This window comes from Schistocerca americana, chromosome 5, assembly GCF_021461395.2.
Source record: "Schistocerca americana isolate TAMUIC-IGC-003095 chromosome 5, iqSchAmer2.1, whole genome shotgun sequence".
Classification (NCBI taxonomy): Eukaryota; Metazoa; Arthropoda; class Insecta; order Orthoptera; family Acrididae; genus Schistocerca; species Schistocerca americana.
The window spans coordinates 37,841,825-38,121,813 of NC_060123.1; the positions used below are offsets into that span (position 1 = coordinate 37,841,825).

The 279,989-nt window shown below is 40.2% G+C and overlaps 3 protein-coding genes across 4 annotated transcripts in view; 1 reads left to right on the top strand and 2 right to left on the bottom strand.

Moving 5' to 3' along the window:
• Window positions 1–2,558, top strand: part of LOC124615486 (tafazzin) — a 36,586-nt gene extending 34,028 nt beyond the window's left edge. Inside the window, exon 4 of the mRNA XM_047143423.1 lies at window positions 7–2,558. Within this exon, the coding sequence (XP_046999379.1) occupies window positions 7–405 (399 nt within the window). The 3' untranslated portion in view covers window positions 406–2,558. The remainder of the gene's footprint in view (window positions 1–6) is intronic.
• A 44,280-nt stretch (window positions 2,559–46,838) lies between these two features.
• LOC124615622 lies at window positions 46,839–47,399 on the bottom strand. The gene has a single exon (XM_047143627.1). It carries the CDS (start codon window positions 47,397–47,399, stop codon window positions 46,839–46,841), a length of 561 nt encoding a protein of 186 aa, XP_046999583.1.
• Window positions 47,400–74,074: 26,675 nt separating this feature from the next.
• On the bottom strand, window positions 74,075–202,516 carry LOC124615847 (PX domain-containing protein kinase-like protein). 2 transcript variants are annotated; one of them, XM_047144000.1, is made up of 11 exons: window positions 202,234–202,516; window positions 194,861–195,049; window positions 175,239–175,335; window positions 151,244–151,470; window positions 150,710–150,953; window positions 150,386–150,628; window positions 125,788–126,011; window positions 125,612–125,692; window positions 110,391–110,514; window positions 101,292–101,330; window positions 76,964–77,076 (listed from the first exon to the last, which is right to left on the bottom strand). In XM_047144000.1, the coding sequence occupies exons 1-10, from the start codon at window positions 202,333–202,335 to the stop codon at window positions 101,323–101,325; spliced, it is 1,539 nt and encodes a 512-aa protein (XP_046999956.1). In that variant the 5' UTR covers window positions 202,336–202,516; the 3' UTR covers window positions 76,964–77,076; window positions 101,292–101,322. The 2 variants fall into 2 exon arrangements, with proteins under 2 accessions (XP_046999955.1, XP_046999956.1); XM_047143999.1 differs by lacking the exon at window positions 101,292–101,330 and having other exon boundaries at window positions 74,075–77,076; window positions 202,234–202,513.
• Between the last annotated feature and the right edge of the window lie 77,473 nt (window positions 202,517–279,989).

The following is a 279,989-nucleotide window of genomic DNA, read 5'->3' on the forward strand; positions in this document are numbered from 1 at the left end:
TTTCAGCAAGCGTTAGATTTTTGTCTGGAGCAGCTGTCAAAGGGAAACTGGATTCATGTGTTTCCAGAAGGACGTGTTAATATGGCCAAAGAATACATGAGATTGAAATGGGGTATTGGCCGTCTGATATATGAATGCCCAAAACTTCCACTTGTTATTCCGATGTGCCATATTGGAATGGATAACATATTGCCAAACACTCCACCCTACATTTTACGAATGGGAAAGAAAGTGACTTTAAATTTTGGTAAACCTATTGATTTCAGAAATATGCTGCATGGTCTCAGAGAAAGTAATGTCCCTCCACAGGAGGCAAGAAAAGTTATCACTGACAAAATAGAAAACACACTGATGCTACTGAAGGCAGAAACTGAAAGACTTCATCTTATTACCCTGCAATCTTGACATTAAAATGTTTGTTGCATTTTTCTTCAAAATGTTGGAGGTTTTCGTGATGTGGGCATTAACTTGCTGAGCATGAGACTGCAAAGTCTAATATTGAAGGAAAAAGTCTTACATTTATATTTTTGCTAGTCATTTTTTAAATTATTTTTATAGTTCTCTGCAAACTATTTACAAAAAGGAACTTCTGAAGACTATAAAAGCACAATTCTTGTTATTGATGTTTGTAAATTCCATCCATTGTAATATATAGGCCTACACGGGACTCAAAGTATTATGTGAGTTTTAGTTGCCACAGTGGTTATGTTGTGTGCACTTATCTCATCCTGTTAAGACCTGTAAGCCCTGGGTAATTTTACAGTATTGGTGGTATAAACCTTCATGCTTTAAAACAAGAAGTTAAAAGTAAGTTAAAACTGACAGAAAAGTTTGTTATTCGTTTGTGTGAAATGGAACATATAATTTGTTATTATTTTATCCTGGAGGCATGGAATTATGCCCCAACGTTTTTCAGCAATTGCACTGTAGATAAGTGCAAAGTAAGAGAAATGCTACCCCCTTCATCCTTTCTACTTCTTCCCCCCCCCCCCCCCCCCCCCCTCTCTCTCTCTCTCTCTCTCTCTCTCTCTCTCTCTCTCTCTCTCTCTCTCTCTCTCTCTCTCTCCAGCTCTAGTCAGATGAACTGAATTGTGAATTTATAATTTCTTGGCAACAAAAGAGATAAACTAGAGTGAAACGAATTATTGCAAAAATCATTTTATGCTGTTCATTGAATATGTACCAGTAATTTAGTACCTATGACATATATTACAGTGTAATAACAAATTTTGTTGTGTGCTAACTTGATGGAAGAAGCGGATTTGTGGAAGAAACCGTATCCGAGACACAGTTGCTGGTGCATCACTCTTAAGTATCCAACTTAAGATTTGTAATAATATGGTTCTATTTCGACAAGTGCAGCAGGTGGAACAACACATTCTAGTCATTGAATCAGTGCCTTCTTGTGTATTGTCATTTTACTGTCTTTTGGTATTACTGGTAAACATGAATAATTATGGTGAAGTTGAAATCAACTGGTGTATGTGAAAGCATGTTTAAAATAACTAAAATGTCTGAAAGCTATTTTTTGATGAAGATAAAGTGAGAGCTTTGTCAAATGGTAATCTGCTGTATCATAAGTAATCTGTTGGTAGCATTTCTAGGTGCCTGGCAAATATTATAGAAAAGCAAAATGATTTTGTGCTACATCATCCCTCTTGACAGCTATTTTCTAAACATTAATTGTGACAGGTTTGTTGTCCCAGATATTTTTATATTCCATTATTGTGTACCTGGAAAAAAACCTACAGATTATAAAGCAGTTTAAAGTTACACTTGTCTCATTTAAATCTCATGTTGACTTTCTCATTATTATAAGCGACATATAATTCCTACATAATCTTTAGTGAGACATGAATAAAAATTGAATATATACATACTATTTTAGTGTGATGTAAGTTTTTTTTATCAGATTTGTGGTTTATAATTTTATTTGAGGTGGCTAATTTTTTGCCTGACTTTTGTAAGTTGTTAAGCAGTCTTTGCAAAAAAGGCAAAGTGAGTAAAGTCAAAGAACATCATTTTCCATATTTAAAAATTTATTGTGCTAAACATAAATAAATTTAACTCAGAATAAAAAAAATTATGAAGCTGCTAACAGCAAATAAAAGTAATAATAGCCATGATTGTCATAGGTTTTGCCATTACTGTATTACAGATTAGGATCAGCATGTTCTTTCAGTGTATGTGGAGTAGAGTTGCAATATCACATTACCCATGAGTGCAGTAACTTAGTTTGTAACAATTCTCAACTTCTCTTCAATAGGTTACAGTTATTTTTTATTTCTTTACAGATTTTTGTTGCCTTATAAATTCTGATCCATTGTTTTGTTACATATGTACATTTCACAATGTCAAGTAACTGACATTCAATTTTTAAATGATATGCTTTTATAACAAGTTATATTTCAGGTTGTTGGTATTTTATGGTGACGTGCTTTTAAAAACTGTAATAATATTTAAAAAAGATCTGGCATGGTGCAGTTATTGTAAGCACATGCCATATTTATTGTGTTTTTCTATATGCAAATTAAATTTTTATAACCATTGAATTCTCATTTTTGTAGCTGCATTTTTAATATAGAAGTGTGTGATTTCTAACAGCAGAGATTCTGACTTCACAGTCCTGTAAACAAATCAAGATAAGCAGCAAATAGGTTTGTAACATAAGTTGAGGAAATGTGGCTTACAAAGCACTCGTGCAACCCATCCTAGAATATTGCTCCAGTGTGTGTGCCTGTATCATACAGGTCTAACAGGGGATGCTTTTTTTTTGGGGGGGGGGGGGGGGGGGGGGTGGAGGCTGCTGTGGAAGTGATAGTTAACTATTGGTAAAGTTTAAGTGCAGCTGTATAAGTGTTAGCATGCTTGTATTTTTGGAACTTACGTTGTCAGATAGTGGTAATAGTTGAGTTGCAAGGACAAAAAGCTAAGTATGTACTGTAGTGTTGTTGTAAGCAATAGTTGGAATTTTAAATGTTTATGCAGAACAGGTGTGAGCTCTTTATCAATTTCGACGATAAAAAGAACACTGTGTTCTCATCGAGTTTGTTGATTTTCTACTTCTGTAGTGAATGTGTCTTAATTAGGTCTCAATGTGCACACCTAGTTGTAATCATATCACATAAAGGAGCCACCAAACATTTAACTAATTTAGCAACATTTGCATATCATATACTCAAGTTTCTTATAAATTACAGACATGTATCATGAGTCAATTGTTTTTATTAAACAGTACCACTAAAAGTTGTATAATCAGAATTTTTCATTGAACACAAACTGTTAAATAATAATCTATCTTAAAGCAATAAAAGATCACAATGAACAATTGTGGAAACTGCTGCAGACTAGTGAGACAGTGTGAAGACTGCTTACACCTTTTTCATGTTGGGTGCTGCGAAGCTACCAGCTTGAATGGATATGTGGCTCGCCTTGGGCTTTTCTGTAGTTTGGATATTGCGTCACTATGTGGCGGCAGAGCAGCTGATATTAAAACTCAAAGCTTATCTGGTATGAGGGGCAGTCAAATGAAAACTGAGTACCCGCCACCATGGGACCATTCAATATTAACCATCACACATTATGACCGTTATCCCACTAGGAAATGAGACTATCAATCTGTTTCGTAAAATGCATTTGGCTGGTGATGAATCCACAACTGCACCCACTCATGCACTTCGTTGTCTGATTGAAACTGACATCCACACATGTGTGACAATCGCACAGTGGAAGATCCAGGAAGTGCAGATGGAGTGCTTACCAACCAAATCACTGAAGAGTAGCCTTTGTCCATTTGCCAGTTTGGGGGCGTTTTGAGGAAGCCCATTTGCAGTAGTGGCCAGAGCACCAGAGAATTGTACACACTGACAAGTAGGGTTTACGATGACACTAGAGAATGCTCATTACAATAATGTGAAAATTGTTTCATTCTGAGCGATATGATGCACCATGGGTGATGTCTTCTATTGAATGCATAAATGCAGTGTTTTGTGAGTCACTTGATAGATTGGGATGATCACATATGGAGGTGACTAATGTGTCGCCTCTCAGATGGTTGCACCACACACACTGTCCAATCCCTGTGATTTCCAATATTTTCGTTAGGTCTTCTTTTAGGATAAATTTTTCCTAAGGACAGATTTGTTAAATAACTATAGAGGCAGTTGTGATAATAGATGGCAGCTTGGACATTACGAAGGTTAAAAGCATTATGCACTTGGACTTTTCCATCAAAACATAAGAAGTTTATTAGAGAAAAAGAGTTTCTCATATCAGTACAAGGCACTCAAACATCTAAAGGTAGTTCCGTAGAAACAATATGCATAAAAGAGAATCTGGAAGTCACAGAAATTGAACAGGTGTGCCCAGATGGATACAAGTTAGTATCATGTTACTGTAGCCATAATAAGAGGAAAAGTGGGTGTGATGGTGGGAGGGGCTAAGTACACAAAATGTGGAATAAGGTTGTAATATCACACACACATTGTCCATGAGGTGAAAAAAGTACTGTATGTAGTAAATATCTAAAAGAACTGTCACCTGGCCAATCACCTGTATCCAAAAGTAAATAACATGGTGCTTTTTTTTTTCTCTTTAAAATTTGCATGCTGGCTTTGTAGTGTACCTAACTACAGTCTGTAGATTTCAGAAAATATACATATAGAATTTCCTGAAGATTTTTATTTTGTCTCCTGCATTACACATTGCCTCCACAAATTCAGATTTTCTTCAGTGCTCATGAAGTTAAGTAACTCCATTAGCTATTATATTACTTGAGACAATCATCTACATCTTACATCCATGTCTAAAAGATAAAAAATTCGTTTTGTTTCATGTCCGGTAACTTTTTCATGCAAAATACCACATTTAAATACAGGTAAAAAGCATCAGGAAGGTCATTTATTACATTTAACATTTTTCTTTAATATTTGTTATCTTTGCTAATCAATCTGGTACAAAAGTTAAACACTGTTTTTGCCTAAAGCATATAATTTAACTAAGTGAACCAGAAAATATACAAGCAATTTTCCAGCATTGTTAATAATTTAGTTGACACTTTCATCAGCCACTATCTCTTTTGAGCTAGTCCATATGTCAAAGGAAAAAGCATGAATTCTTTTGATCATTAATGAACCTTCCTCTGTTAACAAAGTTCACATCAACAGGTAACAATTAGTATTTGAAAATCTCATCTAGTTGAGAGGTCCACTCATACTGTAAAACACACAAAAGATAATAAACAGTCCAGTACTGGTGCTAAATAATAAGCAACCCAGTAGTAAAAGTAAACAATGTGTTGTGAAATACTGTTGTACACACACACACACACACACACACACACACACACACACACATTCTGCACCTAAGTTCCTTCTTCCACTTTATAGCAGCATCTGTCTTCATATACTCTAGAAAGACACCCCTCTTCTTTCCTTAATACTTACTTCTTAAGTTTTCTTCAGGTATGTAAAATTTTTTTACTGGTCATTCCATTCCCTAGAAAACTTTCACCTTCACTTTAGCAACAACTAACACTGATTACATAACTCTCATATTTTTTTTTATAGAAAACTCCACTAATGCTACCTTTTTTTCCTTAACTTTGTTTTTCCATTCATATACTCTAGAAAGACACCCCTCTTCTTTCCTTAATACTTACTTCTTAAGCTTTCTTCAGATATGTAAAAATTTTTTACTTGTCATTCCATTCCCTAGAAAACTTTCACCTTCACTTTAGCAACAACTAACACTGATTACATAACTCTCATATTTTTTTTATAGAAAACTCCACTAATGCTACCTTTTTTTCCTTAACTTTGTTTTTCCAGTAATATCCTTAATATATACTCCAGCTACTGGGAAAATTTGACTCTTCTGAGTAATTTTTTCCCTTAGCACATCCTGACTTATACTAACAAACTTCCTGAATCAAAAATCAACACAGTTTTCATCCTGTTAACTTCTCCCAATAACAAATGGGTGATTGGTCTCACCTGTCCATAAATTTCCCCCAGAGTTTAACTCCTCTCTCTCACACACTCCCTATTGCAAAAAGCTTGCTTCAAACCATTAGTGGATGAAGTTGTGTTATTACGTTAATTTTTGGCCCTGGTACACCTTTTAGTAAATTCCATATGTTGTGCAAGCCTACAATCTTCCCAGACATTGGGTCTTATAGCACAAAGGTATGTGTGTGCTTCACCAACATGACTTCATAAGGCCCTTCATACAAATGAAAAAAGGTCATTATTTGTTGACAATTTATTTATGTGATATAAACTTCATCTCTTACTTTGAAATTTGGTACTTCTGACACCCGATTTTCCTCTTGTTTGAAACCCTGTGCTCCTCGTTTTAAATTGTTCCTAAAAATCTCAGTGATAGCACTTGTGTCTGCTTCCTCCTTACTTGGTCAATTAAATTCTCTCAGAATCTGTTCCCTTTTGCTTCATCCCCAATAACTTCCTTAGGTGCTTCTCCAGTACTGTCTTGAGGTACATCACTTCAAATTCCTTCAAATACCATGACTACAATGTATAGATTTGGAAGAACCTTCCCAGCTCTCGCATTAACCATACAGATGGATTGCCTAGTGGGTGGAATTTTGAAATCAAAACTTGCTTTACTCCCTATTCCTGTAATAATTCCTTAAATATTGAGGTGTAAATTGTGGGCCATCGCCAAACAATAGTTTCACTTGCGTCCCTGCTTTGGTAAAATATTCATTTCTCATGATTCACATTGTTGTTTTTCCTGTAGCTCTAACTATCAGCTATAGTAATGTAAGTTTTGAACAGACCTCCAATACAACCGGAATGTTCTGTACATATTGTCCTTGTGATAACAGTTCATAAAAATCATTGCTACTGAGCACCACAACTCTTTTGGCAAAATTGAATAGTGGGTGTACTCAATTTTGTAAGACTTCCACTTTGCTTTGCATCATAGCTCACACGTTGAGATAACTTTTCGAACATTCTTTCACATCCCTTTAAAATAACAAAATTTTTTCAAATGATTAGAACATTTATGTGCACCACGATGGCCAAACCTATTGTGAACATATCTGATTAAAGAAACCATACATTTGCCTAAAGTACATAACTTCCATAGATGGATCCCAAACCCTTGACTACTGAACAATACTCTTTCATGCAGTTTGAATTCTTCCCTCAAAATTGGGTTTTCCTATCATCCTCCTCAAACTTCCTCAATCCTGAGAACTTTCCTCTGTTTCTTTTAGACTTTCCATGTAAATTCTTTTATTTCGTTAGTGCACTCTGTGCCTAAAAAGAAATCTTAGCTCACCATGTACCCCTTACAATCTGGTATTTCCCCGCATCCTGACTGGAACAGGAGATAGCGCATTCACAAAATGATTCTCATCCCCCCCCCCCCCCCCCTCCAATGATAAATTTCAGGATGAAGCTTGTGCAAAAATTAATACTCATCAAATGAGACAGCTATTCAGCTATCTGCTTTGCATAAAAAATGTAATGGCTCAGTGATCAATACGAACGACCGCGTTATGCCCAGCTAATATGTAATGACACTTCTTACAGATCCATACAAATACTAATGCTTATACTCTGTGATCATGTACTAAGACCGTGGCTGCAAAACAAGGGTAAGGGACGAGCTGATTTATATGAGGAATTGCATAGTAAAGTTTAAATAAAATCTTACAAATAAATTATCAAGTACATGCAATGTGATTTTTTATTTTCATAAGTCATTGTTTCCAAACATGCTCTAAGACAAAAAAACACACACACACCGTGAAGAAGTTATGCAAACGGATCAGAAATTGATATTCACAGGTATTTACATACAGTGCAAAATTGTAAAGTTTGGTGGCTCACATTCGAATGTATGATGCTGTAGTGCAGCTGGCATGGATAGTAAACAGAGGAGATGTTTATACCAAGGCATAAAGTCCTTGTGAATTTCGTTCTGTGTACTCAGTTGGGCAGTAACTATGCCTCACAGGTGTATTTGTACAATATAAGCAGATGTCAGCATTTGAAAGAGGACATGAAGTTGGGCTAAAAGAAGTGGGTTGGAGTAATGAATGAATCACTATACATTTGAACAGGAGCAATGCCACTATTTGACAATGTTAGTAGGAATGGGTGAACCACAGCTGAACATAGCGCAAGAAGGAAGCAGTCGATCTAGAGTCAACACGATGTGAGGACTGAGCAATTTTCAGAAAGGCACTCGGAGCCCTAAATTCATCATCAGTGATGACGATATATTAGATATAGCGTATGATAATCACGTAACGTGTCTGCCCACAAAGAACCTAATTCGTTGTACAAGGTACTGACGTGGTCAAATAAATGGATGTAGCAGATGTAATGTAACAGGTAGGCAGCAGGAATGACACTTGCACTGGTTGCAGGTAAAATATTGACAGTATTTATTTATAGAATTGTGGAGTAGATGTACAAGGCATCTTCACTATCAAACAGCTACGAAGAAACTGAACTCTCATGCAAAACCCCAAAGACATCAAGAAACTCAAAGAATGTCTGACAAGGATAATTACACACTGATTTTAACACAATAAGCCATTGCTTGGAGGGCAAAGTCTAGACAGAGTTTCTTCCCCTCCAGTGCAGAGCACCAGTAGGAAAATCTGGCCGTGGCATTAGAGCTTCCGTTTCCTGTTCACTCAGTTGCCAGAGTGTGACACTGCTGTGGTAGGCTTCAAAGCAGAGATCTGGATCATTTCTTCGATGTTCTCTTCTGGCCAGCTATTTTTGTGGCTGGCTACTTTTGCAGAACAGCAGCTCGGTCATTTCTTGCACGTAAGAGGGTATTTGGTGCCCGACTAGTCCAACTGATGCCAGTGGCCTTGCTGCAGTGGTAACACCAGTTCCTGCCCGATCATCGAAGTTAACCACTGTTGGGTTAGCTAACACTTGGATGGGTCACCATCCAGGTCTGCTGCGTGCTGTTGGCAAGTGGGGCGTCTTTTGCCCTTGTGAGGCTAATTGAAGAGCTACTTGATTGGGAAGCAGAGCTCCAGTCACAAAAACTGACAACAGCCGGAAGAGTGGTGTGCTGACCACAAGCCCCCATATCCACACCCAGTGATGCCTATCATCTGAGGATGACGTGGCAGTTGGTCATTACCATTGGGCCTTCCGAGGGCTGTTCAGACAGTTTTAGTTCATTAGTACAACTTGACAGAAGTTGTGACGAGCCCTATGGTCCTACTCATAATGTGAATGCTGGTTGTGGTCTGTGTCAATCAATCTCTGAGGCCGTAGAACTTTGACCTCCTCTGGTGTAAGTGGCTGATGTTGGGTTGTAATGTTTGTTCTATCCCTTGAAACTATTGGTCAGCCAGTACTGTATTTTCCATATTGCTCATTGACATATTCTGCAGGAACCAGGTGGGTTTTAATCAATGTAAGAAGACTGTGGAAGGCTTCCCATGTAGCACAATGTAAAAGGTATACTCTCCTCACTTGAGGGTTGAATCTGGTCCTATCTAAGAAGGTTGTAGCACTGTGGACTGTGTAATCCTGGAGCATAATGTATTCTCAATCTGCTTTGTTTATGAAGACATGTTCACCATGTTGTTGCAGAGGCTGATTACATATACGAGGGACAGTCAAAAAGTTTCTAGCCCGAGATAGTTACCTTAATGTCTCGCACAAACACCACCACCTACTTTTATGGTGACTCTTTGGGTATGCAAGTCAAATTTCGCGGCTCTATCTTTGTTAGTTTTGCCGCTAGGATTTGTTGTGTACCATAGTGTAAGCAAAATGGCTAATATAAAGAGAATCGAGAACTGTGCTGTGATTGAATATCTTCATTTGAAGGGAATGACGCCCAAGGAAACTGCAGAGGACATGTGGAATACACATTAAGGACAGGGCTCCATCTTATCCAATAGTGAAAAGCTGGGTGTCAGACTTCAAACGTGGAAGAACAAGTGTGGGAGATGCCCCAAGGAAAGGAAGGCGCGGCACCATTGCCACCGGTGAAACAGTGACTGCAATTCACGATACAATTTTGCAGGATTGTCGAACAGCATTGCAGTACACTGAAACCAAATTTGGAATCTCCCACGGGTGTGCTCATGACATTGTTGTGGATATTTTGGGAATGCGGAAAACTTCATCTCGGTGGGTCCCAAAAGACTTAAATGCAGATCAGAGACAGGAATGTGTGCAGTGTTGTGAAGAAGTCATCCACTAATTTGAAGCACATGAAGATGGGTTTCTTGCAGGTATGTGACAAAGGGCTAAAAGTGGGTTCACCACTTTGATCCTGAGGCAAAACAAGTCACAACAATGAAAACATCCTTCATCCCCTACTCCAAAAAACTTTCAGGTGCAAAAATCAGCCAGGAAGGTGATGGCATCAGTCTTCTGGGATGCAGTTGGGGTAATTATGGTGGATTACCTGCAAAAGAGCATAATTATCAATGCGCCGTACTATTGCACCCTCCTGCATCATTTGAGAGAAGAGAGAAAGAAAAAAGGCACAGAAAATTGTTGCGTGGAGTTCTTTTGCATCAGGACAATGCACCGGTTCACAAAGCCCTTATAACACTGGAAACTCTGCATGACTGCGGGCTCAAATTGTTACATCATCTGCCATATTCTCTGGATTTGGCCCCGTCAGTCTTTTTTCTTTTTCCAAACCTAAAAGAAGACCTCAAAGGATGATTATTTGGCAATGGTGATTCAATGATTGATGCTGTTAATGCTTGGTTGGACTCAAAGTCGAAGACCTTTTATTTGAATGATTTGCAGAAGATATCTGAGCATGTCCACAAGTGTATTAGTGTACACGAGTATTATATTGAAAAATAAATTGGTATTAAGAAATTTCTATCATTCTTTATTTGTTAGGCTAGAAACTTTTTGACCTCCTTGTAAGTGAATTGTGCTGTCTAATTTGCTGGATTAAAACAACTAAATAAGTAGTAGTCAGTAACGGTGCAGGAGAGAGAAATCCTGCCGGAAGGTTGAGGCCTCCACTATATAAGATTCCTGCTAACAGTGCTTGTAAGCCGTCCTTCAAAGCTGTTCTAATACCTAGGAGCACCCATGGCAAGGCTTTTGTGTACTGCTCCTTGTGGTGCATAATTGCTGCCTTGAGGGTAAGGTGCCCATCACTACAATTGCTCTGTGGGTGGTAAGCTTCATTCTAAAGCCATTTGGTAAAACTGAACAAAGGTCCAGGCCCCGATGGAATCCATCAGATTCTGTACTGAATTTGTGGCTGAGTTAGCTCCTCTTCTAACTATAATCTATTGTAGAAATTCCAAACAAAAAACCATGCTCAGTTCTTGGAAAAATGCACAGGTCATACCCATCTACAGGGAGGGTAGTAGAAGTGGTCCAAAAAACTACTATCCAATATCCCTGACATTGATTTGTTGTAGTATCTTGGAACATATTCTGAGCTCAAACGTACTGAGGTATCTTGAGTAGAATGACCTCAGTGCCAACCAGCATGGATTTTGAAAACATTGATCGTGTGAGACCCAGCTCACGATTTTCTCACATGAAATACTGAAAGCTTTGGATCAAGGCAATCAAGTAGATGCAGTGTTTCTTGATTTCTGAAAAGCATTTGGACTTAGTAACGCACCTACGCTTATTGTGAAAAGTGTGATCGTATGGGGTATAAAGTGAAATTTGTAACTGGATTGAGGACTTTTTGTTAGGGAGGACACAGCATGTTATCTTGGGTGGAGAGTCATTGTCAGATGTGGAGGTAACTTTGGGTGTGCCCAGGAAAGTGTGCTGGGACCCTTGCTGTTCATGTTGTATATTAATTACCTTGTAGACAATATTAACAGTTAAAACAGGCTTTTTTGCAGATGATGACATTATCTACAATGAAGAACTATTCTGAAAGAGGCTGCACAAATATTCAGTCAGATCTTGATAAGATTTCAGTGTGGTGCAAAGTCTAGCAACTTGCTCTACATGTTCAGAAATATAAAATTTTGCACTTAACGAAATAAAAAACAACAGTATCCTATGACTACAATATCATAAATCACTGTTGGACTCGATTAACTCATACAAATACCTTGGTGTAAGATTTTGTAGGGACATAAAATTGAATGATCACATAGTTCCAGACTTCAGTTTATTGGTATGATATTGGGGAAGTGCAATCAGTCTACAAAGGAGATTGCTTACAACTCACTCATGTGACCAGTTCTAGAATGTTGCTCAGGTGTGTGGGACATGCACCAGATAGGACTAACAGAGGATATTGAACATACACAAAGGAGGACAGCATGAATGGTCGCAGGTTTGCTTAAGCCATGGGAGAGCTTCACAGAGATACTGAACTGGCATACTCTTGAAGATAGTCATAAACTATGCAGAGAAAGTCTATTAACAAAATTTCAAGAACTGGCTTTAAATGATTGCTGTAGGAATATACTAATACCGCCTACGTATTGCTCACATGGGGATCATAAGGATAAGATTAGAATAATTACTGCGCACACAGAGGTATTCAAACAATCATGCTCCCTGTGTGCCATACATGAATGGAACAGAGAGAAACCCTAATAACTGTTACAATGGGATGTACATTTTGCAGTGCACCTCATGGCGATTTGCAGAGTAGAGATGTAGATGTACCTGTAGAAGCACTGGACACTGCAAAGGCTGCAGAATCCTGAAAACAGGAGAGAGTGGAACTGGCAGTATTGGTCTGTTGTAATAGGCACAGGGCAGCCAAACTGCGATAAACCTGGTTTACAGTAACACGTTTGCCATTGTTTCTGCTGGGATAACAGCTAGTGGCACCGCTTATACTCAGCATGTTATACAATACATGGTTATCGTGTATCTTAGGGCGGTAATAACACACTTTAGAGGGAAGCTTCCTCACTAGAACTCGTAATCGTCGTGCCAGCGCGGCAGTTGAAGACAGCGTCCAGTGTGAGAAGTGGGCACATTGGAAACCGTGCTGCCAGAGTCTCTTGTGTCAAACAGCTGTGTAAGCAGTGGAACGTCACTCGAAGCATCTGCAGCGTGGGGAGGCAGTGACGGCAGGCAGATTGGAAGCGTCGGAAAGCGGGTTGGGGAGGGTCCACGCCAGCTTTAAGTGGTTAACAGAAACTGTTTGAGGTCGTCTGCTCAGATGAATTATGAGCATTTCACTCCATGGTGCGGGCCCGGATAAGGTGCTTGCAAGGTCGCTCACACGGAGTCCTTGTGCAGCATCATGAATTCACATGCAAGGTCCTTGTGGACGAACACCGGTGGCGTGGAATGAGGGTGAGGCAGGGGGGTGTGCAGTCAAGCAATGTGCACATGTACCCATTCCACAAGGGCCAGAAGATCCATGGCGACAGCCGGTGGTGCGTCCTCCACAAACTTTCCTGGAAGGAGGAGGCATTCTCTGTACAGAATCTCTGCCAGTGATGCATTCAGGCCTTCCTTATAGACAGAGCAGATGCCGCATAAGACCCAAGGTAGGGCCTCGGACCATAACCCACCATGGCAAATGAGCACGGCTTTGAGAGTTCGGTGCCACCGTTCGACCAGGCTGTTCACATGCAAGTGATAGACTGTGGTGTGGAATCTGGCTACACGGCACAGCTCGCACAGTCAAGCAAAAAGTGTGGATTTGAACTGTCGTCCCTGATGAGTAGTGAGGGGAAAAGGCCAGCCAAAGCTCACTACCCATGTGGATATGAAAGAGCGAGCGATGGTCTCTGCTGTTATGTCGACGAGAGGGACCGCCTCAACCCAGTGAGTTATGTGGTCAATCATAGATAATATGTATTTGTAGCCCTCGGAAGGGGGGAGTGGCCCAACCACGTCAATGTGGACATGTTGAAGGCAACCCCTTGGGATACTGAACTTGCCTAGTGGAGGCTGCGTGTGGCTGCTGACTTTACTACTTTGGCATGGGACACATGCACGAGTCCAAGTGTGGCAGTTGTGCAGCACGCCAGGCCACATGGAGCATTCAGTGACTAGCCTCATCGTGGCTTGTGTTCCGGGGTGGGCCAAGTTGTGTAAAGCACTGAAGATCCGGTGCCAAAGAGCGGGCGATACCAAGGGGCAACGAGTGACCGTAGAAACATCGCAAAGGTTAGGGGTCGTCGACCTGTGCAGACTAGAGGTTGGATAGCAAGCGATGACTCACTGTCTGAAACCAATTGCTGTGTATCATTGTATTCGGTGTAGAGTCAGGCAAGGTCATCTGAGTTCAAGGGTGTGGTAAGCGCCAAGATACAAGATAGATAGTCAGCTACAACATTCCCCGTGCCGCAGATGTAGCAAGCATCCGAGGAATGTTGATAAATATAGTCCATATGGTGGAAACATCTCAGTGGAAGGTCCTCAGCCAGGTAGTGTATTGCGTCCACAAGAAGCTTGTGATCCGAGTAGATCGTGGAAGTTGCCCCTCGAGGTCACTCTAGAAGTGTTTGATTGCCTCACAAACCGCAAGAAATTCACGGATGAAAACCGACCACTTACACTGGCTCTTAGTTAGTTTCTTCAAAAAGGAGGGGAGCAGCTGGGTGGAGTTGACGGTGCACTGTTGTAAAACAATGCCCACAGCTGAGTCACTATCATCAGTTGTAATAGAAACAAGGGCCTCAGGATCGGGATGGGCGAGTGTGACAGCTTTGGCGAAGACAGTTTTGAGATTATCAAATGCATGGGTTTGGTCCAGTCCAAGTTCCATTTCCCCATGGTATTTTTGCTGGAGAGGGCGTCAGTGAGGGCCGATTGGACAGAGGCAACCTGAGGGATATGGCATCGATAAAAGTTTACCCTATCGAGAAAACTAAGGAGTTGAGCATAATCTTCATGAAGAGGCAGGGCGAGAATGGTTTCGGCACAAGAATCCATTGGTTGGAGGCCATTGGCCAAGACAGTATGGCCTAGGAATGTATCTGATGTAGAATAGAGTTGAGATTTATTGTGGTTGGTCACCACACCATTGGCCATGAGGACCAAACGGACAGCACTGAGGTGAACCTGGTGCTCCTCGGCAGAGAAGGAAAAAATCAGAATGTCATCCAAATAAGCAAAAGCAAAAGGCAGAGACAGCAAAATGGAATCAATGAACTGCTGCCACATCTGCACAGCATTTTTCAAGTCTAAGGCATGTAACAGTATTCAAATAGGCCATCTTCGGGATATCCGGCGTGTGCATAGGATTTGGTGATATGCCTTCAAACAATTCAAGACAGAGAAGAACTTGGAACCATGTAGTAATTGCGTGAAATCCTGGATATGTGGAATGGGATAGCTAATGATAATTGTCCAAGCATTAAGGGATCTGTAGTCCACGCACATGCGTAAGGAGCCGTCCATCTTATGGACAAGGTAGATAGGTGAAGACCAGTTGCTGTTGGATGGTCAGAGCATGCCTGAAGCCAATAAATCGTGAACGATTTCCTTTGCACGTAGAAGTTTGGAAGCATCAAGATGCCTAGCTTTCTAACGTACAGGTGGTGGTGTGGATTCTATGACAAGTGCCATTGCTTTTGGCCAATACCTGCAAAGGTAGGTAGGCAGGGGTGAGCGAGAAGGGGGCGGGGCAGATGTGACGACAGTTCACTGACCTTGCCAGGCCAGAACGGCATGGGCGGGGTGTCGGGTGCAGATGATGAGGGAAAGCATGGCGCAGCAGCCATGTGATGCGAGGAATCCCGCAAAGTGAGAAGAATGTGATCATCCTGTACAATAACCAGCGGCAACACGGAACCAGCAGCAGGCAGAGGAAAGCTCGACACAGGAGCAATGTAGTGTGAAGACACAGTAGATGCGAATGTTGGTTCCTCTTGTTGTGGCTCTGCAGACAGGCTGCAAATCTTACTACATGCGTGTGACAATTCAGCAGAGATGCTGACAATGCGGGTGCGTAATGCCTCATTCTGTGTGCGGAGCACATCAATTTGTGAGCATACATCTGACAAATCAGAGAGCCATGCAGTAATATTCTCGAGCAAAGATGCAGATGAGGAAAGCATAGCGAGGGATGTGGAGAGCGCAGTCATGCTTAACGCGTTTGATCACGGAACAGTAGAACTAGATGCATGACAGAGCGCAGCAGCCTGCAGGTCTGGTGAAAGTTCATAATGGTGTAGAAGGTCCAACCTGATCACAGGTTCATCCATGTCAGCGACATGGAAAGTCCAAGGGGAGGTGGCAACTGGTGATAGGCGAAGTGACATCTTGATGGAGCCAAGGACCACGATAGGGGAATGATAAGCAGCGATAAAAGCAAGGTTAGCAGGGGAAAGCATCTTGGCCGGGATAATGCTGATGACGGCGCCAGTGTTGATGAGAAAGCAAGTGCCCGATGGCAAGTCAGTAATGTAGAGACGTCACACCGCTGGAGTGAGTGGTGTGGTGTCGAACGGTAGGCGCCATGAAGGATCATGTCAGGAAGTGGTGCCTAAATGTGCCCACCGGAATGATTTGGGTAGGCACAAGGCACGCGACAGTTATGTGCGGCATCCCCATAAGTAGCATGGTACCAGCATAGTGGGTAAGCTTGAAGGTGAGGAGTGGGAGGAGGCCACAGCTGGCTAAATCGTTGCTTGTGGCCACTTGGGCTGCTGCTTAGGCGGGGTCGGCTGCTGTTGAGAGGCTGCAGGCAGTACCCCCTGTGGGCCACTAGGTGGCAGCTCCTGACAGGCTGCTGAGGTGCTGAGGCGAGCGTGCTGGCCTCTGTCAGCAAAGCACAGAACCAAAGGTGCAGGCATGCCAACTGATGGCAATGGAAATGTCGTCTGTGGCAGTGTTGGTGACAAATGATAGCATAGGCTTGGTCGGCAATGCGTAGGTGGAACACAAGAGGGTCAGCAACATGAGATAGCAGATGAAGTTGTAGGTCTGAAAGCAGTTTGACCATCCACAAGGTCCAAAGCGCATCATCAGGTAATACTTGATCATCAATTAATGCACGAAGGCACCGCCAAAGCTGCAAGGGTGTGCGGTCGTCAAGGTGCTCATCGTGAATAATGTGGTGGATATCCTCTGGCGGTGGGTGAGAAAGGCGCTCGATGAGCAATGTTTTTGCCGTCAAATACTTGGGCGAGGCAGGCGGAGAGAGCAGCAGATCACTGATGAGGCCTGAGTGAGTGTGGAGGTGACTCACCAGGCAGACAAAATGTGCATCGGTGTCCAAAATCCCAGGGATATCCAGTAGGTGATCCACCAAGCCCTATGGTTGTCCTTTTGCAAAGCAGGCAGCTTCGTAAACCTGCCGGGTAACACATGTTGATGCAGCACTGGCAGACAAAGATCTGTGCATGCAGGGCAGGAAGCCCCCCGACACTGGGAGTGCAGTAGCGGTGGATGGTGTGTCATCTGAGGTATGCATGGGGAGGTGGCCACAAGCAGCACACAATGTGCAGTGAGCAGCTGCAACAGACGGCACGATGTGTCCCAATTGCAGGCCCAATGACGAACACAGTGAAGGTGTAACGTCTGGTGCCGTTTCAACAGTGGGCAGAAGGTGGTCGCAGTGCAGCTACGGTGGGGGAGGCTGATCCAGTAACCGGCACAGGCAGAACGGTCGGTGCCACTACAAAAGTGGGCGGAAGGTGATCATGGTGTAACCACGGTGTGACAGATGCGGAAACCGGCACGGTTGAGGCGACTGGCGTCACCGAAATGGTGTGCAGGAGGGGAAAGGGGGGGGGGGGGGGATGTTGCGACATTAGGAATATAAGAATGTGCAACCCCATGCACTGGAATGTTCGATTCACAGTTCTGGAACTTCATTGGCACATCAAACCAAACCTAAACGAGACTGCATAGCCGATGGGTAAACCACAACATCCTTGACTCAGTTGTCGTTCACAGTGTCACTAGGCAGTGTGCACTGTCCATGTAGTGGCCGTTGCTGCATAGTTGCACTTGATGGTGGCTGTGTTGAGCCAGTTAACATTAAGTGGCTGCTGGCGTGGCTGCGCGTAAACTATTGTTCACTTTTAACTAAACACAGATTTGGTACACTTGATCACTCGTGTTCACAAGCACAGTTAATAGGATGCATAGTACTAGCATCGAAAGACACTGGTAGATCCATTGTTCTGAAGACAATGTGAGTTGGCACACAAAGTCTGTTAATGATGAATAGAAGCACGAAATAACTAACGAACATATGACGACGATTTCAGGGTCTCCACTGTGGTTATCACACATCGTAGGGCAGTAGTAACACACTTTAGATGTCGTTTATACATTTATGTAGCACTGAAGTAAGCAAGAACAACATGGCAGTACAAAAGTTGCACTCCGAGGGAGCGTAGAACAAAAGGTAGTTCAAAGATGCTAGAGTTCAAAGATATGGTGCTTTATGCCAGAGGCACCACAGATACATTGCCAGGAGTATGTAATGATAACTTTCTGATTCAGTCAGAGGTCTTAAAAGATCAAGACAGACATGTTGCAACCACTCTTTTAGTATTTGATATTTGCTGCGCCTGCAGTACACTTGGCAGCCTACTTTACTCCATTGACAGTTGATGAAAACTTGGGTGCTCAGCTTGCAGCCTATCTTCACTTTGGCCAGACAAAATGTTCCATTATTAACTTTTTAGCTGGTCATACCCCTGGGTGACACATGTTATGTAGATTGTTGAAATGGTTGTACAAAATTTTTGTGGGACTACCAGACATAACCGATTTTGGAAGACGTCACACCATAATTGAGTAGCTGTTCTGGGGATCATAACTGCTCTAATGTAAGTCCTGCAGCCACCTCTTGTAGTAATTCCTTGATTTGCAGGTCTATCTGTTGCATTGTAGTGAGCTCTTCATAACTGATGCTGACTGTTGCTGCATTAAGCAATGAAAGAAAATCAGATGAGGTGTTGTTCTCACTCTGAGGATACTGAACATCCATAGTGAACTGCCCAATAAAGTCAAGGTGGCAGAATTGGCATGAGGTACAGTCCTTGCCTGGATTAAGAAAGTGTACTAATGGGAATGGAACGTAAAAATTGTTACTTGTCTGCTTTCAATGTATTCTCAGAAATACCTGACCACCTCATAAAGTGTTAACAGTTGCTTGTCATAAGCTGACTACTTATATTGCAATGACATGAGCTATTGAGAGAAAAACTATATCAGCTGTTACTGACCCATGACTTTGCTGTAGGACTGCACCTACAGCAGTTTTGCTAGCATCAGTGGTAACTGACAAAGGCACTGATTACACCGGATGTGCCATGTTATGGCTTGGTGTAAACTACCTTTTATTCAGTCAAATGCATGTTGCATTTTACTGGTTCATAACAGTTTGTTTGCCATGAGCACTTTGACAGCAAAATGTGTCAGTTAATGACACTTGTATTCCTGCAGCCTGTGGTATGTATCAACAATAGAAACTGATTGTACCGATCAAGCGTCTCAAATCATGGAAGTTTTCTTGTGAAAGCATGTGTAAGACAATTTCCATATGTAGCTGTGTGGGTCTAATCCCTTTCTTTGTCTCCAAGTGGCCTATAAAGATTTATGAAGTTGACATTTTTCCCCTTCCACACTATTAAAAATTGTTGCAAGGCTTCAAAAATTAGGTGTAGGTGGTCCTTTTGCTCTTAGAGAAATCTAAAAAATACTAGGATTTTGTCTAGACAAGAAAAATAAAATGGGTAATTATGGAGGACTTTATCTACAAAATATCAACAAGTCTGCGTGACATTTTTTAATCGATAGAGCACAAAAAGAAACTTGTGTAGCCCAAACGGTGTAATTATCAGGGGTTGTCGTGTGTCTTCATAGGCCACAGGACTTTGCAAATATGCTTTCTGCCAGTCAGACACACTGAACATGGAGGCTCCTGGTAACATATGCAAAATCTTGTACATTAGATATAATGAGCTGATTGGGTACACTTTGGGAATTAAGAGCTCAGTAATTCCCACGTAGGCAGTAGAACTGCCCTTTTCTTTGCTCTAAATGTATGGGGTTGACCGCAGGTGAACTATTTCTGCTTGTACTAATTCATTTGTAATGGCCTTGGTGGCTCATGACCTGTCCAGCGCTAGTCAGCAAGGCTTGGTCTAGTCTTGTCTTGTATAGTATTTAACTTGTGTACCATATCATGTTTAATGGTCCTCGTTATCCTAGGAACACTTGTAACACTGGTAACACTGGGAAGAGTAGCACGTGCACTGTTATTTGCATTTGCAGTACTGACCTGCATGTATGTGCATGTTGGCAGTCTGCCAATGCTTCGTGCCGATGAATCTCCAATGTTGGTGTGCCAAAGTTTACCATCTGCACCCAGTAGCAACTGATTTACGAGGTGCATTCAAGTTCTAAGGCCTCCGATTTTTATTCTAATTAACTACTCACCTGAAATTGATGAAACTGGCATTACTTCTCGACGTAATCGCCCTGCAGATGTACACATTTTTCACAACGCTGACGCCACGATTCCATGGCAGCGGCGAAGGCTTCTTTAGGAGTCTGTTTTGACCACTGGAAAATCGCTGAGGCAATAGCAACACGGCTGGTGAATGTGCAGCCACGGAGAGTGTCTTTCATTGTTGGAAAAATCCAAAAGTCACTAGGAGCCAGGTCAGGTGAGTAGGGAGCACGAGGAATCACTTCAAAGTTGTTATCTCGAAGAAACTGTTGCGTAACGTTAGCTCGATGTGCGGGTGCATTGTCTTGGTGAAACAGCACATGCGCAGCCCTTCCCGGACGTTTTTGTTGCAGTGCAGGAAGCAATTTGTTCTTCAAAACATTTTCGTAGGATGCACCTGTTACCGTAGTGCCCTTTAGAACGCAATGGGTAAGGATTACGCCCTCGCTGTCCCAGAACATGGACACCATCAGCCTTGTTTTACCTGTGACATCATTGACATGTACTTCCATGAGCACTCAGTTCCATTCAGCAACTTGTTGCTGCAGCAGGTTGGTTTGGGACTACTGCTACCATTGTTGTCCCTTCCATAACAGTATTGCTTTTGTTGCAGGACTGCAAAAATTCTATTCCCTTTTTGTAATTTGATTTCCCATGTGTCATTTTCATATGAAATCATCACTGATTGAATATACAGTGGTCTTATTTACCAAAAGTGTCCAAAGTGAACTACTGACATGTTTTTCACATCTAACAGTTTACATGTCTCTGAAACTATGAAGGCATGCTGCTGCACAGGTTTTCTGTGTATACCAGTCACAATATCTGCTGTTCTGGGAACCTAGCTAACTGCTCAAGCGAGGCAGCTTTTGCCATATCAATTTTGTCAGCAGCAAATGGCTTTTGTATCATGTCACTAATAATAGTATCATATTCATTGCCATAGCCAATTAATGTGCAACACTTCCAATCATCTTCCACTATCTCAAGACAGCCAAAAATGATTTCTGTGATAGCAAATGTGACATCAGGTGATCTGACTCGAAAGGATGTAGTTTAGGCTGAAAACAATCTCTCACACATACTTTGTGAAAATCATTTGTGTTCAGCACTTGTTTTACTGAATGAAACCCCAGTGGGCAGGGCTCCATATTTTTGTACTAATCAGTTCAGCTGCATTATTCTTGGTGTGGGTGAACTAATAAAGTACACAGAGTACTGTTACACAGATCTGAATTTCCAAGAACAACAGACTTTTGTGCATGAGCACTGGCCCCACACTGTTCTGTAATAGTAGAACATGATCTTAATCCTGTTTAAAGTCATTGAGAAGATAAACTGTTCTGACCATTGTTTATGCAAATGTTTAATACTGTTGTCACTAGAAGAAGGTTGTGAAAGTTGGCCACTTTCCATTTTCACAATATTCATTGTCTGTTCAGATTTGTTAAAAACATTTTGAGAGCCAATATTAAAGTCCTGCTGGTAAAACTGTTCAGATAAAAGTTGCTCACTGTAAGACACACTGTTGTTGCAAAGCATTCTGTTGCATATCTTGAATTTTGCTGAAAATAATTTTCTTGTTTGTCACGGCTCACCGCTGTGGATTCCAGGTAGGTAGGTAGGTAGCAGGAATGACACGAGCATTGGTTGCAGGTAAAATATTAACAGTATTTGGTCACAGAGTTGTGGGGCACATGCACAAGACATTTGCATTATCGAACAGCTAAACATAAACTTAACTCTCATGCAACATTCCAAAGATATCACTAAACTCAGAAGAATTTCTGATAAAAATAATTACTCAGTTTGTACACAATAAGTTGTTGCTTGGATGGTGAAGTCCCCACACATTCATAGTCATTTCTAACCCTTCCATGTTCTCTCCACTCATGCCATGTTGGATTACATCACAATAATGGAGATTCAGTAAAATGAGTTATTGCAATAGTGTACATTTCACATCTTGTGGAAACATCTTTCAAAATATTTTGAGGGTATAGAGAGAAGCACCACACTTCCTGCATGTGATCACCATATTTTCTGTCCAGATGAGGTGCTCATTTCTGCATTGTCTTCTGATATGGCACTGGATTACCATTGAGAAGAATATGAGACAATTGTTCGCAGAATACTGGACTTATTAATTTCTAATGTGATAGCACTATTACTTGGGCCTTCTTTGCATTTAGTTTAAGTCCCAGATTTTGCACTGATCTTAACAATGAAGACTCATCTGAACAACTGCAGTATTGATATCTTCAGATAAGACACATAGGTAAAGCTGGAGATCACGGGCATAAAAATGATATTCGCACAAGGACAAAACTGATAAGAAATCATTGACTTACAATGGAAACAATAATGGGTCCAGGACTGACCACTACGACACTCCTGAGAGAATATGCTTCAAGGAACACTTTTCATACCCACAGACTACACATTGCTGTCTGTTTTTCAAGTAGCTTTCAAGCCATTCCAGTGTATTATCCAAAAATTTTAGCTGTCACATGTTTCTGAGCAGTATGTCAAAATTGGATGAATCAAATGCTTAGCTGAAGTCTAGTAGTGGAAGATGTGCATGGCATATTTCAGGTCATCACTTACCTTAATGTAGTGTTCATAAGTCAGACTAATGTTTATCACATAAGTTGAATTTGCAAAAGTGTTCAGTAATTTTGTCATGAACAATATATTTCAGGGTTTTGGGTACAGTGGATAGAAAGCTGATTGGTTATCATTCCTAGGGATGGGTCAGGCAACACTTCTTTTCCACGGAGAGGGATTCACAAGAGAGAAATTTAATACGTCTGAAAAACAGATATTAACCTATCGGCAGCATACTTGATCATGGTTATGCTGATACCATCATCATCTGTCACTTCAGAATAGTGTGTCGTCATTGTTTTTCTTCTGCTTATTGTAATGAGTTTTAGGTCAAAAGTGTCACGGTTGGTTATGTAATCTGGGGATCCTTGTGGGAGATAGTTCTTTGCATCAAAGGGGTTGGCTGCTGCTGAGAAACAGTCATTCGGTTTGTCAGCTGAGAGCTGAAAAACGGTTCCTGATTTTGCCTTTCCATGGAATTACAGGTCTTGTATCAATGCACACGAAGGAATGAGCATACCTGATTTTAGCATTGTGACACACTGTTTAGCATTGTTTTGCAGCTTTCTGCATTTCTCATAGCTCTCAGGTTTTGGATCTAACATGAAACTTCTGTGAGCAACATTCCTGTTGTTCATTATTTGGCAGATATCAGCTGTCAGCCAAGGAGCAGGAATTTTTCTTACGCAGATTTTGAGCTTATCTGTAAGTTCATGAATCTTCTCATCCACTGTGGACACACTGATTATTTAGTGCCAATGGGTTCCTGAGCAGTCAGCTGTTAGAGCATTAAGATCTACATGTTTTATGTTCCTGCAGATTATGTGGCATGGTTTGAGCTTTGGGGGCTTTTAGGATTATATGAAGAGAGGGGCCTGTAGCTGAAAGCTGACCAACATATATCTCTTACTCTGTCAGTCTTTTCATTGAAATTACATCTAAAGGAGAGTGACTATGTAGTGTGTGGGTTGCAATGGAAGTAAGCTCATGTTGTTGCATCTGCACAATCTTCCTAGGTTTATTGAGGATGGAAAGTCTCTCAGCCAATCTTTATTCATGTCTCCCATTCCAATGACATGCTCATATTGACACTGAAGTGAATGTATTTCTGACTGTAAGAAGTATTTGTGTTTATAGACTACACCATGAGTTCAGTCTGTCTTTCTTTGATATGGTTCAATGTGCTTAAGACCATGGGTCTGAGGTCAGATCATACATGTGCATCAACATCCCCACCCCATTTCTTTGGCCTGTCAGCACTGAGAAATGTATGTCCCAGGAAATGTGTTATTTTAACCAGATAGGATGATTGTGTAAAAGTTTAGTTGATAAGAAAGAAGGCTTAGTTCTTCATAATGTGAGGGCAAGTACTGGACATTACAGTGAGCTACTAACAGCTCTGACATGCACTTCCAGATGGACTTTGTTCACATTTCAAGGAAGTGGCGTAGCTCATGGACGAACAGAATTCTGCACACTGGAGGTGATTCTTACTTACAGTCGCTGAATGAGGAGGTCACAGAGTTAGGGTTCTCTGAGATTACACAGATATGGGAAATAGAGAATAAATATTCAAATATAATAGAGGGAAACATTCCACGTGGGAAAAATATATCTAAAAACAAAGATGGTGTGACTTACCGAACGAAAGTGCTGGCAGGTCGATAGACACACAAACACAAACATACACACTTCATAACTTCATAAAAATATTACACTATCATGATGTCATTACGATGTAATTCATCATTACGTCATCATGGCATCATTATGATGCCATAATTACGTCATTATGACGTCATAGATAGGTTGTGACTGTGACTGTGACGTCATCATTACGTCATTGTGACATCAGAGATAGACTGTGACGTCGCTGGTGCTTGAAGCCCCACTGCCCCACTATTGTTTGTGTTTGTTTGTGTGTCTATCGACCTGCCAGCACTTTCGTTCGGTAAGTCACATCATCTTTGTTTTTAGAATAAATATTCAGTATTATGAGATGGAGGATTGCTACTCACCATATAGCAGAGATGCTGAGTTGCAGATAGGCATAACAAAGAGACTCTCATAATTATAGCTTTCAGCCATTAAGGCCTTCGTCAACGGTAGGCAGACATATGCACCCACACCCACCCACCCACCCACCCACCCACACACACACACACACACACACACACATGGAAACAAAACTCACGCACACAACTGCAGTCTCAGGCAACCGAAACTGCACTTGTGTGTGTGAGTTGCATTTGTGTGTGTGTGTGTGTGTGTGTGTGTGTGTGTGTGTGTGTGTGTTTTGTTGACGAAGGCCTTAACAGCTGAAAGCTATAATTGTGAGAGTGTTTTTGTTGTGCATATCTGTGACTCAGCATCTCCACTGTATGGTGAGTAGCAACTTTCCTTCTCATAATATTGTTACAGTCCATCCTGGATTTTCCATTGTTTGAGAATAAATATTCACTGTGAGGAAATAAAACCAGATAGAGACTAGTATGAAACAATTCAATCCTCTCTCTTAAAGGATGAAGTGTAATCAGTGTGTCATACAGCTTACAGTGGAAAGAAACAGAAGGATGATTTACAGGGCTAATGCTACCAGCAGAGAAAAGTAAACTTCATAACTACAAAGGAGGAGGAGGAGGAGGAGGAGGAGGAGGAGGAGGAGGAGTTTAGAGTGTAATGTCCTGTTGACAGTGAGGTAGTTAGAGGTGGGGTACAAGCTCAGGTCAGGTAAGGATGGAGAAGGAAAGTGGCCATGCCCTTTTCAATGAACCATACTGGCAATTGCCTTAAGCAATTTAGGGAAATCATGGAAAACCTAAATCAGGATGGCCAGGTGCAGGTTTGAGCCATTGTCCTCCAGAATGAATAACTACAAGATTAGCACTGGAAGCTAGAATTTAATTACAAATAACTATAATGAAACTTTTTGTGGTTTCACTAATTAGGAGTTCAGAAAAGAGATAACCAAGAAAATATGTGATAAATGAAAACAGGGAAAAAGAGCAATAATCACAGTGTCACTAGTCAAAATAGACTGAGAATTAAAAATAGAAATATTTGTAGTAACTAAGGTATTACGTACAGATAAGAACAATAGGTGATGGTACAAGTACAAAGCTAATTACTGAAACAATACAATTGCAAGATAGTATTTCAGAGAAAAAGGGGTATTACACTATTTCAGTAGTTTACACTTTGGTTTGGGTAGCTTAACTTCATTTTTCAGTCTTTTCACATTTTTCAGTTGCCACACAGTGTGGCTTCAGCTGTCAGAGAGGCTACAGTCGTGTGTGTGTGTGTGTGTGTGTGTGTGTGTGTGTGTGTGTGTGTGTGTGTGTGTGTGTGTTTTCGACAAAGGCCTTGTTGGCTGACAGCTTATATTGTGACAGTCTTTTTGTTGTGCCTGTCTGCAACTCAGCATATCTGCTATATGGTGAGTAGCAACTTTCCTTTTCATAATAGAGGTAAGGATATAAGAGACACTGGCACCCCCCCCCCCCCCCTCTTCCCCCCCTCCCAATCATCAGCCATTTGACTGGTTCAATGTGCTCCTCTTTTGTCCCAACCTCTTTATCTCAAAGTAGCACTTCCATCCTACATTCTCAATTATTTGTCAGATGTATTCTAATTTATATCTTCCCTTACAATTTTTACCCTCTACAACTCACTTTAGAACCACAGAAGTTATTTCCTGATGTCTTGACACTCATCCTACCATTTTGTCCCTCTTTCTTGTCAGTGTTTTCTGTGTGTTCCTTTGTTCACCAATTCTGTGGGGAATGTCATCATTTCTTGTTTTATCAGTCAACCTAGTTTTCAATGTCCTTCTACAGCACCACATCTGGAACAACTTCAATTTTCTTCTTTTCCAGTTTTCCCATGGTCCGTGTTTCATTTCCATACAGTGCTGTGCTTGAAACATAAATTCTCAGAATTTGTTCCTCAATTAAGGCCACTGTTTCATACTATTAGACTTCTTTTAGCCAGGAATGCCCTCTTTGCCACTGCTGATGCGCTTTTTATATCTGCCGTGCTTCATCTGCAATGTGTTATTTTGCATCCAAGTTAGCTGTATTCCTTTACCTCATATACTTCATAGTCCTTATGTTAAATTTATTGCAAATCTCATTTCTGCTACTCATCATAACTTTCATCCTTTTTCAGTTTACTCTTAATCCATGCAATGTACTCATTAGACTGTTCACTTCATTCAACACGTCCTGTAATTCTTCTTCATTTTAACTGACCATAGCCATCTCATTAGTGAATTTTATCATTGATTCCCTTTTACTCTGAAATTTATCCCCACTTTTGAACCTTTTCTTTATTCCTAGCATCACTCCTTTGATGTATGTATTGAACAGTAGGAGTGAAAAACTAGATCCCTGTACTACACCCTTTTTAATCTGAGCACTTCATTCTTGGTCTTCCATTCCCTCTTGATTGTTGTACAAATTGTATATATACTACCAGTATTTCCTATTTTTCTCATAATTTTGAACATCTTGCATTAATGTACACTGCTGAACATTGTTACAGATCAATAAATCCTATGAACAAAACGGCTCTGAGCACTATGCGACTTAACTTATGAGGTCATCAGTCACCTAGAACTTAGAACTAATTAAACCTAACTAACCTAAGGACATCACACACATCCATGCCCGAGGCAGGATTCGAACCTGCGACCATAGCGGTCGCTTGGCAATCCTATGAACATGTCTTGATTTTTCAAGTCTTACTTCCATTATCAATTGCAATGTCAGAACTGCATCTCTGGTAGTCCTACCTTTCCAAAAGCCAATTGGATTGTCTTTCCCATTCTACTGTATATTATTCTTGTAAGCAACTTGGATGGTTGTGTAATAGTCCTCATATTTTCTGCCCTTGCTTTCTTCAGGATTGTGTGGATGATATTTTGCTGTAAGTGTGGTGGTATGTCTCACATTCATAGATTCTACACGTCAACTTAAATAGTCACTTGATTGCTCCTTCCCCCAACGATTTCAGAAATTCTGAAGGAACGTCATCTATCCCTTCTGCCTTATTTGATCTCAAGTCTTCCAAAGTTTTGTTAAACTCTAATACTGGAACTCCCATGTCTTCCATATCAACTCGCATTTCTTCCTCACTCATGACATCAGACAAGTCATCCCCTCACACAGGCCTTCAGTGTACTTTTTCCCCTTATCTGATCTCTCCTGTGTACTTAACAGTGGAATTCCCATTACATTCTTAATGTTGATGCCCTTGCTTTTAATTTAATTGAAGGTTGTTTCAACTTCTATTAGCTGAATCAGTACTTTCAACACCAAATTCTAGCTGGATTTCTTCACATTTCTTCTAAATTCATTTTGCCTCAGTTATTCTGCACTTCCTATTTAGTTCATTCCTAAGCCACCTGTATTTCTATATTTCCAAATTTGCCTAAATATTTTCCACTTCCTTCTTCAGATGATCAATTAAAGTGTTTCATTGGTTACCCAAAGCTTCTTCACAGTTACCTCCCTTGTACTTATGTTTATCCATCCAACTCATGTGATTGCCCTTTTTAGAGACATACATTCCTCTTCAACTGAACTGCCTTCTATGTTACCCATTATTGCAGTATCTACAGTCTCAGAAAATTTCAAATGCATTTCATCATTTACCAGTACTTGAGTATCTCACTTCATTACACACTGATTCTTTTGGACAAGCCTTTTAAACTTCAGCCTACTCTTCTTATTATTGAGTTGTGATCCAAGCCTACATCTGCTCCTAGGTATGCCTTACAATCGAATATTTAATTTTGGAATCTCTGTATGACCACGATGTAAGCCAGCTGAAAACTTCTTGTATCACCAGGCCTTTTCCAAGCATACCTTCTCCTCTTGTGGTTTTTGAACAGTGTGTAACACCAATATCAATTGTAAGTAGTTTATACAGTGTAATTATGTGTATGTGACTATGAAGTGGTTGTTCTTTACTAGTTAACATCTTTGAATTGTCAGAGGGAAGTTGAAGTTTGTAATGTACTTATTATAAAAAAACTTAATAATGGTTAAAAGTAATGAAAATTTATAAAATATTATTGTTAAGAAAGAGAAATGTATTTGTAAAAAACTGGTTCATGCATAGGGATCTTGTATTGTATAGTAAAAATGGTGTAGGGAACCCCCTCCGCTACGGAAGTGGCCTGGCATGCGCTAAAAGGTGAATTTGGCAGTCCATCTGGATGGCTGCTGGGGGAGCATGCTACACAGTCAGTGGCTAGCCATTGTACGATTAACAGTGAGGGTGCCAAATGAGGCGTATGAAAGCCAATTTATATTGAAATTGCCTCAGATGTAGTTTCAGCTGTCGTATGGTGCTCTTGTTATTATGGAATGGCTCTAAAACGAGGGTAATTCATCGCCAAGAAGAATTTATACAGAGCATTCAACAGTAAGAGTGTGAGGCCAGATAGCCGTCACGTGCTTGCCACCACTATTGTGCCACTGCTCCGCCTGCTTCAGGAACTCAGATATGTCTCACAGTATGGACCAGCATGTTTGTGTGAGTGGCTTTCAATAATAATTCCAGTGATATAAACATGTGTGTGAAGCTTAAAATTGTCCTGATCATGAAACCAATGTAGGGTCCCATCCTAAACATGCAGAAGACCGAGTATCCTGTTTCTGAATAACTATTGATTTGTGTCTGCATTAAATATGCCAAAGTTCAGTGCCAAAGTGTAAAAATGTCAGTAGTTAAATTACCTGCTTCACAGGTAGTGAGAAAGGCACACACATTGAACTTATACAAAAGTAATTCTGCTTTGATTATTACTATGACCTATTTTCTGAAGTTAATTGAACTTAATAGGTATTTGAATTACTTGCTTTAAAGTATGAACATATAATTTGTTTCAAGTGGGCTTAGAAATCAATATTGGCAAATTGCAATTTGTTTCTGAAATAGTCACAGAATTTGCCTGTAAAGACAGTTTCAGTTTATGGGTTCCCACTATATTCCCTTCTATTATAAGAAAGATAAATGGAATATTGCCCTTGCTAAAGAAATCTGACACATTTACATAATAGTGAGAGTATAAAAAGTGTTTATGTAGTGTTATTTAACTTCATTTGTGGTGCTTGTATATTAGTTAAACCAGGGCTCTTGTCACACCCAATTTTAGTCTCATGATGTCTTGAGTAACATCTTAGTGCTGAACTGGTTAATGATTGAGACAGTAACTATTACTGCTATGAGTGAAATATCATTTAACTTCCTACGATTGCTGATTTGTGGTAATAGTAACTACTGCTAACCACTACTCGTTTCATCCGGTAGTGGTGTGTGTTCATTGCACTATTTAAAAGGAGTATTAATGAAAGTCACTTTAGCAACTCAGTTTCATTTTTCTTTAAACTTAATTTTTCAAATTATTATGCCTAATTGGGCTGGCGACCATTTGTTGTTTCATTCAAGTGAACTTCACTACTTTCATTACTTCCAAAATAAAGCCTTTCAGTTTTCTATTAATTGCCATGGATACGAAATTACTGTTTGATACCCTCTATCCATTAGGTAAACACAGGGTCAAAACATTTCTAAATTCCTCCCAAAGGGTAACACTAGCTAGCTATATAGTGTTATACATGGCTTTTACGTATCAGAACTTAAGGGGATACGGAATCGGATTTTGGGTTAAAAAATCGAATTTTTTTTTATTGGCGTATTATATTCTGCCATGTTTCCTCTTTAAAATGACGTATCATACATAGCTCTACTACAATTATAACTATTTTATTTTTATATATTTGTGAGATCGGGTATTGCGCTTTAGTTATACACGTCTCTCGTGGCTGACCATGAACTTTTTGGCAGTACCTTTAAAGTGACATGAATTCAAATATCCCGGTTTCCAGCGACTATTTATACACTAGTTGCCCGAAAATGTTTCTCTCTGGTTTCCTCAAGTTACTCTTTGACTTTGTGGCGGGACTGTTTTGTAAACAGTGTGATATAAGAAAGTAGTTGTTGTTGAGTTATTTCGTATTTAGTGCTTCATTTTTCGCAGTGAAAATGCCTAGAGCTAAAGCAAAAGTATTTAAAAAGCGTGTGAACTGGCAAAAGAAAAGAAATAATGATTCATTAGCAAAGCAAAGCAGTTCATCATCATCACTGTTGGAAAATGTGAATCCACTTATTACTGATTTGCCGAACGAACTTACACCAAATGAAAACAGTGCTTCTCATAAAAAACTAAGAGATTTGGAAGAGAAATATAATTTACTTGATAGAGGGAATGAAGTTTTTGAACTCATTGATACGAATATATTGTGTGAAGCTCTTGAAAACAGTTTGTGCTGCAAAAAATGTCATGGAAACGTTTCTCTGAAAGTAGAATCCCATGTTGGCCTGGCTGCCCAGTTTAATTTAATATGCAGTGTTTGTAAATACAGCTGTAAGTTTCCAAGTTCGGTTTCAGTAACTGTAAATAATGGATACAAGAAAACTGAACTTTATAGTGTAAATATTAGGTTAGTTTATGGATTGCGAGCAATTGGTAAGGGCAAAGCAGCTGGTGATATGCTATGTGGTGTTCTAAATCTTCCAAGTGCACCTTCAAAGTTTGAAGCTTACAATTATGTACTAGGATCTGCAGTTGAAGATGTAGCACAGAAGTCAATGCAGGTTGCTGTGGAAGAAGCAGTGGAAGAAAATGACGGCAGTCGTGACCTCACAGTGGCGTTTGATGGCACGTGGCAGAAAAGGGGCCACACCTCCAACAATGGTGTTGTAACAGCAACTAGTGTTGATACTGGCAAGGTTATTGATGTTGCAATAATGTCTAAATACTGTAGGTGCACAGGCAGGCTGAAAAATGAACACAGTGATGACTGTATTGCTAATTATTATGGTAGTAGTGGTGGCATGGAGGTTGCTGGGGTGAAGAAAATTTTTCATCGCTCTTCACAGTGGTATAATGTTCGCTATGTCAAATATCTGGGAGATGGTGACTCTAAAGCATTCAAAGAAGTTTTGGAAAGCAAACCATATGGGAACAGTGTAAATATAAGCAAACTTGAATGTATAGGACATGTGCAGAAGAGAATGGGTGCCAGGCTGAGAAGGTTAAAATCAGTTATGAAAGGGAAAAAAACTAGATGATGGGAAAACCTTGGATGACAGAGGAAGATTGACTGATTCCATAATAGACCACATTCAGAACTGCTATGGCCTTGCAATCAGGCAAAATACAGGCAATCTTGAAGAAATGAGGAGAGCTATATGGGCTTTATATTTCCACACCGCATCCACGGATGAGCATCCACAACAGCTGGTGTAAATACAATAGGGGACTAACAACAGGAGAGAAATACATTCACCACCACAGTCTACCATCAGCCATCATGGCAGAAATAAAGCCCATTTTCAGAGATCTGGCTGACAGAAGTCTTCTGATGAAATGTCTTCACGGAAAAACGCAGAACCCCAACGAGTGCTTGAATAGTGTGATATGGCATCGTCTCCCAAAAACAGTGTTTGTCGGAATTAATGCACTACATTTTGGTGTGTATGATGCTGTGGCAACCTTCAATCTTGGAAATATAACTAAATGCCAGGTCCTTCAAAAGTTGGGTATGTGTGTTGGTTCCCGTACGGTACGTGCTATGTTCTTTTTAGATCAGCACAGACTAAGGCATGCTGATAATATAATCAAGACATTAGTGAAAAAAGCAAGACAGGTGCAGAGGGGTGCCAAAAGAAGACTTGAAGATGATTATGAAGACTGTGAAGGGGGTATTAGCTACGGATCAGGAATGTTTTAATCTTCTTTCTCCGTTTCCCGTAAGTTTACTTTTTACTTCATCTAGGAACATTATCTCAGGTACTGGTCAACCTAGAAGTCTGAAATTTTTATGACGTAGTGACATAGGTCCCTATTACATACTGAAACAACGATTTTTTAATTACTTGATTTACAAAAGACTTAGGGGTGATAGTCTAGTAAAAAGCGATGGAAAAAATTTACTTAAAAATAAATGTACAATATCTCTGTAAGAAAATACTTTGACAATAAACTGTTGTTTCAGTATTGTTGTAACATATGAATGCACATACAGTAAAATTTTTACCTCTCTGTCTCCAGTAGTTTGTGAGAAAATGTTCCCTATAGTAGGCATATATTAACATTGCGGGGATAGGTGATTCCGTATCCCCTTAAGGTTCAGTTACAAGGAAACTGCGACTTGCTTTATACTTGGCATCACATGACAGGACTTTCATTAGTTTTACTTACAAGTACAGTTCAGAACAGAAATTTTGAATGAAAAACAATAGTAAAATGAGTATTGAATGTCCAGCGGCACAAACTTGCAGTACATCAGGCAACACAGTTAGCAGAAAGCTCTGTAGGTATTTGAAAGATAAAATGTAAAATAGTGATAAAGTAAAAAATGGATATAAGTACAACAGTAGGTCAGAACAAGCAAGACAAGAAATTACAGAGTGCACTAGGTGGCAGTAGTTCTCTAAACGCAAATACATACGATGCCACAAGATGGCAACAGGCTTACATGGGGTATCATATGCACGTAAATGATCAAATTCAAATGATGAACTCACCACAAATAAAACAAGGTAGGAAAGATGACATAACAAAAGACAGTGGTTATGTTTAGTTCATCGAAAGTCGGAAGTGGAACTAGTGAAACACAAGGGGCAGAATCCGAAAATGAGGACACATTAGAATAGGAAAGTGAAAAGCCACTGGATATCACAGATTGTAAAAAATGTTGTTTGCACAAATTACAACACAAGATCACCAAATTAAAGCACAAGGTAGTTATATAAACAACCAAATCGAAAAACAAGTAGCAGCACAAAGTAGCAATATTAATAACCAAAATGTAGCAAAATTTGCAGCACATATTAGTAATATTAACAACCAAATTAAAGCACTTGAGAAATCACAAAGTTATCAAATTGAAAGGCAAGGTGTTAAAATCAGCAAACAAATCGAAGAGGTAGACTCAAAAGTAGGTGTTGTAAGCAATGCAATCAGGGATTTAAAAAGTGAGGTAAATATTATTAATAACAATGTTGCCGCTATGCAAGGACAGATTGATAGCATTAATGATAGATTTAACAAAGAAATAATGAAAATCCAAGACAATGTAGAACCTTTGGTAATAACTAAAGTTGACGAAAAAGTTTTCGGTCTCAAAACCGAATTAATAACTAAATGTAACACCGAAATTTCTCAATCGAGACAAATGGTGACTGATTCTGAAAAGGAATTGAGTAAACAAGTAGCAACCCGTGAACATAAGTGTGAACAAAACACTTCACAGATTCGAGGCAAAGCAAGCAATCTTGAATGAAAGATGAGAGAAAAACCAAAATATGCTACTGAAAGAATAATTTATAACAAATTGCTGGAGGCAAAGAGCAATTCGATCCAGCTAAAAGAGATAATGGATGGCATCCCTCAGACTTTATGAAAAATTGCGAGAGGAATTTTCCTGATTATTTGACGGATCGGGAATGGATTAATGTAGTCATCAGTGCCTTAGAGGTGATGCAAAAAGATGGGGCCAAACCTAGATACAAATCAGATGTCATTTGATGAGTTTAAGAAATTAATTGAGGAATACTGGTCAGAACGAAAGCAGGACTACTTATGGAGAGAATTCATTATGGCAAGGCTATATGACAATAGGGGCAGGAACTTTATGAAAGAATTTTGCTATATATGGTACCGAAAATTGACCCATTTAAGAACTAGGTGAACAGAATCCAAGATAGTATGGGAGCTGTAGAAAAAACTCCCAGAGGTTTTGAAATGGTATATGGGAAGCAACCCCAAAAGTCTCTTGTCATTTTTGGAGAGAGTTGAAGACGAATATCACTGGAGAGGAAACCGTGATTATCGTCGTAACAGTAATAACCAAACAAGGGAAAATCACCATCAGAATGTTGTTTTTTTGTTGTGGTCTTCAGTCCTGAGACTGGTTTGATGCAGCTCTCCATGCTACTCTATCCTGTGCAAGCTTCTTCATCTCCCAGTACCTACTGGAACCTACATCCTTCTGAATCTGCTTAGTGTATTCATCTCTTGGTCTCCCTCTACGATTTTTACCCTCCATGCTGCCCTCCAATGCTAAATTTGTGATCCCTTGTGCCTCAAAACATGGTCTACCAACCGATCCCTTCTTCTAGTCAAGTTGTGCCACAAACTTCTCTTCTCCCCAATCCTATTCAATACCTCCTCATTAGTTACGTGATCTACCCACCTTATCTTCAGCATTCTTCTGTAGCACCACATTTCGAAAGCTTCTATTCTCTTCTTGTCCAAACTAGTTATCGTCCATGTTTCACTTCCATACATGGCTACACTCCATACAAATACTTTCAGAAACGACTTCCTGACACTTAAATCTATACTCGATGTTAACAAATTTCTCTTCTTCAGAAACGATTTCCTTGCCATTACCAGTCTACATTTTATATCCTCTCTACTTCGACCATCATCAGTTATTTTACTCCCTAAATAGCACAACTCCTTCACTACTTTAAGTGTCTCATTTCCTAATCTAATTCCCTCAGCACCACCCGATTTAATTTGACTACATTCCATTATCCTCGTTTTGCTTTTGTTGATGTTCATCTTATATCCTCATTTCAAGACACTGTCCATTCCGTTCAACTGCTCTTCCAAGTCCTTTGGTGTCTCTGACAGAATTGCAATATCATCGGCAAACCTCAAAGTTTTTACTTCTTCTCCATGAATTTTAATACCTACTCCAAATTTTTCTTTTGTTTCCTTCACTGCTTGCTCAATATACAGATTGAATAACATCGGGGAGAGGCTACAACCCTGTCTCACTCCTTTCCCAACCACTGCTTCCCTTTCATGCAACTCGACTCTTATAACTGCCATCTGATTTCTGTACAAATTGTAAATAGCCTTTCGCTCCGTGTATTTTATACCTGCCACCTTCAGAATTTGAAAGAGAGTATTCCAGTTAACATTGTCAAAAGCTTTCTCTAAGTCTACAAATTCTAGAAACGTAGGTTTGCCTTTTCTTAATCTTTCTTCTGAGATAAGTCGTAAGGTTAGTATTGCCTCACGTGTTCCAACATTTCTACGGAATCCAAACTGATCTTCCCCAAGGTCCGCCTCTACCAGTTTTTCCATTCGTCTGTAAATAATTCGCGTTAGTATTTTGCAGCTGTGACTTATTAAACTGATAGTTCGGTAATTTTCACATCTGTCAACACCTGCTTTCTTTGGGATTGGAATTATTATATTCTTCTTGAAGTCTGAGGGTATTTCACCTGTCTCATACATCTTGCTCACCAGATGGTAGAGTTTTGTCAGGACTGGCTCCCCACGGTCGTCAGTAGTTCTAATGGAAAGCTGTCTACTCCCGGGGCCTTGTTTCGACTCAGGTCTTTCAGTGCTCTGTCAAACTCTTCACGCAGTATCGTATCTCCCATTTCATCTTCATCTACATCCTCTTCCATTTCCATAATATTGTCCTCAAGTACATTGCCCTTGTATAGACCCTCTATATACTCCTTCCATCTTTCTGCTTGCCCTTCTTTGCTTAGAACTGGGTTTCCATCTGAGCTCTTGATATTCATACAAGTGGCTCTCTTTTCTCCAAAGGTCTCTTTAATTTTCTTGTAGTCAGTATCTATCTTACCCCTAGTGTGATAAGCCTCTACATCCTTACATTTGTCCTCTAGCCATCCCTGATTAGCCATTTTGCACTTCCTGTTGATCTCATTTTTGAGACGTTTGTATTCCTTTTTGCCTGCTTCATTGACTGCATTTTTATATTTTCTCCTCTCATCAATTAAATTCAATATTTCTTCTGTTACCCAAGGATTTCTACTAGCCCTCGTCTTTTTACCTACTAGATCCTCTGCTGCCTTCGTTACTTCATCTCTCAAAGCTACCAATTCTTCTTCTACTGTATTTCTTTCCTCCATTCCTGTCTGTTGTTCCCTTATGCTCTCCCTGAAACTCTGTACAACCTCTGGTTTAGTCAGTTTCTCCAGGTCCCATCTCCTTAAATTCCCACCTTTTTGCAGTTTCTTCAGTTTTAATCTACAGTTCATAACCAATAGATTGTGGTCAGAGCCCACATCTGCCCCTGGAAATGTCTTACAATTTCAAACCTGGTGCCTAAATCTCTGTCTTACCATTATATAATCTATCTGAAACCCTTTAGTATCTCCAGGCTTCTTCCATGTATACAATCTTCTTTTATGATTCTTCAACCAAGTGTTAGCTATGATGAAGTTGTGCTCTGTGCAAAATTCTATCACGCGGTTTCCTCTTTCATTTCTTAGCCCCAATCCATATTCACCTACTACGTTTCCTTCTCTCCCTTTTCCTACTACCGAATTCGAGTCACCCATGACTATTAAATTTTTGTCTCCCTTCACTATCTGAATAATTTCTTTTATTTCATCATCTGCAGAGCTAGTTGGCATATAAACTTGTACTACTGTAGTAGGTGTGGGCTTCATGTCTATCTTGGCCACAATAATGTGTTCACTATGCTGTTTGTAGTAGCTTACCCGCACTCCTATCTTTTTATTCATTATTAAACTGACTCCTGCATTACCCCTATTTGATTTTGTATTTATGACCCTGTATTCGCCTGACCAAAAGTCTTGTTCTTCCTGCCAGCGAAATTCACTAATTCCTACTACATGTAACTTTAACCTATACATTTCCCTTTTTAAATTTTCTAACCTACCTGCTCGATTAAGGGATCTGACATTCCATGCTCTGATCCGTAGAATGCCAGTTTTCTTTCTCCTGATAACGATGTCCTCCTGAGTAGTCCCCGCCCGGAGATCTGAATGGGGGACTATTTTACCTCCGGAATATTTTACCCAAGAGGACGCCATCATCATTTAGCCATACAGTAAAGCTGCATGCCCTCGGGAAAAATTACGGCTGTAGTTTCCCCTTGCTTTCAGCCGTTCGCAGTACCAGCACAGCAAGGCCATTTTGGTTAGTGCTACAAGGCCAGATCAGTCAATCATTCAGACTGTTGCCCCTGCAACTACTGAAAAGGCTGCTGCCCCTCTTCAGGAACCACACGTTTGTCTGGCCTCTCAACAGATACCCCTCCGTTATGGTTGCACCTATGGTACGGCTATCTGTATCACTGAGGCACGCAAGCCTCCCCACCAACGGCAAGGTCCATGGTTCTTGGGGGGGCTTAACTAAATACGAAAGGAATTATACCATCTCAGAGAAGAGAGCTCTAGCTATTATATGAGGTTTTAAAAAAATTCAAAATTATTTACGGGGCCACAAAACCATTATACATACAGATCATAAAGCATTGACCTTCCTAAAAGACTGCCACCTATTTACCGGCAGATTGAGCCATTGGGCACTGTACCTATAACAATTTGACTATTAAGTTTTCTATGTAAAAGGAAGTGACAATTACGTAGCATATGCTTTATCCAGATTACCGAAGGCATGGACAGTGTACCAGAGGAAATTAGTGAAGACGGTACTTTTAATATGAGACATATCAAAGAGGTTCAGGGTAAAAATAAAATTGAACAAGTTTGCAAAAATATGCGGTACTATCAAAAAAAAGATGAAGTCTAGAAATCTGTTAAAATAAATTTCAGCAACCCTAATATCCTCAAATCTGTAATTTGTAAGATCTTTAAAGGTATTTTGTACAAAAGGAGAGATATAAATAGAGAGGAGTGGAAAGTATGCTGGCCATCTCAATCTGAAATCGAAAATATTGATTATTTCAACTTCGCTTTAGGACTCTGTGGTCTGAAAAAGTGCATTGAAAAACTCTTTGATGTAATAGAAATCAATGTCAGTGCTGCAAAGAAGATAACAGATAGAATCAAATCATGCAATATTTGTCAAGGCTGTATGCAGAACAACATCCTGTAAGACACGGTTGACTTATTGTGAGTGGATTTGTATGGGCCTCTCCCGAAAACTTCCGGAAATTGTACATACATTGTAGTAATATTCGAAGTATTTTCTAAATTTATTGAATTATTCCCATTAAAAAGGCTACTGCAAAAGCAGTTTTTAATAGAATGACCGAATATTTTAATACGATTGGAAAATCGAAGGTGGTACTATCTGATAATGGGTCTCAAAAATATGGAAGGAAGGAATGGAACAGAATGGAATCCAAGTAAAATATATTTCAGCCTACCATCTGCAAGTAATCCGGTAGAACGGTGTATGTGTGAATTGGGTAGGTTGTGTCAAACTTACTGCAACCACAATCATTAGGCATGGGGTAGGTTTGTTACAGGTTTCGAAAATGTAATGAAGACACTCAATCATGAAACTATAGGATTTATACCTGACAAAATCCTTCTTAATTGTAAGAGCAAGAGTGTAATAGAAGAAGCCTCCCAATTTCCACACTACGTAGAAGTAGATCTGAAAGAGAAAAAAGACTTGGTCAGAAAATGAATGAAAGAAAAAGTGGAAGCCAGGTCTAAAAGGCACGATAAGGGCCTCAAAGTGACTAAGTTCAAAATTGGTGATTTTCTTCTAGTAAAAACTCATGAAAAATCCAGTGAGATATCAAGGAATTTCTAAATTCAAATATATTTATAATGGTCATTTTGAAGCGCAAGGAACTCCGCACACTAATGCATATTTTGTATATCTGAAATCAAAGAAACCACTGGGTGTTCACAATGTGGTTGATTTAAAACTTTATGTCCACAGAAATGGATAATAAGGGACAAAAGTGAAAAAAGTGTCTATGTAATTTAACATGTATGTTCTTACTCACGATATTGTGTCAGCAAATGTTGTCATGTTGAAAAGAACTTTTCTGTTATCAGATTTCTAATGCTTGTCTGAAAGTTTCAGATCCTATATAATATAAGAGGATATACTGTACAATATAAGTAAACTCCTGGCTATGACTTTTATAAGGACTGCGATAATGAAATATCACAGTATGACCAAATGAACTGCCAAATGTTGATGACAAAAACAAAGGACTGCCTTAAATACAATTTTGCTTTGATTATTTTATGAACTATTTTCTGAAGTTAATTGAATTTAATATTTGAATTACTTGCTTTAAAGTATGAACATATAAATTGTTCATGTGGGGTTAGAAATCAATATTGGCAAATTGCAATTTGTTTCTGAAATAGTCACAGAATTTGCCTGTAATGACAGTTTCAGTTTATTGGTCCCCACTATATTCTATTCTATTATAAGAAAGATAAACGGAATATTGCACTTGCTAAAGAAATCTGACACATTTTCATAACAGTGAGAGTATAAAAAGTGTTTATGTGGTGTTATTTAACTTCATTTGTGGTGTTTGTATCTTAGTTAAACCAGTGCTCTTGTCACGCCCAATTTTAGTCTCATGATGTCTGAATTGGTTAATGATTGAGATAGTAACTATTATTGCTATGAGTGAAATATCATTTAACTTCCTACAATTGCTGATTTGTGGTAATAGTAACTACTGCTAACCACTACTCGTTTCATCCGGTAGTGGTGTGTGTTCATTGCACTATTTAAAAGGAGTATTAATGAAAGTCACTTTAGCAACTCAGTTTCATTTTTCTTTAAACTTAATGTTTCAAATTATTATGCCTAATTAGGCTGGCGACCATTTGTTGTTTCATTCATGTGAACTTCACTACTTTCATTACTTCCAAAATAAAGCCTTTCAGTTTTCTATTAACCGCCATAGATATGCAATTACTGTTCAATACCCTCTACCCATTAGGAAAACACAGGCTCAAAACATTTCTAAGTTCCTCCCAGAGTGTAACGCTAGCTTGCTATATAGTGTTATACATCAGAACTTAAGGTTCAGTTACAAGGATATTGCAGCTCACTTTATAAGTGTTTTTGCTATTACTACCGTAAATGTATTGCAGAGCTCAATTAGTCTTTCTCCTCTCTCATTCCTACTAACAAGCCCATATTCTATCTTCTGTCCCTTCTCCTAATACTGTGCTCCAATTCCCCATGATTATTAGATTATCATCTCTTTTTATATCCCAGACATTCAATACCCTCATATAGTTCTCTTGCTCCTTGATTTTAACTTGTGATGTCAGTATGTATGCCTGAAGTGCTGTTGTTGACATTGGTCTGCTGTTGATTCTGATCAGAACAAACATACCACCGAACTGTTCACAGTAATTCACTCTCTGTTCCATTTACATATTCATAACAAATTCTACTCCTGTTGTACTATTTCCTGCCACTGTTGATGTTAACCTGTATTCGGCTGATCAGATAACCTTATCTTCATTCCATTGCACTATATCTAGGCTGAGCCTTTGCAGTTCTCTTTTCAGATTTTCTAGCTTCCCTACGACATTCAAACCTCTGAGTGTCATGCTGATTCATAGTATGTTACACTTTTGTTGGTTATTCAGTCTTTTACTCGTCATTATCTCCCACTTTGAAATCCCTTCCTAGAGGTCCAAATTGGGATCAATGCAGAATATTTTGCCAATGGAGAAAGCATAATACTTTCTCAATTACAGGCCACATGTCCTGTGGGTACACATTGCGTGACTTAATGCAGTAGTTTCCATTGTTTTCTGCATCCTCATGCCATTGATCACTGCGAATTCTTCCACCAGTTTCCCACCCCAAGGGCAAGTTGCCTAGAAACTCTGCTCCTCTGCCCTCTTTAACAAGGTCATTAGTAGAATGAGGGCAACTCCCCCTACAGGAGTCTTCAGCCACCATTGCTGATGATTGCTACTAATAATACAATTGTCTATGCCTCCTTCCCTTCCCCCTCCTCCTATTGTCTTAGTCATTACCACAAGATACGGAGAATTGTAGGGAGAAACTTTCTGAAAGCTGGCACCCTACTTCTGTGTAATTTGAAGGGTCACAGGACTCACACAGAGTAGCCAAATTAATATATGTAATACATGCATGTGTAGTTTGTCCGTGTGTGCCTCTGCAACTTCTTAACCCATCCCCACAGTCCAGTGGGGGTTCTATGGTACAGCTGCCATACATCCTCAGTCCTTGAACAAGGTTTTGGTATGGAATTACAAGAATTGGATTCAAAGATATGAGTGTTAAAAGAGGGCATTGCACCAAGAAGTTCTTATACAGTTGGTGAAGCAGCTGGGAATCAAGTGTCAAAATGACCGAGACGGGCCAGCACATTACTTCTAGAATGTTTGACGATCCTCTAGATTTTTTCAGAATGTTCCATTATCATGTTGTGGTTAAGATACGTTCTAGCTTAGAATGGTATATATAGGCAATGGAGAAATGCATACATCTGTTTACTTTTGTGCTTGTGGAGATGTGAGTGTTTGTAGTGGTCACTATTGTCCTGTGATGGACACCAGAACATCTTCTGTCTCTTTTGTGTCAATATATATTTCAAGGCAAAAACTTTGAAATCTATCTTTACTATTCTCAAGCTTTTGACTATTCTTGAATGTTGTAGACTACTCCAGTATTCAGTGTTTTCAAACGTTCTTGGATGTTTTAAAATGTTCTGTAAAGTTCCAGTTTTCTTTAACATTCTCGAATATTTATGAATTGTTTGGAATGTTCTTGATGTTCTATAAAGAAATGAATAGGAGAGTGACAGAGTATATTATCTCAAACTAGGGCAGTTTTGAATACTAAAGTGGATTTAAGAGTACTGAAGAATATTTCTGAGTAATTGAGTGTGAAATGTTAACATTTTTATGATGTTTTTGAATGTTAATTTTTATGATGTTCTCAAGCGACCTTGAACAGTTTCTGAAAACAAATAAAAATAAAGACATGTGAAGAGGGTCTTTTCAAACTATTATCTTAATAAGGCAAACGCTGTATGCAAATGTCAATAAGAGACGCACTTCATGCCATCTGATTCCCTAGTGTTGAGCAGATGAAAAAATGAAATGAAGTGTCATGTGGCGAGGGCTTCCCGCTTGGGTCATTCTCCACCACAGATATCATAAAATGCGCACCTGCCATGATATTTCTGTTTTATGGGAAGTGGTAAATGGCTTACATTCTACTGACCGTTTCCCCTTCTTAATCCACCTGTATCAGGGGTGACCAAGATTTTGGCCCATGGACTATGCCCTGACACAAGTGCCATTGTGCTCAGCTTCGCTTCACATTTCTGCTACCGCGACACCACGCTGTCTGTGTGGGAGGAGAGGGTAGGGGGGGGAATCATAACTGCCACATTTAAATGGCAGTGCAGTTGCACAGCTTACGCGTTGGTTTTACATTTCATATTTCTCAACAATGTAGATCACAAGCACAACAAATTTTCAGTATATTTAATTATTTTTGGTGTACCAAAGACATAATTTTAATCTGGTACGAACTGCTGTAATATAGACAGATGCAGACAATTTCATAGATTTGTGTACTCAAGTTGCCACATAATCATGACTTATTTAGTTGCATAACTGTGAAAAGGTCTTTCACACAAATATGTCAACTGAAATATTGTAGCCCTTCTGTAACCTCATTATGGAGACATGGAAACTCTACCTGAGGAGAGCAATGTAGATGTCCTGGACAGTTTTAACATAAAATGATTTGGAATTAAAACAGGAGTTCCATTTTAGGTCAATCAGTTACATCTGTACATGCACATGGGTTCTTTCAACAGAAACAGCAAATGGTCTAAAAAAAAAAAGTAGGACTGAAAGTGTTCTCGAAACATTTAGGAAACAGTCTTTGTAATTCAAGGCCACAATGAATTTTTGACACCTCACACTTTCTTTAATGGCAGTGGGTTTAGGGAACTGGGCTGTGTTTGTCAAAATGAGTCCCCTTCTATAACACAATTTTCTTTTTAAAAGCATCTCCATCAAATCAGAAAGAAGTCGCTCCTCTCCTAGCAATATATTGCTGTGGGCAGTATGCAGTCAAGTCCACTTAAAATGCGAGGTCTGCAATTCAGTCCATATGTTCTCATGTTCATTCTTGCACTCATTTGTTGTTCATAAATTCAACAACAGCAAGCTTTAAGTTTAAAAAATCATTCCAGGACTGCCTCTTGACTTAACAAATTTACTTTGCAGTAATATATCTAAAGACAAAGATTCTGTAACTTAACAAACGAAAGCGTTGGTACGTTGATAGAGACAAAAAACACACAAACACACACACACACACACACACACACACACACACACACACACACACACACACATTTCAAGCTTTCACAACCCACCGTTGCTTCATCAGGAAAGAGGGAAGGAGAGGGAAAGACAAAAGGATGTGGGTTTTAAGGGAGAGGGTAAGGAGTCATTCCAATCCCGAAAGCGGAAAGACTTACCTTGGGGGGAAAAACGGACAGGTATACACTCGTGCACACACACACAAATCCATCCGCACATATACAGACACAAGCAGACATAGTCTCCATGCTCCTCATTCAGTTCAATCAAAAACGGTGACAAGTGCCAGTAGACTAATGTGAGCGACATCATGAATGTTACTATTCATACCACCAATATCTTCAGGTGCTGCATACCTGCAAATTTAGCAGAAAGTGCTTCTTGACGTACTGAACAGTGAATCCATTGGTCATTGTAGTTCTTTGCTCTTTCATTGTTAATTAAATCTTTAAATTCTTTCTGCATGGTGTTGTAATATCATTTCCTAACAAATTTGCAGTACCTGTTGTTTAGGGGACTACATAATGTATCTTGGAAATTCTACTCTCTCTCTTCTGTCATTCCCATTCATTCTTAAAGGCTTGTGATGAGAGGTTGCTGGACTGCCTCTTTCTGTGGAAAAATCAACTGGACCTGTGAATGTCCTTCATACCACAAACAAATAGTGAAGTGTAAACAGCACTGACACAACAAACTAAAGAGTGTTGTGCTGACTGGAAAATGCCATTTCACAATACTAAATGAAATATTGCACAGTATCAATTACTTCCAGGAAAGAATGAGACGGAGTCTTCACCCACTCATGGCCCACACTTTCAGCCTGCAAGAAGTTTGGCATGCTGTTGGTGGTCCTGATCTATATTAATCTGCCTAGCAGAAAGAGAGTGAGAACAGTTTTGGAAAGACAGCCACAAAATGGGTGTTCAGTAAGGCTAGCTAGGCACTGTATTCCCAGCTGGCTGTAATAAAACACCCTGACAACATCCAGGAATGTGAGTAACACTTAACAGAAGTGGTCCAGAGGGCTGTTAATGCATCCATTGTAGAATTTGCCTCACATTTTAGGTGAAGGCTTGTTTTGTGGTAGCACCAAAAAAACAGGGTAGATTGGGGGACGGTGGGATGCACTGTGAAAATTCATAATAAGTCTACCTACAAGAAATCTAACAGTGTTTTGGATAGCTCAGATTAAAACAAGAAAGGGGGAAAAGAAGACATGAGTTCCATTTTCTCAACAAAAGTAAGGGAATCAATGAAGAGAATTTCTGGGAGTGCTAGTCCTTGTGGATTCCACTTCATAAACAATATCAAAACACTCCTTGCAAATCACCAGACTAGCCAGCCAAAATCTTATATTTTATGTGTGTCATGAAGCTGTAGAGAGGACATGGAACATTTGGAATGAACAACCACATTCACAGTGTTGGATGGTTTTCAACTCTGTCAGTAGCCCATGATATCTCATGTGGTCCTGGGTTGGCCAAACTAAAATAATAATAGCACAGCATGTTACATCATCTTGACTTGCTATCAATTTAATAACCTAGAGGCCAACAATTTCTTAAACGTATCTCAGTCAACTTTGTGCCTACGTAACCAGATATCTGAAGCTTCCGCATGGCTGCTTCAAGAGTCATACTGGAAAGCATTGTAGAGAATGTGTTCTCTTGCCCATCTCCTTTACTAATGCTAAACCAATTGCTCAGTTCTCCATCCACTCGCACTGCAGCCTTGGAACCAGCCAATGTTGCTTCAATAAGTGAGACATACTTCAATGGTATACCAAGTAGCAGTAAATTATTTAGCATTTGAACTCTATTGAGACTACGAAAGGCCTGCTTGAAGTCTGCATAGAGGTTATAAAGCTCAAAGTTATACTCTTAGGCCTTTTCATGCATTTGCCCCAACACAAATATCTGGTCTGTTGTAGACCTATTAGGCCAAAATCCAAACTGACACTCCACGGAATCTCTTCTGCATATAGCGCTAACTTGTAGATAATACTATAAGAAGATCTCGTAGATTACATTCAGCAGAGTAACTCCTCAGTAATATGAACAGCAGGTCTTGTGTCCTTTCTTGTTTATTGATTGAATTCTTCTGGGATTATTTCCTGATTCCATGTCGACTTAACAAGTTTGTGGATCTGCTTAAGATCAGTTCACCCAGTTATTTCATAAACTCCTGATGCTCTGTAATTTTTTAGGCAATACACTACCTTCCTCTAATATCTGATCCTCTATTTCTGGATCTGTAGTATAACAGAGTGGCTGCTCATTCCTGGTAGGATTGCTTTCCAAAATTTCCTTGAAGTATTCTCACCATCTATCCAGAACACCTAGTTTATCTGTCAGCAAACTTCCCTCTTCGTTGTTATAAGATGTTATTTTTGGTCTATATGCTTGAGTTCCTTCTTTAATTTTCTTGTAGAATTTTCTGCTTTCATTCCTTTGGTAGTGCTCTTCCATCTCCTCTGTCTTTCTCTTCATGGATTCCTTTTTTTTCCCTCCTACATACCCTTACTGGCTCTATTATCTTTTCATTATGTAACGCTTGATTTGATCTAGTTTTCTACTGTAAGCATTTCAGCCTTGCTTCCTTTTTCTGTTCCATTGCCTGTCTACATTCATCATCATACCAGTCTTCATTCCTGTCCCCTTGTTTCCCTCAGTATTTCATGTGCTGTTGTCCTAATGGTGTCTTTAATAGAGTTCCATTCTTTGTCTGTATCATCTCCACCATCTTTTGTTTGTAGGCCTGTCTTTCAGTTGTTCTATATTCCATTTCCTTGCTCTTGTACTAGTTTCTTTGGCAGCCATGGCAAGTTTCTGTCTCATTGTGGCTCCTACTACGTAATGGTCAGTATCAGAATTAGCTCCTCGGAAAGTGCGGACATTTTCCATGTCGGATGCCCACCTCTTTGGTGTCAATATATGGTCTATTTGGTTTGCTTCATTTGTCCCTGGTATTTTCCATGTCCCTTTGTAGATATTTTTTCTTGGAAAACTGGTACTTACTGCCTTCAACTTGTTTGCAGAAGCAAACAAGGCAACCCTCATACCATTATTATTAGTTTCATCATGCAGACTTTCCTTACCAAACACACTTCTAAACGCCTCTTCCTTTCCCAGTTTTGCATTATAGTCGCCAGGAACTATTTTGGAATCATATCTGGGTATTCTGTCACAAACCTCCTGTAGATGATCATAGATGTCCACAGTATCTTCATCTGATTCTTCCGTAGGTGCATATACATTCACAAAGGTAACACAGTCAAATTTGCCTTTCATACGAAGAGTACATATTCTTTCATTATTAAGGGGTGAAAGCAATAACAGATCTATGCATATCCTTGGAGACTATAGATCCAACCCCATGTTCCCCTTGTCTTTTGTTTCTTCCTGTATAATACAGGGAGAATTTCTGCTTATAAATCTCTCCTCTTCCCTTCCACCTGATTGTCTGCAGTGCAACAACTCCCATCCATACCTTAGCATCTCTTCTGCAACACCATTCATCCCTCCTGTTTGCAACAGTGTACACATGTTCAATGTTTCTAATTTAAGCACCAATAAATCCATATTCCTGTTTCCCAGCACAGTTTTCGTCATGAGGGCAGTCTGGCATTCACAATAACCCTTAAATGCATGAATTTTTTAATCTTTCAAAAAAATAAATAAATCCACAAAATACAAAATAAAAAGACATCGGTTTTCAGTAGTTGTTTCTTATTTATTTATTTATTGAAAATCAACCTATATACATATCCAAACATCATTGTATCTATTTAAGAAAATATATTTAACACATTATGGGTACAGTACCGTAGTGAATGAATTGTGATTATTTTTTTGTAAAAGCAAAGAGGCTAACTGGTTTCCCCACTATTGGTGGAAATTAGTGTAGCAGTTCTTCCCCTTGTTGAAACAAAAGTACGCATTACATTTACTGCAAGTAATGAATGTATACCCTGTGCATCCTGGAAATTTCCATCTATTTCTTTTTGTATTCCACGTAGGCCAATGATCAGTGGAGTCACTTCGGACATCTTGTGGTGGGACAACAGCCCTGTACACTTCTTCTTTCTTGCCTCCAGTTGATTTTGAATTTCATTACTTGCTCTACCGCTCTTTGGTCCACATCTTCCTAGGCTACAAAGACATTGTACCAACTCAAGCCTGAATTGCTTCTGATGCAAGGGTTTTTCGGATGGTCTCTTGATCAGTAGTATTTCCTTGTAAAGGATCCACACATGTATAACTGCAAGATCAAGCAAGTGGTAAAACAGTCTGAAATACCACTTCTTGGATTTGGCTGTAATGGAATGACGACCCAAATGACTGTCCATAAGGTCTACTCCTTCCATGTGTTTGTTATACACTGTCACAATTTCAGGACAGTCAACTTCCTTGTGGGCTCTTAAACTTCGTTCATAGCGTCTTACTTTACTTTCTGGCAATTTTCCCATGAATGTTGACAGAAGAGTCACACATCTGTTTTCCTTAAATATCACAGAAGAGATGTCCACACAATCCACACTGGCTACAAATTCTTCTGATGTACCTCTGGGCACCTTACTTAGCTCCTTCTCTGTTGGTAATTTGCAATTACGAATTCGGTTTCTTAGGACTGTCCCTATAGACAATAAGCCCTGTTTATGCAAATACACCATAAGAGATACTGCTGTATAATAATTGTCAAAATAAATTTTATGATTGACATGTTTTGGAATGTACCTCACAAGTCTGACAACAATATTTGAGCTTGCACTCAAATCTGGTTCTGTTGGTAATCTACTAGCAGGATTGTTCTCTTGTCCAAAGCAGATCTCAAATCCTGTGGTTGAAGAAAGAACAAACAACTTATAGCCCCATTTATGAGGTTTGTTTTGAAAGTACTGTTGAAGACTGTGTTTCACTTTTGTTGCACACATTTGTTCATCGAGTGACAAACACTCATCAATTCTAACTGATGAAAAGCTTTCCATCAGATATTCAATAATTGGCCTGATTTCATACAATTTATCATAACCTGGCTCACCTTTAGGAATCTGTTTAGAATTATCATTAAAATGCAGATGTGCTCAATTTTTTCCAAATGCATTCAAAGACATAGTCTTCTACACCAAGTCATTTCCAATTCTAGCATTCCAAAAATCTCAAATGTTGCTACCATTGGTAACAGATGTCAACAAGCAGATCCCAATATATTTTTTCACATCAGATGTTGTTATTTGAAAGACTTTAGTTGGAAGTTTTTGTGAGATATACAGCATACTTTCATCTTTTATTTTTTGAAACAGTTCACCTTTGAAAAACTGATATGGTGTTTACAGACTTTTTATTTCTTCAGAATAATCTAAGTTTCCCTTGAACTTCTTTTGATACTTGCACAAGAAAAGATTTTTTTTCTTCCACATACAATGAATGCATTTTGCAGTTGCTCTGATAGTTTTAGGTGTACCATTCGTCTGTGATTGGTTTTGTGAAGAATCAATACTTTTGCCATAATTATGATCAGTTAGTGGTGCAACAGAGTGAAAAACATATCCATCATCCACCCTTTGTGAAGTACTTGGAAATACATGGGATAACTCAACAGTTTCTGTTCTATCATCAGCTGAGTAATCACTGTTAGAACTGCCATGACCAAATAAATCATTTGGATTTACTGAAGGATCATCATCACTGCAACTACTGAAGCCACTTAAGTAATCATCATCACTGCCAGAAGGTAAATCTAGTAGCTGTCTTACTTCTTCTGGAGAAATATTTTTCTTCAAAATACCACTGTGATTGAACAATCAATCCATAATCTAAAAGTCAATGACCAACAATTAGACACCATAGCACCTATAATACCCTATACAATAATGTCCAATTGCCATACAGGATCAATGAATGAAAATATTCAAGCAAAAGTCACAAGAACATAAAATGACCACAGCGGCATGGTTTGTCAGTATTCACGTGATGTTGCACATATGCAACATACGGTCGTTGTTATTTATAATTCAAATTTGGATAGTTTGCGCAATTTTTTTGCTTAACATGTTTCTACATACCTGTCTTAGTTGGTGTTGTAGGGAAGCAGCCTACTCACGCTGTAGTAAATTCACATCAGTTTCCATTGTGTGCCAGCCAGTCTGCTGTAACTAGCTCTGACGTCATAAATGTTGCGCAATACCTTAAAAATCAAGCAAATGACCTAAAACTTTTCTAGCATGTCAGCAATAATACTAAATTAATGTGTGTTAAATATCAGCTCGATAACTTCAGCCATTTTCGAAATTTGGACGTTTTTCTGGAAAAATCATTGGCGCAACAGAAAAGAGCTAGAGACTTCAAAATTTATATTTAGATTCATCTTTCATAATGATTTAATAAAAACAGTACTTTGGATTTCACAAATTAAGACTTTAGTGGAAATTCATGATTTTCTGGTTTTCGTCTCAAAACTGAAGGAAGCAAGATAGATTAAGTAGGCTAGTAAATAAGGCTAGGATGTTTAGATTTAAATAGGTTGGAGGTCCGCTATGATTATGAAGATGTGTAAAGTTTCTTTTTAATACCTATAAAATTATAGCGATAGCGGATCTCAAAAGGGACAGTTCAGAGCTCATCTGCTGCGTGCAGGGTAATTGGATTAATTCTCTCGCTCAAAGTATTTAACTTAGCCACGTCAAAATTTTATTATTAATACTTACCTGCGTGCTGAATGCACGTTTAAATTAAGAGCTTCTTCGGCCATCAGCCAAAGAAGCTATAAATTATTATGTATCTTGAAGTGGTGCGTTACTAGCCCAGCGGCTAGTCGGGAGAGCGGATTTGATCAGGCGATCTCTCAGCCGTCTGCACCGCGGCTTTATATATAGGAAGCAAGGCCCCAGTTCTCTCCAGACGCTGAATGACACGCCATCTGTGTCGGTAGTCGCGTCGCATCAGTGTATCTGCTACAAACAGCCTCGGGTGCCGTATTAAGTTACTAGAGATACGCGGAACTATGAAAACATTATATGTGAAGTGTTAATTCTGGAATGATTTTCATTATCTAGCTTCAGTTTGTGTTTTGTCGTATTTTCACGTGCCGTCGCGGGACAGACATTCTACCAAATATTTAGCGTGGCGTTTGATGAAGTATTTTCATCAAATTATGGCGAGCATTCTTTTTAACATTTGATTCGGACATTTATAGTTGCATCAGCGCATTAGACTCTGAACTGTTCTGTTAGTTAGGTTGTAGGGATACTTGTGGTTTTTATTAGTGAATTTCAGAATATACTCAACTATTTTGGAAAACCGTTTTTGATTAGAAATCCCGGACAATCACCTAATTCCTCAGAGCTATAAGCTGCAGCTATAAGAACATTCTCAGGTAAAGTGGGCACTAGGATATCTATTTACTGGCTCCAAGTTTTATTAAATCACTTTCTGGGGGTCATGGAGTAAATAGAGAGCCAGTGTTGAGAACGGCAAAAGACAGCAATAACAACATTCTAAAAGCTAGAAACTGATTCAACACGCAAGCGTTTATACAGCAATAGATTTACTATTATTACAAACTTATACATCCGCCGCCCCACATATGGTGCATCGGCCGGGAAGATCAACTAAGTGAAAGTGATTTTTAACTATTCGGATTCGCGAGTGAAATGCGACACGCAACTGAGAATAGAACAGTGAATGTGTTACGTGTGTATGTGGACGACGCAATTGGATTAACAACGCATCTGGATTGACGGAGCTGGCACTGAGTCTAGCGGTGCTGCCGGCATCACGAGAAGCCAGTCTCGCCGCACCGCAGTCGTTCGCTGGAGCAGCCGGCGCAGAGCCTGCAATTGCGGGCCACGCAAACACACAACAGCCGTCGGAGAGCCGTCTGCAGTTCAACGTGCCACGTCGCATCAGGAATCCTGGTACGCCGCGCCGGCAACGCCATACGTCGTGCAGAAGGAACTAAGTTAAGTGAAAAGCTGTTAAAAATTTTACTAACCTGCACTAAAAGACTGTCGGCGATGGAATCGCCAAAAGAAACTGAGGTTAAACTTAAATCAGAACCTATGTCTGTTGAGGGAACTGTAAATAAGACAACGGTTCGAGTGTAAATATGCATGAAAGTAGTAATGTTAAAGTGAAATATGAAGTATTGTCTCCTGACAGTAGTGTGCGAAGGGGCAATGATTCAATAATAGAGACCCCTGTAGTAAAGCGGAAAGTAGAAATTGTAAATTTATTGGATGATAGTTTCTCTGATGAATTAAAAATGAAACAGTCATCAGAGATGGTAGAGTTTAAGAAGGAGAAGTTAGAGATCTCAAAACTGAAGGAAGCAAGATAGATTAAGTAGGCTAGTAAATAAGGCTAGGATGTTTAGATTTAAATAGGTTGGAGGTCCGCTATGATTATGAAGATGTGTAAAGTTTCTTTTTAATACCTATAAAATTATAGCGATAGCGGATCTCAAAAGGGACAGTTCAGAGCTCATCTGCTGCGTGCAGGGTAATTAGATTAATTCTCTCGCCCAAAGTATTTAACTTAGCCACGTCAAAATTTTATTATCAATACTTACCTGCGTGCTGAATGCACGTTTAAATTAAGAGCTTCTTCGGCCATCAGCCAAAGAAGCTATAAATTATTATGTAACTTGAAGTGGTGCGTTACTAGCCCAGCGGCTAGTCGGGAGAGCGGATTTAATCAGGCGTTCCCTCAGCCGTCCGCACCGCGGCTTTATATATAAGAACACTGCGCGAGGAAGGAAGGCCCCAGTTCTCTCCAGACGCTGAATGACACGCCATCTGTGTCGGTAGTCGCGTCGCATCAGTGCATCTGCTACAAACAGCCTCGGGTGCCGTATTAAGTTACTAGAGATACGCGGAACCATGAGAACATTTCATGTGAAGTGTTAATTCTGGAATGATTTTCATTAACTAGCTTCAGTTTGCGTATTGTCGTATTTTCACGTGCCGTCGCGGGACAGTCATTCTACCAAATATTTAGCGTGGCGTTTGATGAAATATTTTCATCAAATTTTGGCGAGCATTCTTTTTAACATTTGATTCGGACATTTATAGTTGCATCAGCGTATTAGACTCTGAACTGTTCTGTTAATTAGGTTGTAGGGATACTTGTGGTTTTTATTAGTGAATTTCAGAATATACTCAACTATTTTGGAAAACCGTTTTTGATTAGAAATCCCGGACAATCTCCTAATTCCTCAGAGCTATAAGCTGCAGCTATAAGAACATTCTCAGGTAAAGTGGGCACTAGGATATCTATTTACTGGCTCCAAGTTTTATTAAATCACTTTCTGGGGGTCACGGAGTAAATAGAGAGCCAGTGTTGAGAACGGCAAAAGACAGCAATAACAACATTCTAAAAGCTAGAAACTGATTCAACACGCAAGCGTTTATACAGCAATCAGATATTAATTAGACTCTTAACAAACACATCCGCCGCCCCACATATGGTGCATCGGCCGGGAAATGTTTCTACAGTCTACAAATATTTTACACAAACTCATCCGCCGCCCCACATATGGTGCATCGGCCGGGAAATCAACTAAGTGAAAGTGATTTTTAACTATTCGGATTCGCGAGTGAAATGCGAAGCGCAACTGAGTATAGAACAGTGAATGTGTTACGTGTGCATGTGGACGACGCAATTGGATTAACAACGCATCTGGATTGACGGAGCTGGCACTGAGTCTAGCGGTGCTGCCGGCATCGCGAGAAGCCAGTCTCGCCGCACCGCAATCGTCCCCTGGAGCAGCCGGCGCAGAGCCTGCAATTGCGGGCCACGCAAACACACAACAGCCGTTGGAGAGCCGTCTGCAGTTCAACGTGCCACGTCGCATCAGGAATCCTGGTACGCCGCGCCGGCAACGCCATACGTCGTGCAGAAGGAACTAAGTTAAGTGAAAAGCTGTTAAAAATTCTACTAACCTGCACTAAAAGACTGTCGGCGATGGAACCGTCAAAAGAAACTGAGGTTAAACTTAAATCAGAACCTATGTCTGTTGAGGGAACTGTAAATACAGACAACGGTTCGAGTGTAAATATGCAAGAAAGTAGTAATGTTAAAGTGAAATATGAAGTATTGTCTCCTGACAGTAGTGTGGGAAGGGGCAATGATTCAATAATAGAGACCCCTGTAGTAAAGCGGAAAGTAGAAATTGTAAATTTATTGGATGTTAGTTTCTCTGATGAATTAAAAATGAAACAGTCATCAGAGATGGTAGAATTTAAGAAGGAGCAGTTAGATATGACTAATCAATCAGAAGTTTCATTTGGTTTTGATGATTCTGGTATTGGAGCTAGTTTTTCGTCACCTGAGTGTGATAAAAAGCCAGCTCGTGAGCAACCCAAAGATGCTGGGGCTGTTGATCTAAATGTTATATCACAAGCAATAGCTGCCAGTCAAACAAATTTTAATATGCGGTTTGAGGCAATGGACAATAAATTAGAATCCAATAATGCTGAATTAAAGTCTGAAATAAGTGAACAGGTCAAAAGCAGTAATGCTGAATTAAAGTCTGAAATTGTGGCCAGCCAAACAAATTTTAATAAACGATTGGAGGTAATGGACGATACCTTCAAGGCTGGTTGCAATAAATTGAAAGAGGATCTAGACAGTTTGAATTATAAAATTGATTGCAATCATGAGGATATTAAGAAAAAGGTTGCTCAACAATTTTCTGAAATGTATAAGACAATAAAATCCGAAGTCGCTGAGGTTCGCAAAGACTTCCAAATGGAAGATGCGAAGCTGGAGCACAAGTTAACAGAAAAGATCGAGGCGGAATCTGAACTGTGCTCAGATAGATTTAAAGATGTTAATATAAAAGTAAACATATGTCAGGCAGAAGTAGAAGCAATCAAAACTGACACTACTCATATTGTACAAAGAGTAGATAATGTTGAAATGAAAGTAGAAAATATAAGTACTAACATTGCTAACATTGAGAGTAAAGTAGCTTCAGTAACTTCTGGTAATGGTAATGTACAACAAGTTGTAGCTGCAAACGCCGCTTTTATCGGGTGTCGGCAGTTCTTGCGGTTCGATCCAGATAAAAATATCCACCCGCTAGATTTCTGGAACGATTTTGAAGATGTAATTCCACCAACTTGGTCTGAGCGAGAGAAAATCTCATTTATTAGAAGCCATTTAGCAGGTTGTAACGACAATTATACGTATAATAAATTTTTTTCTTTATGAATTTAGATAAATTAATAATAGCAATGTGTTGAATTTCTTTTTCGATTCTTTTCGTGTCATGTTAAAGAAACTGTGTGTAACTTTTGAAACGAATATTATTATTTCTGTTAGATTTCAAATAATGTGGTAATCAAAGGGAAGTGTATTTAGTGTTAAAACTATTGTAAGATGTGAAAATTGTAATTTATACACTTGGTCCATACGTAGGTAATGCGTTAGGATATGTGTAGTAGAAAACCTGTGGTGAATACCCTACCTGTAGGGGAGCGGGAAAAGGTGGAGGCAGGCGAGGCGGGAAAACGCACACTAGCGCGGTTCTGCACAACGGGCTCAGGAACACAGTCGGAGGCGAGCAACAGTCGGAAGTACACGTACTGTACCAAGGAGGCTACCCAGGAAAAGTGGATTCCATTGAGCCTCGGATGAACCGATTCCGACGACTACTTGGCATGGCTATATTCTGAGGCACAAAATTGGAAAAATTACGACGCTAAGAAGATGGAAAGTGCCGATGTTGTGTGAGCCTTAGCCGTGCTTGTATGTGTGCCGTGCTGCCCGCTATCTCGCTGCCCGCCATCCGCCGCACCGACTTGCACAGGTCAAACATTTATTTCATCTTTAGAAGTGTATCTGTGTGGACCAGTGTCGAAACTGTTTCTAATGGTTCAATAATAACGTGACTTTTACCAGAATTGCTTTAGCCATGACTTATCCTGATCACTGACCTAGACAGGATCCTTACCTCGTATTGTGCAATCCGAGTATCCTAAATAGAAAGTTTAATGTTTGTGTTGATGAAAATTATCAGCAGAGTAATCTATGCCATAAAGGAATCTATAGTTCTGTATGTTGTTGCAAATATTGGTAAAGACCAAAAGAGTTTTTTTTTTTAATTGAGTTAGCGATGTTATTTAATTAATTTGAAACAGAAATAATGACAGTTAAATTATTCATAAGTAAGACAAAAGAGTAGTTATCCAGAGATTGATAAATTTTGTGTGTTAATTTGCCTTCAGTACTTAACAGTTTCAGTATAACCACTATAACAGTTTCAGGGCCCCCCCCCCCTTTTTTTTCTCTTATCAATTCGTTAAAACCTTGATGTGTACTGCTCAGATTTGACCAGTAAAGCTAAATTCTATATTATACCTAAGTGTATTAGTGTTTTTCCATCTTTAATAGTAACATTGTATATGTGCTTTCAAAACTGCTAATTATAGGGTAATCTATGCCCGATGTCAGTCTGCTCAACATACAAAAATGTAGTTAGTAGTAATCATTACTGTGTGGTGTTGTGTAAATGTAGTTCGTCCAAATTAGTACAAAAAAGAGCAAACTTTAGTTCAGTGGAATTTTCGGATTCCAAACTTTGCCATATACCGTATCGTTACTACGTGTTACTATGCTTGTACATGCACCCACTTGTACAAGGAAAAAACTCACTAATTGCCTAAGTAGGCTGGCGACCGAATTGTTATTTATAGGTAGCATCTACTGTGTGTACTTCTTGTCCACGCGAAAGAATAATTATACTGTACATTTGCTTGATGCGTCACTGTAGTTATTGACTGAAGATAAGTCCGATTTTGCTTCGATTAGGTACACGCGGTCAACTAATGTACTAAAAATCCTTGTTTATAAGGTGAAGCCCGTGAACTTATTACAGTACAGGCTTTATAGAGCTAACGTACGTCCGAGCAGGGCGGTAGTGTTACAAGTGGCTTCCCGGTGACAGGACATCCATCTGTTGTCGGTTACAAATTAATGTAAATACCGAACAGTGGATGTTCAGTGGCACGAATTGCAATAAAGTTTAGCAAAATAAACTGCAGTGTGAGTCAAGTATAATAGTGTGGTATAGTTGGCATTCAATATGGACAGGAACGTAGGCAGGGTAGATGCGCCAAGTGAAATGGAGAATGCGGCTGGCAGTAGCCGGAGTTTACGCGGCCAGATAACAGATGGCGTTAGCGAAAGACAGTTGGCGTACATACAATACCACGAACATGTCAATGAACAGATTGAAAGGTTGAGATCGCCTCGAACACAACAAGGGACAAAACAGGAAGCAGAGGGTGACTTTGTAGATGATAGTGGGTATGTGAACGAATCCACTGACATATTTGATTCACCACAGATAAAGAAAGAACCGAAAGAAACTTCTGAAGTAGAATCGGAACACATCGATCCTGTAGAACAAAACAGTATAAAAATTTTAAGTATGAACGACTTATTTGAACAATTAACCAAACAAATTGCAGGACAGAATGAGCAACTTCAAAATCAAGTCGGCAATCAGGTTAATCAGCTTAAAACACATGTTGATCAGCAGCTCAAAACGCAGAATGAACAGCTCAAAACACACGTTAACGAGCAACTCAAAACACAGGTGGATCAAATTAAAGCACAGGTGGAAGGACAGGGAATTAAAATTAGTAAACAGATAGAACAGGTAGAACAAAAAGTGGGTAATTTAAGTTCTGTGGTAAATACTCTGAAATTTGAAATTGATACCATTAACAAAAATATGGATACTATGCAGGAGGAAATTGGAAACATTAATAGTAGATTTGATGTTGAAATTCTCAACATCCAAGAGAAAGTAGAACCTTTGGTTGAAACTAAGGTAGACGAAAAAGTTTTCGGTCTTAAAACTGAGATCGTAAACGAATGTCAACACGGGATATCGCAATTGAAAAAGGTAGTTTCAGACACTGAAAGTGATTTAAGTAAAAAAGTAACCGGATGTGTTCACAATTGTGAACAAAATACTACGAAAATTCAGGGCAAAATTTTCGATCTGGAGAGCAAAATTAAAGATAGGCCTGGTGTTGTCTGTAATGGCAAACCAATTACGAAGCTGTTAGAAGGCGAGGAACGCTTCGATCCGGCCAAGAAACATAACGGGTGGCATCCGTTAGATTTTATCAAAAATTGCGAGAGAGTATTTCCTGAGCACTTGTCTGATCAGGAAAAGATAAACGTAGTAATTAGCGCCTTAGCAGGTGACGCTAAGCGCTGGGGAATAAATTTAAATACCGAACGAATGACTTTCGAAGAATTCAGGCAAAGATTTACGGAAGAATATTGGTCTGAACAAAAGCAGGACCATTTATGGCGCGAGTTTATCATGGCCAAACAGCATGATAACCGGGGCAGAAATTCTTTGAAAGATTTCTGTGAGTATTGGTACCGGAAATTGACACACCTAAGAGGTAGAAGATCAGATTCGGAAATTATCTGGGAGCTATATAAAAAGCTTCCGGAGGATTCAAAAAGGTATGTAGGAAGCAATCATCGCAGCTTCCAAGCATTTCTCGAAAGAGTCGAAGACGAAGATCATTGGCGCGAAAGTCGTGCCAATTATCAAAGTTTTGGTAACCGTAATAACCGACACAATGACGAACGAAATGACGGCGATGGATTTCGCGTCAATGTAATACAGAGAGGAAGAGGCAGAGGAAGAGGTAGAGGAAATAATCCAGGTCGCGGTAGAGGGTATACCGCGCAAAATAATAACGACGCGGGAAACTAATTTCCGCGAACGTTGCGGGCCAAACGGAAGCGGACAATATATACCGGCCCCGATTCAAGAAAAGATACCGGACCGACCGTAATGTAATAAGACAGGCTAGGGACGAGCGTGGAACGCCGCGACGTGTTGTGGCGAAACAAGCGTCAGGTGCGAGCCAGAATGAATCATCGCTGCCGCACAGAGCGCTACATGTTAACAGGCGAGTGGAGCATCAGAGGGCAACGGCCCAGCCTAGCCGAACATCTGTTCGGAAAGAAGCCGCTAGCAATACGGCAGCAGTAGATACGAACATAGCCGTCAGAGCTAAAGAAAATTTTACGAGTGATAATTCCGTGGCAAAGGAAACAATAATTGAAACTGTAAATACACAGAGAGGTGCGGTTAGCAGTGTTTGCAATGAGATAAAAGGCGAGGATGAACTAGCAGAAGTAACTGATTGGCGTGTGCAGATCGATGATCTGTACAAGGGCCTAAAGAAATGTGAGTGGGAGGATTTTAAGAAGGAGTATGAGGCGAAGAAATTAGTTGGTGGAAAGAGAGATAGTAGGGACGTCCATAAAGTGACGTGGCCCAAATTTGAAGAGGGGAGAATAAATAGCGCCGCGCAAAGTACGCGTGCTGCCAATAGGATGAAGGTTAATGATAGGAAGGATTTGGAGGATGAAATCCTCCGCATTGATGAAGAAATAACTTCTGCTAACAGTCCGCCAATAGTACAAGCTGCTACCGAGAGGCACCGTGGAGAAGGGGTAGATGATTACCTGAAAGTAATTAAAGTCCACGAGGATTACACCAAATATGAAGTCACAGTGGATGTGAATAAAGCTGAGGATGAGGCCGTTTTGCCAAAAGAGGAGATTGAATTAAAATCTAAGCCTGACGACAATACAGAGGAAGAACTTAGTGCCTGTCTCAGAAAAGCTTTTATGTTAGAACCTGAAAGCGATCCGGAATGGTCGGATTCCGACGATAGTTCAGATGATGATAGATACGTAAATACAGACGAAAATGAATGTACTAACTCTCCCTATTGTGCAAAAGTAGCGTGCTTAAGTGAATCTGATGTTGAGGAAGAGAGTAGTAATGACTCTAGTGAAGATGAATTTTCAGGTGTAAAGGAAAATGAATATACTTTTACTGAAAGAGGGTATGAGAAAATCAGTGAAAATAATAGGGATGCAGTTAATTGTGGCATTGTACCTAATGAGGAAGAAACTTCAAAGCAAAATCCAGACGTTGAAACAGAACAAAGAAAGAAAGAGCCACCGGACGACTCAGTGTCCATTTTGCAACGAGTTCAAGTAAGCAAAGACTTTGAACTCCAGAAACCGAAAAAGCCGCCAGATATAAATGGTTCACAGGGCAGGAACGTATCTTGTGGAAAAGACAGGAAGGGGCATGATTTAGAGCCTGGGGCAGATTTATATCGGATTTTGAGAATGTCATGAACACATTACATCATGAAACTACAGGGTTTCCACCGGAAGAAATTTTGTTAGGCAGAAGTAGTAAAAGTTTAATTGAAGAAAAACTAGAGTTTCCACCTTGTACAAGTTTGGGATTGGATCAAAAGAAAGAATTGGTGATAAAAAGGGCAAAGCAAAAAGCTGAATCTAGATCTAAAAGACACAATAAAAATTTAAAAGTTTCAAAATTTAAAATTGGAGATTATGTTCTTTTAAAAACCCACGAAAAGTCTAGTGAACTAAACCATGAAATTTCAAAATTTAAGTATATTTATAATGGACCATATGTAATACAGAATATTCCACACGACAATGCTTACTACCTGATCTACCCAAAATCCAAAAGACCTTTAGGCGTAAGAAATATTGTGGACCTAAAATTGTATGTACCTAGGAACGAGTAAATGTGCTGTATCTTATGCTGAACCCAAATTATTCTAAATGTATCTAATCTTTGTAAATGTCTGTATACCCTTGAAAGTGTGCTAATGTAGTTATGTGAGTTTCAGATTACCAATTGTACTGTAACTGTAAAAATGTATGGAGAAAAGGACTGAAAAGAAAGGATAAATGCTATCAGTCAGATAAAAGATGGGACTGTCAAAATGAAAATGGGCAGTGTATGAACTATAATATGAAGGACTGCCAAATACCAATGAGGGCAGATAAATAATCGATGGAAAATTGTAAATGTGATCCAGGAGATGTCACCATATGAAGTGAAAAGGACTGCCCAAATCCGCATAATAGGCAGCAAATATGTGTAGTTAATTTTCTGAATATATGTGTGTGTGTTTTGTTTAGTAAGTAAGGAAATGGACTGCTATTCAAAGCAAGCAGCGACAAATTATCTTATAGTGTATACAAAATATGCAATTGTTTTTGTAGTTAAATGTTTGTATTCCAGAATTTTAAATTATTTCTTTGAGAAATTTAGAAAAAATGATTAATTTGCTATTTTAGTGATGTTATGATGGGAAGTTGGACTGTGCAAAAGGCACTTGAGTAAATGACAAGTAATTATTCTTGATGTGTTAAAAAAGTGTAAACCTATATACAGTGAGTAAAAGGAAGTATGTAGTGTAAATCTGTTTGGACATTTAAGTAAAGATTCAGAACCACTGTGTAATTGTAAGATTTAGTGTTCCCATAAAATTTGGACTTAAGAAAATTTTCTGGAAACAGGGGCATGTGTAACGACAATTATACGTATAATAAATTTTTTTCTTTATGAATTTAGATAAATTAATAATAGCAATGTGTTGAATTTCTTTTTCGATTCTTTTCGTGTCATGTTAAAGAAACTGTGTGTAACTTTTGAAACGAATATTATTATTTCTGTTAGATTTCAAATAATGTGGTAATCAAAGGGAAGTGTATTTAGTGTTAAAACTATTGTAAGATGTGAAAATTGTAATTTATACACTTGGTCCATACGTAGGTAATGCGTTAGGATATGTGTAGTAGAAAACCTGTGGTGAATACCCTACCTGTAGGGGAGCGGGAAAAGGTGGAGGCAGGCGAGGCGGGAAAACGCACACTAGCGCGGTTCTGCACAACGGGCTCAGGAACACAGTCGGAGGCGAGCAACAGTCGGAAGTACACGTACTGTACCAAGGAGGCTACCCAGGAAAAGTGGATTCCATTGAGCCTCGGATGAACCGATTCCGACGACTACTTGGCATGGCTATATTCTGAGGCACAAAATTGGAAAAATTACGACGCTAAGAAGATGGAAAGTGCCGATGTTGTGTGAGCCTTAGCCGTGCTTGTATGTGTGCCGTGCTGCCCGCTATCTCGCTGCCCGCCATCCGCCGCACCGACTTGCACAGGTCAAACATTTATTTCATCTTTAGAAGTGTATCTGTGTGGACCAGTGTCGAAACTGTTTCTAATGGTTCAATAATAACGTGACTTTTACCAGAATTGCTTTAGCCATGACTTATCCTGATCACTGACCTAGACAGGATCCTTACCTCGTATTGTGCAATCCGAGTATCCTAAATAGAAAGTTTAATGTTTGTGTTGATGAAAATTATCAGCAGAGTAATCTATGCCATAAAGGAATCTATAGTTCTGTATGTTGTTGCAAATATTGGTAAAGACCAAAAGAGTTTTTTTTTTTGAATTGAGTTAGCGATGTTATTTAATTAATTTGAAACAGAAATAATGACAGTTAAATTATTCATAAGTAAGACAAAAGAGTAGTTATCCAGAGATTGATAAATTTTGTGTGTTAATTTGCCTTCAGTACTTAACAGTTTCAGTATAACCACTATAACAGTTTCAGGGCCCCCCCCCCCCCTTTTTTTTCTCTTATCAATTCGTTAAAACCTTGATGTGTACTGCTCAGATTTGACCAGTAAAGCTAAATTCTATATTATACCTAAGTGTATTAGTGTTTTTCCATCTTTAATAGTAACATTGTATATGTGCTTTCAAAACTGCTAATTATAGGGTAATCTATGCCCGATGTCAGTCTGCTCAACATACAAAAATGTAGTTAGTAGTAATCATTACTGTGTGGTGTTGTGTAAATGTAGTTCGTCCAAATTAGTACAAAAAAGAGCAAACTTTAGTTCAGTGGAATTTTCGGATTCCAAACTTTGCCATATACCGTATCGTTACTACGTGTTACTATGCTTGTACATGCACCCACTTGTACAAGGAAAAAACTCACTAATTGCCTAAGTAGGCTGGCGACCGAATTGTTATTTATAGGTAGCATCTACTGTGTGTACTTCTTGTCCACGCGAAAGAATAATTATACTGTACATTTGCTTGATGCGTCACTGTAGTTATTGACTGAAGATAAGTCCGATTTTGCTTCGATTAGGTACACGCGGTCAACTAATGTACTAAAAATCCTTGTTTATAAGGTGAAGCCCGTGAACTTATTACAGTACAGGCTTTATAGAGCTAACCTACGTCCGAGCAGGGCGGTAGTGTTACAAGGTGACGCCATGCGTTGGTCAGCTGACACTACTTCTCCCCAGTGGTATGTGTGTAGTTAATTTTCGTATAAGTAATATAGATATTTACTTACATACATTAATAAGTTAATGGCTGCTGCTCAAATTTACACTATTGATGGTCATTGGCTATCTATTGTGGTGTAACATATAACTTTGGGAAGGTGATATGTTGCACAACATCTACAGTACCTATGAATGATGATCACCATGTGTGAAAGAATTTTCTTTTACATATTGTCTTCTTTGTTTTTCAACCTTTTTTTTTTTCCTGCAGTTGCAGATATACAATGGTGGTTAAATACTATCTTTTGCAAACTTGTTAAGATCAAATGTGTTCCTCTTTATTCTAAAGCATCTTCTATGGCCACTGTAACAATATGGGTGTCAGGTTTTGTTGAATTGTGTGTTAGAAACTGAAAAACTGAGCCTTACTGTGATTTAGCATTAGTTTATTTTCTACAAGTCATGAACTTATGCCTTGAGCTGCACTATTTGAAACAATGCCAATGTTGCACACAACGTCCTTTACTACCAAGCTAGTTTCATCAGCAAACAGAAATAGTTGAGAGTTACCTGTAGTACAAGAGGGCATATCATTCATATATAAGGAACAGGAGCGGGCCCAACACTGATACCTGGTGCAAACACCCCTCCCCCCCCCCCCCCCCCTCTTGACTGTACCGTACTCAGATCCCACATCACAGCCATTCTCAACACTGTGGATGACCTTTTGCTGTCTGTTGCTACACTGAGAGGTGAACCAATTGTGAGCTACTCCCTGTATTCTGTAACAGTACAACTTCTGGAGCAATATTTTGTGATCAACACAATCAAACACCTCAGTTAAATAAAAAAAAAATGCCTTGCATTTGAAGCCTTTTGTTTAACCCATTCAGTACATCACAGAGAAAAAGAGACTATAGCATTTTCAGTTGTTTAACTGACTTCTAAAGCCAATCATGTGATATAAAATGATGAATCATCCTTACATACACAGCCTTTTCAATAACTTTAGCAAACACTGATGGCATAGAAATAGGTCTAAAATTGTCTACATTTTCCCTTTCTCCCTTTTTATAAAGCAGCTTTACTACTGAGTACTTTAATTGTTCAGAAAACTGACCATTTCTAAAGGAAAAATTACAATTATGGTTAAATACAGGGCTAACATGTGCAGCACAGTACTTTAATATTCTGCTACACTCATGCTCATAAATTAAGGATAATACTGATTCATGGTGAAACAACGCTCTGGTGGGCAGTTTGCGGGTTTAAATCACCTTGGTGTATGACCATGACGTGCATTTGACCTGCAGTCTTCGCACTGTGGCGCTGGCAGCAGTCCACATGTGCAGAGGTGTGTTAGTGCATGTCAGAGTACGGTGCAGCAAGTAAATGTGCTGATGACATTATGAGGGGTAGAATACTAGGGTGACTGGAGGCTGGTTAAACACAGCAGGTCATAGCACGGGCTCTCCATGTGCCACAAAGTGTGATCTCAAGATTATGGCAACAATTCCAGCAGACAGGAAACGTGTCCAGGCACTACAGTACGGAACGTCCACAGTGTACACCACCACAAGAAGACCGATATCTCACCATCAGTGTCCGCAGACGGCCATGGAGTACTGCAGGTAGCCTTGTTCTGGACCTTACCATAGCCACTGGAACAGTTGTCTCCAGACACACAGTCTACAGACAACTGAACAGACCGAGCGAGGTGGCGCAGTGGTTAGCACACTGGACTCGCATTCGGGAGGACGACGGTTCAATCCCGTCTCTGGCCATCCTGATTTAGGTTTTCCGTGATTTCCCTAAATCGTTTCAGGCAAATGCCGGGATAGTTCCTTTGAAAGGGCACGGCCGATTTCCTTCCCAATCCTTCCCTAACCCGAGCTTGCGCTCCGTCTCTAATGACCTCGTTGTCGACGGGACGTTAAACACTAACCACCACCACCACCAACTGAACAGACATGGTTCATTCACCCGGAGACCTGCAAGGTGCATTCTATGGACCCCTGGTCACAGGAGAGCCCTTAAAGCCTGGTGTCAAGAACACAGTACAAGGTCGTTGGAAGAGTGGTCCCACGTTATGTTCACAGACGAGTCCAGATATAGTCTGAACAGTGATTCTCGCCGGGTTTTCATCTGGAGTGAACCAAGAACCAGATACCAATCCCTTAATGTCCTTGAAAGGGACCTGTATGATGGTGTGGGGTGGGATTATGATTGGTGCACGTACACCCCTGCATTGTCTTTGACAGAGGAACTGTAAGGTCAGGTGTATCGGGACGTCACTTTGTGCCAGTATGTCCTCCTTTTCAGGGGTGCAGAGGGTCCCACCTTCCTCCTGATAACACATGGCCCCACCGAGCTTCCATCATGGAGGAGTACCTTGAAACAGAAGATATCAGGCGAATGGAGTGGCTTGACTGTTCTCCAGACCTAAACCCCATTGAGCACATCTGGGATGCTCTTGGTCGACGTATCACTGCACGGCTTCAAACCCGTCAGACACTTCAGGAGCTCTGACAGGCACTAGTGGAAGAATGGAGGCTATATCCCAGCAGCTGCTCAACCACCTGATCCAGAGTATGCCAACCCATTATGCGGCCTGTGTACGTGTGCAAGGTGATCATATCCCTTATTGATGTCGGGGTACATGCACAGGAAACAGTGGCTTTTGTAGCACGTGTGTTTTGGGACAGTTTTCTCAACTTATCACCAATACCGTGGACTTACAAATCCGTGTCGTGTGTGTTCCCTATGTGCCTATGCTATTACCACCAGTTTTGTGTAGTGCCAGATTGTGTGGCACCACATTCTGCAATTATCCTTAATTTATGAGCGTGAGTGTAAATACTCCACCATATCCATGAGAGTCCTTAGTCTTCAGTGATTTAATTATTGACTCAATCTCCCCCTTGTCTGTATCACAGAGGAGTATTTCAGACATCAATCTTGGAAAGACATTTGCCAAGAGAGTTATATGATTCCCTGTAGAAACTAAATTTTTACCAGCAATGCTCAAAAAATTATTGTTAAATACTGTACATATATCTGATTTATCACTAACAGAAATATTTTTACTGTGAACTGACTTTATATTGTCGAAGTTGTGCCGCTGACCAGTCACTTCCTCCACAAATGAACATATGGTTTTAATTTTATCCCGTGAATTAGCTATTCTATTTGCATACCACATACTCTTTGCCTTCTTAATAACACTTTTAAGCACCTTACAGTACTGTTTGTAATCGGCTACTGTAGCTTGATTGTGACTCCTCCTAACATTTTGCCATAAATCCTGCGTAGTTCTAAATGATATCCTTATCCCACTAGTCAGCCAGCCACCCGGGCAGCCTTTTACTGCTCCTAAGCCATTTAGAATGTTCTGATGGAAAGCATCTGATGTAGAAAATGTGTATCTACAATCCCAGCCAAAGAAACATTCAGAATAACAGAACAAGACTTAGATATTCAAATAACTATGCATGAGGTGGCATGAACTCTGTCCATCTGTTCTTTGACAAGTTTGAGATCAGGATTCCACGCAGAGCTTAAGCAAAAACCGCCATCTCTATTGATAAGGTTCCTTGCTTATTTAATTTCAAGAGCTTCCTTAACAACACTATCCCAATAGCTGGAAGTGCATGCCAGAATCTCTCTGTTGTTATTTTCCATAGGACGACCAGTGACACGACAATTTATGGATTGATAGATTAGCTTGGCTGCATGTGTGCCACTTAGGCTCAGTGCACAGGTCCTCCACAGTCCTGATAGTCGGACCAATATATGATGTGTCACTACTGCAACGAGTATGATAAACACTAACCTTACGCAAATCAAGATCATCTTTTACAAAACCTAAAATGACCCTGATCTTAGATGGTGGTCAAAAAAACGCACATCACACGTCATTCTGCTAGTCCAAAGCAATGACAGCATTGGCCCCGTCTGCAGGTAAAATAGCAATATCTGGCTCAACTTCTAAGTGAAGGTAAAGCAGCCCTCTCAGGTGTTGTGATATTACTCTTGGGTGGATGTGCCTCAGTCAGCACACAACATGCTTCCCTCCTAGCCCCCTCTGTAATATCAGGAGATGATTTAAAAACAGCCTGTTCAACAGAACCAATAAAATCAACCACTGGGGAACATTTGGGAGTTGGCACAAAATTTCATTTCCCTCGCATGGGTAAAGCCGCATTGTCGAAAGCTTTCTCAGTGAGAGTTACCACAGAATGTCAAAATATAGTATTAGACTCCAAGCCACAGAAAAGTTCAAACTTTGCCAAATGTCGGCTGCTTACAGAATGAAATTCTCAATCAGATGGTGACCATGAAGCACCTTCCAGCCAGTCCCAAGGAAAAGCTGAAATTTTTGAAGCCAACATTAAATGAAGCTGAAACAATTCCCTGGAAACAAAATCTAATTGCTGACAAGAGTAATGGATCCTTTAAAAAGCAAGAGCTAGGCCAGCACATTGCCTGATGTGACTGGCGGCAGGAGAATTAAGATAATGTACAATTTTGGCAAACAACGGAACAATATTTTGATCACGACACCTCAGCAAAACCAACAATACACATTCCAATCTTACTCTACTGCGAAGTTTATCCAACCTCTGCAAGAAATTATTCATTTCCTCCCCATCGAGGGTAACAATGTGAGACCTCTGTCTCTCCTGGCATACACAATGTTCAAATAACTTATGGAAAAGCAGCCTGATGATGACGGCATCGACAATTGCTGATATTTCAACAGGAGCATGCCCTGCCGTTTTCAAGGCGAAACTGCAGTATGCAAGTAAGTGCTGTGAATTTAAAACCTCAATTTTCGGGGAAACACTGTGTAGATACAACACACACACACACACACACACACACACTCTCTCTCTCTCTCTCTCTCTCTCTCTCTCTCTCTCTCTCTCGCTGTAAACACTACCTCCTGAAGTTGAAGAGGAGGCCACGGAGGGAGGCACGTTGCCTGTTGACTGGGGCATGTCCACCCAAGAGTAATATCACAGCAGCTGAGAGGGCTGCTTTATGTCCACTCAAGAGTTGATCCGGATATTGTTATTTTACCTGCAAACAAGGGGAATCCTACCGTTGTTTCAGACAAGCATAATTACATTCAAAAGATGCAGGTTTTACTGTCTGATTCAGCATATTGCAGGATTGGTGCTGAACTCACAAAAAGTAGTGAGAGAAAGTCAACAGCCTCCTGAAGATAAGTTCCTTATTACAATAGACTACCAAGAATTTGAATTCTTACTGTACTGTTCACCTAGGTTATAAGGCTTCCCTAAGGCCCACAAGGAGGGGGTACTGTGAGTAACATTGGTACTCTGACATGTCATGTAGCAAAACAGCAGGTCGCTGAGAGCATCACATTAAGAACTTGGGAGGATTTCTTATGTCAATTAGAGGAAATTTATTTGAATGACTCTGATATTATAGTAAGTTTTTTGATGTGGTCTCACATGTTCCTCTGTTTGATTCATTATGGTTGTTTGGCGCTGAATTAATGAACCTATTCTGAAATGTGTAGATTTCCACTTTTTATTCAACGACCACTACTACGGGCAGACAGACTGAGTTGTGATGGGAAGCCTATTGTCACCTATTATGGCCAATTTGTTTATGGAAGATTTCGAGAAACTCGCCTTGCACTCGGCAGCTTTGAAACTTGCATGTTTTTTTCGCATATGCAGACGATACTTTTTTTTTGTTTTGCCTCATGGCAGCGATGCTTTGAATGACTTAAGAGCACCCGAATTCAAACCAACCAAATATTCATTTTATGATGGAAGTGGAAAATGATGACTATCTTCCCTTCCTTGATACATTGGTCAGGAGGAAGGTGGATGGTATGTTCTGATGCTTACAACAGCCGAGCAAATACACCATCGCATAAAATTGTCTTTGCAGTGGCCGTCCTATGGAATGTAACACCATGGAGATTCTGGCATGCACTTCTAGCTACTGGGATAGTGCTACTAAGGAAGCTGTTGAAATTAAATTAGAAGGTAATCTTATCAATAGAGATGGTGTTTTTTGTTTGAATTCTGCATGGAATCCTGATCTCTAAAAACTCCACCCAAACAGGCCATAAGGTCCAACAGTACCGACCAGCCGCCACATCAACTACAGCCCAAGGCGTCACTGGATGCAGATATGAAGGGACGTGTGGTCAGCACATCGCTCTCCCAGCACTTTTGTCAGTTTATGAGACCAGAGTTGCCACTTCTCAATCAAGTAGTTCCTCAGTTTGCCTCACAAGTGCTGAGTGAACCTCGCTTGCGAACAGTGCTCGGCAGACCAGATGGTCACCCATCCAAGTGTTAGCCCAGCCCGACAGCACTTAACTTTGATGATTTGACAGGAAATGATGTTACCACTGTGGCAAGGCCATTGGTAATCCTGATCGCTCACTTGTCAAAAAACAGAGGGACAACATTTATGCTACTCAGCCACTGAGCATTAATTTCACTATCAATGACTTCTGACGTCAGTCATCTTTGGTTTGCGGTGGCTCTTGTGTTTACAGAGCGCGCCTGTTTCTCTGGAAATCAGAGGTTTTAAATTGGGTGTCACAGCACTTACTTATTGCAGATTTGGCCTGAAAATTGCAGGGTGTGCTCCTGTCAGGATATTGGCAGTTGTCGATGACTCACCTGCTGCACTCCTGTAAGTTATTTGAACTTTGAATATGCTGGGAGAAACTAAGGTCTCACAAGACCTACATACTTACAATCAGCTACCACAAGAACACACAACAGAGGTAAGCACAATCCTACACTTCGCTAATGACCAAAATTACTCTGGATTAAAGAATTCTGCTTGCACAAAAACAGATTGTCAATGGGAACCCCAATGCTAGCACATATCTTTATGAGCAAAACAGAAAAAAGAATTTTCCACAAAACAGTATCAGGAAAATAAAATATACTGTACTGGTGGAGATATGTGGATGATATCCTCTGCTTGGTAAATGAACCATAAAATAAAATAGAACAACAACATGCACAGATAGGCACATTACACAAATATAAAAAGTTCTCCCAAGAGACAGAACCAGCAGTTGAAATAAACTTTTTAGATACATCCACCAGAAAGAAAAATAACCAACACTCATACAGCTTTTACAGAAAATACACTACAACAGACAATATTACATCAATTGCCTAACCACCCACAGATTCAAAAAGAATTTGCCTACTGATAGATGCTCCACAGACTAAACACAATACCACTTGACAAACATAACTATAATAAGGAGCTGGACATGACAATTCAGATAGCAAAAAATAATGGATACCAAGAATCCTCCAGTAACATAATTGTACAAGAAAATCCTGGAAAAAATTAAAAAATCCAGAGACCACACACACACACACACACACACACACACACACACACACACACACGTGCACGTGCCATCATCCCTATCATTACACAGCAAGGGCACAACACAGGAACAAAACAGACAAGCTGTTAAACACTCCCATACTGAAAGAAACTTGACAAGCAAAACCATGAACATCCTCAAGAAACAAGGAATAAAAATAGCATACCAAAGTAATAACACTTTACAGAATTGCCCACAAAAGGAAGATCACGCTGATACGAACAAGAATCTGACATTTAGATTCTCCAGTGTAGCATTTGTTATGCTCTATACTTAGGGCAGATAGGCAGAACTTTGAAATATGATATAAAGAACACAAAAGAGTATGGAAATATTGTACCAGCCATTCAATATTAGCAGGGCACTTTTGGCAAGAAAACCATCACGCCACAATAGGAAAGCACATGAAAATAGTCAGCTTCAGTAATAAGAAACATCTCCTAAATCTGCCAGAGAACTTCCAAAATGAAAAAGAAATAATAGAGATGATACACACAATAAATGACCAGACTGTTCATGATCTAGGCAAACAAAATTGTAAGAGAAAAAAAACCACTTTGTTACAGTGACCATTGAAGGATGCTTTAGAATAAAGAGAAACACATTTGGTATTAATAAGACCTTCAATACATTTGTAAGACAATGGTATTTAACCTATATGATTTGTATTTTCTTTTAGTTAAGTGATTTAGAATGGAATACCGTTCAGAAGTTTGTTTTTCTATTTGCGCATGTATTCTGGTGTGGAGGGATGCTGCAAGTCTTCAAGACAGGATAATGAGAGCAGTTCCTCTTATGCTTGTGAGACCTACTTGTGTGAGGTTTATCCGCAGCAATCTTGTTCGAGCTCAGAGATGTGCCATACGTCATAGGGCTACAAGTACTATGACAATTGGTACTATGTCACGGGAACAATAGACGAAATTCACCTGTCATTCTAAACCAAACTGTCATGCCAATTGTACAAACTGCATTTTTTAAAATCAGTTTTCTGTCTGGTTCAACACAGCCCACCCTGGATTCGTCTCCTGTGCTAACCTTTTCGTCTCACAGTAGCACTTACAACCTATATCCTCAATTATTTGCCGAATGTATTCAAAGCTCTGTCTTCCCCTACAGTTATGACCCTCTATAGCTCCCTCTAGTACCGTTTAAGTTATCCCCTGATGTCTTAACGGCTGTTCTATTATCCAGTCCCTTCTTGTCAGTTTTTTCCATATATTCCTTTCCTCAAAGATTCTGCAGATAACTACTTCATCCTTATCTCATCAGTCCACCTCCAGACTAGAACATCACCTCCTTCATATTTCTCCGTTTGCACTATACATTGTGGCAGGCAATGTTCTGAAGGCATTTGCCACACCCCAACTCCTTCATCAGACTGCTAAAGGTAGAGTGTAGTTCATCATTCCAAATCCCTCACTGCCAGTGGTGGCTCTGCTCTTTGCATCACCTCAAACTTTGCTAAGCACTGACTACATTAATGTGTGGCTTACGAGGAGCTGCTCGGCCACTGTATCCCATTCTTTTTAACTCCCAATGGACAGTTACTGTGCTAGCTGAACTACTCATAGCACTTCGAAAATCATGAGTGATTTGCTCTGCTGATATTTTTTTGCAACCACCTTTCACAAAGTTTGATGGTCCTTGCCAATCAGTACCTGAGCTCTGCCTGGTCTTCGTTCAACTGTAGTACTTTGTGTTTCCACTCGGTGCATACATCATAAACACCTCATCCAATGTTCATTAGATAAACACTTTCAGTGTTTCAACACAAAAACAGCTCATGCACAGAAGACATCATCCATCTGAAGAACTACAATTCCAGAGAGATAAGTTCAGGATTTGAAGTTATCAGTTATTGTGATTTGACCCCACAATTATTTTCCACAAATGAAACACCTCACTATCCATTAATTATAATTGCCTGCCATATCATTCATTGAATAACCTGCTCTAACTGATAGCTTTTAGTCTGGTACCAGTATCATTACCGCCACTCGGTGAGTTACTCCTTTCTTTTACAAAATTCTTTCGGATCACATGTTAATGAATTACACTATCTGATCAAAAGTACCTGAACACCTATTAGTGGACATTAATGCGGATGTCATGTGGATGCTGTCAAACTTTATGAAGGCTGTTGCTATGCTGGGGACATTTTCAATAGTTATCTCAATGTCTATGGAGAAATGGCAGTCCATTGCCCCTCAAAAATCGAAACCAGAGAGGATAGTGATGTTGGACATTGGGGTCTGGAGTTAAGTTGATGTTCTATTTCATCACAAAAGTGTTCCATTTAATTTAGGTCATGACTCCAGGTGCACTAGCCTACTTATGAAATGTTACTGTTAACAAATCATTGCCCGACAGGTACTGCTTTATGTGCATTGTCTTGCTGACACACACATTCTCTCTGAACCATTCCTCTACAGTTCCTAATACACAATGCTGTAAAATGTGTTCATGTCTTTCCCCATTTAGCATTTTCTTAAACGCAACAAGGGGGCCACACCATAATCACGAAAAACGCCTCCCTAACAGAGCATCACCTCCTCCATACTACACTGTTGACACTACATGTGATGGCACGTAAAGTTCTCCAAGCATTCGCCACACCCAGTCCCTTCCATCAGATTGCTACAGGGTAGTGTGGTATCACTCTTTGAATCACCTTAAGTATCACTTAGCACTGATTCCAGAAATTTGTGGCTTATGACCAGCTGCTTGACCACTATATCTCATTCTTTTTAACTCCTGGTGAACAGCTATTGTGCTAGCTGGACTGCAGATAGTACTCTGGAAATCACGAGTGATTCCCTCCACTGATTTCACGCAATGTTTTTGGAAACACCCTCTGCAAAGTTCGACTGTCCCTGTCTGTCAGCACAAGACATCTGCTTCGTCTTGAACTGTGGTTGTTCCTTTGCAAATCCAGTTCACAATCACATGACCAACAGTTGACTTGGGAGCTTTTGAAGGGTTCAAATGTCCCTGATGGATATCTTACTCAGAAAACATCCACTGACTGTCTCACACTAACTTACTGTGCTCTCTTGATCGACCGATTCTGTTGTTACTGCTTCTATACTGACAACACGGTACTCCTTACCATTTTTATGCTGGTGAGTCCACCTCTTGTGACACTAGTGGTCAATTTCTCATTATACAACGGTACCTGCACACTTCTGATCAGATAATGTAATATTGTCTATTAATTATGAAAAAAAAAATCTTTCCAACAATGTATGACTGGGTGTACGCAGTATATTACAAGCACATGGACAAAATCTGTTAATCATACTGTGTAAACAAAGGAGGACTAGGAATTGTACATGAATACTGGAAGAATAGAAAGGAATTCATTGTTAATGAAATAGTAATCTGAATTATTTAGTAACTATATAGTAGCAATTTACAATAAAATAACAATTAACAGTAGCAACAATTTATAAAGATCATACAATGCAGTAACCTCATACATTAAAATATGAAAACTACAAGCAAAAACAATATGCACAAAGTCAACAGGTGTTTTCTCTTACCCAAGAATTGTGAGACGCAGTTCAAATACCATCTCCCCCACTCCAGTTTAAATAAACATGACTAGTCATATAGTTTCTTAAAGAAAATATTCTTGCACATTTTACAATATTCACAATTAAAGCAATATTTTTGGCACAAATACACACTGATATAAAGATACTATAACGCAGTAACAAGTAACCATTTGAATTATATGTTTTAACAATTACTTCCAAAATTCCTTCAAGTGCCCCTTGTTATTTGTAATGTACATCGCATATGAGCACAAAAAAAAAGTTCAAATTACAGCAAAGTGAAATAAACATAATTTTTTTTTCTTTTTCATCATGCTCTCCTCCTACTTTCAACCCTCACCCTCCCCCTCCCTCACACACACACACACACACACACACACACACACACACACACACACACACACACACAATATACATATATATATATATACACTTCATTCATCAGACTTGGAACACATTCTGCAAGTCAGTTCCTTCTACAGAATACCCTAAATCATTCCCATTGTCAGTCACTCTTTGGTAACAACATATCATCACAGATCTAAAATATCCTACAGAACAAAAGGAAGAAAAATATAAAACTGCATTTTTTTCAATATGTCTGTCTGCAGACGTATTACATTTCTGTTTAGCTGCAGGGCTTTTACAGACCATATCGGAACTTCTGGTTAACATGATGATTATTTCATTTAAAAAAGAAAAGTAACATTTTTACACGTACACACAGTAACAAAATATAGTCTCTGAATAGATCTTACTACTTGATGCACAAATGTGACACTTGTGAGAAACTACAAAGTCACTGAACACACAACAAAGTTCTAATACAACAGACACAAAATCCAAAAGAAAATACTTTTGCATCATGCTGGCTCCTCAGGCACTCCAAAATATGTTAATGCTATAAGACTTAATACAGGATTAATTTTAACACAGCCATAATACTGGCCTGTTTTCTTTTTATGGTCTGCAAGATTCCTTCACTTTTTTAGTGATATAACGTATATGAGATATATGTGGCTACTATTTCATCATAATATTAATGTAGATCTTACACATAAGAACAGAACCACAGGGGCAGATTCGTAATTTCTCAGTGACCTGGTGAAAGCTGGAATCCCTTAGCATCAGTGAGAGAACAATTACTTTTTCTGCACACTGTTACACAAATATGATTCTTAGCCTGAGAATAAAATGCACAAGAAGAAAGACTGTTATTGTACATTTCAGAAATACTATGCAAGTACCATGGAAATATGTGTAGTAATTTCTCCAAGTCCCTTCCAGGCCATACTGCCATATTATACAACAGGTAATAGGTTTTCATTTGAATAACCTTTCTTCTGGTTGTACTGAGTAATGTCCACAATCATGCATCTCTTATATGCAACTTGGATGCTTTGAGGGTAATCCCAAATTAGTGGAAAGAGAGGAAGGGGAAAGCAATGAGCAATAGTGCAAAACTATATCAGGATTATTTCAAACAGGACTATTGAATTTTATATTGAATAGACAGAACAAGCCTCAAAACAAGTAAAAATAGTCTGAAAAGAATGCTATTGATGACTGCAATTTAAACAATGGCTTATTCAGTGTACATTTTGGATTAATTTCAATGGTAAATGATTAATAGTCCAAATCAACAAAATGAATTTTCCTGCTGGTAATTTTGTACTTTTGCATAAAAGAAATACATGTTGGGGTGTTTTAAGGAGGTTCATTTTGCTGAGGTTATGTATAATTATGTACTTCTTGCAGTCAAAATTTAAAATGCATGCAATATAAAATAAGTGACATAGGAATTTATAAAAGAAATGGTTACACAAAAATTATAGCACCAGAACAAAGAAGCAAAGAAACATTTAAATTTAGGTTTACAGAAATACTGCCCCTCAAGAGACTAAATAATATAACATTGTTCAATTAACAATGATTATCCAAATATTTGGAAAATATAAGGTAAAGTTTTTGTGTCAAACTACTAATTATGGTCTAAAATAATGAAAAAAACAATCATGCAGAAAGGAACTTACATACTGCTTACTCAAAATGTGAGCACAAAATTATTGCAATACATACAATAGTCAAGTTTCACTATAAATTTAAGAAAAACTACAATTACAAAGGGAATTATAGAAATGAAAGAAATATAGGAGAAAACCAACAGATTACATACAACGAATAATCAGTTCACATACTACATATATTAAAAATGTCATTTATAAAATACTATACTCTGTCAATGGGCTTTCAATCAGTGAACAGCAATTTTGTCAACCAAAGCATTTGCAAATTACAATTTAGTTTTTCACTGAAAGTGTAACGTGAGATTCTGTTGTCAATGAGACAGTGGACCTCATGGCTGGAAATGGAGCATTCTAACATTCCTGTCACACAGAATTTGTAGTTTACATATAAAGCTTTACTTTGCTTTCCTTCAATATATTGCGCCATTATTTACACAAGGCATTTCCACATTAAACATTATATGAAAATAAATAGACCTTAAGAGAGAAAATAGCTGTACATGCCAACATAAAAAAACGGAAGATTCATTGTTTGACAAGAACAAAACATGCTAGTTCTCATTTCATCTCACTTCTCCATGTAAATGTACTGTCAAAGATGAAAGTTATGGTACTTGTTCTGGCCAAGATATTATCGCAGTACACGACCAACATTGTCTGATGCTTCTGGTGACTCAATATGTCGTAGTGCTGCCTTATTAAAGTTGCAAATCGACCCAAGGAGTGCAGACCGGCTGCTATCCATGGCGACTGATGTGGAGTGGGATGATTCAGAGGGTCCTGAACACATTAGTTGAGTAATCAGACACGATATGTTACACAAAAGATACAAATAATAAATTTTAACCCTTTAAAGATAATTTATTGCTACTTAAGAATCAGTTGCTAGCCAATGCACACACAAAAGAAATATTTTTCAGGATAAGGTGTTAGCTTCACCATTAACACATGTGGAAAGGGTTATAGTAAACAAGATGGGTCGAAACAACATGTTGCAGGAGAGACAGGTGGTCAAGACAAGACGGTAAGCTACAATACAATGAAAATGATAGATTTAAAAAAAAAAAAAAAAAAAAATATATATATATATATATATATATATATAAGTAAGACACAATTTTACACATTATTTTGGACTTACTTGATTTTTTTATACTGAAAGAAAAGAGGAGGAGAAAGAGGAAGAAGAAGAAGAAGAAGAAGAAGAAGAAGAAGAAGACAGAAAAGAGCAGGAGGGGGTAAAGAAACAAGGCAAGAAAACAGCAAAGATTGAAATATAAAAGAAATGTTAAAATGAGAAATGAATAATTTATTGAGATGGGAATAATGGGTGTGGTAAAGACAGAAACACGGCCTACGACAGAAAATTGAAAATAGATAACGAAAAACATGACGAACCTGTATTATCTATGTTAGGACAATATTGGAATGCTGTTTTCGTGACAACACATTGGATGATGTCAGGGTTAAGATAAAACTCAAATTTGTGATAACTTGTTCCGTTTTCATCATACAGAGCTGACAGACTTAACTGATACTATTGTCACATCATAACCAGAATCAACTCCAAATCCAAATGCTGGGTCGTCAATTAAGTACAACACTTAGCACTGAAAGCATATTTGTTATATACACCAACACACAGTTAGAACAGAACAAAACTGATTTCCTGGAGAGAGGATGCTCTCGTTTGTACAAACATTTAATATTCCAGAAAAAACAAACATTGTAAACATAAGAAATTTTGAAAATCTTCCCCAAAAATGATAAACATTGCACAACAAATGATTGCTGGTGGTCATGCTCGAACTGGAGAGCCTAAACCTGGTAGCCAGTGACACTAACAGCTGCACCACACAGCTTGTGGCATTGCTCCCTCTACTGTTTCAGACGTTCTGATTGGAGTAGACTACAACACCCCAGATCTATACCTTAACAACGACCCTCTATGTGCCAAAGTTTAGTGATCATCAAGTGGGTCTTCAGTTTCCTTCAACAAGATGCCATGACAGTCCTGATCATAAGATTTTTTAATAGCCACCCAATTCTGCTGTACAAGTTGCACAATCATTCAAAGAAAGGCTACGGTCAGTAGCATGGAAGTATCCTCAGTGTCCAATATTAGTACATTGGCATTTTGTGCTGAGTTAATCCTGATTTGTGTGATGTGCCCACCCGCCTGCGCCCCCCCCCCCCCCCCCCACACACACACACACATACACACACACAGAGAGAGAGAGAGAGAGAGAGAGAGAGAGGCACATAGTCACCACAGACTTAACATAGCTCTGAACATATTTTTTTGACACATATTCCTTAATTCTATATTTACTTAAGTCTGTAATCAAAAATCTATTGATGTCATTACTGTCCTAGGACCCGAATATTCCAAATCCCAAAGTAGCTAGACATCCACATTGAATGTCCTCCTCCCCTCCCCACACATTTATTTTGTTTTAGAAATGTTAATGACTGAACACAGAATTCATGCATCTCTTTTTGTGATTCAAGATCGGTTTGTCCATTTTCTGTGACTGCTCTTTTTAGGGATGCGAATTCCTCCTCAACTGAATTGCTTACTGTGGTAGTCATTATTCTAGTATCAACAGTTCTGGAGTCCTTCAAATACATGATACCAATATTAGAGAAGGAAAGTTGTGACTCACGATGTAGCAGAGATGCTGAGTTGCGATACGCACAACAGAAAGATTCACACAATTATGGATTTTGGCCATTAATGCCTTTGTCAACAATAGACACACATGCAGACACTTTCAGTTGGTTTCAGTTGTATGAGACTGTAGTCTTGAGAGCAAGTTGCGTTTGTGTGTGTGTGTGTGTGTGAGTGTGTGTGTGTGTTTTATTGTTGTTGTTGACAAAGGCATTAATGGCCGAAAGCTGTAATTGTGTGAGTCTTTTTGTTGTGCCTACTGCAACTCAGCATCTCCACTATAAGGTTAGTAGCAACTTTCCTTCTCTAATATTGTTACATTCCATCCTGGATTTTCCATTGTTTGATAGACCATGGTACCATTGCTCAACACTTCATTACCCCACACATGGGTTCATCCTGACAATTTTCTTAAGCTTCAGCCTATTCTTTATTATACAAAGCAGTGATCTGAATACCCATTGAGTACTGAGTATCAATCACAAACCAATATCTGATTTCAGAATCTCTCTTTCACCCTGATGTAATCCAGAAAGAATCTTCCTGTGTCTGCCAAGATTTTTCAAAGTATACCCCCTCCTCTTACAATTTTTGAAGAATGTATTTGCCATTAATACATGAAATTTATTTCAGAACTCTAAGAATCTTTCTCCTCTCTCATTCCTACTATCAAGCCTATATTCTCCAGCGACTATGTCTTCTATTCCTCCCCCTACTATAGTGTTAATTTGAATTTATTTAATTCCATAGATAAAAAGTCTACTCACCAAGCGGCAGCAGAACACACATATAATAGACTGTTGTAATTAGCAAGCTTTTGGAGCCAGTGGATCCTTCTTCAGGCAGAAGGGTTGAAGGGGAAGGAAGAAGGGTGAAGGAAAAGGACTTGACAGGTCTAGGAAAAGGGGTAGATTTTGGGAAAGTCACCCAGAACTGCAGGTCAGGGGAGACTTACTGTATGTGACGAGAAGGAAAGACTGATTATTGGGGACTGCATCAGAGGAGAATTTAAAACCTCAGAGCTTAAAGGTGGAAGACAGGGTAATATGCAACACAGAGATTACTACTAAAACATTGTGCACGAGTTAATAAGAATGAATAGCTAAGGGCATTGTACATAACAGAGGTGGGAAGGGGGCGGTGAAAAATAGATGGGAAAGACAAAGAATGATATAGAAAATTAAATGAAGTGAAGCATAGAGTAGTTACAGTGAAAAAATGCTGAGATGAAACAAATTAATGTAAATTACGGCAAGGTGGGTGGAGAGAACCAAGGACATGTTGTAGTGTTAGTTCCCACCTGTGCAGTTCTGAGAAACTGGTGTCTGGGGGAAGAATCCAGATGGCGTATGTGGTGAAATAGGCACCGAGGTCACAAATGTCATGTTGTAGAGCATGCTCTGCAACAGTATATTGCGAGTTCCCAGTATACACCCTCTGCCTATGCCCGTACGTCCTACTTGATAATTAGGTGGTAGTCATGCCGATGTAGAAGGCCAAACAGTGTTTACATAATAGCTGCTATACGACAGGTTGTTTAGCAGGTGGCTCTCCCTTTGATAGTATATGTTTTACCAGTTACAGGGCTATTATAGGTGGTGGTAGGAGGGTGCATAGGCAAGCCTTGCAGCAGGGACAGTCACAGGGGTAGAAGCCATAGGGTATGGAGATGGGTGCAGAAGGAACATAAGGTCTGACAAGAATATTGCCAAGATTTGGAGGGTGATGGAAAGCTTTTCTAGGTGTGGTGAGCAAAATTTCAGACAGAATGGCTCTCATTTTAGGGCGTGATTTTAGGAAGTCATGGCCCTGTCGAAGTAGCCGATTAACACATTCCAGACCAGGATAATACTGAGTCACCAATGGTGTGCTCCAAAGCTGTTTTGTAGAGAGATCAGCAGTACCAGGATTGGATGTGATGGCCCAGGAAATTTGCTTTTTAACTAGGCTGGTGGGATAATTACGTGCAGTGAAGGCCGACGTGAGAATGGTGGTGTGTATTGCCGTAAAGAGTCTGCATCTAACAAGGGAACCTCCTCATCGCACCCCCCTCAGATTTAGTTATAAGTTGGCACAGTGGATAGGCCTTGAAAAACTGAAAACAGATCAATTGAGAAAACAAGAAGAAGTTGTGTGGAACTGTGAAAAAATAAGCAAAATATACAAACTGAGTAGTTCATGGGAAGATAGGCAACGTCAAGGACACTGGGAATGCAGGAGTGCCGTGGTCTCGTGGTAACGTGAGCAGTTGCGGAACAAAAGGTCCTTGGTTCAAATCTTCCATCGAGTGATAAGTTTAAATTTTTATTTCTTGTTTATGTGACAAACTGTTATGTTTTCATCACTTTTTTGGGAGTGATTATCATATCCACTAGAAAACCTAAATCGGGCAAGGTAGAAGAATCTTTTTACCCCTTCGCCAAGTGTACAAGTTAGGTGGCTCGACAACATATTCCTGTCATGTGACGCACATGCCGTCACCACTGTCGTATAGAATATATCAGATGTTTTCTCCTGTGGAGGAATCGGTTGACCTATGACCTTGCAATCAAATGTTTTCACTTCCCATTGGAGAGACACGTCCTTTCGTCTACTTATCGCACAGTTTTGCGATGCGGTCGCAAAACACAGACACTAAACTTATTACAGTGAAAAAAGACGTCAATGAATGAACGGACAGATAATAACTATGTGAAAATAAAGAAAATAAAATTTTCGCTCGAGGGAAGACTTGAACCAAGAACCTCTCGTTCAGCAGCTGCTTACGCTACCACAGGACCACGACGCTCCTGGGCTCACTTTGTCCATGATGTTGCCTATGCGACCCGTGGACTACTCAGTTTGAATATTTTGCTTATTTTTTCACAGTTCCACACAACTTCTTCCTGTTTTCTCAATTGATCTGTGTTCAGTTTATCAAGGCCTATCCACTGTGCCAACTTGTAACTAAATCTGAGGGGGGTGCGATGGGAAGGTTCCCTTGTAAGCAAAATACGTTTGCCTCAGAAGCCAAGGCCATGTGGGAGGGAACGTTTGACATGGAAAGGATGGCAACTGTCAAAATGTAAGTATTGTTGTTTGCTGGTACGTTTAATGTGGACAGAAGTGTGTAGCTGGCTTTTGGTGAGGACAAGATCAACATCAAGGAAAGTGGCATGGGATTCGGAATAGGAGCATGTGAAATTTAATTGGAAGAAGGTGTTGAGAGATTCCAGAAATTTTAGCAGGCCAGCCTCACCATAAGTCCATACAGTAAAGATGTCATCAATGTATCTAAACCAAACCTGGGGCTGAAGACTTACGGATCCCAGTAAATTCCCTCCTAGCAATCCATGAAATGGTTGGCTTAGGAAGGAGCCATCCTGGTTCCCGTGACTGTACCCTGATCTGTCTGTATGTCTGCCCCTCAAAGGTGAAGTAGTAGTTTGTAAGTACAAAGTTGATGAAGGTGAGTAGGAAGGGTGTCATAGACTTGGAATTAGGCGGGCGCTGAGTGAGTAAATGTTCAGCAGCAGACAGACCACGTACGTGGGGGATGTTGGTATACATGGTGTTTTGGGAGTAAGGGTCAATATTTTAAACAGTAATAGTATAAGTAATCCTGAATAAAAAATGTTATATGAACATAGGTCCACAAATCCTTTGTTAGGGAGGTACGAGTATTGAAAGGAACTTTATTTCTACAAAATTGGTGCGCACAACATGAACATATACGCAATGCTACTGGACCGTAGCATGATTTTCTTGCAAACAATGCACGGATACAAGCCATGTTTTACATGCAATGTTTACACTATGTAGCCTACCACGTATTATGGTCATAACGTACGTAGTACAATCACCCGTTATTTGTGCAGTTGTGCCGTGTAAGCCACATTGTGTAGTATACCGGCGACAAATCAGTTAGCTGTATAGTGTATGGTGTTAACTGTGTTTGTACAAGTGCTGCTAACAATGCCACACATCTACAGTAATGTGGAGTATGCAGATATGGGTTATGTTTATGGCTTCTGTGATGGTAGTGCTACTGCTACAAGAGAAGAATACCACAGGCGCTTTCTGACTCGGCGATTACCTCATCACACGGTGTTTACCAAAGAGTTTATCACTTTGCATGCAACAGTATACAAGTAGACATTTTTCGCCTGAGCGTGCATGTCAACTAACTTTGAAATAACAGGAACAAATTATCGCAAGTGTTGAGCGAAGTCCCAGTACGAGCATATGAAGAATGTTCCTGTGTATGAATGTCCCACAGACACTTGTATGGGAAACATTACACGCGGAAAACCTGTATCCATTTCACATAGAGCATGTCCAAAATCTCCACGTTGGCGACAATGCCCCATGACTTCAATTCTGTCACTGGGTAATTGAGAATAGTCATTTGCTTCCATACATACTATTCACTGATGAAGCCTAGTTTTCACGACATGGAATAAACAACACACACAATAATCATCGATGGTCATGGGAACATACACACGCTTCAGTGGATAGCAATTTCCAAGTTCGTTTTGCCATCAGTGTTTGGTGTGGCAGGATTGGTAACCTTTTGGTAGGTCCATTTATTATCAATCAGTGGAAGAGGTACTTGCATTTTTTGGAAAATTCATTTGTGGAACTATTGGAAGACATCCCTTTACCCAAGTGAACTGGAATGTACTTTCAACATGACAGTGCCCCTCGACATGTTACCTTACATGTGAGGGACCATCTCAACCGCACCTACCCTAATTGCTGGATTGGGCGTGGCGGTGCTATATGGCCTCCAAGATCACCTGACCTTACACCTTTAGATTTATGTTTATGGGGTTGGATGAAATCATAGGCGCACAAAGTCAAGGTAAATACATTAGATGAACTGCTTCGTCGCATAATGGGCGCTGCTGAATTGATTAGGAACCAACCAGAGGCAACTGAACAAGCAACACAACATGTTATCACTAGAGCGCGGCCAGGATGATTGGGTTTGTGGATATTAGGAAAAAGGTAAAAGGTGGGGGTGCGTAGTTTGGGTGGTGTGAGAAGTTCTATGGATTGTCCTTGTGATGGGCTTGAGGTTTTAAGGAGGGACTGCAGGTCAGTTTGAATCACAGGGATGGGATCTCGATGGCAGATGCTGTATGTAGAGATGTCAGACAGCTCGCGTGGACCTTCATTAACATACTCAACATATGTTAGTGAAGGTTTACGCTAGCTGTCTGACATCTCTACATACAATGTCTGCCATCAAGATCCCATACCTGTGACACAAACTGACCTACACTTCCTCCTTACAACCTCAGGCATCTCACAAAGACTAACACCTTAATTCATAAAAACTTTTACTCCATTCAAACCACAACACCCCCACCTTTTACCTTCTTCATAACATCTACAAACCCAACCATCCTGGCCATTCTATAGTTGCTGCCTTCAAAGCACAGAACATATATCTGCCTTAGTTGATCAACACCTACAAACCATAGTACAAAGACTCCCTTCCTACATCACAGATGCCAATCATTTCCTAGATCGTCTGAAATCAGTGCCCGTTCCACTCCCACCACACACCTTGCTTATCATCATTAATGCCACCTTTTTCTCTATCAACATCCCCCACGTACACGGTCCGTCTGCTGCTGAACATTTCCTCAATCAGTGCCTGCCTGATTACAAACCTATGACAGCCTTCCTACTCACCTTAATCAACTTTGTACTTACAAACAACTACATCATTTTTGAGGGGCAGACATACAAACAGATCAGGGGTACGGCCATGGGAAACAGGATGGCTTCTTAAAACGCCAAACTTTTCTTGGGTCACTTGGAGGGGACTTTCCTGGGATCTTTAAGTCTTTAGTTCCTGGTTTTATTTACATACACTGATGACATCTTTACCATATGGACTCATGGTTAGGATGACCTGCTAAAATTCCCGGAATCTCTGAATAACTTCTCCCAATTAAATTTCACATGGTCCTATTCTGAATCCCATGCCACTTTCCTTGATGTTGATCTTGTCCTCACCAAAAGCCAGCTACACACTTCTGTCCACATTAAACCTACTAACAAACAACAGTATTTACATTTTGACAGTTGCCATCCTTTCCATGTCAAACGTTCCCTCCCACACAGCCTTGGCATCTGAGGCAAACATATTTGTTCAGGTGCAGATTCTTTACAGCAATACACACCACCATTCTCATGTCAGCCTTCACTGCACATAATTATCCCACCAGCCTAGTTAAAAAGCAAATTTCCCGGGCCATCACATCCAATCCTGGTACTGCTGATCTCTCCAAAAAAACTGCTTTGGAGCATACCACTGGTGACTCAGTATTATCCTGGTCTGGAATGTGTTAATCAGCTACTTCGACAGGGCCATGACTTCCTAAAATCACGCCCTAAAATGAGAGCCATTCTGTCTGAAATTTAGCTCACCACACTTAGAAAAGCTTTCCATCGTCCTCCCAATCTCCGCAATATTCTTGTCAGACCCTATGTTCCTTCTGCACCCATCTCCATACCCTATGGCTCCTACCCCTGTGACTGTCCCTGCTGCAAGACTTGCCCTATGCACCCTCCTACCACCACCTATAATAGACCTGTAACTGGTAAAACATATACTATCAAAGGGAGAGCCACCTGCTAAACAACATGTCATATACCAGCTATTATGTAAACACTGTTGGGCCTTCTACATCGGCATGACTACCACCTAATTATCAATTAGGATGAGGGGGGATAGGCAGAGGGTGTATACTGGGAACTCGCAATATACTGTTGCAGAGCATGCTCTACAACATGACATTTGTGACCTCGGTGCCTATTTCACCACATACGCTATCTGGATTCTTCCTCCAGACACCAGTTTCTCAGAACTCCACAGGTGGGAACTAACACTACAACATGTCCTTGGTTCTCGCCACCCACTGGGCCTCATTTACATTAATTTGTTTCATCTCAGCATTTTTTCACTGTAACTACTCTATGCTACACTTCATTTAATTTTCTACATCATTCTTTGTCTTTCCCGTCTATTTTTCGCTGCCCCCCTTCCCACCTCTTATGTACAATGCCCTTAGCTTTTCATTTTTATTAACTCGTGCACAATGTTTTAGTAGTAATCTCTGAGTTGCATATTACCCTGTCTTCTACCTTTAAGCTCTGAGGTTTTAAATTCTCCTCTGATGCAGTCCCCAATAATCAGTCTTTCCTTCTCGTCACATACAGTAAGTCTCCCCTGACCTGCAGTTCTGGGTGACTTTCCCAAACTCTGCCCCTTTTCCTAGGCCTGTCAAGTCCTTTTCCTTCACCATTCTTCCTTCCCCTTTAACCCTTCTGCCTGAAGAAGGATCCACTGGCTCCGAAAGTTTGCTAATTACAACAGTCTTTTATATGTGTGTTCTGCTGCCGCTTGGTGAGTAAGACTTTTTATCTATCCAATTAAATAATTTTGTCAATAATTGATTGTTTTCAATTTGAATTTAGCTATACATACTGGGTTACCCTTTCACTCCACAGGTGTAATACCTCTATCTCATGATCATTTGCTTGTGACTTCAGTTTGTAAAACTAAACCACAGTTTACACATACCCATATGGTAAGATTATTTCCCTGACTGTCTGATTAAAATAGAAATAAAATAGCATAACCAGTCCCAGAACTGGGACCCGACACGGGAGCCAAGTCTTATTATCCTAGCCAGTCTCTATTGTTATTTATTTTATTATGTTTGATTTATCATTAGCAGTAGGGAGAAGAGACCAGCTGTTTATGAATTTGGCTGTAAATTTTTCATGAAAAACAAACATCACGTATGTATAGAAATTAGTACAAAAAAAGCATGAAGATTAACTAAATGTGCTTCAAACCACAATATTTGCATAAAGAAGTAACAGGAAGCACATAAGATTATAAATACTATGAAAAAATATCAAAATCAACTAGCTATTAGATAGTTTTTGCCATCTAAGTGAAAAAAGGGGGGTGGGGGTTGAAGAATTTTTTGCAGGAGAGACAAAGACAAGTTATACACTTGTAGATGCTGACCAGGGAGTTGCTATCTTTTATATGCACTAACATCAAATGTTTTATTCTCTTATTTCCAAAAACAGTTTTCCATGCCTCATTTTCAATATGACCATGGAATGGTACACAGCTTACCTCCGTAACGTGTAGTATACATTTTACCTACGTGTTCAAATATGCTTCTAGAAATAGCTTTACGTGTTATTAACACAAGCAATCTTCTGAAGGTCTTATCAATATAGACAAACAAACAAATTACAAACCCACTGAAGATAGCGCATCATATGTTGAAAGAAAATAAATGGTATCGTGCATAAATTTGAATTCTGTATTGGTGTCTCCCATTTTCAAAGTGTTCATAAAAATTCATTTCACTGCTGGAATATATTCTATTTCTTTGTTGTAAAGAGTGCAACAAATGTGAAAATAACACTTTTTTAAAAGTCCAGCACCTTCCTTATCTTCTTTCCTTCCTGTATACACACACACACACACACACACAATACACAAAATTCTAAGATCCACATGTAAGCTTACAGTTTCTGGACCACCACTACTGCAATCACACAAAGGAGAAATAATGTATTACAATAAAGGACAATTACATACTAATCTCACGATTTCTGGAAAAATTAAGGCTTAACAATATCCCAATTAAGTACGTCATTAATCCAATTTCATTCCTATTTTCCTTATCACTAAAATAGATACAAAACATTTACAAAATGCATGCTCATATATCTGTAGAGTTTCACATTCCACAAACACAAAAAGGATAATAAAAAGACTGCATCAAAACTGCCTACAAATGCTGCAACAAATTTAGGATGTCCTACTCTGGACTGCAACTCAACTATGCAGTGAACTTGCCTGCTTACCTTAAACTCCCTGTGCAATGAAAGCACACAAACCATACGTATGTCCCAAAATTAATCAAATGACAACATACTTCACATGGGTTTTGTACAACTCTATCTGAATGTGCCTCCGAAGGCCCAATGGTACCATCCAACCACTGTGTCACTTTCTCACTGGATGCGGATGTCAAGGGGCATGTGGTTAGCATGCTGCTTTCCCTGCTATTGTCAGTTTCCATGACTGGAGCAGTTGGTTTTGAATCAAGTTTTTTCATTTTGTTTACAACATAATCCATTAATTATTTGTAATACTACATGTATGTATTTTGTGTGTGTGTGTGTGTGTGTGTGTGTGTGTGTGTGTGTTTAGTGTAATGTTTGTGTTGTATGATAATTATTATGATGATGATGATGATGGAAGGAAGAGGGTGAAGCTCAGTGCCAGTACATAGCCTACTCCTTGCAAATAGCACCAAATGGGCCATCAAACTTAAAATCCCCATCCAAAGGGCAGATCAGCATCAACAGTGTCACATGCCCTCACTTCATGACACACTGTGGAAAGGTTTGGTATCTAAACCAACACCCAACACACTGGCGCAAAGTCTGGTGATTTGGAATTTTATGCCGCCGCCACCACCTCCACCCCCCCCCCCACCCCCCCCCCCCCCCCGCCCCCTGTGAGCCAAATACTGGCAGCAAAAATGTTTTCCACCACCAGGATTCGAATAGGCTCACCCCCAGGTCGAGCGTAACAGCAAAAGCAGGTGTTAGTGGCCTCACCCATGGAGGTGGTTTTTGAATCAACTCAATTTTCCTTATAAGGGCTGAGCGCGCCCCACTTGTATACCAGGTGTACCAGTATGAAATGAGCATTAAAATACAAATGTGTCGATAGGGAACATTTGTTGTAAATGAGCTTTATTTTTTTTTTTTTTTGGTTGGTTGGTATGACATCTATCAAAGATATTTAGTATACATCAAGTCATGGAACAAACAACATCATATGTTTTCATCGTGTTAACAATGTCGAATTGTACAGAAAGTGTTGATTTGCGGAAAGCATTAATTTTTTGTTTTCATTTGAAAAAAAGTGCTGCAGAGTTGCATCGAATGCTTGTCGAGGTATATGGTGATCATGCTCTATCAGAAGCAACATGCAAGAGATGGTTTCAACGGTACAGAAATAATGATTTTGATGTAAGAAATGAAGTACACGGAAGACCACTAAAAAAGTTCGAAGATGCCGAATTGCAAGAAATATTGGATGAAGATGATACTTTGAGTTAGAAGCAAATGGCAGCAATGCTAAATGTTGCACAACAAAATTTCTGACCATTCGAAAGCTATGGGAAACATCCAAAAGTGTGGAAAATGGGTGCCACATGAATTGAATGAAAGACAGATCGAAAACCGAAAAACCATTTGCCAAATTTTGCTTCAAAGACATGAAAGAAAATCAAATTCGCATTGAACTGTTCTGGCGATGAAAAATGGATTTATTTTAAGAACCCTAAACGGGAAAAATCATGGGTTAACCCGGGACAACCATCTGCAAAACCAGATCGATTCGGCAAGAAGACAATGCTCTGTGTTTGGTGGGATCAGAAAGGTGTGGTTTATCATGAGCTTCTAAAACCTGGTGAAACTGTGAATACTAATCACTACAGACAACAAATGGTCAATTTGAACTATGCATTGATCAAAAAAAGACCAGAACGGGCCAGAAGACATGCAAAGTAATGTTTCTACACAACAATGCACCTGCACACAAAGAAAAACTGGTTCAGGATACAATCAAACAATCAAAACACTTGGCTGGGAGCCGCTACCCCAACCGCTGTATTCACCAGACTTGGCCCCTTCTGACTACCATTTGTTTTCATCAATGGGACACGCCTTGGCTGAGGAACACTTCGATTCCTATGAAGAAGTTGAAAATTGGGTGTCTGATTGTTTTGCTTCAAAAGACGAACATTTCTATTGGCGTGGTGTCCACAAATTGCCAGAAAGGTGATCAAAATGTATGCAAAGCAATGGTCAATACTTTGAATAAAATATTTTTACTTTTCAATTCAAAATTAGTGTTTCATTTTCACAAAAAAAAAAGAAAAAAAACCGCTCATTTCATACTGGTACACCATTCGGCAGACCTGGATGCTCACGCAGCACCGCGGCTAGCCAAGCCTGCAGTCTTAACTTCAGCGATCTGATGTGAACCGGTGCTACCACTGCAGCAAGGCCATTGACAGAAATTTTATATAAGCCAAGAAAATTATTTTACATCATTTAATACAGACATAACTACTACGAAAAACAAGCTGTACCTACTTCTGACATTGTGTTAGAGGAATGAAGCAGAAAGGGGTGTTACACAGAAGAAGAATTATAAACACAAGCCATGTAACTCCAATTAATATATGTGGAAATAGAATACAAGCCATGGAATACTTATTTTCGTAATTCAAAATAATTCTTAACAACTTGTCACTGACTTATAAAGGCCAGAGAACTCTTACTGTAATGTCCACAATGGATACCGTCAACATATCCATGAGCAGATGTTTATGAAACTAATAAATAAATCTATAATCATACAGGGTGCAGCAGATGCAATGTCCACAGTTGAGGTGTCAGTTCTAAATTTTTAAAGGGTTGATAAGAGATTAATGAAACAAAACAAATATTGAAACTTCCTGGCAGATTAAAACTGTGTGCCCGACCGAGATTCGAACTCGGGACCTTTGCCTTTCGCGGGCAAGTGCTCTACCAACTGAGCTACCGAAGCACGACTCACGCCCGGTACTCACAGCTTTACTTCTGCCAGTACCTCGTCTCCTACCTTCCAAACTTTACAGAAGCTCTCCTGCGAACCTTGCAGAACTAGCACTCCTGAAAGAAAGGATATTGCGGAGACATGGCTTAGCCACAGCCTGCAGGATGTTTCCAGAATGAGATTTTCACTCTGCAAGGTTCGCAGGAGAGCTTCTGTAAAGTTTGGAAGGTAGGAGACGAGGTACTGGCAGAAGTAAAGCTGTGAGTACCGGGCGTGAGTCGTGCTTCGGTAGCTCAGTTGGTAGAGCACTTGCCCGCGAAAGGCAAAGGTCCCGAGTTCGAATCTCGGTCGGGCACACAGTTTTAATCTGCCAGGAAGTTTCATATCAGCGCACACTCCGCTGCAGAGTGAAAATCTCATCCTGGAAACATCCCGCAGGCTGTGGCTAAGCCATGTCTCCGCAATATCCTTTCTTTCAGGAGTGCTAGTTCTGCAAGGTCCGCAGGAGAGCTTCTGTAAAGTTTGGAAGGTAGGAGACGAGGTACTGGCAGAAGTAAAGCTGTGAGTACCGGGCGTGAGTCGTGCTTCGGTAGCTCAGTTGGTAGAGCACTTGCCCGCGAAAGGCAAAGGTCCCGAGTTCGAATCTCGGTCGGGCACACAGTTTTAATCTGCCAGGAAGTTTCATATCAGCGCACACTCCGCTGCAGAGTGAAAATCTCATTCTGGAAACATCCCGCAGGCTGTGGCTAAGCCATGTCTCCGCAATATCCTTTCTTTCAGGAGTGCTAGTTCTGCAAGGTTCGCAGGAGAGCTTCTGTAAAGTTTGGAAGGTAGGAGACGAGGTACTGGCAGAAGTAAAGCTGTGAGTACCGGGCGTGAGTCGTGCTTCGGTAGCTCAGTTGGTAGAGCACTTGCCCGCGAAAGGCAAAGGTCCCGAGTTCGAATCTCGGTCGGGCACACAGTTTTAATCTGCCAGGAAGTTTCATATCAGCGCACACTCCGCTGCAGAGTGAAAATCTCATTCTGGAAACATCCCGCAGGCTGTGGCTAAGCCATGTCTCCGCAATATCCTTTCTTTCAGGAGTGCTAGTTCTGCAAGGTTCGCAGGAGAGCTTCTGTAAAGTTTGGAAGGTAGGAGACGAGGTACTGGCAGAAGTAAAGCTGTGAGTACCGGGCGTGAGTCGTGCTTCGGTAGCTCAGTTGGTAGAGCACTTGCCCGCGAAAGGCAAAGGTCCCGAGTTCGAATCTCGGTCGGGCACACAGTTTTAATCTGCCAGGAAGTTCCATATCAGCGCACACTCCGCTGCAGAGTGAAAATCTCATTCTGAAAACAAATATTATTTATATTATTTATAAAAATCATAATTATACTGTATGATACAATTTTTCACTCACTTTTACATATAAGACCATTCTAGTACCAGCTATTCTTGATGAACTGTTGACACTGCCCACATAGTTGTTAGTTCAACATGCAGCTGTTTGCGACAACTAAGTTAAAAGATTGAACAATACACGAAATAAGAGAACAGTAACCGCTCATATATAGTGGACTGTCATCTATAGTGGACTGATGTGTGGAACATTGAAACATGCAACAGAAAACTATTTTCACTAGCTTTCAAGTTTTTGCTCTTTTTCTAGAAAAAAGTACACACATCCACACATGCAACCACACACACACTCTCAAATGTACACTCCTATGGCCATATTTTACTTAAAAAAGCACTGCACCATGATACAAACTGTGAGAAGCTAACAGGGACTCCGCATCAGGGCTCTGTACCCTTTATAATTGGTCATATGAGCACTGATAATTTGAGTGGTTTTTGATGCTGCTTGATTTTTTCTGAAGTAGTGGCTGGTAAAATTCAGAGTATCGTGACAGACAAATCATGTCAATATTCCTAAGAATAAATGGACACACAATATTGTTAACAAAATTCAGCTGAGTGCACAGTGGGTATTGTATCTTTTGACTCCAGATTAGTACTCAAGGACGGAAATTTCAAAATTATGTTTGGAAATCTGAAGGTTGTTTGCCATTGTTACTTGACTCTTTAAAAAATGTTGATTGCTATTACACTTTGAAAACAGAATTGCAGTTAAAGCAGTATCCTGGTGCATGCGAGTTTCTCCAAAGCCAGATAGCATATTGGGTTCCTCCAGCAAACCCTATCAGCTGGCACAGTTTCAGCTTCCTCTCAGCTTGTGTCCCTGCACTGAATATCCTTTGCAAAGGTTCATCTCCAGGTGTTATCAGGTTTTTACTCTATTTCTGCAGCCATCCATTGGTTTCCACAACATCGCTGATTTTGGGAGTCTTCATCTTTCATGTGTAGAATATGCCCTGCAAGCTTCAGTCTTATTTCAGCAACTGTTTTCAGTATGCTGCATAGACTACTACTTTTCAGCACTTCAATTATCACACCCATGGTTTGAATGATGCTCTTAAAAATTTGCCTCATGTAACATTTGCAAAAAATATTGAGCCTGTGTGCTGATTTTACTGAGTCTTTCAGGTCTCTCATGTATTTTTGGCCATTGGTAGGATGCTAGAGGAGTACAGCGAAGGTTTGTGGACATATTTACAGACTCCGTTTGCCATATGAGCCGGATTCATTGGAGATGGCATTCCTAGTTCTGCTGCGATGTCTGCATCTACATCCATGTTATTACAGATAAGACTACTGAGATATAGAAGTACGTGAATATATTGTACTACCTTCTGTTGCATTATAATGTGAATCGATGCATTTCCATTTTTTATGCACGTTGTATCTGTCTTATTACCATTTATTTTTAACGTAACAGAACTCGCCTTTCCATCCAGCTTGAGCATTAGTTGTAAACTTTGTAGTGTTTCCATCAAAAGAATGTTGTCTGAAAAATCCATAAATGTAAGTCATGTTGAAGCAGTCCATCATTCTTTTTTCCATGATGAAATCTACGACTAATATGAAAAATTCAATCCTTATTTAAATTCCTCTCAAATTGCTACAGAAAGGTGTATTTCAATCTTCTGTTGTTAAACAGCAATGTTACAGGACGTTTTGTTTAGTGAGTTGAAGCAGAAGCAAACTGCAGGGAAAAATTATTGTTGCAAAGGCAATGTGTTTACAAATTATCACAGTTCTTGAACTTGGCTTTGAAACAGTTTCAAACGCACTGTATCTCCCCCCCCCCCCCCCCCCCCCTCAATTAACATCCATGCCATTTTTGCTCCTGTTTGCTAAAATGGTTTGTAGGGGCAGAGCAGTTTTAAGTATGTACTGTGAAGAAATATGAACTAATTCTTTCCTGAAGGAATAAAAAATTTGGGAACTCACAGCCTCAAACAGGGTGAACTCAGTTGAGATCCCCCCCCCCCCCCCCAAAAAAAAAAAAAAATCTTCTGCAGAATTTTTTAAATTTTACAATGCCCTGTAATGGAGGTGGGGATTAGGAGGGGGAAGGCGTGTATATCAATGGGTCAAAGGTTTTTTAATAGGTCATATTTGTAACTACACATGCTTAAATATTTCATGCCTAATCATTTCCCCTCTTTCCTAGTCCATTCATAAATACTGCATGGAAAGAACTACTGTTGGTAAGGCTTTGTATGAGTTTGAATTTCTTCAAGTTTCTCAGCATGATAATTTTGCAATATATGTAAGAGGGGCAGTTGTAAGATTGTCTTACACCTCTTCAAACATATGGTCACCGAGTTTCAACAGTAAACCTCTCTTGCAACATCTGCCACTACAGTTTGATGAGCATTCCATGATGCTTTTCTTTGGAGCCTCTCTAATTCTACTATTAATTCTATGTGGCAAGGGACCCAGACAGATGAGCAATATTCAACATACAGACCAAACAAAAGATTTGTAAGCTTACAGTTTTGTGAATAAATTACCATTCCTCGGGGGTTTTCATCTGGCATCTACTTTTCTCCACCACTAGCTTCACATGATGATTACATTTCAGATGAATACCTCTCAATATTTTACAACTATTGCTGTTTCCACTGATTGTTGGCCAATAGTGTAATCAAATAATAATGAGCTTTTCATCAAATTTATGCACAAAATGTCACATTTATTTACGTTGAGTGACAACACTCAACTGCCAGTTCCTTCACAAAGGACCAATCCATTCTATTTTGCTACAATTTTCTGGCATTATAATTTTTCAATAAACAACAGTATTATCTGCAACAATCCCAGAGAACTCCTGGCACTACCGATTGGGTCAATTAAATATACCACAAAAAGTAAAAGCCATGCAATGCTCACTTAAGGTATGCCAGAAGTTACTTCCACATGTTACAATTTCATCTCCATCAAAAACAGCGCGCGCGTTGAATTCTATTTGCTAGAAAGTCTGTAATTTTACCATAAAGCTAGTCTGGATGTTAAGCTTCAACAGTTGCCGCAATTGAGAACAAAGAAAAAGAGAGAGAATACTATTAATGCTGGCAGAAAATTAGTTTTTTGGCATCCTTGTTTTTCTTGGTATTTATTTACCTTTGAAATATGGGAATTATGTTTCCAAATGTGCACATGAGCACTTTGAGTAAGGAGACAAATCAATTTACATTATGGAAGGCTCTAGCTGAAACACGTATTCTTTCAGAATTAATTAAAAACAATATAAAGGTAATACAGAACTTGTGGAGAGGAGAGAGTATATAATATTTTGAACAGGAACCCATGTCCGAAAACTTATCGTTTTCATTCTATGATGATTTCAATTCAGTTGTTTAACTCATCCATTTATGCTTGAGGTGTGACAATACAGTTATTAGGTAACAATTCGAAAGGAAACTTTATATGAGCACTGGCTTGTTGGTGGATGGCCTCCAGTGCTGATACGATATTTTGCATTTGGTTATCTGATTCGTCTCCACTCCAAATTTCAATGTAGCCAACCTTCACCAAAGTTATCCCTCAGTCAAGATGGGATCTATTGGTGGCTGAAGAGTACATTCCTCTGGTGGGTGGTCAGTAATGGTAACATAGCATGATTCTCCATTGACGGCACTGAGGTGAGGTTCCTGACTGCTTCTGTTGTCCCTACATAGATGCCCATGAGGATGTGTTCTGGCACATCAAGGCAATAGGTGAGCTTTCCTTGTCCACTTGTAATGATTATGTCTGCCACTAATATATAGATTTGTTTTGTGAGCTTGAGTACTTCACTGGAGCTTCACATTTAAACTAAGTTTCTGGATTGTTGACTAGAATTCATCTCATTTAAGATAGTTGGAAGTGTGTTCAATGGTACACTATTGCCAAGAGCAATGTTGTACAAACTTGATAGAGTACCTTTGTCAATTCTGGAGCTCCAATCTCCCACAGTCTATCACTGCTCGCAATGTAAATAAGTTGTGGAATGAGTGGCTGGAACTTCTGATACTGATTGAGATTAAACGAGGCACATCTGAAAGAGATCTTGGCCAGGGTACAAGATGGGCTTCACCCTACTGCCTTTTCCAGGTGCGCACAGAAATGCCCTGTTGTTTGTCTTCTTGTAGTGCAATAGAAACTGAAAATTCTTTTTTCTTTCTTTGCAGTAGCATATAAAATCTCTGGTCATCCACAAGGGATACATACTCTCATTTTGTCCTCCATTCTACAAATGTCCATTTTTCTGTGTGGTTACACAATTGGTAAGGAAGCAACTTGCATCTTTATCATGCAGAAACTCTGAAACTGTCCGACTGTTGTGGCACTTGTCTGGGATTTCCAGGTTTTCTTTTCTTGGTGTCAGCTTTTCTTTTAGGCAGCAGTGTCAATGATCAATGAACCTCTTTCAAAATTAATGATGCTACTTCCCTCTGGTTGGGTTCAACAGTCAATGCTGCTATGTCACCTATTTGGTTTGACATTATAAGGCATCATGGATTCACATAACTCTTTTCTTAAAAACGGCATTCGCCACAATAGTGACAGAAATTGCTGATAGTGCTCAATGACTGGCACAACATCCAGAAGTCTGTCAAATGTCTTTTGGTGTACTCTTTTGTGACGCACTGCATCGATGTGCTGACACCACCTGATAAAATCCTCCCGTGAGGTGAAATCTTTCAAAACAAGCCATTGACAGACATCTTCAGCCATGGTCACATTAAGTGTGATACCTTATCGGCTTCATTGTGACAGTACCAAAGCACTCTTTCTAGGTGACTGTGTTGTCCCTCAACGGCACTGACTATGTTCTTCAGTTGTTCCTCAGCTATGTGGATCTGCTGCTAGCTGAAACCCAACATTTTCTTAATTTCCACCTGAAATTTGTTCCAGCTCTTTATCTCTTCCTTATTGCACTTTAAACATTGCTGGGATGCACCGTCAAAGTTAAAATAGCTGCTAACAAGACACACACGTAATCCTGCTTCTACTGAGACATTAAATAATGTCCCAATAAATTACTATATTTATTTAATAAGTCCCAGAATGTTCCAGAAATCAGAAATGTTAAATCAGAAATGTTAAATCACAAAAATTCCCTGAGTCAGGAATTAGACTGTTGACCAAAATATCACACCCCAGCGACTATAACTGCTCCACAATGGTGTATGTATGATGCACAGCATATGGCAAAATATTCCTATTTTATTTATCACAGTTTTTATTCCATTCCATTTCAGCTCTCTTTTTAGTTTAGTCACCCCTCACATCTTGCTATTTCTTTCAGGTTTAGTTCTCATCCGTACCAAATGGAGACCAGCAGCTCGTCGTTACTAATACTGTGGTAACTTTATCGGAGCTTTTAATAGTTTTAATGTGTAAAAATTTTCTTATGGCTCATCTCCGTTTCTCTCATGAGACTTAAGCATTATTTTCTTCCCTTATGCACCATTTTAGCAACTGTTTTTCCTGTTTTCAATCTTTTCCATTTCTCCTGATAAAGGAATTTTATCACAAGTATTAACAATAATCATTCTTACTTTTGATTTTCAGAAAATTGTATACCAAGTACAATCTTACCATCGTGTTAAGCTTTGTGGTTCACTTGCATTCAGCAAGGACAAAAAAGAGGATAGGAAGAGATACAATTTTCATAAAACTATGTAGATCCTCCAAATGCAAGTACAGGCACTACAGTACAGCTAACAACAACAGGAAGATGTGGACATTTTCAAATTCAAATACAGGGTTTTTCACAATTCCTATAACAGGCTTTGAGGGTTGTAGAGGGGACTTCATAGCTATAGTTTTCTAAATCAGACAAAGTCCATGTACAGGCCTGCAACTATTATGAATACAATTATTGGAAAGAATTTAAAAAGGCTGTTTGATTGCTTAAAAGCAGTTGCTGGTTTTCTCTAAATTTGTTTATTAATTCTCACGATGTGTTTCAGGATTAGCCCATCATCTGACGACCTATTACGAACAGACAAAATTATCAAACGTTATGTTACAAATTTTACAGAAACGCTAATTTCTTATAAAAGTCAGTTCTAAAAGAACAGTATTTAAGAACAAAACACTTTTTGATACAGAGATGCATACAAGTACAAATGACTTTCATGTAGATTTCAAATACCGCCTTTGCTAATATACTAATATATAGTATAACAGATAGCACCACTAATTGCACAGTTCAACCCGAACTGTTGAAATACCCAACAAGCAATGACCAGCACCACCATGTGAGTTGAGAGGAAGGCTTAGTGACACTGAGTGGTGTAACTGAGTTGATGCAAGTTTAAAGAGTGCCACAGAGATTTGTGACCAATGTAAGCATTACAATTAAATTTTTAAGAGGCAGTTGCCTAAAGTGTGTGTTGATACATAAAACATTTTAAAATTACTTGCTCACCCATGGGCAAAAATTCTATATTACTTATAAAAATTCAAGTGGCACATTACCATAAAAGTAGTGTGTAAAAATCTTAACAAGGCTTTTTGTTTGTATACAGAAGTAAAATCGTCGAGATATGAAATATGTTACAGTGCAAACTGGTTATGTAACTTAGCACAGAAACACATTTTCATTTTTATCACAAAGTGGAAGTTCTTGGGTTGTTGCTGATCCAACCAAGTACAAATACGTAAAACATTAGATGATATTCAAACTTCACAAATGAAAGATTACAATTTAATTTTTACAACTGACGAAATACTGAGGTTCAAATGGCTCTGAGCACTATGGGACTTAACAGCTATGGTCATCAGTCCCCTGGAGCTTAGAACTACTTAAACCTAACTAACCTAAGGACACCACACAAAACCCAGTCATCACGAGGCAGAGAAAATCCCTGACCCCGCCGGGAATCGAACCCGGGAACCTGGGCGTGGGAAGTGAGAACGCTACTGCACGACCACGAGCTGCGGACGAAATACTGAGGGCTCATCAATCTGATCTAGTGCAAAATTGGTGTAAAATTCATTAAAAAATGGTTCTAATGGCTCTGAGCACTATGGGACTTAACGTCTGAGGTCATCAGTCCCCTAGACTTAGAACTAATTAAACCTAACCAACCTAAGGACATCACACACAGTCACACCTGAAGCAGGATTTGAACCCGCAACCGTAGCAGCAGCGTGGTTCCAGACTGAAGTGCTTACAACTGCTTGGCAACAGTGGCCAGATAAAATTCACTAGAGGAAGTTATATTTTCACAAATGAAAGGTTATCAATGGCATAGATAATGGTACAAGCAGAAAGGGATACTGTATTATTTTTTATTTTGATGGAAGAACAGTCTGTATTAAAAAAAAAAAACAACTAATGGTTGCTCATTGTCTGCTCGTTAATCAAAAGGGTAGGGTTAGAGTGGTTATTGACGTAAATGACCATTTCTTCAAGTACATCCAAATTATTACCCTTATTTTCACTTTGGAATATTGATAAACAATTCCCAATAGAAACTAAATGATGATTCTATTCCCTTGCATGGTATCCCAGGGCACTATCATTACTTCTGTATCCATGCTCCCTGAAATATGTTTCGAATTCCCTTTCCGTTAGGCCAATGTAGTAACATTCTCAGGATCCACATTTGTTCCTGTACATCCCAGCATCGCAAAACTTATTTTTTTGGGGCTTCCAAACGATGTCACATGATCTGTCCTAGTTAGTTATTGGTTTGGAAATGGACCTATATTGAATTTTTTTGCGATTTTGTACAATAATGGACCATGGTAAGACAAGGGAATATGTCTAATGTTTTCCTTATTTGTTATTTTGCTTCTTTCTATTTTCCTGAATATTTTTTTCTCACTTATATTCCTAATATCTTTTTCATTGAAACCATTTCCCAAACCTATATGAATAATTGTTTACATTTCCTTACTTCTTTCCACACTGCCCATCCCAAGACATAGCTAGCCTGTGGAAAATGAAATTAAAGATAGCTTTTTTTTAATGAGAGTCAGGGCGTAGTACTTACACTGGTCATGAATATGTGTGGTGCTCTTTAAACACGCATCAACACAGTTCCTCCACCTAGAATGACCGACCCTTTCTCCAAGCACACACAGTGGCACTGGTCATTCCTTGTTTGGTATTTCAACAGTTAGGGTCAAACTGCAAAATTAATGGTGCTACCTATTATTCTGTGTGTCAGTAATGACAATATTTCTAAAATAGTACGTATTTCTGCATCAAAAAGCATTCTGATCTTGAATATCGTTCGTTTAGAACTGACTTTTATATGAAATTAGTGTTTCTGTAAAATTTGGAAACATAACATCTGTTTATAACAGTTCATCAGCAAATGGGTTAACTCAAACAGCATCATGACAGTTAATAACAAATTCAGAGAAAGGCAGTGACTGTTTTTAAGCAACCACATAGCCTTTTTAAATACTTTCCAAGAACTAGATACAGTTTTGATAAGGCACCCATGTCTGGGATGTACCGCTTGGATGTAAAGTAAGTCTGAAGACTGGATCAGTTTCAAATCTCCCACTTCATGGTGCACCACAACTGAGACAATGAGCTCTGACTTGGGTGTTCCACAAGAGCCTCCAGCATTAGCAACATTTTGAGCACTTGTCATCAGGTTCTATTCTACATGATAAAGAATGCCTTCTGCAAGATTAAGAGTGCAGCGTGTCTGGAGTATCACAGTCAACCACGCTAGTTTAACTGTACTGGTTTCTTGCAGCCATTGTTGTAGTCAGACAAAAACTGTATGTGATGTCACAATTACAAAAGAATCTGATAATGGCACCTTCTTCTCAGTTTTTGTATGTGCTGCAAAGGAGGAGATCTAAAAGTGGTCCAACATTCAAACTCATTTTGTATTCAAATGGTACACTGCCAGACTTGGGTTCCTCATCAAAACTTTATCTACTGAGTCCCTTCTAAAACTGCTAGTAGCCTGTAAAAGGAATTGTGGAACATCTTGCATACACAAAAATTAACAGGTAAGGTTTATAAGTTGTCTACTGTGCATTACTAAAATGTGCTGAACACATGACAACTTTTTTGTTTTTTACAGTTTCGACTCTTGGACATGACTGATGGAATTAAATACATGCTACTGTTACAAACAAATAACTAGGAGTTGCAAGAAAAAATGCCAAGCCACCAATGGACAGCAAAAACTACCAGCTACGACAAGGGAGACTAGTTTGCTTAATCGTGTATGGATCTTGAAAGAACAAAAAAAATTTAGAAAGTATTTCTTGCAGAAACATTTGAATATAGAGAACCATGCGTAAGTCTACATAGATGTGTAACCTTTATTTTGATGGCATTTTGATGAGCAGCTTCACAGCCCTACGACACAAAAGGAACCACTGTCAATAAGAAAAAATGACAAAGTTATATATTCTTAGAAAATTTTGTAAAAAGTAGCACAAATACACAGCCAGAAAAAAAAAATAGTACACCCTTTTAGAGGTTTCCAATTCAATCAAGATTTATGGTTGCAACATTACATATAAAGTACAAGATATGATTACATTTACAGACCAACAGCACAAGTGGTTCTAAGGTACCAGATTTTGACCCATGCCGTAACACCCGTATTAGTTAAGTGGTGCAGCCCCCTTGGGCAGCAAAAGCAGGTGCCGACTCTGGCACCCTATGAATCATACAGATGGTGAATACTGTCCTGGGGTACATTACGTCATGCCTGTAAGACTTCTTCAAATAGTTCTGTAAGAGTTGTCAGTTGTTGAGTCGCATGAGTCACTTCTTGTCCCATCATGTCCCACAAGTACTTGATTGGTGACAAGTCCAGAGATTGTGCTAGTCAGGGAAGCTGCTGCATGTTTTGCAGAGCACGTTGCATCTCACAGGCAGAACTATCCTACTGGAATAACACATCACCTTCCTGTTGCAAGAATGGCAAAAGAACAAGTGTAACAACATTCTGCACAAACCAAGCTCCCTTGCAGAAACACTAAAGATGAATAGAAATTATAATCTATTGCACCCCAGACCATAAGGCACAGGGTGGAGCCACTGTATTGGCGTCTGTGCTGCGTGGATGACCAGAACCTTGTCTACCGGTGTGAGAATGTTCACATGACCACTGAAACCAGCATCACTGCACAACTGACACACCAACTCATGTTGTAATCCTCTGAAAGTGGCATCCCGTCACTTGAAAGGCCACATTTTGACCCATTTCAAACTCGCTCAGTTGGCTGTAGGAAGCATGAGTGTGTCTCCGTGGCATGGTTGCCTGCTTATTTCACATGTTTGCACCACACTGAGGCTTCTGGCTGTGAACATTCCCTATTAAAGGTTAGATACAGATAGTGCTCTGGTAGCTATGCACTATGCTATCCATCAGTATGTATTAATCACTTTCAAAGCAACACAAAAATACTATTTTCTTGATAAAATCAATCTCAGCAAACTATCTGCTTCTGCACTGACCAAATAATATTTGGTCCTGTAATGCTTATTTAGATAACCACTCTGATTCTCATCACCTTCAGCAACCTCACACCATTTTGCCAGTGCCTTCTTACGCAAGAAAAACTGACAGATATCTCATTTTAGAAGCATCTCTGCATCATCAGTGTGTTTCCTCAACCATTTTCACTTTCTAGAGATTTTAATTTTTTCCTCTGCAAACTAAATCTACAAAATATTTTGGTCCATCTTTATGCCATACCTAGCCCAAAACATGATATTCTTGCTGAAGATTCATTTGCAAGGCTGTCCCACACACCCTCCCAGCACTTTTTATTCCATTCCCATCACAAGCGTGCCTTATCTGATCAGAGGAAGTGCCACTGATGTAAAAACCAACATCATGTATCAATTCCTACAGCACAGCCTTCTGTGTGGGCTAAATCCAAATATACGCCCACTGCTAAACTGGGGCCAACAGCAAATTGACTGGAGACTTCCCCAGAGCACAGTATACTTTGCTTCAACGCCTACTTCACAAATCCAACAATATCAAACCTCCTCCACCCTCAAATAACATCATTTCCAACAAATCCTTCACTTCTATGATCCTGCAGTCCTCCTGGTATCAATGTTCACTAGCCCCTGTCCCACAACATCCTCCTCCACCCCTATCTCTGTGCCTACCTTCCTCCTCTCCCTTCACAAAACTTCATTTCAGTTTGATCTAACTCTAAGCCATACAATTCTTTCTCTGATCGTGTTCAGATGAACATCTGGAAGCACGCCGTTAATCAACCACACTGAGAATAGCATTTGATGACATCCTTCTATTAAGTCCTAACATGGACAGCTTCATCCATTATTTTCAAATGTGTGATGATCAGAATACAGGATGGTTATAAATTACTGGAGACTTTTGTAATGCTGTATTTTCACAAACAAGGGACTTAAATACACCTTATAATAGACAAATTTTCAAGTATCAATAAGGGTATCTGCTTCCACATGGAATTTCATAATGAACACTTATTTTTGGTTACTGAAGAACCTGGCAGAATTTCCAACAAATTCATATTGAAGTATGCTTAGATATGACATAATGAGTGTTCAGTAGCAGATGACAATTTGGGCATCATACTGGTATTGCAAAGCAAGTTCAAAAATTGTTTAAACAATTTCACAAAATAGGATGCATATGCCACCAAACAAAACAGAATGAACTGACAGCCCAAGTGTAAATGACAATACAATATGCAAAACGTACCTACAGAGACGAAATCAGTGCACAGAGCTAAGCAACAGTTGCACTTACGAATGTCTACAGTAATGTTGACTGCAAATTGTACACACATTGTAGTGTAATGATCTCAAAGAGGACAGAATGTATTTTATGGTCATTACCATGAGCTTGGACACTGTCAGCATATATAATGGCAAGTAATTACGCTGCAGGCATCAGGAAATACTTGAATCAATACCTACAAGGCACAAGGGCAGGTTGCACAATTCCTGCAGACATCGCTTCTTGCATATGGTCACCTCATACCACAGATCTCTCAGTGAGTTCTTTCTGCACAATTTATGCACGGGCAAACTGTCTGTCCCTCAATTTCTAGTAGTGTTACCACAAATGAGAAATTGCACTACCTCATTCATTGAGGACATTATGGTAGTATCTCACACAAGTAAATTTAAGATGGGTGTAAAAATTATACAGGGAACAACAGGAAGCAATACAAACAATAGAAGAAATAAAGGTATCAAATCACTGCACAAGACTCAGCAGCAAACAAGTTCATCCAGCACATCATTTTCCAGGCTCATCACACAAACATATCCCACTTTACCAAAAGCAGAGCCAACCATGAAAGCAATACTGTACACCAACTCAGTTCGTACACAGTCTTTTATGTGGGCATGACGACTAACCAGCTGCTCCTCCCACTCCACCTCCATCCCCCCCCCCCCCCAAAAAAAAAATATTAAAATCAATAGGCACCACCTAACCATGGCCAAGAGCAAAGTTGGTGAACGACATATCATGCTGCTCAGATAAGCACTGATGACAACCTGCTCAACTCCGATGGCTGCTTCATAATGTGTGTCATCTGGATCCTCCACGAAATCCTCCTCTGAAATGAATGGCTATCCTCCTCACAACACATTCTTTGATCCTGCAATCCTCATGACTTCTATCTGCACTAGCCTTATCCCACACTCACTTCCAACACTTCCAATCTTGACCCCATGCGACCCCCTACACCCCATTAATCTACACTAACACTCTTCTCTGTGTGGCCTTCGTCTTCCTGAGAAAGAGAGAGTGAATTTCAGATATTTGGCCTCTGTCATCTTGACATATTGTTGCATTCTTGAATACAGTAGAGCGTTGATTATCCGAAGTAATTGGGGGACATGGGTGTTCGGAAAACTGGATTGTTCGGATAATCAAACTGTGCATGTTTATTTGCCAAAAAGAAGTACTGTACAGTAAATTTATTCATAAAAACAGGCATCTCTTTTAGTATTACAAAGTAACATACAACGGCAACTTCAGTAGAAATATATAGTATGTGGCACAGTTTATTAAACAAAAATATATACATATTACATACGCATTTTGCATGAACAATACACACAGTATACAAAATTAACGTTTAAAAAAATCCTTTATTTTGGTCTGTCTAAGCAAGCCTACACGCTTACGAGCAGCTAAGCCATGTACTTTTTTCATTACAGATATCAAACTGGTCACTAACCATCGCAAGACAGTATCGAAACAAGTGAACGCCTCAGAAACTGTTGGTATACTTTCACCTTCACTTTCTGGAGCACTGATTGATGAGATGCTGGCGGCGTCATCTTTATCAGTGATGACGTTTACAATCTCGCTGTCCTGCATGATTTGGTGTCCTGGATCTGCATCATCGATATTCATCTATTCATGAACGTCTTCTTCATCACATTCGTGGCAATCTATTTCTTTTAGCATACCAAGAATTTCGGACATATCATTCTGTTCGTCACTTTCAATCATACCTTGTGAATTTTCTTCTGTGTCAAAAATTTTATTCCAGGCTTTCTTCAAATTCTCTTCCTTTACACTATTACATGCTGTGCTGATCATGTATGACGCGTCTTTCAAGTCAATTTTCTTATGAGTTCTTAAGAGACTTTCTTCTCCATCCTCTCCTCTTTCTAACAATAACTTAAGCAACGATTCTTTCCTGTAATATTGTTTGAAAGTTTCAATAACGCCTTGATCCATGGGCTGTAATAAGGAGGTTACGTTAGGTGGAAGAAATATTACCTTTATGAACCCGTCTTTTTCGTTTAAAATATCACATGACGGATGAGTTGGTGCATTGTCAAGGAGAAGTAGTGTTTTCTCCCTCTTCCCATTCTTTAGCTGATGAGCTTTTACAGAGGGTACGAAAACGTCCAGAAACCACTTCATAAAAATCATACTATGCATCCAGGCACTCTTTTGTGAGGTGTACACAACAGGCAAAGCTGGCATACTAATATGCTTGAAACAACGCGGTTTTTTACTTTTACCAATGACGAACATAGGCAGTCGGTGACTTCCAGTAGCATTAGCACAAGCCAAAGCTGTAATACAGTCCTTGCTTGTTTTAGGACCAGGTGCTGCTAATTCATGACGTGAAACAAGAGTTTTTCTCATTAAAGCTTTCCAGTTAAGTCCAGTTTCATCAGCATTGTAAACGTTTGCGAGACCATAATCTTCTTCCCTTAATATGTCCCTTAGTTTGACTTTGAAAGAATCAGCTGCTGAAGAATCAGCCGACAGTTTTTCTCCCTGTATTGTAAGCTCACGAATGCCGTGTCTTGACTTAGCGTTTTAACCAGCCCATGCTTGCTTTAAAGTTCAAAGGCCCTCCAAGTTTTTCGTTGAACTGCATTGCCTTCTCACACAGAATGGGACTTGAGATAGGTTCTCCTTCCGATCTCTTTTGTGTAAACCACCTGTAAACAGCATCATCTAGATCTGTGTTAGTGGCAAGCTCCATTGTTTTACGGCTTGTTGATCCATCAGTAGAATCAGGCATAGCTATAAAATTTGCTATGCTCGTCTTTTGTTTTTGTTATATCTGTAATTGTCGACTTCCCCACCTTGTACTCACTGGATAAAGTGGTTGCAGATTCACCTTCTTCTCACCTTTTAATAATCTCATACTTGTCCCTCGTAGATAACACCATTTCTCCTTATATGAGACCATAGTGACATTACTCAGAATGAACAAAAGATTACCATTAATATATTCAGCATGTCAAAAAGTATGAGTACAGTAGCTGCCTCATCCTATACATGGTACAGTAGAGCGTCGATTATCTGAATATTGGTCAACCGATATGCCTGATTCTACTGATGTTTATGTTTAAGCATTTTGTATCGTCAAGTTCACTTCTTCACGCAGCAGCACACAAATGGTCGTAACAGAGAACAGAAGGTGACTGTTTGCACCGTGAGAAGCTCTTCTTGGGGGCGCGCAATCCTTCAAACTGCGCGGAGCGGCACGCCTCAACTCTAAGCTGGCACAGCTGTTGCTGTGAACAGCTTTGATACTGCTGCTACTTCTACTGCCAGTGTCAAGCCGCCAGAAGTGTGCTGATTGTTGAAACACAGCGACTGGCAGCTTGGCCGGTCAGCAGTGCCTTGTGAAGGCCCCATTAGAAGCAATGTCCCGCTAGCAGTGGCCCAGTGCAGTGACTACTGTGGGAAACTTGGTTTGGGAGTGAGGGGGATGATGGACGGTAGGGTGGGAGAGTAACAGGTGCGAGCGAGTACACAGTTCGGTTAAGCGGTCGTTTGGTTGACCGATATTCGGATAATCGACGCTCTACTGTACCATGTATAGGATGAGGCAGCTACTGTACTCATACTTTTTGACATGCTGAATATATTAATGGTAATCTTTTGTTCATTCTGAGTAATGTCACTATGGTCTCATATAAGGAGAAATGGTGTTATCGTAACCTGATTAACCACTGAGATGCAGGTATCAAATTCATTTTTTTCAAATGAAACTATGTCATTTTCAATTCCAGAATACTAGTTCTAGATGAGTTCTGCTACTCACTATGTATTCTCTATTAGTTAGTGCACTGTGAACTATTTCTTCATTACTAAAAATCATGGTAGACCAACAAAACATTTACTTAATAATGATACAACAACAACAAATATTTCAGAAGAAGAATTAAATGAACTTAAGTTTTTTTACCAATATGCCTTACTAACTCAAGACTGATATCATATTTCACTCAAATATATAGTAAGGCTGTAAACCATACCAACACAGACTTTCAGTCCACTGTACTTCATTCAAATCTTCATGAAGACAATATACAATTAATTAAATATATCCCATCTCAGCAAAGCAGATCATTGTTGAAAGAAGCATAAAATTCTGGATGGTGTGTATTCAATTGACCACAAGAATATCTGGAAAATCTGATTTTAAATGCACACCATTGCTCCTCTTAGAATTTTTACGTAATTACCTTAAAAAATGTTCATAAAAAATTTTCCTTTTTCATATTTGAGTATTTCCTTACTTTCTGGCCCACAATCATTTTAATAATCTTTGTGGGATTGTTTTAAATGGCTGCAGAGATTAGGTGTTTCCTTAAAAATGGCTTAAGTCTGTCCACACAAGTACGAACAGCTTTCATTTGTCCTCTATTCTTTCAATCCTCTATTCTTTCAATCCTCAAATCACAGCTCTATTTTGAGATATCTGAAAAATATTAATTTTCTGTGAACTCAGCAGAGCACATCCACCCACAGTGACCACTTCAACCACATCCTCATGTCCTACAACAACAGCAATGTAGTCAACCGGAGAGAGCACACTTGGAAGAAGCTCCAATTTAGTGTTTTGTATAGTTAGCTCCAACAAGGGACACTGACTGAAAAGAAATGACAGAATGGCTGACAAGTGCTAAATTTTCTGGATGTAAAATTCCAGTACTGCCAATATACACAATTGAAAGTGAAAAAAATTATTTCTCGCCTCTGTAATTGTCAGTTCCTTCCTCAGGGAGGAAAAAGAAACTCATTAGAGAAGGTTAGAAAGAAGGGGGGCCACCTGTTGTGGGGCTGAGGAGAAACTATGATCATATTTAGTAATCCACTGATCACTGTCTCCTATCAATCATAGATTCATGTTATACTTGTGTCCGAGTGATCTGCCTCACCTTTCTAACTCTCCCCACCCTATAGCACATTGCTTCCTACAGAAAGAATTATTAATTCTGAAAGCTAACACCAGTTTCTTCCGCTTTCAATTCATCTATCAATAGTATTGGAATTATATCTCCTCAAGGCAAGTGCTGGTTAGTTATTCCGTTTCTTTGTAATTCTACAGCTGTTACGTGGTTAGGATGATGTCCCCTTACTACATATAAGAAAACGCTAAACGCCGAAGGAAATGAATAAGTTTTACAGCCCTGTAAACTGTATACAGTAGAGGAACAATTAGGAGACTATGCCTGATTGTATTAGCATGACAATGCACTCTGTCATAAAGCAGCCTCTGGGAGGCTATGGATTGTGGACAGTAACACTACTGAAATTGACTGTCCCACCCAGCACCCTGATCTGAAGCCAATGGAACACCTTTCCGATGAGTTAGAATGTTGGTCTTGCTCCAGATCACAGTGTCCAGCTTCACTACTTTCTCAGCTCTTGATTTTCTGAACTCTTGAGGAAGAATGGGTTGTCATTCCTCCACAGACATTCAGGCACTTCATTGAAACTGTCTAAAACTCCAGATATTTTTGATCAGAAAGTGTATCTTCCATTAAACAAAGCTAACAATCTTTTATGTGTGTGAAGGAGTGATACAACATATGAAGTTTTTATAAGAGAAAAGTATGATTATTATATAAACAAAAATATCACAAAGCATAACACTGGCAAGGAAACTCACTGCATTTCTGAAACACTGAAAATGTTTTCTGGTTTCTTGCATCTCCCCCATTCATCCATCCAGAATACAGGTGATACCAAATAGTAATGAATCTAGTTTATTGGCATTCCTTTCTACATCCTGGAACATTGGGCACTGAATTATTCAGACAGCAGCAGTATACAGGTTTCAGGACAACAATTTTATAGCAGTGATTGTTTTACGTAACTGCACTGCTGTCCCTGTAGCTTAGGTTGTTCTGAACTGAACAATGATGAAAATTTTTGACACATGGAACTGGCATATGAAAAGAATAAAACAAAATAAAATGCTTTTTTTAAGCATGTAACAACATCAACTATTTACCTGCTAAAGTGGAAGGGTCAGAATGTAATAACACACTGATATTTAAGTCAGTTGGACAAGGAAAGGTCAGTTAAGCATTTATGGCCTTTAGACAATGCCTGAAGTAATTTATGATAATAATCACCTTCAGATGAGCAGACAGGTTTCTGAACCTCACAGCTCCAAATGTGAAGCAGTGTATTAATTAACCACTGTATCACCAGCGAAACAGGGGAACAATAATGAGGGCCTGGGGCTTAACAGATTCCTTGAGCAGTATTTTAGTGGCTCCATGCTAGAGCTGTACTGGGTATAAGAAAATATACAGAGCAGCTAAACACAGAATTTTGTACCTCTAGTCTGCCACAATAAGCACAGTATAGTTCAAAAAACATTTTTTAGAGGACATCGTGACTTTCCTTGTGATTGCATAAATCATAAAACTCATAAATGGTACTTACGTGTTGCTACAGTTTAGGTGCAGTAAGCTCTGTTTCTGGGTGTTTAATAATAGCTTTGCTATTAAAACACAGCCATCTAAAATTATAAAACTTTATGAAGAAATGTGTGTCAATAAATGAAACTGAAACTACAGGAGAAAATTTCTTCAGCTCCAAATTACAAAAATCCAAAGTAAAATGGAATGATACAGCCAATGCCTTCTTCTGCACAGTGTGATAAAACATACCTGATGGAGGTGTAACTGTCCCAATGGATGTTGCAGTACTGGTACTGTTCGGACTTTCTGACCGTTCTGGTGATTTTCCATTGGTAATTAACTGTTGTTGTGGAGCAGTCTGTTCCTGCAGTTTCTGTGAAACAAGAAGAGAAGTAGAGAAGTGAAAATATGACACATCATAATTAAAAAAAAAAAAAAAAAAAAAAAAAAAAAAAAAAAAAAAAAAAACACTAACTTAACAAGGTAACTATTATATATTGTAAAATTACCCATGTTCATAAACATGCAATGGAAATTGAAGATGAGTTAACACAAACATTTAGCGAATAGTACTTCTCCATATGTGTAACACAAACAGCAAACTTTATGCTTAATACAAGTACAGTTTTCATTCTCAATTACTGTACCTGTACTGAAAAGAACTGTATAAATTAATCATCTCCTGTTTTCAGCACTAATTGGAGGGTCACATTCCAGAATATATTTTGCTTAAAATATGTCCAGTTCATAATGCAATAATACAGCATTTGATACATGTGGATTGTAAATTAAGATTCAAAAGGGGTGAAGGTACAAGGTGATTTGGAGGGGTAGGGGGGGCAGCTGTTTGAGGCAAAGGGAAGAAGATGGGTGCGGGCACGGTGACAGGGAGCAATGTGGATGGTGCATATGCAGTGACCATGTAGAAGGCACGGTGGCCGTAGGAGGGGCCCAGGGACACGCGGCGCAGGGGGGGGGGGGGGGGCTGGGAGAGGGCTCAGGCACACGCAAGGGACAGGAGGGTGGACCCCAGCAGGTGTGAGGGGCAGAAGGGGGGGCCCCAGCAGACAAGAGGGGTGGGGAGACACAGATGGGCTTGTGTATGGCGGGCGGGGGGGGGGGGGGGGCATGCAACTGAGGAGGGGTGGGTGTAGAGGTTGGGGGGCACAAGGTTGGAAGGGGGTGCGGGGAAATGCAGGCGCGGAGGTGGGGCCATGCAGCGGTGGGGGGACAGCCACGCGGTGGCAGGGGGACAGCCATGCAGTGGCAGCGGGAGGGACACAGTTCGCTGTTGGGAGGGACATGCTTCGCTGTGGGAGGGGCACGTGGTGGCGTGGGGAGGGACAGGTGGCGGCGATGGGTTCTCTGTAGGAGGGCAGGCACTTGGCAGCAGGGAAGGGGGTGGGGGGCCACTCAGCAACATGGATGGGGGAGGTGGGGGCCACACTACAGAGGGGAGGGGTTTTCAGGGGCCATGTGACAGCAGTGGCATTGATAGTGGGGCCACGCTCTGCATGGCAATGGGTTGAGACTGAGGACGGAGTGTGTCCACCGGGTGGGGGGAGAGGTGGAGTGGGCCCACAGGGGGGCAAGGAGACACGAGTCCATGGGGGGGAGGGAGGACAGAGGCAGAATAGGGCCACAGTGACTGGGGACGTGGCCCAGGGCCACAGGGGCAAAGGGGCAAAGGCGGCGCGCGGCCACAGGGGCAAAGGCGGCGCGCGCCCACAGGGGCAAAGGCGGCGCGCGCCCACAGGGGCAAAGGCGGCGCGCCCACAGGAGCAAAGGCGGCGCGCGCCCACAGGGGCAAAGGCGGCGCGCGGCCACAGGGGCAAAGGCGGCGCGCGGCCACAGGGGCAAAGGCGGCGCGCGGCCACAGGGGCAAAGGCGGCGCGCGCCCACAGGGGCAAAGGCGGCGCGCGGCCACAGGGGGGACATTGGTGCAAGGCAAGAGAGTATGTATGTAGTAGATGTGGAGGGCATGGAAAAATAGGCAAGTCAGATAACAAGATATAGAAAACTGGAATGGATCAAGAAAGGAGTAGTTATTGAGAAGAAATGCTGGGTTCAATGAAGTTAACGCAAGTTAAGGCCAAGTGGGTGACAAGAACCAGGGACATGTTGTAATGCCAGTTCTCACCTGTGGAGTACTGAGGAACTGGCATACGGGGGGAAGAATCCAGATGGCACTTGTTGTGAAACAGACACCGATGTCACAATTAACATGTTGTAGAGCATGTTGCACAACAGGTTATTGTGTGGTGCCTGTATCACCCTCCCTATGCCCATTCATCCTAACTGATAACCTGGTCACAGTCATGTTAATGTAAAGGGCTGAACAGTGCTTACGTAACAGTTTGTGTAAGACGTGCTGTTTCACAGGTACCTCTCCCTTTGATAGTATACGTTTTGCCAAATACAGGGCTGATATCGGTGGTAGTAAGAGAGTGTAGAGGCAAATCTTACAGTGGAGACAGTCACACAGGTAGGAGCCACTGGTGCAGAAGAAGTGTTTGGTCTGACCAGGATACTGTGGAGATAGGGGGATGGGAGGGGGAGAGAGATGCCAAAAAGCTATTCTAGGTGTAACAGCAAAAGGACAGAGTGGACCTCACTTTATATTCTTCTGGAATTGCTGCATAGTCTTTGGCTTTTATGGTCATTGGACAGTTGTAATTCCAAGTATGCTGTTAATTTTGACTGCTTTTATTTTTACAGGAAGCCTATTTCAGCTGAAATTCCATCATCAAGTTATCTTGAACTAAAGGTTCAAATTTTGGAACATTATTTCTTATTTTATTTGTATTATTACATATATTTCATTATTACATATTTTTACACATGTCTGGTGGGCGTTACATCATGCAATGTCAGTTGTTCAGCCACTTTCTACTTGCTTGATACTACACTTCTTTGGTGTTATTGGAGTATATGTAAGACTTGCATTCCAAACAAGACCACTCTTAGATCGCTAATTCAAATTCAATACAAAATCTGTGATAAATAGTACATAGGTCAGACAGGTAGAAACCTCATCATTACATATAGGTACACATTAGAGACAGCAACAATGATCCATCTACTTCTTTCCACCACCTCAAGACCAAACAGCACACAGCAGATAATACAGAACAAGCTATCTAAACTTAACACATAACACCAAAAGGACCACTAATGAACATTCTGGAGGAGATGCGAATTTATGTATATACCGACAGAAAACATTAAATGAGCAAATCAGTCTGAAAACACAAACCACATACAGAAAACTTTATTACAATTATCCTTCAGGACAACAGATAGATACAGAAAACAAATAATACGAGACAACCAGAGGTTCCATTATAGCTAAATTCACAACAGAATACAGATTCAAACGAGCAACACTGTAACTGTACAGCATGACTGGAAATCCTTTCAACAAGTAGATAGAAAGACAAACCTACAAAAATTACAAAGAGTGCGTAGCACACAAATAACAAGAAACAAATATTTAATTCCATTTACAACTGAATATAAATGAACAACACAGCCTATATACTGAATTATTTTTTTGCCCACAAAAATACATTACAATGACAGTATCCAGTGATGTCATACGGACACACATATATTAAGTAAGTAAGTAATAACTAAAAAATAAAACTACCAAAATTTGTAAATAATACCAAAAGTTAAAAAATACATACACTTATAAAAAAGAAAATATACCGTCACACATATAACCCGCAGAAAAAGAAAAAGCATAACAGTAGCAAAAATCAGTACCTACATTACAGCAATCATAAGCAGAACTTCCTGTAACCATACAATATTGCTGGATTATCTGTCATGAAAATACTGATATAAAGAATATAATCCGATAACTACATAAAGTAATAAATCAGATAAAGTGATAACCAACCATTGCCACTCCAATGACATCAAAGGAACATAATCAACATGCAAATATGGAGTAATAGAAGCATCTATGTCAAAACCATCAGATGTACATAAAAATGTACATTAACGAAGTCTATTTAATAATTACCTATAAAATTAGAAATAATGTACCAGAATTATGCACCATTAGGTACAGTTAAGGTGAGGATGGAAATTCAGCCAAAACAGGCCTATTGTAAAAATAAAAGCAATCAAATTTAGCACTGTACTTGGAATTATAATTATTACAGAATGGACCTCATTTCTGGATATGATTTCAGGAAGTCATGAGCTTGTCGAAGTAGCTCATTAATACATTAAAGACGAGAATAACAATAAGTAACAGGTCTATAGCTAAGCTTTTTCTTGGAAGGATAAGCAGTATCAGGATTTGTTTGATTGCACAGGAAATTGTTTTTGAACAAGGGTGTTGGGGTAATTATCTCCTGTAAATGCTGAGGTGAGAGTGGTATATTGCTTGAAAGAGTCTGCTGAACAAACCTATTTGCCTTGAATGCCAGTGCTGTATGGCAGTGAACATTTGACATGGAAAGATTGGCAACCGTCAAAATCTAAGTATTGTTGTTTGTCAGTAGGTTTAATGTGAACAGAAGTGTGTAGCTGATTCTCGGTTAGGATGAAGTCAAAATCAAGGAAAGTGAAATGTGATTCAAAATAGAATCATGTGAAATTTAATTGGGAGAATGTACTACGAGATTCCAAGAATTTTAACAAGTCAGTCTCATCATGAGTTCCTACAACAAAGGCTTCATCAACGTATCTGAACCACCTACATTATTGTCTCCTGCATTACTTTATTTTCCAAACACAGTAGATTCTGCTTTCTACAATGACTTCCTATTACTGTTTGCCATGTTAAATTTTGTCTTTATGCACATCTTCTACAACTGCAATTTACTGTTGTAATATTTTCTATCGTATAGTCCACTTTTCTGGCAAGAAATTCTCATTCACTCATTATCTCTTGTTTACCCTTGCCTTTTCTCATGATTTTCATATGAATTTTTCTACATTTTCCCCATTATGTTCCTTCCTTATTTCCTTTGCTTATCTCCCTTTCTTCTCTCATTTTCCCCACCCCTATGCTTCTTTACTGCAAACACCTACCATCTCTAGTACTCCAAACCCTCCTCTTTTGACATGATAAATCCCATTACGTAGTATATTCGGTCCTCTCAAAAACATTCTTTAGTTTTTATCAAAATTAAGGTCTCAATGTCTGTTTCTTGAAACCCACCTGTCCCTGAGAGTTACCCTCAAAGTTCTAACACTAAGTCCATGTTTCGGGATGTAATCCTACTCTATAACAGCCTCTTATACAGTTTAAAATACAGCAATCTCTCACAAATACCCAGCTAATCTATGCTGATTGCCATTCCACCAGCCTTTTCTCCTATCACAATATCCTGGAGTTATCTGCCCCTGATGTTTCCATGGGTGGTATCATCTGCCAAGCCACCAAACCACACATCAAAACACTATCTTACCTTCTCCTAAACTACTTCAACAGCAGTACTCCCTTTCCCATCCCTCACCAGCTCCCTACAGAGCCACACCATCAACCACTACTCCTCTCTTACAAAATGAGTTTGGCCAACCTTCATAACAAGCCACAGCCTTCACCACTGCCTCCCAGAGCCATGATCACAAGAACAGAACCACACATGTACTGGGTTCTCAACCTCTCATCTAAGGTATTATATCCTTCTGAATTATCTGTATTATACAAGGATCTCACTTTCAGCCCTAAACCTGCATCTACTCATGCTGCTTAGGAAGGATTTACTTTCCATCACATGTAATGTCAACTGGAAATATCACTTTGCAACACAATTCCAAAACCTTTCCAACAGCATACCTGACACTGAACCCTGTCCTGAGTTCCAATCTCAATCCCAACTTGATCCACTGCTACCACCTCAAAGTCACCACTTACCACTCTTCCAAGAATTCCTTAACATTCCGTGTTGCTTCAGAACCCTTTCCCAAGCCCTTATAACATGACCCTAACCTGACCTCTGCATAACTCCAGGCTCTTCATTCCCTAAAAGCTGATGGCTCCTCCATTACCCTCCCAGCAGACAAAGAACCTACCACTGTGGTATGACACCTGAAGGTACAGCATCTGCCATCAAGATACCATTCCTGTGACACAAACTGACATACACTTCCTCCTTACCACCATGGGCACCTCACAAGGACTAACACCTTAATCCATAAAACTTTTTACTCCTCCCAAACCACAACACCCCCACCTTTTACTTTCTTCTTAAGATCAACAAACCCAATCACCTTGGGCATCTCATAATTGCCGGCTTCAAAGCACCCACTGAACATAAATCTGCCTTAGTTGATCAACGCTTGAAACCCCATCTCATAATTGCCGGCTTCAAAGCACCCACTGAACATAAATCTGCCTTAGTTGATCAACGCTTGAAACCCATAGTGCAAAGATGTCCCTCCTATATTAAAGACACCAACCATTTCCTAGATTGTCTGAAATGGAGGGAGTAGAGGGGAGGGGAGGGAGGGGAGGGGAGGGAGGGGAGGGGAGTGAGGGGAGGGGAGTGGAGGGGAGGGGAGTGGAGGGGAGGGGAGGGGAGGAAGGGGAGGGGAGGAAGGGGAGGGGAGGGAGGGGGGAGTGAGGGGAGAGAGGGGAGAGAGGGAGAGGGGAGGGAGGAGCATTGAATGCATATATTCTGTACACTCAAAGATTTCCTGAATGGCAGAAGAATAACCGAAGCTGACGTAAACTCGTCACGACTAAACTGGACTCAGCAAAGGCAACATGGAAGAAGAGCCAAAATATCGATGGTCTTCATAAAGATGTACAACATGCACTGAAAGCTTGTGGTATTGCAATTCCTACAGCAGTGATCCAGACCCAGTATTCCAAGTTACCAACGCCACAACGATGTCAAGATTGCAAGAGAAACGAAGATCGGAAAACAAGATTCTGTTGTGTAACGTGCAAGAAACCTGTTTGTAATATACACAGAGAAGAAACTGTTCCTGTGAAGTGCATGCAGTGCAAAAATGTACTTGACTGAAAAGTTGAAAAAAAAAGACTTGTGTTATTTTACTGCAGTGGCTGTTGAGGTACATAGATTACTAATTTTCCGTTCGTTGAGTACTGAATTTAGTGAAAGATATAAAATTTTTTTTGTACTTTGTATCTGTGATCTGATTAAATACTTCTAATAACCTGAAAAGCTGTTTTTCAATACTAAATAAACCCATTCAATGGAAATAACTAAATCTGAGAACAAATATTATAATAAAACACAAAACTCTTTTGGGGTAGTCAAAATACCCCGCTTGGTAAAATAGAGGTGTGAAAAAGCTTGGTAACGGGAGGGTTAAGCTGACCTTGTGCACAAGATGTCAGTTGCGTAAAAATAGGACATTAAAATGGTTTGTCATTGCTGAAGTATTTAAAAATATAAAGCAACTTGCGCAACACGCTATGTCCATATACATATTGCTCACAGTTGCTTGTTGTTTCATACAAATATGGAACAGAATAGCACAACTGTTTACATATGCTGGACATATTCTAAACAGTTTTTATCAAATATTTAGGTCGCAACTGCAGCATTATCCCTGACCAATAGTTTCCCTTAGTGGTTGCTATGACTTTAACATTTGGGGTCCCATGCTGTAGTAATTTGGAAGCTTGGCCCTCAGGTCACAAGATTTGCTGAGTTGTGAATTTCCATTTTTTTTTTAATTACGCTGTCCTGGTATAACATCAAGAAGAGAATTTTAGTACTTTGTAGTCCTTATTGTACCCCTTTCTGTGGCAACACTCAGCCACTTCAGATTTCTCTGGTTGGTTCGGACATGTGTGTCACCAATGCTTGATGAAATCTGTCTTCCATGGTGTCTGACATATGACTTCCTACAGGTACTAGGAATCATAGAAATGCCTTGATTGTCCTTTACTGAGGCTAGAAGAGCTTGAATTTCACTGGTGCACAGAAAACATATTAAACATTGTCTTTCTTCAGTAATTTTCCTATTTTTGAATAAAAAACAGCCAAAGTATGGCGTGGCAACTATTCCTCCTGTTGTTCTAGCCCCTCCCATTGACTGACATGTGCAAGGTGTAAGGCATGGGGAATCTTCCATTCAGAATATCCATTTTGGAGGAAGACAGTGCAGAGATGGCGTAGCTTATTGCATCAGCTCTCTGGATCCAATATGGCTCATGCTCTGTGGACCAACGTTCTAAGTACACAACTTTGTTGTGAAGGATGGTCACAGCTGATGAGTTGTAAGTGTATATCCAAGTTTGTTGCTTTAAGTATACAGCATGACTCAAGGTCCCATCCTGTTATCTGCAGCAACACTCCCAGGAATGGAATTTCTCATTTTTCTCCATCTTCGTTGTAAACGTGATGTTAGGATGCTATGAACTGACATGATTTAATGCATTCAGCAATGCGGTTCTGTGGGGCAGAATACAAAGACGCCATCGACATTATGCCAACAACACACTGATTTTGAACTCTGCAACCTGCAATGGTCTCTCTTCAAGGTCTCCCATAATGTGAGTTAATGAGCATTCGCTCTCATTTAAGTATACGGCCAAAAGAGTCACCCTTCAGAAATTGTGAAATGAACCCTGTCATCCAGGACTGTGTGCCACAAAGCGCACAGATCTGCCACAAGATGGGGAAATTCACAGGCATCTACTGTACTGAATGAGGCCTAAGTGCTGTAGCGTGCGAGTGAGACAGACGAGAACCTACGTCTTAGGGAAACCCTGTAGAAGATGTTTGTGCCCAAGGAGAGGAAGCAATGTTAAATATGACAGAACTAAGATTGGCCATAAAGGGAAACATTTATGAAAACTATTTAATTCTGTAGTAGTGCAGGTAATGAAGCCACAATAATTTTAATCTCCCATCCTCCATAAATTTTCGTGGTGATCCAAATAAAACTTTAATATTGCTCACATCTATAATAGTTTAGGACTTACTGTTAAAGTGAAATTAATAAGTTTTGTAACAAAGACCTGAATGCTAAAAGCTGAATGCTTTGGTCGATCTTAACGATCAACATTTCATATAGAAGCACATAATTAAAATGACAAATGTTGTACCTATCAACTCTGAAACTTTATTTGTTTAAAAGATATAGTAAATTCAAATTATCAGTATTTTCACTTAAGCATCAGAGAAACATTTCCTCGACACATTGAATGATGACAGCATGACAACTTATTGAATCATTAGGTAATAGAATATTTGTTGTAAAGTTTAGTGCATAATACTTAATTTTGTTCTTTATTTATTTATCAGAAAGCACATTGGTGCAAGGCTACTGGCCGGGACATTCAAAGCTAAGAAGGAAATTGTATTGGTTTGATGTATACAAATTTAATGTATATTATGTAATGGATATTATTGTTTCTTTATTTAGAATGTGAAAGTGGTCAAGCTTTGATTATTTAAATATGTTAAAATGTTAAATAATGTAGAATAAGCTGTAGCCAATCAGATGGATGGCTTCAGGAGTGAAACGACTTAGAAAATTTCGCGTTGTATGGTATCGCAGGACAGTCTCTGAGCGGTGGGCAGCTGTGCGCCTGGAGTGAACTCTAACTTTTTTTGTAGTTAACTAGGTGGAGTATTGGACTTGTAATTCACAATTGTGAATGATCGAACTGTGTCAAATGGATATACGCTAGAATATAACAGTAATTCCAAATACGACCACTTTCACTATTAGTTTACTTTCTGAATAAACATTATTCTAATCACATCGCCACTGTATGGTCTACGTCATTTATGGGTTGTTAATTTAGCTCCCGATATTATTCTTACTGATGATGTATGTTATATTAATATTGTATGTTTCATACAATTTCTAAAACTTGACATCAGTCAGACAATTTAACCAAAGGGTTACATGTGTCTAATTTAGGGTGTGTAATGCAACACGTGCAGTTCAACCACTAGACAGTTTGAGCCAAGACATTTCAACAAAGAGGAACCGTATGTGAGCCCGAACATCGATGGGATGTTCTCTCACAATAAAAAGATTAGCTACAATAGGTGATAAGTGGCTACCCATTGCTACACTTTTAGTCTGTTCAAAGTATTGATCACTGGATAAAAACTAGGTCAAAATGAGCATATAATAAAACAAATCTATGAATACCCCTATCAGCTTCTCATCAATGAACAACAGTGATTTCTGCAACGGGATTTGACTGAAAGGTGAGACTACGTCAAAATTCACTAGTATAACTGATGGTTTGGATACCGTAGAAATATTGGAACACGTGTGGCAATACTGACTCTACAACTTATCTTACAAGAAAGATTGCAGAAAGGCAAACCTACGTTTCTACCATTTGTAGACTTAGAGAAAGCTTTTGACAATGCTGACTGGAATACTTTCAAATTCTAAAGGTGGCGGGGATAAAATACAGGGAGCGAAAGGCTATTTACAATTTGTACAGAAACAAGATGGCAGTTATAAGAGTCGAGGGGCATGAAATGGAAGCAGTGGTTGGGAAGGGAGTGAGACAGGGTTGTAGCCTCTCCCCGATGTTATTCAGTCTGTATATTGACCAAGCAGTAAAGGAAACAAAAGAAAGATTCGGAGTAGGTATTAAAATCCATGGAGAAGAAATAAAAACTTCGAGGTTCGCCGATGACATTGTAATTCTGTCAGAGACAGCAAAGGACTTGGAAGAGCAGTTGAATGGAATGGTCACCGTCTTGAAACGTGGATATAAGATGAACATCAACAAAAGCAAAACGAGGATAATGGAATGTAGTCGAATTAAGTCGGGTGATGCTGAGGGAATTAGATTAGGAAAAGAGACACTTAAAGTAGTAAAGGAGTTTTGCTATTTGGGGAGCAAAATAACTGATGATGGTCGAAGTAGAGAAGATATAAAATGTACACTGGCAATGGCAAGGAAAGCGTTTCTGAAGAAGAGAAATTTGTTAACATCGAGTATAGATTAAAGTGTCAGGAAGTCGTTTCTGAAAGTATTTGTATGGGGTGTAGCCATGTATGGAAGTGAAACATGGACGATGAATAGTTTGGACAAGAAGATAATAGAAGCTTTTGAAATGTGGTGCTACAAAAGAATGCTGAAGATCGGATGGGTAGATCACATAACTAACGAGCAGGTATTGAATAGAATTGGAGAGGAGTTTGTGGCACAACTTGACAAGAAGAAAGAACCAGTTGGTAGGACATGTTCTGAGGCATCAAGGGATCACAAATTTAGCATTGGAGGGCAGCGTGGAGGGTAAAAATCTTAGAGGGAGACCAAGAGATGAATACACTAAACAGATACAGAAGGATGTAGGTTGCAGTAGGTACTGCAGATGAAGAAGCTTGCACAGGATAGAGTAGCGTGGAGAGCTGCATCAAACTAGTGTCTGGACTGAAGACCACAACAACAACATCTGATGGTACGAGCCGACGAATGAGGTTTTCCAAGTTGCACATGTAGTGCTCACATTTTCCTACTGAAGGCTAAAGGGCTAAATTGCAAGACTGGATGTTTTGTCAAGTCGTGTGTTCGCACGCTAATAGCCTAATATTACTCACAATGGCTCAAAGTGGCACTATCCTTGTGAATCAGGCAATCTGTATAGCCTGGGAAGGATGGATGCCTGCGCACATAGTCTCTTGGCCACAACATGACCCCGATGCCCTTGAGGAGCTCTAAAGTTCTTTGCTGTCGTTTTGGCTTGGGGTCCTTGTTTAGTACACAATATGCAGTGCCATCCAATAGCTAGTTCATCTTGCTTAAGTATGTCAGTTTGGATAGGATGTCGTATGTGTTACCCTTATCCTTCTGGAAAATCATAACATGAGTAGCCTGTTGTAAGTATTGAGACACTGACCTCTCTACACTTAAGATATTGTTCTTGGGTACTGACGTCCATGTCCGAGCACTGCATTGCTCCTCCTAGTCATCTCTACAGTGTCCCTGGTAGTTTCACAACTCCCCGTTTGACAGAGCTAATGATATCCAGAATTAGTAGTATCCTTGGGGTGGGCATGAAGTTCAGACCCTTCTCCAAGACTAAAACCTATGCCTCAGACAAGTTTTGGGCATTAGGCTGCACTTGGTCCATTTAGAAAGTGTGTCATCTAACTTACCTTCTTACAGCAATCGACAACAAAAGCAATTAAACTTTTCAATTTTACACTTTGTGTCATGTTGTTGCTTCCAGTTCAAGAACACCTAAGTAGCAATATAAACCCATGACTAAGAATCTGCTGACAGTTCAGGCAAAAATTTTCAGATCAAACACAAAGACTTCAGAATATGATGTCCAATACACTCTGAGTATGGTGAATCCTCTCCCTCACTATTATTAATTCTTTGGGCCACTGCAGTCTACATAAACTGCATCCCCTTAGTGAAGATCGGAATAAATCTAACATATTGGAATCTTCATAAGAACGTAAGGGCACACAGCAGTCTGCTCCACTTTTTCTAAAGTTTATCAAACTTATTTTTTTCACAATTTCCTCTCCTGGGCAGGTACTGGATGTGCTGTTATAGATTTTCCTGACGGAATAGTTGTAGAAATGGTTTTCAGGTGAGTAGTTGGATGTCATTGTGATATCCCAACAATATTTCACCAGCACAACTGACCAACATCTTCAGGTGTGACAAACACATTGCTGAGCTATGACTGACACCTATTTAAGCAGACTAATTGGGAAACACACAATTGTGAAGGTACCAAATTCAGTGGGCAGTAGTTAAGATTTTCATATCAAAAGCAAACAGGACACTTCTTGGATGATGAATCAACGACTTTAGCGCATGGGGAAAAGCTGTCATTCCTACTATGTGCTAACATCGGTCACCCCAGTGCCCTTTGACTGAAGCTGCATGCTGAAATAACCCTCTGCACTGTCATATGGCCATCTCTGCTATTGTTGTCCAAATATTTAAGTTGACACTGCACTGTCACCCCTTGGATGACCAGTAGTTTCCCATGATGGTCACTGTGACTAGAATTTCCATCACCAGATCCCATGCTGTGCTAAATTGGAAGCCTGTGTGTCTGTTCACAAGATTTGTTGAGCAGCGTATTTCCACCATATTTTTAATCACACTATCCGTGTACGAAGATATCAATGAGAGAACTTTGGTGCTTTTGCAGTGCATATTGTGTGTCGAACTGAGAGAAAAGGTGGTAGACATTCACAGCATCATGTTTACAACAGAGTTGGAGAAAAAATGGAGAACTACTGCTCCTGGATGTGTTGATGTGGAGGAAAGAGGATGGTACTTTGGATTGTGCTGTATATTGTTAACCAACACTGACAGATTCATACTTACAGGCGAGTACCTGTCACCATCTTTCCTACCAAAACGGTATTCTTGTATTGGAGCATTGATCATGAGTCATATCAGATTTAAACAGCTGATCCAATGAGCAATGCCACCTTCATACCACCTCCCTGCAAAATGGAAATATTCTGACTGGACTATTTGCCACGCATTACACCCTGTGTATGTCAGGCAATGGGAGGGGCTACAACAAAGAGAAAAATAAAGAGGAATAGTCATCCTGTCATACATTGACAGTGTTTCTTAGAAAATAGGAAGATCACCGAAGAAACACAATGTTAAATTTGTCTTCTGTCCCAGGCTCAATGAAGGACAATCTCGGATTGCGAAGGCCTGGTGTTTGTATGATTCCTTGTAGCCATGGACAGCCATACACTGGACAAACTTGTCACAACATGAAAGGCAGAAGTGTCAAATTTCGATGACACACATCTAGACCAACCAGAAAAATCTGCAGTGGCCGAGACTGTCTCGGTATGGCGTACAATATTATCCACTAAACTGCCAACATTTTATCTTTTTACTGGAACTGCATAATAAAATAAGTGGTGGAAATTAACAGCTTGACAAATATTATGAACAGACATACAGGTTTTCAATTCACCAACACTGGCAATAATAAAGTGACAGTGACCAGAATTGGAAACTACTGGTCATCCAAAGGATGGCGATGCAATGGTGACTTAAATGTTTGAATGACAATAGTGAGAATGGTGCTTCAGCATGTGGCTTCTGACAGAGTGCAATGGTGTGGCCTACGGCAGTGCACAATAAGAACGACAGCCTTTGTAAATGCCCTTGGGTCCTCCGTTCATCGTCTGACATGTAGTGTAATTCTCCTTCCCACTACTGATATGAAAATATTTACTATTGACCACTGAATCTGGCCTCTTCAGGCCCGTGCATTTTCCACTCTGACATTAATGGCAGGCTTCGGCAATACTAAGCACTGTATTTTTCACAGCTGAAGATGTCGGTCATTTGCATCAATGGAATATTGTGGGGATATCACAACAACATCATCTAATGTCTCATCTGGGAAGCATATTTACAACATTCTGATGAAATCATCTGCCAGATACAGTTATGTAAAACCGAGATATAGCAACTTGAGTGGTAGCTGAAGACCGCATTATTGGTTGCACTAGAGTCCGAACAGCTTATTTTCCTTGCTTTCCTCCTACTGGATCCTAGGTGACAGTAAGAGTAAATCTATGTAAGTCCTCTACAACTGTACAGCCTGTGTTCCAGCTGGGTTATTATAATGATGCAGTTATTTATGGCAGCTGTTAAAAAACATCTCTCACGTTACCCCAAAATCATCATGATATTTTTCCATTGCTTAGTTCAGTCACACACTATATAGTTTTACAAGTAGCTTGGAAGGTTGCTATGTTTTCAGCAGCAAATGTAAATTTTAATCTCCATTATACTACTGGTCTCCCACCTTGAAGAGTGACACTCCATACCATCAAGTGGCAGATTACTTTATCCACTCACAGGTTTTAGGAATGGAAATATCAGTATAGTGGATGAAATCTGTAATGTGAAAGTGGTTAATCACTTGTAGGCCATCTGTCAATTCCCACTGAGCAGAATTCGCACCAGCAAGAGAGGAGAACCAATAGGAATGTTTCATGCCGAGATCATAAATTCCACTGATATCTCAATCTAGTGCAAAGCTCTGAGCAAGATTAATGAAACTGGGTTACAGCAGATGCCCCACCAATTGCCCTGTGATTTATGTTTTGCCTCACAGCCATTCCCACTTGGCACATGACTCACCCTGATGTTTAAGAGGTTTATTTTTATTTTTACAGAGATGTGTACTACCCTTACAATCTAGGCAATGAACCTAGGAGTCTCAATATTTGTGACACACAATCTCTCACTGATGCACTTAGGTTGATTTCTAAAGCATGCCTAGAGATTACAGGAAAAAAGGGTTGACAATATTGAAGAGCCTCTAATGAGCCAAACTTTTACCAGCCCAGACTGGCCAAGTTCGCTGTTGTGTGCACTGCTTGGAAAAACTCAGGGTGCACATTTGCTCCGCAAAATGCTTTAGGTAGTGTGTGTGTGTGTGTGTGTGTGTGTGTGTGTGTGTGTGTGTGTGTGTGAACAACTCTCTTAACATATCAAACAGCCAAATAACAACAAAGCTGGCAAATATACAAACCAGTTTTTGCTTCCTGTTTCTTTTATCACCTTCTGTTGTCAGTAACTCTTGCACTTTCACCAAACGTTTCTGCTGCCTGACCTATATAAAATGCAGATACACACAAAAAGATTAATTTTTTGATGAAAAAAAATAAAATATATATGCTAAATCTGATACTTTGTTACAGAAATTACCATTTTCTGTTCTTCTTTTAGTCTCTCTTCCATCTTTTGTCGTGCATCCTTAAGGGCCTCTCTCAAATGAGATGAAAATTTTAGATACGCTTGTTCATCAGCTGACGTATTTGAAAGACCATTTGAAGTGAAACCATTAAAAAAAGGATGCGCCAAAAGGGTAGGAATTGAGGGCATACCATCTTTGCATGCTTCTGTAGATAAAATGGACTCCAAAAGTGAACCTGGAAGAAGAAGAAAATATTATACATACTGAAACATAACAAAAATTTATTGTTTGCAGCAATAATGGAAATTCCTGGATTGAAAAATATATAAAATAAAGGCACTCCCTCCCTCACCTAAACCAGACTGACTTTGGTCTGACTGTGCTATAGGTGAGTGGTTGACTTTCCATTATTGTATGGCAGAAGAAAAATAAATAGTTACAAAATGAAGCAACAGATGGCACTATAAGCATCATTATTTAATAGTGGTTGACTACAAATGACAAATGAATCGTACAACAATGCCTAAGGTGCACATCTGACATTAAACAAACTGTACTACTCAGTGTGCATGGGAGTACAGGTGTGATATGTTAGTTACGTAAGCCAATCTACCACGGCAAGGTCATATCACATCAGATGGGAAAAATCAGTTTTTAGTGGTCCTGAGGCCTAAAACTGCATAAAAAGCATCAATCACATCAGTTTTTAATTTCCTGAGGCCAAAAACTACAAAAGAATCATCAAGCAAAATCACATCTGATTATTAATTTCCATGTGACTGACGCAAACCATGTTCAGTATGCTGTCCACCGTTTTCTGCAACAAGCTGAAATCGAGAAACAGCATGTTCCACAACTGATCAAAGTGTTTCTGGGGTCATGTTCAGAATGTGTTTTGCAATGCGTGTGTTCAATGCAGCTAAGTTTGCAATTGGAACACTGAACACAACATCTTCCAGATAGATCCACCGCCAGAAGTCACACAGATTAAGATCAGGTGATCTTGAAGGCCAGGCTGTAGGGAAATGTCGACTGATAATTCTAGCATTTCCGAAATGGCACTTCAGCAGCTGGATTTTCAGTATGTGTAGGTGAGCCATCTTGCATAAAAATGATCCCATCCACACATCCGCACTGTTGGAGAGCTGGAATGACGTGGTTGCGCAAAAGACACTCATCGCGATAAATGATGCCGCAAACCCGCACAGTGACCTTTTCAGGAAGAAGTGTTACTGGTTGATTTGCATGTGGACTTTTGGTTGCCCATATTTGACAATTCTGTGTACTGACATATCCTGTCAGATGGAAGCTGGCTTCGCCTGTCCACAAAATCTTCCACAGCCAATCATTGCCCACTTCCATCCGAGCAAAAAATTCTAAAGCAAAGGTCTCTCTTGCTGTCAGATCAACTGGAAGCAACTCGTGAACATGGGTAATTTTGAATGGATAAGAAGGATGTTTTGTAGGATTTTATGCACCATCCTCACGGGTATGTCCAACGTTCGGGCAATTCTCCGTGCACTACATGTTTGCACACCACCACTTGTCTCCTCCCACATTGCTTTGGCCACCACTTCAACTCACGTTGAATCAATTCGTTTCCTCCCTCTACCAGGTTGCACACCAAAAGAATCTGTCTTTTTTGAATAATTTTCTCCCGACCCATGGCAGTCATCGGACCAACGTCTTTTTTCAAACCGGAACTCCTGCACAGTGATGTGTGTACAGTCATCATTCTTGTAATACAGCTTTACAAGCAGAACGCGATCCTGCATTGAGACAGTCATGGCAAAATCACAGACGCGAAAGGAGGAAAAGCCGTGTACCCAGCACGTTTATACCAACTTCAAGGGAACAGGTGTTTTTATTTACATATTCCGACACATACAACGCCACCTACTGATCAATTTTCACACTATTTTTTCTACTGCCATAAGTTTTCCCCCTTCTCCGATAATATTCTGTGGCAATTTGACATCATTCTGACCAGTGGTGTTATTTATACAGTGTTTCAGAAAGATTAACTTTGATTATAATCACCCTGTACACAACAACTAGAGTTATAAAGTCTTTTATAACAAGAAACTCGACACGAAGCTTTTAAACTCCTTTTGTTGTTAGTCAGCCTCTGTTTGTCATTACACACATTCACCCAATGAGACAAAGAAGAACAAGTAGCAAGCAGGAAAAGTAACAAATAGTCTCATGAAGAAACTTTTTCTTTTGTGTAAATATTTTGAAGACACGAGGGGTAAAACCCTGTTATAATGGATCTTGAATACAATTCAGTATTCTAAATCCTACAAAGATGTAACAAACTAAAGGATATAAAATAAAATAAATTAGAGGCTTCAATGCAATTTAAACGCTGTCTTAGGTTCAAAGAAATTAAAGTAGGGAATACAGGATGGTTATAACCAAACTTTCATTACTTGAAAGGGCCCTCACGACATAGAAGTGATAGTAAGACAGTGAGACTTTGTAGAAACATTTGTAAGGACGCACAAAAGAGAAATAATGAGTAAACATTTGAAAGAAACACATGTTAATTTCCACATCAGACTGCACAACATGTTTATGTTCCAGGTTACCAATGTTCCTCAAAGTAATGACTACCGGCATCCACAACAGCCTGACACTACACTACAGATTGCTCTACCACTCTCCAAAACAGATCAGGTGGGATGTTGGATATTTCCCTCATTATAGTCATCTTCAACCTCCAATGTGTGAGACCGTCCTATTGATAAACACTCACCTTCAAGTAATCCCACAGCCAGAAACCACACAGATTCAAATCTGGTAATCTTGGTGGCCACACAGTTTGATATGATCAGCCAATGATTCAGTTTTCTTCAACTGTGTGAAAGCAAATGACCTAATTAAAAATATGAGGTGGAGCTCCATTGTGCACCAAAGCACCTCTCTCCCATAGCGCAGGGATCACATGTTGACAAGGCACATCAGACTGTCCTTGGTCCTCTTATGTCATCGTACCAGTACTGGCCTACACTAAAACTATTAGCACTGCAAATCCTGCACATCATTCCTACAAAGTTGTGTACCCATATAGTACAAAGTTTTCCACCTATGCTGACTCAAGTAGTGACAGTTTAATTATAACCACTTTGCAAATTAAAAGTAAAATAGAGACAATATTATGAGACAGATAGATTGCTACTTTCCATACAGTGAAGGTGTTGAGTAACAGACAGGCACAACAAAAATACTGATAAAGAAGTAAGACCTTGGCCAAAGGGCCTACTTCTGAATCAGACAACATTCACACAAATACAAATCACACACATATGACCACTGTCTCTGACTTAAGCAGCCAGAAACAGTGGTCACATGTAAGCAAGCTGTGTTTGCATTAATGTGTATATATGTTGTCGTCGTCCCCCCCCCCCCCCCCCCCTCGAACCCCATGAACCTTGCCGTTGGTGGGGAGGTTTGCATGCCTCAACGATACAGATAGCCGTACCGTAGGTGCAACCACAATGGAGGGGTATCTGTTGAGAGGCCTGGCAAACGTGTGGTTCCTGAAGAGGGGCAGCAGCCTTTTCAGTAGTTGCAGGAGCAACAGTCTGGATGATTGACAGATCTGGCCTTATAACACTAACCAAAATGGCCTTGCTGTTCTGGTACTGCGAACAGCTGAAAGCAAGGGGAAACTACAGCCGTAATTTTTCCCAAGGGCATGTAGCTTTACTGTATGATTCAATGATTATGGCGTCCTCTTGGGTAAAATATTCCGAAGGTAAAATAGTCCCCCATTCGGATCTCCGGACAGGGACTACTCAAGAGGATGTCGTTATCAGGAGAAAGAAAACTGGCGTTCTACAGATCGGAGCGTGGAACGTTAGATCCCTTAAACGGGCAGGTAGGTTAGAAAATTTAAAAAGGGAAATGGATAGGTTAAAGTTAGATACAGTAGGAATTAGTGAAGTTCGCTGGCAGGAGGAACAAGACTTTTGATCAGGTGAATACAGGGTTATAAATACAAAATCAAATAGGGGTAATGCAGGAGCAGGTTTAATAATGAATAAAAAAATAGGAGTACGGGTAAGCTACTACAAACAGCATAGTGAACGCATTATTGTGGCCAAGATAGACACGAAGCCCATGCCTACCACAGTAGTACAAGTTTATATGCCAACTAGCTCTGCAGATGATGAAGAAATTGATGAAATGTATGATGAGATAAAAGAAATTATTCAGGTAGTGAAGGGAGACGAAAATTTAATAGTCATGGGTGACTGGAATTCGACAGTAGGAAAAGGGAGAGAAGGAAACATAGTAGGTGAATATAGATTGGGGCTCAGAAATGAAAGAGGAAGCCGCCTGGTAGAATTCTGCGCAGAGCATAACTTAATCATAGCTAACACTTGGTGCAAGAATCATGAAATAACGTTGTATACATGGAAGAACCCTGGAGATACTAAAAGGTATCAGATAGATTATATAATGATAAGACAGAGATTTAGGAACCAGGTTTTAAATTGTAAGACATTTCCAGGGGCACATGTGGACTCTGTCCACAATCTATTGGTTATGAACTGTAGATTAAAACGGACGAAACTGCAAAAAGGTGGGAATTTAATGAGATGGGACCTGGATAAACTGGAAGAACCAGAGGTTGTACAGAGTTTCAGGGAAAGCATAAGGGAACAATTAACAGGAATGGTGGAAAGAAATACAGTAGAAGAAGAATGGGTAGCTTTGAGGGATGAAGTAGTGAAGGCAGCAGAGGATCAAATAGGTAAAAAGACGAGGGCTAGTAGAAATCCCTGGGTAACAGAAGAAATATTGAATTTAATTGATGAAAGGAGAAAATATAAAAATGCAGTAAATGAAGCAGGCAAAAAGGAATACAAACGTCTCAAAAATGAGATCAACAGGAAGTGCAAAATGGCTAAGTAGGGATGGCTAGAGGACAAACGTAATGATGTAGAGGCTTACCGTATTTACTCGAATCTAAGCCGCACTTTTTTTCTGGTTTTTGTAATCCAAAAAACCGCCTGCGGCTTAGAATCGAGTGCAACGAAAGCGGAAGTTCTCAAAAATGTTGGTAGGTGCCGCCACAACTAACTTCTGCCGTCGAACATATGCAGCGCTATACAGGCATACTTTGCAGGCACAAAGATAAATATTGGTGCCAAAACCTCTGCATCAGTAAATAAATTTTAAAAAAAGAGGTGGAAGACGAACGTTTTCTCTGCCCCGAGTTTCGACCACTGCATTTTTCATACATTATACAACGAAGTAAATACAAATTACGTATTGTTCATCTTCGAATGTAGCAGCATTTCACCAATGTACTACGAAAATCCGACTGGAAAGACTGTTTTGGATGTTTATCAATATGGCCAAAGCTACGTTCTGAATTTTTTCCTACCTGTGAGAAGAGATCGTCGCTAATAGGAATTTTACAAATTGTGAATCACATGCAGTATTCTCTTCACCATAAGAATAATACGAATATAAACATTTTGCCATGTATTCTTTCGTGTTTGCTGCAATCTCATTTAAATCCTGTCTGCCTAATAAACTACGAAACTAGAGTGAGACAACAGCAAACACGGAAGAATATACATATCATGTCATGTTTATATTCGTATTCTTCTTATGCCTAATAGTGATACAGTCAGAAATAAAGCACGGCAATTGACTAGTTTTTAAATCTACGATGACTCTACTTTCTGTGCAGAATGTAATGTACTAAAGAGCCGTCTGCAAAGATTTTCAAACGGAGAAAAATTTTCGCTAAACTCTCGTTCAGAACAACTTCTATCATACGCAGTCTATTATTTGGTTCTTGTTGATCTTTATCAAAGAAAGCAGCAGTGTAAGTAACAACAAATAGCAGTCTCTTGGCATTGTTTCGCTAATAAGATGATCCCTCTTTTCTTTAAAAAAAAAAACGCGGTAGCGCGCACAACAGCAAGCCATGCGGCGAGCTGCGACAGGCCGTAAAAACTCATTAACAGAATGCGACAAACAATGCATGACACAGTACAATAATACATTTTTAGCTTAGAGTGACATAAACACCTATAACAGAGAACGACACCTATCAGATCAAAGAAAAATAAGCAATCAATTCAAACCAAACGAAGCACCTGAAAAAGGAAGGGTACCCGTATAAATACGGACGGAGCCCCTGACGCATAGCAATGGCTACCAGGTAAAGCTTAACTGCTAAGCTTACGACTCGAACCAAACTACTGTAGCTAGTTGTATCCTCATTCATTCGACCTAAATTGTGTCTCATATTACAATGGACCAACTTTGTTTCGATTTGGAGGTGCGGCCTAAAACTTTTCTCTCCCCTTGAATTTCGAGTCTCATTTTTCAGGTGCGGCTTAGATTCGAGTGCGGCTTAGATTCAAGTAAATACGGTATCTCACTAGGGGTATGACAGATACTGCCTACAGGAAAATTAGAGAGACCTTTGGAGAAAGGAGAACCACTTGTATGAATATCAAGAGCTCAGCTGGAAACCCAATTGTAAGTAAAGAAGGGAAAGCAGAAAGGTGGAAGGAGTATATAGAGGATCTATACAAGGGTGATGTACTTGAGGACAATATTATGGAAATGGAAGAGGATGCAGATGAAGATGAAATGGGAGATATGACACTGCGTGAAGAGTTTGACAGAGCACTGAAGGACCTGAGTCGAAACAAGGCCCCCAGAGTAGACAACATTCCATTACAACTATTGACAGCCTTGGGAGAGCCAGTCCTGACAAAACTCTACTATCTGGTGAGCAAGATGTATGAGACAAGCGAAATACCCTCAGACTTCAAGCAGAATATAATAATTCCAATCCCAAAGAAAGTAGGTGTTGACAGATGTGAAAATTACCGAACTATCAGTTTAATTATTCACAGCTGCAAAATACTAACGCGAATTCTTTACAGACAAATGGAAAAACTGGTAGAAGCCGACCTCGGGGAAGACTAATTTGGATTCCATAGAAATGTTGGAACATGTGAGGCAATACTGACCCAACGAATTATCTTAGAAGCTAGATTAAGAAAAGGCAAACCTACGTTTCTAGCATTTGTAGGCTTAGAGAAAGCTTTTGACAGTGTTGACTGGAATACTCTCTTTCAAATTCTGAAGATGGCAGGGGTAAAATACAGGGAGCGAAAGGCTATTTACAATTTGTACAGAAAGCGGATGGCAGTTATAAGAGTCGAGGGGCATGAAAGGGAAGCTGCGGTTGGGAAGGGAGTGAGACAGGGTTGTAGCCTGTCCCCGATGTTATTCAATCTGTATATTGAGCAAGCAGTAAAGGAAACAAAAGAAAAATTCGGAGCAGGTATTAAAAGTCCATGGAGAAGAAGTAAAACTGTTGAGGTTCGTCGACGACATTTTAATTCTGTCAGAGACAGCAAAGGACTTGGAAGAGCAGCTGAATAGAGTGGACAGGGTCTTGAAAGGAGGATATAAGATGAACATAAAAAAAAGCAAATCAAGGATAATGGAATGTAGTCGAATTAAGTCAGGTGATGCTGAGGGAATTAGATTAGGAAGTGAGACACTTAAAGTAGTAAGGGAGTTTTGCTATTTGGGGAGCAAAATAACTGATGATGGTCGAAGTAGAGAGGATATAAAATGTAGATTGGCAATGGCAAGGAAAGCGTTTCTGAAGAAGAAAAATTGGTAAACATCGAGTATAGATTTAAGTGTCAGGAAGTCGTTTCTGAAAGTATTTATACGGAGTGTAGCCATGTATGGAAGTGAAACGTGGACGATAAATAGTTTAGACAAAAAGAGAATAGAAGCTTTTGAAATGTGGTGCTACAGAAGAATGCTGAAGATTAGATGGGTAGATCACATAACTAATGAGGAGGTATTGAATAGAATTGGGGAGAAGAGGAGCTTGTGGCACAACTTGACTAGAAGAAGGGATTGGTTAGTAGGACATGTTCTGAGACATCGAGGGATCACCAGTGTAGTATTGGAGGGCAGCATGGAGGGTAAAAATCGTAGAGGGAGACCAAGAGATGAATACACTAAGCAGATTCAGATGGATGTAGGCTGCAGTAGGTACTGGGAGATGAAGAAGCTTGCACAGGATGGAGTAGCATGGAGAGCTGCATAAAACCAGTCTCAGGACTGAAGACCACAACTACAAAAACATGTCTGATTCAGAAGTAGGCCCTTTGGCCAAAAATTTACTTTTGATTAGTCTGTTTGCAACTCAATGTATCCACTATATGGTCAGCAGAAATCTATCATTTTCATAATGCTGTTATTATTCTGTCCTGGAATTTCCACTGTTTCAAAGAAAAACTTCGTAGAAATAGAAGTGTCAATGGACATTGCAGAACAGAATATGAACAAACCAACACAGTAAGAAATGTGAGAATGGCACTGGGAGGTAATCTGTACTCAGCGGCTGTAAACTGTAATTAAATATAAAACTTAACTACTTTGTTAAAAAACTTGAACACCAAAAACAAACAATGGAAAGACTAGATTGGATAGCAAAAATATAAGGAAAAGACAGATTGCTACTCGCTGTAAACATAACACACTGAGTTGCAGACAAGTACAAAGAAAAGACACACATTAGTGTCATCTTTACAGTGAGTAGCAATCTAGTTTTTCCTTTTATTGATGAACACCAAAAAGTTATGGAAACTAAAGCAGATGAAGGTGGTTGTTGTTGTTGTTGTTGTGGTCTTCAGTCCTGAGACTGGCTTGATGCAGCTCTCCATGCTACTCTATCCTGCGCAAGCTCCTTCATCTCCCAGTACCTACTGCAACCTACATCCATCTGAATCTGTTTAGTGTATTCATCTCTTGGTCTCCCTCTACGATTTTTACCCTCCATGCTGCCCTCCAATACTACACTGGTGATCCCTTGATGCCTCAGAACATGTCCTACTAACCGGACCCTTCTTCTAGTCAAGTTGTGCCACAAACTTATCTTCTCCCCAATCCTATTCAATACTTCCTCATTAACTATGTGATCTACCCATCTAATCATCAGTATTCTTCTGTAGCACCACATTTCAAAAGCTTCTATTCTCTTCTTGTCTAAGCTATTTATCGTCCATGTTTCACTTCCATACATGGCTACACTCCATACAAATACTTTCAGAAACGACTTCCTGACACTTAAACCTATACTCGATGTTAACAAATTTCTCTTCTTCAGAAATGCTTTCCTTGCCATTGCCAGTCTACATTTGATATCCTCTCTACTTCGACCATCATCAGTTATTTTGCTCCCCAAATAGCAAAACTCTTTTACTACTTTAAGTGTCTCATTTCCTAATCTAATTCCCTCAGCATCACCCGACTTAATTTGACTACATTCCATTATCCTCATTTTGCTTTTTTTGATGTTCATCTTATATCCTCGTTTCAAGACACTGTCCATTATGTTCAACTGCTATTCCAAGTCCTTTGCTGTCTCTGACAGAATTACAATTTCATCGGCGAACCTCAACGTTATTATTTCTTCTCCATGGACTTAAATACCTACTCCGAATTTTTCTTTTGTTTCCTTTACTGCTTGCTCAATATACAGATTGAATAACATCGGGGAGAGGCTACAACCCTTTCTCACTCCCTTCCCAACCGCTGCTTCCCTTTCATGCCCCTCGACTCTTATAACTGCCATCTGGTTTCTGTACAAATTGTAAATACCCTTTCGCTCCCTGTATTGTACCCCTGCCACCTTCAGAATTTGAAAGAGAGTATTCCAGTCAGCATTGTCAAAAGCTTTCTCTAAGTCTACAAATGCTAGAAATGTATGTTTGCCTTTCCTTAATTTAGCTTCTAAGATAAGTCGTAGGGTCAGTATTGCCTCACGTGTTCCGATATTTCTACAGAATCCAAATTAGTCTTCCCCGAGGTCGGCTTCTACTAGTTTTTCCATTCGTCTGTAAAGAATTCGCGTTAGTATTTTAGAGCCGTGACTTATTAAACTGATAGTTCGGTAATTTTCACATTTGTCAACAGCTGCTTTCTTTGGGATTGGAATTATTATATTCTTCTTGAAGTCTGAGGGTATTTCGCCTGTCTCATACGTCTTGCTCACCAGATGGTAGAGTTTTGTCAGGATTGGCTCTCCCAAGACTATCAGTAGTTCCAATGGAATGTTGTCTACACCGGGGGCCTTGTTCCAACTCAGGTCTTTCAGTGCTCTGTCAAACTCTTCACGCAGTATCATATCTCCCATTTCATCCTCATTTACATCCTATTCCATTTCCAAAATATTATCCTGAAGTACATCGCCCTTGTATAGACCCTCTATATACTCCTTCCACCTTTCTGCTTTCCCTTCTTTACTTAGAATTCTGTTTCCATCTGAGCTCTTGATATTCATACAAGTGGTTCTCTTTTCTCCAAAGGTCTCTTTAGTTTTCCTGTAGGCAGTATCTATCATACCCCTAGTGAGATAAGCCTCTACATCATTACATTTGTCCTCTAGCCATCCCTGCTTAGCCATTTTGCACTTCCTGTAGATCTCATTTTTGAGGCATTTGTATTCCTTTTTGCCTGCTTCATTTACTGCATTTTTATATTTTCTCCTTTCATCAATTAAATTCAATATTTCTTCTGTTACCCAAGGATTTCTATTAGCCATCGTCTTTTTACCTACTTGATCCTCTGCTGCCTTCACTATTTCATTCGTCAAAGCTACCCATTCTGCTTCTACTGTATTTCTTTCCCCATTCCTGTCAATTGTTCCCTTATGCTCTCCCTGAAACTCTGTACAACCTCTGGTTCTTTCAGTTTATCCAGATCCCATCTCCTTAAGTTCCCACCTTTTTGCAGTTGCTTCAGTTTTAATCTACAGGTCATAACCAATAGATTGTGGCCAGAGTCCACATCTGCCCCTGGAAATGTCTTACAATGTAAAACCTGGTTCCTAAACCTCTGTCTTACCATTATATAATCTGATATCTTTTAGTATCTCCAGGGTTCTTCCACGTAAACAACCTTCTTTCATTATTCTTAAACCAAGTGTTAGCTATGATTAAGTTGTGCTATGTGCATGTTGACCATATATATATGGTTTCTTAAGTTTAAGACTCGACATTTGCCAGATTACAATTAGTGAAGAGGTTCTATTCACTGACACAGATGCTGTGCCTCTGTACAAAGACTACCTTTCAAAGTTAATTAGCAATGAGGGAATTTCTGGGGAACAATTGTAAAATTACAATGATAGTAGTTTAAATTTCAATATGCTCCCTATGAAAATGTTTGCTTCAAAAAACAAAACTGCAGCACCTGGATCCACAAAAAGTAATGAATGAGTTACTATATTGGCTTGCAATAATGCCTGGCAACCACAAGCTTAGGCTTACATTAATAGGGAAATCACAGAAACCTGGAGCTTTCAAATACCTGATAAATCAAGACTCACTGCCCCTACATTACAATCATCAATAGAAAGCATGGATGAATTCAGAAATCTTTATAACCTGATCCAAAATTAATTTGTATCAGCTGTAGAGAAATATTTGAAAGACAACAATTTACCAATAAAAGCTCTGCTGCTTTTTGATAACACATCTTTGCACCCTGAGACTGACAGACTCACAGATGGAGATATCAAAGCATTATTTTTACCACCAAATGTGGCTGCTCTTTATCAACCAATGAACCAGGGCATCCTAGAAATGCTAAAGAAGAAGTATTGCTACCATCTTCTCAGTTTACTGATAACAACAATCGTGAACAATGAAAACTCTGTAAGCGGTGTGAAGGCAATTGACTTGTTAGATGTCATTAGGCAGTTGGCCGAAGCACGGGAAGAGATTCTGAACATATTACTTTTAACATCTTGGAAAATTCTTTTCGACAATGAAGGTGGACATTTTAACTTTGAATCTGTGAGCGAAACCAAAGTTAAAGATGGAAACTATGACATATCATTGCTCAAAAATGTACCGGCCAGTGAGGCTGTTGATGCAGAGGACATCAAAGAATACATGGCAAATGATTAAGTCGATGAACTGACAATATTGTGGAAGTGGTGATGCAGGTGGAAATAACACATGAGGAGGTGGCAAACTTAGAAATGGAGGGATACTGCAACACAGAAGAAGGAGTCATTTATTACAGACTTGGGCCTGACCTTCCGCCACATAGTGGAGTCAACTGTATATGAAACCGATATCATCTTTGTTGAAAAATAATAATAATAATAATTAGTAATAATAATATTATGTTAAAAGTTTAACACAATAAGGTAAGTAATATGGCTAGAAACTCTGTCTTGAGGCAGCCTAAATAATGGCATGCCAATATCTGAACCATATTCCTCCAGTATTTGAGAATGAGAGCATTTACTGACTTCCACTACACTTTACATATAACCTCAAATCTTTACAACACTTGACTGTTTCATGTTGCCTACATGTCGGCACTAAGTGTTTAATTCATCGTAACTATTTATGCCATACAGTACATATAGTTGTTCCAGCACTTTTGTATGCTATTTTCACTCTGAACAGGCAGGCAAATGTTCTGTTCTGGTTATTTGTTTTGCTTTAGACATCTGCAACCAAGCTTATTTTTATTTTGACCATTGTCAGTTTTCTAGGTATTATATACCACCAATTACAACTCAGTCACTATGTAGTGCATATGCAATGTCATCTGGTGTCTAACCTCGTACCCTCGTCAATACTGACGCGGAAAGTGCTGTGTATTTTACTACGTAATTTTCTTTACATTGAACTCATCTTCTGTAAATTTTTATTGCTGTTCTTGTACATTTTCTTTTATTCTTCTTGGTTTAATGCTGCTTGTAAGTCATACGTAATTTCATGCAATGCCGCTGTAGAGTGCCATGTCCATTCTTGTAACATCGGCTGGTTTAGGGTATGTGTCTTTCTATGATTGTAATGCTTTTATTGTACATCTATGTCGGTTTTGTGACTCATTTTATTTCATGTATAGTTAAGGGATTTACTTTATTTCTACACACATATGATTATAGTAAATGCTGAAATGCATAATAATGGATTAATAAAGTAATTTTGCATTAAGTCAATGATTTTTTCCTTCAGCGACCTATTCAACAGTTTATAACCTTGATATATTTTTCAACATGGTTGCATACCTCTTTTGTGACTTTGTCATGGCTATGTTAAACTCTTTCTCACTGACACACCTGCACAAAATGATGGAAGAAAAAAGTTTATCATTTATTTCATTTTCACCATTTATGCAGTCACACTGCAGCATCGGAATGACATTTTAATTTATTACTTCTTTCCTATCTATTCAGAATACAGTTTTCAGAGTATTCACTTCTACCACTGAATGTATCTGGAAAATTATGTCTTGTAGAACACACAGTTCAGGAGATATGTTGTCATAAACATTGAGAACCTTGAAAAACTAGCTTTTGTTTAAAACAGGGCACAAATCACACATACTTTATTCTTATAGAGTTTCATAATGAGAACATTTAGTGTCTTCTAACATACTTTAAGTGTTTCGAATCTTTCCTAAACTTTTTCTCAGTTGCACTCTTATTATCAAATATTTAGCATATTAACTCATTTGTAAAGCAATCAGATGCTTGAGGGTGTTTTATACATGGGAACTTGATTCTTTAAAGAATTTGATATTTATGTAATAATAACAATAATAACAACAGACATTGTGCTCAATCATTGCCCTGCAGTATACCAGGTGTGTAAGTATGAAACCTGAATTTCCCTGTAGATGGTGCTAGCCTTTAAGAAAACTGTGCAGAATCACATCAAATGCTTGTCGAAGCTTTCGGCCCCGGGAGGACTTGGAATAGCAGTTGAACATAATGGACAGTGTCTTGAAACGAGGATATAAGATGAACATAAAAAAAAGCAAAACGAGGATAATGGAATGTAGTCTAAGTCGGGTGATGCTGAGGGAATTAGATTAGGAAATGAGACACTTAAAGTAGTAAAGGAGTTTTGCTATTTGGGGAGCAAAATAACTGACAATGGTCGAAGTAGAGAGGATATAAAATGTAGACTGGCAATGGCAAGGAAAGCGTTTCTGAAGAAGAGAAATTTGTTAACATCGAGTATAGATGTAAGTGTCAGGAAGTTGTTTCTGAAAGTATTTGTATGGAGTGTAGCCATGTATGGAAGTGAAACATGGACGATAAATAGTTTGGACAAGAAGAGAATAGAAGCTTTTGAAATGTGGTGCTACAGAAGAATGCTGAAGATTAGATGGGTAGATCACATAACTAATGAGGAGGTATTGAATAGAATTGGGGAGAAGAGGAGTTTGTGGCACAACTTGACAAGAAGAAGGGTCCGGTTGGTAGGACATGTTCTGAGGCATCAAGGGATCACAAATTTAGCACTGGAGGGCAGCATGGAGGGTAAAAATTGTAGGAGGAGACCAAGAGATGAACACACTAAGCAGATTCAGAAGGATGTAGGTTGCAGTAAGTACTGGAAGATGAAGAAGCTTGCACAGGATGGAGTAGCATGGAGAGCTGCATCAAACCAGTCTCAGGACTGAAGACGACAACAACAACAACAACAACAACAACAACAACAAACTTCAGCTAGTAATAGCATATACTGTTCAAGAATCACAAGAGGAGGCGGTATACTTGGGAAAGACTGTGTGATACAGGAATATTTCACCTAGATTACATCATGGTCAGACAGAGATTCTGAAATCAGATACTGGATTACAAGGTGTACCCAGGAGCAGATATAGACTCAGATCACAATACAGTAGTGACGAAGAGTAGGCTGAAGTTCAAGAGATTAGCATGGAGGAATGAATATGCAATTAAGTGAGATACGGAAGTATTAAGGGATGACAAGATACGTTTGAGGTTCTCTAAGGCTATAGGTACAGCAATACGGAATAGCTCGGTAGGCAGTACAATTGAAGAGGAATGGACGTCTCTAAAAAGGGCTATCACAAAAGTTGGAAATAAAAACATAGGTACAAAGAAGGTAACTGTGAAGAAACTATGGGTAACAGAAGAAATACTTCAGTTGATCACTGAAAGAAGGAAGTACAAAAAGTTCAGGGAAATTCAGGAGTGCATAGATACAAGTCACTGAGGAATGAAATAAATAAGAAGTGCAGGGACGCTAAGACGAAATGGTGGCATGGAAAATGTGAAGAAACTGGAAAATAAAAGATTGTTGGAAAGACTGACTCAGCATATAGGAAAGTTAAAACAACCTTTGATGACATTAAAAGCAAGGGTGCTAGCATAAAGAGCACAACAGGAGTTCCACCGTTAATTGCAGAGGAGAGGGCAGACAGATGGAAAGAGTACACTGAAGGTCCCTATGAGGGGGAAGATTTGTCTGATGTGATAGAAGAAACAGGAGTCGATTTAGAAGAGATCGGGACCCAGGATTAGAATCAGAATTTAAGAGAGCTTTGGAAGACTGCGGATCAAATAAGGTGGAAGGGGTAGATAGCATTCACACGGAATTTCTAAAATCATTGGGGGAAGTGGTAACAAAGCGACTCTTCATGTTGGTGTGTAGAATGTATGAATATAGCAACATACCGACTTTTGGAAATATATCACCTACACAATTCCGAAGACTGCACAAGCTGAAAAGTGCAAGAATTATCGCACAATCAGCTTATGGCTCATGCATCAAGTTGCTAAGAAGGATAATATACAGAAGAATGGAAAACAAAAATTATGGGTGCACTAAATGACGATCACTTTGACTTCAGAAAAGGTAAAAGCACCCTAGAGGCAATTCTGACTTTGTGGTTGATAATGGAAGCAAGACAGAAGAAAAATCAAGAAACGTTCATAGTATCTGTCAACCTGGAAAACGCATTAGACAACGTAGAATGGTGCAAGATGTTTGAAATTCTGAGAAAAATAGGTGTAAGCCATAGGGAGAGACGGGTAATATACAAAATGTACAAGAGCCAAGAGGGAATAATGAGAGTGGATGGCCAAGAACAAAGCACTCAGATTAAAAAGGGTGTAAGACAGGGATGCCCCTACTGTGCAATCTGAACATCGGAGAAGCAATGATGGCAATAAAAGAAAGGTTCAGTAGTGGAATTAATATTCAAGGTGAAAGGATATCAATGATATGAATCAATGATGACATTGCTATCTTGAGTGAAAATGAAGAAGAATTACATGATGTGCTGAATGGAATGAACAATCTGAGGAGTACAAATATGGATTGAGAGTAAATCAAAGAAAGACGAAATTAATGAGAAATAGCAGAAACAAGAACAGTGAGAAACTTAACATCATGACTGATGGTCACAAAATACATGAAGTTAAGGAATTCTGTTACCTAGACAGCAAAATAACCAATGACAGATGGAGCAAAGAAGACGTCAAAAGCAGAGTAGCACTGGCAAAAAGGGCATTCCTGGCCTAGAGAAATCTACTAGTATCAAAAATAGGCCTTAATATGAGGAAGAAATTTCTGAGAATGTAAGTCTAGAGCACAACCTTGCATGGTAGTGAAACATGGACTGGGGGAAAACCAGAACAGAAGAGAATTGAAGGATTTGAGATGTGGTGCTACAGGCAAATGTTGAAAATTAGATGGACTGATAAGGTAAGGAATGAGGTGGTGCTGCACAGAATCTGAGAGGGCAGGAAAATGTGGAAAACACTGACAAGGAGGAGGAACAGTATGACAGGACATGTGGGAATGATTTCCATTGTACTAAAGGGAGCTGTAGAAGGCAAAAACTGTAGAGGAAGGCAGAGATTGGAATACATACAGCAAATAACTGAGGATGTAAGTTGTAAGTGCTACTCTGAGATGAAGAGGGTGGCACAGGAGAGGAATTCGTGGTGGCCCGCATCAAACCAGTCAGGAGACTGATGAAGAAAGGGGGAGGGGGAGGTCATTCCATGTCAATTCAACCATTTTAGAATATGTTCCAGCTCATGAGTCTCAGATTTGGCTGAAATTTAGCACATCAATGCTACCATGTGTGGAAAGCTCATCTACAAAGTATTAAATTCCCCTGAGAATAAGTTCCAGAATTATAGCTTGCAAAAGAAGGTAGTGAAACCCAGAAAATGCAATTACCACCTAGTAACATCGACTTAGGGAACCCACTCAATGTGTCAAAACACCAACATGTTTCTGATGGAAAATAAAAGATGTCAAAATGTGATAAAATAAACAACATGTTAAACGATACATACTGTACGTGCCACCACGCTAAATATAATGCACTCAGGAAGAGGATAATACTTTTTGTAGTGAGCCTGATATGAGCTAAAAACACACACAACGCATCGTGTTCACATCTTACTCTTACTCTTACACACACACACACACACACACACACACACACACACACACACACACACAGAGAGAGAGAGAGAGAGAGAGAGAGAGAGAGAGAGAGAGAGAGAGATGCACAGGAAAATACAAAAAATTGAAAAATCACTGGAAAAATGTGTATTTTCAAAGTGTTGTAGCACAAAAGGGACAAGTGATATCCAAGTCAAGTTTCGTACACTGCGTAAGTAGAAGATAATGTAATACGTCTCAAAATTTCAACATGTTATTGCAAGGCATTTATGTATAACGAAAACTGACATATTTATTTGGTTACATTTGGTTTAATATGATTTAGCAATTAATAGGGATGAAGATGACATCTCTGGTCTCCCTTACCTGAGAGATTCCATTCATGATTCACATAAAGCTGCAGTAAGTGTTGGAAACCATTTGACAACTGATAGTTAAACAATAGAAGTGTTCCAGAACAGGATGAACCATTGTTAAACAGGAAGAACAGAAGAAACAAGTAAGCTTCACAGGTTACTCATGCTTTCAAGATTCTAGTTCAGACTGGTCAGTGCTGTTGTGGTAAAGGCAGTATGGAGGCAGAAGAGAGTGTCGGTGGTGCTTTTGTTCCAACAAGTTGCAGTATTGGTAGACAACAAGAGTCTAAATGTCATAAAACAACGTATGGACCTAAATATAGCATTCGCTTTGTACACGATCTGGATAAATCAGACCAAGATTTGTAGCTATGGAGACCTAGTATCGCCCTGTGGGTGCAAGAAATACAATTTCAGGGAACATGAATATTTATCATCACTGCATGTAAGTACTTGTGGGTAAGTATTCTTTCCTACAAAAAAGTTGTTTTGACCCATTTTGGGTCCGTAAGGAGACAGTGAGGTGCAGCCTTCGAGAAGTTGATGTAAAAACAGTACTGAAAGTGAATCAGTGCACAGGACTTAACATGAAACAAGGACAAAAGTTACATTCCAGGTGTGTCACACTACTAAAAAGTGAAGGACATTCTGATAATGTGTACGATAGTGACGAAGAGTATCAGCCACCTTCAACCACAGTGGCCGAGCAATTAAATACTTTACCTCTTGTTTCGTCTCCCATGAAGACACAGAGATTTTGGAAAAGAGACAGACCCAGTGTGGTAGTAGAAAACTACAAGAAGCTGAAATGGAAACTAAACACAAAACTGCAGGGACACTAATGGTGGTAGAGGAAGAATTATCTGTTCCAAAGAAACAGAAATCGTGCTCCAATTTGGACAAAATTGTGCATTATTTGAAAGGAAAATGTGCATTATCCACAGGTCACAAAAAAGTAGCTATTCTTACCCTTGCAACTTCCAGTTGGTCTAGTGAGCTTACTGCAAAGGAATTCAATGTTTCTTGACAAATAGTACGGCAAGCCAAGAAAATCAAAGCAACCCAAGAAGTGCTTCTAGAACTTCAACAGGCTCAGGGCAAGCAACTGAGTTCAGAAATAAAGGTGCTAGTATCATAGTTTTACAAAAATGATGACTACAGCAGAATAACACCCAGCAAGAATGATTATATTAGAGCGACAATGGAAAATGTACATGTGCAGATGCAAAAATGTGTCTAACTATGTAACATTTCTTAAATATTTAGAATTCAAGAAAAAGTACCCTAACGCCAAAGTGGGTTCATCATCTTTATTTCCAATCTTCCGTCAAAACAGATTGTACATGTAAGTGCAAGGGGGACAAACAATGTATGTCTATGCAAGACCCATCAAAATGCTAACCTGATGATTGCTACTAAAAGGATTCTGGTCTGGATTACAAAGATGCGATGAAACAACAACTGTGTGACATCACTTCCTATCAGAGCATGACTCAAAGATGCAAATAGTGCCCAGGTAAGGCAAAACTTGCAGAACAAATGAATAATGAACTGTAAAAATCTCAAGAATTTATGCATGCATTACCATGATTTTCACATTAACGCATAATGGAACTTTTTCGCAACAAGTTGTGGTAAACCTGTACATGATGGTACTGGTGCTACCATTAAGTGCATGGCATCATGAGCTAGTCTGCAGCTTCCTGCAGAAGGCCACATTCTAACATTTATTCAGTTATTTACCTGGATACTGAAAAATATCTCTGACATACAATCATTTTACATCTTGAAAGATGAAGTGAAATTTGTCACAGAGTTGCTAAAAAGCAGACTGGAACACATTAAAACTATTGCAGGCACTAAGAGCCATCATCACTTCCTCCAGTGCACTCTGATAATGTGCAGATGAGTGGGTAATTTTAAGTTCATGCTCAACATGTGTATTCAAACATGTCTGTTTATGGTGTGACTGACCCTGGATTCAGAAGCAAAAGTGGCAACATACAACCAGGTTGCTTTGTTGTTGCTACTTATTATGACAAATGGTACTTAAAACGTGTTGCAGAGTGCTGTGAAGCTTAAGCTGACATATTGGTGAACTTCACAGCATGGCAGGACCAGCAAGATCATTTCACTGGGCACATTTGACAGACGTGTGTTGGATTCCTATTGTACATATTCTTATGACAGTTACAGTTCCTACTACTGTGTCAAGAAGATAGTACAGTTTGCTGTACAGTACCTATGGTTTATGGCAGTTGAAGTGCAGTAAGTACTCATGATACATTGTGTTAATCTACCTGTATGTTGTAGCTTAGTGATTAAACAATGGGGGAGGGGGTAAGAAGAGTTTAAGATAGGGTGTCGTCCCCGCCTCCCTCCCCATTCTCCTATGGCTCCTACCCTTGTGACCACTCCACTGCAAGACTTACCCTATGCATCCTTCCATCACCACCTATACTAGCCCTGTAACTGGCAAAACAAACTATCAAAAGGAGACCCACCCGTGAAACAACATGTTGTATGCCAGCTCTTATGTAAACACTAATCGGCCCTTTATATCAGCACGACTACCAACAAGTTATCAGTTAGAATGAATGAGCATAGGCAGAGGTTGTATACCGGCAACACACAATATCCTGTTGTACAGCATGTTCTACAACATGATAGTTGTGACCTCAGTGCCTGTTTCATCACATGCGCCATCTAGATTCTTCCCCCAGACACCAGTTTGTCAGAACTCTGCAAGTGGGAACTAGTGCTGCAGTTGGGAGATAACACTTTGCTCTACTAATCTTAGTGGGTATCTTCTTTGCACATTTCCATCCATCAAAATGTTGAGCCACTCATCGATGACATATGCCTGTGAGAACCTACGTAAATTCGATGACTTTATCCAAATGTTCAATGACTGTAATATACAATTCCAAGTTAAAATCATCATTTATTTCCCTGCACAACTGCTTCCTACATTCAACCACATGTCATATTGACGAACTGAGCTTTTTATGCCTTTGTTGCAGGATTCTGCTGTGTGTGATCTAAGCTGAACTTATCATTATCTTCACACTGCTGTGAGCCTAGCCATAGTTTCATCTTCAGAAAAAGGTGAAAGCCACTGAGCAACAAATCAAGGCCACACAGACAACAATCAAACAATTAACTGTTAAAACTATTCAGCAGGTTTGGTGTGCATGCTGCACTGTGAGACCTAACTTTTTGTGCATAGAAACGAGGCCAGAACTCAACATTTGACACCTTTTGTTCCGGATGGCTATTCTAAACTTGTTTATGTTCTCAAAGAAATTTCAGACTTTACTGTAATACCTCTTTTCATAAAATCAATGAACAGTACTCCTTTGCTGGCAGAAAAAACAGCTGTCATCAGTTTTTATGCATAAAATGTTTGGCGGCACTTTGAAAGCTTACATGGTGACTACTGTGGCCCCAATCCATCAATTCCCCCCCCCCCCCCTCCCCCCCCCCCCCCCCCCCACACACACACACATTGACATATATATGTTACGGCCCATGTTAAAACATGATTTAAGGAATTAGTCTTCTCCTGCATCAGAAATGTTATGGTGGCTCCCAAGGTATTCATTTTGTGGACAGCAGCTATACCTGAGGGGAAGTGACTGATAATTCTGTAAACATAAACCAACAATTTCCTCTGATTCTGTCATTCACCTTCGCATCAAAACAGATTGTCATCCACTTCTTTCACCCGACTTTCCAAAACGTGTACAGCACGTAACTCACAGGCAGCAGAATTTTCGATGATAGCTGCCATTTTTATTTACAGTTGTGGGGAAAACAACAGTTCCATAATCTTTACACAGCACTGCCAGACTAGCAGCTATGCAAAAATCACTCCACTGCTCCACTCCTCTGCACATCAGAAAGCACTGGAACTTACTTTCTAAACAGCCTTCATATAGACATTGTTGTTGAACTTGATGTTGCATGTTCATTTCAATGCAGCTGCCAGACTTCAGCATCATTGTTGATAGCTGCAGTAATAGGAACTGCGACACTCAAACGAAATATAAACTAAAACTGAAGGAGAGTTTATGATAGTTTGTCTTAGCCAGAGCATTGAACTTCGTGATATATTATGAGCTTGTACTATATATTAGGACATGGTAATATATTCAAAGTACTGTGCTTTGACTTTTGAATGTGGACGTGGATGCTTGGTTCTTAGTAGTGGAATATTGTAAATTAATAATCAGTGATTTGTGTACAGGTTAGAAGGTAACAGATGAATGGGGTGAAAAGCCTATGTATTTGCTTTGTACAAAAAAAAAAGTGGAGCTATGTAAGAATTTGCTCCAATTTTTGTTTTATTTCTTTGAGCATTTGATGTCAGTTAGCCACAGCTAGGTAATCAGCTGAATTTTAAGGGGAACTTTCCTGACTCAAAACCACACGCAACGAGGTAAGATTTTCATAAGAAATGTGTGATGTTCCATCCTACTTGTGTGTTAATCTGACATATATTTAAAAAAGTGAAATAATAATAAATGTAAGTTGTTGATAAATAAATATATCAGTTGCTGATAAGACTATACTAAAAGAAACCTAAACCACTGAATAATAAAGTTATGTGTTTCACTATACAGCAGTACTACCAGTCATAACAAAAACGCTAGTCGCAGATACACATTAAGAATTGTTATTATCTGATACAAAAATCAGACTTCATTCTGATTAAAAATATAAATCTATTCTATGATACTAAGACAATTAAACTTTGGTCTCACAGTTTTAGTTACACTTGTTAACACGAGAACACATTGCACCCGGCACTATACCACCAATTTTAAGGGTAATAACTGAGGAAACTAAATGTCATAATAAATCACAATTTATACTGGCTATGGGCAGTTTTGGCCCCCCTGGCATATAAGGTATCACCTTTTAACACATGTACGGTGAAGCACTATAAAGACAAGTGCGCAATATGTAGTACAACATGTGACTGCCATATTATGTAGTAAGTTATAGAATCAAAACAAATCATTATCTAATACAATTAATATTGAAGAACATGCACGAGTATAGGGACAAGAGCTACAATACACCAACTAGGTGCACAACACAGGAATCCAATACAGTTCTAACCCAGCGACCAAATGGCAGGAAAGTTCTGGGATATCCCATGAAGAGAGAGACTGCAACAGTCCTTTTAGGAGTAAGACACTTTCAAGATGATAGTGATAATGAATTCTACCCAATAAGTATGTTGCTATATACATTGCTCAACAAGAAATAGTGAAGCACCCAGAAGGGGAGGAGGAAACAAAATGAAACATCATGGGATGAGAGGGTTCTTGCTATTGTTTCAGCAATAAGAAAATAGAGTCAAATTTGCAAAGAGCTTAGCAGTATGAGCCCGCTTATCAGTATGATGTTGCACTCCTCTGGATTGAATATGTGTAATGAATGGGTTGCAAAGAGTGTCACAAAGCTGTTGTATTCTCTCCTGAGGAAAGCTGTCCCACAACTGTTGTAACTGATCCTTGATATCTTTGATAATGGAACTATAACAGAGCTGACATCCAAGCTGGTCCCACACATTCCATTGGTGACAGATCTGGGGATATCATTGACTACAAAAGTACCTCAACATTGTGTGCACAGGTCATACACAAATGTGCCATAGGTGGATGAGCACTGTCCTTTTGAAAAATGGCACCATGATACTGTTACATGAGAGGTGGCACATGATGTCCGCAACATACTGTTGTGCCATTAGAGTTTCCTCAGAGCACCACCAACGATGATATAAAGTCACGCTTGATTTCTCCCCACAACTTGACACCAGGATAAACATTGTTGTGCCTCTCAAAAACATTGTACAAATGGGACCTCGCCCCAGGTTGCTGCCATACTTGCCGACAAAGGTCATCTGGGGGAATGCAGAACCATGATTCATCAATGAACACAATGTGATGCCACTCATCAGCAGTCCATGTTTCCTTGACATGGAATCACTCCAAACACAGCTGTTTGTGTTGTGATGTTAACAGCAGCCTACACTTGGGACAGTAACTCCCTAGTCCAACTGCTGCTATAGTTGAGCTGGCATAAGTTGATCCCTAACAGTTGCAGTGGTCTAGGTGCAGCAGCTTCTCAGGCCTACCTCAATCAATGGCATAATGGGATTTGGTAAATGTATCTATGGCAATGCCTCGGTGCTGTCACAGCTTTGTAAAAGGCTAGTTTTTGCCTGCAACCATTAGCACCGCAGATGAAAGCCGTCAACAGCAATGCGAGCTGTCTGGAATTTTCTTATGCGGTCTCGACTATAGTTTCTGGCAAATCCTGCAGGATGACACACATGAAGTTTCACAGTCCGTTACTTGTTCTCAGATGGTAAACAGAGATGTGAAGGGATTACCAGCTGTAATATGACAATCTTCCCTTATGGTGGTCAGATGTGGTTAACCAGAATTTTTATGACTACTGCACCTGCCCTCATGTTCCCATGCAGTCAATATCGCGTCACTGTCACAACCAAATGCCCCACAAATCTGGATATTGCACAGTTCAACAAGCCGGCCAAATGGAGACACACAAAGAGGCACATTGCAAAATCAAGTGCTGATAACACTGTCTCACAGGAGTATGTGGCATCTTTATGTCCATTACAGTGATCACTCAGCATCAAGCACTCTTCCCAATGTCTTATATACCCTACCATGGCTGGTAACAACATTAGATTTGAAAAACAGTAATCATTTGCATACCTGCCAAGAGTGCAAATGTGCTGAAGTTACAACATCTGAGCATGCCTTCTGAGTACTTCACATTTTTGTCAGGCAATTAGAACTATTTTCTTAATGCTACATAATTACAGAAATGTAGTAGTAGTAGTGGTACAGTATGTCCACTATCTTCCTAACAGTTCAAGAGGTTGTATTCAGATATTTGAGCTTCTTACGTAAAAAATGTTGTATTTCTTCTACACTTACGTAGCAATGGCGGACAATGTGGTGGCAGAATATCACAGACTGAGTCATAAAGAGGATAAGCGAAGGCCATTTCATAAATTACATGTCCAAAACAATACACATCTACTGCTTCCATTGTCTTAATTTTTTTGTGGTGTAGTATATATGGCCTGTAGAAAGATGGAAGTCCCAAAATACCATTTTCAATGTCGATTAACTTGATTCGTCCATTTTCTACGATTACATTTCCTGGGTGCAGATGGCCTGTAAAATGACACAAACACCTTAAACAACCAGTGGTAACATTCATACAATGATCATCCACAATGTGATGAAAATACTTACCATATGGGAGTCCTTTATAATTTAAGAAAGAAAGGGCTTCAAGGATCTGCTTTCCATACAGTGAAACTTCTTCAACCAACAATGGCTTACGCTGCTTGGGGTTGCCGTACTTTCTCAGAAACGTTGATTTTGGTTTTGAACAATACAGTAAATCACGCAAGGTTCCTGCATTATTTAGAGCACGAACTACATACCCTCCAATCTCATTGCAGTTTATAAATTCTGGTTTCTGGATAAATGGATGCTGTTGGAATAAAGAGCCAACAGATAAATCACTTGCACAGCTACTTTTCTTGGAAAAGTGGTGAAGATGGGTTGAATGGAATTTGCAATTATCAGATAATTTAGTGCAAACAAGATGTTTGAGTGAATGCCCTTCAATGTTTTCAGTTCAATTCACTTAGATCAGCTGCAATTACAATGACATACATTTCTACATTTCATTATCTTCTGCAAAACTCTGTATTACACAAATATTGATAATGACTATAAAAAGAAAGAAAATAAACTGCCTGAATAATGTTAGATCCATACCTGCATACTTGAAATGCTCTTGCAAGCACTTAGCATTTCACGGTCATCCAGATGTTTGTCAGGTCCGTATTCAACCCAAGAAAGCACCATTTCATCTTTAGGTTGGTTATGATTTTTTACCAGGAAATAATGTTTCCGAATACGCCAACCCATTTCAGGTATAGGCCTCATTATTTCATAGTTAACTTCGCCTCTAAGAGCCATTGAGACATGTTGTAAAGCCACTTCTGTAAAGACAGCAGTAGATATATTCAAGAGAAACAGACTACAGAGATTTATTGTGGATTATTAACTAAACATCTAAACTCAGAGTTGTTTCATTAAATTAGTAACACTGATAATAGTAAGTATCCAATCACTTATAGATAAAAAAATGTTCTTTAGCGATGTTCTTGAAATAACAGTTTCTACAATAACTGTATTATGGAGTATCATACAATGGCTATGTTATGTAAACGTTGTTCAGCTTTTTACATTGGAATGACTATCACCAAGTTGTCAGTTAGGATGAATGAGCATAGGCACAGGGTGTATACCGGCAACACACAACATCCCTTTGCAGAGCATGCTCTACAATACAACAGTCATGACCTTGGTGTCTGTTTCAATACATCCGCCATCTGGATTCTTCCCCCAGACACCCATTTCTCAGGTTTCTCAGAACACCGCAGGTTTCTCAGAACACCGCAGGTTGGAGCTAGCACTACAACATGTTCTTGGCTCTGACCACCCACTTGGCCTTAATTTACATTAATTTCTTCTAGCCCAGCATTTCTTCACAGTAACTACTCCTTTCTTCACTCTGAGTTTTTTTACATCTTTCATTTTCACCACCACCCCTCCCACATCTGTTACATACAATGTACTTAGCTTTTCAATCTCATTAACACGTGCTCAATGTTCTAGCAATAAACTTGGTCTTGCATATTACCCTGTCTTCCACCCTTAAGCTCTCACATTTTCAAATCTTGTCTAGCGCAGTCCCCCAACAATCAGTTTTTCTTTCTCATCTTGTCCAGTAAGTCTCCATGACTCGGGTTTCTGGGTGACTTTTCTGAACACTATCCCTTTCCTAAACCTCTCCCGTTCTTTCCCTTCAAACCTTTCCTTCTCATATAAGCTTTCTGGCAGAAGAAGGAGCCACTGGCTCCGAAAGCTTTCATAAGTAAAATCTTTTTTTTTATGTGTGTTTTCTCCTACTGCCACTTGGTGAGTAGATTTATCGTCTCTCCAATTACATTATATTGTCAAAGGTTGATTATTTTCACTGTTGAATTAAAATTTTAAACCAGTAGTATGTTACAATACAAAAGGAACTGTACAATGCTAAATCCTACTATGAAATGTAGTGCATGCCCAACATTCTAGATGCTTCCCTAACTTGTGAGTGGTTTGCTGTACAAATGACAAACTATTTCACAAAACATTCTTTGCCAAAATCATTTTTTATAATGCAGTTAGTCAGAGGGCACAGTCATATCTACTCTCTAGCTTGAACAAAACAACATTGTGATTAACAAATCACTGACAGAGGGCAGTGTTCCTGAAGTAAAGCTAGTTACAGATGACAAGGCTCTGCATAAACCAACAGAACAGGCAGCACAGCAGGCATTTAACATCTTCACATTCATCCTGTAAGGAAAGACAAAGAATCTGCAGCATTTTTTTTATATAAAATCTTTATTTCTATCGATGATATACTACTTAATTTGTGCCTAATTGTGTCCTCAACTGGTTAAGCTGATCAGAAACAATTTCAAGATTTCAACTAACGTAGTAGTTTGTAAAGTTCCTATTCCCCCCCCAGGCTACTTCCAACAACCACTATATATTTGAAAAAGAGCATGACATAAAACTGTATTAATATTTCTTTATTATCATGATCAATGTAAGTAAAATACCATCATCACAGTACCTATATCAATGAAAATAAAAAGCCAACTACAGAAAAACACATACAAAAACATCATAAGGGTAATGGGTGACCCCGAGTAATACTTACAAACAAAGACTAATATTAATCACATGTCATTACATATATAGGCATGGAGTCCATACTGACTATACATTCATCGTGATGTATCTTTAGCAGAATAGTAGATGTTCTAACATGGTAAGCAGTAACCCATAGGATAGTAATTGAAAACTGATCATGATGTAGTGATCATATACAGAAAAACAGATATTAAAGATGACTGATCATAGAAGTCAAACATACAGAGATGTAACATATACTACATACTTCACATAGTTGACCTTTACAGATTGTTTGACAATACCAATAAAGAAGTGGATTCACAATATTTAGAATATGTCCATCATATGTAAACAGATGTGCTATGCTTACCGCGTTTGTATGATGTAACAAGCATCTGTTAGCAATATGTATATGGACATATGCTTTTGCATAAGGTGCTTTACGTTTTTAAATATTTTAGCGATGACAAACCTTTTATAAGTACTGATTTTTTATTCACCTGACATCTCGTGTGTGAGGTTCAGCATAAAGTGAACATGTTTTACAAGAAAAGATTTTAAGACCTGACCATCAAAACATAGTCTGTTGAAATGGGTTGTCTTAAATAAAGACATATTTTATGCAATCTTGGCTATTGAATAGTTTCTTGCAATATAAAACCACCACTTAATATGTAGTAACTGCAAGGCAAATCATTATCAAACAATTCACAAAGCGATATCAACAAAAATAATTGATTTTTGAAAATATAACTGGCTATATAAAAAAATCTATTCACCCAGCAGCGGCAGGAGAAAACACACTAAAGTTAACAAAATGTACAAGCTTTCGAACCCATTAGGCCCTCCTTTTGGCAAAAGAGTTGAAGGGGAAGGAAGAGGGATGAAGGAAAAAGGTGTGGCGAGGTTTAGGAAATCCAGAGAATTCGGGAAAGTAAGTAAGGAGACTTACAGAATGGAATGAGAAGGAAAGACTAATTTTTGGGGGCTGCATCAGATGAGATTTGAAAAGATGAGAGGTTAGTTGATTTTTGGGGGCTGCATCAGATGATATTTGAAAAGATGAGAGCTTAGTCGTGGAAGAAAATTAATAACCAAGACAGATATTACTGACAAAACACTAAGGGACAGGGAAAGACAGATACGTCAGAAAATAAAATATGTAGAAAACTAAAAGGGAATTGAGAACAGAACAGTTATGGAGAAGAAATTATTAGACCGATAAATTTACATTTATCAAGTAAAGCTAGGTGGATAGCAAAAACCAAGGACATATTGTAACGCCAGTTCCCATCTGCGGAGTTCTGAGAAACTCCTGTCAGGGAAAGAATCAAGATGGCGTGTGTGGTGCAACAGTCACCAAGGTCGTAATTTTCATGTCGCAAAGCATGCTCTGCAACAGGATATTGTGTGTCACAGTATACTCCCTCTGCATATGCCCATTCATCCTAAGTGAAAACTTGGTTTGGTTTTGTTTGGTTTAGTTTCGCTTTAGGGTGCACAAATAACTGGGGTCATACGCACCGAAGTGAAAACTATAGAACACAAAGACAGAGAGGAGTTAAAAAAATGACTATGCATCAGTCCCAATTGACATAATATAAGACAGCTAAAAACAGACACATGGAAAAGGGCTAAAAAAAACAGCATACAGAAGCGAAGGTCCAAAACTAAAAATTAAATGGCCTTTGCCATATTGCTTTCGCAGGTAAAAAGTAAGACGCAGTCAACAGACAGCGTGTCATTTGCTAAAACGGCCAATAACTCAGATGGCAAACCCAAATGAGAACATAAAAAGTTAAGAAATGGACATTCCATCAGGAAGTGGTTGACAGTTAAAACTTGAGTGTGTGAACTTGGTGGTAGTCATATCGATGCAGGAGGTCGAATAGTGTTTATGTAACAACCGGTACACAACATGTGCTGCTTCACATGTGGCTTTCCCTTTGATAGCACATGTTTTGCCAGTTACAGGGCTGGTATAGGTGGTGGTAGGAAAGAACACTGGGGAAGTCTTACCCTATCTTCATCCTTTAAGCTCTCAAGTTTCCAAATATGGACTGGTGCAAAACCCCCAACAATCATTCTTTCCTTCTCATCCCATCTATGAAGCCTCCCCTGATCCAGTGTTCTAGGCAACTTTTCCCTGATTCTCCGTATTTCCTTAACATCTCTAGCCTTTCGCCTTCATTCTTCTTCCTTTGAAAGCTTGTACATTTTAACTTTTATGTGTTTTCTCCTGCCCCTGATGGGTGAATAGGATTTTTGTCAATTCAACTATATTAAATTTACGAAGATAATAATTAAAAAACTTATGTTGAGCAAAACCAACCGACAAAAAAAACTGAATAATAAAAATTAGAACTATGTAACTACCAAGTCACTTATATTACAGTACAAGGAGCATCAATAAGTAATGCAACAATTTCTTTTTTCTGAAAGCAGGTTGGTTTTATTTAGGATTCTATTACAACATATTATTTCGCACTCTTTTCGCTACAAAGCCCTATTTTTCAACATGATGGGCTTATGCCACCTTACTGGGAGAGCCTGTATGCCCACATGGTACCATTCTTTGGTTGGCGTCAGAGCCAATGTCTTGCAATATAAATAACCTCCCTATCAACCACTTACTGCTTCCCACAAGGTGAATACTTCATTGGACCAAACTCATTGCTTTTGATGCTCTTCTGTGGCAAGGAAGCCACACACATTTATGTACCCCATCTGTTGGACTAGTGTGTCAGCACTACCAACACAGAACTCCAGTTGTGCAGTGTGGTATTTTATTGTGATCCGTCGATTGCCTCTCCTTGAAACGCGCCTCCATTACAGACACCATTTTGAAGGGTATGCATAGTGCCACCACCTAACAAAACTTTGTGAAACTACAGGGGCTGAAGCAGGAATATTGCACAAAGTCCCACAACAAATTCTGCATTCTTTCACCTGACATTGGCCAAGAAAGAAAAAAACAAGAAAGAAAGAAAAAAACAAGAAAGAAAGAAAAAAAACAAGAAAGAAAGAAAAAAAAACAAGAAAGAAAGAAAAAAAAACAAGAAAGAAAGAAAAAAAAACAAGAAAGAAAGAAAAAAAACAAGAAAGAAAGAAAAAAACAAGAAAGAAAGAAAAAAAACAAGAAAGAAAGAAAAAAACAAGAAAGAAAGAAAAAACAAGAAAGAAAGAAAAAAATAATGTGTCGCATTACTTATTGAACGACCCTCATAAAACAAGAAAGAAATGTATCCTCCTTTTTTGACTTTGGCAAAATGTGGCATCATCCCGCACTGCATCAGGTTGGTACAAATACATATACTCCTATGTACATAATATATATTTCAAAATAAACACACAAAATCTAACAACAATTGAGTCATACATATCAAAGTCAGAAGATAGTCAAATAACACAGTGGGAGCACAGTGATGATAGTGAACAATTGACACGAATGAGGGAAAGAAATACAGTAGAAGAAAAATGGGTAGCTCTGAGGGATGAAGTAGTGAAGGCAGCACAGGATCAAGTAGGTAAGAAGACGAGGGCTAGTAGAAACCCTTGGGTAACAGAAGAAATATTGAATTTAATTGATGAGAGGAGAAAATATAAAAATGCAGTAAATGAAGCAGGCAAAAAGGAATACAAACGTCTCAAAAATGAGATCAACAGGAAGTGCAAAATGGCTGAGTAGGGATGGCTAGAGGACAAACGTAATGATGTAGAGGCTTATCTCACTAGGGGTATGATAGCTACTGCCTACAGGAAAATTAAAGAGACCTTTGGAGACAAGAGAACCACTTGTATGAATATCAAGAGCTCAGATGGAAACCCAGTTCTAAGCAAAGAACAGAAAGCAGAAAGGTGGAAGGAGTATATAGAGAGTCTATACAAGGGCGATGTACTTGAGGGCAATATTATGAAAATGGAAGAGGATGTAGATGAAGATGAAATGGGAGATACGATACTGCGTGAAGAGTTTGACACAGCAATGAAAGACCTGAGTCGAAACAAGCCCCCGGGAGTAGATAACATTCCATTAGAACTAATGACAGCCTTGGGAGAGCCAGTCCTGACAAAACTCTACCATCTGGTGAGCAAGATGTATGAGACAGGCAAAATACCCTCAGACTTCAAGAAGAATATAATAATTCCAATCCCAAAGAAAGCAGGTGTTGACAGATGTGAAAATTACCGAACTATCAGTTTAATAAGTCACAGCTGCAAAATACTAACGCGAATTCTTTGCAGACGAATGGAAAATGTGGTAGAAGCTGACCTCGGGGAAGATCAGTTTGGATTCCGTAGAAATATTGGAACACGTGAGGCAATACTGACCTTACGACGTATCTTAGAGAGAAAGATTAAGGAAAGGCAAACCTATGTTTCTAGCATTTGTAGACTTAGAGAAAGCTTTTTGACAATGTTGACTGGAACACTCTCTTTGAAATTCTAAAGGTGGCAGGGGTAAAATACAGGGAGCGAAAAGCTATTTACAATTTGTACAGAAACCTGTTGGCAGTTATAAGAGTCGAGGGGCATGAAAGGGAGGCAGCCGTTGGGAAGGGAGTGAGACAGGGTTGTAGCCTGTCCCCGATGTTATTCAATCTGTATACTGAGCAAGCAGTAAAGGAAACAATAGAAAAATTCAGAATAGGTATTAAAATCCATGAAGAAGAAATAAAATCTTTTGAGGTTCGCCGATGACATTGTAATTCTGTCAGAGACAGCAAAGGACTTGGAAGAGCAGTTGAATGGAATGGACAGTGTCTTGAAACGAGGATATAAGATGAACATCAACAAAAGCAAAACGTGGATAACAGAATGCAGTCGAGTTAACTCAGGTGATGCTAAGGGAATTAGATTAGCAAATGAGACACTTAAAGTAGTAAAGGAGTTTTGCTATTTGGGGAGCAAAATAACTGATGATGGTCGAAGTAGAGATGATATAAAACGTAGACTGCAATGGCAAGGAAGCGTTTCTGAAGTAGAGAAATTTGTTAACATCGAGAATAGATTTAAGTGTCAGGAAGCCGTTTCTGAAAATATTTGTATGGAGTGTAGCCATGTATGGAAGTGAAACATGGACGATAAATAGTTTGGACAACAGAATAGAAGCTTTTGAAATGTGGTGCTACAGAAGAATGCTGAAGATTAGATGGGTAGATCACATAACTAAAGAGGAGGTATTAAATAGAATTGGGGAGAAGAGAAGTTTGTGGCACAACTTGACTAGAAGAAGGGACCGGTTGGTAGGGCTTATTCTGAAGTATCAAGGGATCACCAATTTAGTATTGGATGGCAGCGTGGAGGGTAAAAATCGTAGAGGGAGACCAAGAGATGAATACACTAAGCAGATTCAGAAGGATGTAGGTTGCAGTAAGTACTGGGAGATGAAGAAGCTTGTACAGGATAGAGCAGCATGGAGAGCTGCGTCAAACCAGTCTCAGGACTGAAGACCGTAACAACAACAACAACAGCAGTAGTGAAATTGCCAAACAACAGGAACATTATTTGCCAAACAGTAATAAGAGCTAGCATGATTATCATCTTTCGTCGTAACCATAAAGGAACAAAATTAGGGGACATTAAAGCGAATAAATACCAATAGTACTTGAAAAATGGTGCAGAAGATTTTGTCATACCAATTTCAAGTGTTTCAAAGATTTGCCAATTTCACAAAAATTTTTCACAAAATTAGTTCTTTGACGTAACTATTCAGTTAGTTTGGTTGGTTTGTGGGATTAAAGGGACCAGACTGCTAAGGTCATCGGTCCGACTCTTCAGTTAGATCTAATACAATTATTGTTCCTTTGGCCTTACTCCCACTTTTACCTTACTATGACTGAAGCAGCTTTGTATTTATATTTATGTAGGTTATGATATTATCCTTTCTAAATGACAGATGACCCTTACTAGTTATTTACCATGGCCTTTGTGTTATTTCTTAAATTTTATCCAATTTTTCAATATACGTAAAAAGGTTTGGTTTTGTAAGATAAATGCTGTCATAATGCTTGTCAACATGCAAGGCTGTAGTCCTAAACTGTATAAAACTTTATCACACTATATGGGTTTAATCTACACAGACAGTTTTTTTTTTTTTCACACAATCAGTATTTGATTATTGATATCTTAATGTCTTGTAAACATTTCTTAAAGATGCTTGTGTTCTTAATGTTGCATTTTTTTGTTATTCATTCATTTCACATCAGTAATTTTGGGGATTTCTTTTCCATTAGGTTACTCTAAGGGCACCTCTGATGCCATTTTACTGCATTTATATACTTTGTGATTTATCTTATGATATGACAAATAACGTCTTTCAGTTAATGTTAGTGCAAACAGCATTTGACTGTTTCATTGGGTATCACCAGCCAGTTTCCTGTTAGCCACCTCCTATGAGGAACTGATGGGAGACATATTTATTACTTGTGAATGTCATTCTATTTTCTATATTATGGAGGTTATCACAGGAGAGCCAATTGTTCTTCCCTACATTAGGTTTTACATCACGTACATTCCATGTTTACGATAGGCAACATTTGGTATGACATAAAATACTTTTTAAATGTTTCATATGACTGACTTTTGTACAATGTCATTAATATCATTCACAGACTACAATATTTGAAATTATTCTATCTGTGTAAGTTACTATAAATAGCGATCAAAAAGTTTCCGTCGAAGGTCATGAAGTTTAGAATCGGTACGACAATTAGGTAAAATCACCTTGAGCACTGAGGCAATCATCCCACCGGTGCACCAGGTTGAAGGTACCCCTTTGATAAAATACTGTGTCCTGCTGTGTGAAGAAGCCTGTAGGTCTATTAACTGCCTACTGCACATCCTTGACTGACAGGAATCACTGACCTTCAAGGCCTTTTTTAAGGGACCAAAAGCGAGACAATTACCTGAGGAAAAATCGGGGCAACATAGAAGGTGCTCCAGTGTCTCCCTCAAGTGCTGCCATATTGAGACGTGTGTTGTTACAAAGCAGCAGAAGCTGCACATGTCGCAGCTGTCTTTTGACAGACACGCTGATCCACACATATTTTTTAATTCTCCGATGGTTGTCAACTGGCATTTGTCCTCCAGCAGCCCAGAAAAGAATAACAGCATATTGGTCTCGCTAAGACACATTTGGTAGCAATATCATCATAGTTCACATTTCTGCATTTACAGCATGCACATCGAAGAGAGAGAGAGAGAGAGAGAGAGAGAGAGAGGAGGGGTGGGGGTGGAGGGGACAGATGGTACTTAAATACCCACATCGGAGTCATGCTACATTGCATATATGCTGCAACAAGGCCCTCAAACGGAAACTTTTTGATCACTGCTTATAATTTTTAGTTTGTGTTAAATGACATACAATATTGGTATTAATTTGCTGTAATGTTTCCCAATTCTGGTTACCTATGGTTACAACTACAGGTGGGACTGTTGTACTAGCTCCTATTACTGTTTGTCAAATAATTCCCATGTTGTTTGTCACTACCACACAGTGAAATAATTTTCCATGTGCATTGCGTTTCCACTATACTGGAATTACTGGTGTTAGTTATATTGCGGTATCAGTATGATCTGCTAAGAATATATATAGTACAGTTGTTGCACTGTTGCTCCATACAGTGACTATAGCACAACATTTCATGTCTTTTACCATGTGTTACAGTGGTTAGCGGTGCTTAAATTACATGGCTGTCCTTCGATAAGGCCTACTGTTCTTTACATAGCTAATCAAACTGTTTTATTTGACACAAGGCCTTTATGTCATACAGTCATTTTTTGTAAATTTTATCTGTTTTTCAATTCTGAATGGTTCAGACCACACTGATTGTATTTATAGGTAGTTTTACATGGTATCATGAACAGGAGGGAGAAGAAAACCATGTCTTGTTTTTCTGCTTTTAGCTTTAGTCCTCCTCATGTGTATCTGTATTTGATGTGTTGAAAATATGTTACAACAGACTGCCTACCTTGCAATTATGCTACAATGGTGCCTGTGATGGGTGGCTTCATACAGATTTACATGTGAAGAAGAGAGTTACCTACAAGGTGGGGCAGAACGGACTCCCTAGTTCCACTTCCTCCGTAGCCAGAGGCCTCAAATTAGGTTGTGGAGCCAAGTACCTACATGGTGGTGTTAAATAAATGAATAGGACTCGACCAGGTTTAACCGAGGTCGAAAGATGACACTTGTTTCCATGGAAAGAGTGGTGTTTTGTGTGACAATCTGTTGACTGACTGTATTCCAGTTTTATCTTTCTGGAGACCATTGGTGGGAGTAGTTAGGAGTCAACAGGAGATGGTGTACAACTGTTTGCGGTGTACGTTTTCCAGCCCAGTGGTTGTATCAGAGAATCTTTATGAAAGCAAAGGATTTTATTGTGACTTTGGATTAGAAGAAAGATTAACCCTGTCTCACAGGTCAAAGTGAGGCTGGTGCCCACTATCTGACCAATTTAATAGGTTAGTAGTATGGAAAATTAAACTTGGTCTGCCACTAAAAGTTTCCAAGAAAGTCTATGGAGCTATATGTCATGCAATTTGTCTCATGAACTTTACATCACTAAGAGTGCACAGATTGTGGTCACAACTGCAAGTGCGATGACATGCAATGCCACAAATGCTCTGATGACGGACAGATGACGGGTTTATTTACAATATGCTACTGGGTCTTCATCCTCAGCAAAAGACATGACTTTTTCCCATTCCCACATATAGATGGGGCTTTCATACTCTTCTTGTTTTTCTGAACTGAATTCCATCTGGGGCATCTTAGCAGCTTCCTTCAGTGCAGCCAGGAGTGTGGAGTCTTTGTTGCATTAAATGTTACATTAAAGAGGTAATTAGCCATTTCATGTGTTATGTCAGCTGGACTATATAAAATAGTCTCATTACTCATTATGGCAGAGGCAGATGACGGTCTGCCTCTATCAGAGACTCTCCCGATTGACTCCAAATTCTTGTGGCTGTTGTGGAATGACTAATGGAATTCAGGATCTCTTGTCATGACATTTTCAGGACTAATTAAATGTTCACTGTGCTTCTGTCATTGCAAACAGAAAGGCTAATAGGTTCTCTTCTAATGATCTAGCCTTGAACTTTGGCACTGTGGCTCACCTATCTGTGGTCACAGTGCAGAATTCGTTGTTCAAGCAGGAGACAGATTGCTTATTAGAATGTTCCGTGGTCTTTGGTATGACTGTCTCAGCCCCATGGTAGATTACATTTGTAGCATGATCCATCCAGTTCTGGATGCTGTATATTATCTTGTTAATTGGCTATACAGCATCCAGTTTGTTCTGCTCCATACCCTTTTTGACAGCCTCCAACTGTGGTGTCCTTTGGTACAGTGCAGTTCCCGAGAACTCAATCCCTGTGGAAAGTGTTGATGGAAACCCAAAGCACATGATAGGCATTAAAATTCTCCATTAAATAGCAATGTGTGTAGGTGTTGCTTCAAGCAGCCTAAGAGAACCTGTTTATCAAGTGTATAATGAGAGGGAAACACAATGGGCATATGGCGAATTTCATTGGCACATGGAGGACAACAGCTGCTCCCTGAGAGCTGCTGGAGACTGGAATGGGTGTGGTGTGGCAAGTGTTAATAATTAACACCAGTCCAGGGCTATTTGGTTTCTCCAAGGGGACATCAGCACCTGCAACATGGCTTTCGCCATAGGGAAACGACGGTGATTAGCAATCCAAAGGTTTTAATCTGATACTCTTCAGCTTTGGTCGGTTTTTAACTGATCCTTTCTTTTTATTTGGATCTGTTTGTATGTCTGCTCCGCAAAGATAAAGTAGTTATTGGTAAGTATAAAGCTGATTAAAGTGAACAGGAAGGATGGAATCAGGAAGGTGTTGTATTCAGCAGCAGACAGACCATTTACATGGAGGATGTTAGTATAGCGCGAGGTGTCATCAATGGTGACAGGCAAGATGTGTGTGGGAGCAGGACAGGCACAGATTGAGGAAGATCTAGGAAATGGTTGCCATCTATAACACCTCTGTATATAGGTTGCAGTGTTGATCAACTAAGGAAGATATACTTTCAGTTGATACTCTGAAGCCAGAAACTATGGGACAGCCAGAGGGACTGGGTTTGTGGATCTTAGGAAGAAGGTAGAAAGTGGGAGGTGGGAGTGAATGGTTTGGGTAGGGTAAGAAGTGCAACTGAGATGTTAGTCCTTGCGAGAGGCCTGTTGTTTTAGGAGTGACTGTAGGTCAGTTTGTATCATAGGGATAGGATCTTGATGGCAGATTCAGTACATAGAGTGGTCAGACAGCTGGACAGACTCTCACTTACTCCCACTGCTCAAGTGCCACAGTGGTAGATCCCTAATCAACTGGGAGGATAACGATGGAGTCATCAGTTTTTAGGGAATGAAGAGCTTGGAGTTCCTCAGAGGAAAGGTAAGACGTCATGATTGGTTGGTTGATTTGGGGGGAGGGGACCAAACAGTGAGGTCAAAAGTCCCATCAGAGTAGGAAAGATCAGGAAGGAAGTCAGCCGTGACCTTTCAAAGGAACCATCTCGGCATTTGCCTGAAACGAATTAGGGAAATATAAATCAGGATGGAATACGAGTTCAGTATGCTAATCATTGTGCCAGAAATTCTTGGAAAGCTTGTAAAGGATAAGTTTTGAGGTAGTGGCAATGGATCAAATTGGGATCATGGTTGGAACTGTTGAAAGCAGGGTTCACTGTTGGGTTTGCTGTCCAAAATGAATTGGGAGTATGTTGCAAACTGATATTTCCAGTTGACAGTACATGAGAAGGGAAGCAGGTCCTTCACCAAAGCAGCCTTATTACATGCTGGTTTAGTCCTGAAAGTGAGACACATGGATAACACAGATAATTCAGGAGGGGAGGATACCTTAGACGAGAAGTTGAGAACACTGTGCTGTTGTGACAGGTTCTTGTGATCATGAGCTATCATTGCTATGCACAGCACCTGCACTCAAGATCCCACCCCAGTGATACAAATTGATCTACTGTCAGTACAATAATATGAAGAGTTCCCTCCTGTATTAAAGATACCAACAGTTTCCTAGATTGCCTGAAATCCGTGTCCATCCCACTCCCATCATACAACTTCCTTGTCACCACCAATACCACCTTCATCTAAACCAATGCCAAAATGTACATGGCCTGTCATTGGAGAATGTTTTCTCAATCGGCACTCGCCTGGTTCCCAACCTATGACGTCCTTCCCGTTCACCTTAATCAAACAACTATTTCACTTTTGAGGGGGAGATATACAAACAGATCACAGAGTCAGGTATGGAAATCTGGACTGCTCCTTCTTATGTCAACGTTTTCACAAGGCACTTGGAGGGGACTTTCCTGTGATCCACAAACCTTCATCGCTTGATTTGGTTTCGACACACTGATGACATCTTTGCTGTAAAGTGTCATGGTAAGGCTGACCTGTTAAAATTCTTGGAATCTCTAAAAACATTCTCCCAATTACATTTCACTTGGACCTATTCTGAATCCAATGTCATTTTCCTTGATATTGACTTCGTTCTCACTGAAGGTCAATTACACAACTCTGTTCACATTAAACCTACTAACAAACAACATAACTTACATTTCGACAGTTACGATCCTTTCCATGTCAAACATTCCCTCTTGTATAACCTTGGCATTCAAGGCAATTATATCTGTTCTGATGCAGGCTCTTAACAGAAATATACCACCCTTCAGTGGGTAGAATTACCCTACCAGCCTAGTTCAAAAGCAGATTTCCTGGGCCATCACATTAAATTCTGGTAGTGCTGACCCCTCCAAAAAACGACTTAAGACTACACCCCTTGTCATTCAGCATTAACCTGGTCTTGAATGTATTAATTAGCTACTTTGACAAGGCAATGGCTTCCTAAAATCATGCCCTGAAATGAGGTCCATTCTCTACAACATTTTGTCTACCACACCTAGAATAGCCATTCACCAACCATAGATCCCCACAATTTCCTTGTCAGACAATAGCCTCCTACTGCACACATTTCCCTACCCTATGGCTCCTACCCTTGTGACCTTTCCCGCTGAAACAATTGCTCTATACACCCTATACCACCTGTACCAGCCCTAAATGGCGAAAGACGTACTATCAAAGGGAGAGTCACTTGAGAAATGACATATCATGTACCAGCTGTTATGTAAACACTGTTCACCCTGTTGCAATGGCATGACTACCACAAAGTTATCGGTTAGATGGGCATAGGTGGAGGGTGTATACTGACAATATACGGTATCTTGCTGCGAAGTGTGCTCTACATGTGCCCCCTGGATTCTTTATACAGACACAAATTTCTCAGAACTCCGCATATGGTAACTGGCATTACAACAGTCCTTGGCTCTCATCATGCACCTGGCCGTAATTTACATTAATTTCTTTGGTCTAAGCTTTTCTTCCTACGAATTATTCCTTTATTCACTCCCTTTTAGTTTTCTGTCTTTTCTTTGGTGACCTGTCTATTTTCCCTGCCCCTCACCTCTACCACATACAATGCACTTAGCTTTCCACTCTTATAACTCATGCACACTGTTTTGTCAGTAGCCTCTATCTTGCATATTCATCTACTTTCTAACTTTAAGCTCCCATTTTTAAATCTCATCCATTGAAGTTCCCAACAATCAGTATTTCCTTCTCATTTCACTGGTTAACTCTCCCCTCAACAGGAGTTCTGGGCAATATTTTCATAATTCTCTGTATTTCCTGAACCTCACAATTCCTTTTCCTCCATCCCTCTTCCTTGCCCTTCAATCCTTCCGATGAAGGAGCCATTGGCAAAGCTTGCCAATTTCTTTAACCTACCTATATGTTTCCTCATGCTGCCACTTGGTGAGTTGATTTTTTATCTATCCAATTACATAACAATTTTCATAGTATGTCCTAATGTGTATATTCCGTCTTTTGCACATGACCTCAATGAAGATTTAGACAGTCCAGTGAACGAATACATCATTTTTTGCATCTGAAATGTTTAGCAGAAACCATGTAGCTATTTTACAAACAATTAAGGAAAGCATAGAGCATGGAGTGGTCTAGTTCTTATGGTAGTCAGAAAATGGTTCAGGAATATTGAATAATCATTTAAATGCAGTACCGCTTTGTATTTCTCCAATCTGTCCCACACGCAGAGTGGAATAGCGGTTAGTGTCACTGGCTGGCATGCTGCAGGTCACCACTTCAAAGACCATCACCAGTAAAAAAATTTTATTTAATATTTATAACAATAATGGGAATTCCTGGATGGAACAATACATAAAATAAGAAAAAGCAACCACTAACTACTAGCAGACTGATGTATGGGGCATAGACGCATGTAACGGGTAGCAGTATTCACACTAGCTTTCGAACTCTTGCGCTTTGTCTAGCAAAAGTACACACACACACACACACACACACACACACACACACACACACACACACACTACCACACAGACACCTAACTGCACACTCCCACGGATGTGGCAAAACTTTTTTGTGACATTTCTTTCATGGGTGTTCCAAGAAACACTTCTATGCTTAAAATTCCATCTTCCAATGCTGGCGACTACATCAAAGGTTACAACAACTAAGAAAGCAGTAACAATCTCAAATAAGCCCAGCAAGCCAATCCGTTTAGGAGAAAACAACACATCCTTACATACAGTATGTCTTAGCTCTATGTCACATTGTGGAACCAAATATTCAGAAGTCACCAAAATCCATGATCTAATGAAAGGGGTCACTCAAGACTTGTATATACTCTTCTGGTAAACAACATCACAACAACAAAGGAATTCATCAACTGGTGTCAGAACATCGAGGAACTACAATATAAATTACGTTGACAAAAGAGGTATGACTGACTTCTGAATACTGCGTACTTGGACTTGGGGAAGAGGGGGGAGAAGAGAGGAGAGACGAGGGGGAGGTGTGGGGGAGGGAAGGGGGAGAGGAGGGGGGAGAGGTAGGGGGTAGGGGAGTGGGAGAGGTAGGGGAGGGGAGTGAGGGGGGAGAGGGAGGGAGATAGGAGGGGGGAGAGGGGTAGAGGGAGGGAGATAGGAGGGGGGAGAGAGGGCAGAGGGGCGAGAGGGGCGAGAGGGGCGAGAGGGGGGAGAGGGAGGAGGGGGGAGAGGGAGGAGGGGGGAGATGTAGGAGGGGGGAGATGTAGGAGGGGGGAGATGTAGGAGGGGGGAGAGGGAGGAGGGGGGAGAGGGAGGAGGGGGGAGAGGGAGGAGGGGGGAGAGGGAGGAGGGGGGAGAGGGAGGAGGGGGGGGAGAGGGAGGAGGGGGGGGAGAGGGAGGAGGGGGGGGAGAGGGAGGAGGGGGGGGATAGGGAGGAGGGGGGGATAGGGAGGAAGGGGGGGATAGGGAGGAAGGGGGGGATAGGGAGGAGGGGGGGGAGAGGGAGGAGGGGGGGGATAGGGAGGAAGGGGGGGATAGGGAGGAAGGGGGGGATAGGGAGGAAGGGGGGGATAGGGAGGAAGGGGGGGATAGGGAGGAAGGGGGGGATAGGGAGGAGGGGGGGACAGGGAGGAGGGGGGGACAGGGGGAGGGGGGGACAGGGGGAGGGGGGGACAGGGGGAGGGGGGGACACGGGGAGGGGGGGACAGGGGGAGAGGGGGACAGGGGGAGAGGGGGTCAGGGGGAGAGGGGGACAGGGGGAGAGGGGGACAGGGGGAGAGGGGGACAGGGGGACAGGGGGACAGGGGGAGAGGGGGACAGGGGGAGAGGGGGACAGGGGGAGAGGGGGACAGGGGGAGAGGGGGACAGGGGGAGAGGGGGACAGGGGGAGAGGGGGAGAGGGGGACAGGGGGAGAGGGGGACAGGGGGACAGGGGGAGAGGGGGACAGGGGGACAGGGGGAGAGGGGGACAGGGGGAGAGGGGGAGAGGGGGAGAGGGGGAGAGGGGGAGAGGGGGAGAGGGGGAGAGGGGGAGAGGGGGAGAGGGGGAGAGGGGGAGAGGGGGAGAGGGGGACAGGGGGAGAGGGGGACAGGGGGAGAGGGGGACAGGGGGAGAGGGGGACAGGGGGAGAGGGGGACAGGGGGACAGGGGGAGAGGGGGACAGGGGGAGAGGGGGACAGGGGGAGAGGGGGACAGGGGGAGAGGGGGACAGGGGGAGAGGGGGACAGGGGGAGAGGGGGACAGGGGGAGAGGGGGACAGGGGGAGAGGGGGACAGGGGGAGAGGGGGACAGGGGGAGAGGGGGACAGGGGGAGAGGGGGACAGGGGGAGAGGGGGACAGGGGGAGAGGGGGACAGGGGGAGAGGGGGAGAGGGGGACAGGGGGAGAGGGGGACAGGGGGAGAGGGGGACAGGGGGAGAGGGGGACAGGGGGAGAGGGGGACAGGGGGAGAGGGGGACAGGGGGAGAGGGGGACAGGGGGAGAGGGGGACAGGGGGAGAGGGGGGGAAAGGAGGGGATAGAGGGGGGAAAGGAGGGGATAGAGGGGTGAGAGGGAGAGGGAGGGGTAGAGGGAGAGAGAGAGAGATTTGGAAACTGCTAGGGGGTGAATAAATGAGCTAGATGGGGAAAGGGCCTACCCTGAAAATTGACAGAAGATAGTGAGGATACAGGATAAAGGTTATGGTGCAAAATCCACCAGTTCTGAGTGTACTTGGTAAAGAGTGGTATGGGTACGTGTGATACACGCAAGGAGGAAGAGAGTGAAGAGAAAACTATGGAAAGATATGCAAGGTAACGAACTAGCGGGAAAACAAGAAAGAAAGAAAAACAACATTGCACAATCGGCTGTGTAACAAAAAAAAAACCATCATGATCAGATCTACTTTGCTGTTGTTTCCCGCTGTTGTTTCCCATGTCTAAGAGACAGCAAGTGCAAGCTGTGAAATATTAAATTTCACGTCAAGCGGCAGCAACAAGGCCCAGGCAAAGACACTTTTAAAATAACTATGCTTTTGCGACAGAAATAGTGGTTAAAAGTGTGTTGGACTGAGCTGTATTAAGCCAGTTTAAGTTAGGAACATACCATACAGCGAGTGGACTGCGTAGAAGTCAGTGAAGCAATCCTTTTAGTTAAACTGTGGTAGTACAGCAAGTGAAAGTAGACTAATTTAGTGTTGCATACACAGGCCCCGAGGTTAAGCAATATCTGACATTTCTTTCTTGACTATTCCATGCATCAGTCATATGATTGGTGGAGGTGGGGGTCTGCAGCATATGAGCAGCTGCAGTGTTTGGGGCTCTGGCAATGTGGACAGAGATGCGTCATGTGCCAGGAATTGGTGTCATAATGGTTTCACAAAGCCTAGAAGAAGGAGCAAGACTGCATCAGCTGCGACCCCATCTACAATGGGTGGAGGAGGAGGGTGGCGGCGGGTGAGGGGGGGGGGGGGGGGGGTGCTCACACACACAAATATCAACAAGCCACAAAAGTGGGCCCACTAACTGAGCAACTGAATGTACAACACAGTTGCTGCACTGTGCCCGCACTGCTACTGGATACCACACATCTGATGGGTTGGAAGTTTGACACTGGCATGAGTCCAGTGAAGGCAGGGTACTACCTGCACCTACTCACACACCAGTTTTCCCAGTACAACAACTTCCAAGTGTTAGTGAGTGAAGTGAATGTATGCAAAGTGCAGTGTTTACAAAAGTGCAAAGCATTAATAAGTGTTTTTCTTTTGTTTCTCTTACAGCAAACACAATTAGATCATCATGCCTAATTCATCATTGTTTATATAATCTTGTTTACTTATAATAGTTTGTTTGGGAACATTCTAATAAGATTTATTAAAAGGAAAAGAATACAGAAGTGACTAGTCTTCGATTCAGGTGATTTCTGGGCACTGACTGCTTGATAAACTGTAGATTTAAACCAATATTTATGCTTGGAACATAATTATGTTCATTCATGTACAATGTGCTAATCCTGATTATTCACACTCTTGATCTTTCTAAAATTTTGCTGAACAGGTTTTGAATACTTGTTTATCTACATTTGATGTACTACATATACTGAAAATACTCAGTATCATTTGTAATTTGTATCACTAACATACCTCATGGAACATAATTTCACAAAGACACACATTTAATTATCTGATACTACATAATTACTGAGGTTTTCTTTTTTTCTTATAGATTATTATAACTTTCTATAACCTTGTCATGTATCCAGTTTTTGTCGTATTTAGGGTTTCATAATTGAGAAACATTTTGACACTAATATCTATAAGTGCTTGATTTCAGTAACTTGAGTCAAGTCAAACTTGTAAACTGATGTGATATTTTTAGTGTGCCAATGAGTTGAATGCTGCTCTATTGAAAAATGTGGCAAAGCCACAGACAATGGGTCGAGTGTTTAAGTGTTTAGTTTTGGCTTTTGATCTAGGTGGGGTATTTGTATACGTTATGGGATTTTGAGCTATTATTTTTGACAAAATTTGCGCTTTAGAGGATGTAATAATACCATGACTGATATCCCTGCTAGCAAACTACCTAGCAGCAGGCACTAGCTGGTGATCATTGGCTTCTAGAACTTGCTGCAGTCACCTGCCTCTTCTGGCAGGTAGAGCATTCCATGTCATTCGAACAGTGTGAGTTACCAGCGAGCGCACAAGGCAATAGTGGTGCAGACTCGGCCAAATGTACATGTTGTGAAAGAATTGAGAGTCATAAACATGCGAAGTTGAATAATAAAGTGTTTAATAGTGCACTGAGGGAGCTATTTTGTCAGAATAGGAATGCCAAATTTGTCTGTGGCTTCTTTAGAGTGAACGACTTTTAGAATTTGTCAGTATCATCATAGTAGTGAATCTGATGTAGTTAGGCACTTTTTCCATTGTTAGACATGGAATAAATTAAGTTAACAGCTGTTACTGTAGTAATTAATTATGGGATGACAGCTTACAAGAACTTTTGAAGGCAACTCCTATGACACCAGACATTAACCACCATAATTGTTCTATACACACCAGTGAACTGTATATGATTGTAGTCAACATGTGGGGCAAAGCCCATCACCGTAACCTGGATGAGGTTACTCTTCTACAAACAACAGCCACTTCCAGTCACCATAAAGAGGTACCAGCCACTCGCTTAGTACACTTCAGAAAAACTATGTGAGGCAACTATCTACTGAGATGAGGGTGGCACAGGTGCAAATCCTCGATGGACAACAGTTGCTAACAAGTCTGGAAATTTAGTCAACATCATCACTGATTGCCATCCTGTGCAGGTGCTAGTCAATTCAATAATTTCTTTTTCTGTGATGTCAAGTGTCTCTTGTCAACAGCTATAGAAGACTATGTTACATATGATACAAAACCAGTTGTGCTGGTGGTCACAAATGGGAAACACAAGTTGACAGGAACATGTATTGCAGAATGCATTTATAATGGTATTCTCAGATAGAACTTCTTACGGGCATCACAAGCAGTCATCATCAGTAGAATATAGAGCTCCAGACTGTAGGAGCTATTCCAACAATCACATACAACAAAGACTGTTATGGACAGTTGTTTGCTGCTGAAACTGCTGTTATCCCACAGACCTCAATAAGAGAAGTTCCAGTCATCAATCTAGAGGCTCAGTTAAAATGAGAAGCTTTCATTGATTATGAAAAGTTATTCAGCCTCACAAAAGAAAGCTGCACCCCAGTAACAATCACAAACATTGCGGGTGGTCAAGAAGAACTCTGGATCACTAACTGCCACGAGTAGCCACAACTCTTCCTTAAAGGTATTTGCCTAGGAACAACCAAACCAGTCCAGGATAGGCAGCTCAGTGCAATCAATGAATCATCATTCTCCACTACAACTCCACAGTGCAGTGGAGCAAGCTACTATCGAAACATTCAAGAGGATCGGGCTTGGCCAAGGAACAAAGTTGTTGAATGTTAGCCATTCTCCACCAATTTTCAGATTCTTTCAAATCTGGAGTGAAGGCAAGACAGGCCAAGCTGCCCAAGGTAAAACACCAGAACAGCACTGGGGATAATCCACCAATTTTTAGCTGCACTTGTATTGGGTATCACCGGATGAATGACAGATAATCCGGGAGGAAGTGGAGATGATGTTGGAAGATGAAATCATCGAACCTTCACAGAGCCCTTGGTCCTTTCCTGTGTCCTTTGTTGAGGAGGAGGATAACGAATGGCATTTCTGCATCAAGTAACAACAACCGGGAAGGGGTGAGTGGGTGGGGGTGGGGGGGACATAAACCATGAAGAAAAATTTCTACCCACTGCAGCATGTTGACGACACCCTAGACTGCTTAAGGAGCAAAGTGTGCCTCAACTGCGAACGAGCAGACAGGCTACTGGCAAATTTAGATTGACAAAGCTGGCCAGGAAAGGACTACCTTCGTAATACCTGACAGTCTCTACGATTCCAAAGTTATGCCGTTTGGACTGTGTAATGCTCCAGTGACATTCGAGTGTACGATGGACAGCTTGCTTCAACAACTTAAATGTACACTGTATATTTGCTATCTGCTCGACACTGTTTTTATGAAGACTTTTGAAGCACATCACATCTATCTGACGACTGTGATCAAGTGTGCTATTACTGCAGGTCTCCACACAATTTGGGAAACAGCCTCTTCACTGGCAAAGAAATACAAATCTTGGAGTACCTGTTTAATGACAATGGATTCTGCCCCACTCAAGAGAAAATATGAGCAGTCACAGATTTTCTGTCTCCTTGGCACATTCGTGATGTAAGAAGTTTTCTCAGCAAGTGCTCGTACTACCAGCGACTCAAAGAATTTCTGTGGCAAGGCACGTCCCTCAAAAGAACTAATGCGTGAAGATGCTAATTTTTCTTGGAATGAGATGCAACAGAAATCTTTATTTGGTCTTAAGGAAGGACTACAATCTTTTCCAGTCCTAGCATCGTACAACATGAACACAGAGGCTAAACTTCACACTGTAGCTAGCAGTTATGGGACAATTGCAGTTCTAGTGCAAATTTGGGAGATGCTGAAAAGGTCTTATGCTTCCAGAATACTCTCCACATCCAAGACGAACTGCTCAACAAGAAAGAATGAGCGCCTTGCAGTTGTTTGGGCAATCAGTAAGGTACAGTTGCATTTATTTAGCAAACAATCCACTGTTACGACAGATCACCACACACAATACTGGCTGACTGATCCGTCAAGTTGACTGCTAGATGGGCACTGAGGACACAGGAATATGATGTCACAGTGGTATACAAACACAGACACAAACCTATGGACGCTGATTGCCTTTCAAGGAATGTTTTGGCAGAAAATGGTTGCATAGACGAATTCTCGATCACTGGTGCATCAAATGATGTTGCTTGGAGGAGCCAGCACTGCTGAAAACCACACAGAACCCTTGAAGGAGGAAGACCCAGCCAAAGGGGAATTCCAGTCATAAGCAGAAAACTGTATAGTAGGAACTATGTTCCACTGTGGTGCAAATAGTTGCTTGTCGTCCCACCTTATCCAAGACCAGCAACCCTGAAGCATTTCCATGATGCTTGAACACCTGGATACCTGGAATTCGTGAAGACTCTGGACAGAATCAGAAGGAGGTATCACTGACCAGGTCTCTGCCAATCCATTACACACTATGTGAACCACTGTAAGGGATGCCAGCAATGGAAGCATGTGCTACATATTACCTCCAGAACACCTGATACCAATTCTGCCAGCAGCTGTGATATTCCACTGTATTGGAATCAAATTCTTTGGGAGGTTGTCAAAGTAGATGAATGGGAATTGATGGACAATAATTGCTCTGACTACCCCACCAACTACACTGTCACCAAAGTTGTGGCAACTGCCAAGGCTCCAGGAATTGCAAGGTTTTTAGCATAAGACATCATCTTGAAGTGTGGCACACACCACATGATGATCTTTAATCATGAAAATGTTTTCCTATTGAAACTGGTATTCCACAATGTGACATCATCCACAGGATAACAACTACCTACCAACCACAGATGAATGGTCTCAAAGAATGTTTTAATGGGATGTTGGCAGATGTGCTCTCCATGTACATTGATGCTGAACATTAAAATATAACACTGTTCTGTTCAATGGTCACGAGGTCGAAACAATAAACCATACGATACTCAGGATGATTATGTGAAACACACCACCAGGACCAAAGGAACAAGACAGTTAGCTCACCTATGGTCCTTGGACACCCAGGAAAAGGATCGAGAGCACTGTAATGCGAAGCACTGGTCAGTGAGACACAGCCCAGGAGACTTGATAGGGACTTTTACACCTGTGCAGAAAGTGAGACTATCAAAAAGGTTACTAAAATGTTACTCTGGGCCATGTTGAATCTTTCAACACTTGTCAAAAATCACATACAATGTCAAGGATTATGATCCTTCATCATCCATGTTCTCTGTAGGAAGCCCTACTACAGTCCTGATATGCAGATCAACGATAGGGGCTTCTTGCTCAATGGAACTAAAGTCCTGCTTTGTGGTCTTGAAACTTCAATGCGAGAGGCTACCTTCGATGTTAATCACAGCAAAGAGGATGTGACAAAACAATGACAAGATCCTAATGTTGCAGGGATTTCCAATGAGAACATCTAGAACAATGAGTCGATATTTCTCCAGGAGAGGGACCTGTGTTGCATGCAGTGTGGAGTAGTGGTTAGTGTCGCTGGCTGGTGTGCTTTTGGCTGCCAGTTCAAATCCAACTACCAGCAAATATTTGTTATTTAGTATTTATCGTTTCTGTAAGGTTAACGAAATTTCTTATGCTTGTAATGTTAGTATATTCTGTAATATTCGATGTTTGTATAAATAGGACTTTTTTCCATCAAGGAGGCAGTTCTGTTTCATCAGTATGTTTGTGTCTGTAATAAACATGTGTTCACTGCTAAATGCTGTAGTTCACTGAGGTCCCTGCTTTCAGATTTGGAATTGATTGTGGTTACAATGTAACAGTATAATAAAACAGCTTAGTAGCTAATGGCCTCTTGATTTCATTAGAAATGAAAACAAAACTATGAACATTTGATTACTATAAAATGAGGTATTGAGTATTAGTTAGGATTATGCCATACCTTGGAATGATGTAGAGTAATTCTCTGGGTCTAGGAATTTTCTTACAGGAAGAGATGAAGCTAATATGGGATTCATAAGTATTAAATTCAAGTAACTCTGAAATTGAAACAAAGACAGAATGTATAATAAGTGACCACAATTGTGACAGAATTACATCTATATACATGCTAAGTACAGTAGAAACACTAATCAAAATAGGAATGGAAACAGTAACAATCCTAATAGTAGAGCCTTGTTTTAATATGTTCAGGCTTTTAATATACTTATTCCAAATCAAATTTCAATGACCAAAGGACACACACACACACACACACACACACACACACACACACACACACACACACACACAAATCACATCACATTCTTCTTCTCACAACACAACTACCACAAACTACAATATCTCGATAACATTCTTCACCAGAGATTTGACTATACAAAGTTACGTCACATACCAAAATGAGAAATATTCGTCCTCTGCCATCCGACCAACGTATTATTCTTATCCACCCTTGCACAATTCGTGTTGCCAAACCATCACCCTAGGGGTCACATCCTTGTTACAGGGGTGACAGAAGAATGGCTTGCCCTATACATCTCCTCTTACCACTACTCCAATTCTTTTACTGGCATGTGTCATACCATTAGAGGCAATGTCACTTTTGAAAAAACCTCTGTAATTTATCAACTCTGCAGCAATCACTGAGCAGCTTTCTGTGTCGTCATGTTCACTCAGCCTCTGACACCAACAAACTACAGTGAAGGGAAAAATCGAACACACATGTGGACAGTAAGTTGTTAAATACAATATGGCTGTTTAAAGAGCTGCTTCAAACCTCCTGTCAACTAGGTCTAACCATGCACAACAGTAACACCATCATTAAATGGTAGGTACGCGAAATAAGAATTTTCTTATCTTTTTGTAACTGCATTTGCACTTCTGCTTTAAGACCTTACTAGTCATTAGCACATGTAGACAAAACCTTGATGATCTGCAACCCCATAATACTTGTTGATGCTGACACTGTCAAGTGCAGAAACTTCTACACATTGACAGACAAAGCCAAACAGTTGCCATCACAAAGACTTTCCACATCAAATATAAGAATCACTATTCCATACTGTATAATGGCACTGTAATATTTAGCATCCTAAATTTCATAACAGAAGACTTAATAGCAACAAAATGTGACTTAACAAATGTATTTTGGCCACTACATTATAGATTATGATGCACATGATCATGATTATTAAAAAGCATGATTTTTTATGTACTTAACAACTTGGTTATTAGTACCCCAATCCTCATACTGCACTTGAAGATATACAGTTGGATTCAAGGCCCTTTTTTTTTCCTCAGTAGTGAGAATACTACCATAAACCATTAGCCAAACTTATTAAATTAAGCTGTCACAGAGATAAAACAAAGTTAATGACAATCTAGTTTATATCTATCATGTTTAAAAATAATGACGAGCTTATATAACTCAAGCCTGTCATGTCATCCAATAGAAACTCCAGTAAGCAGTTTCCTACTTGCAATTGACGTTGCATGTCTCTAGTAGCTGCGCTATCTTCGAGTGTATTATAAAGCATTACAGCCGCTTTGCAGAGCACCTTCTTTCTAGAAACAGAAATAGAAAGATATTTCATCATTCATGTTGGGTTCAGGTGCAGAGTGCAGACTGAATGGTAATCAAGGGAGATACCAGCAACATGAGTGTTCCCCTTCTGTACTCCCTCCCTAAGCCGACATGTAACAGACCTGACTCCAGATTTTGCCAGAATATCCACTGTTTCATAGGAAGCTTAGCATACAACTTACGGTTGTTACATCATCTACTGTAATATATGGTAGGTGGTTTCCCTAGTTTCTAGCAACATTGCATGTCTTGGGTAACTGCAGTTTGTGAGATGTGGCAAACCATTAGGACTGCTTTACAGATGTGCTGCAGGGGTTCTTCTTGCATAAGTTCATGAGTACATAAATTTCAGAGACAGCATAAGGTAACAGCTTGTCTTCTTGCACTCCGTAGCAATGTCTCTCAGACCTTAGAGGTACTTTTGTTTTTTCAGGGTTGACTGCGATGTGTAGTGTTTTGCCATTCCACTCCCCATTTCATCAGGATGCAGCATATTGTGTATGTTCTTATATCAGCACTTGGAATGTTCAGTTCTACTGTTTATAAAAGTAATATTTCTTTGTATAGTTGGTCCACTAGCTCGTAACTTAGAATGATGAAAAGACTCCACATCCAAAAATTCACAATCTTGTTATACTCTGTTAACATTCTTAAAGACAGCATTTTTATCATTTTTACCAAGATGTTGCATCAGCATATGTCTTGCTGGTTGTGGGGACATGTATCTAGACTGATATAATAAAGGACTATTTAACCATTTCACTGCTACAGACAAGCTTCCTACATTCTGCATTGATGAGTCTTTTGTTATGGCTGTATCACTCACCAAATGCCAACAGACAGTGTTCCAGCCAATATGAAGTACTTATCTGATTTTTCAAAAACTATTCTGTAAAAAAAAAAAAAAATTTATTTTTGCAAATCTTACAGCCTGATATCTTGATTTGCTGAATTTCTTTTTATTATCTGTCACACTTACTGCACTGCATCAAATTACGTAATACATTGCACAAAATTTTTAAGAGTTTGAGAGGTAAAAACACTGCATAAACTGTGTGTACAATTGATTTTAGCTCATACATTGCAGAGAATGAAATGCAGATCAGATATCGAAATTTATTTCAAACTCTCAGTAAGAAGATATCTCATTTCATTCTGGAGTTACTGGGTTTTATATCAAAAGGACTGCAGTGCGTGATGCGCCCATTCATGTCCTTGTGCATCGCGAATCGTGGTCATAACAACCATCATATCTCGAATTACTGAAGACATTGAAATGAGGCTTTCTGCAAATGATATCATGCAATGAGCCTTTCTGCAAATGATGGCATGCAATGAGGCACATATGGTGAATGAGAAATATTTGAAACATTTGTATTCATCAGGATATGGACATAACTTGTTCACAGCAGTGAGAAATCTGTAGCTCAGGAAGCTTACAGACATACAAAGTATTGTACAAAAACCAAAGCACCATGCTTATACACATCCACAGGACCTGGGGAACAGTGTAGGAGGATGTGCATAGCAAAAGGGTTAATCCCTAATCTGACAAAGGGATGTTGTATGTTTCAAATTATTATAAGTTAAAAGATAGGTCATTACAATTTGTCAATAGGTGACACTGTATGAATTTAGGGTGATATTTATTGGATGCAGATATTTCTGTGTATTATACTGCTAGAAGTTCAGCAATATGGATGGAATTAGTGTTAAGTAGACAGACGGAACCTATGTCACTATAGTGCTCTTCGTCTTCTGTGATAGTCTCTGCTATGTATTCGGACCACCACGGAACAGTCTTGTGTTAGGAGCAACTGAAGAGATGGGTATTGTAATGTCTTCAGCATGAATTACTGTTTCCGTTGTTTCTTGAACAACTTTGTTGATTCTCTCTCTACATGTATGGTCCACACATTAGCAGTTTAAGCTCCCAAACTAGCTCTTTGCAGTGATCAACGTGTTGCAGATTTGGGACCTATGCAGTAATCGGATAGTGGTTATTATCACAAAGGTCATATAAAAAAACAACAACATTGATTGCCAGAGGGATTTCAGTATCTTGTCAAAGGAAGCGGGAAATGCATATGTTGGTAAGAACAAAGAGGAATCTTGCAGCTGTTCTGCACGACAGAAACTCAAAATTACAATGCAAAATTATTAAAACATCATCAAGGAACATGCAAATTTTGACTGAAATCAATAATTGTGACAACAGATTTGAGGCTACATGTAAGTAATAAAACGAGAGATAGGACAACCAGCCACAGAACAGGATAATGTCACTATTGTATTGAATTAAGTTATGTATGATGAGTCACAGGTATAAAACATTTTAATGACATTTTTTAAATATAGTAGAAAGTATAGGGACAACCAGTTCAGGAGAGAAACCGCAGCAGTATGTTGAGAAAACAATTTTCATAAAATTCAGTCATACGAATGTATCACCATCCTTCTCTGAAATTATGAAAATTATATGTTCTCTTCAAAAGATAGAAGCTCATCAGGTTTTGATGGTGTTTCTAACAAAATATTAATGATTTGTTCCCATGTAATACGCCCATACTTATCTGAAATATGTGATACATCCCAGATTAAAGTTTTTCCAGAGAGACTGAAGTATGACATTCTCAACCACCATTTAAGAAAGGGGACTGAGAGATGTTAAAAACTACTGACCCATTCCACTGCTGACATTTTCCAAAATTTTTGAGAAGGTGAAATGTATTCTAGAATAGTATCTCAACTGAATAACAATGATGTCCTCAGCCAATCACAGTTTTGACTTCAGAAGAATAGCTCTACTGAGAATGCCATCTACATTTTCACTCACCAAATTCTACAACCATTAAACAACACAGTGCCGGTTGGTATTTTCTGTGACCCATCTAAGACATTTAACTGTGTGAATCACAGTATTCTCCTACATAAATTGAAATTTTATGGGGTTGGTGGTATAGCCAAGTGATGGATAATGTCATATCAAACCAAAAGAATGCAGAAAGTTGTAACTAGTAACTCAACCAATGTAGTCTGCAGACGTTAATCTTACTGGGGAGAATCCACATATGGGGTTACCCAACACCAAATCTTAGGTCCACTTTCGTTAATCATACATGTAAATGATCTTCCATCTAATATACAACAAGCGGAATAATATACTGTAACTGGACAGACAAAAAGTGTACTCACCAAGTGGCAGTGGGAGAACACATTTATAACAGTATTAAAATCTGCAAGCTTTCAGAGCCAGTGGCTCCTCCTCCTGGCAGAAGGGTTGAAGGGGAAGGAAGAGGGATGAAGGAAAAGGACAGGTGAGATGTAGAAATTGGGAGAATTATGGAAAAGTTGCTCAGAAAGGGGAGACTTACCCACAGGGATGAGAGGGAAAGTCTGATGGTTGGAAACTGCACTGGACAGGATTTGAAAACCTGAGAGCTTAAAGGTGGAATATAGGGTAATACACAAGGCAGAGATTAACAGAGATTACAGCCAGAACATCACGCACAAGTTAGTAAGAGTAGAAAGCTAAGTGGCCGGGGGGGCGGGGGGATAGACAGGTCCGAAAAATAGAAGATATAGAAAACTAAAAGGCAGTGAAGAAAGAAATAATTACTGTGAAGAAATGTTGAGACTGAACAAACTAATGTAAATTAAGGCCAGTTGAGTGGCAAGAACCAAGAACATGTTGTAACGTCAGTCCCCACCTGTGGAGTGCTGAAAAACTGATGTCTGAGGGAAGAATCCAGATGGCACGTGTGGAGAAACAGACACTGAGGTCACAACTGACACCCTCCACCTACGCCCATTCACTCTGATTATGTAATTGGTGGTAGTTATACCAATGTAAAAAGCTGAGCAGTGTTCACATAACAACTGGCACATGACATGGGTTATTTAACAGGTGGCTCTCCCTCTGACAGTACACATTATGCCTGATCCCACGTACAAGTCAAGCGCTGGCACGATGGTCAGGAATGGTAGAGCAGAGAGGGCTGTGATGAAGACATCAGCCAATGGTAGACTGACCGACCCCTCTTTAAGATCACACCGAGACAGCAGCAGCCTCTAGGTAAAGAGAATGTAAGCGCTGCATCACCTGGCCAGGGCCCCAGTTGAAGACTAGCCATTCTATGAGCTCTACAGCAGTGACTTAGGAACTGCATTGTTTCACTTGTATTAGGAGTTGTGTATACTGAAGAGATTTTCTTATATTGTGAATTTTAAAATTTTCCCGGCGAATTGACTGTTCAAACAAATTTCGGGCTTGCAGCCGGTCATCGTTCAATACTTCGCACGATATTTCAACTGGGTACCTGCCAGTCATCTTCAGGGTAGTCGTCGCAGACTGGCGAAAACGTCCTCCGTTCCCCAATATATAGCGTACTGTAACTATTCTGCGCATGCGTCGAAAACTTGATAGTTGAACCACACTGCCCACCGGCAGCACCCTCCCTGGTGGAATAGCGGAACTCAGTCGCCCTCTGTGTTGCTGTTTGCCACGGCCGTCAACGCACTCTGTTGTCTTCGATTTGAGCAAATCGTGGAGATCATGGGATTCCATGCACTGTCCAGCTGGTAGCCGCTGTCATGGCTTAACAAATTTTCCGCCAGTCGTATTTCTACGGATTCTTTAATAATGGAGTCCCAGAAAGATGTTGCTGTGGACAAAATCATTGTTTTCTCATACTCCATTGAATGTCCAGTAGAAATACAATGTTCAGCAATAGCGGACTTGCTTGGCTGCAAAAGGCGGGTGTAACGTTAATGTTCAGTGCAGCGTTCTTTCACAGTGCATGTGGTTTGACCTATGTAAGCCATACCACATTGGCACGGAATCTTGTAAATTCCGGCCTTTCGTAGTAACAGATTGTCCTTAACTGATCCCACAAGGTCCGCAATCTTCGATGGTGGGCGGAAAACCACTTTTACCTGAAATTTTCGGAGGATTCTTGCTATTTTAAACAAAGTGTTGCCAACGAAAGGAAGAAAAGCTAAAGATTGTTCTGGCATGTTCTCCTCTTTATTCACTTCCTGCTTCTTAGTTTTAACTGTCAGCGTCCTGTTAATCTGCTGGATGGAATACCCATTTTCGTTGAATACTGTCTTTAGATGGGCGAGTTCTTGAGGTAAGCTATCTAGCTCTGAGACAGTATGAGCTCTATGAACAAGTGTTTTAAGCAAACTCATGGTTTGCGATGGGTGATTGCAACTCGATGCTTGCAGGTACAAATCAGTAAGAGTGGGTTTCCGGTAAACTGAATGCCCTAGAGAACCATCATTCTTCCTTCGAACCAGGACATCCAAGAAAGGCAAACAACAATCTATCTCTATTTCCATGGTGACCAGGATGTTGCTATGAATGGAGTTGAGGTGATGTAGAAACTCCATTAATTTATCTTGTCCATGAGGCTACACTATTAAAGTGTCATCCACATACCGCCAAAAAACTGTTGGCTTCAGGGCAGCTGATTCAAGCACTCTCTCTTCAAAATCCTCCATAAAAAGGTTGGCCACCAAAGGAGACAGGGGATTACCCATGGCGACACCGTCAGTCTAGGGCATTCCGTTTACCGGAAACCCACTCATACTGATTTGTACTTGCAAGCATCGAGTTGCCATCACCCATCGCAAACCATGAGTTTGCTTAAAACACTTGTTCATAGAGCTCATACTGTCTCAGATCTAGACAGCTTACCTCAAGAACTCGCCCATCTAAAGACAGTATTCAGCGAAAATGGGTATTCCATCCGGCAGATTAACAGGGCACTAACAGTTAAAACTAAGAAGCAGGAAGTGAATAAAGAAGAGAACATGCCGGAACAATCTTTAGCTTTTCTTCCTTTCGTTGGCAACACTTCGTTTAAAATAGCAAGAATCCTCCGAAAATTTCAGGTAAAAGTGGTTTTCCGCCCACCATCGAAGATTGCGGACCTTGTGGGATCAGTTAAGGACAATCTGTTACTACGAAAGGCCGGAATTTACAAGATACCGTGCCAATGTGGTATGGCTTACATAGGTCAGTGCATGGAATCCGATCATCTTCACGATTTGCTCAAATCGAAGATGACACAGTGCATCGACGGCCGTGGCAAACAGCAACGCAGAGGGCGACTGAGTTCTGCTATTCCACCAGGGAGGGCGCTGCCGGTGGCCAGTGTGGTTCAACTATCAAGTTTTCGACGCATGCGCAGAATAGTTACAGTACGCTATATATTGGGGAACGGAGGACGTTTTCGCCAGTCTGCGACGACTCACCTGAAGATGACTGGCAGGTGCCCAGTTGAAATATCGTGCGAAGTATTGAAAGACGACCGGCTGCAAGCCCGAAATTTGTTTGAACATTTTCTTATATTGTCTGTCCCCCACTGCTTGTGACACACCACTGTAAATTCTCAAAGTTGAGTATTGTCATTTATCTTACTGTCATAAAAATTCATCAATACGATTTGCTTGAATTGTTGTCTAGCAATCCAAGAAAGCAGGTTTCCTAGCCACCCCATATTCAATGAGTAGGCACGACACAACACTGGCGAGTTGTACCATGAACCAAGAACTGACAGCCACCACAGATTCTCTGTTTTCATTTGACGGGCTACTGTTTAGCTGGCACCTTAATTCTGTATTTGCTTCCCTCTGCAAGGGTGTATCTACTTGCTTTAACAGTCTCTTATAGTGTTTTTGCTAATCAATGTTTTCAGGTGGGCATTGCAGAAATTTTATTTGCTTTTGTACTTATTTTTATTGCTTGCCTTGTCTGCATTTGTTTCCTCTAACATGCGCGCACCCCACCTGTCCCACCCCCTGCTCAGGCGCCACAGCTGCCAGTGTTAGATGCAACGCAGCTAATGCAGATGTTTCAGTTTCAGACCCAGCAAATATCTACACTGCTAAACATTTTGCAGCAGCTACTGACCAACACTGCACGCCCAACAGACCAAGTGCCTACTGTAGCTCTGAGCACTTTTCACCAGCTTCATGAACAAGACGAGGAAAGGCTTGAATGGTTGCAACCGTTTGAAGCCCACGTAATTGCTCACAACATAACAGGTACTGTGAAACTCTCCTATTTATTGTCTATGGTAGGAAGTGCAGTGTTCTGCCTCCTATAGAAGTAATTTCCTAATGCCGCTCTGAGTGAACTTTCCTATGATCGTTGTTGATTCGCTAACTATTATGACCAACAAGTGAATGTGGTAGCAGCTAGCTACCAACTCTTTAATTGCAAGAAATGGTCAGAACAAACTTATAGGGAGTAGGTAACAGATTTGCAGGTATGATGAGGAAATGCAAATTCAAATGTGCTTGTGGTGCTTTATATACAGATGTAATGTTGTGTGGTACGATCGTGTAAAATGTAACTGATATCAGAATCAGAACAGATTTTGAAACAGTTCGATCCACCATTTCAGCATGTTGTGCAAATACTAGATCAGTATGGTGCAGATGCCGTGTCGGCCAATAAGTTTGAGCAGCCAGCAATTTGTCGAGTCGAGTCGCCCCTTGCTCGAGACCACCCATTAGGCGGCAGCAGCAGCAGCTCGCCGCGCAACACCATGTAAACAGCTCTCTCAACAGGCGAACAGAATTAAGTCATGCCCATGGTGCTACTCATGGCACAAAAACCAACACTGCCCATCCCGACAAGCACAGTGTTATGCTTGTGGCAAGAAAGGACACCTACAATCCGTATGTTTGTAATGGAACAAACATAGGAATTCCGCCCACTCACAAAAATCTAGTCACAAGGGCCATGTAATTAATGCTGTGTATTCTAAGCCTGCAATGGGTCTTAACAAAATTAGCAAGCAATCAGTTTCTTCAGTGCTATGCCAGACCAACAAACTTTTTGTTCATTTGCATCTTAGTGGAACACATGTGAAATTTAATATGGACACACGTGCCTCTACTACATTGCTAAATCATAAAACATACAAACTGTTAGGCTCCCCACACCTGTCTAAAACTAGCACACACCTGATGGCTTATAATGGACAAGACATTCTTGTTCTAGGAAAACGTACTTTGCCTGCCATGTACGACTCGCATATGCGAACGGTGACTTTTACGGTGCTACAATCACACGACTGTGAGAACATATTTGGCCTTGATTCATTTGATTTGTTTGGCTTTAAAATTCAGGACAATGTGTTGTCAGTGTCTGCATTCCATGCTAAAGACAGTGTAGCTAGCTTGCTGAAAGAATTCCCTGAACTCCTTTCTGAAGGTTTAGGCAAGACTAACAATTTTGTTGCACGTATTACTCTGAAAGACAATGCTCAGCCAAAATTTTGCCAGGCCAGAACTGTTTCCATTGCGTTACGGGACAAAGTCGCTGCTGAACTTAAAGAATTGCAAGATAGCGGAGCTATTGGGCTCATACAAGCTAGTCAATGGGCAAGTCCACTGGTTTTGCTCCCCAAACCTTCAGGTCGTATTCGCCTCTGTGTCGATTTTAAGTCTACAGTCAACCCATGACCTGTGATTGATACTTATCCATTGCTATGCCCAAAGGATCTCACGGACAGATTAGGCGCTGGTCGCTACTTTTCAAAAACTGATTTGCGCGACGCATATCTTCAAATACCACTCGATAGAGAATCTCAAACCATGTGTGTTGTGAACACTCACTTGGGTTCGTTTAAATATTTGCGTTTGCCTTTTGGCAGTAATTCTGCACCCGCCATTTACCAATGGTATTTGGAACAGCTGACTGCTCAAGTACTAAACTGTTAAAACTACTTGGGTGATATTGTTGTAGCAGGTTGTACACCTGAAGAATACATTTTATCTAATGCAGGACTAAAGTGTAGACTGGACAAGTGTGATTTTTTTTAAACCTGAGTTGCAATATCTTGGTCATGTCATAAACAGTCAAGGTGTACATCCTCTTCAGTCACATTTGTTAGCCATACGAGACCTGCCAGTTCCTTGCAATGTCACAGAATTGCTGTAAGTTTTAGGGAAAATGAACGATTTATATTTGCTTCACACTGAATGCTGCACAAATTGCAGCTCCATTGCGTCGCAGAAATGTCTCCTCTGTTTGGACAGATGAGTGCCAAGGCGCTTTTCAGAAACTTAAAGATGCACTGCTCAGTAATCGACGTTTGGTTCACTTTGATCCTGACAAACCAGTTGTATTCCAAGTTGACGCTTCCTCTTATGCAATCAGTGTAGTACTTTTGCACAGAATTGGCAGTAAAGACAGGCCTATTGCTTTTGCATCAAAAGTTTTGTCCAAAGCTCAGTGCAACTATTCACAAATAGAGAAAGAGGCAATGGCTATTGTGTAGAGTGTCACCAAATTCTATGGTGGAAAATTCTACTTGGTAATGGATCACAGGGCATTCCAGTCCTTATTGCTGAGCAATCACAGATGTTAGGAAATCTTGAAAGGCTTGTAAACAATGTTGAGGTAGTGGTGGTGGATAAAGTTGGGAGTGTGCTCGTAACTGCTAAAAGCAGAGCTTAATGTCAGATTTGCTGTTGGAAAGGTTTCAGGATTCAGTTGCAAAGTAATATTAACTCATGCAAGATATTTTGTCAGTAATCTCCCACCTTTAAGCTCTCAGGTTTTCAAATCTGTCTGGTGCAGTTTGCAACAATTAGTCTTTTCTTGTCATTCCGCCTACTAAGTCTTCCCTTAATGGGCTGGTAGAGAGATCAGAGCAGACAAGGGTTCTCCCAGGGTCCCTCCAACAGCGAGAAAAGCCCCACCATGCATCTGACCCTCTGGCAGCCTGATGAATGTCAAAGACAGTCACAGAGCAAAGAATGCCTCCAAGTCAGCAAATTCAGAACAGTAAAAATGAGAAGGCTAAAAATGCAATAGACATCAGTTGCACCATCAATAATAATGAAAAGAGGAGATAAATAGGTAAGGCAGCAGGGGGGCATCCCCAGGGCTTCTGTATGCAACAGGAGTCACATCACCCCCCCCCCCCCCAACACCCATCCCACCCCTGCTCCCATGTAGTCAAGGCATTAAAAAGCACTCACTATACAGAGTGGCCCATTGATCGTGACCAGGCCAAATATCTCATGAAATAAGCATCACACGAAAAACTACAAAGAACAAAACTTGTCTAGCTCAAAGGGGGGAAACCAGATGGCGCTATGGTTGGCCCACAAGATGTCGCTGCCATAGGTCAAACGGGTATGAACTGCATTTTTTAAAATAGGAACCCCCATTTTTTATTACATATTCGTGTATAATGTAAAGAAATAGGAATCTTTTAGTTGGACCACTTTTTTCGCTTTGTGATAGATGGCGCTGTAATAGTCACAAACATATGGCTCACAATTTTAGACGAACAGTTGGTAACAGGTACGTTTTGTAAATTAAAATACAGAATGTAGGTAAGTTTGAACATTTTATTTCGGTTGTTCCAATGTGATACATGTACCTTTGTGAACTTGTCATTTCTGAGAACGCATGCTGTTACAGTGTGATTACCTGTAAATACCACATTAATTCAATAAATGCTCAAAATGTCCGTCAACCTCAATGCATTTGGCAATACGTGTAACGACATTCCTATCAACAGCGAGTAGTTTGCCTTCCGTAATGTTCGCACTTGCATTGACAATCGGCTGACGCATGTTGTCAGGCGTTGTTCGTGGATCACGATAGCAAATATCCTTCAACTTTCCCCACAGAAAGAAATCCGCTGAACGTGCAGGCCATGATATGGTGCTTCAACGACAAATCCACCTGTCATGAAATATGCTATTCAATACCGCTTCAACCGCACACGAGCTATGTGCCGGACATCCATCATGTTGGAAGTACATCGCCATTCTGTCATTCAGTGAAACATCTTGTAGTAACATCGGTAGAGCATTAAGTAGGAAATCAGCATACATTGTACCATTTAGATTGCCATCGATAAAATGGGGGCCAATTATCCTTCCTCCCATAATGCCGCACCATACATAACCTGCCAAGGTCACTGAAGTTCCACTTGTCACAGTCATTGTGGATTTTCAATTGCCCAATAGTGCATATTATGCCGGTTTACGTTACCGCTGTTGGTGACTGACGCTTCTTCGCTAAATAGAATGCGTGCAAAAAATCTGGCACCATCTCGCAATTTCTCTTGTGCCCAATGGCAGTGCTGAACACGAAGTTCAAAGTTGTCACCATGCAATTCCTGGTGCATAGAAATATGGTACGGGTGCAATCGATGTTGATGTAGCATTCTCAACACCGACGTTTTTGAGATTCCCGATACTCGCGCAGTTTGTCTGCTACTGATTGCAGATTAGCCGTGACAGCAGCTAAAACACTTACTTGGGCATCATCATTTGTTGCAGGTTGTGGTTGACGTTTCCCATGTGACTGAACACTTCCTGTTTCCTTAAATAACATAACTATCCAGCAAACGGTCCAGACACTTGGATGGAGTCATCTAGGATACTGAGCAGCATACATAGCACACGCCCGTTGGGCATTTTGATCAAAATAGCCATACATCAACAAGATATCAACCTTTTCCGCAATTGGTAAATGGTCCATTTTAACACGGGTAATGTATCACGAAGCAAATACAGTCCGCACTGGCGGAATGTTACATGATACCATGTACTTATATGTTTGTGACTTTAACAGCGCCATCTATCACAAAGCGAAGAAAGTGGTCCAACTAAAACATTCGTACTTCTTTACGCACTACACGAATATGCAATAAAAAATGGGGGTTCCTATTTAAAAATGCAGTTGATATCCGTTTGACCTAGGGCAGAGCCACGTAGCGGGCCAACCATAGCGGCATCTGGTTTCCTCCTTCCTAGCTAGATGAGTTTCGTTCTTTGCACTTTTTTCTTGATGCTTATTTCGTGAGATATTTGGCCCAGTCACTATCAATGTCCCACCCTGTATAAGGATGCTACTTCTAGCATACAAAATAGTGTGCAACAGAAAAGTAGGTGAACCACGTTGAAAAGAAATTAAAACAGAGTAAGAACCTGATGAAATAGTGAGCTGGTCAAGGAGGGAGGGCCCATCATCAGTAGGTCTCTAAACAATCTGTTCTCTCAGAAAAAACATTCAGTAAAGATTCACAAAACATTCTGTCATGCCTATCAATTACGGAACTGTAATTTCCTAAGCTGATTGTTTGATGACTAAAAGTCTTATGCAGTGATAACAGTAGGATTGGGAAACTTATGTACTGATGAAATTAGATTCTCTCTAAAGTTTTCCATTACATATGGAGGTGATTCTGGTGGGTGATCAAAGGATCCAATTATTAGTTTATGCCCACCCTTGATACTATGTCTTTTTCCAAAAATCTCACATGCAGTCTCAATTTCTATCCCAGTGGATTTGAGTTTCTTGTCTACTGTGACAAATACCTCACCTCAACTTAACATTAATCTATCCTTTCTACACTGAAGCGCCAAAGAAACTGGTATAAGCATACGTATAGAAATACAAAGAGATGTAAACAGGCAGAACACGGCGCTGCAGTCGGAAACGCCTATATAAGACAACACATGTCTGGTGCAGTTGTTAAGTCGGTTACTGCTGCTACAATGGCACGTTATCAAGATTTAAGGGAGTTTTGATGTGGTGTTATAGTTGGCGCATGAGCAGTGAGAGACAGCAACTTCAAGGTAGCAAAGCAGTACGGATTTTTCCGTACTATCATTTCACGAGTGTATCGTGAATATTAGGAATCCAGTAAAACATCAAATCTCCGACATCGCTGTGGCAGGAAAAAGATCCTGCAAGAACAGGGCCAATGGCAACTGAAGAGAATTGTTCAACATAACAGAAGTGCAAATTGCTGCAGATTTCAATGCTGGGCCATCAACAAGTGTCAATGTGCGAACCATTCAACAAAACATCATCAATGTGTGTACCCTTAATGACTGCAGAACATGAAGTTTTACATCTTGCCTGGGCCTGTCAACACCAACATTGGGCTGTTGGTGACTGGAAACATGTTGCCTGGTCAGAGGAGCCTCGTTTCAAATCAAATTGTATCGAGCAGATGGACGTGTACAAGTATGGAGACAAGCTCATCAATGCACGGACCCTGCATTTTATCAGGGGACTGTTCAAGTTGGTGGAGGCTTTATAATGGTGTGGGATGTGTGCAGTTGGAGTGATGTGGGACCCCCGATACATCTAGATACGACTCTTGATAGGTGATTCATACTCTTACATATCTACGGACAGCCCTGCACGATTCATTGTGTCAATTCCCTCCAGCACTTCCCCAGACATTAGTCAAGTCCATGCCAAGTCGTGCTACAGCACTTCTGTGTGCTCGCGGGGGCCCTACATGATATTAGGCAGGCATGCCAGTTTCTTTCGCTCTTTAGTGTATACTCGCTTTAATTTTCCTCAAATATCTCATTGCTATTGAATTTGGATTTTAGCCAGCTTTCCATACCTACAATCTGATTAAAATTACTTGACTGTTGACACTTCATGTGCTGGAGTGTCTTCCTCCAATCAGAGCACTCAACGTCACATCCGAACTCTTCACCATTGCCCAACTGCCACAACAATTCTTTTTTCTTCTTCTTCTTGAGTTTGGATCCCGAATCCTAGACCTGGCCTTTTTATTTCACATTTCACCACACACGATAAACACACCCAAAACAATACACACCAAACAATGGTGATGAAACAACACACATTTCATTTCATACACACCACAAACTAACGACTACACGATTCATTCACACAAGAGACATGATTCAGCTTCACATATTCAATTATTAGCATCATAGATCTGCTTACAATAGGTAAGGTTCATACATCATCACTAACTAAAGACTACAGGATTCTTTCCCACAAGAAACGATTCAGCTTCACATATTCAATTATTAGCATCATAGATCTGGTTACAGTACGTAAGCTTCATACGACATGGTTTAAAATCAAACTTTCTGAAAGCAGCAAATGATTGTTTCAACTGATTCTATAGACAAATGAATATAGCACTGAAACCTGATGGTCCTCCATAGCAAAATGGTAAAGTTACTGCCTGCAAAACTGAATGTAATGGGTTCGAATTGCGTTGAGTGATTATATTTTTGTTAATTTTTAAATCTTTATGAAGATGACTGAGTATATTATTATTTCAATTAATTGGTTTCAATGCATTTTTTTTGTTTTTAATCTCGTCGTATCACCATCATCATCGTACTGACTTTTTTATTTTCTCTTATTTTCCTTCCTGTCATTCTTTTTTCGTTTGGAATCTGCTTGTATCACTTATTACGTGTGCATGAGCTCCAACCAGGACTGCTCATCGGTCAGCACTGCGTCAGTTTGCATAGCAAAAGCGAGATGTTACAGTTCGCTTTTTGCGCTGAAACTGAATTTTCTCTGTCTTGAGTTTGGTCATACAGGTCAACTTTGAGCAAAGTGAGTGTGATTAATAGTTCTGCCACAGGATGCCAACTGTTGTTTTCTCAGATACATTGCTGGTCAAGAGGCTGTGGTTAGGTTAGGACAGAGTGTAAATTCAGGGCTACAAAATGTTTTGTCTACTGCCAGTCAGTCACTTGCCATTTAAAATCAGCTGTGGACAGAGCATCTTGCATTCCCACCATACTGGATGGCAGCAGCTTCCACTGTTGCTCAGCATTATATGAATGGCATTTCAGCTATTACGAGGTGACCCGCTGTGTTTGCATGACACCTTCAATGAGTGATAACCAATGAGGCAACACTGTGTTACTCAGTGACAGACATCATCAATCAATTAATTTTAATTGGACTATAGTATATTGTGAGCTCCATAGCTGTTTAGGAAAACTTCAAAATCTGGCACTTTGTAATTAATTCTTCGGCAGTTCGTCACTAGCACGTGAATTTCGTTGGCTCTTATATTGATGTTTCGAAGTCCACTGCAGTTTTTGTTATCTAAAATACTCTTGTGTGTGTACCCCAATACAGTTGGCCACCTGGGTAGCAGACTCTGATGTGTGGTGCACACCTGACCCATGTAGGGAGACCAGCACTATGGTTCAGGTTCACGATGTGACAGAGAACCTTTGAAGACTCTAGCTCAATCCTTCCACTCAATTCAGAACTAGAAGAACACCATCAGTTATGGGGACAAAGCTGCATATTTCAAGCTTCATTGAAACCCCATGTACAAGCCTGGTCCTTCCAACCTTCACTATCAGTTGCTGGAGTGATCGAAATATGACCCAGGAGCCCAGGCAACAGTCATAGTTTGTTCCAGCATGCACCATTATTTGAAGCTGGTTGCACAATGTCCCCTAAAAGGCTAATGGAATAGCCTCTTAAACGTGTTGAATGAGACCCCCAGATATACACAGGCTGCACCTGGTGTCCCTTCCAAAACCTCTGCTGCCATTTTCATAAGGGGTACCATTGTTCGCCATATGCTCGAACTGCCATAGATTAACAGACTCCTACCCTGTTGTGTTTGCCTCCTTTTGATACAGAGCACAGCAAGTTTCCCAATGGGTGAAGAAAGTTTCACTGGCAGTTTCTGTTCCAGTTAAAGACAGCACCTCAGACTTTTTGGTTATGGGGAGCAGTATATAACAACATGCATTCTCCCTCGTCCGTATCTACAGTGTACAGCGTGCCTAAATCTACCACTGACACGCCACTCACAGCTGAGTGTACGAATAGTGACTACCACACATTTCCTTTAAAGGGGAGAGGACCTGCAGGAGAGGATAGTTTTTGGGGTACCCTTGGTACCTCTAGTATATGCCTCTCAGGAGCTCTCCCAACACACACATTGGCAGCAGTTTCCAACTGCTTGAGAGTAGTCAGATCAATATACAGCTGCTTATGAAGGTCAACTAACTCATCCTATGTTCCAGGGCAGCATTGTGGCTGGTGCAATATCTTACAGAACAGTACACAAATATCTTTAAAATAAAGCTTGCTGATTCTCTTTTAATTTATGAATGTGTTAAACTAAAGGTATTACTACTTCCCTTTAAAAAATAAAAAATAAAAATAAAAAATGTAAAACAAGATTTCTATTAAAACGAAAGAAAAACCTGTATAAAACTTACCGATTACTTGACGCTTTTTTTTTTGTTTTAGTCACTAACAAATTCTAAAATAGTGTTATTTCATGATAAATACATATAATACACACTCCTGATGACAATGAATACTAGATGTAACAAGATATGTTAGTTATAATGTGTGCTACAGAAGCTGACTACACAAGTGTTGATTTGCTACAAAACAGACTACACACAACACTCACAACTTACAGAAAAATAGATTTTCAACCACCAAAAAATTCTCAAAAATATACCAATTTTTCACATAACTGTACACTGAAATTAGAGAATAATTGTTTTTTAATGAGGATACTGTTGCAAAAAGTTTCTAAAAATCACAAATTAATTTTATAATTACAACATAGTATCAGTTTCTTGTGGCACTCACAAATGTTTGAAAATGTGTTATCACAATACTGACACAATCAATGAAGGATTATACAAAAATGACATGAACAGCAAATTGTTAGAATCTAGAATTTTGAATCGGCCCAGGAATGTGTTACATGTGGTTTCACACAAATGAAAATTCGGAAGTTGATTACATGTGTTAGTAAACATGCTGTACGTCCAAAGTACTGAATAATATTCTTCATTTGTGTGGCCATAGTGTCTTTAGTTGCTTTGTAATTTTCGAGGGTATTTTTGTTCTGTCGTTGCAACTACAAAAATGCTTGAGTTTTTTCAACAGACGCGTTTTGCTTTTTTTGAGGTAAAGCATCATCAGTGGTCTGTAATTAAGTTATTTGCTTTTAGATCAAAAAACAGCTCACTGTTCTTACTGAACTGTTTTTTGATATAAAAGCAAAACAATAAAGCGAAACCCCTCTGGTGGGGGGGGGGGGGGGGGGGGGGGGGGGAATCGCGTATTTTTGTAGTTGCAATGACAGAACAAAAATAACCTTAAGAAATGAATAATATGTTTCATTGATTGTCTTCTGTTTGTTGCTTTTTCCCATGGGGCAGCCACAATAGGGAAAGCTATTGGGTTGTAATTTTCTGCACAGAATTCTCTCTCTCTGTTGCAGACAACCGAATCAGTACAATCATTATTATGGCATTAATTTAATTTGTTTCATCAGACAAATGTGCACCCTGTTGCCACTTCCTCCAATCAAGGACTCTCACCCTGTGCACCACCCAGCCACAACAAAGCTCATTTGGTACGACGGTCATTGCCGAGAATCCTAGTGCTCCAAGATAACATACATCTACACTCTGGCAGTTGTGGGGAACTGGCAGTTCAGGCATCATCTGAACTATGATCCTCATGTTATGAGGATGCTCTACTGAGAGTGTACACGACAAGCCCTCCATGCAGGATTGGCTAGAATGTTGGTTTCCAAAGTGCATATTTATGTCCATGCAAAGAAAGAGAAACCTAAAGGGTAGCAGGTTTGGCATTAAGGACTGTCAGAAAGGGACATGAAAGTAAGCAGAAGTGAGCATAGTTGAAAATGGGATGCTGTGATGGCTCAGGAGCCTTGGTAACCACAAAGACATTTACAACATAGTCATGAGTATGCTGAGGGGTCTTCAAGACAGAAAATCCTGTTACTTTTAACAGTAGTACTGAACATTTGCTCAATGTGACCACTGAAATTGATAATACCTTCTTAAGATTTATCAATTGATGACAGAGATACCTAAAGGCTATATTAACCTGAGCATCACATCAATGGTAAAAGCAAAAGCATAACTTCTGTTTCACAAAAACATCAGAAACTATGCAGCATATGTTAGGCTGAATTCCACTGAAACAAACAAAACTGTGTCCTTGATTAGAACAAACACTGATATCTACCTACGAAAGGGAAAGAGGTTGTTAGTTTCAAGTCCAAACCTAACAAACTTTGTGTGTGTGTGTGTGTGTGTGTGTGTGTGTGTGTGTGTGTGTGTAAATGTAGTTTGTACTAACAAGTTCAGAATGAAGAGAAATTTATCTAAATTACCTGAAGACCAAGCTGCCGCTCAGCTACGAATTCTCGATCCATGTTTCCAATAAGTTTTTTAGGAGGTAGTGGTAGAGGGAGACTTGACTGCTGCAACGCATTGTGCAGCGATACAAAATCACTATACCTCCTACAGACATGCCACGATTTCTCTGGTATTGGTCCTCGTTGCACACGTATAACATATTCCTGCAGCAGGATGATTCACATTATCAGAAACAAGTTACATGAATGAAGTATTCACAGAAAAATTCAATTAGGCCTAAATAAAAAATAATTCATACAAGATGCCACAGTCAATTAAACAAAATCAATGCACTTTACCCTAATTTTCTGTACTAGTAATAGCATACTCATAATACCACACAACCAGAAGCTGATAATTTATAGCAGGTACTAAGAACTGATTTTTTGTTAGTAAAATGAAAAGTTTCTATGCCTGTATATACAGTCAACAAAACAAAACTGTTCACCCATTCTGACAAGCTCAGGTATCTTCAGCTGTGTAAAGCTTGCACCAGTGGTAATGCAACATAAACTGGCAATGGCAGCAGCATCACACGCAATACGCTTTTAGCACCGTGTATGTTCCCTTCTTATTGTGACAATTTTACTTATAGACCTTTCTGATTTTCCATGACTGTGTATAATTCCCACATAACTGAAACAATGATATGTTTAAGCTTCGAATATACAAATAAGAGTGAACTTTTACAGTAATGTGGTAACCATGTAGCTATGTTTGAGGCTCTGGACTTCCTGCCTACTTCAGTGTTGGCGTTACACATGATGGCGGATAATGTTCTCCAGACAATTGCTAAAACCAACGCCTTCCATTGGAATGCCACAAGATATAGAATGATACATCACTCCAAATCACTCGCTTTCAGTCATCCTCTGTCCACCTTCATTGTGGCGCTTTGCGCTGACTATAAAAAAAAAAATGGCTTATGAAGAGATGCTCAACCGTTGAATCCCATTCTTTTTAACTCCCTACACACAGTCTTTATACTAGCTGGAGTGCTGATAGCACTTGGGAACTCATGAAAGGATTTTCAACAGAAAATGCTATATATGGTTTCACTGATCAAATATTAAATGCATTGAATAACCGAACATCATCTATTGGGATATTTTGTGATTTCTCAAAGGCTTTTGATTGTGTGAATCATGAAATTCTTCTAGATAAGGTTAAGTATTGTGATATGAGTGGGACGGTGCAAAAATGGTTTAATACATACTTAACCAGAAGAATGCAGAAAATTGAAATTAACAGTTTGGATAGTCTGCAAAAACCAACAAGAGTCCTCTAACTGGAGGGGTGTTTAATATCTAGAATGGTGTCCCACAGGGTTCAGACTTGGGTCCATTATTGTTCTTAATATATATTTACTACTTGCCACTCTATATTTATGAAGATGCAAAGCTAGTTCTTTTTGCTGATGATACAAGTATAGTAATCACACCTAACAAGCAAAACTCAGCTGAGGAAATTGCAAATAATGCCTTTAGGGGCTCTCTGCAAATGAACTCTCACTAAATTTTCAGAGAACACAGTTTATACAATTCTGTAGAGTAAATGGCATAACACCATTGATAAATATAGACTAAGGCAGAATGCTCAAAATTTCAGGGTGTGTGCATTGATGAGAAATTGACCTGGAAGAAACACATTGATGATCTGCTGAACCGGTTAGGTTCAGCTACTCATGCTATTTATTTTTTTTTTGCTAAGACTATTAGTTTTGTTGGAGGTAAAATGAATGAAGGTGTTCAAATCGTTATAGAGAACAATGTGATGATACACTGTGGCACCATCTTGGATTTTTGCTGTGCAACACATATGGTGGAGAAGAGCGACATTCACTTTGGTGGCAGCAACAGGTAGTGTAATATCCACATCTACACGTAGTTCTTCTGTACGGGAAGGTTCGTTGGGCAGTATCAAAGAGCTTTCTGAGTTCTTTATTTTCTTTTCCTTCTCTCCCTCTTTTTTCTTCACAGGATTTTAAATCTTGAAGGGCTTACCCAAGTAAGACGACGATCAGACCATTCTATGGTCAGATACTTTTACGCCTTTCTTCCACAGCCTATTCTTTGCGTGTGGTCCAGTTAAAATACAGGACAGTAGCATCCTAGGCGAGGGTCACCACCTCTCCTACATGCTGGAGAACAAGGGATGGTCTCCAGATGGGGTCAACGGAGGCATCTGATCCCACCTGTCAGCTTTGACCCGTGACGTTGTGTGACGTCATGGAGTTTAGTTTGTGAGTGTATTGTGTTTGTAGATGTCGTCTAGTTGCACTTGGTGATGTCCTCTGGTGGTGTGTATATGGTCCACGTGTTATGTGGTGTATTGGGTTCATTTGGGTGTCGGTGCTTGAGTGTGCATTTGTTGGTCGTGACTGTTGTAGAAGAACTGAAATTAGTTTCAGTGAATTGAAAATAAAGTTTCCATTGTGTTTATGTTATTGCAGGGTCCTCTGATGTTATTGGTTTGCTGTTTGTCATGCGGTGAGTCGCTTAATTCAATTTGTGGCTTCTTTTGTTAGGTACGGATATGACTTCTTAGTTTAATAGTGCACAACTGCGGACTGAAATGGGGGATGACATGTTGACCATCATTAAGTTTCTGCAACTTTTTGGGCTTGTGACAGAGATAGTGAAATATGACATACGCAAGCAGAATATGCGAGTTCGGGGTTAGTGTGTAGTTTCGGAACTTTTTTGATGGTAAGTAGTCTTTTTTTTTTTTTTTTGGTCTACTGTTCGCCTGTTATGATGTTTGGTGGGGTTTTTGTGTGTTGTTTGATCGGTGTTATTTACTGCATGTGTTGGTGGTTGACGGTTTGGTATCGGCACTTGTGGTTTATTTATGTATCTTAGGGGGAGTACTCCATTTCAAATTTTTTTTTTTGTTACAGTCAGTTGTATTTGAGCTGTATAGGTTATGGGAAGTGACCAATTCCAATTTGTCATTGCAGCTATGTGTGTTTTGGTATCATGAGCTGTTGGTGACCTATATAAGTCAAGGGAACTGCTCGATTCCAATGTGTCGTCGTAGCTATGTGTTTTGGTACCGTGAGCTGCTGTTGACCTATACAGGTCAAGGGAAGTGTCCGATTACAATTTTTGTTGTTTTAGGTGTTGGTTTTGTGGTATCGATTGTTGCGATGTGATTATAATTTTTGAAGTAGGCCTAGTTGGTTTTTATTTTGTGGTATAGACAATTGTGGTTGAGCTACGTAATGAAGGGAAGTGACCGATTCCTGTCGATATTGTAAGTGTAGCGGAATTTTGTGGTGTTTTTATGTCATCGTTTTGTGTGGTCTGAGATCGGGGTGTGTGTCTGTATGTGTTTATATTTAGTTTGTCCCCACCCAAAAATCCCCAATTTTACGCGCTGGTCCCGTCAGTTGGATTATATTTTTGGAGAGAGATGTGTTTGTTGGTTTTATACGTATTGTCGTGTTTATGTAATGACATTCTAGGCACCATATTGGAGACGTTGAGAATGGTCGTTTCCGCCAAATTGGTGACACCATGGGTCAAAACAGAAGGGTGTAATCTGACGCTTCTGTAAGACCTCCAGGTGCATCACCACTGGTACAATATGGATATGTACAAGGGAAGTTTTAATTATTTAGACAATTGTTCATGTCTTTGAACAGAGAAAGTGCTGGGTGCAATTTTTGAAAAATTTATTATCATATCCATAGGATGAAGTTACTAATTTTTTTTCAGACGTCAAAGTATGGCAAGTGATTGCCTTATTGCCTTATACTCCTGAATGTTCTTCTTCTTTTTTTTTTTTAAAATTAGGCTAGACTTGCAAGCAGGGAATGCCATGGTCCAAGAAGTTTGTGTAAAATTAAAGTTGTCCACAAGGGCAATATCTGTGAAGAGTTCTGCTACAGGCAGGATATGAAGAACAGTGGAATGATAGCTGACCAAAATGGGAACATTGAATGCACCCTACAGGTGTTCAGAAGTAAGGCTCAACACTATATCTACATCCCAAAACTTCTTTTTCCAACAGGGTGCCAATATGAAGGCACCTGGGTCAACTCTTGTTTTCTGTTAGCCCTATGTGTGCACTGTACAGAATGAACAATACCATGACATTTCAGATTTTGCCTGAATTCTTTGTAAGACTGGAGGATTAAATCTGTTGTGAAATATAATGCCCTGAGTCACATTAAGGCTTTTGTGTTGGGTAACAGTGACAGGGATATCTCTCAGCTTGGTACAGGCTGAGGCTACGTGAGATTGTGATTCAGTCAATGCTTAAATTAACACGGATCCATTCTGCATGTTTTCCAGTGTGGCTACTTTCCCAAACATTCTTGTTGATTCTCTCCACAAAAAATGTAAAAATATATGTTTTGTTGTTGTGAAGAAATCACCATTTAATGCAAATCCAACAATGGATAAATTGTTTGATGCCCTTTTCCCTAGCCTGACCACTGTCCAAAGGTGTGGCTATGGAGGGTACGGTCGAGGGGTTATGTTTCCACATTAAATTTTCTTCATTCACTCACTGATGCAACTGATACAGTATGGCCAAGATCTGGTGTAAGTTTTATTCCTTTCATTTGTGGGATGTCCCTTACGAAGCCAGCTACTCTGGTTGAGGGTTCTACCCATGCACAGCAAAGTCCATCTGGCTTGATTGGCATTGCTCAGGGTCTCCTCTCCTCTCTCTCTCATTAATGCTCCTGCTGACTTAAGATATTAAAGCACTCATCTTCAGCTGAGTGTAGTTTTCCTATTCACAATTAAAATTGGTCCTTCCAGTCTTTATGTAACTTGTGGCAGATTATATTTAATTGTAATAAACAAAACTGTCAGTTTTTCTGTATGATTGACTCTCTACTTATGTAATGTCATTTATAACCCGACAAGGTGATTAACAAATCCAAATTTTACTCCCTTAGAAATAAAGGAAAGCACCATTGCACTCAGTATTTAACTACACTGAAAAAATATTACGACACTACTGTGACAACCAGGGAGCCCTGTAATGAAACCACTTTTTTTTTTTTTTTAAAAAATAATGATGACAGCACCTAAGATCCTAACTTCACTGACATATCTGCATAATTATCTAGAATCGAGTAAACTGAACCTTTCAATACATACTGTGTCTGTTCACCAATTAATATGACAGCGATGTAGCACGTGATATGTGTATACAAACAGAAAGAGAATACGGCACAACATATCTTTTGCATTTATGTTAGTTTTTGAAATGCAGGAAATTGTGAAAGACTGATCCGTAGAGTATCACAAAATTTTGATTAGTATGGTTGGTGACAGTTCTACAAGTTGACAAAGCAAAAAAATAAGAATATGAAATCTTGGAAACGATTACACACTGATTGGTAGCATAACTCAACATCTAGGTGAGGTCAACTTAGCTCTTTGATTGGGAACTGGCAAAGTGGTATCAAGCGCTTCAGTTAATCTTCTATGGGCCATTACATGGAAACTTGTTTAATCTGCTTATTTCAATTTTCATATAGTCTAGGAGAACTGTATCAAATAAAAAGTAGCATCTTGTCAGCAACACTGCAAGCTCAGATCTTAAATATTGATACACTATTGGTGTGATGCCTTTTAAGTTGTTATATGTATTATCTTATTTCAATCAAAAGTTTTTAAATTCCTGGCAATTCAATACAACTAGCACATTTGTATTCTTCACTGGAGTCAAACACTATCATAATTAAGATGGCCAAAAGAAATTTAAAATCTGAATGATTATTTTTCCTTAGTTCTGCAATCCCGTAACAAGATAGCTACTATTCACATAAACACAAGTACTTAAAAATAAAATACAAAAACATAACTCAATAAAATACTTTGGTAAAGTGTTCTAAAATACTTTGGTAAAGTACTCAGAGCCTGTACGGGAGAGGCACTATTAAATTTTAACTCCAGTTGCAATCAGCAATATTTCAGTCCAGCTGTTGATGTAAGTTTTGTCAGTACAAGGACTATCAACAAGTTTTCGTTTTAACCAGCTACTTCCATTTTCAAAGTAGTCCTACTAAATTACTTTAAAATATACTTCCATAAAAGTTGTCTTGCAATCATTCCATGTATAGACAATCACAGATGCAAGAAATATTCAAGATCTTTAATTGTGCTTTAATCAAAAATATACATGTGCAAAATCAACAATTTTGTCAATGTGTTTTCCCCGATCAAATTTCTGTAAGTCTACCAATAAAATTACGTAATATCACACCATCTTATCACTGTGCGACGATACTACTCTTGCAGTGAATCCTCCATGTACGTCTTTTTCATTGTGTGCTGATTATAGTACAAGTTACATTAGATGTAACTTTTTTAATATATCAGTACAAGGGAACTCCTCATAGTGAAAAGAACCTGAACTGTATTTCATGATTTCAGACCTTACACATCAATTTTTAGTATTTGGATAATATAAAATGTTGACTTGTTTGTCCTACTTTCAACCACTAATGTTTCATGGGAGTTATTTCTTTAAAACATTGGGCATACTAAAAACAGCCTCACGGCATGTTTACTCCCTTATTAAGTTCATTGTGAACAATCAATTACAGTTTGAAAACAACATTCATTCATAAACGAAATAGTAGAAAAGAGGAAATGTTTGACATTATCCATCACTCAGCTGTAGAGTGACACAAAAACAACGAATGCATTCAGCCACACAAATATTTGACCACCTACCCAGTGATGTAAAGAATTTAATAGGTAATACAATTAACTTCAAATAAAAATTGAACTTATATCTGCTTAACAACTACTCCATAGTACAACTCGTGTATGTGGTGTGTGTGTGTGTGTGATTAACTCTTGATTACTAAACCCTCGTAAAATTTACGATTGCAGTTGGTACCAACTCACAGTCCCTGCCAATCTGGGATTGTCAGTACAGGGCGTAAAACAGGATATCTTGCGCATATTTTGTATGTGGGATGCCATGGGAAATCTCCTAATTGTAACTGACTATGAATAAAATACGTAGTAGTAAAATTTACGATGGTTTAGTAACAATATAATGTTTGCTCCTCTAGTGTTCTGCGATTAAGGAGGGTAGAGTCTGAACACTGTAAATAACAAATTACTGCACCTATGCAGAAAAACTTAAGAAACCATATACATGGTCAACATGTAGCTCATATTTTTCACCGATGAAGACTTCTGTGATCGTAGAACTTACGTTTTTCGCATCACAGCAAGGGATTCGGAACATGCAAATAAATCATTATCCCAATTTTGTTGGCATTAACCGAAAAGTCGTAAAATAACTTACGAATACATGGCTGGCTCAGTGCTAGGAACTGTCATTTCAGTTCACTCTGACAGTTACCTACCGTGTGCCCTTGTATGTTTTGATAATTTTCAATTGCGCATGTCAACGTTTCCGTATCGTCTAGACAAATTTTCCTTTGGCTCTTCTTCTCGAACATCGCCATTTGTCGCTACAAAACATTAGCCGCCACATCTGTACAATCTGCGGCTTTCCAAAACTCCCAACACAAATTTTTCACGCCATCACCCCTAATAGCAACAAACAACCACTGCTACACATCAAGAATGTTTTAAGTTGTTATTAACCACTGACAACTGCGATTAGGCAATGGACTAACATCTTTGAACAGTCGGATTACACGGGATAAAAGCGTCTCGCTAGAGACTGGCTGTGGTTTGTTGATTGACTAGATTGTCAATCCTTCAGTATAATGAAGCAGCCTCACACTATCAATAATATTGACAAAAATCGTCTTTTGGCTACACAAGGCTAAGATGCCGAACACCCAAAAGAAAGCGAGGAAATGGGCTCGAGAATGTTCGATGGAAAAAAAGGAGCGACTGGCAGTATATTAACTTAATGACAATCAGAACGATGCACCGGAAAGATTTGATATTTTTTCCGATGAGTCCTCTACGTACCAATACAGCCAGTTATTAATGTTGAAATGAAATAAAACAGAGAAGCAAGATGCTTTAATGAGAGAGGAAAACGCAGTCAACCAGAGATTGGGCGTAAGGCTAATGCCTCACTAGGCAATTTTCTCCTCTCTATAATAATCGCGGCAGGAACAGTTGCCTATGGTGCCACACTTCGAACGATTATAATCGTGGCGGATGAAGTCGCTCCGACGATACTGGGTGCCACACTAGCAGCAAAAATCGGTGGCTTCTGCATGCAGTTGTGTTGCAACCAGCCACGAGAGGCACCATGCATGATGACCTGTCATTCAAAACTGAAATATTTAGCTGCAGTAGCATTACACGCAGTTCAACGTCGCAGAAGGCGTAACAGCCAACGAAAATGGTGGATTCATCAAATTATTATGAATTGTCCAAGTGAAGGAAAGTTTGTGTTGTTAGACAAAAAATTTAGGAGTTATCCGGAGAAATTCTTTGATCATTATCGCATGTCCGTAGCATCTTTCTACTTACTGCTCTCGAATATAGAAACTAACTTACAAAAGGATACCAAGTTAAGTGACAATATTGGTGCTGAAGAAGAACTTGTAGTAATATTGAGGTACGTTTTTTAATTAAATAGAGTAAGTAATTTATGGACATGAACATACACTTCACATAACATTAACTAGGTTACAATGAAAGAGTTTACATTACAAGTTCGTGTCAGCCGCCTAATCACTTGTAATATTCTTCAAATGACAAGATCGAGTCTTCGTCTGGCAGTCCAGTAAGCGGTGAAAAATAAGTGATTGGACTCTCATGTGTAGGGCTCTGTGCGCTTGTTGATGTCGACGTACCTGACGGGGCAGTATTTATGAAGGAGTCTGTTGTAGTGCTGCTCTCTATAGTCTTTCGACTGTAGGATTTTATTAATTGTAATGTTTTCATTTGAAAGTCTAGTTTATCATCAGTAGTAATTTCTTTTAAGTAATGCAAAAGATATGTCAAAAACAAGTCATTAGGATCTTTTTGCGGTACAGCACAAGTTGAACAATGTGTCAAAACTCTTACCAACTCTCTTCCAAATGGATCCTGAAGTTTCCTTTTATTTGCTTTAGCAGTGGAAGGCTTAGCAGCAGTGTTAGGTGGCGATGTACTGTCTTCATGATGCTTTTCCACTTCACCATACTCAAGAGTAGAGGCATCAATCATATTCGCTGAGGTCGTGAAATTAAAAGAATTTTTTTTGGAAAAACCCACATGTCACTTTGTGCAGTCAAATGTGTGTGAGGTGGTAAGCAAATAGTAAGTCGGTACTGAGTAGGTAATTAACTATCAATCCAATGTAAATACATCTAAATGTTATGAAATTATAGAAGAAAATTTTTACTTACTGCCTCAATTCCATGGCCTCTAGCAGGAAACACATCTGTCTATAGTAGACATATGATTTTTGTAGTCGTTGTGCTGCCAGTCCTTTTATTTTATTTTTTTAATTCCTCCAGGCTGCTATCAATCCAATGTAAATACATCTAAATGTTATGAAATTATAGAAGAAAATTTTTACTTACTGCCTCAATTCCATGGCCTCTAGCAGGAAACACATCTGTCTATAGTAGACATATGATTTTTGTAGTCGTTGTGCTGCCAGTCTTTTTATTTTATTTTTTTTAATTCCTCCAGGCTGCGACTGTATGCATCACGCATTTTTTCCGCCGCTTTTGTACTTCTTTTCCTGTAGGAACATTAAAAACCATTATTCTTACTCCTGCTCATTGAAATTAATTAATTTCCACCAACCTGTATTGTGTTTTAGACTCTACTTATTTATAACAGATATCTTGGAATGGGATGCTCCATTAAGTCTCTGCAACATGAGTTTTTAATAGGACGCTCAACTGTTTCATTTATAATTGAAGATACGTGCAGAAAAAATTAGAACAGCTTACAACCAAAGTACATGTCAACGCCAAGAAATATCTCTGAATTGTGAGAAAACTACAAATTTTCCTCACAACATAGGTACTATTGACGGTAAGCAAGTGTGGTCGGTGAAGCCCTCGAATAGTGGAAGTGAATTTTTTTTTGTCTTAAACAGTTTGATTCCATAGTGCTTATGGCATTTGTGGATAATGACTATTGCTTCAGGATACATTGATATAGGACACGATGATGATCCAAAGATTTTATATGGAATAACTTCAGAAGAGCACTTTATAATCTAAGGTTATCTTTTCCAGACGCCAAACGTTTGACTGATGAACCAAACAATGAAGATGCGCCTTTCGTATTTATAAGCAGCGAAGGTTTTGCTCTTGATAAACACTTGATGCAGCCTTTTGCAAGAAAATCACACACATTCTTGAGGAGAGTGTTTATTATAGGCTGAGTAGAGCAAGGCATGTAGTAGAATGTTCGTTTGGCATCCTTGCTAACAATTTGCGAATTTTCCACAGGGACATAGACGTTAATATTAACTTGGCTGAAAGTTTTATAAAAACCTGTTGCATGCTGCATAACTTTGTGTGGAAGCATGATGGCTATCGGTTAGAAGATACTTTAACCTGTTCTTTGGAATCTATGGAAAACGTAGGACTAAGAGGTAGCAATCATGGTTGTGACATTAGAGACATGTTTTGCAACTGCTTTTGCTCTGTGGAAGAATCAGTTCCTTGGAAAAATGCATACATTGTGGATAAAGATAAATAGACATCTACAGATGAGGATGTCAAAAGCCATACTTAGTTGTATTAATAGTTGATACATTTCATGTTCACGTTGTCATGTTACACTATTTGGTTTATGACTTAAACACATAATGCTACGAATACGTTCACAAGAATACCGTTCTTTCAAACAACCCTTTGTAGTTTCCCTTTTAACTTTTGAAATAACTTAGTCCATAAAACATGTTTTCGACTTTTTTCAACTGTATCCTCATAAGGGTTATTTTTTTAGCTTAAGTAATATTGGATTATGATATTAGTAAGAAAAATTTGTACAAATTCAGAGTATTTTTCTTACTTTGATAAAATATTGAAAATAGTCTGAAAATATCTGTAAAAAACATTGTGTTAAATACTACAAAGTTTCAACACAATTAATGATATTGTTTTGGCGCAACAGGTTTGTATGCATGTCAAACTATTAGAGGGAGAATGAAAAATAAAAATAAAATTACTATTTTAGTAGTTACTAAGCGAAAGTTACATCAATTGTTAAGAAATTTGCATGCACATATATACAGGTATGTATGTATATCATTGCATTGTGTGCATCCAGTGATGACTAGTTCCATTTCTCAGCCCCACCAACATCTGCACACACCTTCTACCATGCTTCTGTCTTCACTAGACGATTTTCATAATCTTGCGTTTTTATGTTGTAGAGACAGGGATATTTCTCCATCTCAATTATTATCAGTTCACTGTCCAAATGGTCCATTGGAACGACATTTGCAGTGTTTTCGGACATTGCCACACACAGACCAAACAGAAGCGAGCACAGTATCTTTGTGGCTGCTGCGCGACTGGCGATAATAACAGTTTAGTGTGGCAGACATGCCGACGATTATTGCCGCGCCGAAATTAGGCCAAGGTCTATTCGACAGCGACAGTCCCGCGTGGAAACTTAAAGGAGCGACACCTTCCGTTTGCAACATGGAGCTCCATTTCCGGCGCAACAAAAATCGTTGACCTGGAACAGAGAAAATCGCCTAGCCTAACGTTGAAATTTCTGGTGACATGTATGTCATTTGAATGCTCAAAGTCTAGTTGTGTAATATCAGCAAACACGATTACTAAAATTCCATGGACACTCGTGAAGGAATTATAACCGCCTAACAAGGATATGTCCAGGCAACCGACATAAAACTGTTTTTTACGTTTTGCAATAATTTGGTGAAACTGACAGGCATTACGCAGATCTCCTACTAGTCACTGCGGATATATGACGCATTTTTCGGAATGGAAGCGTTTTTCCAAACTTGTTATCTAATTCACCAACCTGTACTGAAGTAAGCAACGTCATAGAGAATCCTCCGTCGACCATTCTGCAGTGATATATACAATGATTACTCTTGCATTGGTCTATTAAAATCGTTTTATGTTAAAAACAACATTTCAAAAATTGAATCTAAGGTATGGAGTGAAAAAAGGTGAATTAAAACATACAGTGCACATTAACGCCGTAAGGGTGATACATGAAGCTTTGTCAACATCTGAATGGAGAATATTGTCAGACTGTCAGTGCTTGGCCTCAAATGTTCAATATGTATTGACAATACCAAGAATATTTTAAAGGCTATCAATACTGCTCGTCCATATTTCTACTACTGACATCCTCAAACGGTCAATATTATTGAACGTGTGAAGGCACAAGAAACTTCCGTAAGGGCCGGTGTATAATCTCCGGTTAGCAGCCGGTAAGCACTATTCTCTACCGGAATAGCGCGAGTAACGCGTTATACGAAACTGGAATAACGCCTAACCGGAGAATAAACAAGGAATGAATAATCAGCGATTTCTGGCCAGGTAGCGACCATAACTGGGGAGTAAGTTTTCAAGGTGGTGGAAATACTGACAAATGCTGACAGCGATGATGGCATTTTGGTTATAGTGTTCATGAGAATGAGGAAGAAGAAGAAATGAGACGACGCCGATTGCGAATTTATGTCCACATTTCGCTTACCAAAGGAAGCCATGCTTCGTCTTTCCAATCTTGTAAGTGAGGAACTGGAGCATAAGACACACAGGTGAGACAATTTCTCTGTTTTCTTAAGTAATATTGTTTGTTTATAGTAATATGAATTTGATTTCAGTACTTCGTGACTTCTGCCTTGTTACTTATGCAAACCAGGCACATTAAAAGGACTATTCGTGCAAAAATAGCCTTGTTTATCTGGTCTGTGTTACAATTGCCGCAGCAGTGGAAAGGACTGTTTAGTTTTATTTAGCAGACAGAGCCGTAATAGACGTAACCATGTCGAAAAACCGTATGAGTTATGTATACTAATTGTACAGGGTATCTATAAATAAATATTGGGGTTTTAACACTTTATAATATTTATTATATGAAACTTACATTTATAAATGATATGTAAAATGAAAGAGCAACTCAACAGTTTTACCAAGAACCTTAAAAATGTTCAATGTGAGCACCATACCTAGATTGGTTAAACTTCACTGTACCCAAGAGTTGTATAGGCTGCAAGGGGCCCAATGACAGTGCTTGCTTTGCGTGACCTCCACATTCACCCGACCTAGCGCCATGCGATTTTTTCTTTTGGGGCTTCATCAAGGATCGTGTCTATGTCCCTCCGCTACCAGCAGACCTCCCTGAATTAAGAAAGCGGATTGAAGCAATTATTGCTACAATCACTGAAGACACACTTATCAACATTTGGGAAGAACTCGGCTATAGACTTGATGTGTGCCATGTGACAAATGGTGCTCACATTGAACATTTCTAAGGTTCTTGGTAAAACTGTTTGAGTTGCTCTTTCATTTGGCATATCATTTATATCTGTAAGTTTAATATAATAAATATTATAAAGCGTTAAAACACCGATATTCATTTATAAACACCCTGTATTAACAGCTTTTTCTGTTTTAGACAAAACATCGACGTTTAGTGTTGCAATACGTTTAGATAAAACAGTTGTGTCCCAGCTTCACTCAGCCGCATTACACCAATAGCAGAAAATATTGTCCCACTTAGTTTTCTATTGGGAATGACCACAGTGGTGTCGGAACAACTTCCCATCATTTAGTGAAAATATAGGGATGACAGGTCCATTAATAATTCAGAGCAACTATATTGTCTTCCAACTACCATTATTCACTGAAGCCTGTGAACTATTTGTGCGTGCACGTGCTAAGTTTAACATACTAAGATTAAGAAGAAAGTTAGATGTGATGCTTCCCCAGCACGGAACGTAGTTGCTGTGTTTATCACTTATTAGTATTATCCACACACCATATCTATCACAAAATAATAGCTATATACATATTTTATAAGAGAAGAAAAGGAATCTAGTTATTGAATCTTCACAGTTGTAATATGAATGAGTTCATAGAATGCTTTGTTTTTACCTTTTCTTAAATATCAACTTATTTTCACTGTCTTCCTTCATGTGAAGTTGTAGCTAGTTGAAGGTAACTTTAATTGAAATATCTTATATTTACTTGCGTGAAGTACCATTTTTATGAAATTGATAGCTTATTCCGATCGTTTAATATCACAAAAAGTGTGATAGGACACTAATGTCCTGACTTCATTCAGCAACATGTGCGGCAGAAAATATTGTTGAGTCTTATCTCCCCTTGGGACGACATCTTTCTCTCTTTTGGTGAATGCGTCAGAGCAACAAAATTGTCCACCACCTAGCATTATTCCCATAAACATTTAAATTATTTGTGCTTACTCAAGCTAATTTTAACATTAAAATTAAAAGGAAAGTCATGTTTTTAAGAAAGCTATGGCAGATAGCTGTTGCATTTCTCAGTTATTAGTATTATCCACATAACTACATCCATATTTGTCATAAAATAATTGTTATCTCTGTGTTATAAGAACATAGGTACTTGTCATTCAGCTCTTTAGTTATTGACTCTACATAATCATAACAGTAGAAGGAGTGGCTGCCAAGCTATGTTTTTAAATTTCTCTTGAATTGTCTCATGTCATTCTTTTCTTTCTTTCAGAAATGATTTTGTTCCACCCTTGAACCAGCTACTACAGACAGTCAGATATTTTGCCTCTGGTGATTTCCTTCTGTCCATTGGATACTTCATTGGTATTGGCAAAGGGACAGTCAGCAGAATTATTAAGAGGGCGCATATGATTTACTGGACAACATGCACGAGAGACATTTTTTTAATTTTTTGAGTTCTCTGGTGCTATTAAATGAAAATAAAAGAATCCAATGTATATGGATTAACATATTTTTATTCTGAAATCATTTGTTTTAGTTTTCATTTTATGATCCTCCTTTTGAGCTTTACACAGTTCTTCCTCCATTCTCTGGTTCTTGTCAAGCTACTCCCGCAGCAGTGCCGTCTGCAACTCTGCTAATTCTTTTACATTTGAGAACAGGGGTTTTTGTTCTGAAAACAAAACTGACAGTTCTAAACTTAGGTGACTGTAGACAAGAAGGAAGAACACAGTGAAGGTGAGACATCTCCGCGGCGCAGGATTAGCTGAGCGGTCTAAGGCGCTGCAGTCATGGACTGTGCGGCTGGTCCCGGTGGAGGTTCGAGTCCTCCCTCGGGCATGGGTGTGTGTGTTTATACTTAGGATAATTTAGGTTAAGCAGTGTGTAAGCTTAGGGACAGGTGATCTTAGCAGTTAAGTCCCATAAGATTTCACACACATTTGTACATTAAAAAAAAAAATTTTTTTTTGAACTAAAGAATAACCAGAGGACGCATCTGGTTGTAAAGTGAGTTCATAGTAGAATAATTTTCTTTGTTAGAATTGTGGTTAGGTTAGGTGGTTACTGTGAATGATTACATCAAAAAAAAGTTTTCGGTCAATATTCTCTCAAAATACGTGTTATTTTTATGCAAATAAGAGTTTAAAGATCATTAAATATCAAGACATCGGCTGTGCTTATGTATATTACATGAGTGAGAACTGACGTTACTAGTGACATTGTGTACTTTTTCCCACAAATAGTTTAGGTAGTAATTATCGAAACGTGTTTACAACTTTCAAGTAACAATGGAAAGCAATCATGTGAAGCCTGATATTGGAAACCTTCCAAACTATCACGCATTTATGCCTTACGCACCACAGTTTGGCAATGAAGTCAGTCTATGTTCCTCTCCCCTATAGTACAGGAATTGAGCTTCAATTTCCATTGTTTCGCGTGGCCAAGTGGTAATGAGGGATAAAAAAAAAATATGGTCAGCGTGCGAGAATGCGAAATGAAAGACCATGGGTTCGCGCACGGATGGTTACAAAAAATTTTTTTCCTCTTGATATACGCAACACATTCTGAGACATTGTTATTTATGTAAGTTAAGATTTTTCTGCAATATTCGTTATTACTTACATATAAGAGCACACTTCCTCAGTAATGATTTCGTGATTTCTGTGTGTTTAAAAAACGAAATATGAAATTGCTGGAAATGAAATTGCTGTGAGTGAAACAACCGACAGCTACCTCTATATTTTTTCTTGTCAGAAATAATTCACCATTTTTATTGAATATGTAGCGATTTCCGAGTATGCGGTTAGACAGGAATCTAAGAGCATAACTTAAATTACTGGGAATGTAACTACCAGCAGTCATCTTCATAATCGTGCTTGTCACAGGTATTTATCTGCGATCGAATCGTCAACCACAGTAGACAGAGATGAAAGATCTCTGCCATAACATTTTTAGACTGTAGCACCATATACGAAATATTTTCATTCATGAGATGCCTGTTATAAACTTCGACGAACTGCAGGAGCTCCAGAAAATGCGTTTTTTTTTTCAATTTTGTTTTAAAGACCCAAATCGTTGACGTATCATATAGGGAAGTGGGCTACTTAATCATTTGGATCTCTAGGAGTGAGTTATAACCACATTCTGTTTATCTTCTTATTCTTTGAAACTCTCAGAATCTACTTTTCGGGTGTTTTTATACATGTATTAGTACAATGTGGTACTACACACTATTCCTAATTCATTTTCCGAAACGTAAAATCCAAAACATGATGCCAGTGTGATTGAGAATAAGATGACATAATGTGGCATTTACGACAATCTGCAGAATACAGTCAAATACGCTATCGTTATTATGCATGCATGGAAACATGTGGTCAGGGAAACTGTAAAAAATTTCGATGCATTTCAGCTGAGAATCATGAAAATGGATATACTGCGCCTGATACTGTTAAGGAAGAGGCAAGGGCGATGAAGGCGGGCACGTCAGCTGGATGGAATGCAGCGTCATGCGTTATGGCAACGTAAACGCAATTTTCAGTACTAGGAAGAATAGCGCGCCTGTGTCTTCTGCTAGCCGCTTTGTGTTCGTGGCGCTTTGCGCGCTGCAGTGCGCATGAGCGGATCGCGGATCTGCGGCCGCATGCTTTTGATTGGCTTGAGCGATGCAAACCGACACCAGCGCTTCAGTTCTCTAGAGCCGAACGGTATCGCTTCCGAAACGCATACTGATTAACGCAGGGGCTCTGATTTGAGTACTAGACCGTTCGGTGCTCTTGAGTACCGAAGCGATCGGCACAATGGCGGAAAGATACAGAATAGGCACCCTGTATAGTCCACATAGCCTCAATGCTGTTGAAGTCCACTGTGTTCACTATAAGATTACTGTGTGCTGCCTGCCTCTATGGTAGAGACAACTAAGTCTGTGGCTTCATTTTGGTGACATGCTGGAACTCCATGACATACAGACTCGAATTACCTGGCTACTTACTGATCCTCTGGTCCATGGTGGCGATCCTAAATACTGCCAGCTGAGAGGCATTGGCGGTATGTTTCCAGCAAGTCTTGTCGTTGGCCTCTATCGATACTCTCATAACCTCTATGCCACATGGTGTGCTGGCGCCAGTGGACGCCAGCACCTATACAGGGCGATTCACGAGTGTATGCAGATATTTTAATATATTATTCTACAAGTAAAACTAAAGACAAAAGTTCATATAAACATAGGTCCGAAAGTGTTTAGTTATGGACTTATCGCTAATAAAAGATTTTGCCTAAAATTTAGCAACTTCACTAGTATGAAGCAATCATACAACTGTACGAGGTAAAAGTAAAGCACGATTTCCATTTATTTTGTTGTTATTGGTCTGGTGAATCTAATAAAACAAGTCCCAGACGTGTATCTACAGTAGTTTTCCAGAACATCCAGAGAAGCAAAGATTATTATATGAGTAAATTTGTCTACATTAAGAATGTAGAAACGTTTACGCCATTGTTGGCAACCATTAGTGAGTTGTTTCAGTCGTTTCCTACCCTTGAAATGAGTTAGTTTTCTGTATTGTTCAGTGAAAGAACATAATAACAGCGTATTTAAGTGAAACCACATAGTAACTGTTACAGTTTGTAGATTATTTATGAAATAGGGATGCCTTTCATATTTACGATAGGAATACGCAGATATGGTGTTTATTTATGTAAATATGATGGTAGTAGGCCTACTATGGCTGCAGTTAACGAATATCGTGTACATTATGCAACTTGGAGGATTCTGAATGCACTAACCATTAGCGAGTATGGTATTTCGAATGTTATGGAAGACAGGTTCTCTAACCTAGCGTTTATAATCTGGATGCTCTGGAAAACTACTACAGGTACATGTCTGAGACATGTTATATTTGATTCACCAGATCAATAACAATAAAATAAACGGAAATTGTGTTTTACTTTAACCTCGTACAATTTTGCGATGGCTTCATATTAGCGATGTTGCAAAATTTCAGGCAAATACTTTTATTAGCTGTAACTAAACATTTGTGGACATATGATTATATGACCATTTTTCTTTACTTTTACTTGTAGAAAAACGTATTAAAGTATTTGCATATCTTCTAGAATCACCCTGTATTTAAGGCATTTTTTTTTCAGACACTGCTAGTTGCCTGTTTAAATATGTGTTTGTGGAAGGATTATTTATTGTTAAATAGCTCTCTGGATTGTGTGTGGAACAGTTTTGCAGGTATCAGTGGTCAATATTTATGTGGTTTCACTAGCTAACCTCAGTACAGGTAAAGCACTTGAACTATTAAAAACCAAATACAAGGCGGAAAGAAAACCTATAAATCTTGAAGGGAAAGCTCTTGAGGGGGATATGATTAGTGCACAAAACTTTGCACTGGACTAACAACGAAACATAACCTTAAACAAACCAGTTTTTCATGGGATGTGATGGCAGCTCGTAACACTGTGTTTCTTTTAGTAATTCTGGGTGCAATTTGAAGTAACAAACAAAAAGACTGATGCTTCGACTTTCTCAAATACAAAATAAAGATTCCTCTTCCTTGAGCTCCTTGTATAGTGTGTGAAATACCTTCTCTGTGACACATAATGATAATTTTCGGACCTGAACTCTTTCTTTTTGTTGCCTCCCTTTTCTAATACAGGAGATATCCCTGCAAACCATTTGAGTCCAAAAACGTCATTTTGGTACAAATGTGAACTCAAATATTCGTGTATATAAGCTACCACGTTGTGTATGTACACTTCATGTGTAAAAACAGTTGAAAATCAGCTTGCGAATGCCGCAATACCTCCGAAAAAAACAGTTGAGGACAGCCATGCGAGTTGAGACCACGTGACATGAATTGACCTGATGTGCTGTGATGTGACAGACAGTGTCAATACACCTTGACATGACGGTGACGTGACGTGATGGTGCCGTGACGAAGAGTGTGAATTGGCCTTTATGAGTTAGGAAAGTGTTAAATGAAATGAAATGTCATGTCGCTAGGGACTCCGGTCAGGTACACCGGTCCCCTGTTGCAGTTCTTTTTAGCTGACACCATTTCGGCAACTTGCGTGTCGATGCGGATGGAATGATGATGATGAAGACAACAGAACACCCAATCCCTGAGCAAAGAAAATCTCTGACCCTGCCGGGAATAGAAAATGGCTCTGAGCACTATGGGACTTAACTACTGAGGTCATCAGTCCCCTAGGACTTAGAACTACTTAAACCTAACTAACCTAAGGACATCACACACATCCATGCCCGAGACAGGATTCGAACCTGTGACCGTAGCGGTCACGCGGTTCCAAACTGATGCGCCTAGAACCGCACGGCCACAACGGCCAGCCTAGGAATAGAACCTGGGCCTCTCGGCATGGCATGCTGCCTCGCTGACCATATTTTTTTTCTTTGTTTTTCGTTATAGTTCGTTGTGTTTGGTCTGGGCTGACGTCATAAGACATCCATTCAAGTTGATCGTTGATTCCTTGACTCAGTTTTTTTTAAATTACAGAGAGCACGCAGCCCTCTGACCGAACACGCTGAGTTACCGTGCCAGCATTTTCAAGGAACATTAATGACCTAACTATTACCTGTTCATTTTACAATTGTCGATGGCAGAATGTGTAACTAAGCCTACTGACGGGACCAAAGGCTTCTGACAGTACTCGATAGTACCAAATAAGGGAAGTGGCTCGGCACTGTACAGTCACGATTTGTCATAGTGCATTACTACTGCTGTGTATTCTTAGCATCTGCTGAAATGGACATTTATCGAGCAAATGTATGTTGTCGGAGAGTATGCTCAGATGGAAAAGTGTTTATTGGTAACATAGTGCAGTTCTGTTGCCAACAAAAAGGGAAATCCAATACCTTTAGAAAGAGCTCTGGAGTGAGCAGCAGCCACATTAGGAAAGAGTGTAAGGATAGTGCATAGTGTTGTGAACGATGTTAAGAAAGCTAGATAGAGTGGTCAGAAAACTGTGACAATAAGGAAGAAGAGACTGAGGAAAAAAACGAAGTGTCTCGACGACTTTGAAAAGTGTTTACTGAAAAGCAAGATCTTGGAATATCACTACATTAAAAGAGAAATATCTGCTCTTCGAAAGTCTTACAATTGGGTGAAGGAGGACACAGACATTAATTTCACGGGGAAACGAACCACTTTTTGGAAAATTTTGAAGGATAAATGGTTTCGTTTTAAAAAAATTAAAAATAGACGAACATTTCTGGATGAGAGGGAGGACATTGTAGCATGACATGCTTTCTTAAAAATCTGAAAGAAAATGAGAAAGGTGCGAAGAAATCCGTCTTGTATAGTGATGAAACGAGGGTGCATACGCACTATACTGCCAGTAAATGTTGGCAGCGTAGTGACGTAGCACGTGTGCAGACAAATGAAAGTTCTGGATGAACGGTAATAGCGGTTCATGTGGGAGAAGAAACGGGGTTCATTGACGGTGCAGAGATCATCTATGATTCGATGTCAACATCGGAAGATTATCACAACAGAATGAACAGTGGGAATTACATAAAATGGTTGCAAGAGTGCCTGATACCAAATATTCCAGGTTGAAGTATTGTGGTATTAGGCAATGCACTCTACCATTGTGTTCATGAAAATAAAGCGCCTGACACATCTCGTAAAGCAGACATACAATCATGGCTGACTAAGCATAAAATTCCATTTGGTGCGGATTAAACACGTGATGAGCTCTTGGAAGTTGTGAACATTACAAACCCGAGCCAAAATATAAAGTAGATAGGGTACTAACGGAATCCAAGAAAGGACTTACAGTATTACGCCTTCCACCCTGCAATTGTGAACTGAACCCCACCGAACTTATTTGGAATTTAATGAAACAGAATGTTTCATAGAACAAAGTCATTTGGTTGGGTTGTTTCGCGGAAGGAGACCAGACAGTGAGGTCATAGGTCTCATCGGATTAGGGAAGGACAGGGAAGGAAGTCGCCGTGCCCTTTGAAAGGAACCATCCCGGCATTTGTCTGGAGCGATTTAGGGAAATCACGGAAAACCTAAATCAGGATGGCCAGATGCGGGATGGAACCGTCATCCTCCCGAATCCGAGTCCAGTGTGCTAACCACTGCGCCACCTCTCTCGGTGGAGACAGAGGGAAGTTTGGATCGGTCCTGGGTGCGTGTTCTGATATCCGAGGCATTTAAGGCGACCACTTGGACCTGGGTTGAAGTCCCAGTCCGGCACAAATTTTCATTGTTACCAATACAGTTGGAGTCCGATCACATTTGCAAATGCGAATACATTTCTTGTATTTCATACAACTGTCGGTTGCAGCAATGCTTGTCCCTTCAGACACGCATACATGTATGAGGGACATCACAGAGTACGTTGTAAAAAACACGGGCACTGCAGTAGAGTTTTTCATGCCAAGGCAGAGACGCGACAGTAAGTCTCACAGTACTTTTGAGAGTACAGGACGTAGACACAAGGGGACATACGAAAGTCAGGGTCGATCCTGGAGGCGGGTTCATATGGCCAACACGGCCAAGGCGATCGCTCATTTAAAGCAGAAAACCAGTGTTCGAGTCCCAGTGCTGCACAACTGTCATTTTACCAATACATTGTGCAGCCGGAGTCTGGTCATATTCACAATTGCGAATACATTTTTTTTTTTTAAATTTCACACATCTGTCAATTGCAGCAGTACCCATTTTTAGGCATGTATGCATGTCTGAAGGACATTGTAGCGTACATTGTAAAAAACACACTAAATGTTAGCTGTCAATGTCTAAGTAACGTACGTAAATTATGATGTTTTTAAACTATGTTTATTTCCGTTTCCGTCATGATTTCCGAGGGTAAAGTTAGGCACGAACTTATGAGCACAACCTAAATTGTTATGAGTTTAACGATTAGTGATTATAGTGTTGTGTCTTACAGTTCTTTCGCTGTTTTTGTAATATGGCACGTTTGTTGAGGTTAGGCAGGAACTTAAGTGCATAGCTCAAATGCTTGTGAGTGGAACGAGTCGTGATTTTGAGGTGCGGTGTATTTGACATGGATTGTTTTTGTGATGGTCAGGTTGTTGTTAGCGCGCGCGCGTTTGTGTGTGTGTGTGTGTGTGTGTGTGTGTGTGTGTGTGTGTGTGTGTTTGTAGAATTTTTTGTGGACAGCCTTGATTTCTTCATTTATTTTGAGACTGTAGTTCTGCTCTTTCATAGCTTTTGTAATGTCAGTTGGTAGAAAGTATAGGCCATGGGAGGTTAATTAAGGTTTTTCATGGATTAGGAGAGGGGAGTGGCTTTGGGTTGGGTCATGAGATCTGGTTTTTTTGCCGCTAAAGTAGAGAGTTTCAATTGGGGGTGGGGAATGATGTTTGCTTGGCGTGTATGTGTTGGTATCCAAAGTTTTTGTCCTTATGTGTTTTGGATTTGTGAATGTTGCGTGTAAATCTATATGCATATTCTTGATTTTATTTGGGTACTTTGTTGGGCATCGATATTTCTGGGTCAGTGTGTCTCGTCATTACATGGGAGAGGTTTGTGAGGTGCGGTTGTTTCAGGTGTGTGTGTGTGTGTGTGTGTGTGTGTGTGTGTGTGTGTGTTTTGTGTGTTTGTGTCGGTGTGTGTGTTTCGTTATATGTTTGATGACCAACCAAGATTAGTTTGGAGCAGAAAATGATTGGTAAGCACGTTTTTATTATATTTATTTATTCTAAGTATCTATTTTGTTTCTGGAAGAGAGATTTACTTCAGTTGATGGTTTTAAATTTCGTGTTTCGTTACTTTCATTTCGAGGAGTATGTTTTTGGTATCGATACCTGTGTTTCAGTTGAATAAACTTAACAAAAATTGCAACATTGCTTCTCCTGGTTCAGTTTCAAGGTTTTAGGTATCACCGTCTTCGTTTGAACTACAAAGGTCAAGCAAAACATTCAATTCAAATTGTGCGATTTTGTTTTTTTGCTTCTTTATGTTTCATTTAATCTAGACGGATCCTTGTGCGTCATTTCTCGATGAGTTTTCGGAAGCGGGATGTCCGATATCGCTGTCTTCGTTCCAGTTATACATGCCAAGCTAATTGTTCGATTACAAATTTGTATTTTATGCCTTTTTAGGTATTCCGTTTCTTCTAGATGAGTTCGCCTGCCCCATTTTTCGATGTTTTTTGTTTGCTGTACAATAACATTAGGTATATATCCGCCTCTTTTTATGTATGTTCCTACTCAAAACCCCCTCATTCCCTCAGTTGCCCATTAATTTCATTTTATTTGCTGATTGAAATACACTTTAAGACAGAAAGACGCTGCATCACAAAGGAATTACCCTACTGGGACAGAAATAGGTTGGAGTGGTCTTCATATACAGACAAACAAATGAGTACAGTTTCAGAAAAAATGGATGATTTTTTCAAGAGAAAGAGCTTCACAAATTGAGGAAGTCAATAACACATTAGTCCACCACTGGCCCTTATGAGTCAGTTATTCGGCTTGGCACTGACTGACAGGGCTGTTGGATGTTCTCTTGCGGGATATCATGCCAAATTCTGTCCAATTGGGGCATTACATCGTCAAAATCAATAGATGTTTGGAGGGCCCTGCCCATAATGTTCCAATGTTTTCAATTCTGGAGAGATCCAGCAACATTGCTGGTCAAGGTAGGGTTTGGCAAACAGGAAGACAATCAGTAGAAACTCTCACCATGTGGTGTATTATCATGGTGAAATGTAAGCCCACAGTTCCCTACCATGACAGGTAATAAGGCGGAGTGCAGAATATCGTTGAGGTACCACTGTGCTGCTGCCTCTGATTACGTCAGCGCTGGTGTCTGCAAAAGTAGTGGCGACTCCTTCATCTACACTTTGGCGCGATTCTGGAAATTTGTGGCCTGTTGCTCCTCCTGCAAGCTGCTGTGGCCATTTTGAATTAGCAGGGAGATGGGCATCTCATGGTCTGATCACCAAAGCTCTTGAAGTACCAGCACACAGAGCAGTTTTGTCCTCATTGTACCAGCTGGCCATCTGTTTGATACTGCTTACTGGATAGATAACCCTCTGTTTTATCTTTTCTCGTCTAAGTCTTCTTATCAGTTGCTAGCGCCAGCAGTTGTTTCTGGATTGCGTCTGAGCTGGCTTAAGCTGTCGACAGCACAACTGTCGGCAAAGAAGTTGCAAGAAGATCGATAATAGGCGTTGAATCAAGCGCGCCTATAAGGAGAGAGGCCAAAGACATGCAAGCAATGCGCCGCCAACGCCCTCTCGATTACCAATATTTAGATTGCCGCCAAGGGCTGGAGGGCCTAGTAAGTCACAGATAGCTAGCCCAGTTGCAGACATAGTCGGGCACAGTTGCAGTTGTAAAGTGTCAAGCAAATCCAACACCTTCTATGAAAACCCTGACATGATAGCAAATCCGGCAGTATGTCACATAGCTCCGAATAAATCCCGACATTAAATTATCCAAAGCAATACAATCAACGAGTGAGCAAATGTGAAACATCCCCTTTTGAACGATTATACAAGACTGTGCTTAAACTGACACACAATATTTTTAGCGCAACGCAATCTGACTTTCAATAATCCCTACAAAAGAATGGCCCTGACTAACATTAACCTATACCTTTCACAAATCACTTACCTCACAAAAATCTTCGTTATTCGAACTACTGCAATACAGCGAGCGCCACTACTGCCAGCTAAATAAAAGATTCAAACTACTGAAGACACTAACTACTGTTAGGCATAGTTAGCAAATGAAAGATTTTAATAGAGAACAAACAATGTATTTACCTTAATAGTCATAATATATATAGTAGTTCATGACATCCAGTCTTACAAATTTCAAAACTCCGCCATCTCTCTCCCCACATGCACCACTGCTGGCGGCTCACCTCCAACTGCGCAATGCTATGCGCTGTTAACATCCAACTGCCCAACACTACAATGGCAGACAACAATGCAAACTAGCCACAGACTGCAAACAGCACAGCCAGTGATTTTCATACAGAGTGCTACGTAACGTTGCCAATATAAAAACCTAAACAGCCTACTTACATAGCCCCCATGCTCCCCACAAAAATTTTACAAATTGTTTTGGGCAGTGGCCAATACAGATTTGAAAAATTTTTTCATAATTACAGTAAGAAAGATATCAAATGCACACACTTATTAATACAATGTTGGTCAAAAGCTAAAATTTTCTCACAGTCCATAAAGACAGTCCTGATCATTCATCACAGTAAAACTGCCATTTCTTTTTTTTTAAGTCTGAGCAGTAAAAGGCAATGCACAAGGAAGTAGTGGATTTCCATGCAGTCTTGAAGAAGTAGTGTTGTCCTTCCAACAGAAAGACAATGCTGACTCTTGACATGCAGACAGGTAATGGGTCACAACAGAGCAAACCCACAGCAGAGTCATTCGAAGTTTTGAAGAATATTGGTAGGTAGGTCATCACAGAGTAGACCCACTGTAGTCCTGGTAGAGATTATGGTATTGGTAGGCCACCAGAGGTGCAGACCCACTGCAGTCCTTGTAGAAATAATGGTACTGGTGAGTCAGCAAAGGTGTAGACCCACTGTAGTCCTTGTAGAAATAATGGTATTGGTGGGTCATCAAAGATGCAGACCCACTGTAGTCCTTGTAGAAATAATGGTATTGGTGGGTCATCAAAGATGCAGACCCACTTTAGTCTTTGTAGAGATGGCCAGCAGCCATCTGTTGTGACTGTGCAGATGCACAATCACCATTGAAGAGTCTTGCGGATAATATAGCAAGTCCATAACTACCACTTGTGCACCCACAAAGGTTTTCGGAATTGTCCTTAGAACCAGCAATGCTGTTATCCAGTCCCTTGCTGAATTATTAACACATGTGCAAACACTATCAGTCCCTACTTCTCACATATTGTCCATATACTATGACCAACAGAAACGTGTGCAGTGAAATGTAACTTACAAGTTACTTAATTTGATGAACTGGTGTCAGTTACAATTTAATAACATAAGAATACAATAACAAAGGTACAAAATACATCATGAAAGAACATAACAATACAGATAACATTTGTAGTACAAGCTTTACAAAAGAATAGAAATAAACATATACATCAGTGTTACAGGAATTATGACATAAGTAAATAAATAAAATAATGAGAATAGTTTTCGAAACATTAATTTCACACATGAGAATTGAAACAGAACAGAATTAATAATGTGTAAACATCTTTACAAAGAAAATGACATATTATAAATGCAAATTATATTTGAGGATAACAGTATTCCTTGTCATTAGTGAATGTAGCTTAGTACCAGAAAAATTCTATGAAACAGTACACAGAGACAGGAAGAGAACACAAGGGTACACAAACACATAGTGGGATAAAACAAAAGGAAAGGACGGGGTTTGTTTTCAGTGTAACATTTGGTACTGCAGTCCAACCCAAAACTTCATTCCATAGATCTTTCGTCTTATTTCAACATTTGTTTTCACCAAAAAAAAAAATCATATCCAAGCATGCTTTCTGTATTTGTATGTACACATATTTCTTACCTTATTATTTATTTTCCATTATCTTACCTCATCATTCATTTCCAAGAAAATCCTACCTATACCTGCTTTCTGTACTTTTTTCGTATAACTTCTCAATCCATTTCTTCCAATTCATCGCAACTAATTCTCTTATACAGTCTACCCCCTCTCAAGCTAACTTAAATCTACTGAGCTCAGATGTTAAACTAAGGGACGAGACAATGCAGCATCACAAAACAATTAACACAAACAGCAATGAAAAAAAATGGAGATTGTCAAAGCAAGCTGCAGTAAATCTAAATTACCAAGCAATGCATTATTACAACTAATATGAGCCAATTTTCAGCAACAAGAAAAATAAATCAATAGTAAAACTAGCTTAACAGAGTAATACAAAGTGAAATTTAGTAACACTATGCCTGGCAAACAGCCGCAGCAAATGCAATAACTTATATCTAAACATGAGAAAGCTCAAGCAGAAAAAATATTACAGTAAAAATGGCCATGTTTAATACCTATGTCACATCTTAACACTAGAGTGATGCATCACAAAAACTTACGCTAGCAGATAAGTTACCACATCGTAAAAAAATTATTTATGCAATTCCTGTGAAGGGAAATGTCTATTTATGTGCCCTCCTTTTCTTGGAAGTAGATCATAAATTTATAATTGACTGGATCTGTAGGCATAAAATAACTGTATTAGTACAACTATTAAATTTTATTTAACCAATGCTGCAGCGCAGCTAGAAACTAGATATTAAACAAAATGAGTAAATAAATACATAAAGCAAGCCATATGGCATTTCTCTCAACTAGCAAGACAATACTTGTGAAATGTTTCTCGTTGTTTCATTAGGCATTTTAGTAAATATCATAAATTAAGAGCTCCACAGTGTAATCATATGTTTTCAAGTTTGGGCGTGTCGTATTTGCGATGCTCTCTACAAAGAAATGTCAATAGCGAGGATAATGGCCTCTTTTTTTTCTCCACCTGTGCCTCTGAAAGGCACACACTAATGGCTTTTTTCCAGGCGTCTGTTGCGCAGCTGCCCATGTAATGCGTCATGCCCACGACGCATTACGTGAAGGTCACTTTCTTACCAAAATATTTACGACACCAGTTTCCGCTACAGTGACAGTCTCATATAAAAATATCACAGTTCGAGAATTTGCGTTGCAAATCTGTAGAAACAAAATCCTATAAATATAACAGTGTCCAAAAAATATTCGTTGGCATTGTGATACATTCACACATTTAGACACATTTCATAACTCTTAAAATACGATTCTTGGTTTCCAACATACTTTTTCACAAGTCAGAGTCCCTAACCACTACTCATTATTCCTTACCTTATTACACATATACATATTCGTCGACACTTCTTCAATATTTCATCATAATAAATACGTAGCATAATCAAATTCCTCATATAGCATCAGCTTATTGATCATAAACATACCGCAACAGCATAATACACATCGTCATCATAACATCATAAAACCTCAGCCAAATCTCAAAAAAGGCGTAGCTTTCTGCAATAATGTCAAAAGCTAAAAAAAATTCTCTGCTCATTTCAATAGTGTCATCTACCTCAGACGTACTTTAAAAATCATGCTCCCTTACCAAATACATCATTCAAAGCTCTCATAGTATCACAATGGTTCCAAAAAAATATGAACAGTTCACAAAGTTCAGACAAAATACAATTTCATAAGTGTGAAGTTACCCAACTGTGTAATTGCGTAAACATGTGTCACTGATGCAGTAAAAAAAAATGTTTGTCTCTCAGTTAAATGGTCAGATGGCTGTGTAATTTATGTGTTAGAGAAATATGGTACCGAAGCGTAAAGTTGTATAAGCAAATACGATATTAGCTAGGGCTCCTTGTGCTTGCCAAACACATGGTACGCAAAGTAAGCGAGTACCCCCCTGAGGATTAATGTAATTATACCCTCAGGTGTTACAGATTACAGCAATGGAATAAAATGTAACAGGGAAAACCTTTGTATCATTGTAATTCAAAGATCATGAAAAATAAATGGCTTAAGTACAAAATTAATCTCTCAAATGCGTGTCCTGTAGCGCTAAATGTGCGTCTTGCTGTAAGATAATTCTGTGGAAGTGTCGTAGTTATCGTCCTCTGTAAGCAAAGTTCTGCTGAAGTCAATATACTTACCTCATCATAAACGAAAGTGAAATGCTTTGCGTATGGATACCGTAGTTATTACGTACCTTACCATGATCAAATGTTGACAGATGTGAAAATTACCGAACTATCAGTTTAATAAGTCAGGGCTGCAAAATACTAACGCGAATTCTTTACAGACGAATGGAAAAACTGGTAGAAGCAGACCTCGGGGAAGATCAGTTTGGATTCCGTAGAAATGTTGGAACACGTGAGGCAATACTAACCTTACGACTTATCTTAGAAGAAAGATTAAGAAAAGGCAAACCTACGTTTCTAGCATTTGTAGACTTAGAGAAAGCTTTTGACAAGGTTAACTGGAATACTCTCTTTCAAATTCTGAAGGTGACAGGCGTAAAATACAGGGAGCGAAAGGCTATTTACAATTTGTGCAGAAACCAGGTGGCAGTTATAAGAGTCGAGGGGCATGAAAGGGAAGCAGTGGTTGGGAAAGGAGTGAGACAGGGTTGTAGCCTTTCCCCGATGTTATTCAATCTGTATATTGAGCAAGCAGTAAAGGAAACAAAAGAAAAATTTGGAGTAGGTATTAAAATTCATGGAGAAGAAGTAAAAACTTTGAGGTTCGCCGATGACATTGTAATTCTGTCAGAGACAGCAAAGGACTTGGAAGAGCGGTTGAACGGAATGGACAGTGTCTTGAAAGGAGGATATAAGATGATCATCAACAAAAGCAAAACGAGGATAATGGAATGTAGTCGAATTAAATCGGGTGATGCTGAGGGAATTAGATAAGGAAATGAGACACTTAAAGTAGTAAAGGAGTTTTGCTATTTAGGGAGTAAAATAACTGATGATGGTCGAAGTAGAGAGGATATAAAATGTGGACTGGCAATGGCAAGGAAATCGTTTCTGAAGAAGAGAAATTTGTTAACGTCGAGTATAGATTTAAGTGTCAGGAAGTCGTTTCTGAAAGTATTTGTATGGAGTGTAGCCGTGTATGGAAGTGAAACATGGACGATAACAAATTTGGACAAGAAGAGAATAGAAGCTTTCGAAATGTGGTGCTACAGAAGAATGCTGAAGATAAGGTGGGTAGATCACGTAACTAATGAGGAGGTATTGAATAGGATTGGGGAGAAGAGAAGTTTGTGGCACAACTTGACTAGAATCGGTTGGTAGGACATGTTTTGAGGCATCAAGGGATCACAAATTTAGCATTGGAGGGCAGCGTGGAGGGTAAAAATCGTAGAGGGAGACCAAGAGATCAATACACTAAGCAGATTCAGAAGGATGTAGGTTGCAGTAGGTACTGGGAGATGAATAAGCTTGCACAGGATAGAGTAGCATGGAGAGCTGCATCAAACCAGTCTCAGGACTGAAGACCACAACAACAACAACCATGATCAAGAAGGTACTATAATGTAACGTATTGTTGTACTACGAAAAAGGCTGTCTCATTGTAACTATACCACAAAAGTTACTACTAAAACATGTTTTACTTTCCAGAATAATACAGGAAAACTGTGCAGAAATAAAACAGAAACACTGCAAAAGCAACATTGTATATTGTCACTCATTAGTAGTGTCGTGATAAAATCGTGTAGCTGTCACATAAACTAACCACTGTGTCATCTGGTATCTCACAGAAAATACTTTAAATCCAGAATGTATTTTCAAGTAAACCAAAATGTTGCATTAAAATCTCATTAGCAGTACTGGTAAATGTTCTAAGTATGTAAGCCTTATAGTCGTTACGTAATCGTGCAACTAACACGCAAGAATGTACAAATACAACACTGTGTCGTCTGTTCACTATAACAATGCATTCGTAATTATTTGTATAAGTTCCCTAGATTCTTGACTGGATAGTTAACTTTAAAAAATTGTTGCATGTTAAGTTTCTCAGTGTGACAAATTGTACTAGTTGCGTGAAGTGAAAAGTTTTATGGCAAAGACTGAGTTGAAAAGCAGATTATCTTTCAATAAACGGTTTTACATGTGAAATGTGGTGTAAACCTTTACTCTTCCTAGTACGCAGAGTTTCAACTTCAACGCAATTATCATGTGGTATACGTCGGGTTCTGTAAGGTCCATTGTAAACTAGAAAGAATTTGTGACTCAAGTGTTTCTTCTTACGTGACAATGAATGAGCTTTAATGATAACTTTCTGACCAATATATAATTTCTTTGCATTTGCTTTACCGTGTAGTTTACTCCTTTTCTCTGGTGCAGATTTTATATTTTTAAGAGCCAAGTCAATTATGTCCTTGTGTCGAAGTTTACGTGTATTCGGGAAAGGTGCAAGCTCTCTGATTCTGTTCGGTGCTTCTTCATTCTTCAGTACAAGAGTAGGTGGTAAAGCAGTGGAGTCATGAGGCATTTCATTCAGCACGTTTTGAAATAAGTGTAAATATCTGTCCCAATGCTGATGCTTTCTGTGACAATAAAGTCTGCAAAGCTTATTGATTTCTTTCATAATCCGCTCAGAGGGGTTACAATGTAGTGAGTACAATGAAATAAAAACAGGTTTGACTTTATGATTCCGAAGCATGCGTGACCAAACAGCAGATCTGAATTGCGGTCCGTTATCTGAAATGACTTTACTAACGTGTCCAACTTCACGTAAGAAATTTTTAACAAAGGCGTTGGATACAGACCGTCCAGTGGCTTTACGTAACGGAGTGAAAGAAACAAATTTTGAAGTAAGTTCAACAGCGACTAGAACGTACGAAAATCCATTAGATGTTCTGACAAGCGGTCCCAAGAGATCAACAGCAGCAAATTCTTTTAATTTAGAAGGAATGATAGGAGACAGCGGAGTACGATGGGAGATAGTAGATGGTTTCGCCTTTTGACAAAGTTTACAAATAGACAAGACTCTTCGAATTCTCTTTTCCATATTGTTAAAATAACAAGTCGTCCGAAGAATATGATAACATTTTCGTGGACCAAACTGTGCGTAGCTGAAATGAATGTACCAAATGAGCTTATTAACAAAATCATCTGGAATGCAAAGAACCCATAGCTTGTCATCAACAGTGCAGCGTTTGAACAGTATGTTGTTTCTCACCAGATAATAATGCCGAATCTGTGTGTGTGTCTTTTCATGCCATTTACTTTTGATGTCTTTCCAAATCGGATCTTTATCTTGTTCATGATCAATGTCCTTTAAAGATGTGGTGATGAAGTTTTCAAAGGCGACTTTCTGAATGTAAAGAATACTGAAATTTTTCTCGAGGTTGCCTTCTGTGTTACTTTTCTCAAGCCCAGCCGGTGCGCATGACAGTGCATCCGCAACAATGTTCTCCTTGCCGGGAATGTAGACTACGAGGTGCGGCTAGAAAAAAACCGGACTGATGCTGGAAAAAAGATTTATTTACAATTATTTACAATTTCATGTTATCTCCTTCAATGTACTCTCCTCCTCGGTCTCTACACCGCTCTATACGAATTTTCCACTGTTCATAGCAATGCTGCAGATCATTTTCGGTAAGCCCATACATTACTTCCGTCGCTTTTTCTTTTACTGCTTCAACAGTCTCAAATCTAGTTCCTTTCAAAGCTGACTTGACTTTAGGGAAAAGAAAAAAGTCACAGGGGGCCAAATGAGGTGAGTAGGGTGGATGATCTAAGATGGGAATGTTGTGTTTTGCCAAAAACGTCTTCACTGACAACGCACTGTGAGCTGGGGCATTGTCTTGGTGAGGGATCCATGACTTTTTTCTCCACAAATCGTTCCGTTTTCTCCGTACTCGCTCACGTAGGGTAGCCAGGACGCTAATGTAGTAATGCTGATTCACTGTTTGTCCCTCTGGTACCCAATCAATGTGCACAATCCCTTTGATGTCAAAAAAAAAAACAATCATCATTGCCTTGAATTTCGATTTTGACATTCGTGCTTTTTTTTGTCGTGGAGAACCAGGAGTTTTCCAATGCATCGATTGGCGTTTAGTTTCGGGATCGTAAGTAAAAAACCACGATTCATCGCAAGTAATAACATTTTGTAAGAAGGTGGGATCACTTTCAATGTTTTCCAGGATGTCAGAACAAATCATTCTTCGGCGTTCCTTCTGTTCAATTGTGAGACACTTTGGAACCATTTTTGAACACACTTTGTTCATGTTGAAACTTTCATGAAGAATCTGCCTAACACTTTTCTTGTCAACTCCTGTTAACTCAGACACTGCTCTGATTGTTAAACGGCGATCTTGTCGAACAAGTTTATCGATTTTTTCAATGTTTGCATCAGTTTTTGCTGACAATGGTCTGCCAGTGCGAGTGTCATCACTGGTGTCTTCGCGGCCATCTTTAAATCGTTTAAACCACTCAAACACTTGTGTTCGCGATAAACAATCATCGCCGTACGCTTGTTGTAACATTACAAACGTTTCACTTGCAGATTTTCCTAGTTTGAAACAAAATTTGATGTTAACACGCTGTTCTTTCTGTACACTCAACATTTTCCGACGCACAGACAAAACGTCAACTACTTAAAACAGACGCCACGGGCAGACTGAGTGCAGGAGGCAGATGAAACTCGAGCAGTAGGCGGAGCGAGAGTCACGTGACAGACCACGCGACTTTCAGCCTTATTGCATTCGTTTTATTGTTTCACCAGTACTAGTCCGGTTTTTTTCTAGCCACACCTCGTATTGTGAAGTGGAACTCTTGCAGAAACAATGCCCAACGTTTTAACCTGCCATGATTTAATTTTGAAGACATAAGAAATTGTAATGCACGATGATCACTGTATACTTGTACGTGCTTACCAGAAAGAAAGAAAGAAACGGAATTTGCTAAATGCCCAAACGATAGCTCAAGCTTCTAATTCAGTAACGGAATAATTTTTTTCTGATTTTGTTAGCACTCGGCTAGCAAAAGCAATGGTTTTCTGAACGGTAGTGTCATTTTCTATGGTTTCTTGAAATAAATGGGCACCAAGACCGACTTTAGAAGAATCCGTGCTAAGGCAGAAATCTTGTGACAGATCTGGATGAGCTAGTATTGGCGCATTAAGTAACGCTTCTTTCAAAGAATTGAATTCCAACTGTGATTGTTCGTCCCAGTTCCAAATAGCATTTTTTCCAGTGAGAGAACAAAGTTTTGGTGCAACAAGAATTTGCATATTCAGAAAACGACGGTAAAAATTTACGAGACCTAGAAAACTGCGGACTTGTTTTTTTGTGGATGGAACTGGAATGGCTCTGATTGCTTCTAACTTTTCAGGATCCGGCTGAATGCCTTCAGAAGAAATAATATGTCCCAAAAACCTCACCTTTGACCTACCAAATTCAGACTTTTCCAAGTTAACTGTAATTCCAGATTCTGCAAAAATACGTAACAAACTGTTGAGGATGCGATTATGTTGTTCCCATGAAGCTTCTGCTATTAGAATATCGTCCACATATAAGGTGATGTGACGTTTGAAGAACTCAGGTAATATGGAATTTAGCCCGCGAATGAATGCTGCCGAAGAAATGTTCAAACCAAAAGGAAGTTTCCGAAACTGATAACAAACGTCGAAACAAAGGAAAGCTGTGTATTTTCTACATTCTGGATGAAGTTCGATCTGATAAAAACTGGATCTGAGATCAATGGAAGACAACACTTTTACACCATTAAAATTTTGAAGAAGTTCTTCCAACGTTTGCGGCATGTCTATTTCAGGAAGAATGATAGTACTGATTTGTCTCGAATCTAAGACAAGCCTGATCAATCCATTTTTTTTTCTCAACAACATGTAATGGATTGTTGTATGAGCTTACTGCAGGCTCAATAATGCCCTCGTCAAGCATAGATTGTATTTCTGTTCTAACACGGTCCCTATAATGTGCTGGAATTACGTATGGTCTAACACAAAATTTAGTATGCTCACGAACACGAAATTGGTATTAAAATCCCTTGATTGTTCCTGTTTTGTGAGTAAAAACTGTGGAATGTGCTTGTAAAATCTCAAAAAGGTCCTGCCTATCAATGTCATTACAATTCTCAATTGTTTGAATTTTATTCTGAATTAACTCGTTAGTATCAAATGTGTCGTCGATATCATCCCTGTCAGTACTTGCTGAGTGATTGTTAGTGTGTAGTTCCATAGAAAATTCCGAACTGTTGTCTAACAGAAGGTAAAGCCGATTAACTTCTTCGTCATGGTTTGAGAGCCAATCTTCAAATTTCAAAGCTATTGACTTACCTTCTTTCTCTAAACTTATTTCAGCATCGTGAAAGTTTAAGATTGCTTTGTATTCATTCAAAAAGTCTACTCCCAGTATAATTTCCGTCGACAATAATGGAACAATAAGAAAGTTCATAGAGAAGCTGTGGCTTTGACAAAAGAATTCTAAGTTGGTTTGTTGGCGTACATCTACACTTTTTCCAACGATTGCACCTTGTAATTTAATCTTACGTAACGGAAGTGTGGGGCAATCGTTCGATTTGTTGCATTTGCTAAAGGCTGTTTCACTAATTACTGAAATGGGACTGCCAGAGTCAAGTACTGCAGTAAATTTTACGTCATTTACTGTAATGTGAATCACAGGATATGCAATGTTGTTATGTTTTATGTCGTGTTCCTGGAGTAAGATATCCCTAATGTCTTCCATTTTTACGTAATTACTAGCTACGGCAGCTGCGTCGTCAGTTTCATACGTACGTTTTGTGGCTGCCAGCGGTATGAGTCATTGCCTATTGTCTCTTTGTTGGCGCGCGTCGCTATTGGGATTTGGAGACCTAACTTCTACAAATTCACCTTGTCGAGAGGGCCCTGCTCTGTTTGAATCCCGCCAGTTCTGATGCAATTCAGCTCTGTCGTTACGATCATATCGTCTGTCGTCATGTCGGTAGATTCCATAGTTTCTTTCTTGTCGGTCACGTGGTGGAGAATTTCTCCCTGAATCGTAACTGCGCGCTGGACCGTTGCGTCTAGAGTTATTCTGTCTCCCTTGATAATAATTGTTTTTGTTACCATATTGTCTGTTTCTATGGTAATCTCTGTCATATTCATTACTACGGAAACGCGATCTTTCTCTGTAACTATTATTACTCTGCCAGTGGTTGTCATATGGGTGGTGTCTGTTTTGGTCACGATTTGCGTTGTAAGAATAGAGTTGTCGTGTCCAGTTATTGTTTCTGTCGTCACGGAATTGTGACGGATGTGACCTGCAGTGATTGCTTTCCTGTTTTCGGATCCCGCGACTGTCTGTGTCAATTTCTAATTCTTGTAAGAGTCCCTGAAAAGCTTCAGTGTCGTCTTTGCAACGTCCTGCCAAAATAATATGTCGTAAATGTTCAGGCAATTTGATTAAGCAAATGCGGATGAGTTCTGAGGGGCTGTATGGGTTTGACAGGTACTGATTCTTGTGCAACATGTCTTCAAAATATTTCACAAGACTGGAAAATTCAGATTGTTCGAAATGTTTCATCATTATGATGCTATGTTTTACTCGGTCTTGTGTAGCTTGAGACCAATATGCTGAGAGGAAGGCATGATAAAATTCTCCTTCACTGTGACAATCGTGAATGACCGATCGCATTCTTACAGCTGGTTCATTCTCTAAATAGCCACACATAAATTCTAATCTGTGCTCTAATGACCAGTTGGGAGGAAAACAATGAGAGAATTGATGGAGCCATGCTTGTGGATGAATGTCGTTAACAGAATTCTTAAACGTTTTGAATTTACCTGTAGTAATGAACAGCTTATAGTCAAAATCATCATGTCGGCGAGTCGCATGTCAGTCATTGTTACGTCGTGTCGGCGGTTCCATCTCAAAATTCGGTGTACATTGCCAATTTCTTTCATAACTTCCAAAATGCCCTGTGTTATTATTTTGTGGCTGTTCCGTATTTCTATGTCCCTCTTCCCGTATTGGGGCACGAGTGTCCTCTGAAATACGTAATTCTTGTATTACCTGTGTCAGCTGATCTTATACTTCCCGGATTTCTCTTTTGTACTGTGTATTGATTTGATTTTGATTTTGTTTGAATTTTCTAATTTGTTGACACTCTTCTGTGTCATTAAAGACTACCGGTTTTGTGTCATTCAGATTATCATCTACCTTCGTAGATAAATTATTTAGCTGATCTGAAAGTTTAACTACTTTCTCTGGTAATGAACTAATTTCCTCCATGTGTCTTTCTGAACCAATTTTCAGAGTATCTACTGTGTCCTTTAAATTTTCCTGAGTTTTTGCAAGTTGCGTAACCAAATCGGTAGATGCAACTGAGTCAATTTTAGCTTGCAAGGTCTCGTGATTTTCATGAACAATAGTTTGCAGTTCTTTTATGGCTGCTTCGTGATACTGTAATGCATTTTCATGCCGCGAAAAAATAGGTTGAAAATGCTCACAAATTTGTGTTTTTACGTCATTACAGACTTTTTGACATTTCGATTCAATGTTATGTAACTCAGTAGTTAAATCTTCACGTGTTTGTTCAAGCGTGGTGTCTAACTTTTGAAGATTTTGTTCCATTGCGTCTAACTGTTGCTGTGTTTGTCTCTGGTGTTGTTCCATTGTGTCTAACTTTTGAAGATTTTGTTCCATTGTGTCTAACTTTTGAAGATTTTGTTCCATTGTGTCTAACTGTTGCTGTGTTTGTCTCTGGTGTTGTTCCATTGTGTCTAACTTTTGAAGCTTTTGTCCCATCTATTGCATTAATTGTAATAACAATGCACTGGTGTCTGAAACATGTTCCTCAGTGCTTTTCGGCAGTGAATTTGCACCGGCAACATTCACATTTTGACAAGCGGAAAATGTGTCTTGACTCATTTGAGAAAACGGTGAGAACCCAAAACCTGAGTCTACAGTATTTGCAATATTGTGTTCTGTCATTCCCGATTCCTGAGGCGAGCTGTTGCCGACCGATCGATCGATAATGCTTCCCTGTTCACTACCTGTTTCACTGTCTACACCATTATTTGACGCCCGCTCCATTTCCCTATGCACAGTTACCAAATTACTACTTTGAATATTAGTTAATTCATTACATGGTGGCGCTAACACAGTGCTTTCGTCTTCACTGTCATTTCTCAGTTTACTTTGGAGCCTAGTATTACGTTTTTCACACCCCATTATTGTCACAATATTTCACACGACAACACAGAAAAGCACAATTTGAAGAGCAAAAATAAGAGAACACATTAACATAGCACTGAAAATAATATCTAGTGTATTGCAGCTGCGAAATACTTGGTGCAAATCTACATGCGTGCCACACCTGTTTTACTGTACAACAATGAAAGACTGCAACTACAAAGGAAATTCTCTCTGCAATTACGCGCTAGCAATAAACAATAGCTACAGTAATTACACAAACTACAAGAAAAAAATCAGAAGATTCCGGTGAGGTATCCTAGGCTAAGGGTCGACATATGAAACGTCCCCTTTTGAACGATTATACAAGACCGTGCTTGAACTGACACACAATATTTTTAGCGCAACGCAATCTGACTTTCAATAATCCCTACAAAAGAATGGCCCTGACTAACATTAACCTGTACCTTTCACAAATCACTTACCTCACTAAAATCTTCGTTATTCGAACTACTACAATACAGCGAGCGCCACTACTGCCAGCTAAATAAAAGATTCAAACTACTGAAGACACTAACTACTGATAGGCATAGTTAGGAAATGAAAGATTTTAATAGAGAACAAACAATGTATTTACCTTAATAGTCATAATATATATAGTAGTTCATGACATCCAGTCTTACAAATTTCAAAACTCCGCCATCTCTCTCCCCACATGCACCACTGATGGCGGCTCACCTCCAACTGCGCAACGCTATGCGCTGTTAACAGCCAACTGCCCAACGCTACAATGGCAGACAACAATGCAAACTAGCCACAGACTGCACACAGCACAGCCAGTGATTTTCGTACAGAGCGCTACGTAACGTTGCCAATATAAAAACCTAAACAGCCTACTTACAAATGGAATACCACAGACTAACACAAGAACGCCTAAATGCATGTTCTACCTTCCCGCCGTGAAACAGACGCAGTTCCCATGGGAGAAACGAGAACAGAAGCCGAGAGCAGAGCCGTGTAGGCTATAAGGCCCTACGATAAGGGAGGAATGGACACCCACATCGCCGGCCGGTCGCCAAGAGCAGCCCCCAGCCCATGTTAAAAGATAGAGCCCTCCAGAAGAACAGTATAGATTTTACGATAACACTAAAAGGGCCACACCAGCTGCAAGTTTTAGCGTGAGACTATGCGCGCCTCTGTTACGTAGCAAACATTGAAAACATTGCCCCACCACGAAAAGTATAACGTTTCTCATTGGATAGACAGATTTTTTGTAGGCGGAGCTTAAGGTTAACATTGAGACACTGATTGGTCAGTTGAAAACACAGCCAGATACCTTTTTTCTTAACCAACTTCGGTAAACAGTAGTAAGGATAAGTTTGAGAGAGTTGCCACCGAGACGGCGAGGTGTGCGGAGCTGCGTCGCCCACCGCCCCTGACGCTGCCTAACGACTGACAAGGTAATGAAAGCACTCGATGCTGCATAAGAGAGCATAAGGCTTCACTCACAACTGCAAAAGTCTCGCCTGTTACATCCCCTTTTTACGTAATTCTAGTGTCGATCGTCAATTAAACTTCGTGGTATTCACATTTGCTACTTGAAGTTAAAATCTGAAACGCGATGATTTTTCTGTTATATAATTATTGAGAAGTCACATCAGCCACTGTAATTTACGACAAGTTAGATAAGTAATTAAAGATAATTAGGGGTCACTGTAGACCATTTTTGATAGTTTTCTCTTTTATGAAACTTAATTTAAACCTAGATTATAGATGTGATATGGCATAGGCCATCCCTTCGATCCATTATTGAACTTGGAAACCCATTCAGGGAATATTCGTTCACATTTTTGTTGAACGCAGTTGGTTTTTATCATCCTGTATTAAAATATTTCCTTTTGTCAATAGTGCAATTTATAAACAATATTTTGTGAGTAGAATAAAAATTCCAATGGTAAACTTAACTGATTTTTCGACGTTATTTCACCAGCTAACTAAAAATAGGAAGGCCTTGAACCCCTTCCACTAAATTTAGTTAGTATTAAGATTCTTTTATAGGGAGAGCAATGGAGCTGACGCTGAAATCATTAAGTATTTGATTATATCATCGCTAGTCTCACTGAACTCTTCTGAACTCTACATGTCATGTGTGGTCTGGCGTCTCCTTACCAGCAATAGGTCCCAGGTTCAAACTACTCAATTCCCTAAAAAACACGCTCAGAGCGTCGTTGCGCGAAAATGGTAGGGCGACTCGACTTAGAACAAACAGACACCACGCAGAATGTTAGACAGTCAGTTCACTAACTAGCTCAGTCACTATTCTAGTTGGCGTTTGTCAGTTCACATCACCGCCTACGAGAGTGTAGTGTTTATAGCGGGACTTGTACTTTACCTGCAGTGAGGCCAATGTGGGCTATTAAGGAAGAGCTTGTACCACAACAACCTTCTTAAAGATGAGTAGCTTCTTGTTCTTGTGAATCAAGAACCCTGTTAATACAATTGTGTTGTAGAAAGAGGATACCAGCCACCAAATAACATCCTCTCCTTGTTTCCCCTGGTACAAGACTCTACGGTGGCAATGTGACGATACAAAAGTGACGACGAAGATAATTCAACAGTGCAGATTCAATATGGCCGAAGATTTTGTTCACTTCTCTAATGCTTTAGCTTGCAGGGGTGATCATTTTGCTAATTTGTTGTTGTGTTCTTGCATTTATTGCAGGAGGGGAGCCGCAGAACTAACCAAGTTTCTCTTTTCAGAGCCTTTGCTTGTTTTCTTTGCTATAACATATTTATGTAAACCATGGACACCCTGACTCCTCCACCAGCTGTCCCCGCGCCTCAGCTGCAGACAGCGTATTTGTTGGATCTAATACTAATTTTTCAGTTTCAGAAGCAACAAACTGCTACTTTACTGACGATGGTACAACTACTACTGGCTGCACAGGCCGCGTCGGCCACACAGCCAACCAACAAATCAGCATACCACCGTTCCGGCAATTTGACAGACACAAGAGGAATGGCTTGAATACCTGACATCGTTCCAAGCACATTGTGAAGTTCATTGAGTTAGAGGTACTGTGAAGCTCCCGATTGTGGGGTCCCCAGTGTTCAGGTTAATACAAAAACTATTCCCAACTGCGTCTCCCGGCAAACTCAGTTACGACCAAGTAATCGCTGCATTAACTCAATATTATGACCAGCAAGTCCAAGTAGCTGTTGCCAGATATCAGTTATTTCGCTTGCAGAAAAAGCCGGCACAGACGTACCGTCAGTGGTACACAGAATTAACGGGCATGACCAGGAAGTGTAAATTAAAGTGTAGTTGTGGAAACTTTTAAAGTGATTTAATGATAAGAGATGTCGTAACATTCAATGTCCCAGATAGTAGAATATGGGAACAGCCCTTAAAATACTCTGATCCATTACTTCCTGAAGTACTGCAAATCTTAGAGCAATACGATTCGATTGCCGCAGCGGCCAATAAGTTTGACCACTCTGCGATTTGTCGGTCGAGTCGCCCCTTGCTCGAGACCGCCTCAAGCAGCGGACATAGCCGCGCGAACAGCCACTTATACAGGTAAACAGACCTGTGAACTTATCTTGCCCTAGATGTTTTTCTCGCTACAAAAGACAGGATTACCCATGAAGTAATGCAAAGTGTTACACGTGTGTAAAAAAAGGCCATGTCCAAGCAATTTGTTTGAGACAGCACAAAAACGCCAATTTTGCTCACTTTCATTAAAAAAAACAGGCTCGTGCACATCCAGTGAACGCTGTGTTTTCAAAACCTAGAACAGGTTCCGACAGAAGTAGGGTTCATGTTGTGCCTCCCTGTTACCATAGTGCTGTGCAAAGACGTTCTAAAAAAAAACTATTTGTCTCTAACTTTCAGTTAGACACAGGTGCCTCAGTAACTTTGCTTAATCGTGCCACTTACGAACAGTTAGGCTCACCACACCTTTCTAAATCTAGCAAGCACCTCACTGCTTACAACGGACAGGGAATTCCATTGCTTGGACAGTGTAGTTTTCTGTGTATAAGTACATGATGAAAGACCCCCAGGATGCCGCAAAGTTAACATACCATATGATCAAAAGTATCTGGACACCTTGCTGAAAATGACTTACAAATTCGTGGCGCCATCCATCGGTAATGCTGGAATTCAATATGGTGTTGGCTCACCCTTAGCCTTGATGACAGATTCCAGTCTCGCAGGCATACGTTCAATCAGATCCTGGAAGGTTTCTTGGGGAATGGCAGCCCATTCTTCACCGAGTGCTGCACTGAGGAGAGGTATCGATGTCGGTCGGTGAGGCATGGCACGAAGTCGGAGTTCCAAAACATCCAAAATGTGAATCTTAGGATTCAGGTCAGAACTCTGTGCAGGCCAGTCCATTACAGGGATGTTATTGTCGTGTAATCACTCCGCCACAGGCCGTTCATTACGAACAGTGTTGAAAGATGCAATCGCCATCCCCGAATTGCTCTTCAACAGTGGGGAGCAAGAAGGTGCTTAAAACGGCAATGTAGGCCTGTGCTGCGATAGTGCCACGCAAAACAACAAGGGGTGCAATCTCCCTCCATGAAAAACACGACCATCCTATAACGCCACCGCCTCCGAATTTTACTATTGGCACTACACAAGCTTGCATTCGCCAAACCCACACACTGCACACTGCCATCGGATGGTGTACCGTGATTCGTCACTCCACACAACGTTTTTTCCATTGTTAAATCGCCCAATATTTACTCTCCTAACACAAAGCAAGGCGTCGTTTGGCATTTACCGACGTGATATGTGACTTATGAGTAGTCGCTCGACCATGAAATTCAAGTTTTCTCACCTCCCGCCTAACTGCCATAGTACTTGCAGTGGACCCTGATGCAGTTTGAAATTCCTGTTTGATGGTCTGGGTAGATGTCTACCTATTACAAATTACGACCCTCTTCAACTGTCGGCGGTCTCTGTCAGTCAACAGACGAGGTCGGCCTGTACGCTTTTTGCTGTATGTGTCCTTCACGCTTCCACTTCGCTATAACATCGGAAACATTGGACCTAGATGTTTAGGAGTGTGGAAATCTCGCGTATAGACGTATCACACAAATGACAGCCAATCACCTGACCACGTTCGAAGTCCGTGAGTTCTGCGGAGCGCCCCATTCAGCTTTCTCACGATGTCTAATGACTGCTGAGGTCACTGATATGGAGTACCTGGCAATAGGCGGCATCACAATGCATCTAATACGAAAAACGTATGTTTTTGGGACTGTTCGGATACTTTTGATCACATTGTGTATTTATTTAAGAACAAAACAAAAATGAAACACCGGTCGAACAGAAGCACTAACAACGATGTTAATTATGAATGTGCGGTAAGGCGCAGACAAATGAAAATACATTTTTTTTCATTCATTTTTTTAGTACAATTTCTTTTTTTTTAGAGAGACACACTCAGACTCTCTCGTATGTAGAAGGACGACGAAGAAGTGCGATTTTAGATATGAAATATTGCGATCTCGTTGTATCATATGTGTGCGTGAATAATATGATGTTAAGAAACAGTATCAAGCATTTGATTTATTGAAGTGAAGAGGAAAACTATAGTAAGAGGATTTTCGTGATTACAAGCGCCGGTGCTCCCAGAGTCCACAGCATGCACCTTCAACTAAAAAATAAGCAAAGTCCGATCGCCAAGAAAAATTAAGATAAGCGCAGACATTTTAATAGCGCAATCATATTCAGTTATATTTATTTAATAATTATATATATTTAAGTTGTTTTTTATATTACAACTGTCGAACTGTGTGCCAGGACTTCAGGGAACCGGTCGTGAGTAGTGTTTGTTAACTATTGGTATAGTAAGAAATTTGTCTGACATTGTTATGTATTAAAAAAACTAATTGCCTGTATTTTCTGTTTGCATGAATCACGACGGGGAGCAAGTAACGCAAAAAGGCAAAACTGAGGAGAAAATTTTTGAAAGGAATAAGAATTGGACCCAGGTCACGTAAAATTTTCCATAGTAAGTTGTTTTGTTCAGGGCAGCGAAGATAGAACGGCTACGCAAGTTACTTGCATAGTTATGCTTGGTAGCGCCTCTTTTGATGTAGATAGAAACCTTTTCCTCATTATTCCCTTCCTCGAATTTTACTGGAGAAAAATTTACAGGAATTTTTCGGTGTGATACGCATTGCCAGTGAAACATAAAGAATTGTGACACAATAGTTTGCACATTATAATAGACGTAAAACAGGTTTAGACATTACGTAAATTACATTTATCAAGTGTAACAATTAGCGTATGAAATTTTAACATTTTTGTGAAATTTCTGTTTTTGGCATATTCAGTTAACGTGGCCGACAATTGTATGCCCATTGTTGATAACGATAGCGTAAGCGCAATCAGCCAAGATGGCGTAGAATTGGGATATCGAACAATTCAAGTTGAAGCGCCATGCATGCCTACTGCAGAATGTTAAAGTAGATCAGAGATGAGTGTCGCAGGAGTGACAAATGATAGCGACGCTCCACAACAGAATAACCTTGACGACACAATGTTTACCATTGACGAGACAATATCCCTCGTCTCCCAGAGCAACATATCGTTCATGAATGAAACGTCGGAGAGCGATCCAAATATGAATCTTGACAACACGCTACAAATACCACTTGGACACAACACAAACATTAACTCGGGTTCAAATGGTTCAAATAGCTCTAAGCACTATGGGACTTAACATCTGAGGTCATCAGTCCCCTAGATTTAGAACTACTTAAACTTAACTAACTTAAGGACATCGCACATATCCATGCCCGAGGCAGGATTCGAACCTGCGACCGTAGCAGTAACGCGGTTCTGGACTGAAACGCCTAGGACCGCTCGGCCACAGCGGCCGCCATTAACTTGGGAAGCACAGCGGGCAGCACCCACGGTAGTAAAACTGACGCACAGCTATGGCAGATATTATATACCATAAACACCAATCTCAGCGATATGAAACAAGATATGAATACCAAAATTGATAATTTGGCACAAGATATGAACACGGCAAAATAGCAACAAAACACTGTTACACAAGATCTAAATGCAATGAAGCAAGAGCAAAAACAAGTATTCAAGGATTTGCAAGACACGATCTCACAGAAATTCGATGACTTAGCCAAAAATTTTCGCACTGAAATCGACGAAAAATTGGAATATGTGAAAACACAAATAAAGCATGAAGTACTTTCTGAAGTTAACAGTAACATTACGGAGGTAAAACAGAAGGTAGAACAACAGATAAAAAAAATCACAGACGCAAACACAACCATTGAAGCCACACAAAACCAATTGGTTTCGACAGTAAAAAAGGTAACCACTGTCATTAACAGACTAAAGAGAGACTATGAAGGTGTACCTCTAGCTGTAGAAGAGCTTACTTAAAGGGAAGCAACATTAGAAGTTGACTAAGCATGTGAGAAAATGAAATCGTGAACAAGGTAAACATTAACCTACAAGCTGCGGCAAATAGAATCCGCAATTTTTTAGAAGAAAATGTTACCGGATCTCAAAATATGCATGTAAATAATACACACTGGCTGCAGTGAACAAACCACAACCTTTTGGTATTTATTCACAAATTGTCACCAGTCCCACAGCAGGTACCAGTGACAGTTGTAGATTGCAAAATGTAAACATTCCCACAACTCCAATATCTGAACAATTACCAGCCGAAATTACAGGTAACTACATCGACAGCATAAATACGACCGAAAATGCCATGCGTCTATCAACTATTGTTGCAGACGAAGGTTTGCTGAGACATCGACAATTTCCTACATTCACTACCGAAGGTAAAAGAATGAATCCCGCAGAATTTATTAGTTCTTTTCGTCATGAAGCACAGAAAATCAGATTTGTTGTGGGATATACGCAAGGTGATATGCTTTTGCGGGCAACTGGAGTGGCCGAACGTTGCAGCACATATATCCAATTAAAACGAGCTTTCCTCGACAAATACTGTCTGAGGCAGTGCAAGAAGGACTCAAACGCGAAGTTTTCAACCCCGCACCATTCAATGGAAAATACTGTAGTCTATGTGGATACTTTGAAAAATACCTGAACAAGGCACGCTACTGGACGAACCCCATATCACAGGTAGATGTGTTAAAAATTTTGAAAAGTCGTTTACCATCGCATACTAGAGAAAAATTAGTCACAACGCCAGAGTATGACACTGAATACTTTTTGTCAGTTCTTGATTCTATCGACTTAATCTATGAAGAAAGACCTGTACCCAATACAGCAGCAGAAAATCAGGCACAACAACAACATAATTATGTAAATCAGCCAGCAAATCGTGATTTAAACACACAGCAAGGCTGGCACACACCACAACAAAATTACGTACCCAGAGGAAACGAGTACGGTAACGGGAACGGGAAAAACAAACGATTTAAAAGAAATTTCCAAAACAACAGGGGTAATTTCAACGCACGTGCGAATTACAATTCACCATTACAAGGCCCCATGCCAAACATGAATAGAAACAAGTGAGCCGCAGCAGTGGCCGACGCGCGGCAACAATGCCATGCCTTACGCTGTACCGCAGCCGACCTTTGGGCAGAACAACACCCGAAATATAGAACAAAAGATATAAAAATTAGTTATCCTGATCTTTACGGTAGCTACTGGCAACAAAATATTAACACTATTGAAAGTTTGACCAACAGAAATACTAGGGATCTAACAACATCTATTCCATGGAAAGAACTAAACGAAAGACTATCAGATGATCACAAAATCTACGAAGCATGAAACTCTAAATAAATAATTCAAAATATATGCTTTACGAAGATTAAAACCCAGACGAGGTAAAGTGATCAGAGATAATATTTATCCAAGAAAAGAGCTGTAGCCGCCTCGAGCTGTAAGTTCGCTGCGACTACAATGAAAACCTTCCATGGAGATGATAATTCGCTATCTTGTAGACGTCGCGATAGAAGCACGCTTATTGACCGATACTAGATTAATTCACACCGATCTGGAATTTTAAAGTTTTTCAAGTTTCGTCTTGAGGTATTAGTCAAAGTTCTGAAGAAAAGTGATAGAACGTTTACCGTTTAACCAAACAAAGGAACAGATATTATATGCGAAGGAAAAGTAACTCGTCTGATACTTAATCAATTCTGGGACTTAGTCGCCGTGATCTGTGATCGTCACGAACATTGAAGGGCACAACAATATACCAAACGCCGACATAAACTCTACAAATAGACCTGAGCAGGAAACATATACACGCAATCATGAAGAATTCACAGGTGCGCCGTGTTCTCGGAAGCTGTAGTCAATATCAGAATTGCTGATGTAAATCGTAGCTTCGATTCCTTGATTGACAGATCGGTGTGCTTTCCAGTGCAGTGTTTAGGTAATTCAGAAGTTCAATAAAGGCAGTTATAACTTTAATACTTCGTGTCGTCTACATCATTTAATTGAACATTGTATTACGACGGTTTCTGTACGTTATTTAGAGAATACATTATCTCTGGATTTACGACGTAGGAGTTGTTGAATTAGCACCGTAGCGACGCATTAATGGCGCTATAATACTTCACAAATCAATATCCTCGCAAGACTATAATGTGGCATCGGTTTGAATGGTGGAACCTATAATTCGAGATATCATATTATCTACGTTTGAACATTCATTTGCAAACTGAGCATACTACTCAATAAAATTCTTCTGGGTTTGAGACCGCATTGCCATCTGTAAAATTCCGACGTTTCGGCGACTGTTGCAAGGCGTTAACACACCCTGAGAAATTTTACAGATGACATTGCGACCTCAAACCCAGAAGAATTTTATTGACTGTGACAACGGCCGCGGAAGCCTACGTTTACATAAAAACTACTGTCATCAAGTTTCTCGTAAGCTTGTAAGTCCGTCGCGAACACGCGAAGCATGTTTGGTTTATTGTTTCAGATAAAGGGTTCAAATGGCTCTGAGCACTATGGGACTCAACTGCTGAGGTCATTAGTCCCCTAGAACTTAGAACTAGTTAAACCTAACTAACCTAAGGACATCACAAACATCCATGCCCGAGGCAGGATTCGAACCTGCGACCGTAGCGGTCTTGCGGTTCCAGACTGCAGCGCCTTTAACCGCACGGCCACTTCGGCCGGCTAGATAAAGGGAGTTCTTGCGGTACCAAGCAGTTGCAGACGCTGTGTGTAGCAGTAAAGAATACAGACATACTTCGAACACCATTGCTTCAATTATAAGCGAGGGCCGCTTATGCATTTCGGCGTGCTGCTCCATCGATACGCGGATATCTGTTAGAGGGAGATAGTATCTGAAACTAAAGAAACAAAGCGAGGAGTTTGTTTTAACAGTTACAGAAGGAGTTGTCGCGATCGACGGACGCCTACCTGTGTCATCCAGACTCGAACAACCATCTCTATCGAGCCGACACACACACACACACACACACACACACACGCCACATTATTTGGCGCCGACAACGCGCGGGGCAGACGATCCGCGCCTATGAGACACTTATCATCCCATAACCAAAGCCTATTTTTTCGTAACAAGTTGAGCAATGCATATTGTTCATCAGTTATTGCGGAACGAATTCACGAAAAAACTAAGATCTAAAAAGACTTAATTCTTTTTTACTCCTTGAAGCTGGACAATTGCGTATGGCATCAAGTTTTTGCAGATCAGATAATATACCTTGTTCTGACCAAAACCAGACTTTTTTAAACTGGCTGTTACTCCATAATCTGCAAATCGTTGAAGCACCTATTAAATATGTTCTAACCAAGTGGGTGTGGATTAGCAGGTCGTCAACATAGACAGTGACTCATCGACGAAAGAAGTAGCTTACAAAACGCTTGTTCGTCCGATTCTTGAGTATTGCTCATCAGTATGGGACCCTTACCAGGTTGGATTAATAGAAGAGATAGACATGATCCAGCGAAAAGCAGCGCGATTCGTCATGGGGACATTTAGTCAGCGCGAGAGCGTTACGGAGATGCTGAACAAGCTCCAGTGGCGGACACTTCTAGAAAGGCGTTACGCAATACGGAGAGGTTTATTATCGAAATTACGAGAGAGCACATTCCGGGAAGAGATGGGCAACATATTACTACCGCCCACATATATCTCGCGTAATGATCACAACGAAAAGATCCGAGAAATTAGAGCAAATACGGAGACTTACAAGCAGTCGTTCTTCCCACGCACAATTCGTGAATGGAACAGGGAAGGGGGGATCAGATAGTGGTACAATAAGTACCCTCCGCCACACACCGTAAGGTGGCTCGCGGAGTATAGATGTAGATGTAGATGTAGATGACTTTGCTAAGCAACTCTGGTCCTAAAACCTTGTCCAATGCAGGTATAAACACTCCTGCGCTAATGTTCAGTCCAAAAGGTAGATCACGGAATTCGTAACTTCGGCCACCACAAACAAATGCTGTATATTTTCGACTTTCTTCGTGGAGTTTTATTTGCCAGTAGGACATCTTGGGATCGAGTATACTGAAATATTTTGTATTGTAAAACTTTAGAAGCTGTTGGTCCAAATTGTCTGGCCTTACGTGTACTGGTACTATAATCGTATTGATAGCTCTAGCATCGAGAACTAATCTCACAGAACTATCTGGCTTGCTTACTGGTAATATTGCACTACAATAAGGTGAAAATGAAGGTTATATTTATTGTTATTTAATCACACAATTGATCCCTTCCCTTACCGCCTCTCGTTTTGCCCATGGAATAGGATATGACATTACACAAAATGTTTCATGTGGATAGACTTCAAATTTATATTCATATTCTTTGAATACTCCTGGATGCTAACGGAAAACACTGGCATACTTAAATAACAAGTTAGAAAGTTCTTGTCGTTGCACCTCATTTAGGACCTCTGGTTCACTTAGTTTCTGCTCTGTCGTTTCGTAACTAACCACAGTGCTTCTTTTTGTTCAGTATCAAATTTGTTTGTGACATATAGCTGGAATAGAATATTGTACAACTATATTAGACTCTGGCTTGTTTTTGTTACTTTATCAGGTGCTTCGACTAAGTCAATAGAAAAAATCTGATCCTTTACATAAAAGTGGCATTTACCTTTTACCTATGTCAATCTGTGTTTTGAATGTTCTAAACGTGTCCATGCCAATAAGACAGTTAACTATAAGTTTGTCAGTTATAAGAAAGTTGCACTTCACTGGAAAATGTTCAGTTTGTAATGGAGTAAGTGCCTAATATTTAACCAATTTAGTCTTACTGCCTGCAGCTATTTGCTCCTTGCGATTTTGTAGAAGAAATGTTGGGAACTTGCCTCTCTTATTCAATTCATAAAAAATGTATTCGACATTAGGCTGGTAGTTGTACATGTATCTAAAATTAACTGTGTGTCAATGTTAAATATTTTGACCTTAATTATTGCATGTATTTGTTCTTCCTTGACTTTATCTTCTATATCTAACTCATGCTGATACAAAACATCCTTGATGTCTCCTCGTTTGTCAAATCTTATGAAACATGTTTATAGAGCTGCCTTGCCCCCACTCTCTGAGAGGTCAAGAGCCTGGGGCTTAACTACGACCAGTTGGTGTTTTCCGACGGTGTAGTATGACTTAGTTGATTACCTGGAGAAATTTCAGTTAGTTGCACTACTTGTGTACCTCGCCAATTTGTGTCGTTAGCTGCTGTGCAGTTATTTTGCTGCTGTACCAAATCAACACAATAGGTGGATCAAATTAATTGAAGATTTTGAAAAGATGTACAACGACTGCCAACTATATCAACTGGGTATTCGCCCACTGAGGTTCTATTTAACAAGCAGATATTAATAACTGGGTTAATAATTTACCATGTGTTAAAATGAACCAAAGGATCGTCATGCAATTATGAAGGAGGTCTACCTGAACTAGCAACATAAAACAAGTATTCGTAAACATAAATTTGATTAAAAGCTCGGCTTAGTAGTCACTTATAAGGTCAAGGTATAAGTCTTCAAAGCTAAGAAAAATAAATCGAAAATGGAACAATCTTTATAAGGGACCATACAAAAATCATTAATGTCCCACATGAAGGAAGCTACTTATTAGAGGGTGAAGAAACCAAGAAGAACAAGTGGGTGTATCCTCACATTGAGTTAAAAAGATACTTTAGTTGACTGAAGACTTAGCCGTTAATTCCGCAAAGGAGAAGGCATGATGCAGAAATATGTTTCAATAGCGTTTGTGAATTTTTTTGATTATTATATATGTAGACTTAGTGAACAGTAAATTAGTTTTAAGTAGTTCTTGCTAAAGGAGTTACTGATGTCACGATTTTATGCGATAGAATATCGTTACGTTAGTATAAGTTCACTTTGGGAGATTCCTAATAAAAAGAGAATTGTATTAAGGGTCAAGCCCAAAGATAGTAATAAGGAACAGAAGATATGTTGGATCTAGTTAATTAATTAAGAACTGTTATGAGCAGCAAGTTCTCAACAATAATTAATTTGTATTCATTTATCTTTGTTTAGTTAAATAGAAACTGTTATGTTGATGTTCTCACGTTAACAGTTTATGTTTTTATGTTGACAAGCCTCAATATGTTTTGTTTAACAAGGCACTAGTTTAGAATGCTCATTCGAACACAATGAAAGATCTTACCATAGTCATTCGTGAATAGGGGAATGTATTTAACAAAATCACTTGTTTTGAGGAGTGAGACGCTAAGAGATGAATAAAAGTGAATATGAAGTAAACGACTGAATGAGTAATGCTTGAAAAAGTAAAAGCTAACTGGTAGGAACAAAGGAACGGTACCGGTTTAAGGAGTGTTGTGTGTGTTCACAAACTGACAGTGCATGTGTGACAGTGAAAGTATTAACTAAAGTACTTACCACGAAAAGAGAAGTGATTTATATGTTTCAGCACGCTCAACAGAGGCGATGAAGAATATCTTCGGATGGATTGTGCTGACATGTTGGTACAGTCGGATGGTAGCGCAGCCACTGAGCAGCGAGAGCAACCAGACTAGAGGGCGTAATCGGATCGTACTCGCTCCCGTATGCGGTTCGATGCTGTTGCAGCTTCGTCCTGGTCGGTCGATAAGAAGACACTAGCATCGAACTGGGCCGTGTTCGCAGCTTTGCAAGGTCTGCTGCGGTTGCAGCGGCAATGCGCCGAAGATATAAGTGTGATATTAAAATGAAGTAATGAAATATTTAAGGAACATGAAATCTAGGTTCATTATTGATGTAAAAAGAACACTTTAATGATTTTGATTTTTAACATGTGTTTGTGTGTGGACTCTAATAAGCCAATAAAAAGAGAATTCATCTGGTTAGGGTCATTGAAGTGGTAAGTCACGTGCCCACTTTATCATCCGCAGGGCATACATAACACCCTAAATATAGAGCCCCTAATGACGTCCCTTTTGACAGCAAAAGATATAAAAAATTGTTATCCTGACCTTGACGGTAGCTACTGGCAACAAAATATTAACACTATTGAAAGCTTGACCAACAGAAATACTAGGGAACTAACAATATCTATTCCACGGAAAGAACTAAATGAAAGACTATCAGCTGATCATTTAATCTACGAAGCGTGAAACTCTAAATAAATAATTCAAAATATATGCTTTACGAAGATTAAAACCCGGACGAGATAAAGTGATCAGACATAACATTTATCCAATGTTGGATAAAACAAGCATTCCTGGTTTTCTTATATTAACCAAATAGTCACCGGTAATCTTTCTCAACATGGGCGTTACGTTATGTCCTAAGAATTTTATCTGATTCCTACCAAACTTAGATTTTGTTAAATTGATCGTGACTCCATACTCAAGAAATTTACTAAACACTCGATCAATTAGCTCGATATGCTCGCTCCAGTGGTGATCAGTTGATCGTCCACATACACAGTGACACGCTGTAACAAATGGGATCCGAGCATTGTATCCAAAGCCGCTATGAATAGACCTCTGCCAATATTGAGACTAAACGACATTACCTTCAATGGTAACTCCGTCCCACGAAAATAAATGCTGTATATTTTCTGGCTTCTTTTGAGATTTTCATTTGCCAGTAGAAACTTTGGAGGTCTAGGGAGGTTACAAATTTCGCCCTGCAACAGTTCTTCCAAGTTTTCAGGGCGAGTTCTTACGGGTTTTATGATTTTGTTAATGTCGCGAGCGTCAAGAACTAGCCGAATATGGCCGTTCGGTTTAGTTACTGCTAACAATGGACTCGAATATTCTCAAGTCGAAGTTCCAATTATTCCCCAGTCTATCATCTTTTTTATTTCTCTGGACATGGCTTCTCTTTTTGACCAGGGAACCGAATAAGTGGGTTTACAAAACGTAGAGTGTGGATTCGTTTGAATACAATATTCAGCGTCTTTAATAACGCCTGGTTTCTTATTGAACACGGGCATATATCGTTGCAAAGCTTTTCCCAACTCGTCTTGTTGTTCGATAGACAGACATTCCGATTCACGTACCTGTTCTATGACGCTTGACACATTTATCTCAGCATCGTTTAGTTCCACACAAGAAATACTTCCCAAATGTAAAGCGTTTACAGTTAGACAGTCAACAGTTACATTTTGGCAATATTTTCCCAAAATAAGTTTTCTCTTGAATACAGTTACCTTTAATGGTTGAGTTTTAACCATGGAAGTGCATACACCGTCCTTAAAATCTATTACTGCACCGCTGTCACACAAAAAACCCATCCCCCAAATACACGGCACTGACATCCGAGATACTACTATGAAAGTGCTTTCAACTGTCTACACCTTGTAGTTCTACCGTCACCGGTATCTGTTTAATAATGCGTTGCGCCTTTGCGATAAACGCTCCTGACACCGCGCACCCCCTTATGGTTAGGTGAGTATCTTTCTTTGCTTACTAACCATGTTTAGACAAGTCATTGTCATTACGCTAACTGTAGCTCTTGTGACTATGAGCACGTTTATCGGTACGTCATTGATTCTTGCCTCTGCAATTGCTTGTAAAATGCACCACTCTCGTTTGTTTCCTGTCTCGATTCTAACATAAGATCCTCACAAATATCGCTCTCCTTATTGTAGTCCAATATATTTGTTAGCTCACGACGTGTGCCTACCTCCTCAATACCAGTCACCCGAGGAAGACCTAAAATGACTGGCATTAAAAAGCCATGTCTCCGCAATATCCTTTCTTTCAGGAGTGCTAGTTCTGCAAGGTTCGCAGGAGAGCTTCTGTAAAGTTTGGAAGGTAGGAGACGAGGTACTGGCAGAAGTAAAGCTGTGAGGACGGGGCGTGAGTCGTGCTTGGGTAGCTCAGTCGGTAGAGCGCTTGCCCGCGAAAGGCAAAGGTCCCGAGCTAGAGTCTCGGTCCGGCATACAGTTTTAATCTGCCAAGAAGTTTTATATCAGCGCACACTCCGCTGCAGAGTGAAAATCTCATTCTGGACGACTGGCATTAGTTTGACCAACTTTCGTTTTGGTTCCTCGGCTGCTCGTGGACCTCAACTACATGAATTTCGTTCCTCGGTTTTGGATACGAATTATTTGTAACTCCACCTCTTTCATCTGATAAAGGTTTGGGTCTATTGGACCCGGAAGATGCACTTGGATGGTTTGAGTTTCCCCAACTTACATTATGCATCAGACAGTTTCCCCAATTCGATTGATTCTGTTGATTCATAGGAACGTAATTGTTACTACAACTATTATCGCCGGCCGGAGTAGCCGAGCGGTTCTAGACGCTTCAGTCTGGAACCGCGCGACCGCTACGGTCGCAGGATCGAATCCTGCCTCGGGCATGGATGTGTGTGATGTCCTTAGGTTAGTTAGGTTTAAGTAGTTCTAAGTCCTAGGGGACTGATGACCTCAGAAGTTAAGTCCCATAGTGCTCAGAGCCATTTGAACCATTTTTACAACTATTATCATAGTATTGAGGGTTCAATGTTTTCTGCCCCCATACTTTCTCTTGCTATTAGTGGTTACAACAATAACCCGCTGAAAACTTTTCGTTCCTGGCACATGATTGTTGGTTCCCACCACATTCCCTTTCTAATATCGATAATTCGAGATCCTTTTCTGATTCTTAATTTGGGAGTGACCAAAATTATTATTACCATTCTTGGAATTACCGTTAGTACGGCTGAATTCCACAGAATGATTGTTACATTGGTTGCCACTATTCCACGCGTTGTTACCACCGTTGTTCTTAGCATAATATTGGTTGTTATTATTATTCTGCCACTGTTTTGCATCATCCATTAGCATATCGATTGAATCGATCATTGAGAGGAACTGCTCGACGTCTGAATCAGGAACATGAATCAGTTTTCAACTTTTGTAGTCCTGTCTTCCTCAGTTGTGTGTAAAAGTACGGTATATTGATAATTTTTACTTATGGACCGTCAACACAATTTTAGTGCAATACGCGTTTCGCCTTTATTTTCTGCAAGGCATCATCAGTTGCAGGTTGCGTGGACAATTTCTTACATATTACGCTCCTGTTGCATTTTTTGGCGTTGTTCTTCTTCTTATGAATGCCAATTTGCGGTTTTTTTGCCCACATTCCACAGCACAGTTTTTCGGGTGGAGGTCGATTGCTTCTTTCTTTTAGAAAAAGTGTCAAAATTCCGCAACAAGTGCTTTATTTCTTTAGGTTCAAAATTAAAGAATTAACGATCAGCCCGTATTTATATAAACGACTAATATCAATGTCCTCAGCTCTCAGTTCATACAACCCAGTATACTCGCGAGATAGCCAGAAATGTTTAAAGTCCGACCCGCATTATTACGTGATCTACAGTCGATGCTCTGCTACAATATACACTGCTGGCCACCGTAAATGCAACACCAAGAAAGACAAGAGGTAGCACAACAAAATTTATTTTGTAGATAACATGTTGACCAAGTATCAAATGATTACGTTTACAGACGTCTGTGACATGTGGTTCCTGCCAGAATCAGTAGCCAAAGTAGCCGCCATTGTTGGAGATCACCGCTGCCACACGTCTCGGCATTGAGTCAAAGAGACGTTGGATGTGTTCCCGGGGTACAGCAGCCCAAGCAGCTTCCACACGTTGCCAAAGATCATCTGGTGTGGCAGCTGGGGATGTAATCTGGGTCACTCGTTGAGCAACCATGGACCACATGTTTTCTATCGGCGAAAGTTCCGGAGAGCGAGCCGGCCAGGGAAGCAATTCAATCTGGTTATTGACGAAGAACCTTTGGACAATGCGTGCCACGTGTGCTCGCGCATTATCCTGTTGAAATATGGCTGTGGCCGAGCCCTGAAGGTAAGGAAGGACAACTGGCTCCAGCACCTCGGATATGTAGCGCCGGCTATTTAAAGTACCGGCAATGCGTACTAGAGGAGTGCGAGAGTAATATCCAATATCGCCCCATACCATAATCCCCGGTGCAAGACCAGAGTGGCGGTGCATAATGCAGCTGTCCAGCATCCTCTCTCCACGGTGTCTCCACACTCGAATCCGACCATCGTGGTGCTGCAGACAGAAGCGTGCCTCGTCAGTAAAGACAACGTCATTCCATTCTGCCGTCCACATCCGACTGTCATCACACCATTGGCGACGGAGACGTCTGTGGTTCTGCGTCAATGGTAGACGAAGCAATGGACGTCTTGCGGACAGACCACTCTGCTGTAAACGGCGTCGAATGGTACGCGCAGACACTGGATGATGCGTTACAGACGCAATGTGCTGTGCTATGGTTCGGGATGTCACTGAGCGATCCGTCACTGCCATGCGCACAATTTGCCTATCAGCACGTGCAGTGGTGCACCGAGGTGAATGCGATCGACCACGTCGGTCCGTCGTACCCTCCTGCATCCAACGGTCACATATCCGCATTACAGTTGTTTGGTTTCGTACAACACGACTAGCGATTTCTCTGTATGATAATCCACAATCTCGGTAAGCCACTATCCTTCCTCTGTCCAACTCGGATACTTGATCAAAAGATGTTCGCTGTTGTCTACGAGGCATAACTGATCGTCTTGTGAAACAACCACAAGGTAAACACACGTGCCGAACGTACACTCGTCGAAATCGCCAAGCCTTAAATGGCGCTATGAGGTGGCGCCACAGGCGCGCGTGACGTGCGTCTGCACTGAAATTCTAATCAGTTGCATATCTCATCGCTGCAAACTTATGGTGTAAATTTCACTTGATTCGGATGCTTCCTTCAGGGTGTTGCATTTACGGTGGCCAGCAGTGTATGAGTCTCACATTCGGCCTTTTTTTCAGTGGATTTCTAATAAAGAAACCACGCGCCTACTATTCCATAGATGAATATGAAACATGCCACGTGGTATTTTACAAAGGCCGAAAGTTCACACGCGTCTATCTTTCCAACTAAACACTTCACAAAGCTCAAATTTCCACAATCTGTCCGTAAATGCAACTACTTTCACGGCAGTACCATCCGGACGCGAAATACCAGTAACTTCTTCATTTTACTCATAACGTAGATGGACACGTCCAACATGACCTGTACGTCTGATAGCTAGCCCATGACTGACTCCCTGCCGTTCCTTCCAGGGTCTATAACTACATGCTACAGCGCGGGAAGTGCTTAACTCTAATCGGTTATTGAAAATGACCTGCCAATCAAAACAATCCTTCGAATTCTTTCTCGAGCGAAAACTGTCCTACGCCAATCAATATTCACAGATGCATTTACGTCACTTCAGCATGCAAATCTTAATAAAATGTTAAAAAAAAAACGAAAAGAAAACTAATCTCGAAATGACTTTAGAAAATGGCTATTCTGTCTGCGTTCTTACAAAAGCATGTACCCTTGGACATACGTCATCAGCACAGTGGGAAAATTACAGCTTTCATTGGAACTGCTTGCTTCACACTTTCCCGTAACATAGTCACCCAATGTTTAACATCAGATAATATTAAATCTTTATGTTGTCCCACATATACTCTCTCGCTCACTCTCCTTTATTCACACAACAAAACAAATATTTATCAAATAAATATTAATCCTTTCTGAATTCTATGTTACGAAAATGAAAAATAGTGAACATTTTTAATTTAAAAGAATCTAAATAAATTGCTCTGCCATTTAGCGAACTTCTGTAATAATTCCAAATGATACCAAGAGACAAACTGATATGAACCCTGACTGACTTTAATCTTATAAGAGTCGGTTTTTGGCGTTTTATGTAATTGTCTCTAAATCTGAAAGTATCTCAGCTAGATAGCTGAGATTTTAATAGAACATTTCTTTTAATAATAAAGGGCTGTACATTGACTTTAACACAACTGAATAATATGTAATACTGTTTATTTAGATTCTTAGGGTCTTGAGTATTCTGTCGCTCGAACTAACACAGGTTGCGCTTCCCACGGCTAGGCTAGCAACTGCTGCGAGTGAGTCCGCGGCTGTATATTGCCACCGCCAACGGCTCCAAAACTACGAGCCCGTACTTCAAAGAAGCTTACTGCAATAAAATGCTATTGCGTATTGACTCGCGACGTTACAGTCCCCATACCCTTTGTTGTCAGCGTAAAGAAAACTATCAGTTCTCTGGGATATAATTAGTTTTATGTGTCACCTACAAAACTTGATTCTTGGGGCATGACATATTGCGAAACTCACTAACTCATTTATATAAAAAATGGCAGTTCAAGAGGTTTGCCCTCTCCCACCTGGATGAATTTCTGCGGACACTCTTGCTCACTGGGTAGTTTGTGAAAGATTTTTATGGATGAATATCTCACTTCTTTTTGTACCATACTAAAGCTGACTGATAGACAGTGTAAGTCATTTCTCCTACTATTATTATATTTATGAATGTTACCGTTTTTGCTGTTTGTGTTATATTGTTGACGGCAGCCTTCATAAGGGAGTAAATTTTAATGGTGAGGCTGTCGTCAGTATGCACAACTTTTTAACCCTAGCAATATCAACGCTTTTTCATAACATGTCTTACCAAGGGGAGGGGAGGGGGGAGGGGGTACTACATGCCCACCCTAAGAAAAGTAACAAAAATCTAATCTGATTATTGTTGATAACTTATAGTAACAAATCATAACATGTCTTATCAAGGGGAGGGGAGGGGGGAGGGGGTACTACATGCCCACCCTAAGAAAAGTAACAAAAATCTAATCTGATTATTGTTGATAACTTATAGTAACAAATCATAACATGTCTTACCAAGGGGAGGGGAGGGGGGAGGGGGTACTACATGCCCACCCTAAGAAAAGTAACAAAAATCTAATCTGATTATTGTTGATAACTTATAGTAACAAATCATAACATGTCTTACCAAGGGGAGGGGAGGGGGGAGGGGGTACTACATGCCCACCCTAAGAAAAGTAACAAAAATCTAATCTGATTATTGTTGATAACTTATAGTAACAAAATATTTTTTAAAGAGGAAATGACGTGTAAGTAGGGTCCAGAACATGAAAATACGTTTCAGCACACTCTTAGCAATACCAATGCACTTTCAATAAAGTATACTACCAAGGGGGGTATGGATACTTTATGACAACCTCAAAGAAAATTTTAAAAAAATTCGTTCATTTTCGTTGACTTCTACTCATAACATATTTTATATAGAGAAACTCATCTGTAAGTAGGGTCCTGACATTCAGTGTGGAAAAGCACATCTACTACTAAGAATTAAATTTTTAAGTTAAACGAAAAAATTTAAAACATTTATGGAATCTCGTAGAAGACTTCATTTTAAACAATAAATATTTTTTCAAAATTTAAAATAAAAAATACCTGGTTAGATTACAATATTTTCAAAAGGTGGGTGTAAAGTGTCCCTTCCCCCTTGGTATTCCGTTAAAGAGTTGTCTACAAAAGGGTCTACAGTGCGAACCACACGTTATCCCAACTACACGATTCTGTACAGCAAGCACTTCTTTCCATAATGACGAATTACCTCAGAATGTGATGGCATAAAACATTTCCGTTTTGTTGTTTGGGCAACAAAATCAATGAAGATGAGTGAAGCAGAGATGATACATAATGAAGGTAAGCAACAGCATGAAATGAGTTCCTGGAAAAAAAGTTACCATCAAATATAAATTTAAGTGCTAGGAAGGCTTCTAAGGTATTTCTCTGCCGTATAGCCTTGTATGGTAGTGAAACGTGGACGGTAAACAGCATAGACAAGAAGAGAAAAGAAGCTTTTGAAATACTTTGCTTCAGAAGAATGCTGAAGGTTCTGTGGCTACATGGGACAGCTAATGAAGAGGTACTAAATCTAAGGCGAGAGAGAAGACATTTGTGGTGCAACTTGACTAAAATACGGGATCTGTTGACAGGACACAACCTGAGGCCTCAAGGAATTGTCAGTTTGATGTTGGAGGGAAGGGGGTGGTAAAAGTTTTAGAAACAGGCCAAGGACTGACTACAGCAGGCAGGTTTAAGTGGACTTAGTTTGCAGGAGTTATGCAGAGATGGAGAGGCTTCCACAGCGCAGACTATAATGGAGAACTGCATCAAACCAGTCTTGGGACTGAAGTCCACAACAAAAAGAGATTATTGAATGAAAATAGGAAAAGCAAGTAAGCTTTTTGACATTTTTATTTCCAAAATCTGATTTACACGTAACACACGTTTAGACTTTAAATAAGGTCTGTAACACGTGACTTGCAATTCAGGTTTTTATCAATATAAACACCTCAGAAATTAGAATTTCTTCTTCAGTTTATTAGTTTACCCTTCTATATTATGTCTATGGCTGTGGTCAAACCTTATGCCAATTTGCAGGGAACCAATTATTAAGTATTGATGTTATTTCCAAGTGTTGAAGTTTCTCCACTAGCAGAAGCTGGACGAGATAGTTTCATAAAATATCTAGATGCTGTGTAAATGCTGTCCTTGAATAAAGGTGCATCTGTTACTTCATCTGCCATGTTGGCAGATTAGTTTTCCGGGATTGTGTTATTATAAAAGATGTAAGCATGTACCGCAACCAGCCTCTATGTTTGAGATTGTTAGTCTTATGTCATTCATTTATTACTGACACGTTACGAACCACCAGTGCTCATCGTCAGGCATTAATTCATGAAAACCACTTGAACATTATTTATGCTACCACTTCCTTACCAACGCAAGCCTTCACGAAATGACGGTTTATGGCGGAGGAAAATTTATAAAAAAGTTTGAAATGGTCTACTACATCCTTTCCAATTGTTATAAAAAGAACAAAATGAATGGCTGGATTGGAACAACTTAAGGACTTCTCAAGATTGCAACCACAGCTGAAAACATCGAGAAAATGCCCAATACAATGCGACAATTGGTGATTAAAGGTAGACAGTATAGCTAGAAGCAGCTATTAGATGATCTATACAGTATGGGTCTGCACTTGTTAAATGCTACCGAAAGGCAAATGCGAAAGCGCGTTTCCCAAGAACGATTGCTCGGTTTGAAACAAAAATAGATCGATTGTTTTCAATGGGGGTGGTGGCTGATTGGTAAGGCATTGGACCACCATTCGGGAGGGCTGCGGTCCAAATCCCCATCCCGCCCACCAGAACTAAATTTTTTGTGAGTTCCCTACACTACTTAACCCAAATATCGGGAAGATTCCCTTGAAAAGGACACAGTCAGATTCCTTTTCTCAGCCTGAGCTTGTGCAATGTCACTAATGACCTCATCCTCCTAGGCTTCCTTCTTCCCTTACTTCGACTGATTTTGTGTGTCAATTTATTGTCCGTCACTTCAAACCAAAAATGAAGTAGCAATTAAAGCAGTGGCGGAAAGGTTATGGTCAGATTGATCTCGGATGCAAAACAGGATCTCCTTACTAATTATCCTCTAGCGTCTTTCTTTATCTCTCTGGAAAGCGACCTCCGAATTACATTTGCTACCGTGAGGCGATATGCAGATGAACTATTTACCGAACTCGGAATTCTATTATAAATTTCCCCAATGTGATTCTTACGCGCTTAATGACACATGACTATCCAATCCAGGAATCTCTTGAGAAATCGGATTGGGTGAGGTCGCTTGCCTCACAGAAAGTGCTAATGCGTATAAATTACGGAAGTCGTTCAATAAGTAATGCTCCACTTTTTTTTTGTAAAAAAAAGCCATTTATATTCATAGACAAACTTCCTTGTTGGTGCTTCACATTTGATTTTTGTCTGCGCGCCGGTGAAGTTTCGAACCGTTCTGGCATATGGCAGAGACGTAGTACAGCGCCAAAATGGCGTATACATACAACTCACATTACAAGCAGCGTGCTGTTATTGAATTCTTCTGTTCACCGCGGTGAACATTCATAAACGTTTGTGTGCAGTGTATGACGATGCTGCACTTGATAGGAGTACAGTTGGGCGACGGGTAAAGAAAGTTACAGCCTCAGGAAATGCAGAAACAGAGATCCATGATCAACCACGCTCTGGACGTCCTGTCACAGCCACTGCTCCAGACACGCTGAATCGTGCGGATACCATTACTCATGCCGACCGGCGCATCACAACTCGACAGTTGGCTCTACACTTATCGGTCAGCATTAGAAGTGCGTCTGCGATGACGGAGGCTCACGATGGGGTCCACGAACGCTCGCAGCGGATCACAAGATACAAAGAAAGGCCATTTCATTTGAATTGTTGGAGCGTTTTGAGACCGACAGAGAGGCTTTTCTGTCACGGATCGTTACGGGGGGAGAAGCCTGGGTGCACCACTTTGCACCGGAAACAAAAAGGCAGTCCGTGGGGTGGCATCGTCCTCATTTACCACAAAAGAAGAAATTCAAGACATTCCCTTCCGCCGGAAAAGTCAAGGTGGACAGTCTTCTGGGATTGTAATGGCATCATTCTCATGGGTGTGATGCCAAGAGGGTCAAACATCAATTCAGAAGCATACTTGAAGACTCTGAAAAAACTCAAGAACCGTTTCAGACGTGTTCGATCGGACAAGAATCCAGCAGAAATCTTGCTCCAACACGACAATGCACGCCCACACACAAGTGCGAGAACACGGGAACACATCGCCAAATTGGGTTGGACATCATTGTCTCGTCCACCCTACAGTCCAAACTTGGCACCCCTGGACTTCCATCCCTTTGGGCTGCTTAAAAATTCTTTGAACACGACGAGACTGTCAGTGGTGCAGTGAATGCATGGCTACGCCTACAGGACAAGAGCTTTTGCCCAGCAGCGAATACATGCTTTTCCACAACTTTGGCGTACGACCGTAGAAAGTGGTGGAGACTACATGGAAAAATAGGACATGGTCAAGAATTGTTGATGTATATTGTCATCAAATTCTGACTCTTAGCAATAAATATGTCCTGAGGGAAAAATGTGGGGCATTACTTATTGAACGACCCTCGTAGGTTGCCACCTTGCATCTCTCTCTCTCTCTCTCTCTCTCTCTCTCACTCACTCTATATATATCATACACACAAACACAGACACACACACACACACACACACACACACACACACGCTACTTAACTGTGCAGCAATCATTCCAGAGGTTTGGTGGTATGTAAATTCAGTAAGCAGGTGGAAATAATTTATTGGTAGCTCAGTAACCACATTGGAAGCCAAATTGAGAATGACAGAGAGAAGGTCGAAATACTGAATTCGGTCTTACTAAACTTTTTCACCGCCGAAGAGCATAATGCGGTTCCTTCTATCAAGAATCACGTGAACGCCGAAATAGCAGATATCTGATCGCGGGTCAGAAAAGCACATATAATCGCCAAATACTGGGAAGATATCTTGACTGGATGAGATACCTGTGAGGTTATATAGAAATTATGCAAAAACAACTTGTTCCCTCTTAGCAGTAGTTTACGGTAGGTCACCGGAGCAACGAAGGGTAAAAACCGATTGGAAAAAGCGTTAAGTCATTACTGTTTTCACGAGAGAGGAGAGAAATGGTTCAAATGGCTCTGAGCACTATGGGACTAAACATCTGAGGTCATCAGTCCCCTAGAACTTAGAATTACTTAAACCTAACCAACATAAGGACATGCTGCCCGAGGCAGGATTCGAACCTGCGACCGTAGCGGTCGCGCGGTTCTAGGCTGAAGCGCCTAGAACCGTTCGGCTACACCGGCCGGCCATAGAAGAGATGTTGGTAATTATAGGTCAATTTCGCTGTTGCCAATCTTACGCAGAATTATGGAACATGTTTTCTGCTTACTTACTAGGATGTTTTTGGATAACGAAAACCTCCTACGTAAAAATCGACATGGATTCCGCGAACAGAGATCTTACAAAACTCAGCTTCCTCTATTAGTCCATGAGATCCATAGTTCTGTAGACATCGATGCCCATGTCGATGCCGTGTTCCTTGACATCAGGAACGCGTTCGGTACAGTTACACAGTTGCATTTAGGGTACAAAATACCGGCTCACCCTGTATCGGACTGGATTTGTGATTGATTTCAGGACTTACTAGCAGACAGACCTCAATACGTCGCTATTGACGGAACAAAATCAAGCGATTCAAAGATAATTTCAGGAGTAGCCCGAGGAAGTGTGAGACGTCAGTTAATGTTGACGGTATATTTAAATGATCTAATGGATGACGTAGGAAGCCCCATGAGGCTGTTGTCACATGATTGCAGTTGCCTGTAAGAAGATAGTAATGCAAAGAGATTGTAACGAATTGCAGGAAGACCTGCAATGGATCGACGCCTGCTGCACGGTCTGACCTTTGTTCCTGAAAGTAAACAAACGTTTTGCGGATAAATAGGCGAAAAAACCACTACTGAGATTTTCAGCCACCTCAAAGAGGAAACGCTGCAAGAGCGACGTTCTGTATCGCGGTGTGGTTTGCTGTTAAAGTTCCGAGAACGTATATTCCGTGAAAAGTCAACCGATAAATTGCTTCCTCCTACGTGTATCTCGCCAGAAGATTATGAAGATAAAATTATACAGATTCTAGCCCACACAGAGGCTTGCAGCTATCGCTCTTCCCGCGAATCACTCGCGGCTGGAACAGGAAAAAGATAAATAGACACTAGTTGCGCAAAGTACACTCTGACACATACCGTAAACTGGCTTGCGGGGTGTAGATGCAGATGCAGATGAAGATGTACTGTACAGTCACACTGTTGGTATAAAATCACTGGTAACAGTAAATACCGAAAAATACCCAGTAGTAACCATTTGGAGAGACTTGAATGTCTAATGGAGAAGCTTATAGGAAAAGCAAGCTCCAGGCTGAGATTCATTGGAAGAATCTTATGGAAATGTAATTCGTCAGTGAAAGAAGCGGCTGACAAAACACTTGTAACGTTGATTCTTGGGTACCGCCCGTCAGTCTGGGAGCCTTACCAGATTTGGTTAATAGAAGAGATAGAGAAAATCCAACGAAGAGCGGCGCGTTTCGTCACGGGATCGTGCAGTCGATGCGAGAGCATCAAGGAGCTGCTTAGTAACTTCAGTGGCATACACCGCAAGAAAGTCGATGATCATCACGGAAAGATTTAGGGTAAAGTGACTATATTTAGGATGGTTGCCTAATTGCGTGTAGCGGAATATTTACCTTGCATGATGCTGCACTCTGTAAATCTCTCCGACAACTGGTAGCGAAGGTCATTCTGGTATACCATTGTAAAGTTGGCGCCGGTGCTGTTAACGTTTCTTCTCCGCAGCTGTTCTTTCGTCCTGGCCAAGATAAGCATTTTCTACAGCGTTCCATTGGAGGTCCTCCTCAAGCCACGTAAGACTTTTTTTCAACGTATTTCTTATGAGACAGTAGTTTGAGTCATAATCTTTCTTATCTACTCGATAAGATGTGTCGTCCACAGACCACTTGGGTTAGGTTGTGCCTAAACAGAAAAATGGTTCAAATGGCTCTAAGCACTATGGGACTGAACATCTGAGGTCATCAGTCCCCTAGACTAAGAACTGCTTAAACCTAAGTAACCTAAGGACATCACACACATCCATGCCCGAGGCAGGATTCGAACCTGCGACCGTAGCAGCAGCGCGGTTCCGGACTGAAGCGCCTAGAAACGCTCCGCCACAGCGGCCGGCGCCTAAACAGAAGTAAGGGATGGATGGTCCCTTAATAGCGTGTACTAATGGGCTGCACTAATTAGGGTACCCGAAATTTGGCGACAGTTTATACAAACAGATGTTCCGAATTTTATTCCAGATATCACCCATCTGGTGTTTGAGAGACAAAGTCACTGGGGCTGCGCGTACTGCAGAGCCGCAACAATGGAAGTGGCTGCAAATGGTTTCAAAAAAATGTGGGATCTGTCCTTGTGACCCCGTGGTTTCTTCATCTATGGATTTTTCTCCTCAGGAACCTGCAGCAAATGCGGATGAGGCCTAAGAAGGCACAGCAGGGCCATTGTCGACTTCATTTAATGGAACGCACGCACAGTGGTTTCCAGTTCGAAAGCAATCCACCTCCAGTACTTCTACCCCCAAACCCAAACACAACAGGTAAATTAGTGGTGCTGACCTTATCTCCTTTTAAAAGGAACCTCTGGGTAAACGGAAAAACGAAGCAAGTACCAAGACTACAGGAGAGACACCACCTACTCCAGGAGCTTGATTCGATGCATCTGATGCACCTTTGGCACCTGGGGCTACCAAAAGAAAGCTCTTCACAAAGAAAGACCCAGAGAGTCACAAAGCAGCAGGAACATGGTTAATATGAAGAGGACAAGGAGCGCATTTACCACGACCCACTGTGGCCAGCTGATACATCTAAAGAGACTTTAGGTGTACCGGTTGCTTTCGCTGGTGTTATGAGCTTTGTGCAAGTACCGACGATGATACTTTTAAAGTATATAAATGTAGCTTCTGTATCAAAGAGCACGAAGTCCGAGCATTTTTCTTGTTATGGTTGAAACGTCTGCAGAGTAACAGACAGTTATGCAGCACTCTTTACTCAATGAAACAAACATTTGTATGAATGAAGGCTATGATACTGATGATTAAATTGTAGTTTTCATTTGCAACTTGTAATTAGGAAACCCGAAATTAGCAGACATATTTTCCAGAGGTAAAAATTATAGATTTAAGTTGTTTGTTCAACTATAGAGAATGAGAAAATATTCGGAAGATTTCTTTGCAAGCATGTTATTGGAATATTCCTTAGCGACAGTATATAAAATTTTCCACAATTTAGAGACTTCTTATTTACTGGTAATTTGAAATTTAAAAACGGTACCCGGTAACAGGGCACTTTAACCTACTACAGAAATTCCGAGAGAGTACGTTCCGCGAAGAATCTGGCAATATACGTCTCGCGAGTTGATCACAACGAGAAAGTTAGAGAAATTAGAACTAATGTGGACGCTTACCGACCATCATTCTTCCAAGACACCGTTCACGAATGGGACGGGGTGGTTGGGAAATGGGTTATTACACTCCGCTACAGACCGCAAGCTGGCTTGCGGAGCTAAGATGTAGATGGAAGGCAGGATGATGAGATGTACAGTAGAAAGTGGGACGCGGACCTTGTTCACTACGTTTAAACTGATAGCTGACGAAGGGACCTTGTTTCTGAAATATGCGGCTTAGTTAAATGGAAACAAAAGATATGGAAAAAAGTAAGAAAACTGTTTATTAACCGAAAAAAAATAGCCATATCTGTCAATACGGTTATCCCATTGGGAGACAAGACCGTCAGTGCTCCATGGAAAAATGTTTGCTCTTGCCTATCGAACCATGATTGTACCCAAGCGTGCAACTCTTCGTCCGAAGCACATGGACGGCCACGAATGTCTTCAAAAAGAATGGTTCAAATGGCTCTGAGCATTATGGGACTTAACTTCTGAGGTCATCAGTCCCCTAGAACTTAGAACTACTTAAACCTAACTAACCTAAGGACATCACACACATCCATGCCCGAGGCAGGATTCGAAGCTGCGACCGTAGAGGTCGCGCGGTTCTCTACTGTAGCACCTAGAACCGCTCGGCCACCCCGGCCGGCACGAATGTCTTCCTTTACGGTTCCTAAAAATATGGAAATCACCTGGGGAGATATCTGGAATCACCCCAGAGAAACTTCTGCAGCGTATTGGAAACAATCTTAGCAATGTTTGGTCAGGGATTATCTTGCAAAAGAATAATGCCGTTCGTCAACATTCCTGAGCTTTTGAAATGATGGCGCCCTTCAATTTTTGCAAAGTGTCCACGTATCGCTGTGCGTTAACTGCGGAGTCGTGTTCCAGCAGGTTCGACTTTTCCGGAGCGTGTCTGTTGTTCGAAGAGGCTGTAGTAGTTTCGCTGGGAAGTAGTTAGACATCCTCCGCAGAGTCCCGATATCTCCCCATGCCATTTCCATGTTTATGGAGCCCTTAAGAAAGGTCTATTTGCTTCGGACGAAGAGGTGCCCTCGCGGTTCCGTAGGCAGCCACAAACAATTTTCTACGAAGGCACTGGACAATCTTGTCGTACAAGGGGCCAAATGTGTTAACAGTTACGACGATTACTTTTGAAGTAATGAACAGTTTATTTACTTTTTTCCATTTGTATCGTTTTAATTTAACTGCCCCGTATTCACTGTAAGAAGGAAGAAAGAAAGCTTGCGGTTTAACGTCCTGTTGACGTCGAGGTCAGTTGAGACGGAGAATAACCTCGGCTATGGCAAGATGGAGAAGGAATTCGGCCGTTGTCTTATCAAAGGAAACATCCCGGCGTTTGCATTAACCGTTTTTGGGAAAACCACTGAAAATCTAATTTCGGATTGCCGGACAGTATATTAAACTGCTGGTCTCCACATTGCGACCCAGCGACATACTCGGCACCTCACTCGAGTGTAGGATGTGGAGCATATGAGTAACATATCTAAAAGTCGACAACTTCACTACTTCATGGCTACATCTGTCAGACGCGTGATATCCATTTCTAATAGCGGACGACTGAGGGGGATACTTTACGTCAATAATGCAAAACGCTTCTAATGGCAGGTAAACAGTTCTTTGTATTTCGCTGACCAAGAGTGAGCAAATAAAAGAAGAAACAGCACGGCATGTCTCTAAAAGTTAGGAACAAGTGTTTGTAATTAGCGAAGAATGGCGTAAAAATTTCAGGACAGGCACTTGGCAGCGTACTGTTTGCTTCCACGACAAAAAGAATAAAAAGTAGCAATTCAGGACACTACGAAAGATTTTTTCCTCTCAAGTGGACGCAGATTTGGCGGTGAATTCGTACACACAGAAGTTAATGCTTCATTAAATGCGTTCTTCAGAAACGCAGAGGTCCCATCGCATTAATAGTGACTCATCGCTGAGAGACCGTGGACACAAACGGAATGGAAAATTGTCCAAGTCCTTGGATTCGGAGAGAGTTTTGCCGGAGAAGTTCCCTCATCGTCTCTGCTACGGCAACTGTGGACGCGGCCATGGAGAAGATACGCGAAGAAGGTATAGCTGGTCTGATGTCAGACGATGTCATTGCAGCTTATTGTCCTTCCCTTCAAATGTTTTGATCCGAGGAGGAAAACTTACTGCTAACGTGCAGAAAGTTTAGTGGTGTTCAAATCATTTAACTGGAGCAAGGTACACCTGCTCCTATTCTCCTTAAGCCATATAACGGTGTGTCGCAGATGATACTTCTTCTTCTATTATAATTTCCCTCTACCGCTTGCGAATGGCGGATAGAGGAACCACTTTGAGGATACTCTGTACGACCTGGATTTTCTCCGATTTTCACGTCATGGTCATTCTGTAGAGAATAAAATGGGAAGGAGAGAGGAAGTAATGCACTGACGGAAAAAATCACAACACCAAAAAACTAATTAATGTAATGAAATTTCGGGAATACTTTTGTCTAGGTAACATTGTAAGTGATAAACATTGCAAGATCCCAAGATGATGTAAGCGCGAGATAAGCCATTACAGATGTGAAATGTTGGTACACTAATAACCGATGTCACTGTCAGAATGTTGAATGCAAGCGTGGAACTTGCATAGGTTGTGTTGTACAGGTGCCGGGTGTCAATTTGTGGGATGGAGTTCCATGCCTGTTACACTTGGTTCAATACAGGGACGGTTAATGCAATTTGTGACTGATGCTGGAATCCTCATCCGATGTTGTCACATATGTGCTCCATTGGAGACAGATCTGGTAATCAACCAAGCCAAGGAAACATGTCGATAACTTTTAGAGCGTGTTGGGTTAAAACAGCTGTATATGGGCGTGCGTTATCCTGTTGGAAAACACCCCCTATATGGGCGTGCGTTATCCTGTTGGAAAACACCCCCCCCCCCCCCCCCATCCAGAATGCCGTTCGTGAATAGCAGCACAATGGGCCGAATCACCAGATTAACGTACACATTTGCCGTCAGGATGCGTGGTATAAACACCAGAGTGGTCCTGCTGTGATACGAAATCGCACCTCAGATCTTAACACCTGGTGTAGACCCAGTGCGTCTAGGACGCTGACAGGTTGGTTGCACCCCTTCACCTGGCCACCTCGTAACCAGCACACGGCCACCACTGACAGTGAGGTAAAACCAACTTTCATCAGAAAACACATCACACCTCCACTCTACCCTCCAATTATCTCTTTACTTGACACCACTGAAGTCGCAAATGACGGTAGTTCGGGGTCAGTGGAATGTGCGCTACAGGGTGTCTGGCTCGGAGCTGTCCTTGATGTAACCCATCTGTAACATTTCATTGTGTCACTGTGATGCCAACTGCTGATCGAATTGCTACTACGGATGCAGTACGATATGCCAACTCCGAACACGATGTTCTTCTCTCTCTCTCAGTAATGCCACGTGGCGTCCGGAGTCCGGTCTTCTTGCGACCCTACATACTCGTACTTGTGACCACCGCACAATGGCTACATTCCCGCCGAGTCTTTCTGCAGTATCGCAGAAGGAACATCCACCTTGTCGTAGCACTATGTCGCCTTAAAGGCATTCTTGGACTAGTATAAACTAACTACGTCCAATCTCAAAGACAACTAATGCTCACGACTGTTGCAACGTATAATTAAAGCAAACCTGACCTGCATCCCGGCGGGGTCAGGGATTTTCCTGTCTCGTGATGGCTGGATGTTGTGTGCTGTCCTTAGGTTAGTTAGGTTTAAGTAGTTCTAAGTTCTAGGGGACTGATGACCATAGATGTTAAGTCCCATAGTGCTCAGAGCCATTTTTTTGACCTGCATCCTCATAGTGGTGCTACTAGCATCGCTCTTATGCGACTGGCGCAAAATCTGAATAGACGTCATCTTCCAGATGTAGAAACGCGCCTACCAGCCTACTCCTTCTTGGTGCTACGTTTTTGTTTGTCGTCGGTGTATTTCGTCTTGCTCTTCTTGGAGCGTAAGTTCTAGAAATTTTCATTGTATTTTTCCCCCTGAGACACAGCACCATTCTTGTAGGCTCTGTCACTAGAGTTTGATGAGCGTTACCGCAATGCTCGCGTTCCTATTAAATTAACTCGTGTCCAAACCACCACTCTTCTTTGTATCTCAGGTATGACGTATCTCCTAGATATTTTGCAATGATTTGATTAATCACTATTAGTGTGATAGAACAATAATAAGTCTGCATCCCTTTTTATGCACAATACCCTACATATACGAGGGTTGGAACTTTAATAGTGGCAACTATTTATTTCAAAGTTTTACTGATCTTCAAACTAGTCACCAGCATTGTGTACAGCGCGTTACCAACGATGTGGAAGTCGGAGGATACTCTTAGCAGTGCCAGTTGTGTTGACAGTTCGAGCGGCGCGGTCTATTGCCCAACGAATTTGTAGCAGTTCTGAAGCGAATGGCGTGAAGCGTTTGCTTCATTTTAGAAAACGAGTTGAACTCACGAGGGCTTAAGTCAGGGGAGTGCAGTAGGTGGTATAGCACTTAGAAGCCCCATCACTCAAACAAATCAGTAACAGCTTGCACTGTACGAACTAGAGCATTGCCCTGCAAAATGATGGTCAGGACCTGCAGAAAGTGTCATCACTTCTGTCTCTTAGCTGGTCATAGGTTGTGTTCCAAATATAAACAGCATAGAGACAGAAGTGGTAACACTTTCTGCAGGTCCCAACCATCATTTTGCAGGACCATGCTCAAGTACGTACAGTGCAAGCTGTTACTGATTTGTTTGAGTGATGGGGCTGCTAAGTGCTATACCACCTACTGCACTCCTCTGACTTAAGCCCTCGTGTGTTCAACTCGATTTCTAAACTGAAGGAAACACTTCACGGCATTCGCTTCAGAACTGCTACAAATTCGTCGGGCAATAGACCGCGCCGCTCGAACTGTCAACACAACTGGCACTGCTAAGAGTATCCTACGACTTCCACATCGCTGGCAACGGGTTATACACAATGCTTGTGACTACTTTAAAGGTCTTATAGATCTTATAATTAAATGTTTCCCTGAGACAGTTAAGTCTCTTTTTATTATCTACGATAATGATCGAAGCAGACGAAATGAATTAAAATCTGTGCAGCGACCGGGGCTGAAGTGCTAACCATTACACCCCCACAGGATGATGGTCAACGTTGCTGCACGAACTACCTAAGCTGAGTGCCCTCCCCAACACAGACTTCAATTCATCTTTCCCTTACATATTGCCACTACTGCCAGGGCTGCTTGCCAATATCGGAGAGCCCTGGCTTCGATCATTATCGTGGACTTTAAAGGTCAGTAACTTTGAAACACGTATCTATTTTGTACGAGCTGTAAATAAACAGTTGTCACTATTAAAGTTCCAACCCTCGTATAACGTGTCCCAGAAAAATGACCTGTTTTAAACATTTTATTACACCATGAAGATATACAGCTACAGTAGTGCGCATTGTTCCAAAGATGACTTCAAACCATTTTATTAGAAATGTCACTTTTAATAAATTATGGCCTTAAGGTGTCCATCATTGTTGGCGATGCAATTTTCGGCACGAACACGCGCATTCGTCTTAGCCTTGTGAAGAATGTCACTTGTTCGGCATCGATTTCGGTGTGAGTGTTGTTTTGTCAAGTCTTCAGTAGTTGTTGGTCTATTAGCATACACGTTGGATTTCAGATATCCCGAATGAAAAAATTCACAAGCCGATAAACCGTGCGAACGGGGTACCTAGGTGACGTCACCCTCTGGGAAGATTCTGGGTAAGACCACCATCGACGCTCCAGCCATGTGAGTGGTTGCACCATCCTGTTAGAACCATGACACATTTTCTACATTAAGAACTGTTGACACATAACAACATATCGATCTGATGTTACTGTGCCAGTGCCACACGCATCATCCTCACTAAAGTACGGACTGATTTCAACTTGCACGGATATGTCACACCACACAGAAACTTTCGCGCAATGAAGTGATCTTCAGTGTATTTGATGAAGATTCGCCGGCGCCCCGTTTTGTTTGGGCAAACAGTCCGATAAATGAAAACAGGCCTCGTCAGACATGATGAAATTGTTGAGAAAACCTGGTTGAGTGTTGATCTTTTCCATAGGCTGTGTATAGAACTTGTGACATTCTTGCTGCTCTCTGGGCAGTAATTGTTGCACCACCTGGAACTTGAAGGGATGGAAATGAATATCCAGAAGCAACGTCAGTCACACACTTTTGTCCAAGATTTTACGGACTTTCGGAAGCCGACGAACTAATCGCGCTGGACTTGCCTGAAAAGCATCTGTCAGGCGGCCTACAGACGATCTGATTTGGTCAGGCGCTCTGGTGGATATTGTCAGATCAGATACATTGTCAGTCATATGTAGCTTTGTCGGCTGACTGATCAGCTGTCGGATTTGTCAGGTGGCCGCGCCGACCGACTGTCTGACCGCATCAGATCGTCTATAGCGGTGTTGCACGGTATACACTGAAGAGCCAGAGAAACTGGTACAATTGCTTTCTATCGTATAGAGCCTCCGCGAGCACGCATAAGTGCCGCAATACGACGTGGCATGGACTCGACTAATGTCTGATCTAATGCTGCAGGAAAATGACGCCAGGAATCGTGCAGGGCTGTCCATAAATCCGTAAGAGTGCGAGAGGTTGGAGATCTCTTCTGAACAGTATGTTGCACGGCAAGACATCCCAGATATGCTCAATAATGTTCATATCTGGGGCGTTTGGTGGCCAGCGGAAACGTTTAAGCTCAGAAGAGTGTTCCTGGAACCATTCTGTACCAATTCTGGACGCGTGGGGTGTCGCAAGGTCCTGCTGAAACTGCCCAAGTCCGTCGGAATGCACAATAGACATGAATGGATGCAGGTGATCAGACAGGATGCTTACATATGTGTCACCTCCCTAAACGTATCAGGGATCCCATATCACTCCAATTGCCCACGCCCCACACCATTACAGAGCCTCCACCAGCTTGAAGTCCCCTGCTGACAGGCAGGGTCCATGGATTCATGAGGTTGTCTCCATAACCGTACACGTCCATCCGCTCGATACAACTTGAAACGTGACTCGTCCGACCGGGCAACATGTTTGCAATCATCAACAGTTCAATGTTGGTGCTGACGGGCCCAGGCGAGGCCTAAAGCTTTGAGTCGTTTAGCCATCAAGGGTACACGAGTGGGCCTTCGGCTCCGAAAGCCCTTATCGAGATGTTTTGTTGAATGGTTCGCACGCTGACACTTGTTGATGGCCCAGCACTGAAATCTGTAGCAATCTGCGGAAGAGTTGCATTTCTGCCACGTTGAACGATTCTCTTCAGTCGTCGTTGGTCCTGTTCTTGCAGGATCTTTTTTCGGCCGCAGCAAAGTCGGAGATCTGATGTTTTACCCGATTCCTGGTATTAATTTTACACTCGTGAAGTGGTCGAACAGGAAAATCCCAAGTTCATCGCTACCTCGGAGTGCTGTGGCCCATCGCTCGTGCGCCGACTATAACACTACGTTCAAACTCACTTAAATCTTGATAACCTAACATTGTAGCAGCAGTAACCGATGTAACAATTGCGCCAGACACTTGTCATTTATAGGCGTTGCGGACCGCAGCACCGTATTATGCCTGTCTACATATCTCTGTATTTGAATACACATGTCTATACCAATTTCATTGGCGGTTCAGTGCACCTCGTCAGGTTTGCTTGGAAATTCACCACAATAAGCTCGTGCGCCTCAGCATCATAATTGTCACTGTTTCTATTAAGCAACAAATAATTATGGAGTTCTTAGTACTCTGTAAGGATTTCAAATGTTTGTGATACACTTCCGAAAAACGGTATTGAAACAAGGAAATCAGAAATCACGCTCTATAAATTCTTGCAGTGGAACCAAAAACAGTTGCAGATAGTTGAAACACATATGAAAAGAAACACGGCGCATAACATGCAGGAGAAAACGTGCTACAAATACCACAAGAAAACAGGAAAGAGTAATCCACATGGCACAGTCATTACTTTCAGCTGAAAAGAAACCAGCGGAAATATATGGAATGGCTGTTGGCCTACAGGTAGGAGAACTGAACGATGTTCAACGTTGCACTGCAGAAAAACTAGTATCCGATGTTAGTCTGTACGGAAAATCGGGAAGGCTCAAAGTACAGTCATCGATAGCGAATTTAAGTGATAACATCCTGTTCTCTCACAGCCACCTTCATCGTCATCAGGCAAGTACAGCGTCAGTTGTTCCAGCAGTACGTGAAATTCAATAGTTCCCTCGATTGTTTAAAATATACCCAGTTCTACTGTACAACGTGAAGCAGAAGAACAAAAATCCCATAGCAGTGCTTACAAACATGGGCAGCTCCATTTTTTAAAATCGGGCTTATGGTTGACTCTTATATAGTCCGTGAGACGAGTGATTGGTACTGACAGTTCCGGCGGGCAGACGGCGCTGTTGCCGAACGTGGCTCACAGCACGCGGCGCCCTGTCTGCTACACGCATTCTCTAGCAGCAGAAATAAAAGCGAGACAAAATACAAGTCGTATTGGTACGCGTGAATTTATTTAAAGTTGATGCTTGAAATATATTAACTCGAAAACTGATAAGAGCTATTTAGTACAAGTATCTAAGATGCTGAAACATAATAAAGTTATTTGTTAAACTTCACAACTGAAATGAAAACTATTTTCGCAAGTTGTTGAACATTAGCAGTTTTGGTTTCCATTGTTAAGTATTAGCATTATTAATTTGTTCTACTACAAGCTACAGAATAATTGGTCAGTGTATTAAGTGTTATAATCTGAAGAGAGTACTCACAATATGATGATCTGGTTGTAGATCGATAGCAAACTCCCTCCTTACATTCCTGAATACGTTGTAGTTACTGGAATGGAAAAACACCACTCACATCACTGTCAGAATTTGATTTGACATTGTCTTCCTCAGTACTACTCGAACTATCACTGCTCTCTCCCAGACGTATAATTAAATTTTCGACACATTCTTCCACAACCCCTTCGGTTTTGGCCGCCTCTCTGATGGCACAGCACTCTGTTTACAATTTTAGCCCACGTCTCGCTTGTCACTTTATTGATAGCTGCTGGAAGGAGAGTTTCCACTTCAGAGATCGTGAATTTTTTATTGTTTGCAGCAATGTAATTTTTTATCTGCGCCCACACTCCTTCAATTGCATTGAAGTGACAGTGGTATGGAGGAAGCCGAACGATTTCATGCCCGTGCCTTTTAGCAATCTCGTCAATTACATATGTTGGAAATTGGGGTTTCTTTTGTTCCACAATTTCGAGCAGTTCCGCCTTCCTTAAATCTTCTCTGAAATCTACTTTTCGCCGTTTCAACCACTGAATTTTTTGTTGCCAAGGTTGGTGCCTTATCGTGAACAACGGAATGATAAGGCGCATTGTCCATAACAATCACTGATGGACTTGTCAGATTCGTCATAAGCGATGTCTCGAACCATTCTAGAAATACTACGCTGTTCATTTCTTCATGGTAATCTCCCGTCTTTTTTGACCGAAACATTTTCAAGCAGTTTGGCACAAAACCTTTCGATGTTCCTGCATGTAAGACAATAATACGCCCTCCTTTGCCAACAGGCACTGCCATTGTCCCCTCGGGCGTTCCATCATTCCAGCCTCTACGTAAAGAATGGCTGGCATTGACCCAAGTTTCATCTAACCACACTATACTTTCGAATTCCACACCCATGATCCTGCGCAGAAATCTGCACCGCCATGCAACTACATCTGTCCTTTCCATTAATATTTTGCGTCCGTTAAACAGTGAATAGCTGAAGCCTATGTCTTTCAACACTGTACGCAATGAAAATTTGCTCCCTTTAAAAAGATCGTCTTTCTGAAGCGACACCTGTAATTTAGATAGAGTGGGACGTTCCCTTCTCTTATAATAGCTGTATATATGACGACGAATAGCGTCTTTCTGAAAATCGTCCAAAGCTGTCACCTGCTTATTTCTCAGTCGCTTCTTTCCTGGTGTGTGCAGCTTTGTTGTGCCACTCTCGTCACAATCTACACTATACTGTTCTTTCCCTATCTTTACAACAGTGTTCTACTTATTTTCAATGCTGCTGCAGTTCTCTTCACAACCTGAACAACAGGAATTAAGGGCCCACCTTTGTCCTTTTCTTTCTCAAAGTAATCCCTCACAGAGCACACGAATTCACGGGCCTGGGTATGTAGCACACTTTTCTTCCTCCGTTTCACTTCTTGTGTTGGGCTGGTACTACCCGCCGCACTAGACATTGTTTACAACGAAACATAAACAAAGAAACACTAAAAACAACAAAAACGAAATAAACTGCGAATTCAACTTCAGACAAACGACGAACGACCGCACCGCCTGCACGCGAGACACTGGTAAGTTTCATAAGCGCGCGCGACCGGGTTTCAGAGCGGCCACGTGTCCCTTGCTACCCGCTCAAAGTCAGGCCGTCATTGGCTGCCTGCCTGCGGTCGCTAGGCAACGGAAAGACGCTGCCGAGCTGTCAATACCAAAGACTCGTTTCCCAGACTATAGTTAAGAATAAGGGGAATCTGATGACGGTGCTAGTTTGTTTCAAAATCGGCCCGAACAGTGTTAATTTAGAAGTAGAAAATCAACTTACGAAACAAAAACATCCAACCCCCTGCTACATTGGGAACAAAATCGACTACCTCCACACACAGAAATCATAAGATTCGATTTGGTCCCGTGACTGGCGCGGGTGTACATGAGAAGTGGGAGTTAACAGTGGCTGTTGTTGACATCGCTCTGTAACAAGGAGAAAAATATAGAACAAACAAAAATATTGAACAAACGCCACCTGGTGAAAGCAGGAGGAAAGTCATCAGAAGAGAAATGGGACGTGAAAAAGAGAAGAAAGTGAGATTAGTAAATAAAAACTTATTTCCTTTAGAAGCAACTCTTACAACGTCCTAGTTAACAATGTGAGTTATTATTAGTGTCTAATGTCATTGTTGTGCTATAGGTACGGACCGAAGCGTAAGTCTAATGAAGTGGCTTCTGCAGTGTTTCATGAACTACACAGTAAAGCAGATTCGGGTACTTTCACCGGTATGCACACCGTACGCCTTGTCGCGGATGGCTCTCCGGGACAAAATAAAAACACTACAGTTTTGACAATGTGCCTTTCCTGGTTATCCCGTACTCCACCAAACATTCAGAAGATGGAAGTTGTTTTTCCTGTCACTGGTCATTCATTCATGCCGAGTGATAGTGTTTGGAACAATTGAAAGAGATCCTAAGAAAAAGGAGAAAATTCAACTGGAAGAGTAGCATGAAGTTTTTAGGAAACATGGAATCATAAAGCTCTTGAATACTCGCTGGAATGATGTTGATTGGAGAGCTGAAGCTAAAACGTGTGTGAAAGATCCAGGAGCACTTAACTTTAAAATTTCACAAATTAAAAGACTTGTGTTGACAAGGAAGTCCAGCTCGGTTACTGTTAGTGGAGAACTCAACTATAATTTAGAGACTGCGCAGCCTTTGTCAGTGATGAAGAAAGGTAAACGGCAGAAAGACGTAAATGCTACAGAACTAGCTCCTGGCATCAGAGTAAATCCCTTGAAAGTACAAGAGGTCAGAAAGTTGCTTCTAAAACATTACTGGGAGCGATGGAACAAACCTGAGGAACGGAAATGGTTTCAGAAGATCACTGATGAAAATGACACCAAACAAGAGGTACCCTTAGAAGCTGACGTTGTGGAAGTTATTGTATAATTACACAAACTGAACACTATTGTGGAATATATAGGCTAACTTTCTTACATTTGTATCGTTAGTAAAATAATCTCTTCAAAAAAACTGGAAGTTTTGAGTTTTTGTTTAACGTACCTGTAATAAATTTTAACAATACTGAAGATTTTACAATGTTAGAACAGTGCAATTCGCGGAGTTCAGTTCGTTACATACACGACCAACTCCATTCCTTAGTTACAAACGAGGCCAACTCCATATTTCAACAGTCAGTTACTACTCATCTACGCAAGATCATATGAAAATATTTATGTAAATACGATTCTGATGATGTTAAGAAACGGTACAATAACAACCAACTCAGAAGGCAGGTAGTAAATGTGCAAAACAGTTTTTTGCCTTTCCTGAAAAATTTTAAGAAATGGAGTTGGCCATGTTTGTAACTAGGCTACTCATGTTTAATAGTACTGGTACACAATAAAAGCGTCCGGCCATCCTGATTTAGGTTTTCCGTGATTTCCCTGAATCGCTCCAGGCAAATGCCGGGATGGTTCCTTTCAAAGGGCACGGCCGACTTCCCTCCCTAATCCGACGAGACCGATGACCTCGCTGTCTGGTCTTCTTCCCCAAAAACAACCCCAACCAACACAATAAAACGCCTTGTCGCGTGAAATAAATTCTAAATAAATGATTTATATTCTCAAAAAATGTTTTGTTTATATGTATGTAGTTACTCAGAATTGTTTAAACGTTTCAGGGAGTATTCTTGAAAGTAAATGTCGAGAGACTGCAATACTGTACTTAAGATCTGCGTGGTCTGTTCCAGTAGCCAGAAATTTTAAATAGCAACCAGTCTTTCTTCAGCATGACTCTGTTCTGCTTCGAAACCAATTGAGTCACCAAGTGCAGCAGTGTAAAGAAATTATTGTATTCTATTCTTAGGTAATTGTGAAAGTCGTCACTGTCCAGTTCTCTCAATAACGCCAAATGACTAAACTGTTTTCGCTTCAGTAACCATTCTTTGGCTTACGTCGTTCTCTTTCTTTGGCGAGGATTATCTAGCAGTGTTACCAGAGTAATGTGCGCCTAGAACCACTCGGCCACACCGGCCGGCGAAATAAGGAGCGACTTGGCATTTTTCTCACATACGAATCGCTGCCAGAGTAAAAAGAAGCAAGTGACAGCAATAACCCTACGACCGGCTGAAGACTTGTTTCTGTATCTTTAGATTTATAACCTACCACTTACCCCCTTCGAAAGCGAGTCACACATCTTGCCATATACAAATACAAATTAACTGAAAACTAACTCGTTCTGCATCATTATGATGTGGAATGCAAATGACCCATGGAACATCTAACATCCTAGAAGAGAGTTTCTTTACATGATATGTGCTTAATTTGTGTTTGTTCTTATGAAAATCTATTTGCAGATGATACATTATCTGTTCAGTTGCATCAGGACATCACTAGGTAATATGGAACTGGCCACTAGGTGCCACGAGAGGCGCACAAGCAACTATGAAAGGAGGCCGGGAGTGTTGTGTTGTCAGTAGAGAGGCAATAAAAGCACAATGATTCGGCTAGGAGAGCTCTGTGACTTCGAATGTGAAGTAATCATTGGACGTCACTTCAGTTGCAAATCCATCAGGCACATTTCAGTCCTAAAACTTCCCAAGTCGACTGTTCGTGATATGACTGCGAAGTACAGACATGAAAGAACAATCACAGCTAAACTAAGACCAGATAGCCCTCATGTACAGATGGACAGGGACCCTCGAGCATTGCGGACGCTAGTTGTAAAAATCCGTACGAAATTTGCGAACGGAATCATTCTGGAGTTTCAGAGTGCTAACAGTTGTCCAGCTGGTAGAAGGGGCAGTCAAATGAAACCGAGACAGGTGGGAAAAAGTAAACTGATTATTATTTCGAAAGTAATGGAAAAATGTTTGCAGTTGCCTACGTAATTATGATTCTACACAGCCGTGCACATATTCGTTCGAAGCAAGATTAGCAGTGCACTCAAAACGTTTAAAGAATTGTTCCTGTAATGCTTTCAAGGCCACAATGAATTCTTGAAGCCAAACATCAGTAAACTTAGCGAAGTGGACGCTGCTGTTTTGTCAGAATTTGTCCCTTCCATAATGCGATTATATCATTAAATGCTTCCCGATCAACTCAGAAATAATTGGTTTCTCCCTTGCAATGTCTTGCTGTGGACTGTGTACAGTCAAAGACATCTTAAAATGCGAGGTCTGCAATCCACTCTGCATGTTCTAATTATCATTCCTGTACTCCTTTTTCCTTCATAAACTGAAAAAAAGCTAATTTTATATCAAAAATCGTTCCAGGCATGCCTCTTGACTTTGCTGCATTATATGCACTGAGGTGACCAAAGTATTGGACAGTGATATGCGCATATACGGATGGTGCTAGTATCACTTACACAACGTATAAAAGGGCAGGGCACCAACTCTAACCCCACCTTCCCCCTCCTACTCCTCAGGGCTCCCTCTCTCCTCCTATTCCCTCCTCCTTCCTCTCCCTTCTTTTTTTTGTCTCTCGCTCTCTGCTATTTTTATACTGTGACTGACATTTTGTGAGTGACTCCAGGGTATTTTAAGTGCCCCACAACTCGCCAATTGCGTTTCTTTAACTTTCTGTCTGGCAATGAACATCCCCATCTCAATGTATATTTTAACTTCCATTGTCTCCATTTACTGTTTTCTATAACCCCCTTTTTTCGCCCTTTTTATGTATGTTTCCACTTTTTATATTTTGTAATGCCACTCGGCTGAAGAGCGGCGGATTGTGCCGCTGCCAGCCCTCCCCTGCCCATGGGGCAGGGGAATGAAATCACAATAAAGGGGAAAAAAACCTGCCGTCAGTCTTGCAACTCACCATAAAGACGGCCAGACGATACGCGGCCGAAATGTCGGTGGAAGAAGTAGTATTTGCGGCTGCATGCCCAGAATTTAATGGATTACTCATTACGTTGCAGGAAATTAAAAATGCACATCGAAAGTCGATTGTATCATAAACCAGTTATTTTGAGCGGTTTTAGCAGCCAGGTTAAATTAGAGACGAAGAGAACCAGCGTAATGAAAATCGGTTGTTCCAGTGATAACCACCATCCCTGACCGCAATCCTAAATGAAATATCGCCCTGTATCGAATACTACCGAAAAGTTGAGAGATTGAATGGCACTCTCACTTCTGATTTGGTGTAGGGAATACAATCTACGGCGATTTGACTTCATACATTGTGATGAAATGGTGGGCAGCAGTTTAGGGTCTTGTCTGCGTGCTCTAGGGAAAGAAATATGGTAAGCTTTACCTGCGTTCAAAGGAACAGGGTGCCTACTTAAACGACTGCAGTAAAAGCACGGCATTGGTGGGGCGACAAAGCGCGTTTTTTCTGGAGAACGGTGAGGAGACATTTCCAGACGGGCCGTGCCGCGGTCGCACTGTGCAGAAACACATTAAGCTTTGGCGCCAGACGTCCAGGTGTACGGCCTAGTGGCGAAAAGTCGCTGACAGCGCATTGTAGGCCTTGTTAGCGAGCAAGAAATGTAAACGCTCAGAAAATGTCCGTGGGACAGGAAAACTGGGGCCCAAACGTCCAGACTCTGTTTCAAAACATCTTCTGTCAATGCGAGTTATTGGCCATTCTTTGCAAACTTTGAAATGGACGCAATAGGGGAGATAACAAGCTGTTTATGGAGGGCTGTGCTTCCACGCTGTATTGTGTTAGCAAAAGACATGGCAAACGTATGGGAAAGAGGCTGTGAAGCTGAATTTTTTTCCGTTTTCTGCGAATTAACTTTAAGACCCTGATTGGTCAAATCGGTTTGCAGTGCAAAGACCATTCACCGAGCTTAGAATACCAGGGTCCAGCTTGTGATTGATTGGCTTGTGCGAAATTGGTGGAAGTCAAAAAAGAGAAATGTGCTTTTGGAACCGAGCTGAGGAGGCAACACAGAGTAAGGGACATCAGTACTCTTGTACAAGTCTCTTGTACTGGCGCTTCGCTAGTAAAGAACTGCAGGTCTCTACATAAATGGTGAGACTTGTGTCTCTTGCTGGGGCGTGACTTAGAGCCTGTGCCAGTCACCTTCTGAACCATCAGAGGTACTACTTAAATCATCACGGTCACAACGAGTGACACGTGGGTGTACTTATTTGTCTTGAGTTGGCTGTCTAAACATTTGACGTATTCCGACATGCACAGTCATGGCAGAGAGTCAGATTGGTTTGGCAGACCAGCAAACGGGTCCACCTGCACACTGGAATCCGTCGGGGTTTCAGAGGCTCTTAGGGAAGTACCTGCATTCTGAATTAACCGCATTAACTTGCATTTTTCGGGATAGCGCATTTAATAACAGATTGCCGCCGTCCATGGCTTCAGTCGCCAAACGCATCGTATTGTGGCGCCTTGACCTGTAGGATGGTAAAGTATTCTCTGCTGCGACGTAAGGCTATAATATCTATTTCTCAGCACCCTTTTCTTTCGAACCATATTTTTCCTTTTTTTGTATGGTAGAATAAAGATGCTTGGTGGTGGCGTAGTTTGATGGCATAACTTGGATTCACGTGTATGAAGTGAGATAGAGCGAGTGGTGTTCTGGTTAGTGTCGTGTGTCGATCCCCAGCAGATCATTTTGTCCACCATAGATCCCATTTTAGTAAGGCTTTTGTTAAATAAATATTTTTTGTATGATGATTCTTTAATAATTTTGTTGTCTTGCCTTGTTTAAGATCAATAAATCGATTGTGCATTAGACTACAACTTCTCCCTGAGTTCTGATTAACAGTTGCTTCGCATTTTTATGGCAGTCTAGATCAGAAATATAAGGAGTAGCTTTTTCATTTGGTGTCCACTGCGTGGATCTATTACTTCATTAACCGTAATCACCTTTCAAAGTAACGAGCAAACCCGAGACGGGCTGAGCACAGACCCGCACGCAGTTCTCGCGCGCGGCTCGGCACACCACGCCAGAGCCTGACGCAGGGTACTTGAAAGTTGTAAACACGTTTCAATAATTGCTAACTAAACCATTTGTGGGAAAAAGTACACAAAGTCACTAGTAACATCAGTTCACACTCATGTAATACACGTGAGCAGAGCCGATGTCTTGATATTTAATGATCTTGAAACTCTTATTTGCATAAAAAATAACACGTATTTTGAGAGAATATTGACCGAAAACTTCTTTTTTTTAATTTTTGGATGTAATCATTCACAGTAACAACCTAATCTAACCGTATTTCTAACAAAGGAAAACACTCTATTATGAACTCACTTTCCAACCGGATGCATCCTCTGGTGATTCTTTAGTAACACGATCACGAAATCCACAGCTAAAACCGCTATATACACTCCTGGAAATTGAAATAAGAACACCGTGAATTCATTGTCCCAGGAAGGGGAAACTTTATTGACACATTCCTGGGGTCAGATACATCACATGATCACACTAACAGAACCACAGGCACATAGACACAGGCAACAGAGCATGCACAATGTCGGCACTAGTACAGTGTATATCCACCTTTCGCAGCAATGCAGGCTGCTATTCTTCCATGGAGACGATCGTAGAGATGCTGGATGTAGTCCTGTGGAACGGCTTGCCATGCCATTTCCACCTGGCGCCTCAGTTGGACCAGCGTTCGTGCTGGACGTGCAGACCGCGTGAGACGACGCTTCATCCAGTCCCAAACATGCTCAATGGGGGACAGATCCGGAGATCTTGCTGGCCAGGGTAGTTGACTTACACCTTCTAGAGCACGTTGGGTGGCACGGGATACATGCGGACGTGCATTGTCCTGTTGGAACAGCAAGTTCCCTTGCCGGTCTAGGAATGGTAGAACGATGGGTTCGATGACGGTTTGGATGTACCGTGCACTATTCAGTGTCCCCTCGACGATCACCAGTGGTGTACGGCCAGTATAGGAGATCGCTCCCCACACCATGATGCTGGGTGTTGGCCCTGTGTGCCTCGGTCGTATGCAGTCCTGATTGTGGCGCTCACCTGCACGGCGCCAAACACG

Excerpts from the sequence above, each read along its gene's own strand:
- LOC124615622 (XM_047143627.1), bottom strand. The coding sequence starts at position 47,399 with ATGAAAGGCAAATTTGACTGTGTTACCTTTGTGAATGTATATGCACCT.
- LOC124615847 (XM_047143999.1), bottom strand. The coding sequence starts at position 202,335 with ATGGCGATGTTCGAGAAGAAGAGCCAAAGGAAAATTTGTCTAGACGAT. Across the intron at positions 151,471-175,238 it reads TTACTCTACATCATTCCAAG|AAGTGGCTTTACAACATGTC; the intron begins GTATGGCATAAT and ends CTGTCTTTACAG. Across the intron at positions 125,693-125,787 it reads TAAAAGAAGAACAGAAAATG|GTCAGGCAGCAGAAACGTTT; the intron begins GTAATTTCTGTA and ends CATTTTATATAG.